The sequence below is a fragment of the Cyanistes caeruleus genome, chromosome 6 (genome assembly GCF_971803275.1).
Source record: "Cyanistes caeruleus chromosome 6, bCyaCae1.hap1.1, whole genome shotgun sequence".
NCBI classification, from domain to species: domain Eukaryota; kingdom Metazoa; phylum Chordata; class Aves; order Passeriformes; family Paridae; genus Cyanistes; species Cyanistes caeruleus.
Genome location: NC_141706.1, coordinates 41348972 through 41637329, shown reverse-complemented (window position 1 = coordinate 41637329; position 288358 = coordinate 41348972). Strand labels below are relative to the sequence as shown.

General features: G+C 36.1%; 1 protein-coding gene and 3 long non-coding RNA genes across 6 annotated transcripts; 2 read left to right on the top strand and 2 right to left on the bottom strand.

Annotated features, from left to right (window-relative positions):
- Window positions 1–4067: 4067 nt before the first annotated feature.
- On the bottom strand, window positions 4068–22110 carry LOC111930056 (uncharacterized). The gene is made up of 3 exons (XR_002865018.2): window positions 21958–22110; window positions 20149–20193; window positions 4068–7954 (listed from the first exon to the last, which is right to left on the bottom strand). It is a non-coding gene; the product is annotated as an uncharacterized LOC111930056 (long non-coding RNA).
- Window positions 22111–110001: 87891 nt separating this feature from the next.
- On the bottom strand, window positions 110002–123561 carry LOC111930357 (uncharacterized). Of its 2 annotated transcripts, XR_002865146.2 has the most exons (3): window positions 119344–123561; window positions 119148–119238; window positions 110002–118434 (listed from the first exon to the last, which is right to left on the bottom strand). It is a non-coding gene; the product is annotated as an uncharacterized LOC111930357 (long non-coding RNA). The 2 variants fall into 2 exon arrangements; XR_015287646.1 differs by having other exon boundaries at window positions 119148–123561.
- A 42-nt stretch (window positions 123562–123603) lies between these two features.
- On the top strand, window positions 123604–240058 carry PRKD1 (protein kinase D1). Of its 2 annotated transcripts, XM_086891735.1 has the most exons (19): window positions 123604–124098; window positions 180903–181041; window positions 196488–196619; window positions 197317–197477; window positions 200263–200286; window positions 210231–210441; window positions 212062–212139; window positions 215008–215212; window positions 217655–217778; window positions 218541–218618; window positions 219168–219447; window positions 221714–221766; window positions 222842–222914; window positions 223879–223985; window positions 224410–224571; window positions 225882–225980; window positions 227040–227307; window positions 236913–236998; window positions 239082–240058. In XM_086891735.1, the coding sequence occupies exons 1-19, from the start codon at window positions 123910–123912 to the stop codon at window positions 239298–239300; spliced, it is 2688 nt and encodes an 895-aa protein (XP_086747861.1). In that variant the 5' UTR covers window positions 123604–123909; the 3' UTR covers window positions 239301–240058. The 2 variants fall into 2 exon arrangements, with proteins under 2 accessions (XP_086747861.1, XP_086747863.1); XM_086891737.1 differs by lacking the exon at window positions 200263–200286.
- A 15064-nt stretch (window positions 240059–255122) lies between these two features.
- Window positions 255123–267217, top strand: LOC111930356 (uncharacterized). Its single transcript, XR_002865145.2, has 3 exons — window positions 255123–255236; window positions 264693–264811; window positions 267116–267217. It is a non-coding gene; the product is annotated as an uncharacterized LOC111930356 (long non-coding RNA).
- Window positions 267218–288358: the final 21141 nt, after the last annotated feature.

Below are 288358 nucleotides of genomic sequence, written 5' to 3'. Positions count from 1 at the left end.
CTGTTAGTACTACTGGCTGATCAAAGTCTAAGCTAAAGTGTCCACCAGTACTCATACTACCCATTGTTTGGCTCTTGATTGCCAGAGTAGTGCTTGAGCTGAGAGTTCTATGGTATTTCACGTTTTGCCCGTCCAGCCAATGGAGGTCTTTGATGTGCCTTATGTTATATATAATCCCTCTTTCTCCATCATATAAATAAGAAAAATATTCACTTTTTAATGATTTTGCATTTGTGTTTCAAGGCAGAAAAAGAAATTTCTATTTTGTCTTCATTGGATCTTTAAGATAATGGTATATATACCTCGTGCTTATTTTCTCGTGTTTAATTTCAGGAAAAAAGGAATAAAAATTTGAGTACAAAGTTTTTGATAAGAAAGTGAAGGTTTTGCATACAATGATCTCTGTGAATGATAAAAATGAAGATGACTACCTCATCTTCGAAGCCTGGATTCTAGATGCTAAGGGAAGTAGGAATCATAAACCCCATTTTTTTCAGGTCAGGAAGCAGCAGGAGTGGGCTGCTCTGCAAGGAAAAGTGAGTTGAGACTGGCAGCAGGTACAGGGCTGTGACTTCACTCACAGGGGCTGCAATTACCCCTGTACCTGATCAAAAACAGCAGAACTGATCTGGTGATGCTATCCAGAGTCAGTCAACAGTTGAGTGACTGTCAAACCCCATTCTGATGAAGAGGGTTTGATGTCAAGACAGAAATTCAAGTCTTTCATATGCAGGCTTACCTGCAATATAGTGCTTCAAGGTCCAAGTGGGAAGTCCTCACTTAAATGTAGCTCTTAATAAAAGTGTGAGGATGAGGCTTCTCAGGACTCTTCCTCATATTGCACTTTTCCCAGCAGTTTGATCCAAAGCCATTCAGCTGCATTGTATTACAGATGATGTTGAATACAGGCAATTTAACCTCTGAGCTGGGCACAGGACAGAGGTAAGTGACTGCAGTTTTTTGGTGCACACAGGACCCTGACATTTCTAGACCTTACTTCTTTGTCTCACCAATACTCTGAATATTGGTCAGTGATTCATGTAGCTTTGTTTCCCTGTCAGTCTCTTGATACTGTCTTAGCCCTAGTCAACTCTATGATCTTAGGATAACGAAGAACCACTGCAATACTGGAGCCTAATCCTGCCTGATCTTTCTCTCTCCCAATCTTCACTAGATGTTGAGTGTGAAAAATTTCTGCATGTTAAGAAAAGTTCCAAGGTAGAAAAGCAAGCTGTTTAGAAATAAACATTTTCTAGGCTATACATTAGTAAATTGGCATAATAATAAATAGTGTAGAATACTGATTTTGAAATGTTTATATGTGCTCTTTAAGTCTATCCAGATCTATTTAGTGCTTAACAGTGAGTGTTTCATGTACTTTGTACTCTCCTGTATTCACTTATTTTACTTTAGTCTGTGCCAGCCTGACATCTCAGATAGCCTTTCTATCTTGAAACTACTCCTGAGGGCTTCAAGATACAGAGGTCTCAAATTAGGCATGTAATTACCATGGATGTGGGCACAGCTAGCTTTGTTTAAGCGACTTACTATTTTTTTCCCTATATTTGCCTATTTCCCTATAATTCCCTGATTTTTTCCTATATTCTATTTCTAAGGCTACTTTATTATTTTTATGAAATTAGGTGGTTAACAGTGCTATTGACCAATATTGCTTTCTTTTCTTCATATAGAACTATTATTTTTCAGCTAAATATAGCCTTGGGAATTGGAATTCACTACACATGAAATAGAAGATCTTAAGTATACTAATCAAATTTCATATTTGGAGAACATCCTCCTTAGTCTTTGGAGGAAAACTGAAATTATACATCAGAGAAAAGCAAGTTATTATTTTTATAAGTCCACTAAATCTTCCTGCTGTTCCTCCAAGTTTGTAACTGGTGACAATACACGGGAAAGTCTAAGAATTCAGACTTACATCCAGCTGGTTTCAGACCAATGGCCCCCTTGGAAGTCAAAATGTGTCTCTTTCTTTGTCTACCTCCAGTTTTTATTGCTGAGTGTGAAGCTGTACTATAAGAAATACATTCCTTTGAGCAATTTGGGTCAGCTGTCTCAGCCGTGTCTCCTTCCAACTTCTTGCCCATTCCCATCCATAGACAAGCAGAATGCTACACTGTTCAGCAACAGCAAAACATGGACATGTTACGAACACTGTTTTATCCACAAATCTAAAAAACAGCACCAAAGGGGCTGCTCTGAAGAAAGCTAACTCTATCCCAACCAGACACAGTACAGACAGGAATTAAAATAAAGCTCGTTTAAAAATTAAATTTAAATTAAAAGAAAGCTTATTTAAAATTTTTTTAGAAGATCTCTTACACAGAAAGGCCCACTTCAGCATTAGGCTACAGGCTATATTCCAAACTTAAATATTCTTCAGTGCTAGAGTGGGGCAAGAAATTGTCAGAGATGAGCAATGTAGTGAGATAGAACAAAAAAGTTTGTGGAATTAGAGCCCTTAGAAATGAATTGTTAAAATTGGTTTGGAGAAGTAGCTGTAACAATGTGGGAGGTAATAACTTTCTTATTTAAATTATATTTTGTGCTTAATAAGATATTAATTCATGAAATTTGATAATTTTTAAAAGCTTCTTTTTTTAGGATAAGCCTTTATTTAACAAACCAAACAAGTTATTTTTAAATATTGATGTTGTCATTATTACCACAAAACACTGAGTAATAATTCACACATAGAAAGTGATTTTTGAATGTATCAGTTTAATATCAAAACAATTACCATAAGAAGTATCTCGGTTTGATAGGTTAAGATGTAAAAAAAGTGGCATCATGGTCTGAATATAGGCCTTAGAGCAAGAAATTGCACCCCAGTTCAAAATACAGTCTCCTTCAATTATCTCAGGGAGATCACAACTTTCTCCTTTGTTTCCCTACACCTAACAGAGGATAGCACTGCCTACTAATCTGTATGGATGTGCATATATTTTTTGAATAATGCTGATCCTGACAGTAACTCTCTCTGGGACTACTGCTTGCAAAGCAATAAGCAGAGCAGCAGCGGATGCTCTAGGAGCCAACCGAAAACTACGTTAAAGAGCTTTCTGAACAGTGGCAAATGAAACTCATTAAGATACATTAGCATGGCTACCTCCTTAGAAGATGTACATTTCTAAGTCAAGGTCAAGACAAAGTTCTAAAGAAAAAACTCTGAATCTGAAATTACTAGAATGTTAAACAGATTTTAAAATTCAAGGTTAATAAAGCATGAGTATTTCTACAGAATTGCTTCTGTAACCCCTATCCTTTTTTTTTCTGTTGCATGCTGTGTAATAGCCAATCCTCCCTCATTCTTCAAAGTTTCACTGTAATTTTACTTATGTCTATTGGAGTCCCCAAATCAGTCTGAAAACAGGTATTCCTATTACATTGCTCTTTCACCCCATCACTCACTGCTCTAGTACATCTTGAAGCCCTGCCACCAGATAGTGCAAAACAGAGAAAAGCAACACTGATTTTGGATCATGTAACCGTGCTGAAAACAATTTGGGTGGGTATATTCCTGTTGTAGGAGGCAATGAAGGTTGTGCCCTTAGAATATTGTCCAATGACAGAAACAGTACTTAGTTTCTTAGTTCCCATGTCAAAAGTATTTCCATGAATAATGGAAATAAGTTATGAATAATATGAGTTAGATGGGAAAAACCATTTAGATAAATACCCATCAGTTATCTGCCATAATGGCAACCAGTTAAATAAGTATCTAGTCTTTCATTTCTTATTAGCATTTAGAGTGTGCCCATCACCCAACTAACTCTGCTCTAAATATAGAATTGATACCTGCACAGAATGTACTATATAATCTAGCCTTGTGTCATTACTGACTTTAGCTACTTAATTAGTGCTATTGCCTCCTATGTTCTGCATGCACCAGATAAAATAGTATTAACTGAAAATTCACACTAGATCTACTGTTAAAACCATTTGATCTTTAAATTCAATATTTTTAAGAATAATCCCTTCAGAGGAATAAACTGCTTTATACATATTAGATTGTTCTTTTTTTGTTTCCTATTATATTTATAACATTTCCATGCTCTTGGGAATAATAATGCCATCTGTATATATAACGACGTGCTGCAAATCCTTCATTTGGGAGTATCACTAGGTAAATTAAGACATAAACCCAATTTCTTTTCCTGTGTTTTGGCTGCAGAACTCTGTCTAACAAGGATCATTATGTACCTAATAAGGTTTCATGCGGAATTTTTCATTTAATAAATTGTTTAATGACAGTAAAAACATATAGATTCAACTGAAATATCTTCATCTGTTGGTTTCATTATTAGGCTAAAAAAAGTAGTCAAGTTGGAAATAATTTGCTTTGAGAAAATGAATTCTTTATATTGCTTATAATTCAATTAGCAGTTGAAATATATTTTTTGAATACTTGATTTTTATTATAAATTAGCATAATACTAGATTATTTCTGGCAATTAATGCCAGGATTACTGTGTTTCCAACAAACCCGCTCTAAAGCAGAGAATAGCTAAAGCGGTTAACAGAGACCAAAAGTTATATTCTTTGAAGACAATTTTTGGAAACAGCTCTGGTCTGTGAAATCTAGTCACATCTCTGAAAATATGTAGATCATGAGGCCTTCAGATTTTGTAAAAATAATTGATTAACTGAGTTCACTTAGCTACTTCAGACCTCTCTGTTTTCCTAGACAGCCCTGTTTTCCTATCTTGTGTTTTACCAGCATCTTAATGACCTGGCGACTCTTTTTGGTGACACTGATCTTTAAGCTCAATTAAGTTACTTTGAGGTATGATAGGAGACAATGAAGCAGATATTTACAGAAATAAAGCAAGCTTCTGATTCTGCTTTGGATAATACCGCTAAAGGAAAAACTGAAATGGGAAGGGAATGGGAAGGGAAGTGAAAGAGAGAAAAGGAAGGGTAAAGGAGAAGGGAGCAGAATAAGGAGAGGAAGAAAATAGAGAAGAACAGGATGAGAAGAGAAATGCAGAGTTCTACAGTTCTAGCAAATGTTGTTTCTATACCGTCAATTAAAGTGACATCAGTGAAATTCATTGCAATACTTACTGTGATTAATCATATTAGTAAAGCATTAAACCTTGCTTTGGACAGAGTTTGGATCCTACAAGTGTTAACTACAGAAAAAAATGCATCTGTAAGATAGCATGGATTGTGCCAACTACATTCACTTTATGCTAGCTAGGATGGGTAACAGTAGTGAATATCAAGCACACAAGGGAAAACCCCTCAGCAGGATCTAGCTGAGAAAAGAACTCTGGAAATCTACAGTGCATACAATACCCTCTTTGCTCTCTATTCCCTATGCTGATTAGCTGAAAGAAGCAGCTATATGATAACTACTTCTACTTTTTTGTGCATTCATGTGTACAAAGGCAATGGCTCTCATACTGCAGTCCAATCCACCACACTTGTTTCTACTACTACAGCAGAGATAAACTTCTTTTGCTATTTAATCAGTTTTGCTCATCTTATGGGAGAACAATCTGCAGGAAAAATGCATTGTGACAGGCATTCAAACCACATAGCTATGCAATGTGAAAGAAAAAATTTATACAGTCAACATTGCAAAGAGGCATCACAGGATTTTGGATTGCATACCTACCTACACAGCTTGTTCTGTAAGGGCAGGTTAGTCTGTTTCCTCTGTTCTGTTGCTCAGGTTACATGCAAGAACATTCTTAGAACTGGAACTGAACAAGTGCTAGAAATAGATTGGTCTAATATTACATTTCCTTTTAGAACATTCCCAAAAGGACTGCATACTGACATGTTAAGTATAGGAAACTTTAGGAAATTATTCCACTGAGTCATCAGTACTGTACTGCTTACCATATGAGCTTCTCTTGTCTGTTAAGCCTACCTGCTAGATAGCTTTAGAAACCAAATTAGGTAGTTCATTCCACTTGTATTACTGCAAGGTTTGATCTTGAACCCTGTTTTCCAAATGCTGTGCCTGAACTTATCTTTGATTTCCTTATTTTTTCTTCATTGTCTACACACATTCTGGAGCTGCACCTACTTTCTTAAAATTTTTCAACCTCAGTAGAATTGGTCTACTGAAAAACCCCCACACAACAGACCAAAGGGCAGGGCATCTGACAGTCTCTGAGACACCAGGATTTAATTTTCCACAGTACTAAAGACTGCCTGTGAGCCAGACCTATATTTGATAGAGACCTTTGGGGTCCCACACCACTCTGCAGAATTTAGTGTTGCCATTTCTAATTAATTCCATCTGAGTGATGAAATCTTCATTAGGAGAGAAGCTAGTTTGGCAATTATGTGAGAAACTTCATCTTCTCCTCAATTTTAGACAGACCTGTAAGAAAATTCTTTCTGAGTGTCTCCTTGCCATGTTTCTTTTTCTATAGGACTTTAATGATGGAGACTTTAAGGATGATGTGAGAATTCTACAAAACTAAATGTTCGGTTTAGTTGCCTAAAGACCTTTGTGACTAATATTTCACCTGCCTGTCCATCATGTACTTTGTCTGAAAAAGAATATTTTTTCAAAATAATTTTGTTTTCTTTTTATGATGTGTCCTGTGAATTACAATTAATGCAAAAATAAAAGATAGAGCAATCATACACATGATTGTTTCAATACAGAGACTTAGATCCCCTTTCATGTCACTGGATCCCAACACTTTAAGTATAGAAAGTATCTGTACAGAATGAATGTCTATAGAAGCTAGGCTGAAGTCTATGTCACAATTTAATAGACTGTTATTATTGTAACCATATGGCAGCTAGAACAACATATTTGAAATGAAAATACTAAGTGGGGGGGGCTCCTTATTTGAAAATATTAGTGCCTTTATGTTGTATTTCTAAAGCTGAGCAAATGTTATATTTAGATCTAAGAAGCAACAGGGTATGAATTATTGCACACTAATTCACAACTAATGTGTTGCTGCGAATGAAGCTAAAGGCTGAGTGCAATCAACTCTGTTCCATCAGTACAACATTAATTCACACACTAGAAGATCTTACTGCACTTATAAAAATATTATTCCAAAAGGTCACAGAATCTAAAAATAAATGGTAATGTAACCAGGGTCAAGTTCCAAGAATTATTATCAAGCACCAGTTTGATCTATATATTTTAAAAATAATCACATGTATCACGAAGAATTTGTGTATGCATTAGCCAAACCTTGCCACATTCCTGATTTCAGCAATAAAGTTGCATCTAAAAACACTGAATATTGAGTTCCTGGCCATACGTGGAAAATAAAACAAAATATGTCTGCTGCATCTGTTCAGACAAACAGGTATAAATCAAATGGATACAACACAACATTTTATTCAGACGTGATATTTCTGAAGGACACATCTGGATGTACTTCAAAGCATTATGGACTACCCAATTTTCACATGTCTAGGCCTAAGGAAAATCCTGGGGTTTTTTGTATTCCATCTGCATTTTTGGAGTTTAGATACCTGGGGACTTTTTGGGGGAAAGTTTTTTTGTATTTTATATATTTATGTATTTTATGTATTTTTTTTATGCTATGTTAATTGGCTTCCCAAAATAAATATTTTATGGGAATTAAGTGTGGCTTCAGGGAACCTAATGAAACTTTCTTCTAATGTTTAAATAAAGAGTATGCATTGATTATGGCACTGTCTAGTGTTTACAGATATTTAAATAGGTTTGAAGAATATTTTCAGGTTTTTATTTAACCATGTAATGGCTTCCACTATGGAATAGACCAGGAATAGGTTAAAAACAAGCTGGGAGGGACCTTTTACCAAAGGATAACTGGGGTTATGACTTCCCAGCGGCTGGAGAGGTTGTCTTGCCTTTCTACTTTTATTGGGACTGACAAGAAACAGAACCACAGAGAAAGGCTGTGCACGTGTTCCATTTGGAGATCTGTCCCAAGAAATGGCAGCTCTAAAAAAGAGCCTGTAAGGAGAGAAAAGATTTGAATAAATTTAGGGTGTTCAGCCAAGTGGTAAAGAAAGCAAAGATTTGAAAAAGTACAATTCAGCAATTAAAAGGAGATTTCAGATCCTAGAATTTAGCTTTGCCCAAGAAAGAAAATTAATTACTCTAGGACTCATGTTTATATTTCTATACATTCCACTTCAATATATGTGCACTTCAATATATTTCCAATGCATGTGATCATGAATCTCAATACTAATCCAAAGACTAATCCAATTTTTAATATTTAATTCTAAGCCCAAATGCCTCACAATGATAATTTAATTTTCATTAATAAAACTATACCTGCTAAGAAGTATTTGAAAAATTCTGTGTGTGCTGGAATTTCATTAAGAATATTGGGACAATTGTACTGATTTAAAATTAATCAGATTTATTCTATCAGAAGAAAATTCTAAATTTTAAGCAATTATTAAAAGGAATTTTGATTTATCAAAATCAAATTTATACACTGCATCCTCAGCATAAAGATTCACACAATGTAGAATTAAAAATACTTTATTACGGACAGTGGATTTACACTGAAATTAATCTACACAAAATTCGATTTATTTAATTACATTTCTTCAATAAGATTAAACAAATTAATGCCAAACATAAATAATTTAAGAAATTTATGTACTCTTTTAAGAGTGAGGTGTGGTAGTAGGAAATAACATAATGTTCTTGTGGTAACTTAGCTATTGTATTCATATTTGTGAAAGGTTTTTTAAGAGTCATTTCATGTGATAAAGAAACCAGCTGTCCTACTCAGTTAAAACACATCTCTCAGGTGGAGACTAACTGTATCTATTCTCCATCAAAAATGTTTTGTATGCTATTAAATAGGCAGGAAATTCCTAAAGACAAAATATAGGCAAAAAAAATTGGTATTACACTAAAGAAAATGATTGTGTTCCTGACAGGAGAAAGATATGTCAGAAGATGGCAGAGCTGTGCCACGTGAGTCAAAGGGCTGGAATGTTGTCTAGGGCCCTCAGGGAGCTAATATCAGGTCTCTTAAGAGATGAAAAATAATAATTAAACACTGCTTATCAATTAATGCCAACTTAAAGGAAGGTTCTACACTTAGATTAAGTGAGGAGATTGGGTTGCTTGAAAACAGCAAGAAAGGAGAAAGAAAAGGACTATGGACTAATGAAAGATTCAAGGAAAAAGCAAAAATAATTAAACAGACATGCACTTACACAGAGTTGGAGCACTCATATTTCTAATTAGAATTTCAGTGCAGGAGCCCAATTTAACCTTAGGGAGCCTTACAGTGATGCACAGCACTCAATCTAATACTGATATACCAGTTTGAATTTTCATATTACATTTAGCTGGATGTTGTTATTTATACACATAATATATTTCAATTTTAGGGGCATTGTAATAGCTGTCTATAATATCTGCTTGTGAGAAGGGTTTTTTATTGAAAACCTAAAAACTGACAGTTAATTGCTTTTTTCTCATTTTTACATCATTATGAATGCATGTGTTTAGTTCCCTTATTGTTTTAACTGATGAAGTTCTCATATTTTTGAGGTATTATACAGTATTGTCATTATTTCAGAGGCAAGTTTTTTTCAATATATAACATAACCAGAGAAAGCACAAAACCATGCAAACATTTAACAGGTTTAAGATTGTGCCCCAGCAAAATGACTATAATGATACTACAAAACCTGCATCCTCCATCAGTTTCCAACCTCTGTTGAAGCCTGTAAACTAACAGAAAGTCATTTTCTTTATTTTGAGTCTTATCTCCCACCTAAACAGATGTGTCTCAGATTGAAAGAGCAGTCAGTAGATCAGGAAGCTAATTAGACAAACTAAAAAGTTCTGGAAAATATTCTATTCTACAGAATACTGTAGCTAAAAAATTAATTTATTAACAGTTTTTAGCTCTGTCAAAGAGCTATTTCTCATTCCTAAAATCTGTTTTCTTCAAAACACTTGACAGGAGCTGAAACACTTTAAATATAGCTGAAAATGTAAATTTCACAAACAGTATTTGGGTTTTATATCGATTTAGATTGTTGGCATCTTTACTTCCTGTTGTATTGTCTAAACTATCATGTACATATCATTCCGTTTGAACAAAATTCCTCCTAGTTACTTCACTACTTAGACAAACTTTAGTCAAGTGTCATGGATGGCAAGTAGGGCTGTGCTGGAAGGGTTAATTTTCCATTTCCCCACCAACAATGCTCAATGGGGCATATGTGCTGCTGGTCATGTGATGCAATTACAGCTGACAGCCTGTCCTGTCCCCTGAACAGCTGGGTCTGATCCTCAGATTAACGTATTTAAAGCCGTAAAATCTCTGTAAGTTGTAATGATCAAGAATGACAACACTTTTTAGAGTATATCCCATATTCCTACTGACCAATACTTTTCATGGGAAATTCCTGGCTTATGCTCAAAGAAAACAGAGAAAAGTAACTAGTGAAATACTTATTACCTGTGAATTTTATAAAAATATTTGGTTTGCAATTTCATGTGTCTTTATTCCTATTGATGAATTTTTAAAATTACCCTTCTTTAAGCACCCAGAATGTTTACACGGTCCTTGCACACTAACATCTGCTAAGCTTTTTTTTGTTCAAGAGGAATAATTCATGCCTCTTGAGTTTGCACACGTTTCCCATATGCCTTGAAAATCATATGCTATCACTCCTTTCTTGTCAAAGGTTTTAATTCTCCATACATTTATCAAGGAAGAAAAACTGCAAACGCACTTTATTTTCACAAGTTTTTCACCAACCACTTTACATTTTGAATCCCTATACATTTACAAAATTGTTCCCATGGAAACCAGAAGGAAATTCTTTCTACAATATTCTTGATGGATGAAATGCAAGTAAAAATGTATTTAATAATTTTAGCAAAAACTTTCAGTGTTTCAGTTCTAGCTCAGATTTTTAAGAATATGTTTTGAGTGTGGTGTTGGGGGAGCTCTTTCAACATCCATGAAAAGATTCAGATACTAGCATGCTTCTGTGGGCTCAACACAGCCCCCATGGCTTTTCTGCCAGTGGTATGGTGGTGACAATAAAACTTCAGAAGTTCTGATTTGGACCACAGACCTCAAGTTTTTGAAACAAGAGATGCTTTCTACATTACTAGGTTGGATCAGAGGAAAATTCATCATACAGTTTGCTCTACAGGAGAAACTCTAGTGACCTCATGTAGGCCCTCACTGATGAGAAAGAAATGGCATTAATGACATCCTATCACTTTTGATTTTTTCTACTTTCAAGTTCCATGGACTCAAGAAGTTACATATGACTGGTGTGGCAGGTGAGATGAGAGCAATAGGTGTTTTACACAGACTTCAGTACTGCTTCTAGCACTGTCCCACAAGATTCTCCTAGAGACACTGGTGAAGTATGGGCTGGATAAGCAGACAGTGAAGTGGATTAAGAACTGACTGAATGGGTTCAGAGACACAACATCTTGTGTGAGGCTGGTATCTAGTGGTGTACCCCATGGACCTACACTAGGCCTGATTCTTTTCAGCATCTTCATCAATGAGCTGGGGTTGACTCTACCCTCAGAAAGTGTGCTGATGATACAGAATTGGGAAGAGTGACTGATACACCAAAGTTGTGCTGCTATTCAGAGGGACCTTCACAGGCTGGAGAAATGGGCTGACAGGAAGTCATTGACCCTGTGCAGTTCAACAAAGGGAAATGCAGTGGGAAACAACCCCACTCACAGTCACGCTGGGGACCAACTAACTGAAAAGCAGCTTTGTGCTAAAGAACATCCAGCACCTAGTGAACACAACACTGAATGTGAGGCAGCAATGCATTCTTGAGGCAAAGATAGTTAATGGTACCATGGACTGCATGAAGACAACTTTTGCCACCTGACTGAGCCAGGTAATCCTTCCCCTTTACTCAACACCACTGAGGCCTTCTCTGAAGTATTGTATCCATTACTGGGCTACTCGGTACAACAGAGACCTGGAGCTACTAGAGAGAGATCAGTGCAAGGCCACTAAGATGGTTAAAGCACTGGAGCATAGCTTCTAAGAGGAGAGGTTGAGCAAGATGAGACTCTTTAGTCTGGAGATGAGATGGCTTGGGGGGATCTTTTCAATGTATTTAAATACCTGAAGGGAGGGCTCAAAGAAGGCAGATCCAGGCTCCTCAGTAGTGTCTGCTGACAGGAAAATGGGCACAAACTGAACACCAGGATGTTCCATATGAATACAACAATACACTTTTGTTTGTTAGTTGTTTTTTTACTGTGAGGGTAACAATGGGACAGGTTGCCCTTGGACATTGTGGAATCTCCATTTCTGAAGATGGTAAAAAACCCAAAAAACAAAACGCATTTCGGACATGGTCTTGGGCATCCTGCTCTTGTTCACCCTTCTCAAGCAGGGCAATTAGACCAGATGACCACTAGAGATCCCTTCCAAAATCAACTGTCCTCTGATTCTGTAACTGTGATCTGTCAACACAATTGGTAAAACCTGCCTTTTGGCTTTTGGAGTGTACATATAACTTGGTCCAGAAATAGCTATAACAAAAACCTTCTCTTAAGAACTCAACTATACCTAACTTTTGCTCCTAAGATCACATTCTGCAAAACAGGTCAACCTAGATATATGATAGAAAGGTACTGACATGATATGTGAACATGCAGTCAAGAGGTGTTCATTTTATATGTATTTACATTTGTAAACTATAACTAGGTCTGACCTTTATGTAGATTTTTTTTAAATCTACAAACCACAAATAACTTCTGATAATAAAAAGGCAAGAGTAGGGGATCAGAATGAAGTGTAAGATATGTAAAAGAGTACTCATTTATAAGAGGAAAAAAAAGCAATGTCAGTAACATATTCAATCAAAAAGGCTTTTGAAAAGCCTCATCCTCTACAGTAACATTTCTTTTTTCCCAAAAAATCTACAATTTCTCAGGTTGCAATGAGTCATGTCATGTAATTGAATGTGTCACATCCAACTGCGATATGATGAGAAACAACATAACAAAAAGTGACAAGATTTAACATGACAAGTAAGAATGAAATGCTACAGTGGTAAACACCAGTTTTCAGCAATTTGGTATGTCATGCTTTTTTAAAAAGGACACCTAACAGTATGGTTCTCATATAATAATCACAGCTCCTGACAAACAGAATTACTTGGTTTTCAATGATTCATGTTTTCAGACACCCCAATGGTGATTATATTTTGATATGCAGTTGAAAGATGGATTTGTGGCTCAATTAATACTGATATACCCAAGGAAATTTACCATCATTGTGAGTTTAAAACAAAGGTGCTTACTGTAATCAACTGAAGCGGGACAAACTTGTTTAACCAATAATTGCAATTTATATTATTGATAAGGAGAACTGCTTAGAAGAATAATGTCACTGCTCATTTCACAGTAGCTTGTATTGGCATATGATTTCTTAATGATATCAGGGTATAAGCTATCATCTGCTAGGTAAATTTCCAGGTAAAGAAAAAATAAAAATAATTTAAAATTCATCAGTGCACAGGGATTGAAAATTGAAAATTTTAATTCAGACTGGAACCAAAAAGACAAAACCATTAAATCTGGGAGGCAGAAAGGGAAAAAACAAATTGGGAAGAAAAAAAAAATGTATAGGAAAGAAGAAGCTGTGTCTCATCATAAAAATTTTTATTTTGAAAAGTCTCAAAATATTGGTTTAAAATTAGTATTTCTTATCTTTGAAACATAAAAAGTATATAAATTATAGGCTACACAGTAAACAACAATACTACTACTGTTGTGTCATAGCATGTAACTGCAGTTGAAATAAAGAAGGAAGTTTGTTAGTGCTCTGAATTAAATCTTTTCTGGATCACAAATGTCCTTGTTTTACTGAGATATTTTTTTTATGACATTGAAAGTGTAAAACAAAGACTGTTATTAAAAACAGAGAACTAAGCAGTTCCCTCACAATGGTTGGAAATATTTGCAGTCACTAGCTAATGAAACAAAATCTATGCAAACACTCTCCAATACTTCTACAAATTATTTTTTTTTTCATTCTTAAGAGCTTGATATTGTAATAAAATAAACTATGATTTTCTTCACAAGGTATTTTGTAGATTGTAAGAAGCAAATAGATCTTAAAATGTGAGTGGGTCTAATTCTCCATTGTCGCAAGATCAAATTTTCAACGTCTGGTGTTTAGCAAAGCTTGTGACAAATAAGAGAAGCAAGTTCAAGAATTTCAGATTTTCAAAATTCTAAAAAGAATGTTCTTTCTTTCTTGATTTTTAAATTTCATTTAATAGTAAATTCACTTGAAACTACAAAAACTCTTGTATTCTGTAAACCTATTTGCTACCATTTCAGTGCTAAAGACAAAGAAGTCACTACTGCAATTTAATTGCATCCTTGGTGCCTCTGAGGATGATACATGTATCACCCTCAATTAACAATCATCTATTTGGATTTTTTCCATTTTGCAATTACAATCAACAATACAGAAGTCCTAAAAAAGTTTTTATTGTGGTGGAATAATTTAATTTTGTATGGTCACTGGTGAAATGTGCAAAAGCAAATTCAGAGATAAAAAAAGAATTGGTTCAAACTTCAGATGGTAATACAGAAGTTTACATTCACTATCAGAAAGGAGATAATGAAGCCTTTGAACAACAAGAATTATGAAGACACAAGAAACTTTTACTTAGATCCTGACCATGATTTTTCTCTTAGATGATCACAAAATGTTCCAACCATGTGCCTAATTTACAGCAGACCAACATTACACAAGCCATAGGGCTAGGAACTTGGCCAAAGTGCCTAACTTTGAGAGAAATGTGAGCAGGTGTCCCTTGGGAATCTAAACATTAGTAAATTGAGACAATAATTTCCACTCTGTGTGGCATTTAAAGTTCTGGCACTATACCCTTTGTCTGGAAAGAAAATAGACGCAGACTAGAGGTTTGCCAGACATAGACAGAAGTGAATATAAAGCACTATTCCTTCTTCCTATTACACATTCAGGATTGCAGAAGCTCCCTTAGGCTTATTGGAGGTAAAGCATGTCAGAATTCTCAACAAGAGTGCTCATGTTTTGAGAAGTGCCTGAGTTTTACAGCTAGGCAGTCACACTTGCAGGCAACAGTATTACTGCTGTGATTACAGTACACTGCAGCGTTACAGGTCACTAAGCCAAAAGGTAATCAAGCTTTTTTCCTTTCAGTTTGATTGTATGTATCTAGGAGAAACACATGCTAGGACTAAAATCTAACTCTGATCCACCAGTCTGTGAGCAATGTTTAGGTCTAAAAAAGATGTTCCATTTAGGTGACATAATTGTCAAGTACTGATAGCGCCTACCACAGATGGGGAGCTGCTATGGCCGTAGCTCCTATCAGCTGCAGCTTTCGGTGCTGCTTCCTCATACTCATTGCCAGGATTGCCTCTGCTGACACACCACAGTTGTGTTGTTACTGCTGCTTTTCAGACTCTGAGTTTGGAGCAAGAGCTCACATCGGAGCACTTATCTGGTTCCCTTCTTGAGAAAAGGTCTAGCATGTGTTGTCAGTATCTGTTCATTTCTTAGAGGTTTTCCAAAGAATTATGGTTAAGTTCCTCTATCTATCCATAATCTCCTTGAGCTGCCAGAAACTTTTTGGCACTCCCCCAGAAATATGCTTCCACAAGTTCTGCTAGGATTCTCAGAGCAGATTTGCCTACCTAGAGCAGAATATCAGAAGATGAGCTGAAGCTGTACAGCTAATGTGGAAGTAGTGTACCACTGGCTCCTAAATATGGAAGTACACCAGTGCTAAAGACTCTGCAACACAAGTTGAAGACAGCTCAGCTTTTGATCATACCTTTCAGGGAATATTTCCCAACTTTTCCTAAAGCCATGTTGCCATACAGGAAAGAATACAAAATTCAATGTATGTAGAAGAACATGAAAATAGGAATGGGGTTCTCTGTTTCAGCAATTTGCCTGTGTGGGAAGAAGGACTTTTGGATTCTGACATCTATAGTTAGGCTCTTGTATTTTCTATGGACCTGTCATTAATTAAAATGCACACAGTAAAGGGGAGGTAGCAGTATTTAAATTAATTTTTAAATGTGAAGTTTCAACATTACTGTGCTTACCATGAAAAAAACTTATTTCAATACACAGTAGCAAAGGAAGAACAAAGCTGAAAAAAATACGTGTATTTTAAGTTTTGCTAAAAGTATCTCCAGATATGTTCTAATGGCTTAGAATTTGAAATCTCATGTAGACTACAGAAATGTAAGGCCATGAAATGGTCAGTTCTTTGATGGAATTTTTGCTTGGAGTTTTAGCATACTCTTAATAGTTCTCAAAAAAAAAAAAAAAAGGCACTTTCAAGGGGCTTAGATGGACACTTCATAGAAGGCTTGGTTTCTCATTATCCTTTTCTGTCTTGCTCTTTCCATGCAGACAGGAAGATAATGCAGAATGAAGATTACATCATTCTACTAATTAATACTACTACTGTAGTATTGCATGAAAAAAAAGCTTTATTGCCTGTATTTGTTCAATTCAGAAAGCAAAGGTAAAGCAGTGATCAATAGAATTTCTAAGCTTAACCCAGCCATATGATATTCAGAAAGAGTTCCTCAGGCAAATCTGTTCTAAATGAAAATTTTGTGCAGACAAGGGTAGCATAATTAGTATGCTGCACATGTACCTATAAAATAATTTAATACTTAGAATTGATGAATCAGAATTCTTAATCATAAATCTCTCAGCAATATCTATACATATAGTGTTTTATTTGAAGAAGATATGTTTATTTTTTTTCTGATGTGGGTATTAATTTGGAATTGAAATGCTGTAAAACATGAAAACTATGATCTCAGTAGGATTACCAAAAACTTACTAAAAACTTATTCAAAACACTCCCAAATGACTGAAGAAAATGAAAGTGAACCTTCTTGTTAACTTGTGCACATTTTTGATCCCTTTACCTATCCTTCAGCAACAAATTTGCAAAATGAGGATACAAAGTGATGTGCATTACAGGTTAGAATATTCCTATGTAGGCTGATTTTGAAACCTTTATTTACAAGCCCAGTGTCACACCAAAAAGAAAAACAATTTTAATGACTCAAATTCAATACTGATTTTTCAAAATGCCAATTATAATCCATAAGACATGGGCATAATTTCTACTTGTCTGAGAAGTATTTTAAGTTCTTCTAGATCACTAATCCTACAGTCCTATAAACTTGGATAGTGTTTAGGAAAATATGAATTTGTTAGGCTTTATTTTTATTTTTTCATTTTATAACCTATACTGTCAAGAATGCTTTTAAATAAAAAAAAAAAATTCTTAGTTGCTTTTCTTTTGATATCTCATTAAGTGATTTACACCATTGGGCTATTTTCAAACAAACATTTGAAGTGGCTAAAGCTCTGTAATATGTAATGTAATACATTTTTCCCCGAATATATTTTCTTTTCATCTCTACTTCATGACTTCATTTTGGTTTTTTTTGTTTCATACTGACAATCTGAACGCATTCAGACAGTTGTTGGGTAACTTGGGTCTGATTCATGGGCAGGGAATAAACTTGCAAATTCCAAGTCATAATTCTGGCTTAAAACAGTTACAAAAAATATATCCTTATTTTTTGTCCTTTTATATATAAGTATAAAAAATGTATCTGATATTTTGTATTAATCTTTATTGTTTAGATGTCGAGTCTGTAGGACCTGTTTCCACAGTTAAAAATTATTGTTTTTTTGTTCAGCCATTTAATTACGACAACGCTTTCATATTTTGTGTCTCAACTGGACTGCCTAAGCATTTTTTATGATTATTTAAAACTTGAACTTTTCTTTTTGAGTCACGCACATAATTTTTAATCACTAACTGTAGCTCATGCAAAAAAAGTAACAGCTTGCTACTTGTATGAGTCAGAATCTAAACAGAGCTATTTAAAAATCATTTGGAAAATGTGTTATTAGCTAATTAGCATAATGTAGTTATAGAGAAGATATACAATCTAACATGTTTCACTGAATCAGTTCATAAACAAAAACTGCAATTAGCTACTATTTCCTTTGCATTATTATTTTCCTTGAGATCCTATCATATGGCCAAGTCAACCTAACAGTGTTGTCAAACAGATTTCAGATCTGAAATGCCATGCTGCAGCTAGTGCACACCTTTTATTTTTCATGTATTACATTCCAACACTGTCTACTGAAACATTTGCACCAAATTTATGTTTCATGCCTTAATAACTTTATAATTACTTATATACATAAGAAAAGATATCTTATTCTAGCTTGCTCCTACTATTTCCAATTAAATTGCCTAGATTTAAAATCTGAAACTGTAAAACTGAGCAAGAAAAAAATATTTGTTTTTTCCAGACTCAATGTTGAGTTGAATTTGTGTTGAATTAAAAAAACACATTTAAACAGGAAAATCAACTGACTTTTTATGGCTATATTAATTAGTTGTTAGAATCTTTCTCCAAAACTGATTAATTGCAAACATTTGATCATCACATGCATGCCATGTGAAGTAATAAAATACAACAGTCCATAACTCAGGCATGACTGGTTTCTGAAATTTTCATTCATCTGTTAACTTTAGTGTATATTACAAAGCTTGGCCACATCCTCCATGAATTCAGCAGAGATTGCAAGGTGTATGTGTTCCTCTAGAATCCCTAAGCTCACCAGTAAAACAGTAAGGTCTGAGAGATTTCAGGGATCATTTCTTGACATTCATAGACTATCTCTACATCCTAGTTACACTATGTTTCCTAGGCCTCTAGAGAAAAAGAATGAAAGGCTCTTAGCCACCATGTAAAATTTCCCTGATCTACGCAGAGTTCTCATATAGTCACATAAGAAGCAGCACAGAAACCAGGATAGGAAAATGAAAGAAAAGATACTACATTATAAATGTAAAATAATTTTGGATTTTGAGAAGAAAGTTCATAACAGTGTAAAAAAGTGATACCATCTGCATTCAGGGTGAATATCATATTTATTTCCAAGAAAAAGGACAAATTTATATTTTAAAAAATCTCGAGGGCATATGACTGATGTATTAGTGATACTTAATATGCTACTGGTGAGGCCACAGTTTAACTGATTTTAGACTACAGAAGCATCAGGAACATCAAACAACATTCATCTGAAGCTTTGTAAAGCAAAAAGCAGTATTTTTCAAAAAATGTAGTATGATTGTAAAGCTATTTTAGAGGAGAATACTACCTGTCACTGGGCATCTGTGGTTATTAAACTGTTCCCAACATGTCATCTTTTGCAACTCTGGCTTATGAAGACAGAAAATAATTAGGGTTTTTTTTACCAGAGTTCCCAAGTATTTCATCTTGCAAATATCTAGATTTCCTGGTCTTGTGCCTTGTGTTCAGTGACAGTGCTACAGATGGTCTGGGTAACCTCACAGACAATCTTCTAACTGAGATCTTATCCTGATTCTTCAGATTCCTTCCCAAGGCACATGCTAATTGTTTTTTATGACTGCCTTTCAATATTTTCTAGTAGACAGACAACATCCTGCACTAAGCTGATCGCAGTAAAAATGAAATCAAAGATTCATTTGCCATGTTGTTTAGGTTAAGTTTTAAGATGAAAAGATGAAAACTTAGACATTAGTAGAAATGGACATTATAAACAAGAAGAAAAATGCTGAATGTACATCCAATTAAAATTAAAAAAATGCACTTAATTAAAAAAAATATATAAAAAAACCCCCAGGGCAAATAGGCAAAGGAAAATACCAACAGCTGCTGAGGAGGACTCATAATTGTAAACTGAACTGAGATGAAAGGACTGGGGGAATGTTAAGGTAAACTCCAAGACTAGTATTTAATGCTCATCATCATCAGGGATTTGCATCATTTAACAGCACTGAAATAAATTAACTTCATTGTGAAGAAGGAAGATCTCATTTATCAGTGTGTATTCTAATCCTGGAATTACCTGACCTTCAACTTTGGTCTGCATGGTCATGTCCTAGCTCAGACAGTTCCACAGGATTTTGGTTTGCTGATATGAAAGACCAATTGGACAGTTCCTTGGCAAAATCATGGCTATTTTTATGTCACTTCAAACAGTATTCCCTCAAGGGGAGCTACAGAACTCTCACTGATAATGCACTAGTACTTGTCAAAACCATCCTTAAACTTACTGTCATCCAAAAGGCCATCTTCCTCCAAGACAAAAAAGACTGGATCTGAGGAGATGAATATGTAAATCACCTTATTAGTAACATACCAGTTATAGTAAACATCCCCAAACTATATACAAGTAGTTCATAAAAATGTTACTATAGTTTTTCAGGGATATTTCAAAGTTTCAGCTTAGACATACCCCCAGTTTTACATCTTTCACAGCACAGAAACATTATCTCCAAAAGGAATCATCTTGTAGGTTTAGTCTGCCAACCTAGCCACACAATGTATTTTTTTCATAGTCTCTTTTTGAGGAATGGATTTTAAATTATTTACTGAGTAAGCCTATGCTGTGCAGATGACTGGGAACATAGACTCCCCTAGCAATTTCCATCAAAATGCAAGGAAACACTGCTTTCTCACCCAGTTCCTGTATAATTACCACTTCATTTGGCATCATTGTAATAATTATCACAGTAATTAAAAAACTGGAATTTGTATGAAGAATCCATGCACCTAGTCCTATAAAATTATCACCAATCCAAATGAAACATACCAGACAAACTAGTTTCCAGGTAAAACTGTGTTTTGAAGATTCTCATGATACCATGAGAATATAAATACATTCCCCAAGACAGAGACATCATTTTTCAAAATACCACTTGAACACGATGTAAAAATTTATATGAAAGTAACACCAAACTCTGCTTGGTCCCTAGAAACTCTTACGTCCTAGAAAATCATTAAAATTATTAATTCTGTTCTGAAAGATGATCAGAAGGTCATACTTTGCACCTCAAGTTATCAAAATTAGGAAGCCAGTCTCCATCGATTTCCTTGTATAGGCAATGGAGAGAGGTTGTCCCCTGTGAGAATTCCTAACAGTTCTCTGAGATATAATCTGAAAGAATCTCTCTCCTACATTTGCAGTGCACAGAACATATGGAAACTGTCCTACTAAAGCAGGAACTATAAGTAGTAATTTTGTCATCAGATAGAATAGCCCACTTGCCTGTTTCTAGATAAGTAAATTATGTATGTTATCGAGAAATCATTGGTGGTGATGATTTTTAATTATTGGCTTATTTCACTTTTACCTGCAACCATGTTGCACACTTACATTTCACTGGGAGGGTGCAGATGGGACACTGCTGCTACTCGTACTGTAATTGCTCTTCAGGAGCTCATTACCTCCAGGGGCAAGGAAAACCAATCTCAGAGCCCAACTTGTGACCCATGCCAGACTAGTATTATCTGGACTCATGGCTGCGAGTCTGCCTCACAAAAAGTTAATTTCAATGTGATCTCTCCAGCCCTTTGGATCCTGTGTTCCACTGGACTTGAGAATCGTGAGTTTCATATAAAACTGAAGATGTATTTGAAGAGGTGTTGGGGTTTAGGACTCTTCCTTTAGTTTCTTTCTCTCGGGGAATTTTCTCCCGTATGTGTTGCCAGGAGACAGTAAGGCCCAGGTACTTCAGAGAGACAAAAGAAGTTGCCAAGGTCCGGGGAGGAGGGCACTTAGCTGCACTCCTCTTATCTGAGGGCTTCTCTCAGAGGGCGGAGATACTGCAGGAGTTGGACTGGGGAAAATGGGGCTGGGGCAGGTGCTAGCTCCTTCTGGCTCACTCAGCATTTGGAAGGGAAAGAGGCCATAGTCGCTGTGGGAAGAATTCACCACTACTGAGGGTTCTGCTCCTGCTGCCTTCCACTGTGAGTGGAGATCTGCTCGTAAGAGCAGCCATTGCACTGGGACCTTATTAACACCCTACCTCACCAAACACAGGACCCTTCACCAACTGCTACATCTGTGGAGTTTCTGCTACCTTTGCTTGCTGCCCCGGGTGAGCCCGCCCTGCGGTGCCAGCCGCCGCTCGAGGTTCCTGCTGCAGGCCACCTTCGCGTTCAGCCCGCCCGCCATCACCGCCTGCTCCCCGAGCCGCGCCACAGCGCCCCCTGCCGGCGCGGGGGAATCACCCGCTCGCCCCGCCCCGCGGGGGCAGCAGCGCCCCCTGCCGGCCGTGCCCGGAACTGCGGCGAGGGGCGAGCGCCTGCGGCCCGGAGGGGCCACTGCAGCCTGCTCTGTCTGGTGTGAGCGCCAGAGCTGCTGCTGGTTGTTTGTCCTAAAGATAATATAAAGAACTGTTATTCCTATCCCCAAATCTTTGCCTGATTTAAGCAAATCAATTAAGGATTGAGCTCCTTAATTTCAAAGTTATAACTCTGAGGAAATGGGTTCATATTTCCTTTCCAGGGGAGGCTCCTGCTTAGCAGACGCCCGTCTTTCAAATCCACGACAAGAGGAAATGCTTTGTCACGATGTAGGAAACTAAAGTAAGAAATCTTCATTCTTTGCAAATGTTTAACTATAATTTGGACCTAAATTATCGTCTGGGTCAAGTTACTTTGCACAGAAGTTCTCTAGCTCCACATGGCTAATGCTTTTCAAATACAGCTGCTTTTGAATCTCAATTGACTATGACTGGATATGTTCCTGTTCCAAGTTAAAATTTTCTAATGCTTCATTTTTACTCAGAGAAGGAAATAGAAAAGAGTTACAGCAATAAAAATAATTAATGGAAAATTTCAAATATCTGTAACCTAGAAAAGATGAAGCCATTTTGAAATTAGGCAAGTATGAGACCTGACAAGATAATGGGGATAGATGATTCTCACCACCTACACAACAGGAGACGAGGATGGAGAGGCTGGTAACAGAAATACTGAAATATATTTTGCAGCATGTTTGCTTTCCTTCTATGTTTGTAAAATTATCACAGAAATAGCAGAATACTTAACAGATAGGTAAGCAAGATTGAAGGATAACAATCATAAGAAAAAGTAATTGGGTTCAGACTGCCCTTTATGGATCAGAAGGGCATATAGGCAACTTGATTAGGATTTTGGTTTTTTAGCATGTATTTATTTGTTGCATATATCCTGGCTTCTCAGATTACATTGAAAGGCTGTAAAGAAGAAGCAAACAATAAAATACAAATTTGGAGTTCTTTGGAAGATATTTGTTGGGGGGATGCTGTGCAAAGACTCACAGTCTTAGCCATTCAGGAAGAAAGTTACACTTTGGAAGAAGTGTTAATTGGCTTTTACTATAACTCACCTGAGATCATTCTTTCTGACTCACTAAATACATATTTCCTTGCCTGCAATCTACAAAGCCTCCTTCCTGTATCTAGTATACTAATTTCTGTTAAGGATTGGGAGTGTTGGGTTTTTATTCATTTACTACATAAGGGGTGGTAAATCTGTTATCCAGGTTTTTCAGGTTCCTCTGTCAATATTGCCAACAAAACTGCTCACACACTCTAACTCAGGCCTGAGTGGGTTACTGGGGGAAGTCTCTCTACTCTTTCCTAAATTATTCAAGAACATCTTAGTTTTTTCTCTGGCAGCTGCTTAGAGGGTGTCCCCTTCATTCTCCTGGCCTGCAGCATTAGTGAGTACAAGGGCAGAAGGAAGTTTAAATTATCATTTTTTATAAATTTTGGTGAAAGAGCACTAAACCCTGATAGAAGAGGTAATGAAGGACTTAACTAAAGGATTTCTATCTCAAAATAGGGGGAAATAAGGTAGTCTCAAATAGATAATGTCATTGTCTAGCAGTAAAATATTAAAAACACTATTCCATACACTTGAAACAAGTGCTATTATTGCAGAAAATCCTCTAGACATGGAAAACTGAGGAAATAATTACTTAAGTTTAGATAGGACTTTGACTGAAAGGATTATAACACGTCAGTGAAGTCTTTGACTGCACATTTCTGTCTGGAAAATGAACCTTGTTTTTCTATTCTCAACAATGCACACTTGTTTATTTTTCTCTTTGCTTTTTCACATCTAGAAGTTTTTTTCTTTGATATTTTTTCAAATGAAACTAATATTTTGCATAAGAAATTCCCACTTTCCTAAGGATTTTCATTTCTTGATGAAATTGGTTATACTGGATATATTACATAATAAATGGCAATGCTTTGACAAGAAGATGTAATCAGGGTCAAACAAACACGTCTAAATTCATACATGCACATAAATATATGCATTAATAATATTTACTTGCATACATAAACAAAGCATTTAAAAAGCAATGTGCTTATTGAATTGCACATTGAATCTGAACTTGCAAGTGTAATGCAAACAATGGATCAAAGCTCTGCTTGAAAATATTCAATGGAGGGTGAAAAAATAAGCCCAGTCTAAAAAAAAATCCTGCTATTTTAATTATTATATAAGTCATAAATTGGGATTTAGATTATGTTGTACACATTGACTCAAGATAGCCTGAAACTAAAGTTTTTAAGATTTAATTTTCTGTTGCTGTTAATGAATATTACAACAGTAGCTGCCCCCTGTGGCTTGGTATAAAAAGCAGTGTATATACCTAGCACAACATTTGCAGACCTCCTCAGTTTTGTGTTTTTAATGTGATGAAAAATTGTACAAGTAACAAAGGAAAATGTCATGGTAACTAAAACATTTCCTATACATGTATTTTAGAGGGAAGCTAAATCAAAGGTCTTCAAAGAATTACTAGGGTTCTTTCTAGGAGGTTATTGACAAATATGTAGTTTGTCTTCTGAGTTTGTGCCTCTTTCACAGATTGGTGTATTTGTGATCCCACAGGCAGGAATAAGTGTCTGTAATTCATTTCTCCTTGTTAACTAGTGTGCTTTTGTGTGTAGGATGATTGACAGCAAACTCGGCTTAGTCCCAACGGATGAGCTTGTTAGCAAAACCCTAGCATCCTATCTCTAATAAAGCATATCAGCAGTACATTTTGTCCTATCTATTAGCCTCTCTGTTTCTTTTTTGTGAAAAGCTGAGTGTCCCTTTGAAGCAATGACAAATAAACCCCTGAACTGAAGTGCTAGGCTGCCTTATGGACAGCTGGATAGTAAATGTCACACCGTGTATAGAATGCCTATTATCAGAGTGAGCCATTTGTTCCATTCCTTTCAGTATCTTAATGTAATACAAAATTGCTAAATCAAGCCCCATGTCTGTGACAGAACATAATTAATGAGAAAGCAGGAGCCAATTCAACACTCTTTATTGGGACCTAATTGGCTCAGGCAACAGAGTTGTCACTCAACAAGAGACTTCCTTTAAAGCAATTTTGTTCTTGGTTGTATTACAGAGCCTATTAAATTGTCCCCTCCTTGATCACACAAAGAAGTATCTGCATGCAATAATTAGCTTTTCCAAGGGGATTTTTTTTAACTCTTTCAATAATAGCACATTTTCAAGCACTGCTGGAGGAAACACAGCACAGGGATATGTGCAGCCTCTGGACTGAATAATTGTAATACATGCATTTTGGGAAAGCCTGTGAGGATTGCATCAAAGCTATGGCCAGGACATAATGGGGTGGCCTGATTTCAGAGAAGGCTGCAGGTCAAGCTGGGCACCTGAAATTGCACTCTGTGCAAACTGTTCAGCTAAAGGAGCAAGTGAGTGTAGAGGTATGGATTGTTTAACTGAGTGCTTGCTTTCTGACAAAATATTAAGTCACCATGAGGAATGAGAGGTCTTATTGCCCAGTGCCAGTACCTGCAGATTTTAGTACCGCCATGAGCAGCCATTTATTTTGAGTAAGAATCAAAGCCTGGGAGTCTTCTCTCAGTATTTATCCATCAGATTTCCCTGGACTTTGTGTCTTAATCAATAGATTATGAGAGAGTAAACTGGGAAGTCTGTTAGTTTAAAAAGAGATTTTTTTTTTTGGCCATCCGAAGAACAAATGTCACACCCTGGAGTTAAGTAATACATAAATTGTACCTAAGTACAAAGGAATTCTAGAACCTGGTTCTGTAACCTCCTAAAGCATAGATTTCTACAACTAGTCAAAAGACAACTCACTCAAACACAGAATACATCACTGATTGAAGTTCACTGATTTAACCAGCATCAAAAATGTTCAGAAATGTTCACTATGTCTGTAGCTAGAAAAATTTTGCATATTTTCCAGAAAATTTCAGCTGCAGTTATTAAGCCTCATAAGAACTTACTTGGAAGCCAGACAACAAAATGGCAGGGTCCTGAACCAGTTGAATGTCTTTGTGTTTATAAAGGCTTACCATAAGCTGAACTTCACATTTTCTGTTCAATTTGGAGTTAAAGATAGTATTGAAGGACGTGGCCCATGTTTTTTCTCAAAATTGTCACATAACATCCTGTATAACATGTTAATAGATATGTAAATTGCTGTATTAGCTGTTAGTCTTGGAGAAAGCTAAGTGTAAGAAATCAGTATTTTTGGGGTTTAGCAACCACTACATTTTAGTTCTTCCCTGTTATATCTCCCAAAGACTAGAATGGTGTGACTAATCATATAAATAAGAGTGTTATTATCACTTCTTATTTTCTTCAGGGCAAAAATTCCAGGGATTTCAAAGGGTATTACAAAAACAGAATCTAAAGAATGCAGGATGTTGTTTTATCCCCAAAAAAATGTGTGTTTAATGTTTAATGTTTTATCTGCAGTTATATTAAGCAATTGTGATGAACACAATTTGCACATTTTATGTAGCTTTTTAGTGGTAGTTCATTGACATCTGCTCTAATATGCAAACTACAACATAGCCATTGCTTCGAAGGCTCAGCTAGAAGAAAATATATAAATACATTACAAAACTCTTTTTAAAAAATTTTATAATGTGCAAGATGAAGTCTTAAATGCCAATGTTAATCAACAATGTTCTTTCGCAGGTGATTCATGAAGTCTCTGAAAGCATTTATTTTGAGTACAGTTTTATTAGCTTATTCTAGTAACAAGCAAAAATGATTACAAAGACTCACATAATCTAATTTTCTTTAATTAATCACATTCAATCAATATTATAAAAATAACATTGTGTGTTATGATTAATTCCGCATGGTATAGAATACTAATGGGCACTGAAGAATTAAAAAAATTACAGCATGGGCATCTACTGAGAAGAATTTGGCAAGTCAAATTAGAATGTTAAAAAATAAACATTTAAATTGAAATATTTTACCAAACAAATATTATGTGGAAAAATAGTCATGGAAAAGATATTTTGGGAATATATTCAAAACAGCACTGATTGAAATATTTTATCTAATGAAACAGTTCTCTGATGTTTAATTTTCATTCAAAAAGTACTTGAGCTCCTAAGTGAATTGCCAAGCTTCTGTAGTTTTGGGCATCATAACTGTATAACATGAGTTGGATGCCATGCTGTTTGAATATAACACAAGACCAAAAGGCTGTTTCTCATTTCAGAAAACCTTGGGATCCAGATATTAGTAACAGTCTCCTGACAACACATGGGCTGAAGTTAGATATCTCCGCATGTCTGTGCTTGAAAGGTCATTGTTACTGATGACATAAAAATGAGATTTAATCAAGAGAGAAATATGACATCATTTGGTTGTCAGTGTAACAGAACTAGAATGTGTCATTCCATGACTGGTGGTTATTGATACTTCAGCAACTGAAAAAAGACAATCCATATTAGTATTGTGTCTCTTTTTAATGCATAAGGACATTTTGCATCTACATTAGCTGACAGTGGCTAAGAATAGACAAGAATTAGATGTATGTTTTTGTGAATTATATAAACAAAGTTATTGTGATGCATAAAATACCATTGTTTAGGTCTGTAAGTTTTTCCTCCTTACATATGCGAGGACCTCACAACAGATGTCTCTGTAAGGACTGGTTTACACAGTGGCTTTGAACTGTTTCCTTGTTTTGATAAACAAAGCATTGTTGTAATTAGTAAATTGGGCAAAAAAGTCTGAGTCAGGACAGAAATCCTTCCATCATTTTTTGTGTCTAATATTATCCTGTAATAATACTCCACAATGTTACCCTAGGAAAATGATGACAAATTCCTTAGCATACAATTTTCCAGAATATTATGAAAATTACATCTTTTTCCATGTAAATGCTGTCTTTTTCTTCATCTAGTGCAAAAATATAATAATACTTGTTCTAGTATCTTAATCCCCTGTTGAATAATTTTACATAGGTCATTATATTTCAGAAACAAAAATATTGAACACTATAAGCAGTCTTGGATTTCCAGGCACTAACTCTGAGGGAGTCTGCAACCTCTGAATCTGTCATGTAACCAGACTTTTCTTCAGCACAAAGTATGATTAAAAGTAATAACACATGTCATACCACTGTGGCAATGCCAACACAGAGGATGCGTTTCTACAGAACAGATGGTACTTGCAATGCTAAGAAGTCTATTCTCTTCATTTTACCTCATTGTTGCTTGGCTTCTGTGCCTTCTCACACACGTCACACATTTGAAAGTGTGCACAATGTCCTCTTTCTAAAGGGCATGAGCATATGAACTCATATAAACAAGATCAGAATGCAGATTAATTTATCTGGAACAAAATTCAATATAGATTTAAAAACAATATTAGTGTTTTAGCAGCAGAACTGTATAGCTATTATTTTAACATCTAAGGAATGTATAATTTTGGAAAACTGGAAAAGGTATTACTCATTAAAAAAACCTAGCAGGAATCAGTTCACCTACCATGTTACAGATACTAGTGTGAAATATAGCAGTTTCAAGAAGTGCTGAGTAAACTACATTACAATTTAAGACTGAACATTATGAGGAATAATTTACAAAACAAAAGAGGTATGAGGCATGCAGAATTCTGTCTGACCTTCATCCAAAATTGATGCTCTTGTGAAAAAATAACGGGACAAAGTGATTGTAAGAGTTTTTAAAATATCATTCATAAATTGGCATATCTGGTATTTCAGTAACTGACAGTAAGATACCAAGGCAAGAAATTACACCAATAAGGAACCTAAAGAAAGAGCATTATATAATACATAATCAGTAAAATATCTTCAAGACCTTCAATTTCCTTTAGAGATGTAAAACCTCCCAGTTCATGTTAATGCAGATTTTGCAGATCACAAGCTGAGGAAGAAAGGCTTCAATGTGTACAGAAGGAAGATACTGTTCTGGGTTATGACTCAGTAAGTCTATGTCCTGCTCCAGCAGTTCTTCTGCTTGTTTATTTCTCAGCACAAGAAGTGACATTCAGTTCATGAGTATAATACTCTCAGATATCGTATGAAGAATCAGGAAGAGTCAGAACTACTTCAGTGAGCAAGCAGGAATGATCTGCTGTGTACACACCAAAACTAGTCTATTAAGGAATGAGTCTGTATATGGTGCAATAATAAAATGTGGTTTCTTTCTTGACCAGCAAGGGTGTGAATAATGGCTCTGAAAGGCAGTTTATGCATACTTTTGGCAGCCTGAAAATTACACAAATGACCTGAAAATAGGGCAAAATTAACTGCTATGATTTATCCGTGTGTTAACTGAAAAATACTGACAGCCTGCTTAATCCTCTTCTATGGCTGCCTGTGGGGTCCACTGTACTAAGAAATATGAGATATTCAGCCTGAGTAAGTCTTGGAAAAATGCTAACATATGTAGCATCTATATTTTAATGTCATCTGCAACATCATCCGAAATTTTTTCTGCAATCAGTCTTTTCTGCAATGTCTAGTCTAAAAAGACCTGTTATAATAAATTGGTCAGCCTGTTACATCTGCTTATCTTGATGTCTAGATAGATAATATTGTTAGTTATATGGTATATGATTGTGTTTTTACAATGGCTGGTACAGAGTAGTGACTCACAAATTATAAATTTTGTTTTCTTTTTTTTTTCTGCTAATTGACTGTTTTCTTTCTCTTTGATTCATATCCTGAGGAAGAAAACATCTTGTAAATCACTGACCTTTATTGTATTATGTCTGAAATTTAGGTAGGACACAAAAAGTAGGCAAAAATAAGTTATTTGTCTCTTTGTTATCTATGACTTAAGGTATCTTAAAATTTTTGAACTTTGCTTCTGTAGACAAAGCTTGCTAAGAGGATATGTAGCAATTTGTATGACTATTTCAAGGTAGAAGAATAACTTCTGCTTGTTAGTCTCAAGCCCTTGGATCATTCAAAGTTAAAGCAGCAGAAATCCTTGAGGCTTACTATGGTCTATCTCAGTATTGAACCTGCATATTACAAGTTATGATCCCTGTAAACAGAAGGTGCTTGGTCATGTTACCCCCAGTGTCTTTCTTACTGTGACATTCTAAACAGACTTTTGGGATATCTTGGCAAACTCTGTGCATTATTGGTGATCCCTTCCTGGTAGACGCTTCCTGTCAGCCCAAAAAAATTATTATAAAGAACATGAATAAAGAAAGCTTCTTCAAAAGCTGACATAGGCATTGACTGTGGATTAAAGTTCTTCACACAGCTCATCAGTGGAGAAGAAAATGACGTAAGCATTGTACTTCTTTCGACCTTTGGGTACATTTCTCATTTTGGCTAGGAATTCTATGTGAAAAGTATTTTATCATCTAAACAGTTTTTAAAATAACTATAAAAACAGTTCACCCTCAGACAACACATAAGGCTTTATTTGGGAAAGAGAATTAGTACGATAAAGCTGACAGTCACTCTTTATTCAGGAGAGATTCAGCAAGCTGTTACTACTTCTGTTTTGAACAAGAAACATTAAAAATTTGTTATTTCACTGAAATACAAGGTTGCTTAGACACTGAAGAGTAAGGAGTTTCTGTGGTGCTAAAATGAATGTGAGCATGTCTGTGTGTGAATCACCTAGGAAAAGACAAATAAAGTCAGAGAAACAATCAAGATGCCATAGAGACAAAAAAAATAAAGTGACCCTGAAAAAAGAATGGAAATGCCTCTGAGGAAAGGAATCCTGGGAAAATGCTGAGAAGTGTGAGAAGACAAATTGTCTCCAGCTATTTGATTCATGCTGTGTTCTTAGAAGGAGAATTTTGTGAATTCTTTGTAAATGAACATGGTCTATCAAATAATTTCTCTCCTCTAATGGAAATAGTTCAAAGCATTTCACTTGGTTATGTGTAATACCAAAGGGATGCAACTGCTATTAGATTCTGTATTGCACTTCCAGAAAAGCCACATGTGAAACTGTTTTGTGAAAAAGTTTGGGGGAGTAGAGCCTCACCTAATACCACCTATGTAGATATTTAAAAGGAATTTACATGATAAGACTCTGAAAATTTCAATGCTCACCATATGATATTTGTGTATGAAGATTTCAAAAAGGGTGTGTAAATTTCCAGGCCAAACCCTCAAATAGTTGTGGGTTGAGGAGCCGTTGTGACAATAATTCATGTGACACAAAGAAAAATGTTAGCAAATGGTATTTCCTATAATTTCTGATTGATTTTTAGGAATAACCCCTCTGATTTATATTTTTAAAAGGTTTAAACTGCCTTAGAATTTCCACTACATTTTATCACTTCTCAAGAGAAGAGGAAGAAATAAATTGATTTATAGAAAACAAATTTAAAAAAGAATCCAACCGCAGCAATAGTTTAATTTATATGGGACAGTGATCCCCAGACAGCCATCATGATATATACAGAAATGTATTTTATTATTCTGTATATGTTACTGAGATTTATTAAGGTGACATATTTTTGTATTTATTTTTTAAAATTATGCTTTTTTATTAAAATTAATTACATCTACTGCACTATTAAATATGGAACATAGACCATGATATAATGCCATACAGCTAGACTATTTTAGGTTATTGGATGTAGTTGGCAATGTAGCACATGGAATTTATGAAATAGCAAAGTTGAACTGTATGTTTCAGGATCCTGTCTACCAACTTTTCATCCCATTCTCTGTGCTGACTGTTGAACAAAGAAAATTATCTTCAACATTTTTGTAAAATCGAGGCTCTTTATTAAACACTATTGCGCGTGTGTGTGAATTAACTTGCTTTTGAATACTGAAAATTCTTGAAATCAAGTCTTAAGATAGAGAGGAAAACTGAAGAACCTTAGTCTAGGACTTGAAACTGCTGTAATAACAGTACCAAGAATTCCAAACACTGTTCATTAGAGAGGGATTGAGAGATGTTTATAGTTTAGATAAAATAAGATCATATAATTAGTAGACTAATGAATCTAATGTAGATGTGACACACATATTATCAATGTCAAATACATAAAGTCTTGCAAATAATTAAGCAATTTTAGTAGTCCATTTTGCTAATGCAAGGCTAAAACATTTCCAAGTTTATTCAAGAAGCAGCCAAAACAATTAAATATTTTTTCAAATGTTATGTCCTTCACATTTTTTCTGTCCTAGCATTTGTGATAACTGGAACTGAAAACTGCTGATTTCTTGGTATCTTAGAGTATTATTACAAAGGAGAACATGACTGTGTGATGACTAAGAAAAATTGTCATTTGATCAGGCAAAACTCTATATAAAGGAAAGAAACATAAAATTTTTGTGATTATACTGGATAGCCTATTCTTAAGTGTCTCAGTATAAATCAGGGTATTAAAATACTAAAATATTTTTAATGCGTAGTTATATTGACAAGTGTTATTTAAGCAGACATTAGAACAAAAAATAATTCAGAAAATTAACAAGGAATATGAAATATGTCCATATAAAATTGGTGATGAAGAAATCCACAAAGCCATTGACTTCAGTTGCTCGTTAATTTCTTACTCTGTTTCAAATAGTGCTTCTATTATTTTATGCTGGCCACTCCTTTTATACACTAAGGTGTCTTTATCTTCAAACTGAATTAAGTTTAAGATTTTACAAATCTCACTGATAAGTAAAATTATTATGAAGATGTACTTCCAAATACCATTTAGGGACCCTGATGGCAAACACAGTGATCCAATGAACTATTATGGCATTACAACATTTGCCATTTCAAACTACATCAAGGTTTGCCATCTTTCTTAGTATGTATTAGTATTAGTATTAGTACTATTAGTCTCAAAGAATTGTAGTTTGCTATAGTGTCTTTTTATATATTTCTAGACTTTAAATTAGAATTTTCAAAGCATTAATTTTTGTGTACTTTCTCATTTGAATGCATTGCATTCACAGATATTTGAAAAAAGACACAAGCCCTTTTCAACAACTTATGTCAAAACCAGTATATGGCTGAGTAACTTTCAAATAAACGCTAGAACGACACATTTGTCAATGGCAGCTTCTAATATATTAGTTTAGTCTTTCTCATACTACTAATTTACACAGCCCTTATGACTTGAGACATGCAAATTAGCAGCCAAGAAAGAATGGAGATTAACTGCTGAGATCGCAAGTAATATCCTCTTAAAATTAATTAGTAGTTTGGCTTAACTTTATTTTTCAGTTCAAAAAAGTCAAGATAAAAATGTTTAATATCTTTTTTCAAGTGGAAGTCAATACTTGACATAATCAGCCGAATTTTCAGAAAATTCTGTTTTCCTCTGAAAATCAGATTGCTGTATTGTAATGCACTTCTATTGGGTCCTGATTGAATGGCAAATGAGCCATTTGAGCCATGAGCTTTTTGCCTCTTCCTTTTCCCCTTCGTGTTAGGATTGCTTTTTTGCTTACTAGGAACTTGTGTCTATTGTCCTATTGTTGCTACCAGTACCTGTTGTGCTCCTGATTGCATTTCAATGTATTTCCTACAATTAAGCATAGTGGCATTTCAGAATTTCTCTAAAATAAAAATTAAGGAGTAGACACTGTCTTTCAATTTTTACATTATCAGCTAAAGAAGGTTTCAAAATTAAAAACCAGAAAAATCCAACAATATGTCTTAATTTATAAAAATATTTCATATATACAAGTAAAAATTATGCAGTTTATGACTGTATGTATCCTGTCTGTATACAAATATGGAACAAGTTTCTTAAATAAAAATACCAAGAACATTTTAATGTAAACATGTGAGTTTTCAGCGAGGTTCATCAGCAATCTGTTATGACATAATAAGGGGAGTACTTCCATTGTTTTTTTTCACAGTGCAAGACAGAGTGCTCTGTGAAACCCTACCCTTTCTTCTGGAGAGCTTCCCATGAAAAAACAGACTCAAAAGTGCAGTATCCATACTACCTGAACTTTGAGAAAAGTATTTAATGCATTTCTGCCAGTCTGTAATAATGATACCACTTTCTAGGAAGCCTGCTGGGCTGAGCTGTAGGACTGAAAATGTGCTGTTTCTTATCTGGCCTACTCACCAGTATAGTTTTACATACATAATCACTTTCATCTTAAGATCTTTGCATCCAGAGAGCTTTTCTATAGTTAAAATAATTTCTGAAGTTCCATGTTATTTCCTGAACCTATTTTGTCTTTGAATCAGTCAAGTGCCTTATTCACATTTAATGGAGATTTTGCCAAACTGTACATCAAGGGCTACAATTCATGTTTACTTTTAAGAGCTGTTATGCAGACTTCTAAGCAAATTGCCCTGTGGAAAAAAATGAAAGCAAAAGATATGATACACGGTTTTATTGCAAAGATTTATTCCTTGAAGAAACAAGTAAAAACATAGATCTTGAACTGGAGCAATTCTGTTAGATGCTTGCTCTTACAGTATTAACATCATGTTGTGTGATGAGATCTTACTACTGAATCTTCCGTGGTTACTGCAGTTCAGTTTAGGAAACAGTAGCACAACTGCCTAATGTACTGTAAGACTTAGATCCATATGTAATTTTCATTTCTCTGAGGACAACACTGTGTAAACTTGGGTGAAATGACGTCAGTAAAGCCTTCTGTGAAGTACTTGGTGCTTAGAGAATTAAGAGAAAATTAGCTAATGATAGTGAAAGCTGAAGTCATTGAATAATCATAAAGTATTCAGAATAAAACTAGTGTTACAGTCTTAACTGTTTTATTTCTACATTTATGTATTATGAAATATTTTTATTGGAATCACTTTGAGGTATAACAGATTATTTTAGCTTTTGTGTAAGGTTATAGTATACTGTATATATGTATATATATATGTATGTATGTATATTTCTTCTTTCCATATAGCAGAGAATAAGTGGAAGTAATGGAGTTTACCTTGTTTCTTCTTTCTGATTGGCCTGGAACGGATGACATTAACCATCTTTTATTTATCAGATGACACTGCTTAAAAATCATGTCACTGATTGCATGCCATCACTGAGGAGAACAAAAAAAATCATATGGAAGAGTCAAAAAATAAAAAACATAGTAAAAATACTTCAATCAACCATCTACCATCATACTTTAATAGCATATTATTCTGTGTTATCTGGAAAAAGGTCCCATGAAGTAAACTGGCTACCACTTGACAAAAACATTTTCACCTTCTGATTGTGGAGGTTAGTCAAAGCTGCAAGAATAAATTGGCATGTGGGACTTATGCATGTGATAAACCGCTATTTTGTAACATGAAAAATGTTACATCATACAGATTTTCTAAGCACAATTCTCCACAGTATTAAGCAGAATTTCTGGACACTCCCAAAACTTAATGCAAACTTTCATGAAAAAACTTTCAAATTAGTTGATATATTTTCTTTTTGTTCTTTCTTTTGTGCTGCTTTTACAGACCATGAAATCATTTGTTGTGGGGTCTCTTTAAATACATGATTAAGTCCTCTTTTCTCATGTTTTACCAGCGTTACCAATGAATTCTGGAACAGTCCTGTAACAACAAATTTACTGGATCTGCAAGATGAATAGTAATAATATACAGAAAATGTCAGACTTCTTACAGACTTCCACTAAGTGGACAAAAACATTACAATTACAGGAGCTTTCATAAACTCAGCTATTTCAGCAGATAAGATTTTAAAAAAAATAAGTCTAGTTGATTCCTAATGTCGTTCCTACTACCACTCCACCTGAAAGGCACTGATCTCTGCTTTTTGGAGACTAGTGATGGCCCAAGAGAATGGCATGAAGCTGTTTCAGAGGAGGTATGGGTTGGATGCCAGCATAAGATTCTTTCCCCAGGGGGTGGTTGGGCACTAGAACAGGATCCCTGGGCAGTGGTCACAGCACCAGCCTGACAGAGCTCAAGAAGCATTTGGACAATGATCTCAGGCACAGGGTGTGACTCTTGGGGTGTCCTGTGCAGAGCCAGGATCTGGACTCGATGATCCTTTTGGGTCCCTTCCAACTCAGCATATTCCATGAGTCAGTGATTATATGAAAAACACAGGCAAAAACAAATGAAATCGGATGATTTACTAAAAGACATTGTAGAAGAGTACTTGTCATAGTTCCTATTCCAGGGAATTTCAGATTCTGATACCTGTTGTGTTTTGTAATACGGCACCTCAGTTTAAAAAGAAAAAAAAAAATAAATTTTTCATTTCTGAAACTGATTACTATAAAACACTGACATAGTAAGCTGAAAAATTCTTTCAACAATAAAAACTGAAGATTGTTCAATTAAGTGAGATGGATTTTCAAAGCATGCATTTTCGTTGAAAAAGTTCATACTATGCAGATAGAGATGAAGGTTAAAATCAAAATGTGGTAAATTTCAAAGTGGCTCTTCTGGAGTAGAAGACAGATCTTTCTCTGCCAAGGAAAATGTGCAGTAATCTATGCATCAGCTTTCACAGACCTTCCATCTCCATAAGAAAAGTTCTGCAGACACCAGTTCAAACTCTGACCTAAATTTTGAGGGAGCTGTAGTGAAATCCACCATCGAGTAATCCGTAGATTTCGAACAGTTTTTAAGAACAGTATATGGCCACCATGTACAGTACACAAATAGGCTCCAGTTTCTGGCTCTGTAATCTGAGCTATTGAAAAATTAGTCATATTGCTCAAGAAAAATAGGATCCATGCTCACAGTTTGAGAGGATGTCAGTAACAGCTTGTCTTGAATTTCAATGGTGTTTGGACAAAGCCTTAAACACTTTTCTGAAGAAAACACAAAAAAAATTTGTATACTTTATAAAATTTTCATTAAAATTCAAGCTGTCACTCAGTGACCCTAATCTTGAATTTAGCAATGTAAGTGTCTTATAGGGAAGTGTCAGCTAAAAAGAAATAAATGATCCAGTATAATAGAGCTATTTCTAACTCCTATGCTCTGATAAAATGTCATCTTTGTGATAACCAGTCATCTACATTACATCTACTATCAAGAGCTAGAATTAACATCTTGCTGGGAATATTTAAGCAAGTCTTCACTGACACAAAGGGAATAAGCAGGTCAGACATGCTTGATAATATTTACCCACATTTAAACATAAAGTTGGTTTAATATATTTATTATTGGGCATATTTCCTGTGAATATGAAGGTATTCAAGATGCACTGTATAAAAACTTCTTGGCACAGCTTATGAGAGGAACCTCATCATAAAGCCACTTCACAATCAACTAAACAAGATTTAGAAATCAGCAAGAACTTTTATCCTCCCCTTGTTGGGCTACAAGATTATAAAATCTTAAACTTGGTCATAAGGTAGGGAAAAATGCTTCTGAAAATTAAGCATACTGTAATTCTGACACGAAATATTAATCACAACTCAAGGAGATTATACTTCTTACTTAGCATTATGCAGGTATTGTTGCCCAAAGTTTGTGCACAGAACTGGAATTAGAAATTTGAATGAGAAATTTGAAAATTTTTTGAGATTATTTTGTCAGAAGATATCTACTTCCATAGAAATCATGGAGACTCAGAATTTCAGAATAACCCAAGTTGGAAGGTATCTCTGGAGGTCTTATATTCCAGCCTTCCATGCAAAACAGGGTCAGCTTTGCAGTCAGAGCCAAATTCTAAGGTAAATTTCCAGTTGAATTTTTTAATAGATGCAAGCATGGACATGCCAAAACTTCTCTGCCAACTTTGCATCCAATAATTCTGATGTGGCAGCTATCAGTCATTTGCATGGAAAGTAGCATTTAGTGATCTTACAAATGTTCACCTCCTCAGCTCGGGGAGTAGAAAGAAAAAAGAAAGACAGCTCTGACAATGGCTAGCTCTCTGTGGACATAAAATTATTTTTCTTACAAGTTACTCTTTTGGAATCTCCCCTGATACAGGAAATGTACCTTTAACAGTTACTGAAAACTCAAAATAGAAATGATGATTAAAAATGGGCAGCTGCTGCAGATTTTGAGCTGTGTCATATCAGAAATATGTTGGTAAATTTCTCTAAAGGGGATAGGAAATTAGATTATAGACTCTTTGAAATGCCCAAAATTTAATAGTCCAAATTATGTCTTTTAAAAAAAAATAAATAAAAAAATTCTATATTCTCTAGGCTTCAGATTATTTACCCCATGAAAATCAACCTAATATCAACATCAAATAGGGCTTTTGTCTCTTCACTATTCCCACCATAAAATGAACTATGGGAGCTTATCCCCCTGGGTAAAACAGATTTAACATAGGTGCTACCGTAATAAGCACTTCTTCTCATCACTTGTTAAAAAATTGAAAATTATTCAATACAAACACTTTGAAAAAGTCCACAGAAATGAAAGTTGTTCTTTCTTCAAATTTGATGCAAATGTAACTGTGGAAGATTCCTCCCCTTCTTACTGAAAATTAACAATTGTAAATTCATTCCTAAATAGATACCGCGATTTTCCTCTTCCGCCTCATATGACTGTTCCAAACTGTTCTTTTAGATCACACCTGTGTTGCAGTAATAATATAGATTGTATATATAATTTAAAATGGAATCTCTAATAAAATACATTTAAATATCTGCCTTTGCACTTTGCTTTCACTGTTCTACTGCATCTCTTTACAAGCACTTTACAGAAAACATTTAAAATCACATTGTACAAGTATTGTCAATCATGTAAATTATCTTTGGTTTCTATTTGAAAAATGTTGGTGGTGGACTCTGAGTCATTTTCTGTGTCATCAGTAGAGATAAAATTAAAGGGAATGAAGCAGAGTCACGAACAAAATTTAGCAAGAGCTATAAAGAAACAGGAACTACTGTTAGATGTACTGCAATATTAGAATGCAAAATATCCTATTATAATGCAGGTAATCAAGTCACACGAAACTGTAACCTTATAACTATAGTCAAAACTTAGAATCATGTGGATATATATATATATATATCTCAAAGACTGAATGTGGTTACTATTAAAGTCCAAAAGAGGAAGAGACTCCATTATATTTCTGATTATAATTTTTAAAATGAAAAATTGAAAAAAAATCAATTCCAAAAAAACATATTAGAGGAAAAGAAGGAAAACAAAGGTTGTTACTAACAAAACTTTGCAACAGAAAGCGTGAGCAAAATTTCCCTCTCTACATAGCTTTCAGAAATATGCAAGCAAAATTTATCCAGAGCAGGTTTGACGCATGAAAAAAACTATATATCTCCAACATATCTGTGCATATTTGCTCTAGATTGGTCACAGTTTTTACAGATGATGAAAAATTAGGAGGATCATCAAATAGCAGCTGGAAACCCAACAGTTTTACTTTCAACATATGCTTGTAAAGTGCCAGTAAATTTTAGAGGAAAAGACAAAACGTAATACTTTGGTTTTTTATCCTGTATAAAAGCCAAATTGGTTTAATAAACATTCATTGCTTCAAGAACAGGATTTAAAAATAAGGAAAATATATACACACACTACCCAAGAATAAACTAAAAAAATGCTACCCTAGATTTTTGATTGTGATATCAGTAATCCTGTCTATACTTTCCCCTGCAAATGGCAGGCTAAAACCCCCAAATTTTTTGCATTAATTTAAAGATTCTGTAGCATTTGAAAATTGACAGACTACAACTCATTTGAATTTTGGTGATTACAAATCAAAGCAATACACTGTTGTATTGACTAAGCTGATAAAAGAAGGGATAGAATCCCAGGATTCTATGAACCATTGCTAGACAGTTTCTGGGTACAGTGCCTGTGTGGCACTATAGTAAAGACTGAGGCTGGCTATATTTTACATAAGCCAATAAATGGATAGAAAATATTAAAGGGAATCTTGCTACCAAAATTATTCCATCTTGTAACTTTGAGAAAGGCACAACTCAGAAAAGGGTGTACTAGGAGAGAAGTCATCTTCAGAGAGAAAAGGCTAAGCAGTATTAGAACAAAAAGTAGTGGAGGAATTTAATGTGAAATCTGGTTCAATAACAGTAGCGTTTCAGTGCTCAAACATCTGTGGAAAGAATTTAAAAGAGTAGGATGTTAAATGGTTTGGGCTGAGAGGTCAAGTACCAAATGCTTGGCTTTCTAGAGTACTGCCAAGAAAATGCATTGCTTAGAACAATTACCAGGCTTGTCCTAGAACAGTGAGTTTATTAAAGGATTGAGTATATTGCCATAACTGAGATTTTAAAAGGATGCATAGACAGTAATTCCAAAATGGGTAAGATTACCAAAGAAATAATGATAGCTGTTCTTTCTCCTAAAGAGTATTTGGATTTAGAAATGCAATTGATTCTCAATAATGGTGTCAGTTCAGGAATGAATCCCTTACATTAGATCAAGGAAATCAATTGAGGCTTCAGAAATGTCCTTGCTTTTAATTTCAGACCACAGTATAACTAGTAAGATATTTTCATTGTCTCTCATCTCTACTGCTACTAAAAATTTTCTGGTGAAGTCAAGCCTTTAATTTAACTTTCATGACTCCATGATTAACATGCTTGTAATGATCTTACTCTTGTGCTAATAAAAGTAGAATAGCACATAATACTGGGAAGAATGAAGGTCATGGTAGAAGAACCTGGCATTCTTCACAAAGGGGGAACAAGAGATGATGTAGGTACCAACATCTTACTTTGAAACTAGATTCAAATTATTTCTAAGGTGAAAATGTTCTCATAATAATTCCAAAAGGTTCCTATCACAAACCCACTACTCAGCTGGCATGAGTTCTTGTTGACAAACCCAGGAACGACTAAACGGGATAGCACAACTATCCTAGCAAATCTGGTATTGCGAAGTATTGTCAGAATTGAGGAAGCCTGCCTACAACTGTCTCGTGACAATTCTCTTCAGTTTAATATCACAGTATCTAGCATGATTATCTAACCTAAAGAAAATCCCATATAACTTTGTAGCAGCACAACCCAAATGAGTAAAACTGAAAATATGCCAACCTGCTATTAATAACTGACAGACTTGGATAGTAACTGCTGTTAATAGTTTCTCAGATTGTTTTGGGAAGAAGACAGCATGTCACCAAGCTTCTAGGTAAGGCTAGTTTACAAGACAAGCTAAACAGAAGGCTTGTTCTGTAGAAGCAATACACAACACTGTCATTACAAAAGCTTCATGTTTGGCAGAACAGTCATTATCCTCTTTGATCCTGGGATCTGTAAGACCCTGCAATTTTCAGATAGCAATGGCACAAGATCAAGGTCAATAGTATTTTTTTTAAGATAACATTTTTTAACAAAAGGATAGAAGCACAGAAACTGCCAGGCAGCAGTTGCACATGTGGCATTCATGTTTTGTAATAATTTCAGTTTGAATCCTGCCAATATCACTTCATCTCAAGCCACTTGCTGGGACGCTGAGCACATCCATCCTCTCCTGTAGGCGTTATTTCTACCCAACAAAGAGACTGTGCTTGGCTCCAAAGACTGTTAGTCTTCAGTTTCATGTGCACAAAAACAATTCAAAATGTACTATGAATAGTGAATAGGAAAAAACAAACCCTTAGCTGTCAGTAGCAGGCACAGCATCATGGAGGGCCTCTCCATTAGTAGATAGCTGTCTTGTAAAAATAATTCTTGGCAGAAACAGGACTGGCAGCACGTTCAAGGAAGGAAATTTTCTAGAAAGATTTCATGATTTTCCAGAGATTATTCCAAGACTTTTTGACTAATCTCCAATCATTTTTGGTACTCTCATATCTTACAAAATTTCATAGACTTTCTATCAGTGGTACTATACATAAACAAATGTTTACAATCATAAATATTTATAAAACACAATAGAGTAGTTCTGAATAGGAAAACACACTGGATAAACCTAGCTTCTGTTCTAAAAAAAAATCCCCTGTGTATGTATAAAGAAATATGGATTTTAAGAAGAGTCTCCGATAAAAATGCAGTTACTTAAATAAGAGTAGGAGAATATTTTGGAAGATATCTTAACTGCTCTTATTTCTTCACATTTGTGTAGCACAGAGTTCATGCCTAATACTGCTGTAACTGATATTGCTGTAATACAATTGCGGAGGTTGCAGAACATTGTGTGTCATGGAAGATGTGGGGTTTCATGTACACAGATCACTCAAATGTTCAATCTTACACTGTGTGCATCAGATATCCTATTTTTTTCTGAGATCATGTGTAATTTAAGAATTGTTCTTAGCCTAAAGAGAGCAGTCTACATGTTCCCCATATCTAGGGACCAGCATGTGGTATGATACCCTTCTGGGAGCTCCCTGAGCACAGGATGAGGCACAGCCCCTGCAGCACCCTGAGTGCACTGTGACAAGTCTTGATGGCCCTGAGGAGAGTCCTCTGCCTCCTCCACCCAAACCCCCTCCCGTGGGCCCAGGGGCTCTGTTCAAACACAGGTGTTGTGGTGGGACCTCCAATATGCCTCTGAAACTACAGAAAACAAACAACAGGTTAAAAAGTGCAATTTCAGCATTCTGGGGATTCTTTGATTTTTAAGAACCACCACATAGCACCTGCTCCTTCTAATAAGTGTAATGAACTGGAGAAGCAGGTTGTACTCCCCAGAGACAAAATATTCATTTGTCTGATGTGAAGCTTAACATAGATTCTGAAGAAAGATTTCTCTCTCTTAAAAAAACAGCATGAAGGGGGCAATGTCCCTCAATTTTAAAAGAAGCTTGTCTTTAGCTTTATTACATGTATTTCACCATATTCCTGGGAAACCTGCCCCTTAAGTGACACACATCATGTATTTTCCAGAATGTATGGTGTGTGTCAGTTTAGGGACAGGCTGTACACCGAGGCATTAAAAGAAATCACTTCAAGACTTATTATTGCGCCTTTGTTTGTGCTCAAGATTTGGTAAATTGAGAAGACAACCATGACTTCCTATGAGCTACATCAGCAACAGGTGTCCTAAGTATGGCACTCTTTGTACAATCTGTATACAAAAGACTGAGATAGCTTTCAGCACTGTAGAAAGGAAAAGGTTATACATTTGTTTAAATTTATTCTCAGGTCCACAAATAATACATTGTCAGCACACACTTCATCAACATGCATATCCTTCTACAGAAGAAATCCTTCCAGGGACATTTTGACAAAATGTATCTTGCTGAAGGATTACAGTCAAAAACCTGATATCGCTTTTTTGCTCAGTGGTACAATGCAATATGCTCAATACAATAATGGGCCATTATCTCTTGTTTTCTAAAAGATACCTTGAACTGCAGATAGAAACTTACATCTCATTATTGCCTTTGCTATGTTAATGTAAAAATCCAAAACACTGCTGCCTCTGCTGGAAGGTGGATTTTTCATTTTAGGATTTTACAATTTGTAAAGCACTCTTAAAAGCCAAACCTTTTTTTTTATTTAAAGGGGCTCTACTGGCATGGTTGCCAGATTATACCTAAGCTTCTACCAATGAAAGCACGCATATCTTATATCCAAATACTGTACACTTGCATCCAGTTACACTGAACTTCCTTCCAGATTTTAAGTTTCTTCCCATGCCTCTGATTAACCAAATTGCTGAGTAGTTAACAGTGAACTGAACTGCTCCAGCAATAATTTTACCTCTAGTATTTTACTTCTAGTCCAAGATAAAACTTGTGTACAAGAGGATCTTTAAATGAAGGGGTTAATGAGGAATGTATGTCAAATCCAAAAATCACTCAGCCAATAATTCTGTGACATTGGTTTGGGTATTTATTCTATTGTGTTTACTCAATTCCTTTGGCATGCAAAACAGGAAATCAAAATGACTCATCTACATAGAGTACCAGAGTGAAACTCATGAAGTTTCTTTTTTTTACAGCATATAGGGTGTGAGCTTTCCTGCAGCTATCATGATTGAGAACCTTTCTTACTCCATTTTTGTTAGAAATTAGACGGTGTAGTTATCAGATGGTGATTACATAAAAAAACCCCTTAATATATTAGCCCTCCTTTTAAATTGGCATAAGCCATTGCTCTGGGTTAAGCTGGCATACTGATGCATAAATTATAAGGAAGAAGACTTATATATAGCCAATCCTATCTGTAAGTACTGAATTTGATTCCTCTGTTAAGAATATCTGAGTCACTCAAGTAGACGTATTTGATGGGCATGTGATCTAATTGTGTTACTGCTAAACCTCAAACAGTTGCTATTAGAAGCAAATTAGCAAGAGACCTTTGGATAATTCTACCACTCAAATCAAAGCCTCAGTCAATTAACCATCTTAATAAATAACAGTTCCCTAAAATGAGACCGGAAAAAGAGACTAAATAAATATGCAAAAACCCTATAAGGTGAAAAATTTAACAATTTTCCAAAGGTCAGGAAGGAAGCCAGGATCTAAATTAGATTACAGGTTTGATTTTTCTACTCTTTTACCTTTATTCAATCATGTTAAAACCAAAATAAGGTTTTTTCATTGTGATCACAGGCCATATCTTTGTAAAGAATTCAGTTCAGCTGCATGTCATGAGAGTCAGGAGGGTAGCTTAGAGCAAACAGTTTCCTCAGAAGTAATCACCAAGTAACTGGAGGCTTTTGGCTTTTTGTGGCCCTTTAGCTGTCTTGACTGTCATAAAATGAGAATTGGTGCTCTGAACAGGAACAGTTTCCTTCTCCACAGCATTAGTGCTTCTCGTTGCAGAGAATGCACATTATCACATCCATGCATATGTAGTAATCTCTATCCCTTGCTTTGATTTTGCCTATGTTGTCCCAGCAATTTGCATCGTGTAATTTGCTGTGGGTCCTGAAGTCAGCCCAGCCAACAGGTTGTTAAAGGAGCAAACCAACTATATATTCCATTGCTCTAGAGTGTGTCTAAGCAAGACTCATGTCTAAGCATAATTCTAAGCAAGTCTTTTGGGAAATATGATGCTGCATATAAATATTCTTATACTAAATTTTAGTTTATTTATATTTGTAAAAAAAAATAAATTAGAGATGAGGAAAAATATGCCTTGTGCAAGTGATAGAATTGATGATGCTGTATGGTACATGTTCTCATGATTTGGAATTGAATCCATATGAAGCTCCCTCATATGCAGAGAAGAAACAACACTTAGCCCAGTGTTGCTGCTGAATAATGCATTTCATACTTGCATTTTAAAAATCTACATTTAAAATCCTGACTTGGCTGACAAAAAATGCCCAGCATAGAGTGACTCCATTTCAGCAAAAGAGAGCTTCATAAGTACAGACTAAATAGGGGGAATTTGTCATAAATCACTACACATATGGCTACTGACACTGTCAATTTATAGGAATTAACTCACCTGATAACCTAATTCTGCTTCTGTTAAAGACAACGATAAACTCCTTCTGTCTAACATAGAAACAGAACTGAACTTGTAATATGCTGAGGAACTGATAGCTCTATACTCTACAAATTAAAATGCTGAACCCCATTTCTTCTTAACTGAACATACTTTAACTGTGATTAGATGAATTGAAATAAATAAAAATATTTTTTACAAAATAGTCACAAACTTAGTGGTCTTGTCATTTGAATATATATTTGTGTACCCTCATTTATCACACATAAATGCTCAGTCTTTAGTCATAACAGTTTTTCTGCATATGTAGAATATTATTCATAATGCATGTTTCATTCATATTACAACATAAACAAGATATATATAAAATAATTAAATTAATTTCAAGTTCCAGTTTAATATACTTTTGTTACAGCTGGTTTATATCTATAAAGAGCTACCGATTAAAAAGTATTGAGTAGATTCTATAAAAAGAAGTTAAATTTATTATGTTTAGTATTACACATTATACAGTTCCTTTATTTTTTTGCTCACTTGATCATGCTGTGAAAAATTCATGAATATTTAGCTATTAAATGAAATGCAAAATTTTCATTACCATTTTATTGAAAACTTGACATCTTAAAATACCATACATACCATTAGTATTCTAGTGCATTGTCACCTTATTGAAAAATGCTGCTAAAAAACAATACCACCATTCAAAGAAAAAAAAATTGTCCGCCCAAGGCTATTAACTATAGTTCTACACATACATTAGTGACAAATAAGTGAAGCAGCCAATGCTCACAAAAGATGTCACTAAAATGCTAGGAAACAACTGTAACCATAGAAACCATCTCACACTGCAATCTGAACATCTTTTGTCAGTGTTTGACTAGAAATGAGATGCTTAAAATCATTAGGCTATCAAAAAATCTGAAGTCTCTTCATTGAAATTTACATATTTAAATATTTTGAAACCTGCAAAAACTTCAACATGATACTTTCATAAAATATTGTTTCAGCTCTTAGTCCTCAACTATCACTTTTGATATAATAACAAGGATTATAGAGCAAATTGCTCCCTCCCCCAAAGTCTCCCCCACCAGACCCTATCTTTACTGCATATACCATAGAAGAAGACAGCCTTGGCATTTAAGAAACCCCAAAACAAACCACCAAGAAAAACTGAGATGAGAAGTAAAGACAATTTACCCAACTATCCTTAAAAAAAAATATTCATAGGCATGGCATTCACTATCTCTGCCTACTTCTTCGATATTTTTAAAAATACCTTCATAGACACCCCCTACTAACAGGATTAGAGATATTGCATAACCTTCATGACTTTATGCACAAAATTTTCTACAATCAACAAAATATTTGAATGAGAAATTTTTTCATCTGACTTTCAAAAGTTTGAGAACTTTTGAAGATTAAATATCTCTCCATTAGGCTAATGGCTTATAATTAACTAATGAAAATGGCCTATACAAACTGGCCTATAGAATAATAAAAATGGCTGTACAGCCCAGCCTTTCTGTACAGTGACTGATCCTGTTATGTCAGGCTGGGGGGATGTAGGAAGGCAGCCTTAGTTCATCTTGCAGTCGGAATTGGTGTTGCAGTAAATCTGTGATAGTCTAAAAATCCACTGTGGAGAAACAAAACAGGAGCATAAATGGTGATTAGTCCTTTAATCCAACAAATTTCAGTGGACAGCTAATAATGGACATGCTACAGTTTGCAATGAAGTCTTGCAGATATTTAAGAGAAAAAAAATTTCCAATTGCGTATGTTCATTAATTTACCATTTAAGAACTATGAAATTTTGGAGATTACAGAGTGAAAATAATAAATGGAAAATCGAAGGATTGAAATAACTTGTGCATTTTCCTTCCTTTATCTTTTCAATAGGTCCTTATAACTTTCAATAGGTCCCAGGTTCATATGGGCAGTACTACTTAACCAAGTCTCTGTTATGTAATGGCGTTGCTCAATTTCTGTGTTTTTCATGCCTTTAAGCAAATTTCAATGGCCTTATTAAAAGGCTTTGAGCTGGTCCTTTAAAGCACCGTTTGCCAATGGATTGTGATTTAACTCATGTGAAGGAATGTGGAGAATTTCAAATTCCGCCTCTTCTCACCACCCCCATACTTTGGTGGTGGAAAAGGTCGGATTTCAAGGTCATCAATCTCATGCTTTCACAAGTACTTCAAGACACATTAGAACTGGCAAGAATGTCTTTCTTCTGGTTGGCAAACAAAGGTAGAACAATTTGCAAACTAGGAATCTGCTATTTTTATCAGTAAAGTAGATTGCAAGTGAAAAAAGGCAAACAAGGAAGAAATGAGGAAAGACATTTATACAATTCTTTACAAAGTGTTTTTATTGTGTGTGTTTTACCAATAAGCTTCACAGAATTAAACAGACAAGAACTGATATGTCTTTAATGCCATCTAACTAATTCTGTAGTTAGTAATTGATTGACTTAACACATACTTCAGGAGGTCATATAGACATAGATATTATGCTGTAGAAGTTAAAAGAAATAACAGTAATAGAAAAAGCAAGGTGATATTTTCTAGAGGGTATATCATATACATAAGTACAAAGGTAAAAAAAATTTTAATAGGTTTTCTGAAATAGAATGGCTCATGGTACTTAAATGATGATGAAGTAATCCTTTTGGGATGAAGCACTGTGTGCAACTACCAAATCAATTTCATCTGAAGTCATAAAGAGTTTTAATTTCTGAACCCAAACTTGTCCTGCATCATGTTTACATATATATTTAAAGTGTATATTAATACTAGTCTGTTTCTTGTAGTTCATTGTCTTCTTACCACACGAAGATGTTGTAAGGGTAATGCCTTGCAGAAGACAGAGGAAAAATTATGAACAAGTATCACAACTGTTCTTATAGTTCTAGTAGTCTTTACTGGTTCTGGTATTCTGATGGTGAAAGAATTAGTATCTTGATTTTACTAAATCACATTCAAAATTGCTTCTTTGGATGCCTGATTCATTTGTCAAAAATGTTTTTCTACTTCATATGTTTTACAGAAAGATTCTATAAATAGGAACCATTTGACTTATCCTCATTAATAGGTCTTGGTTTAGTTTTATCAATATATGAGGATAAAGCACACATCATAAGAAAATAACCTATGTCACTATATAAATGTATAGATAATATAAATATATTTTATTAATGAAGTCATCAATTTCTGCAATGCTGACAAGAAAATGGACAATTTATCACTTTCAAAACCCTTAACATTACAGGGGTATCAATACATCCAAAACTGAAAGTTAGCTAGTTTTACATCCAGTGATTGTGGCATCTGTATTAATTCTGTTTTTTAACTAACTTTTCTTTTTTAAGGAAAACTTAAAGTTTTTCTGCCCTGAAAAAAGTTGACACAAAATTATGGAAGAGCAGCTCTGTTCCAACGGCAGAAGAGGGTCTTGGTCTGATTTACAGACATATAATGTTACTTACAGTCATATCTGATAGAAATTCCAAGGAAAATATATTTAAACAATCACTATACTTATCAGGACTTTCCTATGTCTAACTGAAAGGTATTTATTGATTATACTAATTTGATTATACTAATTTGTTTTACTAAGGAGAACAATTTTAAAAACTGAAACTGTGACGTGTGAAATAAATAAATTGTGCTTCTTTTTTGACTCACCTTGAATCATACTTTGTCACCTATTTTTCATCAAACTGAATTCCATAATCAGTCAATCATTCAAGGAAGAGGTATTAGCTGTGGGCTTCTTTTCCTTAAATATCTGTGTATCAGCACTCAAGTATTTTTCCATAGTATAAGGTTGTAAATAATCTTCAGTGTCGCTAGGCCCTACAACTCCCTTATTCAACTGCAAAGTGCAACCGTATACTATCCTCTCACAGTTTTGAATTATTATACATTTTTGGTGTATTAGTGTAGTGTAGTGTCACCTTTGCTGATGTGATAAGTGCTGTGGATTCCTATTTGTTTTAAGGTACAATCTAATAATTTGTTTGCAAATTTACTCAATAATTATTACCCAATAACAAGACATTCAACCATTGACTTTGGTTAGATGCCTTTGTTCTTTCTTCTGGCAGAAATGAAAATCTGCTGAGTTAACATGATGTGGCTCGATGTTGTGGGTTGACCTTGGCTGTACACCAGATGCTCACCAAGCCTCTCTACCATTCTGCTTTCTCAGCTAGACAGGGGAGATAAAGGTGGAAGACATCTCATAAGTTAAGTAGTTTAGTAAAACAAAAGCTAAAGGCTGCATTTTCACAAAGAAAAGAAATCCTCTACTTTCCATTGAGAAGTGCTGTTTGGCCACTTCCCAGGAAACAGGGCTTCAGGCTGTGTAGTGGTTGCTCTGGAACGTTAACACTGCAAATAACAAATGCCCCTTGCTTCTCCTTCTTTTCTTAGCTTTTATATTTGAGCTGGCATCATGTGGTTTGGAATATCCCTTTGGTTAACTTGGTCAGCTGGCCTGGTTGTATCCTCACTGAGGGTCTTGCCCACCCCCAGCCTACTGGTGAGGGGCAGAATTGCAGAGAGGCAGTATTGATGCTGTGCCAGGGTAGTAGCTAAAACATTGTTTTATTATCAACATTTTTCTTACTACCAATGCAAAGTACAGCATGTAAGGGCTGCTGTGAGGAAAATTAACTGGACTCTAGGACAAGTCCAGGGTCACTAACTTTCAGTAAAGATAATCTGCTATTGCTGTTGTCAGATATAGAATACTGTTCCAGATGGCCAGTCTTACTAGTTAGACTTACTAGTCCAGCCTGAGCAGGGTGTGTCTTGGTTATGTCTTGATGAATTGGAGGCCTCCTGTCTTGGTTCACAAGGCTCATTTCAAAGTCCATTTATTTATTTATTCATTCAAGTTTGGCTAAAACAGATTGAAGACTGTCATGTGCTTATTGGATTCAATTATGCATTTGTAATGCATTATTTACTTCATTTATACTCTTGAATATTCAGTAATCTAAATGATAATTCAGTTCTTTCAGCAACTGATCAATGACATCGTCTCATAACAGTAAATTCTGTATATCCACTGCTGTCAAATAATATGTGGATTTCTATTCATATAAATATTTCATATTTCAAGATTCTCTGGCAAAACATAACAACAGATTTTTTTCAATAAAATTGATGCTAGCATACCTAATATTTTAATATAAAGAGGTAATATTCATAGGTCAGATACTTAATTTTATTTCTTTTTTCATAGCTTTGATTTGAAAAAATAAATTAGATCATAAATTCATTCTATCTCAATGCTTTTATGTTTATATTTGCAATAAATAAGTATTTCACATATTTCTGTATTAATATGAAATGAAACACTTTATGTAAAGATTAATGCTATCTTAATAATTATGTATACAGTAGCACTTCAAATTTGTGCATGCTCCTAATTGTTTGATGTTTTGGACTTCAAACTTCATATGCTCTTGTATAATTAAATTACAACATTATCATATGCCTGACAACTACACTGACCTGAAAGAGTATTTTCCAGCCTTTGTGGGTGGGCCTGTCTTGACATTCACAATCCTGAGCCACACTTGTAGACACAGTTGATAGTAAACCGGAAGAACACATACACCCCTCATTTTCTGAGATAGGAAACTTATAGGAATGCTGTCTGATGTACCATAAAGGTTGCTGCAGTTTCTCTGCATGTCAATCTTTTTAATTGCTACTATTTTTCTGCTCTACCACAATCACACTAAAATATTTTTTGTTTGTTTAGGAGAGAATGTTATTATCCAGACACCAAACATTTCAGACATGTATTGTTATTTCCAAAGTAAGGAGAGAAGACTTTAGGTAAAATCTCAATCCAGTCAAGATTAGTATAAAAGTGCCCCACTTTCCCTTATCAGGCATATCTGTTTCATATCAATCAGTTGAATCAATATTTCTTGTATCTGTTAAACAGACTTTTGGTGTTAAAGTTATTAACTGTATTTCCACTTCATACTTTGGTTTCATAAATGCTTAAGCCAAAAAAACTGTTACAGAATATAACAATAATGTCTCTGCCAAGACAAATCTGGTCTTTAGAAAATGAAACCCAAACCTGACCTTTAATAACACATGATGAATGAATGTAGCTAAAGATACAGATCAAATCATGCACATAGCTAGACATTAGTCTGTGTAGAAATAACCTATATTGCAAGTAAACAGACGCCACACAGTTATGAAAAAGCAAATTCCCATTTTTACCAAGCCATTCTTGAAACACACACATCAACCACAAGTTGCAGAAAGGTGACTGATTGTAGTAGGTGATGAAGTAGGGAGCTACACTGAATATCCGCCTTTCAAGCCTTCTCATATTTAGTACTTTTTATTGTTGACACCCAACAGATGAGTTAAGCAAACTCAAAATCATACTCTTATCCTTTATTTAAAAAATCAATCTAATTTTTAGGGTGAAGGAAAATATAAGATTTAAATATTTTTATAGTTTTTCTATGCCACTATTAGTGCAGTATCTTCACACACAATTAAAAAAAGCTATTCCTAATGACTTCATTTAACCATAGGCATTCCCTGACTATCTTAAGAGTGGCAATTTCTGATTTGAAACCCAAAGTGTTTGTAAATATCCATTATTAATACCTTCACAGTCTATCAAGTAAGTTTACACCAAGCATTTTGCTCCTTGACTACATGTACTGGTGCTAATGCTAAATAGGTTAAAATATTTATATAATACTTCATTATTAACAGTCTTTTTTCAAGACAATTACATCAGCAAATTTTGTTATTCATGCTTGTACAGAGACTGAACTTTCACAATGGATCATCAGACAGCCTGCTAGGTTATCTTAGTGGCTAATGTGGTGGAATCAAACTAGAAAGTAATGAAGTGGCATTGCAGGGCTCAGCAGTATATCATATGCCTTACGTATAGAAAATGTCTATCATTTCATTGTTAATGACATAGGATTGCATTCAGATATAGATATTACATTCAGGTATAGATATTACATTCAGTACACCACTGGGTAGACAAAGATATTTCATAGAATTCATAAATAATAATCTTATTTCGGTTTCAGCTGTTGTTTATTGTCAAGCTCACACTAATGGATTCAAAGCTTGACAAATATAAGGAAAAATACTGAAACACAAGAGTATTATCTGAGATTTTCACTGAAAGTTATTTTCACTGAATTTTTTTTGATTACATACAATGAGCTAAACAAATTTGATCTCGAAGGAATTTGATATTTCAGTGGCAGATTGCTATCTCTTCCAAACATCATAAAGAGCAACCTGTTTCACATTAGATATCAATATGCTTTCACTTCTGTAGTAAATCAGGAGCAGGCCTATGTATAATCTCTAATCTAGAGTAGATTTAATTTTCTACACACATGGCTAGTGTGGGGCTAGGTTTTGGATTTGCACTGAACACAGAGCTTATAATATAAAGATGTTTTTATTATTGCTGAATTTACACAGGGCCGAGGCCTTTTCTGCTTTTATTGTTCCTGTTGCCACACTAGCAGGGACCCTGGGGGTATGTGGGAGCCTGAGAGGGGACACAGACAGGAGAAGTGACCCCAAATGACCAAATGGATAGTCCAGACCATGTGACATCATGCTCAGTACATAAGGTGAGGGAAGAAGCAGGAATGGGAGGACATTTGCAGTGATGGTGTTTGTCTTCCCAGGTCACCATTAATGTGATGGGACCCTGTTCTCCCAGAGATGGCTGAACACCTGCCTGCCCATGTGAAGCACTGAATTAAGTCCTTGTTTTGCTTTGCTTGTGTGTGCAGCTTTTGTTTCCCCTGTTAAACTGTCTTTATCTCAGCCCATGAATTTTCCAGGTTTAACCCTTCGGATTTTCTCCCCAGTTCCACTGCTGAGGGAGTGAGCGAGCAGCTGCCTGGGGCTTGGTTCTTGGCAGGGTTAAATCACCAATTCAGGACCTGAGTCTGGCACTCTCATGTAATCACCCATATTATTTAACTGTTTGCTGTGGTTTTGGCCTGGATCAGCTGGCATTCAGTTTGCCAGGAGCAAGCATGGTGTTCAATTTAGGCAGAGAATATTTGGTGAAGATTTTAGCCAGTGGCCTAGATAGAAAACTGCTGTCTTTGATGTGGTGTGTTCTGAGTAGGTATAAAAGGCCCTGTGTCACCAACGAAACCAAACCAAACCAACGTGACTGATTAATCTATTTGCGAAGGTTTAAGTGTTACAGTGATTGGGGACCTCAAGATACGAGTGATCTTTTGTGCTTCTGGGTGTTCAGCAGAATATTTGGAATTTAGATTATTTAAAGCTGATGAAGTAATGAGTGGAGATGAAGAAATGAGTGGGAGATGGAGCAATGTTCTTAAATGTTGGAGCTGCTGTTTAAATATATTTGGGGAATCTCATCCTAAATGCTTTTACTATAAGCATAATCTGAAGGGCCCCATGGCTGAATGCCAGGAAGTTCTTGGAATGGTATTTTCAGAAGCAGTGAGGCATAATGACAAATAGACCACTGCAAATGTATTTTCAGCATCTGATAGAGACCTTCAAATTACACCACAAGTATACTTGAATTCATTATCTTTTTATGAGTGCTCTGGATCCAGCCCTCCTGCTACCAGTTTAAAAAGCAGTTTCTCAAACTGAAATCGAATTCCATCATTAGGGGACAGATTGTTCTAACAAGCTGGATTAGAGCAGCATCAGCATGAATTTCAAAAACTTGCATGGAGCTATAAATATAATGTGCAATATTTTTGCAATATCTAATGTGTTTTGGTCTAATGTTGAACATGCCCCATTGTTAAAACCAGCTGTGTTCTTTCACTTTTCATTCCTATAAAGCTATGATAAAGGCTGTCAAAGCAAACCCTGCAGCACCAGCCTTTCTTGATAAAAGTTCTGTGTACACAGTACACAGTAATCTCAAGATGGAACTTTGTTTCAAACCAGAACAAAATCTTCAGCTAATTATAAGTGAACTATATTAAGCACAAAAGGCAATTTCAATTTATACTGAACAAAGTTGCATTTTACTCTTTCAAAATGCATTTGTCGAGGTTTCTGGAATTAATTGAAAATTCATTTTGCTTAATTTTCTAAGGTTATTTCTTTTATTGCTTTAAAGTAGACTGTGTAATACTGTAACATCTAAATCCCCCCCAAAGAAGATTAGTGGGGCTTTTTCTTTGTGTTAATTTGTATTTAAAGCTTTAGAATAAGAAATGAATCATTCTTTTCATTCCTTACATCACATTAGTGCAGCAATCACTAAACTAACAGTCTTATTATGAACACATTCAAAGCACTTGGAGGAAAATTGCCAACAGAAGTTATACACAAAAATAGGTCTGCTGTTTAAACAGGAGAACATTAAAAATAAAACTGTGGTTTATAGGTGACTGGTTTAAGTAAAAAAAAATTATGTGCACTTCTATTTGTTTTGACTTTCCTGTATTTGGTATAAAGAGAACCTGTGGATTTTTATTTTTTTTTTTTAAATTCTGTTAGCTATTTTTTGGGCAGGCTTTCATGGAAATACCACAGAATTGGCTCTTCTCCTTTTCCTGAAAGATTTATGGCCAGTAGCTCTCACATCCCTTTGTAATACAGGATTTGGCTGGACCCAGGCAAAGACATAAGGGTTAAAATGTCTTACATATATTACCTTGGCTCTACATTGTCAAAGAACCTTTGAGTTTTTTTTTTTTTTTTTTGGTCTCAGAGATGTCAACAGTAATATCTATGAGCCAGAATTCAATTCACATTTTTGGTAGGATTGATCATGTCAACAAGAAGGACATTGTTAAGTCCTTACAGAAACTGTAGGTGGCATGTGGCTTTCTCCTTGAATGCAGAACTAATTTGCCAGTCACCCAGCATTGCATGAAGTGGCAGCAACCCAGTATGTGAGCAGGGTTTTCTACAAGCCTCTTGAGACTAGGACTGAGTTCTTTATATTCCCTGTTTACTGTGGGTAGGAGCTGCTTTAATCCAACAGCAAGCTTTCTGAAGCTCAAGGTGCAGGAGGCAATGTTGATGAGCAGCTCAAAGTTCCGGACATTTCCTCTTGCCTTTCAGATCAAAGGAAAATTTGTGAAGAAACATTTTGAAACCAAGTTAGGAAAAAAGCAAAAAGACTGGAGGAGCAAAGGAAATTTATTTTAAATGCATCACATCATCATTGCAGTTTCATCTGCCTACTCTGGGGTCTGCAATGCTTCTAAAAAAAATAGGCTTACTTTCAGTGAGGAACTGCTGAACAGAATTCAGAGGCTGGCAGAAGTGACTCAGAGACAGATCAAGTCTTCTCAGCAGTGGTAACTGATTTTAGTTCCCTAATGCTAAAGATAAAACTATCTCTGAGGCTATAAGATAGGACAAGAGGCATGGAGAGTAGTGATTTGTCTTTCTACTATTAAAGAACAACAGGAGCTGTTTAATTTTGATGATTACATCATATTCAGGGGCTAATAAACAGCCATATTGACATCATCTGAATATACAGGTAAGAGGCAGAGATCAATAGGCTGGTTTAGTACTTTCGTCAAACGTGAACCAAAATGTGGAAGCTGTTGTTTGAGCCAATGTGGTGTCCTAGGCAAATCTGAAATACCTAAACCTAGGTCTGGTTTGGCATTTCCAGTACACTGTTAAAAGGAAAGCTATCAATTGTGTGAGAAAAGAGAGGAGAGAAGTAAGAATCATGTAGAACCCAAGGCATGCAGGGACCATCTGCTCCCCTGCAAATGGTTACAGGTCTTCCTGTTGCTTAGTGGTTATTAGGCTTTAAAAAAATTCATATTGTGTATATAGCTAGAAGACAGACAAAAATATGTAATTGTTATCAAGGTACATTAGGAGAAAACTCTAGATCTGAGATGCATGGAACTCAGACCCAGAATGCAAATGAAACTTATGAACCTGTGGTTAACCTTATCATGGTGTACTGCAGACTTGCTAAGACGTGGCTGGCTGTGTGCCTGGTGAATTGTGTAGGAATCAATGCTGAAAACCAGACAGGACTTGTATTTCATTATAAAGCCATAAGGTGTTAGGAACCCTAATATACTCTTCCTGTTACAGAAGATTAGGACCACAGGAAAGTTTTTACTGTGTTCAAAAGTTATTAACCCAACATGCATGAGTCTTCTCCATTGCTTTGATGGTTAAAAACAGTCAGACCAATATAGGCTGATTTTTCTCCCCCTAGTAATTTACTATTTGGTAAATGTTGCAAGTGTTGCATACCAGTGGTATGTTATTAATTCTATTTGGTCATGATCAAGGTCTGGTCAGGTGTCTTATGAAGTGTCATATTTAGTCCTCTTCCTCCAGTTTCAGTGTGTAAAGTTACAGGTTCAGGGCTCAATGCTTTCCTGATCATGTTTTCATTTTCCATTTTTATTTGAATATTTCAATGGCATAGCACAATGCTGAAAGAGGCTGAGCCTGGCAAGCTGGCAGTCACAGGCAATTCAGACCTTGACAGATAGCTGTTTGTAGGCAAGCCTGAGACCAGCAAGTACAACATTTTTTCAGCTGTATTTCTGGCTATCAGACGTACATCAGGGAAAGGGGGATTTTTAACCTTCTTCCAGAATATGGAAAAAAGTAAAATCAGAGACTCGCTTGGGTGAATCCTGTCTTTGATAGATAGAAGATATAATCCTAGAGCCATGACCTTGGAAGCAGAATTAGAAAAATAGTAATTATTATTTTAAAGGTTCTTCTGTAAACCTTGTACCTGGCAAGGATACCTTCTAGGGCATTTTGTGACAGATGGTTTTGTCATCTTTACGATATCAGAATGATGAAGGTGATGAGGATGAGCCTGAGCAATGGTACTACTTCCTGTATTAATTGAAAGGGTTTTTATTTTGGCATTTAGGTTGAAGCAAGCAGGAAAACCAGAAAGTGCTCTCTGATACATCAGAAAGGGCATTTCTCATTTCTATAAGCATTTCCAAGCAGAGCAGTTTGTCTAGAGGTTCCCAAGGCAATAGCAAGCACAGACATTGCTGAGCAGGAGGATTTACTAAAATTCAATTTTGTATGTGACAACAACCAGAGAACCTTGTTGATCCTTCAGTCAACTAGAGCTTTGGTGGTTCTCATTTTGCACATCTGGTATGGCATGACAGCACAGCAGGGACTCTGTCCCACTTAGAGGATGATGGATTCAGTAAATTTTCACACAGGCAATGAGGACTCACTTAGGGAGGTAAGAGTTAATGAAGGAGAACCAGCATTTTTGTCAAAGATGTTGAAGGTATGTAAGTCTGATCTTTAGGTGTTCTAGACTCTTAAAAATGAGATTCACTTAATAAATTATAAAAAGAATTTAATATAAACAAAAGACAATTAGGAGACAAAAGAAATAAAGCAAAGGGTTAAAACGGCCAGGTGCCCTGGAGCCTTGCCAGGAACACACCTGGTATTTTGGGGAAATCTCTTTTATCCCCCCATGTTGTGAAGGCTTAATGCATATTCAAAGCGTCCCCTCCCTGGTTCCGCCTTCTTAGATCATGCTTTTGTACAATTTTTATTTTCTGCTGGTCAGTATTTATTTTTGCTGGTCATCATTATTCTTGCTGATGAGCATTATTTTGGAGTTTGGTTTCCTTTCTTTTGCACATGGTCACTTGTTGATAACAGTCCGGGCCCCTCATCCTTCCCCTGGGGGCAGCTGGTCTTCATATCTTCCTCTGATAACAGTTTGGGCTCTATTGTTCTCCTGATAACATCTTGGGCCCCACTGTCCTTGCCCTCTGGGGTTTCTTTGCCTTGTACCTAGGAAATCTTTTTAAACCTAAGACTTGTTAGCAAAAAGGTACATACATAGCTAAAAAGTATTTAATGTATAATATTCATCTGCGAAAGCCAATATCATAATACAAATTTATAACATAGACTCTGTACAGGTTGATGTCTCCACTCTTAGGGATGGCATACCATGTTACACACTTCATGGGAATGGCTGCATTCATCTTGTTGAGCAGCTTGATTCACCTAAGCAGTGATTGGATTGAACGGGAATTTTGGATACGTACCAGAACAAAATTAAAAAATTTCAGTTGAAACTGTCAAACTGAGGGAGGAAACATACTGGTAGATTTTTAAAGACCCTTGCTATTTAATTCAACTCTGCTAGCATTTATTAAAAATGTCTGAAAAAAAGTTGAAAGAAAAATATTTTTGTTGAATTCTTCACATTCTCTGATGTTGAAAGAAGGGTACATACTTTGGTTCTATTGAGAGGATGTTATAGTCTCTTCCTTATCCGTACAATAATATATTTAAAACAAAAAGTAGCCATGCTGATATCAATTTCACCCAGGAAAAAAGGCAGTTTGGGTTGCAGTTTGCAACACAAAGAGTTGGTCGTTAAATCTCAGCTCCATAAACCCCATGGTTCTACAAGTAATACAATGTATTAAAAACTCCAACTGACACTATATTTATCACTTGGTCCCTCCTTTTCATCTCCCCCCCACGCCCCCCCATTTTCCCCCAGGATTAATTTAAAAAACAAAACATGCATTATAAACATTTCAGGCTTTCTTAATGTAAAGCAATTTTTTGGCCCTAAATTTTTTTATTTTCTTTTTTGGCAAGTTCCTCCATAGTACACAGGTAGTAGACATGGCGTTGTGCAATTTTTGTGTATTTTGAAGGCACTCTGTGGAGTTTGTTCTCATTTAAAAGATTGTGAAGGGTATGTAGAACTGCATTTTAATTTTATTTGTGGATGATTTCTTAGGGAGTAGGACGTCTTAATGTGTTTAATGCAAAATTGATATCAATCCTTATGTGCTCCCCTCAATCCTTATGTGTAACACCTAAAATGGGCAAGACAATTTTCTGCATCTGGTAACATTTATCTGTATAGTCATCATGTATTTTTTAACTGTATGCTGCTTTATGGTTGACTTATTTTATGCCTTTTAAGTAATTTGTTTCATTTGTTTAATTTTTAAAATAAATTCAATTAAGGAGGTAGTTCCTGTCTTATTTTCAAAGGAAAAATATGAGACAGTTTAACAAAGGACATAATGTAAGGCTTGTGAAATCTTTGGATGCTATTTCTCTTTCCTTAAGTTCTGAGAAGCAAGTTTGTCTTTCTGCAATTGCACAGAACAGGACAAAGAGTTGAAATGCCATAGCAAAACCCTCATAGAAATGAGAGGGGACACATGCACACCCACACACACACACAGACACTCACACACATGAAATTACTCTTGTGATGCTCTTAGCAGTGAAATTGTTATTGGTAAAAATGTATCACTTTTCCAAAGCTCACATTAAGATCAACAATATTGCTTCTCAATATAGTACGGGTGAATTTTTCTGTCTCTGAAATCAAAAAGAATATTGAATTGCATGTGGCCATAGATGCTACTGAAAATGAACTGGAAAAGTTCCATTTAGAAAGGATGCCCTTCTTTGGATGCTGCATTTTTAAAATATTTGGAGATACATTTGACTACAGGTTGAGATCCACAACTCATTGGTATATGCTTAATTTTAAGGCCATGGATAATTTAATTCATTCTAATGGGATAATTCAAATATTTATTGAAGTTATTTGGTGAAATGGCAAAATTAAGAAATTGAACTATACTTGTGAGATAAAAGCACCTTTGCCAATCTTTTCTTTTTCTACTTTTGCTCTATCCCTAGTCTTAAGGTGTTCCAAGCTCAAAACACTGTTCATGGCTTCTTAAGGTTCTTAAGTATACTGAAAATGGGATATTATATTCCAAGTTCTTTACCTATTTTTTAAAAAAATCTAATTATATGAATTTTTTCTTCTTAAGGAAATTATTTCCATGAGGTTGAAAACGTATTCCTTTCTCCCAGGAAATAAGCATCATCTTTATCTCTGATGGCACTAGTATTGCCATCTTCTTTCACTTATATATTCTTTCACTGGAGAGAAAATACACATTTCATTTTCCTCTCCAGCTGTTTCACTTCTGTTCGTGTCTCGTTTGAATGTATAAGGAAAATATCATAACTGTAGCTTTCCATTACATGTAATCTAATTTGAGCCTGATGACACATTTTATTAAGACTTCTAGATGATTGCTTAGATCTTAAAAGACATTTATATTTTTATTTAATCTGTAGAAGTCATAAATGTTAATCATCAATTCTTATACCTAATCTTTAGCCTTGCTATGAAAAAAAATGTGTTCTTTAGATAAATTTTCCTTCAAATATTCCATTGCATCTTTCCAAAAGGTTATAAAAGAAGCGCTATGAAAACCAATAAAGCAAATAAATTTTATCTAAAATACATTTAAAACACTTGGGTTAGTTGTACCACTTTAAAATATGGAAGGTACAAGTTCACTAAGGGAGTTATAGTAAGATAAATAAGTAGTAGTAAAATTATGGTTCATGATTCAGTAAGATCCAGCTTAAAACTGGAGATGCAATTGTCCATCCAGGTGAGAAAGCTCGTGTTAAGAGCCACTTCATGGAACTAATGTGCACATAGAAATCTTTGACAAGAGGAGAAGCACACAAAACCAATCAGGTCCATGAAGAGCAAATAAAAAACAAGGAAAAAAAATCTGCCAGTCATACCACTTTGACAACAGATCTTTTAGCCTTTCATTGTCCCCATTTTTCATGAAAATCTGCTGTATTTCCAGATCTGTAATGAACGGCTAGTACATATATGCATATAGAACTAACTATTTCCACAGTGAGTCAAATATATCATGAATAGATCAAATCTACAGAACGTGCACAGTAAGTTCCACTCTGGTTGTGCTGAATTTTTCCCAGGATGCCTCAAGTACACAGTGCATTTACACAGCAGGGTCATATATGTGCATCTACATACCTCAAGAGTTAGGGTTTGGAGAACAGACTTATAGGTTGGGCAGCCTGGTACCACAGCCCTGAGTATGAGCATGGCATTATCACCCACTCATCACACAGATATGCCCTGTCTTGTCTGAGTGCTCCCTGGGGCACCAGTGAATTGCTGCAGAGGAGAATGGAGGTCCCTCTGTCCTTTCCTCCCTTCAATCTGACAACTTTAATACTTGGCACATCAAGAATCCTGCCTTAGGTTTTAAGCCTCCACAAGTGATGCCATGACACAAACAGAAGCAGCACCGCAACTTCCTTGTAACTTGAGGCCCTGTATGCCCCAATGCAGCTCCTCCCAGTCACTACATTCAGACTAGGAAAACCTGGAGAGATGTTGCAGCACCACACAGCAGGAAAACTGAGTATGTGGCATTCAGCATTCCCCCAGTTTCATCCTAGAATTCTCAGACAGTTTTCTACGAAGTGGGTGGGACAGGTGCTCTTTCTCCAAATACAGTGTATGGCACCTAACTAGTGAGAAACAGGAATATGAAGAAGTTTATACCTCTCAAAAGTGGTAACTTCTGAAAGTTGAAGACATGAATTATTTTCTTGGCTAATCTTTCTCAGGAGCTGACAATTCATGGTATTTAGTCTAGAGAAGTATATTAATTCAAACAGCCCTAAATGCATAATGCCGCAACACTGCTAGCTGAGTGACAAAATCCATGGAAAGGTGGCTAAGGCTAATCAGCCAAATGAAAAAAGAAAATACATATGTTAATCATAAGAAAAGTTCTCTGTCAAAATGATGCACTCTTCAGTAGAGTGGTTTCCTGAGGGAAATGATGGAAATGCCATCACAGCACAATTTCTAAACTGAAGTTGACAAAATATGTGCTTCAGGAAAAATCCTGTATGTATCCTATACCAAAGAAATGTGCTGAGTATATTTCTATTTCTTAGATTTCTCTGATTCCACATAAGTTAGTGCTATGTAATAGAAGGAACCATTGCTTTAAAGATATAATCTGACTATGCAAACCCAAACAAAATTATTTTCGTCATTCTTAGATAATCTTTCCATATCATCCCTAATAGCAAGAAAGAAGCAGGGAACTTGTTCAGAATGATGACAGGTATTTTCTAGTGGTTTTTGTCTTAACGATATAGATTTAATATACATACTTGACTCTTAAATTAATCTGATTTTCTATTCTTTTCCAAAAAAGAGTCCTGGCTTTCTTACTTTAACTTACTTTTTCTAAATATCAAAAACCTTTTAATTCCACAAGATGCATTATAACATGATTTCAAGACTTTGAAATCTATTATGACCAATAATGTGGTACAAAGTTCCTTTTCTCAGACAAATTCAGAGCCAAATAAAAGGCAGATCAAAGATACCACAGCATGTGTCCCAGCACACAAGCAAAAATTTTCTGTCTCAGACTGTGTTGAAGGGCGTCCCCACAGAAAAGCTGAACCAAAATTATTCAGGAGTGATTATCTTGCTTCTCTCCATCTTGTTGCTGTTTTCCATGTATTTTCTTTTTCATTTGTTATTTAAAAATTATCTGTGCTCTAATGGAAATAAAATCTCAATGTCGTTAGATTGTCAACTTCACGAGAGGCTTCTGAAACTCTACTTAATTCTCAACAATTCATTGCTGTTCTGTGAAGTGGAATAACACTTCAAGATTTTTGGTGGTGAAGGTAATTTGAGTTTTAAGAAAATTCCCATGGTTTCCTGTGGTGGACGCTGAAAAAGATTAATGTAATCCTAGACTATTTTTCAGGTATGTTATAAATCTCTGCTCAACCAGTTCTGCTGCAGTGTCAGGAGAATGTCTGCCACAGAAAAATATCTGCTGCAGAACAGTTCATAAAAATGAAAACCTTTTCATTTTGCAATGCAGTTTTACAGAAACAAAATGGCAATTTCTTCATATTTAACAGACACTGTTTTACAAGTATGCTGAATAACAAACAAACCTCCAGAGAGCCAAGTACAACATTCAGGAATACATTTGAGAAGAGGCCAAGATACATATTTTTAGAAAATTGCTACGTAGGTAACCAGCTACAATAGTTTTTACAGACAGGATGATGCCTGACACTAACAGGCTTAATTTTGTTAAGCAAAGAAAAGGCTTATTATATGTTCACATTTCTATCAACCTGTTCTGCATTACAGTAGTTTGTGTGTTTTAAGGAGATTTTCTCCAGGGAATTGCCTTACTCTGTAAAGAGCGGAAAGAGGGTGGAAGGAAAAGAAAGGCTCTTCCTCACATGAATAATATGCCTAGTGTGAGGTGGAATCGTGTTAATGCTGTGAGTTTTGAAAGCCTGTGTATTTTACATCTTCTTCCGGGAGGTATTGAAGTACAGGAATTGAAGTACAGGACCCAAATCCAGAATCATACCTTATGAACAAAGCATCAACTGCGAGCAACCTACTTTGGGCTGCTGGTTAAGGATAAAAATTACTTAAATCTGAATTAATTTAGATTAAAATCGTTGTTGTTAGAGTTAGACCTGAACTCATATAAATGTAAAGAGACGTCTATAAATAAGTTTGAAACGCAACTATTTCTGGCTGAAATGCGGCAGCGGGAAGCGCAGCTCCCACTAGATGTCACTGCTGGCCGCGGTGACAGAGCCGCGCCGGGGCTCAGTGCCAGCGAGCTCAACCCTTCCCCATCAGCGCCGCTCCTGAGCGCCCTGCCCACGGCTGCTCGTGGCTCCCAGCACCAGGCCACGCACAACAACATTTACTACACTACAGGCAACTACAGAATTTCGTTTAGAACCGGGAAAATAACAGCTCGCAAAATTAGGAAAGTTCAGACAATTTTTTTATTTGGGATATTGGGAGGTGAGTGGGTAACCAGTGGTAGAAGTGTTTTTTCTCTTTGAAAAATACCTCGTTTTTTTAGGATTAGTTTACAAATTAATGAAGCGCTGAATAAATGGAAGACGATATATACTGAAAAATACTTAATTTTTTTGGTGTTCAAGCTTTCAAACTGAACATTCAAATGGCACAGTTTATCTCAGCGGTCTGCAAATATATTCAAAATAGTTTTATAAGCATGTTGTTCATGGATATATACATTAATTATTTAACCTTCTCTAATGTTGTCTCAGAAGTTATTTAAATTATTATTTGGGTAGCATTCTGCACTTTTATTACAAATATGGCATTTTTTGGATAGTGTTTTCATAAAAGCAATTAAATTTAGAATTTTTCCTGTTGAGAGTTATTTCTCTTTTCTTCTTTCACCAAGCTATGGTACATTTGTGGAATGTATCTATGTGCAGGAAAAGGCTGTACTAGGGGTAAGCAAACACAACATTCCATGTGTGTACAGACAGGAACCAAAGAGAAGACAAAAATGATTCATGGCATAGAGAGAAAAGTTGAGATCTTTTTCCTTTTGAACACATTGGGAACACTTAAACTTACTCATTCATGTGTGCTAAAACATGTCTGGACTAAATGTAACCAGCATGTGTAACCAGTAAAAGTAAGGGGCGTGTGTACCCGTGAGGGCAGAGTGAGATATGAAAATGTACCAGCAGCATGACAGCAAAATGTGTGCATATAAAGGAAGGGTACACTGGAATAAGGGAAAGAGAAAGCTGTTTAGCATTATTCTAGGCATACCTGAAAAACAGAAACTCAGACAAGTATATCTTGGAAGGTTAATAGAATCCTAGAAACATTTAGGTTTGAAAAGACCCATAAGGTCGCTGAGTCCAACCATTAATACGTACTAAGGAACACTAAGCCATGCCCCTAAGCACCACATCTACACCACTTTTATATTCTTCCATGTCTAGTGACTCCACTCCTTCCTTGGACAGCCTGTTCCAATGTTTGACAATCCTTTAGGTGAAGATATACTTCCTAATATCCAGTCAAAACTTCCTCTTGTCCTATGGCTTGTTGGTTGGGATACCAAGACTACAACCTCCTTTTAGGTAGTTGCAGAGGGCAATAAGGTCTCCCCTGAGCCTTCTTTTCTCCAGGATAGACAACCCAATTTCTTCAAGTGCTCCTCATAAGACTGTGTACCTCAGCTTTCCATAGCTGAAACGTCATGTATGGTTTGAGCTCTTTGGATAAAAGCAATACTTAAGATTTTGTACAGTGGATAGATTTCTGTGTCAGAGGTTTATGGCAATTGTAGCAAATGTTTTGCCACACAAAATAATACAAAATACGTATTGGTTTAAATTACTACTGTGTCAGCATAGTCATGTGTTTGGGGTTACACCATAGTAATATGAAACATGCAATTCTATAATATGACTTTTTCTAGGTATTTATTTTCATGGAAATGCAGAAGGTGTAATCAAATTTAAATATTATCAATTTAGGCTTATTTTGGAGACAAGTAGCAGATATTTGGTGATATGCCATGCCATGTGTAATTCAGTGGTAATTGCCATCACTTTGTCTCCTCACCCATTATATAATTTTTTACTAAAGTCTGTATAGAGACAATGTCAGCCTAAATTAAAATGCTCATCTATAAGAATCCAGGACTATGTGTCCTGCGTAAATCTAAGCAAATGCTAATTCAGGGTGTTGCTAAGAAATATTTATTCCCAAATATCCTATCCATAACAACTGTACATAGTACCCATTACAATTAATAGGAGCTACATATGCGTATTGAAGAGAAATAAAATAACAAGTATTTAAATAATTTAAGTTGGCTCCTTACAGGAATCCTCTAAGTATGGAGAAGAATATTAAATAGGGAGAACACAGAATCATAGAATCTTCAAATTTGGAACAGACCTTTAAGATAATCAAGTCCAAAAGCCAACCCAGCACTACCATTGTAAGCCTTAAAGATTTAAACCATCACCCAGTGCCAGATCCAGATTCTTCTTAACTACCTCTATGGTTGGTGACTCCACCACCTCCCTGGGCAACCTATTCCAGTGTCTGATCACCCTAACAAAAATTTTTTTCTAGTATCTAATCTGAACCTTCTCTGTTGTCTTGAGAGTATTTCCTCTGGTCCTCTCACTGCAAGCATGGCAGGAGAGACCCACCTGACTACAACCTCTCAGTTGTAAAAAGTGATGAGACTCCCCCTGAGCCTCCTCAAGACTAAAGAAGCCATTACTCATAAGACATAATCTCTAGTCCTTTCACCAGCCTTGTTGCCCTGTAATTTCAGTTGATTTTAATAAGGTTTTCTAGCAGTTGGGATAGTGCATCTTGAATAAATGTGCAGCTATGTTAAAGTTAATGTGTTGAAAAAAAATTGCAAATTGAGCCCTGGAGGAGACACGAATATGTTTCCAGTATCTCTAAAACATGCATGTCGTTTTCATTTAGCAACAACAAAATACACTGCAAGATGCAAAGATTTCAGTGGCGTGGGACCTCCCGCAATGGGAGCTGTTCTCCAGCTCAAGGATTGCTAACAACCATTTGAAAAGCAAGATGATACTGTGGGTATACAGAGAAGCCAACCCGCTACTTGGCATCCAAGCTTTCATTTTTAACAAGTCTTTAGAAAAAACAGTTGTGAAGGAAACTGAGAAAGCGTGCCTCAGTATAAATCACAGAACAATGCCTTTCTGAGTTAGCACAGAGGTGAAGCAATAGCTGTGAGATGTGAAGAGCACATATTTATTTAGTAAAAAAACAAGCCCTGGAATTATGGTAAATGACACTGACTCTCAGAGATGAGCTGTTATTGTTCAGACTCCTGCAGCTGTTCCAGCTAACAGTTTCCAATTAGAATGAAATTACTCATAATCAAAACATGGGCCAGAGTAAACTGAAATCCCTAACTTCCAATATAACATGAAAAGAGAGTAAAGGAAACAAAAATACATTAAAAAACCCTATCATAGAAAACCATAGAAAGCAATTCACTTCAGCTCACAAAACAAGGCAATCTATCTTTCCTGCAAAGACCCTGTTCAGTTATATCATTCTGTCACAGACTAAGGACTGTTAGTATAACTAGTTCTGCCTCTAAATGCTTGGCCACACATGGCCAATGTGAGAAATATGTGGCTGTTAGCATTCATTTGCTATTTTAAGATGTTCCTTCATACCTCAGACTCAAAGGTAGTAGACAGATGGAATCATCCTGTAGACTACATTGAGTTCCCCACCCCTGTTATAAGAAAGAGAATGAACTCCACAATCAGATGTAACTAGAGAGTACATATGGCAATTAATGTAATTATTTTCCTTTTTATAACTATTATTACTATTACTATTTAATAAACAAAAATTTCCAGGTTAATGAAACTTTGCATGTTACAGATGGAAGCAGTCTTCTTGAATCTATGAGTGCAGAAGGCTATTGGAATAATATGGTTGCTTCAGACTGCTGAAGAGATTGCTCTTCTTAATCAACATTGCTGGAATACTGACAGTCCCAATAAAACCCACAAAAAAATATGTACCAGAACATATTTGCTTGTTCTCTGGTTTTTACACTTGTCAGTAGATTCAATATCCTGATGTGATGGGTGTTATTTCATTACAGAAGCAGAAAGCAAAAGTTGAAGAGGATCAGCATAGTCAGAGTTGAGACGTCTTGATGGGTGCAGAGCTAGAGTCTCTCAGGGAGAACTTTAGGAACCTGGAGGGAGAATTTGTACTGAGGCAGTGTTTTGCTAAAATCCCTACTTATTTCATACTTCCTAATAGCTGAGAAGACAGGCTTACTTTTTTTTTCGGTTTATATGTCATTTTGCTTTAAAATTACACCTTGCAATATTAAAAGAAGTAATATTAAATATAATGTCTGCTTTCTACCATTGTTAGAGAAGCTAGAATTAGAGATAGCTCTGGAGTCTATTGAATTACGCCCAGCTTGACAAACAGAAGCGTTTCCAAGGTTATGTCCAGTTAAAAAAAGTGTGAGCCATGTTCCCTGGGAGACTTGTCCAATATGTAATTACCCTAACTGAGGGCTTAAATCAAGAGAAAGTGACTACATTACTATTCTGTATGGGTATGCCAGGTTTTTTTCCCTCCTTTAGGCAGGTTCTAATTAACAATGTTAGAATCTGTAAGTAATACTAACTGCTGTGGGTTAAAATCGTATTTCTCCCCTCAGATATCAAAACAACCTAATAACAAGGGAGAATTTTAAATGCAATTCAAGACTTTAGGAGCACATATACCCCTTCTCAGTGGAAAGGGTGGAAGTCATCTTTAAAAACTGGCAAAATGCTACAGAATTCACCTAGGAAAAAAAACCCATTTAATCAAAGAGAAGAAAAGCTTCCTGTAGTATTGTATATACTCTCTGAAAGGTAGTCTCAAGAAACAAGTCAATTCAGAGACTTGACAGGTGATATTGTTTGTGGGCAGGACTACAGGATGGCTGTGTGCTTTACTTTCTGCCATGCAGGTACAGCACCTTTGACTAACAAGAGAGCAAATGTGGGAATTCCACAACTACGAAGTAGAGAGGAGAAATAAAAGTGAAAAAGACACTTTTACAAAGGACATAGGCTGCCTTTTTTACTGCTTTGTTTCCCTTCTGAGAAAAAGGGCAAGGTGGAATTCTGTTATATTTTTTTTAGCTTATATCAATAGGTATGAATCATGAGGTTCTTGAAAAATAGAACCTCTATGTTTTTTATAGATATAAGCAGTAATACATCATCCATTCTCCTGGCTTTACTATAGCAAGATGTTTGCATTGGGGCTGCTGTTCTAAAAAACCCTCCAGGAAGGCAACCAAAATAATAAGGAACCAAGCAAAACATTATCAAACTTATCAGTGATTAAATAAAGATTTATTTTCCCCATTACAAAAAAGAATCTCATCTAGTAAGATATTTTACTGATACTCTCCATCATAATATCTTCTATGGTTTGGTTGATATATGCAATGTCAAGTTTTGACTGAACTGAAAGATTCTTTATGCATGGCATTATACAATGTTATATAAAAAACCTGCTTTAATTCTGATTTTCTCTGGAAGCAGAATAAGCTCACAATAAGTTCCTCTCCTCAGCGACAGGACAATGAGTTCATGTTACAGTGTTATCCATCTTTTATCAAGTTTTGATGACCTGAATTGTGACATCCAGGAGAGATGCATTTGACAATGTGAAAAGATATTTTTTATTGTAGTTTAATATAATCTACATTTAAAATAATCATGGTATCCTTCTGAAGAAAATTTCCAACATTCAGCTGGATAAACACATCATGAAATGTGTGACTGGCTGGCTCACAGGTCAGGCACAAAGGGTGACGGTGGATGGGGTGACATCAGACTGGGGACCTGTCACTAGTGGGGTTTTGCAGGGCTCCATCCTCATCCCTGTGCTCTTCAGCATCTTCATAAGTGACTTGGACACAAGACTGGAAGGGATACAGAGCAAGTTTGACACTAATACAAAACTGGGAGGAGCTGTTGACTCCCTCGAAGGCAGAGAGACCTCATCAAGGGCAAGAAAGCTTGGCAATCACCAACCATATGAAGTTCAGCGAGGAAAAAGTGCTGGATTCTGCACCTGGGACAGGGTAATCCACAAACAGACTGGGGAATGAGATGCTGGAGAGCAGTGCCATGGTAAGGGACCTGGGTCCTGGTCAATGGCCAGTTCAATCTGAGCCAGCAGTGCCCTGGCAGCCAGGAGGGCCAGCCCTGTCCTGGGGTGCATCAGGTGCAGAATGGCCAGCCGGGCAAGGGAGGGGATTGTCCTGCTCTGTTCTGAGCTGGGACAGCCTTACCTCCAGTGCTGGGGGAAGTTTTGGGTGCTGCAATACAAGAAAGACATAAAGCTATTGGGGAGTGTCCAAAGGAGGGTAACAAAGATGATGAAGGGCCTTGAGGCACAGCCATATGAGGAATGACTGAAGTAATTTGCTCTGTTCAGCCTGGAGGAGACTGAGGGGAGACCTCACTGCAGTTACAACTTCCTCATGAGGGGAAGAGGGGCAGGCACTGATCTCTGTGTGGTGACAGGGACAGGACCCAAGGGAATGGTCTGAAGTTGTGTCAGGGGAGGTTTAGGTTGGATATTAGCAAAAGGTTCTTCACCCAGAGGGTGCTTGGGTACTGGAAGAGGCTCCCCAGGGCAGTGGTCACAGCACCAGCCTGGCAGAGCTCTAGAAGTGTTCAGACAATGCTGTCAGGCACAAAGTGTGACTCTTGGGATGTTCTGTGCAGGAATAAGAGTTGGATTTGATGATCATTGTGGGTTCCTTTCAACTCAGTATATTCTGTGATTCTGTAATTAAAAATCCATATTGATCTATTTGTTTAACCATGCAATTATTTAAGTTATTCTGAATCCATTTTCTTATAAATCCTTGAAGATATATATTCTTATAAATCCTTGGTTAGTGTAAGAATGTTTAGAGAAACTTCATCAAAATGCCAGGACTGGGGGAGTAGTGATTGCTTCCTGTCTAATACCAGTTGCCTTTTGCTGACTTTTAGAGAAATCTGAAAATATCTGTGTCAAGCATTGGCAGTCAGTAGATAATGAATGCCTGTCATATTCTGATAATTTACCTTCCTTGGCAAACCAACTTTTATGCTCACATAATACTCATATAACGCTCAGATAATACAGTCTACACTCTCTCCTGAATGGGCCTGTGTCATTTAAGTGAAAGACATGGAGTAGTTCAAAACATGACATGAGAAATAAGTCTTAAAAACAGAAGTATTTGTGTTCTCTCTCTCCAAAGATGCACAAATACTGAAGCATTATTTCATGAGTTGTATATGGTAGTGACACAGAAACAGACTTCCAGAAAATACTTAAAAAAGGAAGTAAAACTTGCAATTCTGATCAACCTATGAAAAAAAGAGGGAATAAATCAAGAATCTATCTGTCAAGAGGACTTTTTTCAGAAGGTAAGTGGGAACTGAGGATGAGATGATGGGAGGCCAGAGGCAGGTACAAGAGGCACTCGAATCAGAGCTATTCCAGACCTTGTAAGTGCATGTTGAGCGACTGAAGGGCTTTACTTATACTGCTAATGGATGGTCCATTACCAGTTAGACTTACAGCCAGTTGCAGATAAACTGCTCTTAACTTCTGAAGAGATTCAGTGTAATCAGTTTCCCAGACAGCCTCCTGTAGGTGGCCTATTTATTCCTTACTTGGTGACACAAATTTGCTTGAGCATATCAGAACATTTCACACAGACTGTGGTCTTTGCAGGTAACTAAATAGAAAGAGTTTACTGACGTTTTCTCACAGTCTATGCAACGCAATCTTTCTCTGGACGAACTGAAGGGATGGTGGAATGTGAGTGATACATCCTTGTCCATATAAGGCTTAAACTAAGACATGAGAAATGGTGGTGATGTTGTGTAGTTATTGTGTAAATTGGTGCACTCCTTCACAAGAACAACTGGCACATCCAAAGTATCCCTACACCAGCCCGTGAGACAATGGGACAGTTTGGTTCAGTGGGTACCTACTGGTTTCACTAGGTACCTTTGGCATCATAATCTATTGTTTTTTAAACTGCAACAAAACTTTCTGGGCAAATGAAGCACAAGTAGATAATAGTTGAAGAAATCAAACCAATTGACACAGTATTTCACAAAAATTATGAAGTTTATATTAGGATGGGACCTGACCTGGAGTTCTGTTTGGAAAATGTACACATTTCTTGCCTAGCTACATTCTCAATTTTTTTATTCTTCCATCTGCTTTTCAAAGGAAAATGGGAAGGGAAGGGAAGGGAAGGGAAGGGAAGGGAAGGGAAGGGAAGGGAAGGGAAGGGAAGGGAAGGGAAGGGAAGGGAAGGGAAGGGAAGGGAAGGGAAGGGAAGGGAAGGGAAGGGAAGGGAAGGGAAGGGAAGGGAAGGGAAGGGAAGGGAAGGGAAGGGAAGGGAAGGGAAGGGAAGGGAAGGGAAGGGAAGGGAAGGGAAGGGAAGGGAAGGGAAGGGAAGGGAAGGGAAGGGAAGGGAAGGGAAGGGAAGGGAAGGGAAGGGAAGGGAAGGGAAGGGAAGGGAAGGGAAGGGAAGGGAAGGGAAGGGAAGGGAAGGGAAGGGAAGGGAAGGGAAGGGAAGGGAAGGGAAGGGAAGGGAAGGGAAGGGAAGGGAAGGGAAGGGAAGGGAAGGGAAGGGAAGGGAAGGGAAGGGAAGGGAAGGGAAGGGAAGGGAAGGGAAGGGAAGGGAAGGGAAGGGAAGGGAAGGGAAGGGAAGGGAAGGGAAGGGAAGGGAAGGGAAGGATGTTTATGGGATTGAATAGGGGAGTTGTCCTCTTGGTAAGGATTCACCTCTCCTGTTCCCCTGCTGAGAGCCCTGACAGGGACAAATCACAGTTTTTGCAGAGATAATATATTCTTTCAAAAATTTTAATGAAAATAAATTTTTCTTGCTTACATATATTTTTCATTGCTCTTCGCATAAATATCTATATACTTTTGATGGATATTTAAAAAATTGTTTGTACTTTGTATGAATGTCCTAAAGTTTCTTTATATTCATGTTCTCTCTAAGCTATTTGGCTCCTAGCATTTAGATGTTGGTGCATTTTAATGTTTCTGCTCCTGTTCAGCTTGCAAACATTTTGAGGAAAGCAGTCCTGATGGGAGAAGCTACACACTAGTAAATGTCAAGTATTTATAAAAAGCAGCTCTTCAACTTTAATTATATTTCAAAATTAGCTGCTAGTGTGTAAGATCTCTGAAAAAAGCAAAACTTTTTTTTGGGGGATGCTGGTTTAGTGCCACAAAAGCAGGTTTGAGCCAGCTCTCATACTCTCATATATCTAAACTGATCTACTTGTATTTCATGTGAGCAGAAATAAATACCTGATCTTCTCAATTAGCCAACATTTTCCCAATTCTCCAGCAATACTGCTACCACTAGGAGCTGGCTTTGTTAATCTACAAAGTTTCTTTTTTTTTTTCCCCAGAAAATCAAGAGTAGATACTTTGTGTATATGTTAATACATTAAATATGTTCTAGTGTGCTATCCACATAGTGCACAAATTTTCTGTGGGAATGCAATGTAGATGCAAATGCCATTTCTAAACCCTCTCAGACCTCACAACGCATCAGATCATTAAGCTGAGGATTCCTTTCTGTACTAACCACAGTTATTTATTCCACATGAAAAATAAAAATTATATTGGAAGTCTAGATTTTAAAGATAATGATTTAACTTTTAAAAATTAAAATGTCTGTGCAGCACGTCCCATTACTCTCAAAACTACTCATCTAGAAGAACTGTTTCACAGATGAATGTCATGAAAAGGCTATGCTCTATACCATTTTAAACTAAGTGCCTCCCTTTCTAGCTTTTTTCCCATAAATTTCAAAATGAAATGATGGGTAGTGTTTTGATGTGGAAAGTAGTCCAAATTTATGTAATTCTTTATCCCATTAGATTTTTCAAGTACAATTATCCTACCAAGATGAAAAATTAATTAGTTTTACCTAGAGTATTTAGACAGAAGTAAAATATCCTATCAGGACTAAAAATATCAGTAGCGCCTATTACACTCCTGTGAAATCTGTGTGGCAGCAGCTCCCAAAGTAGGTACATAACACACAAGCCACTTTTCTCAATACAGAAATAAAAGCTGCTCACAGTGATGGTTATTAGTAACTACAACTACTAATGGTGGCTGCTGTAGACAAAAAAATTACAGTTTTTCTCCAAAGTCTCTTCTTAGAGTGAAGGAAATATTTTTACTTATAGAATTGTAGAGAGTATTTCTTTATTGCAAAATGTTCAGGATTATCACAAGTTTATTTAAATAAATTTTTTGAACATAATTTATAGCTGGTGCAGCTTTCATTTAGTAATCTGTGAGATTCATTACTACATAACTAGAAAAATTGCACTTTAAGTGCAACAAAACCATTTACTTATGCATGTAAAATGCCATATTAATAGTAGATCATTATATTAATTGGGAGGCTATCTGGTAATCTAGTACATTTCAGTGATTTCTTTACAAATCCGCTAAACACAAAGGAAATTTTCCTATGTTTCCGAAGGAGATTTCATAGAAGACCATCCTAATGAAAATATTTTCCTTTTTATGCTTAAGGAGGTCATGGAAGAAAGTCTAATTCAGGTGCTAAAACTAGAAAAGAGAATGTCACTGAATGATATACACAGAGAGAAATAACAATGGGCTGGTTTTTTTTCTAGCACACTTACTTCACAGATTTCATATTAGATAAGTACTTCAGAAAACTTTAAATGGTGTGTGTTAGCTCCACATCTTTAGTGTCCATGAAGATCTCTGTGAAATAACTAGTGGATTCAAACATACCAGTAGTATTACACACCTGAAATGCAATAGAGGAAAAAAAAGACCACGTAAATTTGATTCAAATGGCTAAATTTAGCTTCTTTGTGAGGAAATCAAGATGACAAGGTAATGTCACTTCATTAAAAAAGGTCATTGTTTTGACAGGTTTAATTCAACCTACAGTAATCTGATCAGCCTTCAGAGAGCAGAAAACCTGAAGCTGACTTGGCTTTATCTGTTTTGGCACTTAAAGTGTTTATTAATTAATGATGTGAACTTTGAACGTATAAGGCAGTTTTTATCATATGCTAACAAGCAATCTTAAAGTGTCTCCTTGTCAATACTAGCTTTATATTCTACTTCCACAACTTTCCCAAGTGTATTGAAATGACATCCTAGTTTTAATACTTCTCCAAATGAATGCTTTTGTCCCACTAGAATTGTAACGAATAAAAAAAAAAAAAAAATCAGTTTTTGTCATTGTTGACAAATTCTTAATGCTTAAAAACATAGCAGCTTCTAGCAGTAGGTTAAATCCATTAAATTTTAAAATCAGTACAATTCAGAGGAACTGAAAACTCACATAAAATACATTGTCTCTTGTATTAAGTTTATAATGAACTTACATTGTGGTTCATGTTTTTTTCCATTTACATATTGCATCTTAACTGCAAAATCCCTACCTGTCCTTTAACTCTGCACAGAAGTAAAACTGTGAGAATGTAACTGCCTTCTAAGAGAGTCCTTATTGCTGTAGCATATTGATGTGATTGCATCCATGTAGACAGTCTATCCTGTCTTTCGTAATTGTTGTGTAAGCAGAAACATGAAAAACGTTCAGAGAACTCTTCTTCAGAACTTAAAATGTAAAAACATTCATTTTTTTAAATAGAAAAATGAAGATTTTTCTTAAGTGCCTGGTAGAGAATACAGAACAGCATAGGAAATGAAGGTCTGTTGAAGCAAGGTTTTTCCAGGTCATGGCCAAGAAATCTTGTGCAGTGTAGAATCTTATGACAGACTCACTCCACAGAACAGACAGTCACAACATTGGCAGTTGTGCCCTGACCGTGACAAAGTTTTGGTAATAGATTTGCAATTCAGGCTATTTCTAAAAAATTTAATTGGAATAGCCACCTCCTTTAAAGTATTTAAGCCAAATGTAAAAATGATTCCTCTGACATCACTTTTCTGTGTCTGAAATGCATCAGTAGTTACAATCCTCCTGAATGCCGTTGCATGGACAGGCACCAAGTTGCTGTTCCAGTCTGTGGATCCCTTGTGCTTCTAAAATGAGTGAACCTTAACAACACTCAAGATCTTGAATTTGTGGCTGTCTCATCAGATATGGCCACACTTGCAAAACCATGTCTCATGCAGGACAGTGTAAACTTCAAAACTGTCCATAAACTTAATGTTCTCCCTTAATAGGATCTCTACATGCCAGGACTGCAGATGATATTATTTTATGAATGGTGAAGAAGCTAGCATCACAAAGATAACAAATCAATAGTATAAAGCTTTAGAAAGGCAGGAAAAAATTGTTTTAGTTGTGCAAGTAGAGAAGAGTAGACCTCAGGCCTACTAGACTAGATTACCTATGCCACATAGAAATTTTAGAACTCTGCTCTTTTATTCTTCCCATTCTGTCTAGTTAAATTTTTCATTTGTCAGTAAATGCTTTCCTCTATGAAGTTTTTCTTCTGGTGCTTTGTATTAACATGCCTTGTATTTTCTAACAGTAGTGGGGCAATGCTACTGTGTCACATATGATTTTAGTGCCTATTCAGAGCAGGGATGGCAACTCAACAGACACATCCTCTCACCTTAATCCCTTGATGACTCAGGGACATGTAAATATACTTAAAGATGTACACTTTCAGATTCTTTTTAAAAAGAAAATGAAAGTTAAATTCCAAACCAAACTTCAGATTTACTGGTTGAAAAGGAATATGTGTGAATTAATCACAGTTCAGAAAAAAAGCCTTTGATTTATAGCTACCTTCAAATATTATTTAAGGGATAGTGGCATTAAGTTGCTTCCTGGAGTTACATAATTGAATGAGTTTAATTTGTATGACTTATTTTTAGAGGCAAAAATAATTGATTTTAGGAGAAAAAAAAAGAAAGCAAGCAAAAAGGATTAAATTTCAAAGTTGTTTTCAGGTGCTTGTAATCTCTTATAAGACATTCCATAATCTGAAATGAAGTAATGCCTACCTCAGAGTCATCTGGTTAATCTGTAGCATAAAGGAAAACAGAAGCATGAGACAAACTATTGGAACTTTCAGTGAATATGGGAGAAGAGTACAGAATGACAATATAATTTTCCCACATTGTCAATGTTTTGGGTATCAGGCATTTTTATTTAAAATCTTGTGGAAGAAGTACTTCTCAGGTATAAAATTTCATTTAGGCCATTTTTCTTCTTTCTAGAAGTATGAGAGGAAAATTTTCAATCAAACATTCCTGCTGACACCTTTACCAATTAACCCCTCATCCTGCTTTTCAATCATTAAGTCCCAGAAAATGAATTGTTCTGTTTTATTTTTATGTAAATAACATTTGTTTATTAGACTGGCTGACTATATTGTATTTATGATGTTATCTTTTAAAATGGGTTCAAACCCATGGGTTTAAAATCTTTCAGAAATGCCAAGACTTAAACAACATAGTGCTGCCTGTAATCCCTTGACCTGAACCACATTAACATCGCTGATTATTTTACTGACAAGAAACTAGAAAGGTAAAGCAAGGCACTCCTCTGAATAAAAAGAATACAGCCTGCACCCTTGAATTTCAACATCCTTTGTTCAAATTTCTTATTTGGTTACACAAAGAACTTAGTTTAGAAAAAATCAGTTTTTTATTTTCAAATAGTAGAATGTTTCTTAAGACCTACATTCGGTTCCATTTTCAGATAAGACTAGGATAAAAACCAAGGTTCCACCAGAACAAGTTTTTTCCAGCCAAATAGAACCACGGCTTTTAAGAACTGGATGAAGTGGTTCCATCTGCATTGAGAGCTGCACCTGAAGCCTGTGTTGGAGGTTTTATCCTGCCAACATTTATATGCTGATTACTTCTTTAAAACTTGAGAGTCATTTCCCCAGCAGCACCTGGAATAATTGCAGAATGACTGGCAAATGAGTCATGAAGGTACTGTTAAATGTGCCAGTCAATGTTCAGCTGATAATTCTCCAGAATCAACACAAAACATCAGGACATGACCTTTTGCTTCATTGCAACCCTGATTTTCTATCCCTCTTACTTGATTTGTTTGTTGATGATTGTAACAATGACAACAAAAGAATGACCTATCCAAACTAGTTTGTTTTTTTTAATGAAAAGGAGCTATGTTCATTAAAATGAAGGATGAGACAAGATGCTGCTAAATCCAAAAGGGTTTTATCGAAGTAGATGACTACTTATTGGCTGAAAATACCTTTTACATTGACTTGCACCAATTGTGCTTTAGTTCTTCTGCTGAACAGTCAGTTAAAGTTGTAACTTTTGAACACAGAAAAATAACTTGTATAAAATGTGGATTTTAAGCTCTCAAAGAACAATATTTACAGAATACACCAGAGACAATTTTCTGATTAATTTTTTAAAAATATATCACTGTGAATATTGCATTGCATCTGGCTTTTTTCATCTGAGAATGATAAATTATTTCAAAGCCATCTTTACAACACTTCATGCCAAAAACTCCCTTTTAAAAGAAAAAATTGGGCTAGTTAGTCAGTTTAAGAGGCTAGCAGTTTGTGAGAGTTTACTTTTGTATTGGGTTTGTGTGGCAAGGTTTTGGAAGCAGGGGGCTCCAGGGTGGCTTCTGTGAGAAGGTCCTGGAAACTTCCCTTGTGCTTGGTAGAGCCAACACCAGGGTGGGTGGGCCTGCACTGGCCCAGACAGTGGCAGCAGTGGCAGCAGTGGCAGTGGCAGTGGCAGCAGTAGCAGTGACAGTGGCAGCAGTGGCAGCAGTGGCAGTGGCAGCAGTGGCAGCAGTGCCTCTGGGATCACCTGGGGACACCTGATGCACAGCAGCAGCCAGAGAAGAGTGCGAGCACCTGTAAAAGCAACAGCCCTGCAACAGCCAGGTGATGGGAGAAGGAGGGGGAGGAGGGGCTGCTGACACCAGTGCAGAGTGTCACCTCCCTGCAAACCATGGAGAACCATGGTGGAGCAGGTGGATGCCTGAAGGAGGCTGTGACCCTGTAGGAGGCCTGTGCTGGAGCTGGCTCCTGGCAGGACCTGTGGACCCATGCAGAGAAGAGCCCACACTGGAGCGGGTTTGCTGGTGGGACATGTGACTCCATGGGGAAACCTAAACTGGAGCATCCCATTCCTGAAGGACTGCAGCCCTGGGAGGAAAGCCATGCTGAAGCAGGGGAAGAGTGTAAGAACTCCTCCTCCTGAGGTGGAAGTAGCAGCAGAGAACATTTGAAAAACTGACCATAACTCTCATTTCCTATCCCCCCATGCCACAGGGTGGGAAGAAGTTAGAGAAAAACAGGAATGAAGTGGAGCAAAAGAAGAAGGTTGTCTTCTGAAAGACCCATGAGTCTTTCATTATATTTTCTATTCCCTCTCCAGATGAGGAACAGAGTGACAGGGTGGCTTTAGTGGGCATCTGGCATCCAGCCGGGGTCAACTCACCATGTTAGGTGCAATAATGTCTAACAAGTTCAGGACAATCACTTGATACAAAGAAGTCCTAACCAGTGGTGCTTTGGAATAAATTTGAAACATGCTTATCATCAGAGAAATGTGCTTATCATCAGAGAAATGTGTGTGTAAAAACCTTCAAATTAAAAAAGATATTTTTTTATCTACATAAATATATAATAGATTATATTAAAAATACATAATTTTATATATAATATATACATTATATTTTATATTATATATAATTTCTACAGGAGAGTTAAGTATGAGATTTTCCATAAGGATTCCCATATCCAGATAGATGCCCTAAATTCTAGTCTTTTCTTTGCATTATATCTCCTCTGCTCAGATTACATTTTTCATGCTGTTTCTGGAAGGGTTTTGTTTCTCTCTAATGTGGGATGAATTAGTTTTACAAGCCTCAGAAATATCTGAAAGATAAATTTTTTGATTTTCTGTCAGGTCCTGATTTAAAACAGTATTACAGAAACTGCCAAGAAAATCACTTGTGATGAGCACAGAAAGAAATTATGACAGCTATTGGTCCCTAGTCTATAGGTCTAATTGTATTTTAATGAAAATAAGGACAGAGGGTTGGGGATCAATATAATATAACCAATATTAGATCAGGATACAGTTGAATGCTATCTAAGAGAATGGTTCCCACCTATCTCTTATTTGTAAGGGGACTTGGTGGCTTCAGAATATGTATAGCATAAAATTCCATTGCAAGTGCAGGATAATTAAACTAGGCAAATGAAAATTTTGCAGAATGTTGGGGGTTTTTTTCACCTTATTAATCCTCATTTAAAATTATGTTTCAGAGTAGTGCAGTTACCACAACCATAATTAAGTGATCTTTCTTTGGTTTACTTGACTGCCAAAATGTAAAGAAGACAACAAATGTTCTTCAAAACCATGAATCCTGGGAACCTCAGTAGTCTGTGTATTTCCACCGCTGTATTCCAAAATACCTTCTTGCTCCTTCTTTTGTGAAATGACCTGATTTTCTTCCATTTTCTCTTCACTCACCATAAGGTCCTTTGGAAGAATCCTGTCCCAGGTTGCAGCTGAAGTATTCCTGATGCCTAACATCCCTGTCTGAGAAGCAGCTAGGGTGGGACAAGCAGCCACTGCCAGGCAGGTCCTACTTTCCAGGAAGGGAAAGGCGTCACTCACACTTTTGTGTCACGACAAAGGCACCCCAGGGGCACACATCACAATACTGGAGTTAGTTCTGAAAATATGTAAATGTAATTATACAGTGAGCACTCACGGTAGTCTCTGCTTTAATGTGTTAATGCTCCCAGCTTCTTAAGCCTTGGACCAGCAGGATTAAGCTCAGAACTAAGAAGAAAGAGACATTTGTGTGTGCCAGTTGGGTTGAATGAATAGCGCTTGTGTTTTTGAAGTTGTACGAAGAAACTCTCACTTATTAAAAGACAGACACTTTCACAGCTTCATATGTTCTCACAGAAACATCTTGGAAATTGCAGCTACTATTTTTTATCCTACTACTACCACATTATTTAAATCAAGTTTACATGGTCCGTGAAATATGCTGTAGTTTAGGAACTGCAGCTCTAGTGTTTGACTTTTTAGCCTTCTGAGAGACAAGTCAGATCTTTCAGATCAATATTTGCTTCCTCTTTGAATGCTTTCTCTCTCAGCAACATCAGAAAGTGTCCCGTGTGAAAAAATGGTTCTAATGATGTGTAGTGGCAAAACTCCCCTGAACCAGACAGGCTGTAAAAGGAAGTAAGTCTGAACTTCATTGATAAAAATGGGGAGAGCAAATGGGCTGCCTTTTAGTCAACATGAACATACTCAATAGAAATCCTAAAGCAAGTCAGAAAACAGAGGAAGATGTACTCGGAACAACAGGGGACAAATGTTTACAGTTTAGTGTATATGTGAGACTGGAGGTAAGAAAAAGGAAACTCATATTCCCTACCTATCCCTCTGAGCCTAAAGCACACTTTCCCATCTGAAAACTCACCTGCAGGCCACTTGGATGGGACATACAGGCTGTGTTTGGCACACAGGTTGTTTTCTTAAAAATCTTTCTGTACAATAAGGTCATATTTTCTCTTTTACCTAATGCACTATATACACCTCTAAAAACCTCTCATATCACACTGCTGCCAAGACCATAAAGCTTCTCCTTCACAATTAAATATTTTACACCTACTATATAAATAAGGTTTACTGTTAGAAGAAAACTGAGGATGAATAGCAAGGTGTGCATTTCTTAGTGTATCAAGTACAATATTTATATATTCATGTAGCTGCCTGGTTTAAGAGGCTGTCATAAACGGGCTGAAGATACTTATGAGAGGCAGTCATTCAAGGAAGTTACAGAAGCTCCTCCATCTTCCAAGAACAACCTCCCAATTAACTGCTTCAACATGAAATTGTGAAATTCTTAACGTGATAATACCAAGATGCACAACATTTGGTGAAGATATTTTGATATGAACAGAGCTGGTAGCAGTAATACAGCAATAATTGCTAGCTCATTTACGGCCTATTTAGCTCGTGCAGTGAACCAGATGAGAACAGCTAATGAGCACAGCTTCTTGCTGTAATTAGTAGAACAGTAGTGGCTCGCAGATGATTTACAGTTTGCAAAAGTCAGTGTATTTACTGAAAAGCTTGTGTTCTCTGTGAAGCTGTGCCATATGATGAACTGAGGATGCCATGCTTTACTTTCTAATAAGCCTTGAGATTTGGTTTATAATAACCTCAGAATTCATCTAAATCTAACAGAAGTACAACATTGATGATTTCTCTGTGCTGTCTCTTAGTCTGCAGTCTAGTCTATCAGAAATTATTTTGCCAGCTGATGTATTTTCTTTCATCTCTTTTGTTGCAGAAATAAGTTTTTTAAAAATGGCATAATTCTTGCCCTGGCAGAGACCATTTTATGTTGTGGTAAATCACAGACTTATGTGCTGTGCAAAGTTAGAGTTCAAATAGGTTAAAGAAGGGAGGTTAAATATGGGGGGAAAATGTTTGCAAAAGATCAGTATTGATATTTATAGACCCCAAATTAAAAAATATATATTTTAAAAAATTATTAAATTCTCTTTCTTTCCTTGACTATTGAATGGACTGCTTATAGACAAGAATGCAATTAGAAATGTCAGACAACTACACCCAAATGATATTTACTAAGTGCATCCAGAAATACTAAATATTCTTATGAAATATCCAGCTCAATGTTTCAGATTCACAGAACTCAGAACCGAGCCCAGTCTTGGGTTTCTAGAGTTTTATCTACATTATTATTTTTAACACTGTGAGTGTTTGAGTGCTACTTTTGTTCTTGAAGGACAGCAACTGAAACTGAAACTACTCAGGCCTGGTAAAACAATAGCAGAGGCTTTCCTTTAGCCAAGGTCTGTACACTTAAAATCATACATCTAAGAGCAACCAAAAAATATTGCAGGTGGGAAATAGTAATACCTTATGATGGCATATAATCTAAAAAAACACATAAATTTAATAGACTTGTAAATTAAAGAATGTCATAATGAATTCTTCTAAATAAATGTACTTCTATTTCAAAACACAATCAAGGCAATGCCATTATTCAGCAAATTTGATTCAAAATTATTGGTCAAGTTGAAAGGAAACAGAAATAACCCAGTTTTAAATTTCAAACACAAGCAAATATTCTTTTAAACAGCTCATATTCAGAGTGTCATAAGGACTTCATAGTAGTTTGTTTTACTGATGTTAGTTTGACATTCACTTAAGTGTCCAATTATTGTATCTTATATGCAACATGAAAGCCTTGGGTCCTTCCTGAGGGTTTCAGTGCCTTCATCAATATGTTCTGTCCATTATATTGCACTGTAAGGACTGTTTATCACATTTCTCATGCTGACCTATTTGCTTTATCTTGCAGGCACTACTTAATTATTTAAAGAGTTAGTGTAAAGGAATTCAAATGAAGACATTTGACTTACTGGGAACATACCAGGTTCACTACCCTAAACAATTATACTTAATAGCTCAACAAAGTTCTATGAGTGGTGTAAAGATCACCCTGTCCATGTGAGACTGGTAATATCCCCAAGTTAAATCCAGCTGCCTACAGTACTGCTCTTGTGAGTCAGTGAAATGGGTTTGAATGAACACCTTTACGAGGGGAGAGAAGAATATACTTCGTCCAGACTTCTGCCCGAATGGGGAGAATGGGGCGGTCAGGCAAGATGATCTCCAGAGGTCTCTCAACCTCAACCATTCTGTGATTCTCAGGTTGCTATTGTTGGGGTTTATCATTGTTATTATTTTATTATTTTATTTTTTAGCATGTTGCAAAACAAGAATAAGTATTTATTTGTAAAGATCTGACACACAATGTATAAATTGTCCTCTTGCTGGACAATTAGAAGTCAACTATGTAAGAAAATGCACAAAATAGACTAAGAAAAATTAAGTAGTGTATATTCTCATATTCTCTTCACACTTCCTACTCACTCTTTTTCATTACTTCTTTCATTTTTTCATTGTATTGCATTCTGGACGGAAATTCTGAAGCACAATATAAAGTCCTTAAGATGTTTAGCAGCAACCCTTCAGTAGAATGATAAGTACAAAGCAATGATATCTGCAAGCTTCACACAGGGTAGAGAGGCATTATCAGTCCCCATTTGTATGCTAATACAAATCTGCTTCATATAATATGGCACCTTCCCATTTCTAGTTGGAAAGAGTTTTCAGCAATTTAGCAATATTTGTTTCAGAAATGTTGAATACTTTGTCTGTTGAAACAGCCATAGAATCACAGGGATTCATCTTGCTTTTAAATACTGTTTGATCTTACACCAGTTTAATTTTCTTGCTTATACCCCCTAATCACCATGGTTTCTTTCCCACTTTTGTGTCATTTAAGAAGAGGAACAGAATATTTGCCTTTCTCTACACAATTATTTCCCATTCCTATTTGGAGCTGGGTTCCTTTGCGACTCTCTAATGAAAAAAACTGTCATGGTCAAAATGCAATCTCCCTTTTAGCTGCTGCAAACAACCCTCTCATTCCCAAACACTACTGAAAATTTTGGCTACACAGTGTGACTTGTCTGTCATGTTTGACTTAGGGCACCCAGAAGAATTGATTTCGTGCTTAAAGGTAAATAAGGGAGAAGAGTAATTTTGTAGGAAACCTGCCTAAAGGAGCTTCCTGTTTACCAGCAAACCCCCTAGATCTTCTCTGCGTTTGTTTTGTTAGTTTTTCTGTCATGTCTTTAAATTTATCTTCAGTAGTGTCATAAAATGGTCCACTAGAAAGTGAATAAAAATGTTTTCTTTGTACACACAAATTTTAAGAACTTTTCTCTGTGGGTTTATATGAACTGAGATTTTTTCCAGATATAGCCACTGGCTGGATTTGAGTGCAATTATTTCTACTTGGTGCAAGTCGCTTGGCTTTTACCACCTTGACCTTTACCACAAAACTACAACTGCAAAATATAGCAAAACTGTGAGGAGCTAGACTTCCTCAGAAAATGATGTTTAAGATATTAACAAAATTATTTTCTCTGGGATTTTTTTTTTCCCAACCTTATGCAGGAAAACCTTATAAACATTATAAACCTTATTCTGTTCAGGAAAGCCAGAAAAAAAATAGTGTGGCATTTATTGGAAAAGTAAACACTATCACATGCTCATCCTATGCCACTATTTGATACTTTTTGGTTTTTTTTTTTTCAAATATGCAATTATTAAAAGGTAAAAGGCTTTAAGTAGATGCTGATAAACTATGCCTTGAATTACTTCTAGTCTGATATACACAGGTGAACTTTACATTTTGAGTACCCAGAGGAAAATCTAGATTACATCATATAATATCATATTTAAGGACAATTTAACTATAAGTTAATACAAACCTACAGGAGTAGGATGCAAAATAAAGTGTAATCTAGTAAAAATGAAATGTTTTTCGTTGGAACTTCCAAACTTGCAAACACAAAAATAAGCTTTGTCTTTATGCACTGGTCTCTGTTTTGCAGAGTTCTTTGTTCCAGCAGCACTGTCACAGACACCTCCACAATCTTTGTGTTATCAGTATGTTCACACTTCTGTGACAAACCATACCACAGTGGCATCATGCTCAGGAAATCCTCTAGGCTTTCAGCCTGGGAAAGAAGAGAGTTATGAGTGATGCATATGAGAGTTATGAGGATGCATGCTTGCCTGTTTTCCCACAAACACCCCTTTAGCCAGTCCCCTTTCCCCTTCAGAACTGATATTAGTGAACAACAGATACTTTCAGTCTAAAGGCTCCAAACCTGCTCCTGCAGGAGCAACCAGCCTGCTCAGACTCTTCCCAATGTTGATAGTTGACTGCTCAGAGCTTTTGGTAAGTGATGGAGAACTCTCAGGCTTGGCTGGACTCAGCCAGGCTGTGCCTGGAACCCCAGCTGCTGTGCAGGTCCAGGCAGAAGCAGGTGAAGAGGACTAGAAACTTTGGTCTGAAGTAGTATGACTGGTCTGTCAACACTGTTTTGATCCTGAGTCATTTAGTTTTCTGTATTTAAAAAAAACCCTTTTCCCTAAAAAAGTATACAAAAGAAAAAAAAAATCGCCTAATACATAGGGTGTTTCACAAATGACATTTCACATGGAGTTTTCATTCATTTTAGGACATCATTTTGAAATGTGGAATATTAAAGAATAATAGGCTTTAAAATAATTGTAGGATTGTCTTCCAATTCACCACTGAAATGTAAGTAAGTTGTCAAAAAGTTTAACTTACTGTCATAAAAAAAATAAATTAATACCTATTCAAATTATTATTTTTTTTCTGAACATTTAAGTGATGTGTAATACTTCTCATATTGTCAAACCATTATATATGATAAAAGGAAAGGCTATTATTGAATGTAATTCTTATCTCTTTAAATACATAGATCACTAGTATGCCTGTTATGTGGACTATTTTAAACTATATTATACGTGAAAAGGTTTATGTAAGAGAGCTGTACAATCAGAATTCAATTATATGCATTTAATATAAAATTTCAAATAATTACACTTTTTAAATTTCAACATAATTGCGGAATATGAAATAAAAACCAAATGATTATAACATTCTTGCATATTTGCAATACTATATCTTTTCTTTAAATTAAAAATTCATTTTAAAGAAATTTCTGCAAGGAAACAACAGGACCTTAGAGGGAAGAAAATATTTTCTTCACACTTTGGAAGCTGAATAAATTTTGGAGATGATAGGACTAATGTTTCCAGATGACATTTAAGTAGGTTTTTTAGTGCTGGGAAGGGACAATTAAAAAGATTCTATATACAGAGGTATCACTACCAGCTTTTAAAGTTCAGACTTTCATTGATCTAATAAAAGTAAGCAAGAAGAGTACTTGCTTTTTACAAAATGTTCACTTTGAGAGGGCAGGAGTCTCTTACAGAGGAGTTCCCATAAACTCCTTGGTCTTTCTATCATTGAAATAGATACTGTGGAGTAAATTACATATACTTAAAACAATTTAATTGACCTTTTTTTTGGGAATTAAAAAAATTCTGTAGGATTCAAAGTACAATTTTAAAAGGAATGATGGCAGCTAGGAGTCACCATGATGTACTGCTAGTGAAGGACCATAGTTCTCTACATGTGAGATAGAAAATCAGACAAGTCTGCTTCTAGAGCACTCTTACTGCTTTTCTAGATATTCAGTATATATTATAATGCTTATAATGTACCATATTGTAAAAATTATTTTTATAACATCAGAAAAATATGTTATGTGAATAGTAAATTTCATGTCTGCATACTTTTATTCTTGGTCACGATCAAGGAAGATTTTACTATCAATGCTATGTTCTTTTTGGGCTTTTTTAGATCACTATTTTATTTGGGCAATACTACCCTTAGGATCTTTCAACTGGGTCCTTTTCAGAGAGATGAATGAGCTATGATTTGAAAAAAAAATCTTTATTCTAAGTTGTGTCACAAAATGCACTTGTTCAGATGGAAGTATTTTCCTCCTAAAAATGTGCTTGCTAGCACCTGGATTTCAAATCTAAATAGAGATACCCAAACCCTAAAATTGGTACCTTTGGTATTTCTTACTTGAGTTGGAAACAAAAGCTATGAAAGAAACTGGCAGAACTTTAAGAAAAAGCTTTCATGCCTGGAGTTGCAGAATAATGTACATAATGATTCCTCCAGTGTTGCACAGTGTGCACCTTTGAGAATACATGAGTCCACCCAACTTAAAGTCACACACGCACAGCAAAACAAGTAATGAATAATGAGATGGTGAAACTGAACTGTCACTGAGGTTGTAATTCTCTGTGTCTCATTTTTGCTTCAGTGACTCTTTTCTTTTAGCCTGAGACAGAAGCAGAACAAACAATTAGTGCAATAATTGATGATCTGTGCCTTCAAAGCTTATGGTGGCCATGCTCATGTTTTATAAGTCTTCTAATGCAAAAAACTTTTCCTTGTGATTAGCATGCTGCCTGGTGTTCAATGACAGTGCTTGGGAGGGATGTCTGTATCAGACAAAAGATTTTTTTCTGCACTTTTTGGTCAGTGAATAAACTATTTTTTGTTCCTTTCTGGTTTTAGATTCCAATAACATTTATAGCTGCAATTGGTGAAATTCTTACATATGTAGCTCATCTTCTAGAACCTCGCCTTGCTTTCTGATTGTAAAGTAAAATTCTGATTTTACTTGACATATTGTAAAATAATTCTACAAGTATTAATAAAGCCCTCTAAGGTTATTTATCTGGTTTTGCTTTCCTTGAGTTATTCAAACACTGATGTTTCTTGAGTCAGATTTTATCCACATTAGTCTAGTAAACTTTTATTTATTATTTAAAAAAAACTCCTAGCTTCTTTAAAACCCAGCAAAAATCAAGGCTCTGTAATCTTATTCTTCATCATTAAGTTCTGGGGTAGAATAAAACGAAATTATATGAAAGACAACAGCTGATAAACAGCATGCCATCTTTGCAAGTGATTATCTTTCATAGTGTATTCAATTCCTTGATTTAGAGATTAGGATCAGATAGGAATAAGTCTGGAAAAAGTTTTGTCATGGTCTGAAGCCATTCCACAAAAAAGAGAAATGTAATGGATGGCATGCACAGGACTATTCACCATTGATTTTAAACCTCTCTAGCACATACGTGTTTCTCTAAGGCTGCTTGTCAATACTTCTATACTTACTTGCTTTCCTGTTTTAGCTAATAGGTAAAATAAATCTTAACTGTGGTCAACATTGTCAAATAAGGAAATGGAATTGCCCTTAGAATCTTATTAAAATCTTCTGGAATCTATAAAATAAAATTATGATACTCACAGGAACCTGTTTCATATGGATCAGTTTTGATCTTTTTGTGTATGATTCATCTAAAAGAAAAGCAGAAGAAAAAGCCCTGACCTTTTGAAATAATGGCGTAATCCCCCAACTGAAATGAATCTTTAAAAAATGTTTGATTTATTTATTTGTAGATATCCACTTTTTTCATACTTCTGTGCATGTAGAAAGTCAGCAAGAAAAAGGACCAACAACTGAGATTCTGTAGTATCCCATTTTCAATTCTGCAAGATTTCATTCTTATAGAAAGTGTCACAGATTTGAATATTCTATGTTAATGGTGCTAACACAAGCAATTCATATATTTAGAGCTCTCAACACTTGTGTCAAAACACAACAACAGTGTTAACAAAGTACTCTGCACTTCCTGGGTAGACAACACTAAGTACAGTTACCCACAGTAGGTACAGTGACTTCAGATCTGTGACCTTTGGATAGCAAGGGATCCTTACTGAAGGTTAATTTTCTTCCCTCTGTCATCTACCATTCAGAACTTCATCATCTTTTATCTACTTGCACACCAGAAATTCCAATTCCTAACACATCTGGTGTCCTCTTTCAGCATCACTTCAAAGACTGTTCTAAAGGTATGCTGCTATGTATTTGGAGAAGCTAAAATCTTCTAAAAATCATCAGATTACTGATTTGTGAAATGACAGCTAATCTGAGATAAGACTTATAGCCACATTAAGGCCAACTCTGACATGAAATCCGCCCACACAAGCATAGATGTGTCATGAGTGGGAAACACAGCATAAAAATATTACTTATAACATTTTGATGGTCTTTCTATTGATAAGAAAAATCTTATGCAGCATCATATTAAAATAAAGGGAAAAGTTGAGGAGAAATTTAGGAAACAGAAAACTAGATGTCTGAACTAAACCTGAACTTACCTTTCAAATGTTGCTAGCAATTTTTTTACCATTTATACACAAAAAAACCAACATTGTACAAGATGACGTTTACACAGTAATGTCTGTCGTGATACCCAAGATCTTGCTGAGTGCTTACAGTTGATTCAGAACTCAATTAAACACTTGAACTTCTATTGCTTTTATTATTTTCAATGTTTTTTCTTTACAGTGAATGTACCTATTACCACCTTCAGAAAATTTTGTGTCTTCTTTTTATCACATAGCTAAATATTTTTCTATATAAATTGATGTAGAAAAATTCTCATTGTTCTGTTTAACTAGAAAAGCAGATCATTTATGCTCTGATGCATTTCCAACTCCAGTTGCTCTCATTTTTTAGCTGATCTACATCCCCATTAAAAAGAAGTCTTTGTGATTCAGAACTGTAAATTAAGTTTCAACAGCTTGACTTCGGTCAAAAAATTCTCAAAAGTTGTTCAGCTATAGATGATCAGTCAGATAAACAATTCTCATACTCATACTCAGAAAGACAAACCATATTTAGTTTATTAAAGAAATTTTAAAAATCTATGCAGGATTCAAATGCAAGTCCAGCATATTACTACACACAACTATGTAGGATCATACTGGGTTCATATTGGCTGTGATACAAAGGACAGTTGGTAAACAATAGCTTAACAAATGTGTCAGCTTAATGCGATGTCAGAGGTCCTGCTGTTATCCATGACTCACCACAGCAAACATGAAACACAGTCTATACAGCTTCAGAGAATTCTCAGTGATTATTCATAACAACATATTATCAAGCTTTCAATTTGTTTAGTTTGGTCTCAAAGCTTTTGTTTTGACGGATTCACTTTGGGCTCATCATTTTGAAATCCTAGATCAAATTTTCTCATGTTCCAACTATTGTTCCCATTGTGTATGCCTTGAAGAGGAGAAAAAGTAGGTGACATGAAAAGGAAAATTGAACAGATCTCAAGATGTGACATTTTGAATTCAGAGAACTTTTTTAAGCACAAAAGTTGGAACAAAAAATTTCCCAATGCTGTTTCAAGGCCAAAATGAGATTCATACCTTTCTGTTGACAAACTGAAAGGATCCTTGAAATCCATTGGACCTAAAGCTTCTTACACTGATTGAATTTGAACCTCTCTATTAACATTTGACAAAAGTGAATATTCAATAGAATAGAAGTAATTTTTTTGTGCTTGGGGCATGGTTACAGAAGAGCACTGAGAAAAAAAAAATCCCATCAGCAAACTCTAACTGCATAATCATCAATTTTTTGCTATAAAAATTAAATGTCCTAAGCTTTTATCATTTTTCTTATATCTAATCTTATATAATTTTCTTATACCTAATACAATATATCCAAATTACATTTTTTACTCCTTTGTGAAGAAATTAACTCAGAAAAATCTTTTAGACAGAGCAAGCACAAAACAAAAACTTGTAGAGAGTGGTTGCAGAGTGGACATCATTTACTAGCTTGTTAGTCTTATTCACAGACACATCGTATTTAACATCAATCAGAACATTCAAATTACATGGCAAGACTTTGTACCACTTTGTACTTTTTTCTGAAAATCTACTGTAATTACTTAGTATTTAGTGTTTCCACTACATTTTATCCTACACTGCATCCAAAGCAGCATGGCCAGCAGGGCACCTTATGGCAGACTTGCAATGTTTAAATGGGGCTTCTTAGAAAGATAGGGACAGTCCTTTTAGCAGGGCCTGTAGTGATAGGACAAGGGGTAATGCTTCTAAAATAGAAGACTATTGAATTAGAAGAAATTATTTTTACTGTGAGGGTGGTAAAACACTGGCACAAGTTGCACAGAGATGTGGCATGCCCCATCCTGGGGAGAATCCAAGGGCAGGTTTGACAAGGCTCTGAACAACCTGATCTAGTTGAGTATGTCCCTGTCCATTGCAGGTGGGTTGGACGAGGTGATCTTTAGAGGTTCCTTTCAACCTAAATTATTATATGATTCTATGATTCTATGATTCTTCAAATGGGCTGTTTTAATGGTGCTGACCTAAGGGAGTTTCATGTCCTGCCTAGAAGGAAATACCTCAGAAAACATCAAAAAATTTCTAGTTCTTGGCTCACCTGGCAGACTAAAATTTTGTAGAATAACCACAAATAAAGTAAAAGGAAATCAAGTGGAAACTAGAATAAAGAAAGGAGTTAAACCAGACAGAAACAATAAAGTAACTTAAACTGTATTAGCTTTCATCCTTCAGGGAAAAAAATTATTAGTGGTAACCCTAATTGCAATTCTCATCCTGCAAACTGACAGGTGTCCCTACAAATGCCAGACTGCTTTTCTCACTTAGTTACAATGAAGCTTTGTCTTGTAAGTTATTTGCTAAGCTTGCAAGTTCTCTGGTCGGCAGAACAGCCTCTTTCCTGAAGACAAGAATCATTGAATCACACAGATCTAGTCTTCTTTAGCTGGAAAACAGCCATGTTCCCTCCTGTCTAATAAACTGTGTGATTCAGCTGCTACATGCATGCAAAATGAACAGGGCTGTAATATAAAAGTATGTAAAGAATTAATATAAAATATGGTGGAATTTTTAATTAGAACAAGCTCTGTGAAAAACAAAATGCAGTTGCATTCTCAAGGGAAAAAAAATACTTTTTCATTTATTACTGCTAGTTAATGAAAACTGAAAAAAAGGTTGAAATTATCTCCATTTAAAAATCTCCTCTGGTGATAAAACCCAGTTACTGAACTAGGTATTCCAAAACTTGTTAAGACCAAGGAAATTTTTGATTTTAACGGGTTCTGAATTAGTAAATATATGGTGATGTAAGATCTGTTGAGTGCTGAATGAAAATGAACATTTTAAATTCTATTCCTCGCTTTTTTATGAAAGACAGCCCCATGTCTTCTGGCACACCCACTGTGCTGGTTAGCAATTTTTAATAAAGGGGTAACTTTAATTTTTTCATTTCAGATTGATTTAGCAGCAAGAGATAATCTCACCTATTTCACAGCAGTTTCCTGACTACCAACCAAGAAATTTAAACTACAAGGAGAACATAGGGCCACAACATAAATCACTACAAGGAAGAGAAATCTATCTTTTCCTGAAGGACAGTGCATGTGCTGAATGCCTAATTCCACCAGTGAACATCCCATCAAATCTTGCCAAGCAAGAATGATTAATTTGCTGGGCTGGCACCCTTTACTCCTTGTCAGTTCTGTCCTCATTCTGCAACAGCAGCAGAGTTTGTCCAGACAGCTGGGGCAGCATGGACACGAGGAAGGTAAGCCAGCCACACAAGGAAAGATTTGTGTCACACTGTGTTTTGGTTCTGAATTTCTTACAGGTGCCACCTAGCAAGCATGAGTCCTCTCTGTGCCAAAACCAGTTCTAACAATCTAATAAAACATGGTTTTACAGAGATAAGCATCCCAGTGGGCTGAAGGGTTTTAAGCAAACGGTGACAGAATATCCAGACCAGAGTCTATTTAGGGTCCTGTCACAAGTTGCACAGTTGAAGCTGCAAAAGTAAACAGTGAGCTGGCAAGGTGTCACTTTTGTCCCAAGTAACAATTTCTTAAATAGATACTAAGTAAATCTTCACAGAATGTTTAGCATATATCTGCAGTTTCCTGATTTGAATGTCTTTTTCAAGCAGTCAGTTTAGATATAGATATTCATATAACTATATTTATTTAGTAAGTTCAAGGGCATCTAAATTGGCTAAAGAGGAAGGAAGGGAGAAGAGAAGACAAGTGAAGAAGGGTTTCATGATGTCTGATCTGATTTTTTCCTTTTTTCCAATAATTGTTAGTGTGACAGTGGCATGTTAGAGACTTATCACTTAGCTGCTGAAATGCACAGGCACTGGAACTGACACAAAGTACATCTCAATACAAGTTATTAAAAGAACAGGAGCTTTCAATTATAGTAAATTAAATCAGTTGAGTGAGAAGGTGTTAGAAACATGCATGTAATTTATCTGATTGTGGGCCCTTGTTCCTGCAGTACTTTGAAAGCGGACATTTTTGTTGGCAAATTATCCACCAGAATTTGGAATCAAAAAGTGTTCAAAGTGATATTTGAATTAAAGATGCGGATTTCTTGGTCATACTTTCACCATTTGTCTTGTTCAATTTTGTTTTCCTGCTTTACATGTATTGTAAAAAGAAGCTGTGATGCTAGTCAGTAAAATTAAAAACCTTCCCCATCTTTTGTAAAAAATCTGTCCAATAAAATATGTGCAATGAAAATTGATCACTTAGTCACTGTGTTATCAAAGCACTGTGTATTGGATTTCTCTGTACTTCCTAGGCTCTCTTCAGTGCCTTTTCTCTAATACTTTTGCTCAGGTGGGTGGAATTCCAAGAGTGAACAGCAGTTTTATCCTGCATGGATAAAAACATCTGATAAATGTATCTTCTGCGTCTTTCACCATATGAGCAATTAATAGGGTTAGCATCTAACTAATCAAAATCAGAATTCACAGACTATCGTATTAATTTATATGGGGGAAACCTAAGACTTCTTGCAGGGTTGTTGTTTCAGACATAATAGGACAAGAATCTTAAATGTTCTCTAAGGGGATAGTTGAGTTTCCTGTGAGCTACAGATGAATTCAGGTTTGTTCTCAATTCCTAGTGAAACACTTCATGATATCAGCAACAAGCCTAGTGACTAAGGAAAAGATCAGACTGATTTTTTGTTGTTACCTTTTTGCAGTGCCATTACATGACATGCAAGATCCCTGTGAGAAAATGGTTAATTAAAAAAATTGCAGTTTTATTTTTTCGTTTCCTGCTATTATATTTTCTCAATTACTTGATGGTTTTTTCTATCCTAATTCATTCCTTCCCTCTATATTTTATTCAATGAAAAAGTCTTCATACCTCCCAACAGTTTTGCCTCATTTCCTTCTGTGGTATGTACACTAAAATAATCACTCCTAAGACAGCGAATATGGTTGCTAACAGAACATCATCAGGCTTTAGAGCTAAATATCACAATGAGGTTAATGACAGATGGGAAATGCTCATACATTGCAGTCATGGTTTCAGTCTGTCTGCAAACACAGTTTGCATTACTTTATGTTTTGCTTTGAAAGAACCTCAACAGCTTGGGTTTCTTTTTAAGGTTAAGGTTAAAACCTATGAAATCTGAATATACCATTGCGTCAATACTGAAGCAAAGCAAAGCACGTATGTCCTGTTGTATGGGTGTCTGATTTATCTCAGCTGAAAGCTCAAGCCAGAGATGTAGATTGTTTTTTGGTTTTGTTATTGAATTTTGAGGTTGTTTTTTTTTTTTACAGTCAGTCCAAAATTCTTGGATTACCACTTTCTTGTCAGATATATAACACTCCTATTTTTCTGAAAAACTGTCATTTTTCATCAGAGGGAGACCTGCCCTCCATTAAAATTCTCAATTTACAATGTCTAGGGGAAGATGCCTTGTGTCCTGCCTGGTGGCAGGAGGGCAGGTCCTCAGGGATATCTTTGACACTCTTGCATTCAAAGCCATCCATACCACTTGACCCAGCTTGCCTTAGGAAAGATTTTATGCCATGTGTAGAATAATCGCACTGCCTTCCAGGCCACCTCTGCATAGGTAATATATTTGTTTCTGTGCTTTCTGCAGATATCTCTCCATCTCTGTCTCTATTGTCCCAGACCTTCTTAGCCTGGGTGAGAAAGACCTCTTGCACTTTCCTTGTTCTGTCAGCAGGTCTTACAGTAGGCAGCCTACTAATGCCAAATCATGCATTTTACTATAACAGCTAAAAAAACCATTCAGACCTCAAGCTTTTCCACTATCAGTAAGTGGAGTTAAAAAAAAAAAATTGGTACACCAATTTTTGGAAGTGTTTAGTGACATGATATGGCTGTTAACACATGATGTACTGCACTACTGTTCAGAAAGCCATGTGTGTGACACACAACAGATGCCCCATAGCCAACCCTGAGTAAAATTTGCAAATGTCTGACTGCCTAAGCCCAGTTATCTATTGCTTTGCAGCCCTAGAGATGAATTAGCAAAAGAGGTCCAAGATGACAGAGCAGCTACTGGGCTTAAGTCAGAAGTCAGAGCTTTGGGATCAGTGCTCCTGTTCCTGTAGAACTCTAATGGACTGCAGGAAAATAGATTTCTACTGAGTACTGATAAGATAAAAAGGAAAGGAAGAAGCCAACCTGCCTCCTTTAGTAAGCTGTTAAAAGTTCTTCCTTGCTGGGGCTGATGGAGTTTTATTCTTATAATATTACACAAGGGAATGGGCATATTGGTTTAATACTCCCAGAAATATAGTAAGATCTCTCATACAAAGAGGTCCTATATATATATATATATATATAAGAGTAGCTAGCATGTCTTATATTCTTAGTGCATGCAAGGGGTTAAGAAATCAGCATACTCTGTGGCCACAGGGATCACATGGGTAGAATTTCTCCTCAAGAAAAATATTTAGTTCACCCCAGAAGAGAGCTTTCATGCACATTAACGTCTCTGCAACATGAACAATAGTGGATTAGGACCCTGGCAATAAACAGGGAGTGGGCCAATTGGCAGTGTAAATATATCTTTTGGTCTGCAACAGTTCAGTAATGTTCCACAGTTCTTGTCTTCCATCTTGTCCAAATGAGCTTCTTTTGGCTTTAAGCCATTTCTCCATGATAATGTCAATGGCTTTAGCAATGCTAAATAGGCTGTGCCTGTTATCTTCACTTTTTTTTTTTTTTTTTTTTTTCATTTTTCATTGTTACAGCTGCTCAGCCAAACCATCAACAATTTATTTCCCACAAACTAAATTGAGCCAATAACATTGTAATCCAGTATAAACAGAGAAGCAGTTGATTCCAATTAGGCAAAAGTTTCAGTGTTTCCAGGCTTGCAGCCAGTTTGTGGTTTATGAAATTTAACTAAGTTACAGCTTAATCACTTTGCTACTAAAAAGAAAAAAAAATTCTAGCCAACAATATCCTGATGATAAAGGAGTGTCATGAGGCAGGGATAAAAAGAACTTGGTGATGATTTCTACAATAGCCGTACCCAATCACTGACAGTAGGGAATCACAAAAAAAAGAACTTTACTATTCTACAGGTGAACCAAGTTGCGTAACAGCAAGCAGCAGGAACAAAGTTAGAAAAAGTTCTGTCTTGCTGTTACTTTGCAGTTACTTCAATGTGGAAAAAAAAGCAGCCAGGTAGACAATTCTCACACAAATACGCCCTAAGGCTGGTGCTGTAGTTAAGGGAATGAATACGTTTGGAAACCTATGGCAAGCATTCAAATCCTGAAAGACAGGATTAGAGCTGGAAAATCTGAGGAAAAATAGAATAGTCTAAGTGTTTTAGAATTTACATACAAACATGTAAATGAAGGTTTAATGTTAATGAAGTTAGGAAAGACTGAATAACTCCTGATGATACTCTTGAAGAATCACACTGTATCCTCTAATGTTTACACAACCAACAATATTTACAATACCAACAATTTTTACAATGTTCAGATTGGAATATGGGCAATACTGTTGGCATAACAGCTGGATAACAAAAAGTGTGTGGCTTATACTCATGCAAAATTCATCACTATAATGTTGAGCAAAATCCAAATGAAAGTCCTCATCCTTCATAGTTATTTTTTTGGCAGCACTAGTCTGACAATTATAAAAACATGCACTGAATATGCTGTGCAAAGTTTAGAAGGACTACTCTAACAACAATATGGAAAGTTAGAGAGCAGTTTTGGCCAGTCAACCCATCTTTCTTTTTTTATTTACTTCCCCCCACCCCATGTGCATTTGGAATAAATTGTCCAGAGAGATTGTGGAGTTTTTCTCACTGGAGTTATTCAAGAACTGCCTGGAGGCAATCCTGTATCATGTGCACTGGGATGATTCTGCTTGTGGACTCATTCTGATTCTGTGGTTTGTCCAATGCTTAATATTTCTATCTTTCTGCTCCTGGTAATCTCCAAAAGACAGAGAGGTTGGACCCTAAGAGGAACTCAACACTAAAAGTGACATTTAAGGACATTTGCAAAATGCAGACAGAAGATGAGACCTTAAAGCCCAAAGACAAGATTTGTGACAGCAATAAGGTCCTGATTTACTCAGTGGATGATCAGGGCTTTCGTTTATCAGAGAGACTTGCAAGATCAAATCAGAACTTGCATCTAAGCAGCTCACTGTCACTTCTGTTACTCTGTGCACATGCAGAACATCTACCGAGATTATAAAACCTTTTGGGTCAAACTTTCATTGTTTCACCTGTGCTGCAGTCTCATTATATTGAAGTAACTATAGAAGGGTTATTGTACAGCAGTCACCCATACTGCTTTTAAGTAAATTTCCTCCAAGTCTCCAGATTCAATGTGAAAGAACAGGGAAGAAAAAAACCTTAAACTTATAGGCAATGCTGGTATGAATTCTTATTGTTTTAATCCCATTCAGAGACCCCATTGCCACATTCAGCAAGAACATCTACAGAAGTCACTTTTTCAGATACTGTAATGGAACAACTAATTTATCTAGCTGAAATGCCTGAGGTAAGGGTTAATTTAGGGCTTCCTGATTCTTCCATAAAATATATTAAGAAAGTAAAGTACTATAAATAAAAGCCTGTATCTGTGCTTTAATTTAAAATTTGTGTCTGTGTAATTGCTTCAACGGTGCACCAACAAATCTGTAAATGCAGTTTGAGTAAATGTTATAAACCTAAACACAGCATCTGTTAAATCTCTTAACATCTGTAAAGCTTCTTTTAAACACTGGGAAACCTGCTCGCTCTCACGATTAACTCCTTGTTGGGTAAGGTAATATAGCATGGATATACCAACTGGTGGGATTTTTTTTTGATTTCCTACTATAGTTGGGAACTTGTTTCTTTCTTTTGTGAGGCTGTAACTTAGCAGAAGTAGTGTACATGCTTTATTTTCTGAGAGAAGTTAAAATCATGCTTCTAATATAAGTTTTGCCTTATTTAACATTATATATAATCACAGTGGTTTTAAATATTCAATAAAGATCTAGGGAACAAGAAAATATATGGAAATAATAATCAGGATGATATCAGTTTATTAATATTATTTTTACTAAGGCTTTAGATAAAATTACTGTTTATTTCCAAACAAAAATCTGTGTACCTTGAGAAACAGAAAATCAGAATCCCTTTTGGCACAGTAAGTCAACACCAGAGTCAATAGCTTTGTTCTTCATTTATAGAGATCTACCTCTCAACAGTGAATTATGAGACAATATAATAAATCTACATCAAACTGTCTTTACTTTTATACAAACTGAGTCTTACTGTGTCAGTCTTGTCAACACTGCTGAATATTAATGGGAATAAAGTTAATTGCTGGGTGTATAAAGGTCTGATGCAGTCAAAGTGAAAGAAAGCACCTAACAGAAATCTGTCAATTTTGACAAGCTGTAATTTATTTCTACTTCATTATATGTGCTGACACGTTTCAAACCTTACTCTAGTCTTTACCATAAATTGCAATTATTATAATTCACAGCGACATTTGACACAGAGGTTGGGACCTAGTTTACCATATATAAAAGAGTTTATATTTCAGGGAATTCACTTGCAAACTCCAGCACGTATTTCTCATTGTAAATCCAATTGTTTCCACTCACACTGAACATGAACAGTAAATTTTGTGACTTGCACAGCTTAAGAAAAGAAATAGCACATTGTTTTAGCTGAAATAGAAAGTGTTTATGACAAAATATTTACAGATATTTAAAAACCAAGATTAAATTTCAGTATGACTGTACAATTATTAGTAAGTTTTACAATATTAGACACAGGTGACATATAAGCCTGATGGATTTTTTTGAATATTTTTATAACTAATCAACATTGCTTATAAAAAATGTTGTTAGTGGCACAATCAACAGCATAACGGAAGTTAACTCAGTTTAGTCCCTGAACTTTTGCTCCTCTGTTATTCAGTATAGTTTATAAGAAAGGTGTTGATGAGTATTCAGTTCTTGGACAGAAGACAAATTCCCAAGATGAGTGAGTTTATGGTGAATGCCTCTAGATCTACAACCCCAGTTTTGAAGTCTGGGTTTATTATGAGCCTCGTCATTTCTAATGCTTAGTAACTGTAACTTGCAAATGCAAATATGTCTGTTTAAAATTATATCAATTTAGAAAATATCACAAAGGTTGTAAAAGTCATCATGCAGGCTACAAGAAGAAATGTGCTACCTCTGAAACATCAGCCTTTTCAAAAGATTTAAAATTCTTCAGAAGACACTGTGATTTGCACCTATGAATTACGATCACTGCATATACTTTTAATTAATTACACAGCTTTATTTATCTTGACTGAACCTTTGCCTTCTCAGGCCAATAGCTTGTCACCAAGCAACTATCAATGCTCTTCTTGCCGTAAAAGCATCTTTTAAGAGAAACATAATCTGTATTTTTTGATCAAAAGCTCCAAATCCCAATTTAACTCACTGAGATCATAGTTAGTGTTTTTTTCCTGCTTCTCTAGATAATTGCACCAACAGTCTAGACACATTTAGAGAACCATAAACAGACAAAACAACAAAAATAGCAGTAATGATAATAATAATAATCATTTCACAAGGAATAACAGAAATAACCTATGTCGGAGACCCACTTACCTTCTTCTCTTAACAGAGCCATTTCAGCTGCTTCTAAACCATCACCCAGACTTACTGAGAAACTGGTAGAGACATCCACACCAGGGAAATCATACATGGAGGACTAGATTAAGCTGAGATATTGCATATTTTTTGTTAGCAAGACTTTGGGTTTTCTGTGGATTCTTATCATGGCAGAGAATAGCGTGCTGAAACCATTAGTTACACAAGTGTGTCTGTTTACACAGATAAATGATAGACGTCAAGGGATGGTGTTAGAGGAGAGAGGAGTAGGGATGTTTTATATCAACCAAAAGGACCTAATTTAGAAAAGTTTAGGGTCACCAGAGGAAGGGAGAAGTGCAGAATAGTTTAGAATATTTTAGATATAATTTAATGATATGATTTTTTTTAGTAGAAACTCTAAAGGGAAGGTTTATGAAGCTAGAATTGTTTGAGTCTTACATATTCCTGTTAGCTGGAACCCCTTCTGTCTTCCATTCCTTTTGTAGCCATTTGTTTTTTATCAATACAAGTAAGCAGAAAAAATAATTGTTTTAAGTACTGCAATTCTCTACAAACATTTAATTATATACAGGAAGAGGGTCTTGATTTGTTTTCATGATCAAGGATACTAGTTTTTGACAGAAATATAATGGAATAACACTGTGGTGAAATCATGTTGCCTTAGTGGCCATCTCTTTTGTGCATTTATCTGTGAATTTTATTTGAAATACTGAAACTGTCTTACAGTGAAGGCATTTGAGTGTTTTTTTCCCCACATATTTTTCTAAGTGGTGTAGCACTATTAAATTTAAAAGTTGCATATCAAAGGCCTTCATGGTTTACATCATTACTTTTAAACACATAGACAACAATAAGAGGAAAGAAATACAGTAAAAAAGACATCAGGAGAAAATCCATCTCTGAAAAGTCAGATTCACATATGAGTTTTTAAAAATAAATAGGTATTCCAGGGAGGATTGGATCTCCATTTCATTATTTGCAAGACTACACTAGAGCATCAAGTTTACCAAATGAATGAAAAGCTGTGACTTGGGTCACTATATGAGAACTGTAATATCTAAAAGCATTTATTTTTTTTTGTCTTTACAAAATAATAAACATGAAAACATGAAAAACATTAACCATGCAATTTAGAACTGTAGCAAATCTTTAGTGCAAGTTACATTATATAACCTCTCCATTATGGCTTTCTGAGCATCTGTTGTGCCAAGTACCCATTATAACCTTGTGATTAGGCCAAGGTTTCTGCAACGTTTACCAAAGATACTTATGAAACAGTTCCCCTATGGCAAATGAGAAAAAGCAGTACATTCCAGGATTAATATATTTCACATGTCCTCCCTTTCTGAATTATTTCACTTGAACATGCATATACTTACTGAAATCCAGATTGCTTAGAATGTAAGTCCCTGAAGTATTATTCTTCTTACTAAATGGATCTGGATGAAACATTTAGAGCTGTTCCTGGTTTAATTACCATGATCTAAAATCATTTCAGCAGACACTTGTAATAAATGCCTGCATGTAACAAAGCTAGTTATAGCAGCTACTTGTCTGGAACTCATGATCTTATCCCACTGCCTACTGAGCATATGCCAGAATAAAAAATAGTGATAAATTATATGTTCCTAGAGCAATAGCATGTCAAAGTTTGGACTGATGTAGCACATAACACCTCTTTTCCTCTCTGGCTGGCCCTTCCAGCTGTGGTTGTGAAACATGTTTATTGTAATAAGGTAAAAGCTCCACCTTTTTTAGATCCTGAATAACATTGTTACTGAGAATTCAATCTTATTATTACCAAGAACTTCTTTTAGTCGTAATTTCTTAGCACTGAGGGAATTAAGCAAAGTATTCAGCATTTGTCCATGGGATCAAATCTACTATATATAAACACCTTGTAAGACTGCCAAAAGACATACATCTGAACAGCAAGACTTTTTTTTTTTGCTAGACATGCTAGGAAATGTTATGCTTTTAATAAGGACCTGGCTTGTTTTCAGGCTCATCTTTTTGTTAAGGCAGAACTGAAAGCAAAAGCCTTGGAAGTAGCTAGAAAAACAGCGTAATCACCAAGATACCATTATCCCATCTCTTGTAGCTTTTATATTTGGGCTTCTCAAAGCTATGGATAGCAAATTACTCATGTGATACCTGAGCTGCATAAAGAAGATTGAGTCTGGGCTGTTAATGATCTTTTCACTCTGTTTCGGTGTTTCTCTGTAAAAGCTCACATGTAGCTCAGATCCTGGGTGTCTGTTATTCTTAGGTACCCAACAAAACACAGAGATGGAAAGTGTCCTTCATCTTAGATACACTACTGCTGAAAGAAATCTTATTTCTGCATGAAATGTTTTTTTTTTGAACAAGGAATTGGTTTTCCAGGACACCAGATACAACTTGCAGAAAAAGCATTAAGTTCCTTTTCAGTTTTTGGTATTAAGTGACACACATTACTAAATACTTTAAATGATAATCAATTTTAAACCTGAAATTTTGGCTAGCAACTAAGGTGGTGATTAATGAGCATAGACAGGTAAATTATTTACTCAAAACATGATTATCCAGGTAATATTTTTATGCTTGATTTTTAAAAAATGCTTTAGACAGAAATGTATAAAAGATCACCACTTACTTGTGACACATAACATTTTTAAATTTTTTATTTGTAATTTTCTTATAGAACTTTTTACCACAAACTTCCCCCAGAAACTCCAGAGAGATAGGAAAAATATCATCATCACTGATAGTACAAAGATGGAGCTTACAAAAGATTAACTGGTGTGCTCAAAGTCACACATGTATGGGTAGGCTGGAAGATCAGTTTGGCAATACAGGCTTCATGTTGTGTTCAACCATAACCATCTGGCTTCTTCTCACTTCTCTTCTAGGCCCTTTTATTAACCAGGTAAATGCAGCTGTTCCAGGGTGACATTGTTAGTTCCATAAACGATTTAGCAATCATTAATCTTTTTTTATCATTTATCAGTGACTCCAGTTGGTGAAATGTGTTCATGGAATCAATATGATTTTACCCATTTATCGTCTCTTAGATAGCACATACCAGACAGAAGTGCATCTGGCTCTGAATGGTCTCAACAGGAGGAAATCAAAGACAAGGCTGATTATGTTCTACTGGGTAACTCAAGAAAATCTTTTCTGTAGAGCCACCCCAGAATGCTTATTCTATAAGCATAACTGTGAGGCCAAAATCTGGCTTAGCCTACTACAGTATCCTTTAATCTGTTTATCATATCTCTTGCATACAACTTGCTCACTAAATTATGACTTTGAAATATTCACTGAATTCTTCCAGGAACATTTTAAAAGTAGCACTTCTATTTTGTTGGAGTTTTTGCTGGTTTTTGTTTTCTTTTTCTTTTTAATTTGACCGACCTCATTTTAAGTATCTTTTTGTATTTTTGTAACTTTCAGAGAAGTTTTCAGATCTTCAGTTGAGGATGAGAAATGAAGTCATGCAGTGCAGGTAGCAGATTTCTCAGCAGTGTGCTCTTAAGGTTCCTCCAGGCATTTAAAATTTATAAAATAGTGTGATCATACATTCCAGCAAATACAGAGCTCATTCTAGTAGAATACCTTGCTGAATAAATCAATTTTTAATTTTTAACTTCCTCTATTAAAAAAAGATACCAAAAATCTCTATCTTGTGAAGGTTTAACACAGAAAACCTGTGTAAAAAGAAAAAAAAATAATAGGTGGATTATCACTAACTGAAATGGTTAAAGGGAATCCTGTCACATTGCTCCAAATTCTTTCCCAAGAAAACAAGATTAACATTGAAGATCTTCATGCTGTTTTGATAGTTACATTAAGTAATAACAATATTTGTTGAGGAAATATTGTTAGACAACTCCTTGAAATAAAAAGATATTTTAAAAAGGAGTTAATCTGTGGTGACCTTAAGAAATATCTTTTTTTTTTTTTTTTTAAATTAGTTGGCTAAGTAACTTAGCAAAACCCATTGAGAATTACAGTGTTATAGCATAAAACCAAAACTATGGGTTTTTTCTTCTGATTTTTTTCCCTGGAATCCAACCCCAAAGACCAACCTAGAATGCTGAATGGGAAGGAAAAAAAAATAATTTTAGCTCAGAAGAAATAAAAATTTGCACGCATGAAGTTAATGGAAGCATTTTGTTGTGTTTCTCCTCTGATTTCAGTAAATCGAACTGGTAAAATCCTTGCATGCTTGGAAACATCTCACACTGTAGGTCTCCATGATGAAAAAATAGCTTCAGACATTAATAGAACAAAGTGATTGCAGAACTTTTACAGAGTATTTGTGGGGAATCCCTTGAAGAGATAGTGGTGAGCCTTTTTCTAGCAGGTGGCAGAAGGTGCACATCTGTGGGAAGCCAATAGAACAGAAATCTGCCTGACAAGTAAAAGAGCAGCTCTGACTGGGAAATGCAGAACGAGCATATGTCTGCTCCACTTGGATACTAAACTTGGGATGATGTTTCCTTAAAAAAGACAATCATATTTTAATATTTCCTCTTTTGCTGTGGCCTACCCGCATCGCTGAATAATGTGCAAAACATCCTTCAGGCACCATTTAACCTATCTAAATGCAGAAAGATGAATTTGGAATACTATCAAAGCACATATGGAATAAAGGAACCATTCTGTTTCAGCAGCAACACAAGAGACCTGTTTTTCATTATGCATGTGAGGTGTTTAATTTAAACTGGTAATGGTTAACCAGGTCTAGCCTCGAGCTATGGAGATCTGGGGAAAACATCCATAAACAAAATCCCTTCTATTGCCCTTCAATTTTTATTCTCTAAAGAGAATAAGAGAGAGAAAAAAAATATTTCTGGAAAATATGAAGATCACTTATGTGACCTATCTTTCTCTGAGAATGTGCAGAGAAAAAAGGTAAAAAGTGTCCAGCTCATACTGAGAAGCCTAACAGCCTTAGGTCTACCCAAAATTGTACTAAATTTAGGGCTACTAAAATTGTAAGGAATACCTTACAATGGAGTTTGGAGTTAGAGGTCATCAGGGGAGCATACAAAGCATTTGTGAAAATGGTATCTCAGATGTCTGTGGTCTACAGATGTTTGGCTGCATGTGGTTAGCTTTGCACAGAGGAATCCCAGCCTCAGCTTGGGGCTGAACTGCCTCTCTCAGATTAAGGAAGTTTGCCATTATTCAAAAGGATATTTTTGCATATTTTATTAATAAATGACGCTATTAAAGTGCATTTATATTTCACAATAAATGAGTTTATTTTTATAAACAAATAAAAATTACTTCAATAAGAAAATAACTAATATTGAATCCAGGCCCTGTGTATGCTTCCAAAATTAAGCTAGTACATATACAGTTCAAACAGAAGGCAAAAGTTCAAGATCTTCTTTGCCTAAAGCATTTATACTTTCCAGTGAGAGTAACTACTATCCAACTCTGTCTGCTAATGGCACAGAGTTTTCAAATATTTTCTATCCCAGTGTGAGAAAGAAAAAATTTAATTTTCGAGAGGCTGAAAATTAATTTTACTACTTATTCATTCTTTCTTTAGTAAAGTGATAAAGTATACTGATATAGGTAATTAAACTAAAAGAAAGAAAACATAGAAGAACAAATATATAAAATTTCTTCCTTAGCAACAGTTATAGAAAAACATGACAATTTTAACCATAAATTATGCAGAATTTGATACTCTCAGAGTACCTTAATAATGGACAATAAAAGTCAGTGTTACCCAAAATTAAATGGTATTCAGTATTATAGTCTTATAAAAGAACCTTCCCAGGGCTGAAAAGGTTTGTTTCCATAATAATCTTTTAGGAATTCAGCAAAACTTCCTCGATGACAAATGGTGACCTTCTTTGTTTTCCTTTCAGGCTTGTCATGGTTTGTTTAACTATAGATTTGAAAAAGGTAGATAGACAATTATTTCTCTTCCTTTTCTCAGTTTGATCTGATGGAAACCCAGCCTACCAAATAATTGGTACTAGCCTTTTTTGTTAATATGCAGGCAAAATATTGTTTCTCATATCAAAATGGACCTTGGGAAGTCTTATTTCTTAGGAACTGTAGCTAATATTTTTTTTTTTATTTCTGTTCCAAGTGCTTTGGAATTAGTAAACCAAATCAAATGGTGTTTTAGTAAGACCATCCCAAATCCAGTGGCAACAAAGGTTAATACACATCTTTACATTTTAATGACTTTCTGATTTTTAAGCAGCCCAAGTGACTATGCTGGAAAGAAATTACTGTGATTTATGGGACCAGAACTAAAAGTCAAGAAGAGATGAAAATAAACTTAATGTAATTTACCAGTCTCTTAAAAATGAGACCTGCATCAGAATAAAATCACTTTAATAACAACAAGACCACTTGATTATGTAAGTGTAATTTTAAAATACTATAACTACTCTTCTCTAAAGAATTATTAAAATAAGTATCTGAAAATTATTTGTCCACATCCAGTTGTACACATAGTACATATTATGAAATGGATGGTCATGAGGAATGGGTCAGGAAAGACAGCAAAGATTTTTCTTACACTTGACTCTTAATATTTGTTTAGAATAATTTAAAATTAATTAACAATCTGTAAATTTGAGTAGTTGAAAGCCTGAGTTAAATTTTAAGACTTCTATTTCTAAAGAAAGCAATAAATTAAATAATGCATGTTTAAGTAAATTAAAAACTTTTTTACTGAAAAAAGTCAAGTAATAGAGTAGTAGAATGATGCATGTATTGGCTGAACAGTTAACATGATACAACTTAAATGCATTGTCCTTGTACTTCCAGTAGATGGCAGGTATACTACTTCAAACTTTTATAAAGTCATAAAACTAACTTTTTAAACAATAAAATGCTATTGTCTGGGAAATTTTACTTATAATGCAACTTTTTCCATATGTGTGCATTTTTACATTTAATATCACTTTGGAAGATACACCAAGATGAAAAGAAATGTTTAATATAAACACATTAAATACTGAAAACAAATTATAAATTTATAAAAATAGAAAGAACACACCAAACAACATGCATAGAGAACTGGAATGTTCAGAATAATATTCAAAATAAATTAAAAGCCACAAATGGCAATCGAAAATAGGAACTTAAAAGTCTTGATTTTTTTTTCTTTTTTATAAATCTTCCTCTTTCTAAAGCAATTATTGTATTTTTTCATAATGGAATTTTCAGTTTCCTGTTATGTGTCACTGCCAAACCAAGGACCATGTTATGACTGTCACGCATTTATAAATTTAGGGATTCAAGCAGTAAGATTGTTGGTTAAACCAAGATAAAAACACACACACACACACACGAAATGATGATCTTTTTTTTACTGTAAGACTGAGTTATAAAATCCTGCTTGAAGCAGAGGACTTCCTCCTCTCTCAGAGCACAGAACAGCTAATATTCATTTACAGATTAGGGACAAAACCTTTCATATTCTTTTCATTGCTCAGTATATGACTCCATGCCTTGTTCATTGCACATTGCTTCAAACTACTCTGAAGCCTATCTTATTAATTCCTGTGTTTTTTTGCATGCTATTTGGCTTAATAGTGTCACCAATGCCACCTCTTCTTGACCAAGTTTTGGTTAGTTGGCTTTCTGATATCATCTCTGTTTTGGAAAGCAGGAAACAGATGCTTTGAAATTAAGGTCACATGTATTTGGAAACGTTCATTGGATTTTTTGATGGTTTTTGTAAGTGGTGGTACATGTTAAGCATTATAATAGTATAAATATATCAAAAATATATTTTATTAAATTTTTTTTCAGTCATGAGTGCAAGCTGAATGCAAACCAAGATAATTGCATACCTAGTGAGAATTTCTGAGACAGATGGTTTAAAGAAAAAGACTAATATAACACACAAACTGCCATTAAAATCAACATCTAAATAGAATTTTTCAGGCAGGTTTCCCCATCATCATAATCAAATCATATCTTGTGTTCTTTCTATTCCATGCCTCATTCCATCTTCTGCACAAAAGAGAACGGCACCTACTTTATAGTCATTTTCTGTAGTTGTCCACTGTTTGGTCACACAGCACTGAAAGGAGTAGAGTAACCCCAGCAGCATGTTCACTGCCCTTGGTTTCTCATTTCAGAACCACAATGTGAATATTAATTATGCTGCCTATTTCCTGTCTTGCACCTCATGTCCCCCAGCCACCTCTCATGAGATTTCAGACAGTTTTTCTTTGTGCTTAGTAAACTCTTCTGTCCTCTAATCAATACTGGCATTCACTGCTTTTCCTTCTTGTTTTCTTTCCATCCAACTGGCTTTTCTTTCCATTCCTCCTGGCTTCTTTTGTCCAACTATCTGCCAGACTATTTCACTCCTTCCTCCACATTCCAAGTCAGGCTAAATCACCTTTAGTAGTTCTTTTCCCTTCTCCAAACTTCCCTGAAAACAATGTACTGGTATCTTTTTTTTTCAATATTCCTAAGTAATGAATTTTGACTTCATTGTTGTTTCAGTAATTCATTGCCCATCTTCAATGTTCCAGAGTCAGACACCTTTTCCCTGCCATCACTGTTTCTTCTAGACTCAGGAGGTCTGAGTCCCTTCACATCTAAGTTCTAAGACGCCAGACTTGAATGAGATGTTTTCCTTATTTCTGTTGCCTGCAAATCACAAAACAAGGCATTACACCATACCATGAAATAAACCAATAATAGATGATCATGAACACATCAATACCTGCTGTGCTCCTCAGTCCAGAGCCTAATATCAACTCTCTCCCTACATGAAGAAGCTCATGCAAGGAAACCTGGCTTTTGTCATGTACTCTGAAGTTTGCCTGCTCGGTTCCACAGTGAAGATGGCAAAAGCCCAATCTTGTCACTAGTAAGAGGTGTGAGAGACACAAGCAATGTTGGAATCAATTACAAAACACATCTAGTGAGCATGTAGAAAGTGACATTCACTAAAATCCCGTTATCTTAACAATTTTTCTATTTTAAAGAAACAGGAAGATATTTTTTATGCATAAAATGCTTCCAAGTCTTCTCTTCTGCTTATAAATATGTGAGTTGCAAAGTTTTTCAAGGAAAAGATCAGGAAAGTTTTTTCCTCAGCGTTGTTCTTGGAAACCATGCAATTAGTTTTGGCTGAATCACAAAATAAAACAAAATAAATTCTCATGCAGGTGCCAAACATGAAAGCCTTCAGTGAAATTAATAAATTAAATGAAGTTGTATGACACAGAGAACAGAGAAGCAGCCTTGAAAACCTTGATGATAACTAGGTCAGCATTTAATATGTGTTCATAGAAAGCACAAGGTAGCCAAAGCTCTCAAAAGCCACCCACTTCTCATACCTTTCCCCGTGTTTCATCTGCACTCTGCCTATTTCCTGTCTTGGCCATTGCACTGAGATCATAACTTGGATCACAAGAGTTGTTTTGATTTGAGTAGGAGAGTGATTTTTAGTGAAGACAATTATGACTTTAATGCAACCTTATTTATTTATCAAGAGTACAAAAATTTTGCCTTTGTGCTTAGGAGTTACAATCTTTGTCAGGGCTGCCATGCCCCAGTTAACAATCAGAACAGAAAGCTGCTTCCAAGCTTGGAATTCTGCAGCATTTCATTTTTTGCAATACATTTTGCCATCCCCCTCACACACATAGACATAAGATGCAATATAATCACTTAATTAATCACCTTCAGATACATTATTTTAAAAAACATTGAGAGGTTTCCTCTAATTATAAGTACAATAAAAAATATAGGTATCACATCCACTGCAACTGCTTAAGTCCTCAGAAGCAGCCACTTCTACAAGAATGTGAAACCAATAGTAGCTTTTTAAAAGTGGAGTTTCTTTAGATAAAAAAATGAGCTTGCACATATCATAAAAAATTCTAGCTAATCAGTTTTTACTTAAATGTGTTACTGCATATACATGTTACATACAGGCTATGCAAAATAACAAAAGGACACCACTCAAATGTGAAAAGCAGAGTTTTATTTTTGGATAATAAAGACATTCAATGATGATGAAAGGACATGATTTTTCATTAGAACTAAGTAGCAGTATTATCCTCAGCCATCTTCCATATCTTTCATCATTTGACTTCACTTGGGAAAAATAATCTGTCCCTGAAAATACAGAAAAAAAAGGTGAGAAATAAAAGAACAAAAGACTTCAGGAAGTAGGCCAAAACAAACAATGTTCACTACCTAATAATATTGCAAGGCTTTGTCAGCCCAATTCAGTCCAGAGCCTTGAATCTATTCCCTGTGAACATATTACTGTTAAAAAAAGAGAGAATGGAGCTTTAACATGGCACTCTGTAGTCAGTTTATTTCACAAGTGTTGAAGGCTAGTTGAGAAAGTGGAAAATTTTTGAAGATCTTGTCACATGCTCTAAATATGTCAAACAGATCTAGAACTAAAGCTTTGAATGCGTATTTAGGGATAACACTATACAACAATAACTTTTTTTTATATACTCCTCTTGCAGCATGGTAGCAGTAAATGTACCCTGAATTCTTCTCCTTTGTTTGATTATCAACTGCAAAATATTTCTGAGGAACTAATTTCAATCACAATTTTATTCTTTTTCATATTACCATCAAAAAATTGCAAAATTCTCCTGTAATGCAAAGCTTCAATATGTCACTAGCATATAAAGCAGTGAGCCCCACAGAAGATGTACATGACAAAGACTAATGCAAAAGAGAACAGGAGTATCTGAATGCAAATTAATTTATGTAATATCCTGTGTACTTCAATGTAATTATACTGCCATGTAAATTTTCAGTAAATATTATGAGATTTTAAAATTCCTGAAAATTGAGAAACCCCCTTCCACCCAATAATAAAAAAAGCCCAGAAATTACCTTGTCTGTGTAGTTTCAATAAGCTGCAGTGGGATACTGTTCAGTGTTACTAGCAATCTAGGGATAAAAAAAAACCCCAAATAACCACAACCCCCACCAAAAGAGATGCAAAAGCCAAACCCTGAGTAACCCACAAATCATGATTGCCAGCATTTTGAATCCTTTTACTGAAAAACCACACAAACAGTTTTACTGCCGTCTTTCCGCTGAAATATTGAGTTCAGTCCTTTGTCACCTGTTCTGTCAGCAGAGCATAATAAAGGTATTTTTCCCCTCCAAACAAAGTCCTTTAACTGAAATGTTCCAGGCTGCTACACAAGTGTGGTGGAAATGGGCCTAGCCTAATCATTTTTCCTCCCTGTTCTGTGACAAATGCAGCAGAGAGTATCACTACCTCTAGAAGCTCTGCCCAGAGCTGTAAAGCAGCCCAGGGCTTCTTGTTTACATGTAGATGTCAAAAACAAGTTTCCTGCTCTCTAGATGTTTAAGCCAAAAAATCTAATCACAAACACATGCATGGAAGTGGTAGCCATCAGTCTTCGGAAATTAGGTCATTGAATTATAAGGAAAAACGGTTCTGAAGTGGACATTTACTGGAGTTTTCAAAATCATTATTTGAAAAACAGCAGCTAACTCTCTCTGAAACTGAGAATGTGACCAGACTAACAAGGCCACTTTGAAAACACTAATTTTTTTTTAAAAAAAAGCATGAATGAGCTGGCAGAAATTCCCCAAACAATGATAGCAGAATATGGGCCTGGAGAATGTGTTTATTCAATGTGCCTATATAGACAATGGAGAGAGACAAGAAGCCCCAGACGCTTAGTTAGCTCATAAAACAGAGTGCCTCTCTCACCACTGACTATATAAAACACCTAAAATAATTCACTTATAGGAGCCTTTACTAAGTGCATTGAAAAACACTGAATAGGCAAATGTATCTCTAATTTGATGAGTTCAAAAAGTTAAAGAGGAAGAATGTAAAGTTGTTCAGTAGCTGTGTGGACCAGATACAGGATTTTGGATAACTTTTCAATAGCACTGAAAAAGAGAAGGAACACTGAAGTAAAAAAATCAGATATAAACTAACTTAACGTGGATGGCCTTAGATATCTGGGATCTTATTAATTCAATTGTGTCTGAAATCACTGTCAAACTTCTCCAGAACAGAGATGCTTTTAAGAGGGAGTAAAGGGAATACTTTTCTTGATATTACAATGACTGAAATTTTATATATGAGCAAAAAATGAGGACAAATATTTTCAGTCCTGAAAGATTTTAATGGTTTTTTGGGTTTTTTTTGTGGAAAAATGAAGCAGAATGAAGAAAAGAGGCATTTGAAGGGTGTGATGAGCTGACCATAGCTAGACACCAGATGCCCACACAGCTTCTCTATCACTTCCCTCCTCAGCTGCACAAAGAAAGAATATAAGGGAAGGCTTGTGGGTCAAGATAAGGACAGTGAGAGACAGTTACTATGACAGGCAAAATAGGCTTGGGAAAATTAGTGCCTACTGTGGACACATCCATCTGTTTCAGTGTGGTGTGACCATCTCCATGATCAACAGGTGGATTTCTACTCACTGTGGACCCCCATGGGCTGCAGAGGCACAGCCTGACTCACCATGGCCTTCACCATGGGCTGCAGGGGAGTCTCTGCTTTGGGGCACATTCCCCTTCACTCATCTGGGTGTCTGCAGAGTTGTTCCTTTCATATGTCCTCACTCCTCTCTTCTGACTTCTGTTGGTGGTGTGCAGGTTTTGCCCCCCATTCCTAACTATGTTTTCACAGAGGTGCCTCCACTGTCATTGCTGGGCTCGGCTTTGGCCAGCAGTGGGTCTGTCCTGGAGATGGCTGGCATTCCTCTAGGAGCTTCTTACAGAAGCAACACCTGTAGACCCCTCACTACCAAATACAGATATACAAATAGCAAATACACAAACCCAATACAGGCATGAGGATACAATCACCACCAAGGATCCTGGCCATGCATTTATTCTCTGAGAACACAAAGCCTATCTCCCTTAATCACCACATCATCATGGATTTTGCTGTGAAACAGATGTTGGCTTAACAGTCTCTTCAGTACTGAGTAACACTCCTCTAACTTAGGGAAGTGATCGTGTTATAAAGGCTTGGAGCAAATATAAGAGAAAATAATAGTCTTAATTTTGATTTAACTGCTTGAAAACTAAAGTCAGTGAAACTACTTCTTACATTAAAGTGTAGTTAATTGTTTGTAGGTCATAGTACTCTGACATAAACCTAGAATCTGCAGATTTTGCACATAAACTAACCTATTATTTTGCCTTCACCTCACTGTAACTAATTAAATCTTCAAATTTTCCAGGATAACTATATCCAGCTGCCATTGCATTAAGGCAATTCTTGCTGTGAGCCATGCTAACAAATTTTTCAGTGTCTATTATAGAGTCTCAAGTGTCACTGGCTGAAATGTGACATAGTTGAATATTTCTATTACAATAATTTTTCAGTCCACATGTTTCAATGCTGTTTTTTTAATTATGCTTGAGAACTGGGACAGATCACAAATTGTACCTTCTGTTTTGGTCAGGGCATGGTCAAAAATAATTAAATATTTAGTTAAGAACTTCATGTAAAAGTTATATGAGTGAGTGTTGCAAAACAGATGATTGGTATTCTTTCATTATAATTTCTTATTTCTAACCAACATTTCCCCCAAGGCAGAACAATACCAGTACTATGGAGGTTTTTGATGCAAAGCAACCCATATCTTTTGATCAAAATATATGGTGGTTCTTAATTTTATACTGTATATCTACAGTTTAATTCACTGGAAGTGAATCAGTGAATTTATAGAACAAATTGCCAGACAAATGCTACCCTGAGTAGGCTGTTCTTTGCAATATGTATATTTGAATTAGAAGAGTCAAGGCATCCAGTTGAAGCAGAAAGAATGCTTAGAACTTTTGAAATCTTTAGCATCGAAAGTGTACTATATACATAAACACCAGAATCTCATATGAGAAGAATCACGTTGGTATAAAAGCTACAGTTTTCCAGTGTAGAAAATTTACAAGATCTCAAAGAAGTTAAAAATTGTTTTTTTTTCCTTTGCAGTAAGATTTTTGTCTGTGGACAATGTCTTTAAGCAGACTACAGTTAAGTCAAATCTATTCTTTAGCCAAGATCACCTAATGGTTCTTTTTAAGCTACTTCTTAAACATCTGTTTATCATGAATAGACTTTAAAATTTGTTATCCATACTTCTTGCTTAAGTGTGATACCTAAGATAAACCCTAACTGGATGAATTTATTGTAAATTATATTACATGCACATATGACTATGATTGTTATTGATCGTCTGTGAATATTTTTGTCATTAAAAATACATAGTCCTGTGGAAAAAGAACAGAACGGGTATGCATATCAATGAAAATTTATTTAAAGTTTAAAATAAATTTAAGAAATATTTTTTAAATCCCTGTCTAATATTCATGTAGAGTTTTCAATGTAGTGAGACTTAAAAAGAAAATATAATTCTATAGACCCTAAAACTTTGAAACTACATTTTCAAAATGGTAATAAAACCCTGTCTCTCCTCTGCAAATAACAATCTGTTGGATAATGGTTGTGAACATCATGTGATTCCTATCCCTCCAAACATTTGTTATTGTGTTCCTGAAAGGAATAAGGGAAGTGGTCTCAGGCCTTTGCAATGAAACACTTCTGTGACAACAGCTGAACTTTATCCCAGGCAGAATAAACTTTTGACAAAGAGTTCTGGCGGAAAAGTTGAACATCTATCTTCATGAACAGTGTACAGGATAAATAATCCAAGTGATATCATTACAAGAAGCACTTTGTGAGTGTTAACTAGAGAATTCAGAGCTTAATCCAGTTTCTTACCATATATTCAACATAGATTTAATTTAATCTAGTGTTATAGATGAAAATTTAAATATGTCAGACTCAGGAAATATAAAATTGAGGTTCTCACAGCCATTGGCATTGTGCCCCTTTGCAGAGGCATTGAATTTTATTAGATCAATGCTGCAAGGATATGCTGCTGGCTACAGTGAAGTGACAGGTGCTGTGAGAAACATAACATTCAAGTTCCCAGCTTCCCTACACTTTTTATATCCTCTTGAATTAACATAAATATTTGTAATGCATATAATATATATAGCATTCCACACTGAATTATTTTGGCTTTTGGAAAAACAGATAATTTTTCACTGGAAAGCACCACTGTAATCTACCAACTACTGACTCAATTTAACGAGGTGCTATATACTAAATGTACTTCAAATCTTTATATTAATAGCTGATGTTTTCAGTTCCTGGTTTGTATGAGTTGTCTATTGCAAAATGCCCAAAAAGGTAATATATTCTATAATTTAAACCCATGAGGAGGGGGAATTTGGGTTGATTGAAATGAGAAAAAGAAGTTTTCTGATAATTTGCTTCTTTCTTTTTCCTTCGAGGTCCCTACAGTTTCCCGCAGAGCTTTGTACCTGTATGCTTTATATTTGCTTACTTTGAGACACCATGCTGCTGGTGGAGGCTTCACATAATTTATAAACGCAACTGAATGTGTTTAAGTGTTGTGGTGAATACGAAGGGGGAATCTTATGATGAGAAACAGCTGCAAGGGTCTACAGTGCACAAAGATCAATCACCCTTATATTAAAGATGTGAGTCACTGAAAAAATATAATTAACTATTTCCTACACCACATCACCTGAGATCAGGTCAAAGCAATACAGACTGGCCATTTCGTGATCCCCTGACCCCAAATGTCATTGCTGCAATTAATATGGACCAGCCAAACAGGACCACCTAGAATCCTAATGAACCAAGCTTTAGACAAATGCCTGTACTTTGCTACATCTGGGAGGACTTTCACATCTCAGTGTCTTAAAGAAGGAAGATACAGAATTATGTAAAACTATTATTTCATCAAATTTCTCAAATCAGGTTTATTATAAAGCTCTGACTTGTAACATGTGTATGCAGAGATTTATGAAGAGATCTCTGCAATGCTGTGCGCTCAAGTCTGAATGGAAAACAGCAGCTGAAGTTTTGCCCCAACACACACACGTACATGCCCAATCTCCTCCTCAGAGGAGGGCATTTCCTTTCTTTCTAGGCAGGGGGCAAGTGGTTATTGAGTTAATTTGATACTGGTCATACCTAAATTCAATTCCCTGCTCTATTACAGAACAGTGGGGTCCATAATTTATGAGAAATTTTCTCAGCTGTAAAGCACAGAGCACTGGTATGAGATTTAGCTTTAAATAAATTAATTTACGTCTCAGCTGGCTAGCTGCAAAAGTGTAACTCTTAAATGTATACTATGTTTAAATCAAGACTGCATACCTTTGTTTTCACAAAGTATCATTAGTGTTTACCCTTCATTCCACAGCACTCCATATGGAAACACTAGTTTCGCTCTGCTTTGTAGAGCTGCTGTAAAAATATGCTTCAGAAACAGAGGTGTATTCACGTGGCATAGGATGAACATATAGAACTCATGTTTGGAAGATATCCATACAAATTTGTCCACTTTCTTTGTGAAACTCAAAGGGAAAATATGAAAAAATGTTACTTATTTCTGTATTTGATTTCCACATGCAGTTTTTTTTTTTAAATATAATTTTTTTTTCCTTAAAAAATCCTTTATTCTGGATAATATAAACCATGATCAAAATCAGATTAATTATGTATTTTTTGATTTTTTTGTTTGTCTATCTATACTTCTAAGTTCACATTGTTATATTCTTTTGTATCGCCAAAAAACCTTATTCTAATCAAGTTACTTTTAAGACTCTCTTCACATGCTTCATCGTGTCAAGATCCATTAAATTTAAGTATAATCAAACACAGTTAGAAATCTGTTTGAAATGTCTTTCTACTCTATCTTATGATTGCCTTGTTTATTTAACCCAGGGTGACAATGCTGCAGCATTGTGTAGAGCTTCATGTTGAGACGTTTGTCTATTATGGCAGAGAAAAGACACACTTTTTTCTCCCTGTGATTAAGCCTAAATTATGGTTTAAATAAAAGGGCCTTTTATTACTTGAAGAAGTTCACCCACTAAGTCTTTTTTACATTTCTTTTTTTTATGTTGGAGTAAGATACAAGAACAGAGTTTTTGTTTTCTGAGTGTATTTAGTTCTATGAGGTTATCCTAAATAAACATGTGATGCAATTGGTGTAAGAGTGAACTTTCATTATTTACAAGACTTGTAAGGAACAACTTTTAGCATTTGTACAGTACGTAGTGTGTTTACCAGTCTTTCATGAGCTGAATATTAAAATGAAATGGAATATTTTTTAATTTGAATCCCAAACTGAAAAGCTACAATAACGTAAAGTTAACACAGCAAGGCAGTGACTGTAAATGAAAGGAAAATAAAGTTTTAGTTATGGTAAAACAGACTCTGCTCAACCGCTAGGATCAAATTTTTAAATCTGAACGTTTTCAAGTAAGAAACTATGATGTACAACTGTCGTACTTCTTGCAATAATTTTTTTTTTTTCTGTGAATCTTCTCTCTTTCCATTTTTATCTTCCTCCTCCAGTTTCCCTGTGATCTCTTGCACCATTCCATTCTTCATCCTCTCTCCTCCTATGTAAAATACTAGGTTGCCACATAATGTTATTCTTAGCTCTGGCTTTTCAGTGTCACGCAGTGAAACCAAGGCAGCAGCAGTAACCAACATCAATAAATATTAAAAGATCAATGATAATTTAGGTAAGAAATCTATTGATTCTCTGTTTCTAAACACAGTCTCTCTTAACTCATTAAATCATCACAAGTGAGGAAACTTGCACTTAAGAACACAGAAGCAGTGCTTATCAATTATCTCATATCTTTGTCTCAAGAATCCCACCTGTTTTACCTGGACCTGTGTATGGTCTTATTATTCATGCAAAAATCATTATATAATTTAGGTTAACCACAATTTCGTTAATTCAAATTATATTGGACAAAAAAAAAAAAATTGTTGCGAATATATAAATATAAAATAAAAATATCAAACCACATAAAAAACATGTTAAAACTAGTCATAGAGAGACCAATCAATCTTGCAAGCTCAGCTAGCATATTTTTAAATATCAGAGCAGAAATTCAGTAATAATTTCAGACATATCTAGCAGTTAGATAAATTTCTAGCTCAACTTTAAAACTGCTTGCAAACCTATGTTCTTTGTGTACTATCAAACATTGCTTAGCTCACAATTAAGACTCTGTTATCCTTTCTCTTGGCCACTCTGCTTGTTCTCTTTGGCTCCATAAGCTCTGGACGCAGCTGTTGATGGATAGTCAACAGACTCTTTCTTCAGGCTGTACCCACTCACAGAAATACTATGACAATGACACCTATTCCTACTGGTCAAAAGCGTGCCTCAATACCTGAATATCAAATATACATCAATATCAAAATATGCACACATCTGATTCTGCAGTGGCAGTATTTTCATTCCCAGGATCTGATGAAGGTCCTTTTTGTACTGATGAAGAACTTGAGTGATAATGACAAGGAGACCTGGACAACAGCCACAAAAATATTAGTGTTGAGTAATGCTACAATACCCTCTTGATACATAAAAGAATAAAGTTTGTTAATCGGCTATGTTCTTATGTAATAATTAGAGAATTGTACTACAAGAAATTTGTTATAATAATAAAAAATAACTAAAATACTGTATAATTGATTTTCAATAGCATACATCTTTTACTAATGGGATTATCAATCTAATTTCAAGAAAATACTCTGTTCTGAAGTCACCCAAGAAGTACCATTAAGAAATTACTGAATTAAGATTGAGCTGTGTCTTTAGGCACAGTAACTACTTCACTTCAGCATCCCCAGAATGGGAAGAGTGCCTCAGCAGCTTCAAGCAGCAATGTTCCAGGCATAGTGTGCTCCTAAGAGCCAGAGAGCCAGTGAGGACAATTTGTACAAATATGCACAAACAATGCCAAGATACTCATGCTTATCTGAATGCATCAGTTATTCTATCATCAAGCCACAACAAACATCCTCAATACATACTTTGGGATAAACAGAGCCTGCCCTATGACAGAATTTTTCAAGTATTGTGAGGTCAGTTTGGTGCACAGAGAATAAAGAAAACCAAAGAAATCTTTTCCCTCTCAAAGAAGCACTTCTTGCTCAAAAAAAACCAAAGTATGCAGATATTTGGCATAAAAATGCTTTATCCTGAAATATTTCAGATTCCATTTTATGTTATCTACCTTTTATTTTCATGATCAGTTTGGTTCAGGCTGGCAAAACTGCTGACTATGGAAGTCTATCACTGGGCAGAGTTTAGCTTCCATTTCCAAGCTATGAAAAGAGAAAAAATCAGAGATTTTTGTGATCCATTTGTAAAAAATACTCCATTAAGTTGTATTAAATTTTTAAACTAGAATTTTAAATTATTAAGCTTACTGTTTTTAAATGTTCCCCACTGTTTTCAAATGAGTTTCCATTACCTACAACATTTAGTAGAAAGTCATGGAAGATAAGACTCCTTTCCACTTAGAAATGATGAAGCATTTTCAAGAATTGGAAACATTGTTTTTTAGAAAAACAACAGAACCAAAACAACAGACAAAAAATATGGGAGATTTACTGTATTCACAACAACCATTTAGATCTTGAATTGTTATCATTTTCTCATGGACATAAGTAGCTTATCGGGAAATCCCTAACCAGTTGTACAGCTAACATCTGCTGCTTCTCTCCAACTAAATACCCAGGAGCTTATCTGTGAAACTATGCTGTCACTATTTCAGATATCAGCTCCATTTTACTTACCAGTTCAGCCCGAACACAATACCAATCCCAGATTCAGTGACATTTGCATTTCCAACCCTAGTATCTTTTTCCTTTTTCCTAGTATCTTTTCCTTTCATTAAGGAAAGGAAAAAAAGTCTACACATTTCTTCCCAAATTTCATTCCACTGCATTTAGCAGTTGGTTTTTCTCTTTTTCCCTTGGTTAATTAGTTTCCAATTTTTATTTTTTTTTTTGTTGTTTCAGGAGAGAAATTACAGGAGCATGCAGTCCACTTTAAACACCATTTCAGCATCTGAAAACAGCAGAAAGAAAAAATATTTTCACTTTTGCAGACGTGCCTTTAAAAAAGCGCATTTTGCTGCTTAGTAAGAATGCAAATAACACAGTCTGTATTTAACTGTAGAAACAGGATATGTTCACTTATTCTTAACATAAACAGATTTGGCTGCATACTCAAGGTTAAAATCAAAGTCTATATAAAGAATATGTAAACCACCTCTAGACATGAGAGCCACTCTTCATAAAATCTGAGGTTTCTGCTTTAGCATAGAGGTGTATGAGTAGATTTGGAATGTGTAAGATGAAGGAATGCAAAAATGGGTATTGGCCTGAATCAGCCACAGCAAAGTGCCTTTGCCTAATTTAACATTTGATCTGTTGTTGCACACTGAAGAGATAAATTTTCATGGACGAAAAGTTGCTCTCTTTAGTAGTGGCTTGAAAAGTGAACTCTTCCACAGGCTTCTGCTCCTGTGTTGAACGGCTTATGGAGTCCAGCAGAAGTGTACGTGTAAAATTGACCTAAGGCACAAAGGATTTATGCCAAATCACTTTCTTCCCAGACAGATGATGTTTTCCTTGTGAGAAAAGATACATTTCTTACAAGGGAGAAAGAAAAATTACTATCTTTACGTCCTTGAATTCATGTGGTCTGTCTTTTCTGGATCCCATCAGGAACATAATAAACAGCTAAAGGCAGATGTCTTCCACTCTGACCTTGGGAAACCAAAGACGTTATCACAGTACTGAGGCCAGAAAGCTTGTGAGTAAACACTCAGTCTAAAATTGCAAACATCAGAAAAAGTTACCTGTCATTTTCATGGTTTATTTTTTTTAATGGCTACTTGTTTTCACAGTGAAAATTTGAACTTTCAGTCACACTTTTTATCCAGTTTCCAGTGACTACTTCTTTTTACTCTTTATTTGCTTTTATCTATTCTTTTCTCCTTACCAAAACACACTATGCTATTGAGCATATTGACAAGCAATCTATTTTTCACAATATTGATCATAGAATGAGAAATGATATTCCACTATCTGCCTCACAAAACCAGCAGTAAACATCTCATTGTAATCACCTGTGTTCTACTCTCTTTGTAAACATACAGGAACTAAATTTTAGGTCAACAGCTTTAACCTGGAAACTACTACCATCTAGGTCAAACAAACTTACAGAATATTCTCCATTGCTTAAATATATTCTGCATTAATCTCTGCTGGCTGTTCAATTTTTTTAAAATTAAAACATATGCACCATAAAATTGCTTCTGTTGCAAAGAAGAAAGATAAATGGACCGTTCAAAAAAGGACCAGTTACATCACAGATGGAGAAAAGCAGAAAGGAATAGAAACTTTATGTGGGGGATGTTATTCCTGATGAATAAAACAGAATACCATCTATGCAATGCAGAAAACTGAAAAGATCACAGGTTCAGAAACACATCGAAGTGGAGGCTCAACTATACTGTGCATGAGAACATACAAAGACCTCTATTCACCCTTCATAGTCTGGCAATGTAGAGCAATTAGAAGTAACATCACAGCAAGTGTACCTTGAGGGCAGCTTGGAGATGCTTTGATAATGCGATGCTACAGTGACATCCTCTGCTGACTGCCCTCTTCCTGTACATAGCCAGATGCATAAACTGTGTAGCCGTGTGTGGCAAATGCATTTTCCCCGCCCTGCAAGCTCGAGGTGGCAGTTCATGTACTGTTGAATTGATCTGTGCAGGTGCAGTAAAACCTAAGCTTCCCGTGGTTTTTCCACCTGAGCATGTACAGATTAGCAACCAGGCATGCACTCTGTATGAGGTCAGATACTGCTGTGAATGATTTTTTCCCTTCCCTGGCATCAGCACAACAATTCCCTGATCTGGAAGGATCATGAAATAGATGACATTTCAGTAAGCACAACAGGCCAGGCTGTACTCAGGATCACATCATGTGCTTCCACTGAATCCTTTCACAAATGGCATTTGTATACGACTGGCTGACACAGCACCAAAGAAATCCTGCCCTCATCTGTTCTGATTACAAAGGTATACTCAACACAGTTGACCCACTAAACCAGCTACTCAGCAACCTACAACTTCTAAAAAATACTGTAAGCTTTATTTTTGAAAAAACAGTTGTATCTGTACAGAGGTTGTAGAGGTGCAGATAAGTCATGACATATGAGCTCTATCACTTGATTTCACAAGCATGAGAAAACCAAGGATATGTAATTCTCAATATTGTTACTGCTACCTCTGCTCTGCTTATCTGAGGAATTGCAGAAGAGCTGTATAATGAATGGGTGGTTTAGGTTGCTCAAAGAATTGCCATCAAACACATCAGCAAAATTTGTAAATTTTGAATTTGTAAAAGCACAACTTTAAGTCTGATGGCAAGGTTCACTATATTACTTACTATATGGATGAAATAGACAAAAGAAAATTGGTTTAGAATTGAGCTTGTCTAGAAGACACAAATGTGTAAGGAAGACCGTCCTGTTGAGTGCTTTAGGTATTCTTTTTTATCCTTTAAGGTATGAGTCGTTGACCATGTCTGAGTGAAAGATTTGAATTAGCCATGCCTAAGGCTCCCACTGGGAGTTTAGGAAGTAAGGGGGTCCACTCTTAACCTCAGATTCAACAGTGAAGCAGGGCTGCAGGATCTTCTAGTATGTTTCTCCTGTGTTGACTCCTGTGTAGAAAAGGTGGCTAGGCCATGGGGTCATGGGAAGCTTGCAGTACTTCCCAGGCTGGAAACAAGCTGAGAACAATAAAATGGGTCCTACTATGACAGGATCAAAATAAAACAACTGCACATATAAATTTTCGTCAAAAAATATCAATTTGCAATGAAACAAGTTGTAAATCAGATCAACTATTGAATTTTCAAGCGCATATGTAGTATTTTCAAACATACTACCTGTAGTAGGTCAAACAAACCTACAGGTAGCACATATAGCTAGCTTAAGAGTCTTTCTGTTGGTATTTAAAACATTTACAGCTCACATTTCCACTGCCTTTGCACATTTTCAAGAGGAGGTTTTTTAGACTGAATATTGCCCTACCATGAATGCTGCTTGTGCAAACGGGTGGGGCTTGCACCGATCTAAGAGCTGGGAAGAGTAACTCGTCCTGGTTTTGGGTGGCAGGGAGTTCCTCCTTAACACAGACTGTACCTGAAACTGGAAGCTGGGTTAGAGAAAAGGTGGGTGCAACCTGTCCCTTCCATCTTCCCCAAACCCGCGGGCACTGCTGGACCGGAGCGGCCGGGCAGAGGAGCCGGAGCCAGGCGGGAGCTGCCGCTACCCTGGCACTGCTTTCTGCCCTGCCCGGCAGAGGCCACCGTGCTGCCTGCCAACAAGGGAAATCCCCGACTCTCCTCGGGCTCTGCCGCCTCTGCCTCATGCGGTACTGCCCAACGGGGATGGCAGGGGAAGAGGTGGCTCTCAGCCCACTGCCTGGGCCAGGTGGGGAGGTCAGAGCCGGCTCAGCTAAGCCCCCCTGCCGTGGGGAACCACCCGTCGCCGCTGCGCTGGCTCCTGCCCGGGCCGCCTGGCAGGCCACGGCCGCCGTTCGGTGGCGGTGCGGCCCGGCCCGGCCCGGCCCGGCCCGGCTGGGCGCGGGCCCGTCCCGGCAAAGGGCGCGGCCCGGCCCGCCCCCGCGCCGCGCACGGCGCCAACAGCCCGAGCGGCGGCACCACCTCGGCGGCGCTGGGCTGGGCTCCCCCCGCGCGTCTTTCTCGCCGCCTTTTCCTGTCTGTATCCTCCCCGGTCCTCTCCCCCATCCCCCCCGCCATTTTCACCCGGGAGGAGCTCGGCGGGACTTTCCTGAAACTTCGCGGGGAAACTCGCCCGGCGCCTCCGGGGCGGCCGCAAACTTTTCGCGGCGGCGCCCGACTCTGCCCCTCCGTCCCTGACTCCTCGGCTCCGGCGGGAAGTTTCCGATGAGCGCCCCTCCGCTGATCCGGCCGCCCAGCCCGCTGCCGCCGCCGGGGGCTGCTGCCGGCGGCGGCGTCGCCTTCCACCTCCAGATCGGGCTGAGCCGGGAGCCGGTGCTGCTGCTGCAGGACTCCTCGGGGGACTTCAGCCTCGCCCACGTCCGGGAAATGGCTTGTTCCATCGTAGACCAGAAGGTAAGAAGCAGGCCCCAAAGCGAGCCCCCTCCCGCCATCCCGGACCCGCTGCCCTCGGGCGCTGTTGTTGGCTGTGAACTTTCCTTTCCCGGCGGCTCTGCTCCGGGGATAAACGAAACCCATCCCAACTTCAGTCGGCCCCACTTCCTTCCCCCCGGCGCCCCACTTGTGTCCCTGCCGCGCCCCCCACGGCCCCGGTGCGGAGGAGGCTCTGTGCGGGATGCTCGCACGGGAGCGGGACTTTTGTTTGGCTGGCAGGAGATGTAGGTGGCTGTGCGAGCTGAAAGCCGTTATTGAAAACAAACTCCGGCCGGATCTAGCCGCTGTTTTTCAGTGCTGCGGAAGGGGGGGCGCGGGGGGCAGAAAGCTGTCAGCTGTGATGGCAGCGCGGCGCCCCGGGGCAGTTCACGCTATCCCGGCCTCTGCCGGGAAAGGAAAGTTTCCAATTAAAAAAAAAAAAAAAAAAAAAAAAAAAAGAAAAAAAAGAAAAAGAAAAGCAACAAGGAAAAGTAACAAGGAAAAACCAACCCCGAGAGCCCAGGATTCAAAGCGGCGCGCAGCGCTTCGCACGCCTTTCCTTGTGCCGGGCAGCCCGGCAGAGCCGCCGGACGGTGCGGGGCCGTGCGGGCGGGCGCTGCGCCGGGGACAGGCTGCGCGGTGGCGCAGGGGACCGGCCCCGGCAGCTGGCAGGTGGCCGCGGCACGGAGGGGACTGAGCCAGCCCTGCCGGCGGGCGGCGGTGGCCAGCGGGCCGGCGGGCACGGAGCCGCGCTGCCCGCGGGGCTGGCACGCACCGCAAGCCCTCCGGAGCGGCACCATCGCCAGGCGCAGCTCACCTGCGCTTCCCTAAAATTCGCGCTATGCGATGAAATCCACCGGGCTTCTGCCTGAGCCACCGCTGCCTTTGTCTTGTCTGATTTCTCTGTTTTAACAATCGTGTTGTAGAATAAAGTTTTACTTTATTTGTTGTTTGTTGTGTGAAAGGCCCAGGTAAAAGTATCATAGTGATTGCAAAGGACTAAAAAAGCAAGCCTAAATATTCGGGATGACTATAATGGAAAATAATTGTCTTCCTCTTCCCCCTTGTTTTTACTGAGGTAAAGTAATTTCAGGCAGGGATTATTTATTTATTAAAAAAAAAAAAAATAGCTTTGCCTTACATCTCTTCATAGATCATCAGCCTGAACTTCACTGAACAGTGGAACTTCTTTTTTGTTGAAGAGCAACTAATGAAGTGTTTTCAGAAAAGTATAAAACATGCATCCTTATTTCTAAGTTTTGCATTCTTCATAGTTTAAGAAATGGCTAGCTGCTTTTTTTAAATTAAATTTTGGACAAAAGTGTATCCCTTCATGTTACAATATTTTTTTTTAAAGCTAGGCCAACACTTGTCACTTGGTCACATATGTGTCTGAAACATCTTAAATACTTTTCATGTTTCGCCATTCAGAAGTTATTGTGCTAGCAATAATGGAAAAGCTAAGATTATTGTATTTATTGCTTCTATTTATTGTTTTTGAGTAGTTTATTAATTAATGGGCTTACTGTAAGCTTGATTTTAAACCTCATTTCCTAACAATGTACCATTGTGTAGAGAAAACTAAACGTGCTGGCCTGTGCTCAACAGTCAAACTTACTTGAGTGAGTACTGACATAAAAATTTTGAACATTGGTTTGTTGCAGTTTCTTAATTGCATGAAAGAGAGCATCATGTAGCTGCTTCTCTGCAGGGCACACTTGAATGAGGAACTTTCTTCTAGTCGCAGTTTCTCAGAGCTGAGATATCTGCTTTCCCAAGGCTGTCAAGAGGGAAGTGGCTCAAAGAAAGGGAAAACTGGAAGAAATATAGGCTTTGGTTTGTTTGTTTTTATTTTCTTGTTAAATGGTGGCCTCTACCTCCTCCACCCTGCAGAGCAATTTGTATGTTGTTTAGTCCTTAGAGCCTCCATTTTTAGCTTAAGGCTGCAATTGTGTCTACATACATGATTTTACTAGCATGCATTGTTTCACTAAACCTGATGGGATTGTTTGCGTATTCAAAGTTACTTGGCATACTGGCAGAGACTTTAAAAAAAATTATGGGCTATCTAAAACTGTTACGAGGTAACTATTTGTGTGTTGTGGGTTCATGATTTTATCTTTTCCTGAAATGATTTGCAATGGTGTCTACTCTTGATTTTATAACAAAGATGTATTTGCTTATCACAGTCAAGCAGGAGACTATATTGTGCAGAATTTTATACTGAAATCTCATGCTATTTTTGAAGTTTCTCTGGGTGTGTAAAATAGTGATCAACCAGGTGACAATTTCCTTCCACACTTTCTGTTTGGTCTGGATTGTTGAAGCAGTATGTGAGGATGAGAAACTGTGGTTTTGTTTTTCTCAATGGTTGTTATTTAGACTGCTAAAATCAACACTGTGTCTGTGGTGTGCTGTTAAATATTTAAGCAGTTGTCTTGTACACAGCTTTATTTTAGGATTGTGCTGACTTTTCTTCAGTATCAAGAGTCAGATGATCTGTTTATAGGGAACCTCTTCCGTGGTAGTGTGGGCATACCTGATTTGAGATGATTATGACCCTTACTCTGCACAGGTTTATACATCCACTTAATTTACTTCTGCTCAAAATTTATGTTAAGTTGAAATAATCTTCTAAAACTGTGCAGAGTGGAGCATATGTAGGTCTGAGTAGGATGGTAATGCAGTGTGTGTATGTATATAGATATATTTATGTGTGTATATGTGTACAGACCCTCCCTATTTCTGTATCTTTATATGGTGGTTTTGTATATAAACAATGTACATGTGGGTTCACTTGTATAAAACTTAATGCTATGTGTAATTGAGAAGTTTATATTTCCTTATAAACATGTATTTGCGTTTACTTACATTAGAGTACTCTAAACTTTTGCACTTCTGATGCTGTTTAGGTTTTTAATTTTGGTAGAGGGTATAATTATATTGATGATCTAATGTACTTGATGTGAAAAATGGAATGAGCGCAGTGTGGCTTTTTCTCTATTTTACATGAGAGACATTCTTACAGAAATTTTATCCTGAGATAACTATAAAGGCACTTTCTTTACAAATCTGAAGATTAAATTGTACATACCGATTTCTGGCATAAATTCAAACATGTTTAAATCTGTTAAGAACTGTTCTGAAGACAACAAAATTTGATTCCTTTGAGTTTGTGAGTTTTGTTTGCCTAGCTTACAGTGACATGAAAAACGAGAGTTGTCAATGTGGGGTTATTTTTTCTTCAGTTAAAATGGATCTTTAGCATTTAAATGATGACATAGTTGACAAGAAATGAGGATCAACTTTAAAATATGTGCCAGTGTTTGACTTCTAGGCTGACTCCCCCACCAGAACAGTGGGAGAATACTGTAAAATATGATCTTTGTTTTCTGAAGATAAATAGTGTGCATTATTGCCCTTTTTGAGTTAGCTGCAACAATAAAACCACTTTTCCAGGACAAAAGTGTAATCCAGGGCGCGCTTTAATTATATGGAATGACCATGTTACCAAAGAATTTTTATACTAAAAAGACAAAGAAAGTAATCTTTATACAACTTTTTAATACAAAGCCATGGAAGTTTACTTCAAAGGGGATATTATTATTTGTATTTTTTGTTTATTGAAATTCTTTGTCATTGCTATTGCTCACATATGATGAGTTGGGATACTGTAGTGATGTTGCAGAAACTTTGAGTTTTCAAGTAAATACATAAGGCAGTGTTCTTTGATTTGAGAATGCAGATTTTATAAAATAGCTCTTAAGTCAGCCTTTAAGATTATATGCTGGCTAGGCCTTCAGCACTTGAAGACTTAGAAGTTGTGCTGAATACAAAATCAAATACAGGGAAAAAATTGATCAGAAACAGAGGAAATAAGATTTGAGCTGCATAGGCTGTGTAGTTCAGACTGATTTATAAAAGTAGTATTGTAGATGATTCAGGGGTTTGAATAATTCTGAAATTTTACATCAGGGAAAGAAAGTGATGAAAGGAGAGGCCATTTTGGGAAAGGGAAAGGACAGAAAGAAAAGTACTTGGTTCAAGTAGCATACTGCAACTGGAAAACTGCCCAGATTCACCTTTATGTGAGGTTATCTGGTGTTAAATTAGGAGAATTGCTACAAATCTAATGAAGAGCCGTTTTAAGAGTATTCCTGATAATTGAACCAAACACATTCAGGAACAGGTATGCATCCACTTTTGCTTCTAATTATAAGTCATTGTAACTTGTCATTATAAGGAAAACCTAACTTATTCTTAAATGAACTCAGTTTTGTTTTCTCAGTCTGGAATCTCTTGTGGTTTGAGCAAAGAAAGGAGAAAACCTTTTCCAAAGGGTGATGTGAAAATATATTTATCTTTTTCTACAATGTTTTTAAGCAGTCATGGAAAACATGTGGGGTTTGTTTATATGAATGATGGGGGTTTTGTTTGCTTGTGGATGTTTTTTGTTTGTTCGCCCCCCCGGCAAACCTACACATTCTCCTAAAATAATTACGAGCCTGGTGGTAATGAAATCAATTCCTTTAGAGTCAGATAGGGACTCAGTGTACATGAGGTACTATAGAGATTTTTAGCTTCAGGATAAAGGGAAAAACAGTCAGGTTTTTACCATGCTGACCAAGAGTCACATATCTTCATTCAAACATACAAATGTAAACATTCCATGTATTCACAAAGCTGTTGTCTGTAGTCACAGTCTTTATATGTTCCAGAAAAGTTTTTATAAATGTGATGTTTATTTGTGATAGTTAAATTCTCATGGTGTCTTTTGCTGGTGTGCACTGGTAACAAAGTGTTAATTTTTTTTTTATACGTGAAGTGAGTTTTTCTCAGCACCAAATGCTTTCCTCTGTCTGTGTTGTGGAAGTACCTAGTTGTTAAATTGAATTTTGGAAATGCAGGGTGCCTTGTTATCATCCACATAAAAATTTTCCAAACTTAAGGGAGAGTTTTGATGTTTAATCTTTTATTGACTTCACATTTATTGTTCTCCAGCCTGGAAACTGTAAGTTGCTGTGTGTAACATTAGTTTGTGGCTTAATTAAAGTTACTTTTGGACCATATCTGAGAAGACACTAGTAAAATATAAATTCAGTGAAAGGGAGTCAGTCTGAATTAGTTTAAAGAAATTAGAGTTTTTAAGAAACGTTTACTCTGTTATGAAATCTGTCATGCATACAGATAAAGAAAATGGGTCTAATACCAAAAACCTGCATAGAGCATTTGAGAATTTCCTAGCTAATGATTGAAGACTATTGAATGTATTGTCATAGAATAAAAAATTAGATGGAGCTCTAGATAGAGGACAGGCTTGTAACCAAAGCACTTCACATCTTGATGTTTAAATGAATTACAAAAGGAATGTGTTGATCTTGTGTTATTTCCACTGATGATTTCCCTAGGAAATACATAATTTCCATAATCATTTAAGGAAAGTAGAAGATGAATAGGCATATGAAATACTTTTCTCACTGCTGATGAGATTCACCTCTGTTGCCAGAGGAAGGATGGAATTTAATGAATGAAGTTGCAAAATTTCCCAGACAGAGGTGCCATGTGGAAATAGTATGGCATGTGATCAGTGAATTTGAAATAGCCAAGGTTTGATTGTCTATCCCATAGAAGACTTAGTGAGTGTAAACCACCTGATGACCTGAGAATGCACAGAAAGCTCAGTGTGTCCTGAGAGTGTGGTGGGTTTGTGGTTGTATGTAGTGATCCCTGCTGTGGATTGTGTGAAACACCCTGCTATGTGTCAAATCCCTGTAGGGATTTGTGCAGACTTTGACCATAGATGTTTTCCTCTGACTTTCAGAAATCTCTCACAAATATCTGAAACTAATTTGTTCCTCTTACCTAGATTTTCTTTTCCCTGCTCTGTGTTTGGAGAAATCTGCCTGTATGTGTATGTTTTACTGTGGTTACTTGCAAGGAAACAAACACGCTTAGTAAAGTCTGCATATTGTCACTTGGTTTCTTATTTTTACTGTATTTTGTATATGAAACTATTTCAGTTAACAACTTCTGCCAAATGTGTGTTTGGTTTTTTTTAGTGATTATGCTAGCAATTATTTTTAAGATACTAAAACGTAGAATTAAAAATTACTATAGAGACAAGTCTCGGTCTCAGTGTACTCTGTGTGTATCTCAATCTGTGATAAACACATGTGTTGTTTGTAGATTTTTAAGTTACAGTTGTGTAGGTCATCTCTGTCTTCTTAACTGGTTGGCATCAGACCTGTTTATGTTGATGTTATGTAATATGGTTGCACTTACATAGTTGCAATCAAGTATATAATTAAAATATCTCTTTCAAGTGTTTATCTGAAGTGTAGGTGAACTGCCCTCTAAAATACTTGATTAATCTTCCCTGTAGAACAGTGTGGCTGTATATATAGTATGTCTTTAGTCAGTGCTACAAGTCAGTTGACTTGTATGTCTCACTGCTTGGAGGAGGACTTCCCTTCCTTCTGGTGCTACTACATACCTTTTGCATACTGTCAAATTGTCATTTGTAAAGGCTTCCTTATGGTGTGTTCTGGTAAAATCATAGAATGATTAGTGCTTGGAAGGCACCTTAATAATCACAAAATTGCAGAAATTTTGTACTAAATTACAAATGTAATTTTAAATGTAAAAATTTAAATTAAATGTCATTTTTAAATGTAAAAAATGTACAAAATTACAGTTCTATTGCTCAGAGATGGTCTCTGGGCTTCAGGTGTACACTGGCAACTCATTTTGGGCTTTTTGGTCCACAAACATCCTGAAGTCTTTTTCCCCAGGGCTAGTCTTGCTCCCTTCTCCATCCAGGCTGTACTTGTGCTGGGATTGCATTGACCCAGGTGCAGAGTCTTGCACTTGGCCTTATTGGCCAAACTTCCTGAGGTTTGCAGAAGCCCCCATCTCAAGCCTGTCAGGGACCCTCTGGATGGCATCCCTTCCCTGCAGGTTGTCAGCTGCACCACGTAGCTTGGTGTCAGCAGCAAACCTGCTGAGGGTGCTCTCAGTCCCATTGTCCATGTCACCGACAACGTTCAAAATGCCCATCTCAGTACCAGCCCTGAGGAACATCCACCCCTCACTGCTTTCTGCTGGGTATTGAGCTAGTCACTGCAACTCTGAGTGCTACCATCCAGCCAAATTTTGTCTACTGAGAGGTCCATCCATTAAATCCACATCTCTCCATCATACAGAGGAGGATGTCATGCAGGACAGCGTCAAACTGCTTTGCAAAGTCCATGTATAAAATATCCTCTGCTCTTCCCTCATCCTCTGCTGCTCTAACTCCATGGCAGAAGGCCACCAGATTTCTCAGGTATGATTTGCCTTTAGCAAATCCTTGTTAGCTATCACCAATAACCTTATTATTTTCCATCTGCCTTAGCATAGTGTCCAAGAGGAGCTGCTCCATGATTTTGCCAGGCACTGAGATGAGAAAATAATTGTTTCATTTTTCCATATCAGACTTGAGTGTCACTTTTGCAGGATTGATTGTGGGGGTTCTGCTAGAAAGGCTACCTAAATTTTGTTATTGTGTCTCGCTACAAAAGAAACTGCTCTGCTCTGACATCCCTTTTGTTTACATTTTCCTGGCTTGTGGTTTTGGTATGAATGTCCAGGATTTTGCAGACCAAAACATATTTTCACAGATTTTCAACTTTTTTCTTCTTTGTACACTTTTGGTACTGCTAAAGGAGCTCTTGCTTTTTGAGACTTTTCTTTCTTTTTAAATCTTTCTATCTGGGAAATGGTTTAAAATGATGGCAGACTTGTTTTCATTCAAAAACCATGTTTATGATTAAAATAAATTGTGCATATCAGCTTTTGATCTTTTAAAGTATAAAATATTGACATATGCACTTCAAGTCAGCTACTTCATGAAGCAGATTTTTGCTTTCTAAATGCTCTCTTAGTTTTATCTGCTGAAACAACATGGAAGGGTAGTGTAGTGTACCACACTACGTTGAGATAATACTGTGGATAGATATATTGCAGTGATTTATGCATAGACATAAAGTTAGGCATAAATTCCAGTGTATATCTCTTTAGTCTACTTTCTCTTCCTCCACCTATTTGTGGCTTCCTTTTTCTTGTTCCTTGTATGTGTTTTCTTCTTCAGCTGAGGAAAACTTAGTCAAGAGGTAAGCTTTCGCTTCTCCAATTCTACAGTGTCTGTGCTGGTGTTGCGATTGTATTGCTTACATGGCCTGTTGTCTTCTGTAGTCAGAACCACATCAGAAACAGTATTATGACATTCAAGGTAGAACATAGGTAATTGTTTTGATAAAAATTTATCAAATTTTATTATTTTTTTTAAATTAAGAAACATGAATATACATCATCTAATCTGGTTCTTGGCTGCTTCCTAAGAGAAGAGGCATTATGAGAGTTTTGTTACTGGTGGGCATAAAAAGGTCTTCCCAACGTGACTTTAGGCACAAGGTGTACACAGAGATCTACTGGGAGAAGCTGCAAACCATGACCACAGTTGCCAGCTCTAAACCTCTAAGTTGTACATTTTAAAAGAGCTGTCTCTGAACGTGTCCTGTGTAGTCTGAAAGCGTGTTCTATTTCTTCTTCAAATTATTTTTTAAAAAGTCAACCTTGAGAAATTATTTTTTCCAAGTGTTAGAAATATTTTTTGTCAATATCTTGTCAGATGAAAAAGCACAGGCAAGACACAGCGGGGTTTGGGAGAAACATTCTGGCTATGAGGCAATTTGCCTGAAAGATGCTTGTCCTTAAAAATGTCAGCTTACCTATTGCCTGATCTTTCCTCCTGAGAAATCCCTTTACATAAAAATAGAAATTATTCATGTATGTGGGCTCTAGTCAAGCATACTCTGCTCTCCCTCTTGGCAGAACTGTATGCCCTTATGTAATTTATGGGTGCTAGGCTAGGGAGTGTATTCAGAAACATTTCTGAAAGGCCCATAGAACCTTGGGCCACAACAAGTTAAACATCTTAAATAGTGTTATTAATCCATGGTGTGAGGGTCTGTGCCATGAAGGAAACCTCGCTGATGACAGTATGACTTGGTGTTTTCAGTTTAGCTGTAATAATTTTCCCATTTTGCTCCGAAATTCAGCCCCTTCTGCATCAGCTTTTAAGGGCTGGGTTACAGGTTTGCTGTCTGTTTATGTGGTAGGACTCTAGGTGTGCTGACCACTCTCTCTAATGTTGTAAGTGCTGGTCTTACCTCTCTGAGGGTTACATGTTGCCACCCAAAGTCAAACACATCTAGGAAAATGTGAAAATGGCATACCAGAATAATAAAAACACATGTACTGTAGATATGTGAAAGGTTGAACTCATGTCTTTGTTCTGTTATTTTTGTTATACTTACCTCTAAATAGAAGGAATGCAGCAAAATATGTAGAATATGAGTAGGAGTCTGTTCAATTCCAAACCCACAGAGTTTTCACTGCATTTTTTCCTAAAGAGTTGGCTGTCCTACACTTAAAATAAAAAAAAAAAAAAGTTGAGTGAAAATTGAAACAATCTGGTCAAAGTCTGTGTGGCTTGTGTAGGGATGGAGGGAAGTAAGTTAGGGGGAAAGATCTCTTGATTTTAGACTATGTGATTTCCTGATTTCTGGAGGAAAATTAGACCTTGTTTTCTGTATGTTATTCTTCTCATGTAACAGAATGTCTGCAGACCATTTTGTCACAAGGCAAGTGATCATAGCAGCAAGAGTCCAGGTAACTATAACATATTGTCAGGCAGAAAATATAGTAAAATCAAATAGTTCAGGAAATAAAAATACTTGTCTTCTACATCTAGAAATATCTCTCTAGTATATCTTTATGTTTATGATCATGTATCATGCCATGTGGGCTTGACCCAGGGATTGACGTTTTTCAAACCTTACAAAGAAATGCCAGTGTCCTGACTTTCAGTTCTTCAACAGTCATCCAATGTAAACCTCCTCTTTCTTCTTTCATTTGACTACTTTTATTTAGGATCTCTCACAAAACTGGAGAGGTTTTGAACTCTATTCTGGTGCTAAATTGGTTCTTGATGTGAATCTTAAGAGTTTACAAAGCTGATGGAACTAAACTCTTCCAGCTGGTGACAGAGGCTGAAACCAAGAGCTGAGAGTTACGGTTTGAAAGAGATTCAGATTGGACATTGGGTAAAAAGCTCTTTGATAGGAGAGTAGTGCAGTATTGCAGCAGGTACCCAGAGAGAGAGTGGAGACTTCCTCCTTTGTTTTTGGACTTGGGTAAACATAAGAGAGAAGTTAGACTAGATAACTTTCAGAGGTTCTGATGTTTCAATGTTTTTCAGAGTATGTAGTGAATCTTTGTTTATATTTGTCCATTTGTTACATTAATGCCTAACAGATATTAGTTGGCCTGCAGTACATTATAGCCTCAGTATATATTGCTATATTTTTTATGCACAGGGGAGAAATCCCTCCCTTTAGTACTTTGCAGTCAAGGTGTACTGGACAGCTGGTGATTACACCACATCTTGAACTGCATTGAATAATATCTCAACATATAAACCCAGCAGTTTATTAGCAGTATCTTTGAAAAAAACTCCTATGAGAAATCCATTTTGGGTGGTTGGCAAAAGCACGGTAATCCCTTAGGGAAAATTGTTAATAAAAATTGTTAATAAAAACCACACCAACAGATTAGACATAAAAAATAGTCAGAGGAATGTCCTGCTGAGTTACCTATTGTTATGGAGTGGTGATGGGTTGGTGTGTGCAGATTTAAGGAAGGATTGATACAATTAAGTAACACACCCATCTCCTGCAAAATTTGTTTCAAATGGAACAATGTGTGACTTTTTAAGGAAGGAAGATGATGCACTGCTTGAGAAGTGAGCTGATGAGTACATGTTTATTTTTCTGTCTTTGCAGGGAGGACATGTACATACTAGAGATGTTTTGCAGGGCAAAAGATGCATTATTTAGAGCTCACCTTGCTGTTAGGGCTTAGCGGGAAGACCAAGGTAACAGCCGAGCTAAGATTGATGTTGTACTGCTTCTTGTTTTAACTCCTCTTTCACCTGTGCCCGTTTTTTCCTGTGCTTCTTAACAGGCTCTTCTTGACTGATGGCATTATGTAATTGGGCATCTAAAGTTAATATCATGGACTGGTAGACAGTTGAGTAAACTAAGGACACGCAGTCCAAACTAAAATTTGGCTGCTGATTTTTCAACATACTTTAATATGTTCTTAAACTGTGCATTCACAGTCAGCACGTATGTGCAATTGTATATTTAAATTAAAGAATGTTAGCACTATTTCATACTGCAGTCACATAATTTTGTTAAATACCTTGGTTTACCCAGATGTAAATAATTTACGTTGTTAAAAAAGGGGGAAAAATTGTGTCAGTTTAAAAAAAAGTTTTAAAAAAATATTGAAACTGCGCCTTATGATAACTACACTTCTAAATATTAATAACTATTTCCTGTTAATCCAAGAATGATGCCATTTTTTGATTCCAAAATTTGCATTCAGATTCTTATGAAATAATGATGAGCCAGCTCTGTGACAATTTGAAAACACATGAAGCTTTAAATTAGAATGATCTGTATTTTTATTCTTTCTCTGGATGTCAGTGGGGGAATGGCAACAAATGACAGGTGAATTGAGCGGACACTATTGAAAAAATTAGATCTTGTTTTTTTCTGAGAATAAAGTTGCTTTTTATTCTTTTGTCCCTGCCTCCTCATGCCAAGTTTTTTTTTTCATATTTATCAAGTTCAGTTACATTTGATGAAAAACTAGTAAAGGCAAAGAAAACTTAGTTCTGTTTTTTTCACAGAGCCCAACCACAGAGTTCTGGTTAAAACAAGGGGCCAAGTAACCTTGATGAAGGTAGGCTGCCTTGGACTTCAGGCTTTTAGTTTGGAGAGAATTCATATGGGATTCAAAGATTTCCACAGGCTGAAGCATAGAAAACTTTGTGTCAGAATTCACAAACTGTTGTGAGACAAATACATTGTAAATCAAGCTTTATTATTACTGGGTTAAATGGATGCAAATAATTTGGCATCCTTGGATTTAATTTTGCCTTCTAATTTGCTTCAGCAGATAGCACTAAAGAAGCTTGTTAGTAGGTTCTCTAGTTACATGTAAATTCTTATATACTGGTAGAATATTGATATCCTTTCCTAAATTAGTTGTTTATTATTGATCACATCACTGTGCTGCTGTTGTACCCAGCACTGCATGTTTACTCAGCTTACAGGACTGGCTCTGTGGGTAGTACAGTGATGTAAAGATGAAATAGAACTTCTTGCAGGTTTAGCTAGCTTTTTTGAGCTTTCCTGTGATACATGCAGTGTTTGAAAGTTTAATTCTGAAATCAATTTAGACTGATTAGAGGTATAGAAAGAGAAGTTAATAAATGATATAGAAGTTCTATTAAAGATCTAAGTTAGTGATCTGTTCTAGGCAATATTCTCAGTTTTTACTGTCTTACTCTGAGACTTCCCCCTTTTCCCCATCTACTCCGCAGTGTATTTGGTCTCTATGCTCTGCTTTTGAAGTTTGGATTACTTGGGTTTTGTATGATAGCAAGGATTTCTGAGTAGTGTTTAAGTCATTTACAGGGCTGCCAAGTGCAAGTGAAGTTTGGTGCACTCAGCCCAAGAAAGCTTTGGGTAGCAATTTTGTGGAGAAAGGTGGATAAATGGCCATTGAAGATTTCCCTGATTAGGTGTTTTACTGTAAGTGAACAGTGTATTGGCAACTGTTGTCCCTGCTTCTAGGTAATGATCAACTGATAATGTTTGTTAAATACAAAAAGAAACCTTAAAGCCTTTGAATACATACATTGAAGTAAATTGTCTTGGTGAGGGGAGTAAGTTTTTTTATTCTTTTAGTTGAAATTTTGTTCAGGAAAAAAAAGTGAAGCACTTTTGTTCTTCTGTTCTTCCTGTAATATGTATATATCTGCTCTTGTGTCTTCAGTTATGTGCCAGTTTGTAGAACAGCCAGGTAAGCGAGCTACTATTGCTACAAAAACCAATTTCAGCTAGAAGCTCTAGAAACAGGGGCATAATTTGGAAGTGGTTATTTGTCTTAGTTGATATTTGTTTTCTTTTAACAGGGGAAAATAAAAAATACCTTCCACCACTTTACCTGTATTTATTTTCACATTGCTGTTTCCTTGTGTGCAGACTTGCTTATGTTGCACAAACACTGTTTGTCTTCCACCCTCTGCTTTCTGAAACTGCATTGATGTGTCTCAGCTGTCTTTTCTTCTGCCAAATCCCTAACTAATGACAAAATGGTGCTTTAAAAATTAATCACACTGTTTCTGGGGGAATGAAAGAGTGATCTGCATGTAATCACTTTATCTAAAGAGAGGAAAAATAGTGAAACACATAAATTAAAAGTACATAAAAAACCTTAAGATTTAGAAGTGTGTACACTGCTGTATTTTGTTAAAAGTTCCTACAGCTCCTCAGTTTTATTTTTCAACCCATTTTTAAAATATATTACTACAAGTGAATCAAATGTGACTCATAAATCTGAAGGCATATTGGATGTAGTTGTGCTACAGTTTTCAAAAATGTCTTCAAATTCAAATACTGAATTTTGAAGTGTTTATAAAGCTGTGTACCATCATGGTTTTCAAAGCAAAATGTTCTCAGTTTCTACTTCTCTTGGTCCTACTTAAAGTTTGAAAATTCATTACATATTTTTATTTCTTACCAGCAAGTACCAGCTTGCTACAGGTGGGATATAAATGACTAGTTTGTCTTGTGTTATTTTTCCTACAGAATATATTTTGAATATACATGAAATACATGTTGCATTTTTTTTCAAGTGTCGTGATGGCTATGCTGACCCTTTTTCTTAATAAAAATAATAATAAAAGAAGTCTATTTCACTGTAACTGACCAAGAAAAGAGCCTGAAAGGGTTAAGAAAAGATGGTAAATTTTATATTTTTCGATGTGTTTTTCCATTGCTTGGTTTTATATATGGATTTGAGTGCAGTTATGGGTTATCTGAAACAGTAGATTATCTTGTCTGGATTATGTGGAAATCAGTTGTATTTTCCCTGAAGAATGCCTCTACCTTTCAGTTTTTTCAGTAAAATCTGGCAGAATTTTTTCCATACTGACAAAATGTGAAAATGTGCTAATTTTGCATGCATTTTTAATGATATTTTGTGCAATCTCTCTAGAGGCCTTTAAAAAATAGATTTAATGTAATTAGGATGTATCAACAGAAATCCAACCATCCATATGAAAATTGTAATGTGATCCGTCCTCCCAAAAACCAAGAAAGTGAAAATCAGTTTAATGAACCTGAGGGCTTCATGAAGACTTTTCAGTGACAACTTCTTATCAATCAGTAACATTCTCTATAGGAGCTATTAAATAAACGGGATGGTTGTTGAACAATGCTTATTCAGGCAGCTTGACACCTACAGCCCAAAACTATCAAATCTGTCTCTCAGTATCCTAAGTGGCCTCCTTTTTCCTACTGGACAAGAATCAGAAAGGTGCAGCCTTGACTTCTGCTAAAATATTTAGGATGTCTCCAAGATCAATTAGACTTTGCAATAAGGTAGCAGGTGCAGATATGTTGCATATGGTAAGGCATACTATATTTCACTTGTAAAGTGATTGAAGTTTTTTTGTATTTGTGAGGTTGTTTCTTAACAAAGGTTGGAAAATCCTTCTGGTTGAATGCAGCAAGCTGGAGTGATTTTCCAGAATCTTCTGATCTAAACTAATCAGCATGTCTAAAAACATGCAGAAAATTGCCATGCTTTAATAGGAAAAATTGGTTCATGCTTCAAATATATTGGACACTTTGACATAGCAGTAGAATATAAATTTAAAACCATTGGTCACTTTATTTGTGCTTATAGTCATAAATCTGAGCAAAAACTAGATACTCGGAAGTCATCTTCATTTTGAGCATTTTGTTTTTATGATGTTAGTATGCATGAATGCTTATGAAAAAGAGCATGCAGCTGAATGGGTGTGCTCTTGCTCATCATCTAAACCTAATTTGTTTGGTCTTTGTCTCATGATATGTGTGACCTGCTTGGGATAATCGGGAAGCAGAAGCTGTGTTATCATGACATGAGAAATCAGTTGAGTAAGCAATGACCAATGCAATTAGAATAGGTAACTTAATTCGTAAAGTAGGGAGGAAGATGAGAAAAAATAGCTGGAAATGTGTTTATGTTTTGGGAATATTTATAACTGAGAGCTAGGGCAATTTTTTTTGAACCACAGAAACTATAAAAATACAGGTCTAGGTTAGATATGTAGCATTTTGGATTGTCTTTATGGAGAAGGGATTGTAGGAGAAGAATTCTGCAACAAAATTCAAGATTTGGTTTACCAAATTAGTTTAGTTCAAAAGATCTTTACAACTCAATCTGAGCAGCATAACTGAAGAGTAACAGTTATGTTTTTATTTCCAGCTTTTTGTTAAGAGGATGTAATTTATTCCCATAGACAAGCATAAATATTACTTTTCATGCAATGTACAATGTAGAATTAAACTTGGAAATATTATGCTAAAAAACATACAAGGAAATGCTGTGCACAATTTTAGTCCAGAATGCATCTTGTGTTTTAATCTTGACTATGTTTTTCCAAGGAGAACAAATGTGATTTAAATTGACTTGGAAAGCGCTGCACTTTTACCTTGGTTAGAGTTCAAAGCTGTAAAACTTTACTGTGATTTGACTTTACATCTTAAGAATATAATTACATTTAAAGCAAGACTTTTACTGAATATAAACATAGTAATGTTCTTAATGCTCTCTGTGGCTGCCACAGATTTTCTGTTTCTGTCAGGAAGAGGATAGTCACCTACATTCCTTCAAGTAAATTAAGCAGCAATAAAATAAATACTCGAGCCTGAATGGAAGTGGTCATTTAGATCCGATTTCAAAGCCTTGAGCAATAGTTGCCTATTGTGAACTTTTTAATTTGCCATACACTTCCAGTGTTAGGTTGTTTTGTGTTTGTTTTTCCATCCACTGTTTGCACATGCATGCTTCTTGCATAGCTCCCTGAATGTCAGCCAGCACTTGAGGGCACTTGAGACTGTGTATCTACTAAAGGAATCTGTTTCCTGGGGAACCTGAAGTTTTTCTTCTTGTACTCCTAGAATTCTTTTTGTGAAAGCCCAACAATTCTTTCAGAGCTGTAGAAATACTGATACCACTTTTAGGAGACACAAAGTAACATATGAGTGAGTTCTTGCTAGTCAGTGCATGTGCTACTGTAGCTGCAAGAAACAACCCTTGGAAGAAACAAATTTTCAGAGCCTCTCCTAATAGGATTTGTTGGAATGAAAACTAGGGAACAAAAACATAGTGGAATTTACTGACTGAAATAATGCATGAAGAAGTGTACCCATTTAAAAAATAATAATAATAATATCTATTACTTTCATTTTTTTTTAACTAAAGAATAAGATACTCTATAAAATGTACAAACTGAGATTGGCCTTTGAAAAAGTAGAAGACCAGTAGGGCAGAGTGGTAAAACTCTTAACATCTGGTTCTTTATGCAACCTCTGTATCTGGAACCACTTACTTGCTATGTTCCAATTTACTTGCAGTAGTAGAGCAGGAAATCATGTTTGTACAGCTCACTGCACAAATACATTGAAGTAGTGAATATCTGGTAGGTTTAAAGCGATGGGTCCATGGTGGGTGTTTCGCTGGTAAGAAAGCTGTTCCCTTTTTTTTTTTTTTTAATGAACATAATGAACAGAAGATGAGCAGAATTGTCTCTAGAAGAAGAGCAGTACCATGAACCTCAGTACTTAACTAAACCAAAACTTGAAACAACACACATAGAAGAATACACATGTGTGTAAGTTTTAGGACTGTGGCTCTGGGATTGAACTGGGACTGAATAATGAAGGAGGCCAACATGAAAACATAGAATCTTAGAACTAAAAGGTTAGAAGAGACCTTAAAGATCATCTTCTCCCACCCTGTCACCATGGGCAGGGCCACCTCCCACTAGACCAAGATGCTCAAGACCTTATCCCTCTGGCCTTGAACGCTGCCAGGATTGGGGCATCCACAGCCTCCCTGGGAGGAAACCTGGTTGTCTAACCACCCTCACAGTGAAAAAATGTCTTTTTAATATCACAGTTAAGTTTCTGCTCTTTCAATATGTACCCATTGCTCCTTGGCCTGCCACTGCGGTTCCTGATGAAGAATCCCTCTCCAGCTTCCCTTGACGTACTGAAAGGTTGCTGTGAGGTCTCCATGCAACCTTCTCTTTTCCAGTCTGATTTGTTGCAAATTTTGAATTGTATCTGGTGAATAAGGCAGAGGGGAAAAGAAACTGGAAAAAGAGAAGAGATAATGGCATAGTTTATAAAGCTGAGTGCCATTTGCTGTGTTTGTATTTATTCCCATACCTGATGCTAAATTGTTTTGTGGGGCAAGTCAAGTAACTTAACTAATACTGCACTGTTGCTTTCTGCCTGTTCGGTCCATGAGATTTGGCTTGCTGAAGTGTCTTCTCAATTACCCTCCATCACTCTTCATCTCTATAAACATGTATATATTTATATATGAAAAGTTGTGTTCCCTTAGTGTTCACGCTGTGGCTCTAAGCACATCCCTTCCTTATATTTTGTGACCCAGAGGGTGTGCCACCTTCATTTCTAGGTTTACATTTGCTACATATAGTGGGAAGTATTTTGGAAGGCAGACAAATGTGAAAAGTCAAACTGGGCACAGGCAGCTACTCTCAGCTTACTCTTCCTTGGACTAAGTTCCTGACAATTCATGACCTAATCATATTTCTCATTTTGTGTGCCTGTTATCACAACAATATTTTTTAAAATGTTAATTCACTTTAGCAAACAGTATCATACTAAAGTAATCAGTAAATTCTTTTTCAGTTGTTATTTAAAAAAACTGATCAACATCTTCAAATAAGTTGCTCCATACAAACAGCAAAGGGAAAACAGACCAATTAATCCCAGGCATGGATTGATGGAGGCATCACGAGTAATGCAAGTGTAGTGACTCAGTAGTATGGTCCTGAAGAGCAGATGGAGTTTTTATAGACAGCCTTAATTTCGACACTTAGATTTAAAATGTCACACTTTGCAAACTTAAACATCTTTTTGTGTATATGCAGATGTATATACTGTTGTACTGATTCAGAAGCATACAAAGGGAATAAAAGTTATCTGTACCAAAGTCCTTGTGCTTTATCACTAGATTTGAAAAAACTGAAATGCTTCTTACAGTTTGTCAGTAGGCCTAATAATCCAGAGAAATATGTGTAATGTTTTTGTTTTCATCCTGCAGCTGGTTATACCATCACACTCAGTGATGAAATATTCTAAGTTTAGAAAATAACTGTAAATGCTTCACATTTAGAGAAATTCTGTGATAGTGTTGAAGTCAAATATTTTTTGCCAAACTGGTTTTGGGTAAGTAGTTCAGGTGATCAGACTTTGTTTCTCTTTTCCTGGGTCATTTGTTGAACAGTATAGCAGAAGAAAATCAGTGCCAGAAAAAAGACTTTTTGATCAAGTCACATGGTTCTTATGAATTACACTATTTGTACGTTAGTCAGATTCATACTCAGAAACAGTTCTAATTTGTGCTTAGGTTCTCTAATGAAAGAATATATTGTATGCATTTGGTTTCAGAGCACTAGTATCTTAAATGAATGCACTTTATATAAATTTTTCCCCCGGTATTTGGTAACGAATGCTAATGAGCAACATAGTAAATTGAATGCAGCCTCATAATCTTAGGTCAAGTCCATCCATCACTCATTCCAATGGCTTGGAACTGTATGGTGCAATTAAGTTCTAGGCAATTAGATGTGTCCTGATTATCTAGCTGTCCCTTCTGCAAATCTGTGCAGGCCTTGGAAGTTTTTTAATATGGATCCTCTGAGCAAGTACTTTCTGTACTAGGAATAGGGTTTAAAAAATTGCCTGCCTCATGAAGGATGTTAAATGTGGATGCTATTACTGACATTCTTCTGCTTAAAACAGAACATCTGCAGTAGGAATTCTGTTTCCTTTCTCCTCAGTTGCCTTCACTTATATTTCCTTGAGGGATGACCATACGAAATGGGTTGAAATGATCATCATATTTGTAGCTCTGGTGGTGAGCAATTAAAATGTTTCTTTTGGGGTTTTAAATTTAATGAAATGATACTTGGATTTTCTTCTGGTCTCCATGCTGCACCAATTTACCTCTTGGACAATAGTTTTGCAGTACATCAAAAATCTCATGAGTCAGACTAGCTGTATGTCTACGGCAGTACACTGGTCACTTGCAGTGGTAGTTAGGAGAAGCTCACTAAGGAGGCGTCTCATGCCTGGCCCCATGCTATGAGCTTATTTCTATGAGCTTATTTCATGCAGCCTCCCAAGTCCCTAGCATTTATTAGTGATTTTAGAGAGCATATCCATTTGTATTTCAGGGTCAGCTTTTGGACCTGTGATCCATTCTTTTGTGTAATGTTTGTTTTGATTCTGTTGATACTTCTGCTTCCACAATTTTTTAATATAAATTCCAGAAGATCCCTATATGAAATGTAAAAAAGAGAACTTAGAAATTTTCTCTAAGTGTTGTGTGCTCTCTGTGTAAGGAACCTGAGGCATTACTTGCTAGAGTTGTATTTCGAGTTGGGGGAAAGGGTTGTCAATACTTGTCAGATTGAATATTCTGAGAGCTGTATGTGTAAACATTTTTCTCCCATTTTCTCATATCTCATAGTCCTCAGAAGTATTTTGCACTGTATTCTGGGAATATACCAGAAGGTTTTGGAATTATGGGCCTGAATGGAGTGAATGATCAATGCAGCCAAATCAGTTGGTCTGGTATGTCACAACTGTGCCTTGCACCCTGTTTTGTGCGAGTTCCTTGCAGGTCTTCAAGAGTCGTGTGTACAGTTTTAGTGTGGGGAAAAGTGCAGTCATCCTCTGCCTTGTGATGGACATTACTGGTAGGGTATGAGGATAGTCATATGTGCCTGAGGAGTAGATAAATCTGCTTAGGTTGATTTAGTAGGAGCTAGCTGGACAGTTAATGAAGCATGGTTAAATGATCTTAGCCACATTTAATGCTGTAACTGTCTTTTTAGCTCATCTCAATTGCAAAATAAAACATGTTGTTTAAGCCATAATGTAAGCACTCTTCATTCGTTTATCCATCAGTCAAAATTCATCGTGACTTGGGTTCTTTGGTCCTGAATTGAATATTGCAAGAATACCAGATCTTTCAGTGTTTTGGTTTTTTTTTCCAAGAAATCTAGAAAACTCAATTCATGTGATGCCTCACTGTGATAATGGCTATAGAAGCCTCCTGTATATTTACTGTAATTGTTGCTCTGAACAGATTATGAAAAGTCTCCTTATGTTTTTGGAAAGGTGGAGGTGTCATACAGGAAAACAACAGTTTCCAGTTTGATATCTGTCATGCCTTTTTTTTTTTTCTGAGATTTGTGTTCCTTTTATTTTGTATTTTTCTGGGCTGTAAATGAATGTTTCTTTAAATTTTGGAATTTCCTTATGCATCTCTATGGCATCTTAATTCAAAAAAAATGAAGAACAATAAATAACTGAACATACACGCTAGCAAACATGCTTGCTTTAAGATTATATTTATTAATGTAGGTAAAGAATAGAGACTTACTGTTCAGGAAGAAAAGCTTCTGGACAGAACAATAATCTGCAGAATATTTTGTATCCTGATGTACTTCAAGTTTGTGTTATTTTTGCAACTGTGTTGATCTGCTGTCAAAAAAAGAGTGACTTGGACAATTACAGCTTTTTCAGATGAGGAAATAAGGGGAATGTCTATGCTGCAGTAGTGTAGAGATTTGCCTTTTTAAGGCCAGTGAGGATATATGCCCCTCACAAGGTGGTAGGATGACTGTACACTCTAAGTGGTACTGGACAAGCTATCAAGATTTTTATGTGTTTTTCTTTCCCCTCATCTCCCAAAAAAGGCCACCAATTAATTTTTACTTCCGTCTTGTCAGACGGAATACTCTGTGACATGTGCTGTACAGGTATGGTTCCACAGCTGAAAAAGACAATCTGGTAGGTTGTTTTGGTTTTCAGCTGTTTGACTACTTGCTGTGTATGTAAAAACGGTAAGTGGAAGTAGAACATACGAATTTTCATTATGCTGAAAGAATACTGAAGTAAAAGCCCCTACTCAAACACTGTTTTTTAGGAAGAGAAAAAAAATTAAAGATTTTACCTACTGATAGTGTGGTATTTGTATTTTCGTGGTGTAGATTACAGTCTTTCTTTGTATATTTAATGTGGAATTAGCGTCATATCATCATATGACCTTTCGGCTTTTGAATCACTACTTGCTTGAAAAATAATTGTTCCTGAGAAGTTTGGCTGTGTAGCAACAAGGCATTTCAATATGAAATTACTGTATCTTTTTTTTTTTTTCTTTGGCTGTTGTACATTACTGAGATCAAAACATATACTATTTTAGATTAAATCTCTTTAAAAATGTTTTGGTTTCAAATTTTTTTTCTCTTCTCTCCTTTGGTAAAGAATATTTATTTCACATACTGTGTTTTATGAAACTCCTTAGGAAATTTCCTTAACTGTCTTCTAAAGATTGCACTTAAACGAAGAAGGGAATGTACATACATTTGTTTATGTGTGTCTGGCCAATGTGTTTCAAAGTGTGTCTAAAACCTGTAAAAATTTTAAAACATAAGCCTATTCCCTAAGTCTTTGATCTCTCTGTTTTGACATACTGCTGTAGATAGAACTGACCTTACATATGGACTGTGATGTCAAATGTGGCATGAAAGTGCTGACATTAAGTTACTATTACTTTCAATATTTTGTCTCTGTTGTGAAAATTTTACTCTTTGACACTTTCATGTAGGTTGACAGAGTCATTACATCACTCTGTGCCTCGTATTTATTCATGTTTGGAAAGGACAATTATATTTCAGTCTTTCTCCAGTTGTGTATTTTGAGATCAATGGGCAAAGCTTACAGGAGCGTTGCTGGTGATAGTACTAGTAATTAGCTATTAAAAAATTTTATTTCTATTCAAAATAGAATAATAAGATAATGATAATATAGGAATAGGTGATTAATAAAGGGTGTAGAAACAACTAGTGCTATGAGGACGAAGTTAATAAGTGGAAAATGGGTATTTTGAAGAGGTGTATTTAATCATTCTTATAGGAATACAATTAATTTGTAATGCTGCATGTCAGGAAAAAAGTTACTTTGAATTTTAGCTCATGTCACCTCTGCAGTCATAAAAGGGGAAGACTGATGCTTTAGGCTTTACTATAAACAAAGACATTTCTATTTAGATTTTGGAATGCTAACTTGTATCTTTGTGCTGCAGTGTCTCTTTTTGTCATAGGTCCTGTACTTGAGTCCTTGCATTCGCACCTCTTTCAGTGACGCACATTTAGTGTTTATGTAAATTCAACTGGGAGCCAATGTCACCCTTTCTGCTTGTTTCACATGGTGCATTGCTAAGCAACCTGTATACAAACAACAGTCTTTGCTTTCATTTTATCTCTTTCCTGTCCCCCTTCAGTCCCCCACTTCACTAAATAGTGACACAAGTTTGAAAGGTATGTATTAGCTTGTCAGGCAAAACAGTAGTTTTAAGTTCATAGTCTGTGAAAAATGAGAGATGCAGTAAATAGTGAGGATTTTGGATGTTGGATGTGCTTCAGTTTCACTACTTAAATAATGATCACATTCCCAGCAATTACTTTATTTTCCTTGCAATCACCTTTTTTTTTTTTTTTTTTCTCTTCTGGAAGCAATGACTCATTAAGATATTTTTACACATCCTCAGCCATATTCATGGAGGAAAATAGTTTTAGTTGTTCTCATGTACACACCTGTTATATTGTACCTGTACAATATATGTATGGGTAAATGATAGATGTGTCTATTTTTGATATTGCTAAAGACATTTTATTGCACTGTCTGGCTTCCTGAAGTGTAAATGGTAGAACATGATACAAATGTGTGTGTGTGTGTTTATAAAGAGAGAGACAGGATTTCCTATTACTAGAGTTTATAGTGTATGACATTTTTACATTCATATATAGCAAATCAGATTCAAGTGAGAGAATTGAAGAGTGGAACCTCAATAGTCACCTGAATTGAAAAACAACTCATAGTCAACAGAGTTGAGAAAAAAAGAAGTAAAGGGCATGTTTTCTTGCCTCTGCTATCACTAGAGGAAAAACTCAGGAAGGAGATGTATTCAAAGATATTTTATAAATTTCATTTTGATTTTCTGGGAAATACCTTTATTTTTCGGTATTATTTTACTTGCATAGTGAAAAGAATGTCTGAGGTTGCCCCCCACTGTGTGGACTTCCCTGCTTATGTTTTGCTAGGTTTTTATGTGGTGGTGTGTTCTGACTACCTTGACTTGTTTTTCCAGGTTTTCTAGAAGGAACAGTTTGTGAATTTCCAAATATGACCTACCATTGCTTGTACTGCTGGATTTGGACTAGGAACAGTTGAATATATTGTTTATTGATGGCTTGCTTTGTAACTATACTGGATTTTAAATCTGGTGTTCAAAATCTGAACTGCTTTCTCAGATTTTGCCATTAAGATGATCATACAGAACTTGAGTCTTGTACATATTTGATATTATCATTTGCATGAAACATACAGCTGAAGGCGATCAGTAGTAAATTTATTTGATTTATTGTTCTACTTTTATTGGAAGACTGATGATAGGCTTGTTCCAATCTTGCCTTTTTTTTTTTTTTTTTTTCATTTTTGAGGAGAAAAAGAATGTCTTTCCCAGAATGTTTGATTATACAAAGGTGAACTCCATTATTCTTCTCATTTGATATTCATCAATTTGCATGTTAATGTTTTCAGTAGAGACTAAATATGCTAATTTCACAGCTTCTTAGCAGATTCCTTAATCATGAAGATATTTGTATGTTTAAAAAGAAACAAGGTAAACTGCCAACATTGCTTCATAAAATTATGCTACAGGTCAATCTGAAAATCATGACTGCTGCAGGGGCCTTGTCTCCATTGGGACTAGAACCAGCTATCACTGAAGTTGAAGTAAACTATAAGATTTGTCTGTTGGGTTGATTGATTCCTCTGTCTTTTAGCTATGGTTTATGTAAACAGTTAAGCAAATGTTCAGTCAGCAAGTCAGTCAACAGGTTTTCCAATCTTTTTTGCATGTGTTCTTTAAAAATACGTTTGTACACATAGGAAATATAGGTAGCTTTTTTACATTCCATTGTGACTATATTGATAAGGACGTCAATGCTTTTGTCTGTTGTAAAATGGAATTAGCATGATGAAAGACAAGAAGCAATGTTTTAGAATTAATATACATTGGAAAAACTAAAAAGGTGTTGGTAAAACTTTCAAAACTTCTCTTCTGAGGCTGACTGAATTTTTTGCTAAGTGTGAAGTAAACTCCTTCCTTGTCTGCAGAGATAAGATGTCAGGCTGCAATAAGCTAAAATGCATTAAAATAGTAGTACAGTTAACAGGTTTGCTGTCCTGGTAGCACTGTAAGCAGGTCCACTGGAGGGTTGGGAGGATATTTGAGATATACCTATAATACATTGGGCTGCTCTGCATAGTGATGGGGGAGTAAGTTTCAGAAAACAATTTAGAGCACCTCTGTTAGCATTTTCCCTAATGGCCTGTTACCTCTAATACAGTCACCCTCCTGGGACTGAGTCCTGTCGAATGACCGGGAACTCTTAAATATATTGGGAATTTTTTCAATAATATTAAATCACAGAGCAGTTTAATTTGAAATGCTTGCAAAATATTATTTCCAACACTTGCTGGATATCGCTTGTGCCACATTATCATTGTATTTAAACTTGATTAATATGTCTTCTGACTTCATTTTCTTATACTGTATGGTAAATGCTGAATAATTATGTCTGTAAATTCATGCAGTTTAGAGCCTATTCATTGCATTTCATAGTCAAATTTTACAATTGTCATCCAAATGTCCTCATTTAAATGAGATATACATCTCATGAGGCTGTCCCAATAAGAAAAATTTAAATAAAATGTATATTGTCTTGTCATCATCTCAGTGAAGAGATTTTTCTCCTCAGCTGTGTTTCAAATGTTAACCCAATTCTCCATAGTAATTCCAGAAACATTGTTTTTTCAAAGGAATAAAACATTAATTATATGCTTTTTCTTTAAAATGTACACCAACCTTAAAGCAATCTATCTGTAATATATTTTAAGCTGTTATTTATTGTAATAATAACTAGTTGAACCTTGACTATAGACTGATGTCTGGAAATTAATATTTTGGTGCCCCTTAAATGGTTTGTTGCAAGAAGACATTACAAAGGCAGAATGATACCATACAATCTCTTGAAGCTAAATTAATATTTAAAAAACATATTTCATAAATAGTTTCTTAACAGGAATAATTTGATAACCTTCAGCATAGTAGATTTGATGAGGTGAATGTCCTTTTCCAGACCAGATTTAAAATAAGACTAAGTAAAATCAGTACTTTTAAAAAATGTATTCAGCAGAAATAAGTGCAGTTTGCAACATCTACTTTTTCAAACCATTTCTATGAACAGACGAAGATAGATTTTTATTCTCTAATCATATGTTTAGGGGGTTGGCTATTTAGCAGATTTTTAGCTTTCCAGATGCTCAAACAATGCACTCTTAAGTACGGTATCCATAGATTATCCCCAGAATGCTGTAGATTAGCTATTTTAAGATTTGAATTGTGACTAAAAGCTGAGAAAAAGCAACAGCAGTTGCAGTTGCAAATGTGTTGTCTCCATTAGCTCATTTAAAATGTATTTATCAGGGAAAGAGACAAAGTAGGCTGTGTCTGCATGTAACACTGTTACTTCATTAATATTTTACATACATATGTGTGCGTCTATAAATAAAACCTTTATGTGAATTCTGTCAACAACAAAGAGTATCCAAATGAGAGGCCGGTTTTGTTTGTTTATTTTACTAGGAGGGCAGTACAAGTTGTGATCACCAAGGACTGATTAGCAAATATTGGACAATAATGAACATAGTTAAATTTTAAGTAGAGCTTCTTTCTGTTTGTTTAGATACTCAGAGTTTTTCAGTTTTGGCAGATAAGTTATTTCACTGCCAGTTGGGGCAGTACTTTTAATTTGCCTTAATTTAGTAATTGTAACTCTTACAAAAGTATTTTTTTATTGAATACTTTATAACATGTAATTTTTAATCCTTAAAATTAAGGATTTTAATTTAAAATAATTTGCTGTAAATGTTTTTCTTACTAACAAACTACCTGCTGGATCTGTGTCTTGATGAGTTATCTGATTTAGCCAATTTGAGGCAAATCAAGCCTAAGAAGCTCTCCTTCTTAAAATATTTAGGTTGAAGAAATATTTGTTAATTAAATGGCTTTTCCGGTGAAAATAATTTGCCTCCAAAGCAGTAAGCTGCTCAGATACTTTAATGGAAAATCAACAAAGAGTTGTAATAAGCTCTCTACAGAGAGTAAATCCAACCCAAATAATTTTTTAATGGTTTATGCCTGAGTTGTTAAAAGTCTGAAGTGATACAGAGCTAAATTTCAATTATAGGAGCTGTCTATCAGTTGAGTATTTTACCAAATACTTCATTGGTAAAATGAGGAATGACAGGCCCTTCAGCAATTGTTTAATTTTTGAACTTAATTTGGTATAATAAAAATTGTATGTCAGTGCACCTCTCCTCCCTGATGCATAGTAAAAAGACTCTCCATATGTTATTTTAGCCTTTCTGAATTCAAGTAGGCTTTGAGCGGGCTCCTGCAGAATGTGATGGTTCCAGTAATTTTCAAATTGACGGAGCTGCAGAGCAGGGTTGCAGGGGAAAAGAACCAGTATATGTAAACCCAAAAGTGCTGAGTGGCATTGTTATTACCCTGCTCTCGTGACAAAGATGACATGATGAATTGCTTTATTTGCTCATTTGTTTTAACCAATAATGTTATTTCAGAATCATTACTGATTGTTTGTTAGCAGTATTGACAATGTTTTGTGTATGTTCCTTTATTTTCTTTTCCTGATGGTTAGATTTTCATGCCATAACAGTCATAGAACAGCCCAGGCTGGAGGAGATCTTGAGAGATCATCTGGCCCAACATTTTGTGGGAAATGCAGCCTAGGTGACATTTTCTAGTATCCTCTCCAATCACATGTCAAAAACTTTCAGTGATGGGGACTCATGGACCTGGGGAGGTTGTTGCAGTGGGTTGATGCTGGCCTGATCCCAGGCATCTACCAAAGCCACTCACTTGCCTCCACAAACTGGACAGAGGAGAGAAAATTTAATGGAAGGTTCATGAGTTAAGGTCTGGGAGAGTGATCACTCATCAAATACCACACAAGCAAAACAGGCTTCACTTTGAGATATATATTAAATTTATTACACTAATAAAATCAGAACAGGATACTGAGAAGTAAAATAAAAAGACCTCCTTAAAAAGACCTTCCCCCACCCCTCCCTCCTTCCCAGCTGTAGCTCTTGCCCCAGCAGCTCACGGAGGCAGGGATTGGGGTTTTTGGTCAGTTCATCACTCGAGGCTTCTCCTGCTGCTCAGGGGGAGGAGGAGTCGTTCCCCTGCTGCACTGTGGGGTCCCTCCCACAGGAGAGTTTTCTGTGATCTTCTCTGAGGTGAGTCCATCCCATGGGCAGGAATCCTCCCAAAACTGCTGCAGCATGGCTCACTCTTCCATGGGGTGCAGTTCTCCAAGGACTGGCTGCTCCAGCTTGGAAGCAGGGCCCTTCTCTCCACAGATCTCCCATGGGATAACAGCCTCCTCCCAAATATCTACCCGCTCCAGCATGGGGCTCCTCCTCCACAGGCTGCGGGTGGATCTCTGCATCCCCCGTGGATCCCCAGGGGCGGCAGGGCACGGCTGCTTCACCATGGTCCTCACCACAGACTGCAGAGGGATCTCGGCTCCTTCTCCACTGATATTGGTGTCTGCATGTTCTGCTCACATATTCTCAACTCTGCTGTTCTCTGACTGGAATTAAAACTGTGCAACGTTATGATTTCTTCTTAAGCGCATTATCACAGAGGTGCTGCCACCATTTCTAATTGTCACAGCCTTGGCCAGCGGCGTGTCCATCTTTGGAGCCATCAGGGATTGGTGAAAACTTCTGTCAGTTTGTCATAGAAACCAGCACTGTAGTCCCCCAGTTCCAAAAACCAGGCCATGCAAACCCAATACAGTTTGAGTGCTCTCACTGTAGAGAGCACTTAGACTGAGTTGGAACATTTCCTCATGCAGTTTCTACCTGTTGCCCATATTTTTCTTCATAGCTCCTTGTGAAGAGGGAAGTTTCTATCCTCATTGTACCCACCTTTTAAGCACTCAAATATGAGTATGAAATGATTAGTACTGTTAATTTTTTTGCCTTTATTGGAGAATTTTTGCCCAAGTATCTAGGACACTGCAAAATATAAATTAAAAAAATAAATCTCCAAGCAAAAAGAATATGATAATTAAGACATTTTTTGCACTTCTTCTAAATTTAGGATTATGTAATATCAGCATGCTGAAAGCTAAGCTTCACTGTTTGTTAAGCAGTCCAGCTGCAGTTACTGGAAACAATGGTACAGATACATCAGATTTGTATTGTCAACCTCTAAGCCAAGTGTCTTATTACCAGCTGTATCTCCCATCCAGTGCTGACCACAAGTTAAATGCACAGAGGAGTTGGAGGCAATGAAGTGTCAGTGGAGCACTGATAACCATCTGAAGAGTATTTTTTTTTAAAAAAATGAAAAAAAAAAGGATTGTGTAATTTTTTCCATACCTCACACTCTCTACTATGAAAACATTTTTTTTTCTACTCTCTGTTGTTTGCTCAGAATAACACTGTAAGCACTGCTGGGACTACAGCCCCGTTCTTGCTGCAGATAACTCACTTGAAATGCGCATGGATTGATTAAAGTGCTGAAGTGCTCTGAGCGCTGACTCCCAGCTGTGCTCCTTCTGATTGCTGCTCGAGGTGTGTGCTGGGAACTTTGCTCATGGAGAACTGGCAGGCTTTTGGTATAACCCCACTCAATACTAATTGTTTAATAAAACTGGTAATAGACAAAAGTGGGCTTTATATTCTCAGGTATGCATGGCCTACTGAAAGAAAAGGAAAAACCTGGCATTTTCCCATAATTCAGTGTGGAGATGTTCAATTTTCATATACTTTATATATATAAATGCTAGCTGTATAACTGATAGCACAAACTAGATGGTTTGCTGAATCCTGTTGTCACAGCAGAATTTTTCCTCAATTTTGACTATCAAGGCTAACTTTTTGTAAGATCTTGGAGGGTTTTTTTTTCATTTTTACTGGACTGGTCTTACTTGAATTCTTGTTTAATGAAGAATACTGAAGGCAACATGACAGCAGTTTCTGAAGGAGGAGTATCAGTGGTTTTTAATATTAATCATTACTATGAATTTGGAAATTACAGAAGGGACCCTATTATAGATTATAGTATTTTATTGTTAAGTTACAAACTATGTTGCCAGTGTTTAAGATGGGCAAGGGACTGTCAGTGATACCAGATCATCACATGGTGAGACTCAGGAGGTCAAAAGACTGTAGTAAAGCCATTGTGTTCATTGTTGGAATTACTAAATTTGATCTGCTGGTGACTGAGCTCTTCATCTTGAACGTAATGAATACTTAGCACTAAACAACTATGTATTATTTATTCAAATCTTTCATCCAGAAAACTAGATCGTTTTCTATGATGATGGGAGAAGATTGACTGTGAATATAATGCCTGAGCTAGATACAAGTAGGAGCAGACTCGAGGAATAAATATCTTTAAGCATACAAAGAATTGGATGCACTGAGTTTTCAGCACTAGTTCACAGTAATTGATTATAAGTAGGTACTTGTTGTATAAGTACTGATTCTGACAATAAAGTGGTGTGAGATGTGAGTGAAGAAAACCAAGACTAGTCCTTCATTTTATGGTATAGTTTTTTTATGTTTGTAGATGTGGTATGGTTCCAGTTAAGAATTTTCTGGCTTCTTATTTTTTTTTTAGTACAGACATATTTTGGATTTTGCCCTGCAAAGTGAGAAATTTTGTGCAAATGAAATAGGCTTTTTTATTTTAGAAAATCTAGTTACTGGCTAGAGTCACTATTTTGAAATGTGAAAGATTTCTCACCAACACTGGGTTGGATTTTTCACTTAAATAAGTCTCTCAGTGTTATTACTGAATGAATGGTAAACTCAAAATCTAAAATCTGGTAACTATTCCATGACTTTATTTTTATTTCTACATGCATTTGACATTGAAGTTAAAGTACTTAAAATTAGTGTTATAATCAAGAACTGTTTAGCTGACCCTCTTGCTAGCAAATGGCTGGCAGTAATAGTTCCACTTTAATCATTAGCTTTTCATGGAATTAGATATCAAATGAAGTTAGTAATAAGAATTAAGCTCCAGATTTATCCTATAATGGTCATAAATGACTTAAAATTCTTGTACTTAAAAATGGGTTTGAGCTAGCAGCAGTTCAATAAAATTGCTTGCAGTTTCCTGATTAGTAGATGAACTTTTTGGAGATCCCTGTTTAGTACTGTCTCTAGCAGGCCTAAAACTGCAGAATGAAAGACGGCTCTTATTTCACTAAAGCTTTGCTGTCGTACCTTTCAACTTTCGAGCTTGCCAGTGTGTGTGATAGAAGACATCAAAATGTGTGAAAAATGACCCAAATGCAGAACTGTTATTTGCAGTTATCAATACAAACTGTTATTGTGCCATAATTGACAGATGGTTTTGCACTCTAATATCTGTTTTTAAGGATATTTTTACACTGATTTAGACAGAGTTGTGTTGTGGGTTGTGGGGGTTCTGTGTGTTTTTGTGTGTTGGTTGTTTGTTTTTTTTTAATTTTGGGTTTTTTGGTTTTGTTTTTTGGTGTGGGGAGGGTTTGGTTTATTTTGGTTTTGTTATTTTTTTCCCCCTAATGGAGCAGACATAAACCCCAGGAATTAATGGTGCTCAGCAAGAAGGAATTGCTGTAAAAAATGTGGGGGCATATAGGAACAAATAGGAATTTGTTATTTGAGCTGGGGAGCACTATGGCCAAAACACACTCTGAACCCCCTTGAATTGCTGTTGGATGCTCTAGTGTGAAATATATCTTTTTCTTTCTGTAAAACTGTAAGATCTGAGATTTATTTCCCTGCAGAGAGAAAAAGTACTTGAGAATTTATAAAGCTGGATAAAATGAAAACTGATTTGTTTCTAGTTCCTTGGCAAGCACATTTTGCTAAAGCAGTAACAAAGTCTGCCGTTGAAGTGACTTCACCCAGTTCTTCCCTCCTGTCCATTTACCTGGAGTGAACAAATGGTAACTGTAGCTCTGCTTAAACACTGGCATTAAAATTAATGTGTTCTTAGAAAGTTCTTATTTTCATACAGGTCACATCTTGTTTTCCTTAGGTGTATAATTTCAAAACTAGTGTCAGGACCAAACATAGATTTCTTCAATTTGGCGTAATTTCCACTCAAATTCTCTCAGAACATGTAACTGTATATTTTAAAACTAAATTAATTTTTTTTTTGTGATTTAAAATCAACAGTTTACAGTTCCTTGCTGAAGAACAGAAGTAGACAGATGTTTGTAATATAGGAAAGAATTGCAGTTAATAGGAAGGTGGATGTTAGGGTTTGCTGTTATGAATATTGCTGTGTTTCCCTGGAGGGTTTTGTTTTTTGGGGAACCGTACAGAAAACCACATGGTTTGCGAGTATGTTCTATTACAGAGAGTTTTGTAACTTTCATTGTGCTCCTTGGATAGATTAATAGATGATCTTTCTGGCTCATGTATAACTGTTGATGCATAGGAGGATAATGTGAGCAGTAGAACAATGTTTTTGCAATACCATAAAATTTCCTTAGATCCTGTACTCTTGTTAATTACAGCAGAATTCTTCTATAAGAAGAATTTAGATGACTGACTTGAAACATCTTCAGCCTCGCTAGCAGCAAGGTTTTCTTCTAATGATTACTTCTGCAAAGTAGAAATGTAGGAAGCTGTGTTTGCTGTGGAAGCTGTGGTGTTCCTATGGCTCTTGGGTGAAATGGTGATATAGAATTAAAGAGTCTACTGGTGGTTTTGAGGATCTACCTGCATCTGGAGCTTGGTGTTTCCACCTGAAATATGTTTTTTTTTTTGGTGGAGAACAGAAGAAAGTTGATCTTAAGAGACATTTAAGTGAGGTAAAATGATAGGGTCCAGGTCAGGGAGGCAACTGTTTGAAAGAAATCTGAGAGGAGCAGAAGCAGAAAGGAAGAGTTGTGTAAGATGAGAATAAGATGGTAAGGAATGTTAAGCTAGTGTACAACTACAGGAAGTACAAACAAATGAAGGGCTCTGAAATGTTTTATTTTTGTCTGTAAAATAAGCCATATTGTGGAAAAGAAAAGACAAAGCCCACAGAGAAACCCTAGAGGCAGAGGGAGATAAGAGGCATGAAGGCAGACCATTTGGGAATACTGACTTGTCACCATTTCTTTATACTGCACATGCTCACAACTCTTTTTTCCCCTAGCGTGGCCTTGTATAATTGCTGTTCCAAAGCTGTTTGTATGCACATCTCTCCTCAGCCCTTATGTGTGTCAGTAGAGCCATTTCTGGTGTTTAAAAGTCCAGAAAACTAATTTCTGATTACACCTATCCATCTGTCCATATTCTGTGTCTGCAGCTTTGCTTACTCCCAGTGGGTTTAAGGGGTTTTCCCCAACATTTGCTGAAGGTACTTGTTAGCGTGTATTGGTGATAGCTGCAGGGAATGTGTTCATACCAGCCACTTTAAGCACTATTTGAAATTGTTAGATGTGTTTCCTGAAATTAAGTAGAAAACTGTCACCCAATATGTTTAGTGTATTTTTGTACACACGTGCATATATATATATATATATATATATATATATATATATATAATGTTTTTCTCTTTGCGTTTTTATTGCCTTTAACCCATTGAAGATCTAATGATGCTTGGAGCTGTCACAGGAGGTTGCTTTATCTCCTGTCTGTTGCTATAAATATTTCTGTCATAATCTTAACAACAATCTGTAATGATACAAAATTTGCCAGTTTGCAAAAGTATTCTCAGAGCTACATTTATGGGCTAACAATGAGTCTGGTCTTAAAAGAATAAAGAATGAGCCCCAGAAATAGCTTGTTTGTGATCTAGTATCACTTCTTACCCTTGCATGTGTGGATTTTTTTCATACTGTGGGTTGGGGTTTTTTTTTTTCCCTTCTCTGTTTTATATACCTTCTGGGGAACTACTGGAACCTTTGTACAGGGATTAAAAAAGTGATAAAAGCAAGTGTCAAATATGTTGGTGCTTTATGTAAACCAGAGTTTTAATATGATGAGCAGCAACACCTAGCCTTTAGGCATGAATGTTCAGCTGCTGAGAGCTTCAGCATTAGGTACTAATGTGGGCATTCATACCCACTGCCCCTTGCTGTAGTAATTCCCTGTAATTTATTTACTTTATCAAAGACACCAACTCTAATCTGACAGCATTTGCAATCTGCCAGAGTGTAAAACTGTCACAAGATGCATTTACATATATAGCAGAATCTGCATAGCTGTACAGGAGGTGAAAATAAGTCGATATAAACCTGTGTCAGTGAAGATGGGATTTAGTGCACAAAATCTGGCAAAACAGTTTATCAAATTTTGAGGTGTCCTTGGTGCCAGTTGAGAAATGGAAAATTTTATGAAGAAACAAATCACAAAATTTTGTATCAGTTTATTACAGGACAAAGTGCAAATGGTAAACTAGCCACTCAAGTATTGAAAGCTCACAGTACATGGATATTAATCACTGCCTAGTACATGTTGCTAAATTGTAATTCTCTTTCAGAGGGTAGCTTTTTTTCATGGTGACCATGCATTCCTTCAAAGCTTTGACTTTATTTTCGGGTTTGATATCTTGATATAATTGTTGAAATGCTCAAAGAAGATAAAAATAAAGCAAGTGAGAAATCCCAAACAATTTTATGAAACGAGGGGATCAAACTAATGGTGTTGATTTTTGTTTTGTTCTGGCTTTTCTTTTTCCTTTAGCGTATGTTGAGTTTTGTGAGCTTTTTGGTAGTTTTTCTTTTTTTTCTGTTTTCTGATACTGTCTCTAAAGATGAAATTTGGATTTCTCTCACAATCGCAGATAAATGGGTGTACTAACAACACAGGTACTTCAAAATAAGGATTAGTACTATAAGTTGTTTGTGCTTTCTTATATATAAGTTTCTTTTGTAAAATAATAAATGGGGACAAAAAAGCTGAGAGGATCTGAAGTGTTGTGCCGCTTTTTGCAGTGGAGGAGTTAAAGTAAGGGAAACTTCCCTGATGTTCCAAATCACAGGCAGTTTGCTACTTTTTCAGCTGTTTGTTATTTGCTCCACATGGATCAACAAAGACAGAAGAGCCATACTCTGGATTTTACTGTTCCTTCTCTGCTTGCTACTGGGAAGATGATACCCTTTAATATTAGTTTATATCCTCCATATATTCCAGTGATACTCACAATACGGAATGGCGTCAGGAAGATAACTGAAATTTAAACCTCAGGAAGCTAAGAAATGAAACATTATTTGATGTATATAAATATATATATATAGATAAAATGGTCTATACTGTTGTTGGAATAGAGTGTGGAAGCTTTGGCAGAGCAGCTGGTGGGTCAAAGCACATGGCAGCACAGTCCTGGGCGATCCCAGTGGGGAGGCAGCTGCAGGCATTGCTCAACACGTAGTAGAAGCTATGTTGAGGAACACTGTTCGGATAAACTGTGTTATTACATCTGCAAGGAGCAGCTCTGTCTAATTGCTAATGAATTGGTAATGGACTAATGAGAATGAAAATATTGGGAAAGATAGAAGTAGCCTGAAGCTGCAATTTGGACAATGCAAGGCGAGGCACAGGTTACCTATCACAGATGTAAAATTGTGCAATAAAATGCTTCAGATATTAAAATACAAGGCATGTCTATGAATCCTCTGTCTGGTAACATTAGCAAGTATAAAATGAATGTTGCACTGTGGGACTATAAATACACATCTATTGTGCTAAATTATCCTGGATGGAGGAGTAACATGTGGAATTGCATAGCATCACATAGCTTTTTAAATGCAAACTTGTGAAAATTGTAACTAATAGAATCATCATTAGTTTCTAAAATTACTATTTCTATTAAAAGATGTTGAATTAACTGACTTTTTTTTTTTTGTCAAAATGTAGCTGTTTTTGATAGATAAAATTGTGAGCTGTTGCAGAAAGTAGAGTGTCAGGAAACTGAAACTTTGGAGAACAGGAGATGAAGCATTAACCACCATGCTGACATAGGAAGGTCAAACCCTTAATTTACCCACAGTTAGCTTTACTTAGAAGGTGGAAATAAATGTGCTTTATATTGTAATGAGAATTCATGTAGATTTGTTCCAGACTCACTAATTAAGTACCACTTGAAATTAATGATTGTTTTATGCTGAAAGCATATTTATATTTTTTTCCTTTTTGTTGTGGCAAGGGATAGTCCAACATGAATATTTATTACAACTTTTCAAGTTATTTAATGTTTTACACAGTGCTTCTTTATTAGTGCTCCTTTTAGCAGTTTGTTTTTCCCATATCAGTTTTAGAGCAGGAATGCAAGATGAGATTTTTGTTATGATACTAAAATTGAACAAAAAAGTTTATTCCTTGTCCCCCCTGAGAAAACAATGTGGAGTTATAGGCTTGTGGTTTTTTTGTTTCCTTTAGTTTGTTTTAATGTTTATAGATTACAGACAATTTTTTTTAGTAGATGTCAGACCATGTGCTTTGAAAGCATCTGGGTTTTTTTGTTATATAGCTAGATAACACATCATGTATTCACACCTTCAAGTTATTAGTATTTAACCTATCAATTTGCAATACTTTCCATTACAAGAGACATTTAATGACATATGCATTACTCATGGGCATGTTGATTGTGTATTCTTCAGGTGTACCCTGTCTTTGCATAAAAGCACTCAGAAATTGCTTCTGATATTCAGCAACAGATATCTAAGAAGTGGGATGATTGATCATAAACATTCCTGTTTAATGGCCACCATAATTTTAATAAACCTGAAAGTTTAGGTAAGTTCTAGATTTGGTAGGGTAATATACTTACTAATATACTATAGTTTTTTCCTAGACTGCTACAGAAAAAAGATATATTTTGATCTCTCCATTACTTTGAAATAAAGATCTTTTCTGATACTTTTAGGCAAGTGCCTAAATTGATTTTGTGAGAATACTAGGTTAAAATTTGCAAGCAAGGAATACAGAGGAAGAACTTACAGGAGAGGTAGTCAGTATAATGCATAATTTATCTTGGACTGTGCGTCTAAAAACAAAAATATAATACTTTATTATTTGCTAAGACCTTTGAGAGGGGACTTAGGGGTAAGTGAAAGAAGTAAGAATTTTTCTTTTCCTCATCCAGAGTATTTGCATTGTGTTTCCTGTGTATTCAGCTCTAAAATCTTGTGCTTTGACAGTCCATGTTTTCTGCTGTTGGCTAGTTGAACTGATTTTATTCTTCTAAGCTATTTTGTACTGTTACAAGACTTAAAATCTGTTTTACAGGTGAGGTATGTAACCTATATCATTGTCACAAAAAAGGAGTAATAAATGCCTTCCTCAGCTACAATACAAACAGAAATGTTGTAGTGGAATGATGACTTATAAATATAGTATAGTATTATGCAGATGCATCTTTGTCTTGTCTTAGCAAAATTAATCTTAAAAAGATAATATATTTTTATTTTAAAATTCTGCTGCACTGGTTTTGGACCAGGTGGTCCAACAGATAATTCCATTTTGTCCATTCCATCATGCTTAGTATTCTCTTTTTGTATCTCAGTCATGCTGTTAAAAGATGCCTCTGGTGAGTGCCAAACAGCCAAAGTCCCTGTGGAGACTTGCATATATTACAAAAGGTTTTGATGTGAGGCTGGGGACTTTATAAGCTTGGACCAAGAGCTCTTGTATGGCTTTAGATTTGAAAGACTTTCTTTGGTGTAACAACATGAAAAACAGGTGATCTGACTGTCAAGTATTTATCATAGTGTGTAAAGCATAACTTCAGTGAGTCTTTATGGTGGGCACTAGGTGGGTGGGACAGGTGAAGAAGGACTGGACTACCAAGATATGTACTGACTGATGCTGTGGTCTCTCAGGCAGCTGATGGATGGCTCATCAGCAAAATATTCTGCCTAGACAACACAAGTGCTTTCCCATGAACTTTAGCCTTCTCCTTCCCCCAGTCATGGATGAGGTGTGAGAGTGCTGGTATGTTTTGGTTACAAAGATGTGGCAAGCAAGAGACATCAGAAAGTGCCATCAGTGTGGTGTTTTATACAGCAGAGACAGAATAACCACAGTTGGTGCTTTCCTCCAGTATTCTGTGCCTAAAGAACCCTTACCTTTCCTTTTTCTCAAGCTTAAACTGCAGGCTGCAGCCTGTCTCCTGGGTAGGACACTGCTACTGCTCCATCCTTCTGCTCTTAAGGAAACTTGTTTGAACTTTCTGGCTTGGATTTCTTGACATTTATATTTAAAGTAAATTTTTATGTTATGTTGATGAAGACCTAAGTGTTGGCATACCACAAAGGTGCCAGTGTCTTGGGGAGGTTGGACTATGCATTGTGTTCTGATTTGTAGTGGTTTGCCCAAGGAAAATAATAGTCCTGCTCTAATGGGATCTCTCTTTCATCCCTCTCTTCATGCTTACAAATACTAAGCCTAAATTTATTTTGTTTTGTGTATACCAGCATGCATTCAAATGTAAATACATATAGAAATATATATATGTGTGTATATAACAATGTTTAAACTTTTGTCATCCACAAGAGAGGGCTGGGGAGAGTGATGTTAAAACTTACCACATATATTCTGCTGGGAATGATTGCTGTTGGAAAATCTGTTGGGTAAAATCATGTAGTAAATCAGCTAAAGTTCTTATTAAATGATTTTTATTTTTCCTATAACTCTTTGTGTCTGATGGTACTTAAATTATTGGATGTGGTGTCAGTGAACTCTGCTCTGCAATGGCCTACATCCACTGATGGTGGTAGCTGCTGGATGGATGCTCACTTGTTGCTGTATGATTTCTGGTTTCCTTGTGATGCTGACTATGTTACAAATGCCAGTGCAAAATGAGTATTCCTTAAACCACCATGGATGTTCTAGAGATCATGTTCATTTAAAAGAGAAATGGGAGATTTGACTTTCGAGAAATTCAAACTCTATTTTGGTTTTAGTTTCTCAGACTGAAATGCAGCATTGCTTTGCCTTTTGCTTGCTTCAAGGCTGGAGTTCCCGTGGGGAGGAATTTATGGCAGCAAGTGATTAGGTATTGTGCCAGGTAGCTTTAGCAGGCAAAGAAATACACTGTTTATTCAGAGGGCAATCAAAAGTTATGTGATGTTACTACAGCCTCTTTAGCTTGAGGTGCTTAAAACCCAAAGTATTAGCTGAATTCCCATAGAGAAGTGTAAACCCCTCAAAGATTGATACCCCTTATTGTTTCTCAAGCTGTGACAAAATGCTGCTTGTTGTTTCTGTGCACTAGTATTACTAAGCATGTCTGCATTCATTGTGGTGTAAATACAGGATGTGGTTGTGCTGCTGTAGCCTCTTCCTTTAAATTTGGTTTGACTGTTTTCAAAAGTATGACTAAGATGGTGTAAATGCAGAAAACAGCCTTTTAAAAAATAAACAGTAGGTCATTCTTTAACGGTGTGGTACGCTTTTCAAGTATAAGGTTAAAATCTGATTCTGCAGATACATGTGACTAAATGCAGTGATGCAGCTCTGTCAAGTCTCAGTCCCAATGAGTTTGCTTCATATTATTTTACTTTGTGTCTCTTTAGATTACAGTTGATAAACATGTGGGGGAGTTGTCAGTAGACTTGATGGAGATGAAAGATATGAGGTTATGAAAATAATTAGGAATACATTATTTTAAAATACTAAATGAATGTATGCTATGGAATTTCAAATTACTAAAATTACAATCAAATTTAAAGAAACTATAAGGCCACAAAAACTGTATAAGCAGATTTAATCATTCTTATATGAACAATGCAGAAAGCGTTAATCAGAATTTTGTAACAGATACCCATTGGTATGGGAAATTGCAATATCCAGCCCATTGAAAAAGCTGTCACTCTAGAAGAGAATAAAACTTGAAGCAGCAATTGACGACAATTTGAATTATAATTGAAATACCATAGAAGAAATGGATGTCAGTGTTAGCAATGGAGCGTTATTGGAAATAAATACATGAGCCTGGTGAAGATAGCACCTCTCTTGTAATGGCTGAAGGCTTTCGAAAGTATGAGGGAAGATTTATGTCTTTTAGTTATAAAATTTCAGAAAAGGACAGAAAACTATGGTCTTTGACTTCTGTGGTAGGAAGTGGTAACATTTTTGTGTGTGGATTAACTGATATATTTGGAAACATCATGCCAGCCCTTGATTAGGGCTAAAACAACTAAGTGGCAGTACAACAAAGTACAATTGAGAACATCAGCTCTGAGTTTGTGTTAGTTACATTAATCCAGTTTTCAGTGAAAAGAAGCTTGGAAGCTGTGGGCAGAGAGAAATATTAGCAAAGGGAGTAGCAGTAAGATTGTCAGCCTGTGTAAAAAATGGGAGCAAGACAAGTAGTTACTGCTTATACAACATTAAGAACTGTTTGTAGTCCTTAAATCATCATCACAACTGCAGCACTAATTTATTTTTACTTCACTTATTTCTGCCAGGAACTCATTTGCCAGGACTGATAAGTTAGGCTGGTTTGGGAGTACAGTTCACCTGTGAGATGACACCTCAGTAATAATTCATCTGTGTACCAAAAACTCACCCGAACAATACTATTAACAGAAGTAGCCTGTTATAAAAATACCTAAACAAAATTTTCATTTAGTATATAGATAGTGAAACAACAGAGAGAATATAAAAGACATATTTTATATATATTATATATTACTATAATGTAATGCAACTAAGTATGTGGAAAAAGCTTACAAAAGTTCTCGGGTCAATAGGAAAGAATTTCTGGGCTGATGAAAGTAGACTTAATGAGTTTGGTTTTACATTTCTATGAATCATTAAGAACTTTTTGGAGGAAAGCTGCATTATTTGAACTATTTATCAAATGTATTAAAGTACTTGCACGTTAGCAAAACTTAATGCTTTCTACATTATTTCTTTGTCATAAGTCAGTCTAAAATGTGAAAATTTAGCTCTGGGAGATTTCAGCAGATTTCAGCTTTAATATTGGCATGGTTCAAAAGATTTTACTTTGCTTCAGCAGCTTATTCTTTATGCCTGCTTCTAAGAGGATAAAACTGATTAACAGATTAGTAATAATTTAGTATTTTGGTAGGGTTAATAGCAATGTGGATGTCTTCTGGTTTTTTGTGGGTTTTTTCCTTCTTAAACTTTAAATAGGATTCTAGGACTTGGAAGGATCTGCCATTGCAGACAGTCACATCCTTTAACTTGTGTCATAAAATTGTCAAACTTGACTTTTAAGAAGATTTGGGTTTCCACCCCTGGGGCTTTACTTGGAAAAACTGTCTGAAAGATACATTTCTTTGGAGCTATGGATTTCTTTTTAAGACTGATTCTCTTCCTGGTAACCTGATAGTAACTTTTGTTGTCTGTATCTTGGGTTTTCTTGTTATATTCTGTCTCAGAATAAAATAAAATCAGAATTTTATAACTTCTGTTTGTCCTGATGGAGGAGGCAACAGTGTCTCTGCAATGTACTGGTAACACATGTGGAGTGTATGAGATGACAGCAAGAATCTAACGAAGCCAGGATTTCCACTGCATTTCACAAATTATACAAATTATGAAACTTAAAAACCCTTAGTGGTAGAAATAAAAATGATATGTGGTGTGTATCAGAAATCAGGGTACAGGTTCTAGAAGTCTTTGGATTTATTCCCCTAAGTATGTCTGTCCAGGTTCCTAGCCTAGCATTTTATTTCCTTTTCAGCAGTCTGTACCACCACTAGATTGTCTTGTACTTTTATGTCTCATTTGTTCCTAGGTTATTGCTACACCTTGTTAGCTGCTAGTAGCCATACAAAAGATACAACTGCCTAGTCAGGTCTAGGCTAAAGTTAGCTTAGCATCTAGTCAGGTGTGCTAGGGTTTTATCAGTCTATTAAAAAACAACCAAAGAGTATTTTTGTGTCTTATTGTTAGAAGGATAGATTAGCTCATATAGTAGGTAGTGATGTGCAAGGGGAATCACTAGCATTTTAAAATATCACTTACAAAGTAAGCATGATGTAAACAAAACAGCTAAATAAAAGTATCAACCTTAGAAGTCTTTGAATTTTAACTATGAGTGGCCTTTGATATTATTGTGGATAGAAATGTGAAATACATGCCCTTTTACATTCCCAGGCCTTGCAAAGAGCCCCAGTTGGATGACAGCGTCATCCAAAAAGAAATGTTTCTTTCTGCTCTTCTTTAGGGGTAGGAAAGGGGTAATTTTTGTATATGAGATTAAGATCTTTCTTCATTATTATTCTGAAATCAGCGTTCAAGGAATTTTGTGCCCTGTTCTCCTCTTATCACACTCATTCACTGGCATTGACCAAATTTAATGTTCTTGTTATTTAAATTCATCTTCAATATTCCTTTGTTTTTCTTCTTTCTCTAGTCATAATTGTGGAGGGTAAACAATCAGAATCAATTAGTCAAAATAATCTATGTAGCAAGTTTGCTTTTTTTTGTAATTAGGGAAAAAGCTCTTTTAGCTGATTACCTACTCAAGCCACTGTAAAGAGATGTGTTGTGTGCTTGTATGAAGACATAAACTCACCTTTTTTAGTAAACAGTGATTCATTGTTAAAAGACCTAGATTTTAAAAGTTCTCATTTAATTTCAGTGATTATGTTGCTGTATACATTTTTTATTTATATCAAAATCTCAAGGGAATGCATTCATGTAAAATGATGCTGATACATGGTGAGCTGTTTAGCCATTGCGGTTGGCAGGCGTGGGACCCTGCGGTTTAGTGGCTTCTTATATCTTTGTGCAGGCACAGACTTTGGAGGAAGGAGAAGGGGGAAGGGCAAGGTACATTTGTTTCCTCATGATTATATTTTTATTCAAAAAGACTTGATAAGTTTTGTTTTTTAACTAATTTACTTCTTGCTATTTTGAAATTTTCTTCAAGACCCTGTTTCAGATGACTGCTGCATTTGAAATACAGGGTTGGATGTCTCTTTGAAATGCCGTTCTGTTTAGAAAGAACACCTACCATTTAAGTAAAATTATAGTGCTCTGAAAGCAAGAAAATAGTCTTTTGTCACTCCTTTATATTTATGCGTATTTCATTTTAAACAAAAAGGATTTTTTCCAGCTTGGCAGAAGTAATCATTGGCAAATTTTTAATTTTTTTTTTTACTTTTTAAAATACCAGTGTGAAGACTTCTCTTTCTGTTTCATAATCTTAACAGCATACATCATCTTTTTGTTGTTGTTGTTTTTTTGTGATTTTTTTTTTTTTTTTTTTTTACTTCAGCTTTTTCATAAACACAACCAGTTCCATTCAGGACTGGATGGTTCCATTGTTTTGGTTGTGTGGGCTTTTGGGTGAAATTAAATGCTTTTCTCTTGGTTCCAGCTGTAGTTCAGGGGATGGGAGGAGGAGGCTGATGTGATGTGCGGAAGTTGGCATGGACTCTTTGGTTGTTATACCGAGTAGGCAGACTAGCTATGAGTGATTTGCCCAGCTTGTTTTTTTCATGAGACAACCACTGCAAAGTGGTCACTTTCCTCCACTTTATAAAATGGTTATAAAATCTTTAGAACAAAATAGAACTGGACTGTATTTAAGATAAGATTTAGCAAAATGTAGATAAATTTGAAAATTGGAAACATTCCGAGTAATGGTGAGGTATGACAGATGCATTATTGCACTAAAGAACATGAAACATTTTGTCTTCTTCCCTTCAGAGGAAAATATACTGCTGCAAGGAATATTTCTAGGTTGTTTCTGGACTACTCAAACCTTTCATATCTGTATTTTCAGCTCTATTATTGTAAGGATTCAGTTATTACAGCTTTCTCTCTAGCGTGCCTTTTCCTCAGTGGTGTATTTTTTTTTGCACGTTGAGGGAGATTATCTGCACAGACTTCCGTAGGCTGTAAACAGAACTTGTGGCAACCAGGTTTGTGGCTGTGGGCTGAGATGATCTTCGGTCTCTAATCAGATCAGTCCAAAGAGGAACCAGTGGGCGGGAAGGGAGGGAATGGTCAGAAAACAAGAAGCACGATGTGCATGTGCATGTAATTTAAATATGCACCTGCCCATGGTGCCACGTCTGTGCATGCAAAATTGTTTCTGGCCCTGGAAATTTGGTCTATATTCAGATTTGGCTTTACATAACAATACAGGCATTTTATTTTTACTTCTTTTTGCTACTTGTTAATTTTTGTTCATTTTACTGGGTTTTGCGTGTGAATAGTAAAAACCCCTTTCTCCTCCATGCATAATTGTCAATGGTAGAAATGATGATGCTGGTGAAGCTTTTGGTGTGGAAAATGTGATCAAAATATACATAGAACCTTTGCATCTATTTAATGGACAAGTTTGACTTTTTTTCGCTGTCTTACTACATTTTATGTTTTAGTTTGGTGCAGGTTACAAATGCTCAGCACAGCAATAAGAAATGAATGCAAACCAAATTAATCTAGTTCCTACAGGTCAATTTTCACTTAGCTACATAAGAATAATTACCAGATGCTTTTAAAAATAATGGCCTCAGTTGTTATTTTACCCTACTGAAAATTCCAGAAAATCAAATGGTATGTCAGTGCATCGTATCCAGTTTCAAGTGCTCATTTACCTTATTGGAGCATAGTAATTAATGACCAATGTATGCTTCTAATGGTACATTGCATAAAGTGAGTCAAAGGTGACATAACCCATGAAGCATTCTTCAGTGACTGCTTTAGGGTTTTGAAATGTCATTTGTTGTTACTGAGCCCATACATGTTGGCAGTTCAGCTCAGCATGCTGTATCACTGCAGTCAGATCAGTGCTTATTTGAAATGTTTATAGCTTTTTGTTCTCACTCAGTTGTGCACTTGCTGGTTTTAAAGGCAAAAAGTAATTGAGGCGAAATTACCTGCTGATAATATGGAAATAGTTGAGTAAAAGTATTTGTTGGTGTGAGGGAAAAAAGGGAAGTCATTCATGAAGCATAAATATTACCTCTACATTGCTTTGGTAAACATTGCAAGGACAACCCCCCCTCAAATTTTCTTTATGCAGATACAGAGGATCTGATACAATGAAACAGATCTGTTTGTCATAGTAACACATCCATCCATTATTTTATGCCTTAATTATGCATCGTAAGAACACTGCCACTTACAGAGAATCAAAACAGTTGAACAAGTCACGGGAAACTACTTAGATTTATACTTCTAAATGATAATGGAAATGTTTTTATGATAACAGCGACCCCTTCAGTGCTTGAGGTGAGAGTAAAGATTGGAGCTGGTTGGCATGAAGGGTGTTAGGTGCATGTGGCAGTAGGTGTTTGTGTATGGAGCATCTTGAATGTTGAGCTCTGGCCATGGGAAACACTGGTGGGTCTCACACATGAGGGGCGTAGAGCAGAAGCACCCAGCTGCAGCTGGGCTGGCTTGCTTTGGACTCTGGCAAGTTGTCAGAGCCCATGGGCCAGGAGTCTCCTTGTGAGGGGCACTGGGAATTCGTGGCATGCTGCCATGCAATTAAATGCATGTGGTCAGAACTAAATGGATTAACCACCACTGTTTTTGAATTACAAAATGGCATTAATTTTATTTTTTTTTTTTAAACTTTTCACCTCTTCTGCAGAGGCGGGGAAAAAAAAATGTGAAAATTCAGACAACCAAAACTCAGAACTTTTTGTTTTTTTATCTTGCCAGGAAAGATGTGTGTCTCAGCTAAAAGAGGACAATTCAAGCAGCTTAACTGAGTTAGTAGATTTAAAATGATGGTGAATGAGGCTAGCTGGGTTGGTCCCTCTGTTTTCCTTTCATCAGAAGTTAGCCTCCTAATGTTTTTCTCACATTTGCAGGGTCACGCAGCTAACAGGACGTACAGGTGTCTGTCCCCTTTGACTATGAATGTTACTGCCCATCTTCCTGCTTCTGATCTATTCCAAAAGACTGAGGTGGCCCATGAACACCTAATTTTGTATATTCCTTTTCACTGTATGAGATCTTGATCACTCAGCTGCTGGCAATACAATCCCCTGCTCCCTGCAGACTTCTAGTTGCTAGGATCTTTGTATATTAAGTGTCTGTCTTTTCACCCCGGCTGGCAGGGTGCCAAATGGCTGAGACTTCAAGCAAGTAAGATTATTTTACAATGACTCGTTTGTTTTTAGAACTTAGAAGGGTTTCTTTATATGTTAAATGAAGGTCTAAAAAGTTTTCTTACTTTGTGACAGCTGCTTTTTCCCTTGCAGGAATAGAATTTTGACTTTGCCTGTGGTGTTCTTCAAATATTGGGGTTAATGCCAAAGACTTAAATTTTTCTAGAAAAGGCAGGAAGCCATCATTTCCTTGCTCTCAGTGATATATTTTTAATACAATATTCTGTATGAAAATACCCTGTGAACCAGAAGCTTCAAGGAGCTGATTCATTTTTTTGTTATCACTGTAAATTTCTTCTCTACATCATTTATAAGTTAACCATTCCGGTTTTAAGTAAGGAAAAAAAAAATATCTTTATTTTATGGCCTTGTTTGAGTGATTGTTAGGAAGACGACTATAAAAGAAGAAAAAAAGCTTTCTTAAAAAGTTATATCATCAATTGTGGAACACAGTTCTGATGCTGAAAATTGTAACACTGCTCAATGAATGAAAAGTGCATTAAAAAAGACTTTTTTAAAATAGTTTTCAAGAAGGCAGGAGCCAACACTTGAAACTAAATATTCAGAGACATGATTAGTTCAATATCTTTTCACAAAAGCATTTACAAACTTTTTAACAGCAGGAGAACTTCTATCTCATCAAAAACAATGGGGTGGAACCTACTTAAAGTCCAAAACCAGAGGGGAAGAACCATGAGAAAAGTTCCAGTCCCTTGTGCCTGAGAACAATACTGTCAAATATCTTCTCTATTGTAGCAGAAGAGGTGAAATTTAATGACTGTGAAATTCTGTACTGGAAAAATGAAGTACTTAAGTAGGGCAATATGGAAGTGGATATTTGAACAACCAAACCCATGCAGGAGTTTAGGGTTGACAGCGTGTTCATTTCATGTTTTAGATACGTGATTTTGAAGATGCACATCCCAAACACATTAAACTCTAAGACAACTTTTGTCTTGATGTTTAAAAATATTCTTGAGGCAGATAGGTCTGACTGAAATTAAACTGTCAAATAATCTGTCAGTACTAGTTGGATGGGGGTGGACATGTATTCACCCACGCTGAGATGCAAATACTTCCCTTGTGAAATGTGGCAGCTATTTAGGGGCCCTGCAAAACCGTTCAGGATAAAAAATGGGGAAGTATTTATCCAGTTGAACTTACAATGGGAATTTTAGATAATCAGAAAGGAAAGTCCCAGGAATGTGACTTGCTGAAAGGAACATTAAACCCTAGGAATGTACAGTACATAGTTTTCTTACTTTGCACTGAAAGTTGTGGTTTTTTTCTTGTCTTCCAAGAGAATTGTAGATACAGACTTGGAAGGATTTCTTCCTATTTCAAGTCAGATTTCTGTGCCCTTCTTTGTCTGGAAACATCACAAGTTCCTTTCAAAAGACATTGCTGATGTTTAAACTACCCTTTTCTCTTAATATTGAACTTTAATTCACTTTATATTATTTATTACTGCCTCTCTAGAGGCAGAAGCAAGGACTGTCAAAGTTTCCTTCTGTCTATCTTCTTTCACCTAGTCATTGGTTAGCTTTTTAATCTTGCCTTTTGTAGCACGTTCTGCAAATTTTTTTCTGCTGCTGTCCTTGGACACGCAGAACTAGACTGTGTGTTTCATTTGAGGTGTCATCAGTGCCCAAATGAGTGTCAGGATAATTTCAGATACCCGTTGTATTAAATACCTCTTTTGATGTCCTGAGACTGAAAGGAAAAGATTGTCTCAGAAGAGTCCCAAGAAAGCTGTTAGCCTTCTCCAATTTAGCCTGACAGTGAGTGCTGCTGCAGAATATGACATTATGGTAATTTGTTCTAATACTTTTTTTTGTATAAGAAAGCCATAGGAATTTTCTGAATTCACTCCTTTTTGAATAATGTCTCTATTAGAAATAAAAATCCTATAATGTGGAAATAGCACAGCCATATTTGGTTTTCAGTGAGCACTTGTTTTCGATACTTTCATTAGGCAAGAAAAGGAGTTGGATCAGCAAAATAATTGTTGTGTAATCTAATTCTACATAGCCTCAGCTGCTAGAAATTGGAACTTTGGGCTTCTTTGTCTGCTAGGCAGATGGATCAATAGAAAATCAGATTTCATTTTCTAGTACTGATGCTTATCAAAAATGATCAAATCCTGGCCTGCCTTTAGAAATTAAACTGTTTAATCCCCTGCTGTCATGGACGGGAGAGTATGTCTTTCAGTTCCTTAATTATTCTATCAGTCCTCCCTGAATCCTTTTGCCAATGGGTTTGTTTTTTGAATTTTAAATGCTAGGTATGAGAAGAACTTTGATTGAGTTTTTATCACTGCCAAAAGCAGAGTTAGTAAATCCATATGCTTTTGATATTCCCCAATTTACAGCAAAAACTATTCACTAGTAGTACATGTTCATCTAATGATCTACTACACTGGCTAAATTTAATTGTTACTTTTCAGAATAGAGTCCCTTTTACATCAGAGTGGTTTATACTCTGCTTCCACATGTCTGAAATAATACTTTGCAAAGTCTGAATCTGTGTCACTGTTAAGATATGCTTGCATTTTCCTCATTACATAACCAAGTTACCTAGTAATGCCATAAGCCAAGGTAGTTAAGTAGTAATATTTACTTCATGTTTTCATATGCTGTATTATTTTGAGAAATCTACAGCTCTGTGTCCCTTTATCAAGAGCAGCAAATGAGTTTTCTTCATCTTGATTACTCCAGAACCCAACCACTGATGTTTCAGCTATTTTGGTTTTGTTTTTTTGGACTTGGCAATATGTATGCAGCTTTTGTGAGTCCTCTTCACCATCCATATCAACTGATGTTAGTGTACAAAGTGTTTAATCATTAATATTCAGTAATAACTTTCCCCAAATGGGAAAGTGATTGGTAAGTCTTTGTGGGTGCTTGAGTTGTTAAAGTTCTTTTTGTTCTGAAAGTATTAGCAAAACTTTTAGTGTCCTTTAAGTATCCTGACGGTGATATTTCCACATTACTTTGGACTTCTTCCTTGGTTTTCTACAACTCTAACATTTCTGTTTTTATCTTTTGCTATGAAATTTCTCTTTTGAACATTATAATTCTATATGTATGGGGGACATACTTTAAAACCTCCTTTTTGTGACCTATGTTGTGACCTGCAACAATTTCTGTGTTTAATGCAGTTATTTTTTTGAAAGGAAGGAAAAAAATGAATATTAATTATCTTAAGGTTTATTTATATACTTATTTTTAAATTGTTTTCTTCATTTTGTGTGTTTCTAGATTCACAGAAGGCTTAGACATATGTTGAATCTTTATGCCTCATTGTGCTGTTTGTTCCTGCAGTGAATACATGAAATTAAAGGAAGCACTGGATGCAAATGGCCCCATTACAGAGACAGAAACTTTGTTGTGATCCCATTCTCCTTTCAGTGGTTTCCATTTCTTTACTGACAGAGTCCTAGTATCATGATTAGGACTGCATTCAAAAAGTCATACACCCCACCTTTGAAACTTTAATGTAGGAAGGCTTAGAACCCAAATGGCCTCTTCCAAGTGATTCACTCTCTAGAAGCCTCTATATAGCTTTTTTATCATTACACAAAAGCTGCCATTTTTTTTTCATGTTAAAAAAAGAAAAAAAAAAAATTACGTTGTTTTCCTATCCCTAAACAGGTGTTTGGCAAGGGAAATCCTTTTGGGTGTTGTAGACAATGAAACCCAAACTTCCTATGACATGGCTTACTAAGAGGTACAAAGCAATGCTAAATCTGCATAAAACAATAATTTACAGGCACTTTTGTCCTAATGTATTTTACTAGCTGTTATGGACAGCTTCCTCTTAGTGTTTTGCAATGGGGAATTAGTGTGTATAACATGGCATTATGAGTTGTTTATTCTGAGTTAGTCATCTGATGCCCAGTACAGACCTGGATCTAGGTACGTGTGCTCATGCTAAACTGGTGTCCAACATGAGTGCCCTCAACCTTTTCTTCTGCTAGAATTCCCTCCTGATTATATCCCTTATAGAATTAGGGAACCCAGTAATCCTGTTATTTGGTGGTGTCACTTTATGCTTTATTAAAATGGATCCTAGTAATTACTAAATGGAAGTAAAACAGACATGTGACTAAGGAGCAAACTAATCATTAGTTCTAAAAACTGAACCAATATGATTGTTAAACATTCATGTTTCTGCCACATTCAACATGAGAAAGCCCTCCACAACTATTTTTCAAATGATTCTTGGTGTATTTCCTGAAATATAGAATTAATATTGGGAGTGGATGAAAGAGTAACTAATTTTCAGATTATTTCTCATCATTTTACTTAAAATGTGAGGGAATTCTGCTTTTTCAGGAGTAAACCACATACTTGGGAATACCTTATTTAAAATAGTACTCTTGATCAGAGATATGTTGTTTCCTGTTTCTGTGCAAAATGAAAATTATTTTTAAGCAATTATGTAGACTGGCATCTATCCTGAAGGAAGTGAAATAGTTTTTGAAAGCAGAGTAGAGGTATAAGGAAGTGAGAGTGATCTGTAGTCTCTTACCTTCATTAGATCTTTTGAGATCTCTTACCTCAGAAACAGAAGCTTTGCATGTAAGCAGTTTGCGTTGTGTAATCTGTAAAAAGATCAAAGACTCTTCTACATCTGTGTGGTCTATGAGTGAGGTACGTGACTGGTGACTGAGTCTCCTGAATTGATGTGATGCATCAGTGATGTGGAAACACGTCTGGTGGTAGACTCACAGAAATGGGGGGTTTGGGGCTTTGTTTTGTTTTGGTTTGGCTGTTTTATTAATACTATATGGAATTAGCTCTTGAATTGGCTTCCTTTCATCTTTCTTAAATTGGGAATCTGTTTTCCCAGACGTAGTACATGGCACAGAACTAGTAAGACTGCAGCTTCAGAAGCAGTCAATACTTGTGAGCAAGGGGCTCTTTAGATGTTTTTATGTTAAAGGAAGTAGAAAAAAACCTTGATTTTGTTAGTGATTCATCATCCTTTTTCTGCCTGTTTGCTGAAGGGCATGAAAGTTTCTGCTCCATTTCTCAACCTTCTTGGTGAGAAATGCAATCTGTTCGTGAAGTATCTACATAAATGGGTGCCTGTCAACAATCTGGCACTTGTTGTCACGTTCTTCTCCTAAACATTTCGCAGGAAGCTCCATAATTCTGCACTGGGGTGGACAGTGTTGAGCTGCACAGAGACTGTGTATAGGAACTGGGGGAGCCTTTCTGCTGAGGTCCCCTGTTGTCTTAGAGAAATGTGGCATTAATGGATCAGTGTAGATCTGAACTCTCAGCATGAAACAACTGAGAAGACAGAAACTCCAAGTTGTCTCCCTCAGTGCTTCTGCCCATGAAAGTTTTCAATTCAATAATGCAGTATATGCAGATGTGGTAGATGTGATAATATTTTTGTCACCAACAGGATGCAGAGACCAGTTCATATTCTGAGTCTCATTGTGATTTTATTACTATTACTTTTCTAAATGTTTCTGTTGAATTAGCCTCTTGATCTACATGGTAGAGCAGTCAGCTATACAAGTGTGCTTTGATTTGCACGGCACATTGACTTTTAGGATTTTTATGTGACCAAATTGAGCATTTTCTCAATTTCTGCATTTTTCTACTTATTCTTTCTTTACAGCTTCTTGACTCTACATTGTCTTCAGTGCATTGGAAGTTGTAATAGAATATTCACAAAATGCCGAGGAAATAATAGTAAAAAAGTGTCTTTTTAGAGAAGACACGTTATATTTGAGCAACAAGGGTTATTTTAAATTAAGGTAGTCTTTATATGGTATAGAAATCAGCTTCCAGCACATAATCAATATATTTTTGGTAACCCATTGCATGTGGTAATTCAGAATAAAGTATTCCTATAGAAATTTCCATGAAAAATAAAATAAAATAAAATAAATAAAATTTTTTATGGAAATGGAGATAGTTGTATTTGTATCTTGTTATAGAACAAATAGATTTACACTAATTATGCTAAAGTCCTTTGTTTGGAAAAACTGCTATTCTGTGGGTAACAAGTCCTTTATAAAACATTTATGTACATCAAGCATAGTAAAAATGTAAAAGAAATAATGAATACTGTAAATAAAGAATGATGCTGCCCACAGTAAAGCATTAAGAAGCTTAACTGATGTTAGGAATGTACCAAATGGTGATAGTTCTCTGAGGTCATATCTAAAAATATATTTATAAATAAACTGAAATGAGAATACAGGCTCAAGTATTGGCCCAAAATCACATAAACTTTTCAGTTGTTTAATTGCATGCTTCCTGATACAGTTTGAACTGTGCCAAATCACATTCTTTCTCGCCTTTCAAGATTTCTTCAGTTTCCCCTTTGCCTTTTCAAATCAAGATGTTTGTTCATCTGTCATTTGTGTGTTTTTCTGAACCTGTGACAAATGGGTTTGACCTGAGCCTGACTTGGGTAGTACTGCAGCATAAGCAGCATCAAGTTTATTTGTACTATTCCTTGTATTTTCTGACCCTTTTCCTTCCTTTGTAACTGAAGACTGATTGCCTGAGAAAAATGAAAAAGAAGGAAAGAAAGGAAAGGAAATAGTTTGTTGCCTAGCCTTGCTGTTTGTCTACCTGGCAAGTGCAAATGCAGTTACTGGCAAGGTCTAGGGTGAGTCACCATTTCTGAGATGTCTTAAGCACAGAATGTGACATCCTGGATTGAGGTGGAGATGCCACTGCTGCTGGAGCTAGCTGCACCTCCTGTGTGTACTCAGATGTTGCTACCTATATTCTACATACCTTAGTGTAAACTTTGATTAAACTCCGGTGTTTGTGTTACTGTGTAGTTACTCTAGTGGTGTATATGTGCAGAAGGTCTTGGAACGCTAACTCATGTTTCTTACAACAAAAACCTGAAGTCTTGTGGTGTTTTCTTTATGCATGAGAGTAATATTTTGATGGCATTGGTAAACAGAGCTTTTAAAAAATGTCTTGAGTTTTGCAAGTGAGTTAATAATGACTGCCACAACTAAATGAAAATTTAGGCAGTCCTCTAGATGAAACATTGGCTTTTCAGTGTCATGACTTTGCTGTGTTCTGACCTCTGTAGAGAAAGGAAATTCTGACTTCTAAAAATAAAATGCACTGTTATTTTAAGAGTATAAAAGAAAAATGTTTCAGTTTGGTTAATGTGATTGTTTCAAAAGTTTTGTTCATTTATATCTTTATACTAAAAAAGTGGTATTGATGTAAGCCTATTTATTTACTTATTTATTTATGCACATGTTAGGCTCAGGTGTCAACAGTCTTGTTTAGGTTAGGTCAAGGTTACTTGTGTTATAGCCAGTTAAGTTAACAAATATTCAGTGTGACTCAGCTTCTCCACATACTGTGAAGACATTGTTTAGCCCACAGCCCTTATGTGTGCTCGATCAATATCTTTGTGCTGTAAAAGACTTCCAGGTTTTATCAAAGTTCTTGTTGCAGGTGCTGTTATGGTAATCACTAAGGGCTTCTAAAAATGTAACTAATCTAGAAGGAAAAAAACAGTCATTGCTAAAAAAGACAACTAAATTTCATTTCAAGGAAATTTTCAATGATTACTGAAAACAAAAATAAAAAAAAACAACTCTCATGACTTCCTGGAATAAACAGACACTAACCCTTACAGAAGATGCGCAAAATTGTAGTAACATACAGAAAGACAGAAACAGGAGGATGGGTTTTTTTTTCTTTTTCACTCTAAGCAGTGAGAATCCAGCTTGCCTGCATGTTACAATTTTTTTATGTAGAAAGAAGTATTTTTGCAAATTATCTCATCAACAGACTTTTTTGACTGTTGGACTACATTACTAATTGCAATGCAATGTTATCATTGTTTAGAGTATCTGGTTTCCAGTTCTTCCAGGTAAAGTTCTTCAGGTGGAAGAGATTTATTTCTCATGTGGTTTTCATTTGGCACAGCTACTATGCTAACCTTTCAAATCCATAATTCTTAAACCAAACAGGTGAAGAGTTGTCTCACCTTAGAGAGTCTTTTATTTCTTTGAAGTTAATTTCCATTCTAAATTGTGGTTTACCAGAAAAGAAGGAGGCTGAGTAGGTTGTCCATTCAGATAATTGTGTATGTGATTTATTATTATTAATTAATTTTTGAAAGCTTCACAATTCAGTTTGGAAATATGTTAGCATCTAGATATATCAGGTCTTGGGAAGTTTCATTCTCTAATAATAAAAGTGATCGATTTTTCACAATAAACAGAGTTTTAAATATAACTAATCTTTTCTTTTGTCATCTTCTCTTTGATCCTTCTTTCATGAACTCTTAATGACAGCATGGTTATGGATGTACCAGCTCGTATTTACATGTGGAGGGACCAATGCCATTGAAATTACTGACTGATGCGATGGATAGAGGATTAATGAATTATTGAATACTTATAATTAGATGTTCTAGTTATTGAAATTTGAGTCTGCTTTTTTTTTTTTTTGTGGTGTCACTTGAAGGCTTTTTAATTGAAAATCCATAATTTGCACAATCACTTGGCTTTTATACGATTATTGGTAAAATATTTTGGTGGATTTTCTTGAGATGTTTAGAGCTGCTAAGGGTAAAAACACTTCAATGCTTGCTTCTGTTTTGCATCTGCTGAGGAAAGATTAGTGCTGAGGTTCCTTTTATCCTGTGTTTTATGGATGATCTGTTGCCAAAGTGCCCACAATCTGAGCAATAACAAATTATTACTTGAGATCCTGATCAGCAGTCTTTTTTCATCTGAAAACATAATTTTATTTTGTATTTCTTTAAAGCCTTATGGGTAGATAATCATGATGTAATATTTTTAGAAAATGGAAGAAGCACACATTTCAGTGTGCTTACTACAGGTGACTTCAAATGCTAGTAACACTTCCTTTTTTTTTACCACAAAAGCTACTACAGTATCACATAAGGCATTTTCTATATGAATGTTTAGATGGCATTTTTTAATGCTCAGTGTTTGGAATAAAAGTCTTTTACTTGCCTGTTGCAGTTTCACTTGTTAGTAAATTTATATTTTCACTTATATCTACTCATATTTTGTTTCTCCTTATTGGTGGAAAGGGCTTGGTTAAAACAAAGCTGGAGAACTCATTTTAGAGGGTTTCCCTTTACATTTTCTTAAACCAAGACAGGAGGGTATCTAATAAAAAACATTGAGACTGGGGGTAGACTTGAGCCAATATAGAAATTTTGCAAAATTTTAAATCTCTAACCTAGAATTGCTGGATCATGTTAAAAAGCTAAATATTTGTTATTTGTTAAAAACTATTTGTTACAATATTTGTAGTTATAAAATATTTGTTAAAATTATTTGTTAAAAATATTTGTGAAGAGGGGAAGGCAGGACACATTTGAAATACACAGCCAAACCATGGCAGTTAACTAAGTTGTTATGTTGTGAAGGTCATTTATCCAGTTTCACTTGTAAACTAAAGCACCTTTGATTGAACCACTCTGAAAGGCCATTAAAGTGAATCATTTTACTTCACACTTGGAGTAGGCAAACAAGGTGTTTATGGACAGCTTTGATGTCTTAATGGCTATTGATGACTTGTTAAGCAGCTAGAAATACATCCTGTTTCTGTACTATGTGTAAGCCAGTCTTCCACTTCTGGTTCTTACAGATGTAGTGTATTTCCTCATGATGGCAATTAAAATGACCATTCAACTCTGGTAATTCTGCTTTGAGTAGCTATTATACTGAAATTATTATTAATATTAATATTAATATTCTTTTTATTAGTGTTGGAGAACTTTGCTCCGATACCATAGTTTCCCTGTTTTGCCTCGTGTTTAGCAATGCTGAATGTTGTTTATGGAGGTGCAATACCAAGCAGCATCGTGGCTTCTTTTTGTTTACTTTGGTGTGTGCATATCAGCATTATTGGTGGCAGGAGTAAGCTTAGCTGAGGGAATTTTTGTCACTGTTGCAACAATTGGTCCTTATACAATGTTTGAAGAATCCCACCGTCAAAATGACTTTGTTGTGAAAGTAGTGTATCTGGGGAAAACTAATTCAAACAGAATATATTTCTTGTATGTAATTTGTCAAAAAATGCTGTGGTTGAATTTACTTTTTTCTAGAGAATATAGTAACTTTTATCTCATGGTGCATATAATTCTACATACATTGTATATGTAATACTGCAAATACTTTTTTTTTAGGTAGAAAAAGCGGAAGTGTTTGAAAAGAGCAAATGGAATGGGAATATAGAGAGCAAACAATTTAAATCATAATGAATTTAGAGGGAAATGCCTGTGGTATTTCTGAAATCCACTGAAATGAGAAAAATCTTGCAGTTTTTCAAAAGGATCAGCAGCTCTCATTTGGAAGAATAGTATTTCACTACTTCTAAAAAAGAAAATTCTTAGGAATGCCACTGTGTTTCTATAACCTTAAAACATACCAGTTTATTTCTTTGGCTGTACTTGTCATTGTTTTTTTTAATGCATGTTGCCAAAATATGGAGTAGTGCATTGTTGTAAAATTGAGTCGATTCTTTTGTAACATAGAAAGGGTTTCTTGGTTGTGTTTTCAGAACAAAGTCTTAGTTCTTTAGGCTGGTGAAGGAAAAAAAGTTACCTGGACAATAATCTCCAGTGTAAAACCTCAGAGTTTTTAAAAACCTTTTATAATTTAAACAGGATTTAATCTGATTTTCAAGTGCCAGTTTCTCTGCAATGAAACAAATGATTATGATTAAATTTTGAAATACTGTTTTGAAACATTGTTTTACGTGCCTGGTAACTTCAGTCTCAAACAAGAAATATTTCATATTGAGTTGTCGCTTAAGCATTGCATTTTAGGCAGAGCTGAAATATATTTCTTTTGGCTTGAAAGCATCTTTTGGGCAGACATCTGGGGAGAGATCATATAATCATGGAATAATACAATGAAGACTAGAAGTCTTCATAGAAGTGCACTCCAGAGGACATCTAGTCCAAACACCTGCTCCAGATCTAATTAAATTATCTTACTCAGGAACTTGTGTGAGGAAAAAGTTACCAGCAGTGGCTGCAGGAAACATTTATTCTGTCTCATTTCCTAGTGGACACTGCATTGTTCACAGGAAGAGAACAGCAAATGAGCTTACTTGCTTGGGGGAAGAAACATTTTCGGAATCTAGTGATAAATATTTTTATAGAAGAAAAAGTATATATCCTATTTGATACCAGTCTGAGGAGTAGTCCAGTCTGCCCTCAAAATTTCACTCTGCATTAATAGTGTTTTATAGTTTTGTGTTTTACAGTTATGTGCTTTACAACATAGTAAATTCTCATGGGTTTGTATTTGCAGTTTCCCGAATGTGGTTTTTATGGAATGTACGACAAAATCTTGCTCTTCCGCCATGACCCTACCTCTGAAAACATTCTTCAGTTGGTGAAATCAGCTGCAGATATCCAAGAAGGAGACCTAGTTGAAGTTGTCTTATCAGGTAACTAAAAACCAATGAAAATTGCTGTCATTCTTTTTCAAATGAAAATATCCAGAGTAGTTTTCTCCCAGTTAGATTTTGACCCAGCATAGGTGAGAGTCCATACAACCAAAATTTCCTTTTTCTTGATTCCTTTCTCAGACGTATATAGGCATATTATGCCTTTTTTTTTTTTTTTTTTTGTTGCCCTATATATTTTGTAACAATCCCTTTCATCCATATTACTGGTTAAGCAACAGGTTAATGTTAAAAAGCCTTTTGCTTTATGTTGAGTGCTATGAAAATGTCCACTGGAAATAAATTGCTTTTTCAAAGCCCTGCATAATTATGCTTGCCAAGACTGCTCTGACTCTTCACTTGATTTATTTCTTTAAAATTATTAGAGGAAGGGGAGAGCACAATTATGTGGCTCAAATACAGAGGAAGTCTGAGGATGTCATTAGGTGTCAGTAGGGCTCATCAAAAGGTTAGATGTAGGAAGACATGAGCTGTGTGACTAGGAATGGTGCAAAGTTTGAATGGGTGTGCAATAGAGTGAATGCTGGAGCTGTAAAGATGTAAAGATAATTATTTGGCAAGTAAAACTTGGAAGATGGAATCTTTGCTGTTGGAACATGCAGTTAGAGCATCTGGTAAGATGCTTAAAAGTACAGAGACATGTATGCCATATGAAAGCAAAAGTTGCAACTGTAGAAGAGTGTAGGATTAGTGAAGAGAAAGGCCAAGTTCTAATGAATACTGAAAAGAGTGGAAGTAAGAGTTAGCTCACATAATTTAAGCCAACTGAGCTTTTAAACATAGTTTTCTTATGTAGGATTCTATTCCATATTCTTTGATTAGAATAGGAAAAAGTGAAATAAGGAATAATGTGTGTCTTTCCTGTAAGTCATTGTTCATCTTTTCCATATTAGGAAACAAGTTTTTCTCTTTCAAAAAGATACCAGTAACCTGAACTGAATGTTTCCCACAGAACATAATCACCCTACATCAGTAATTGTGATGCAGTGAAAAAAATTAACTAGGACTTGAGTGCTTTATTTGATATGTTGTTTATATGCTTTTGAAGTGTAGATCACATACTTTCTAGTTTGCCAGAATTAGGCAAATAGCTGTTTAAATCTTTAGTAGCAAAGGACAGCAAATGAAACTTCTAATATGTCATGGCCTGACTTATGGCATTATTTCTAATGAAAACCTTTAGTTAGATTTCTCAAATTAAAAGCTTTTCCTCAATAAACACTTGAAAGCATTAGTGTCCTCCCCCATGTGAGCTTCAACTAAGTGCAGCAACTCATTTTTGCAGACAATTCCTGTGTCATGTAAAAGGGGGGAAATATTCCCAGTTCTGCAACACTGAAAACAAGAAAGAACTATACAAACAATCTGGAATGTTTAGGGAATTATTCAAACTAATGCAGGAAGTTTTTAATTGAAAAATATTCAGACATTGGTAAAAATTATTATGGATTTTGGCAATAGTGCATACCAAAGTAGCTGTAGATGGGATATCTCCTTTTTAATTGAAGGATGAAATCTAAATACAGGGCCATAAGAAGTATTTTTCTTTGTTTAATAATATACATTGAAAAATTATTCTGAAGAGATTAAAAAAACCTGAAAACAGAAGAGATTTGCCTTCAGCACTATAGTGTATGATCTTGAGTGGTGGAAGGACAAATTAAATACGTGTTCATATGCTGAACTGATTGAAGAGTTTTATTTCTAGCCTTCATTATAGAGAACTAAACAGAAAATACATTCTAAAGTTCTGTAAATTCAAGGTATATTATGGTAATTGTTTTTGAATGTCATGTCCAAAAGAGGCAGTAGAATACACTGTTACTGCTATGGTTTTGCTGCTGAAAATTCCTTGTGCTTTGGGTCAGCATCCCCTGAGGCACTGATATCTGATGTCAAGCGCTGTACTGATCGACCACATTCATTTTTTATTGCTCAGGTCAATGCTGGTCAGAGCAGAGAAAGCTGAACTGTCAGTCCTCATATTCAGGGTTATACAATCAGTAGTATGCATTTTCTATTTCTCACTGTAGTTTACTTAAAACTTTATTAAAAAAGCTGGACCACCCATAGTATTTCTTTCTTTAAATATATATATATATTTATATTTTTTTTCCCCTTCCCCCTATTGCACTTAAGTTCTTGGCAGTTTAAGGATTAGTAAATATGATTATTTCCTGGTTTAGAGCTTATATTGCAAGTTTGTGAAAGAGCTGAAGATTATCTACAGAAATTTGGAGGGGAGGAGTGTTGCTCGCTGTAGCTGACGCACCTTAGTCTGTTCTAGTGAAGAAAATTGTTCCTGCAGATGTTATGCAATATAACTGAAACAGTTTGTGTTAGAGCAAAAGATTTCTGGTGAAACATGAGCAATTTACTCAGCTCATATTGCAGCCTGCTGTGCTTTTGTATTCTTAATGAACATTATTACTTGCATTTTGCATTGGTGCAATACAATGTAGTATTTTTAATGGACTGCAAGAATCAAGTCATGTGCTGAACAAATGTTGTGTGTGTGTCTGCTGACTCTTCCAGAGGAGATAAGCACAGGCTGTTGCAGTCAGCTAGATGAATTGTGGTTCAGTGCCAATATAGATTCTGGCTTTTTGGAACTGAAAGGTCAGGCATTATTATAAGAGTGGAAGCAAAACTGTGTGTTGAGTGTATGAGATTTGGTTAGCTGCACACTCAAAGAGGAAAAAGGAACTTTAATTTTGAATGTAGTAGCCCCAATAAATATGGGTTTAGTTTTACTTCTATTATTTTCTTCCTTTTATTTTATGTATTTTTAAAATATCTGTTTGAACAGTTTTTTTATGGGATTCTAATAATGTTTGTATAGGAATATGGGAACACTTGAGGAATGTATTAGAACCAAAATTTTGTATGTTGAATACATTTGGTTTATTAGGCTGCACTCCTGGGCATTCATTGAACAGTATCACTAATACCCTTCTGGCAGTAACATATAACTCACCAGGTTTCTGTTTTCTTAGCTGTATATTTTTTATTTAATTTTTTCTTCAAAATATTGAAAGGTTCAGCTTGTCTTCAGATGCACAAAGGAGGAAAATTCTTTACTGCTTCTGTGGAAATCTCCATTTGTGTATTCATTGCATCCAACATATACTTAGTTCTATTGCATGTCAGACTAAAAAGGATCTAAATCTTTGGAGAAAAACGATTTTATCAAAGTATATTTGTAGGAATATACTTTTTATTAGAATATCATCAAAAATTAGTAGGCAGCCCAAAATCAGGAAGCAAGGTACAGAAGTTGCAGTCAAAGTTACACTTAAAGATGGCTGGAAATGAGTAGTCACACATTCATAAATGCTGCAAGGAATAGAAACCAGAAATTGCATCTTTTTAGAGCTCTCTCTCTCTCTCACTCTAAAATGAAGTCTTATTGTTTGCTCAAGAGAAGAAGGCATATTTATGTAAAGTGAGTTTAAGTTGAAAAATGCCCTTCAGTCTTGATGTGATGAAGTAGTGTTTGCTGAAATCTTCAACTGGGCCTCTGAAAAGTTAACTTTCTTGTTCCACTCATGACATAAAGGAGGCAAACATTAATTACCAGAATAGCATAATATAAAATTCATAATAAATTTTAACAGAATGGATTATTTTTGCTGTGATAAACTGTCTTCCTTAAGTTAACACCTAGGTTTTTGGAGATCTTGTGTTGTTTTGACTAGCTTATAAAAATAATTTATTTCAACTCCAATTTGTTGATGCCAATGAATTGATATTAATGATACGTGCTGTCCTTCGTACCCTTTCTTTGCAGAGAAGTTAAATAGTTAACAGGTTTTTACTTAGTTACATGAGATCTGGAAAGTAGATGAGTTTGGCTCCTTTCTGAAATTAATGATGTGTTGGAGATATTATTTAAAGCTGTCTGTACTTGCAATTGCCACCCTTCATTTGTGTATCTGTGACTTTTTTCAGAATAATTGTATTTGTTGTTTTCCCTTAAATGGAGGCACAGACTCTATAGAACAAGCTGACAGATGAGAATTGCTGTTATTCTGTACATCTGTATTCTCTTTTTGAGTTCTGTTTTTTTGAAGGAAACAATTACTTTAGATGTCTTTAGACTTGTTTTTGTCAGCACAGTTTGTCCTCTTCTGCACCTTGTTCATGAAGTTTATTAAAAACTGCTGTGTAAATTTGCCAAGTCTATTCACAGTATAGAAGAAAAAAAATTATTTACGGTTTTAATACTGGTTTGTTTATAAAAATTCTATCTTGTTTTTACTGGGCAAAGTTACATTGAGATGTAAGAGGTTTTTGTCTGCTGCTTGAAAGCAGGCAGTGAAACGTTAGCATCTTGTGTGAATTAGTGGAATGTACTTCATCTGCTTGCTGTGAGCAGTTGTGCTCGACTTGGCAGGATTCCTGAAGCAAGAAAGTTAAATAGCAGCTATTTTACGTTCCCTTGCTGAGCTGATGAGGGCAGGAATTGATCCACTGCTTTTGTTAAGAAGCTGTTTCTGTTGTAATATCACAGAGATTGTAGATCACCTGGTTGTTAGATGTGGATCTTTAGTTTTGACTCAGTGCAGTTTATACTGCCTGTGATAAAATATACTGGGCTGAATAAAAGCTGTGGATAGCTATACAATTACAGTAAATGCCATTTATCAACACAAAACTGGGTTGTAGTGTTAGTTCAACTTGAGATGAAACACTATGATATCTCTGAACATAATGTTATAGTACTTATGTAGTTGGTCACAGTTTGTGAATTTGCTTTGCTGTGATTGAAGAGCATCCTTCTCTTGGTGCCTTCATGGCTGTGTTAACGTGCTTTTTTTTGGTGTCTTGACAAATACAAATATCTTTATTCTGTCCAAGATGAAATCTTGAACAGTTTTTCTTCCTCTGTGTTCTTTCAATTTTCTCTAGCTGTCATTTTTCTTATTTCTATAGCGATAAGGCTAATTCATGGTTAGGTTTAAGTGGATTGATCTTGTATTCCTCACTGTTTGTTAGTCTAACATCGTTCTTGGGTCATGAATTTCAGATAGATGACTGTGTTTGAAGTTGTCAGGCTGGAAAGATTCTTCCCTTTTTTGTTTATGTTTGCCTCATTGACTTCTTTTCCATATAGTGTTAATTTCTGGACAGTGCCTATATATGAGAGGTCACTGTTCCATTGCTACCCAACAGATCAAACATCCAACCTTATGCGTCTCTAATTGTCTGATTTTTTGAGAGAATACATTTTCGGTTTGTGTGCTCTTGAATGAAATTGTCGGTTCATTTGAGATATTTCACTTGGTTTTCCAGGATTAATACAAACACTTTCAGTCCAATGTTCATAAAGAAATTATTCTTTCACAAGAGAGCAGGGTAAATGCTCAAATGGATAATGTTTATGACTTAGGAAGCAAAGGGTAGAAGTGCATGCTGTTGCCACAGTGGAAGCAGGTTAGCAGCGAGGTGCTTAAGTCTGTGCTGTTAAATACATTCATGAATGATCTAGAAAGCATTACTAGTAAAGTGTCAGGTGTAGCAGCAGAACAGAAAATGGCTTGTAATGTCACTGCCCTTGTGTCATCTACCTTTGCACCTTCTCTGCTTCAGAGAATGCTGATGTTGCTTTCAGAACTCCTCTTTTAAAGACAGGATTCCAGGCTTAGTAGATTTTTGTCTGATCCAGTAATTCGTATGTTTTTGTATTCCTATCACATGCTTTCACTGAAAAGAGACATATTTCATGTTGCACCATTTTACCAGGCCTCACCTCAATAAGTTGTACAGCCAGCATTCCAAGAAAGGTGGAATTGAAGCTGATTAGCTACATTAATTGCAGTTAATGCATTAAAAAAATGCCTACCAGCTTACAAAGTGGACCAAATTAAGTCTTGATTTTATTTGTATGTTATATTTATTTTAAAGCCTCTGGAGTTTAAGAAATCCTTATTAAAGGGCTTAATTTATTATTTATTTTTATTATTTAATTTTTTAAAAATTCTTAAAGTATTCTTAGTTCAGTGAGGCAATTTTTTTTACCTTTCTTATTAATTTTTACTCAGTTTTTAAAATATGATACATATCACATTTACCCTTTTGAAAGAGATTTTAGATACCATAATTTTGACCGAGTTTAACGCAGTCCACTTAGTAACAGTAACTCAATATGTTACTCAAGATTTATACTTCAGCTGCCCCCATGTCAGCTGATCTTGTCTTAAAAGACTAGAGGTGATGAATCAAACTTGGAGCCTGCAGTATTTTGTCCAGTATTTCAATGGATATTTCTGTGCTCATTTAGACTTAAATGCAATGCTGTCATCTGATTAGCATTTGGAATCAATATGGAAAGCTTATAATTAAAAAGGCGTTGATGGAAAAAAGTGCATGATAATAAAAAACATATTTTCACCAAAGGATATATCAACTCTGTTTACTGTTTTACAAATTTATTTATTATTTAGCCTTTCATTGCATCTATGGTATATCTGTAAATTATTTCACAGGATGTGTCTTTAATAGCACTTGAACTTTTCTTAGAGTAGTAAAGTCCAAATTTCTTTTTGTGCACCTCATCACTAAAAATCTTCAAGCATATACCTTCAATATGTGTGTATTTATTTATTTAAAAATCTATATATGTAGCTGAAGTTTATATTATTTTCCTTCTGCGGTCTAATGTATTGTCTTTTGCACACCTGGGGTGTGTGCACCTCACCTTGGAGACCACTGCTATAGGCTCAGTGAAGCTGTATATTAGGAGAAAAAAAATTCATTTCTTTATGGAATTTTATTTTAATATTTGGGTAAGAAAACTTCAATTTATTTTTTTTTCTCCTTTTCCCAGTTCTTCATATTTTGCTGGTTGTTTTTTCTACTGATGCAGATTTAATTATAAAAGTGTCACCATGCAAAGAATTCTCTTTTCCTCACCAGATGCCATACCCTTTCATAAAATAATTACCTCCCCAGTTTATTCTCACTAGCTGCAAATTTAAAGGGGAGCAAGCCTTGCTTCAGCCAAGCAGAAAACTCTTTGATTTGTCACACAAGATTTTGTTTGATTGATTTGTTTAATAGTTTCTTTGACTAGTACATGCTTGATGAAACATTTGTATCAGTGTGTTTGTTAAATGAAAGAGGTGATCTTGAATAGAGAGTAGCTATAAATGATTCAGCACATTATAAAATAGAGGGTAATGCACTTGGAATAACTTGTCCATCAGACAATTTATTTACATGGTCAGCAGTATATTCTACATACATTTTCCTGATGTATGTCAGGAAAATGTATGTATGAAATATGGCTTATGTGAAAAACACATCTTTCCATATCACTATTGGACTTGTTGAATTTATTTCCATTGGCCGACTGCTGGCCTTGATTTTGAGAGAGCAAATAGAAATACACCTTCTTATAGTAATTTCCAATCAATTATGTTTGCAGCCCTTTGTGGTAAGATACACATCCTCTAGGAAGTGCTTGAGGTTTGTAGCTAAAAGAGGTCTGAGCACAAACAAGCAAAACTCCTTCCCTTGGGAAATATAACAATTTGAAATGGCAGCTAAGGAGAAGGATACTGAGGAACTGACACAGATTGCAGTCTGCTGGTTTTTATATCTCAAAGGTAGTGTGACTCAAGCCTGGAGATATTGCCATTCCAGCTGAAATCTGGCTCACTCTGGTTTTTAAAGGGGCCCCAAGAATGTTTCTGTTGACATAGTTAAGATGTGACTTGTTGCCAAAAAGAAGTTTGGAGAGCTTTTCTGCTTCTTAGGACATGAAGACTCCTATCACTGTAAATTGGTAGTGCAGAAGGTTATTCTGCATCAGTTGTTTGTGTCCTTGGTTTTTTTTGTTGTTGCTTTTTTTTTTGCTTCCTCCTCTTCTTGAGTCCAGTAAACTCTTACTCATTTCCTCTCCAAACAAAGCAATTCCAGGCTTTTAATCTCTCCTTATACGTAAGTCTCTTCTATGCCTCTAGTGGTTTTCCTCATGTCACAGCAACTGAACACAGAGTGTCATGTGGGGAGTATTAGTATCACCATTTCCTAGTGTTCATTTCTAGTTATTTATGTGCATAGGTGAAATATTAGGTAATCATGTTGTGAGTAGAACCCTTCTGCTGTCTTTAGTGAGCAATTAAACATTTCGCTTATGTAATTTTGACCTTCTGATCTACCTGGCCAGGCATTGGAAATTTCTGTGATGAGTCATTATTGAATTTCTGTAAACAATTTTAAAAAATCAACTGCAATTCAGAACAACAATTAATTTATTTCTTCCAGGTTATGCCATCTAGTGCGTTTCTTTAGCATTTTTTAATTTCCCTTCTCCCTTTTCTAGTGTTACCCTAGAAAGATTCAAGTGGGGCTGAGAAAATGGAATGGTTATATATAGTCATGCTTCTGTTCCATCTCTGATGATCTCATCAAAGATCTGAGACCCTAAGAAAGCATTATTAATCAGACAGACACTAAAGTGTATTCCAGAAGTGGTCATACTGAGATTTGTTGTTTCATCACCTTCCAAAGGCTTCAGGTGAGGCTGTCTGGCATGTAGTTCTCTTGGATCCTCTTTCTCACCCTTCTTGAAGGTGAAAATGACATTTGCTTTCCTCTAGAATTTGGGCATTTCTCCTGATCACCATGATCATTCAAAGATTGCTGAGAGTGGCCTCGCAAGAACATCAGCCAGGTTCCTCAGTGCTGCTGGGTGCATCCCATCAGGGCCTGTGGACATCCAATAAAACTGCAAAAACCCCCAGAACAGCCCACCTGTATTTGTTCTGTAATGGTATATGTTTATGAATTCTTAGGCTAATTCTAAAAGATAACTAAACTTTTGCAGATAGTTAAGATTACAGTTTGTTAAAAATAATTTAATGTATGAAGAGGTGGTTCCATCATTCCGTACTGAATTCAGCACAAGGTTGTACTTTTAATTCCATTATACTTTTAACCAGTAGCATTTATTCACCCTATAACGAAAAAAAATCTTAACCTTTTAGGAAAGAAACTTACGGGAATTAAATGTTTTACAGGTGCTATTAATTCTTTTTGAGGTTTTTTTTCAGAATCCTTGAAGAATAACTGTGAAGAATATTAAAAAAAAAAAGTCAAAGGAAATAAAGATGTAAAGGACTCATAGCATTTACTTGAAGATACTAATTTAGATCAGTCAGAGAATGGAAAAGGAGCAAGAGGTTTTTTTTTTGGTATTTTTTTTTCATTTGAGGTTGCTCCTTAGTGCTAGTAGTCAGAATCAATTTTGAGCACTGCATCAATAGGTCCAGTAAACCTCCAGAGTATTTAATTTTTTTTTACTGTGCTAAATTGATACCTTTGCAGTGTTTTGTTATTAACAGGGCCTGAAGCTGTGAAGTAAGATATTGTTGTTTTTCCACTTGGGTGAAAAATAATGAAAGAATTGAGTGATGGGATTTCAAATTAACTTAAACCTAGTGAGCTGTATAGTTTTTAGATTTGAAACTGTGCAATCATTCACAAATAAATAGAAGTACATCAAAACTGAACTTTAAAAATTCAGAGTGTGCAGATGAATCAAGCACATTGACTCATAGATCTTAATCTTTTATTATTACTCTGCTTAAAATTCTGAGCTAGCACTAGGAAAATGCTTGCAAATGGTTTATTGTCTCCTTCAGTTTATTACTTAAATCTCATGTCGCTGATGAGAGACAGTGTAAACAACAGCACAGAGTGAATACTGGGATTTAAGAAAGAAAGAGATGAGAGCCTTACTCGGATGCCTCCCACTCTGTCTCCTTTGCTCCTCTCTCAGCCTTACATTTGCCAGCTTCCCACTGCCCCTGTCAGTAAGGAGTAGCTGCTGGCCATGAAAGGCTGGGCACAAAGTCTTGTTTGTTCACACTGTGCCACCGCTAGCACCTACCAACCTTGTGCACCACTGATCAAAATGCACGGAGGTTCTGTGGCCTCCATCTCTCTGATCTCTGGGGTCTTCCCCTATTTCCAGCATCTTCCCTATATGCAGGGTTTTCACCCTCACCTTTCCAGCTCCCCTCCTTTCTGACATTACCTTTTTGGGGACCTTTTTCTCCCCTCTCCTTGGCTTTTTGGACACCCCAGCTCATGTTTCCAAATTAAATAGGCCAGGTGCAGCAGCAGCCTTGTAGCAGGTGATTCGGTTTCCTGTACCTCTGTCACTGGAGGATTGACGACATGCAGCTTTTGATTAGTCTGGGTTTTATTAAAAAAATTGCAACTAGCCTGTGCCAGTTGCATTTAGCAAGTAGCAGGCTTCTGCTCAAAAGTTCCAAATTCAGTTCTCAAAATGTATCTTTCCCTCTGTCCCCAGAATGTCAATTTAGCATTTGTAATTAGAACTGGATTTACCTAAAGCATTGGGATAAACCAATAATAGGTAAAAAAAACAAAATGAAATTGATTGTATTAGAAGGATTTTCCCTGCATGTAAAATTTAGAGTGCTAAAATACATTCATATCCAGAAAGCTTAATGGATTAAAATTTTCCCTACTTTAAAGCAGAACAAATAAAGAAGCAGAATGATTGTAAATGTGCACATGTGTAGCTTTTAGAAAGGGGTTATTTCTACTCTGTATTAAGGTCCTGATAATTATAGTTTAGTTTTTAATTCAGATTTTAGGATGGTGATCAGATATGGAGTCGTTGGCCTGTATGAATTGCCAGAACTCTGCTAACTTAAATGAAACTCTGGAATCTCAAACTGTATTTGATTTCCAGGATTGGAACATTGAAAAGAATAAAATGGTTTCCTTTCCCTTAGTCCAGCTGAGCTGTATACTCAGCCATTAATTGTTATTGTTTAACCAGTGCTTGAAGTTTAGTAGTGTATAGTTGTGAGTTATATTAATTTTTCAAGTGATGGATGCCAGGACTTCTTGTAAGGACTCAAGTTACAAATGCCTGTGGGAACTCAACAGAACACATTACTCTTAAATGCATTCCAAATGGGAGAAGGTAGCTGGAGAAGGCCTGCTTTTCATAGCTGCAAGATATTGCTAGTCTTGTGATTGATGGTTTCTTCTGCCATGAGAGGTTTGGATGCAAGATGACAGTGCCCATTATGTGAAGCTCTGTTACTCATAATACCAGGATCTCACCTCTGCTTATAGTTCAAAGCCCTTTTGGGCTTGGAACACAAACTGGTGAAGTAAATAATTTGCCTCTTTCTGAAAGCAAGACCATGCCTCTCTGATTTGCAATGTATTCATGTTTTACTTTCCAGCTGTGCTGAATGATAGATGTGCTACTGAGCCCGGAACAAGGAGTACTAGCCATTAACAGCCAAGTCATTAATAGACCTGATGAAATAGTCTTGTCAAAACTGTTGCAGTTTCAATGTCTGTGTTTTGGTGATACTAGGAAAGCTTAAATAGATGATGACAAGGTAGTCTGAGAGTTAACAGTGTAACAGTGTCATATTAAGAACATAATATTGCAAACTTTTCTGCAGAGTAATTAGTTTTTTAGGATGTGCTTATAGCCATATTTAGAGGCGCCCCTTTTTTTACAGCCCGATTTTACATACAGCCACAAAATTGTCTTCACCCCATCAGTACTCTGTCAAAGCCTGATTACAGGAGGTTTTGTTACCAAGAAAGGCCTCAATTTATTTTGGAAAAAAAATATTCATATCTTTCTCTTCATCAGCAGGGCTTTGGGGTTGATTTTTTTTTTCAGTGAATAACAGGAATATTCTGAAGGTTAAAGCTTTGAACATTAATGGCAGTATGAAAAACTTCTTAGACATGTAATTTTAAAAAGTTGACTGACTAGATGGTAGGAAGAAGTTTAAAAGGAAGACCTAATTTATAAATCATTTCCTAAGGCAAAACTACTCATGGGAGATTTTGATTTCCAGTTTTCTTCTACAGAGAAAAATATATCTACTTCTCAAAATCCCCATTTTTTTAAAGATACTTTAAGATAATATATTTTAAATCCATTATCTAAAATGTTAAACCAATTGAAGTTGACTGAGTTACTGATTTTTATTACGTTATTTGTGATTTTGGTGCACTGTTCGTACTATTTGTAAAATTACCCATTGAATCAATGTAAAACTCCTTTCCAGTCTTCCAATTTAGTAAGCATCATTGATGCACAATAGAACTTAGATACAGGCATAATATTAGATTATTCAATGCAGTTGTCATGAACTTAGATACATAAATCATTTGCTAGATTGAGATTTAGACTGTTTTTATTGTACATATCCCTTGTTTTAATAGTGGTTTGGTTATTACTTGTATGCTTCTGAAAGCAACCTCAGGAAAGTCTATTTTGATAAACAAAAAGTTTGCATCTCTAAAATTCACATATGTTACCAAAAATCATGGCTATCATGTCTGGAGGGTGCTAACAGTAGGGTCTTTCTTGTCTTCTCCTAGGAGAGAAGTGCATACTCACTGAGCATCTTGTTTCCATCAGCTTCTTGATTTTATATTTGCAGGTGCAAATTTAAGCTAGAGACACAATAGCAAAGAAGGGCCCCTTGCAGTTCTGTTGGAAGCTGGTAGGGTGTAGTGTTCCAGTTTTGGTGGGTATCCTTGAACAGGCTCCTACATAAATACATACATACATTTTCCGTGATCATTTCACTTGCAAAGAATCAGATGTTAGTCACAATATTCTTCATAAAGCTGTAGGTAAATATGCTATGCAAAATCCGTGAACGAAAGTCTGGAACAGAAGAGCTCAGGCTTGAAATTGTAGATGGCAAATCTGAAGGAGACAAGTAGAGAGATGGGAAAGGCTTAGTGATGTGCTTATAGCTGAGTTGCTGAGGAGATGTCGTAGCATGTTGTAGTGTGTTGTGTGGCTGGAGTGTCCAAGATGCTGAAGACCATATCTTCACATTTATATCATGATTTCATAGACCAGGCAAGAGAAGAGGAAGTGAATTATCGAGGGTCAGCATGATTTGCATCTATAATTTGATCTTATCCAGCTGCTGACCTATCACAGCTCAGCATGCTGGTTATAATAGAGGCCCTGAAAAACAAATCCTTCTTGAACTTCACAGATCAGTGTCTGAATTCCTATCTTCAATATGAAATTAAATAGGGAAATTAATATGCCGGTATTTTGTTCTCTTTGTACAAGTGAAGTATACAAATGTATATTTGTATTTTATTAGCATCAAAATGTATTTTAAAGCTTTGAGTGCTAAACCCTTCCAATATATCCTTTGATTTGGTTGGAAGTGCAGAAAAGCATCTGGCAATATGCACAAAAAGGTAGTTCACTCTGAGTCTTCAATTAAAATCACAACTAATCTGTTCAGCATCTAAAATGTGTTCTGAAGGGAGGGTGTCAAGAAGATGGAGCCAGGTTCTTTTCAGTGGTGCCAGGTAATTGCATGGTCATGGGCAAAAACCGATGCACAGGAAGTTCCACCTGGATATAAGGAAGAATTTCTTTACTGTGCACTGGAACAGATTGCACAGAGAGTGTGTGGAGTCTCCCACACCAGAGATACCCAGTAACCATCTGGAGCAATCCTGTGCCATGTGCTCTAGGATGGCCCTGCTTGTGCCAGGGAAGTTGGACCAAGCTCTGCTGTGGTGACTTCCAAACCTGACCCATTCTGTGATGTGATTCTGTTTTCTAGTACACCAAGGAGAGCATTGTCATTACAGGGTGAGCATTGTCTTAACAGTGAATTTGACCACTGTAGTATGGAAAAAAATTGAAAAATAATATATTCAAACAAGTGTTTGAAAGCCCTTGAGTGAAAAATATGCCTGAGGTAACATTTTTAGATAAATACAAAACTATTTAATTTAGTTTCAGGAGGTTTCTAATATGTAGGACTGTTTTCTCAAGTCTTAGTGTTATGAATTAAGTAAACTTTTGTAATATGGCTTTCTATGAAATAATCCTGAGAGAAGAAAGGGAAATCCTGAAATAAACAAACTGTTAAATTATTTGTTCTAGTAAAGGCATTTTTAAGAAGTGAGGTTTGATTTTGTTGGAATCATTGGATCCTACTTTTGTGATGGTAATCTAAGTACTTTTGTTAATTGATCTCCAGACTGACTGAGACTAGAAACTTAATTTTCTGTGGACAGTTTTGGAAAAGAGTAGCAGTTTTTTTGCAGAGAAGCAGCTCAGACCAGGGAATAAGTCTTTATCAGTACCCTCCTCTAATTAGTTAAAAATATTTTCTAGATCAGTATGCAGATTTTTGGTTCTCTTTTTCATTAGTAGACGAGAAACAAGCCAGGGTATTTGGATCTTTTAGGAATTCCTTTGAATTGAACCATTAAAAAACAGGGCTGGCCAGGGGAGGGTTGTTTTGGTTTTGGGTATAGTTTTTTTTCTTTCTTTCTGTCAGTTGCAAATCAGGAATGTATTTCTGTTGAAAGACAAAAGTATTTCTGTTAAGTGGCTACATACCTATTGCATTCATCCTGATATCTGTGAAGAGTAAGCACACAACTTGTTTAAATAGCAGTCTGAATGAGATCAAATGTTTGCATACGTGATTAGTGTTTAACAACATTTGACAGATATTTCTTTAGACTATCTGATATATGTTTAAGATATTTAATAAGAAAAAGAAAATGTTTTAAGTCTGTTTTTAAAAGTGCTGTGGTACTGGTTGTCTCTATTAGAAATATTTTTTAAAACATTTTAGTTGGCTGTTTTTATAGTTTGCCCTAATGCCCTTAACTAGCCTCTCTAACTTTCACAGCTGTTACACTAGTTGCAGGCTCATGTCACTTTATAAGGATTTGGTACTTCAAGAAATGCACAACCATCTTCCAGTCTGCCTTGCAAGGTTTTTTTCTTTATTGAAATTTGGGTATATTATTACTTTTTTTTTTTTAAGCTCTAATATATGTTTTTGACTGGAGTGGTCGGTTCACTGATACCAGCTTTGGCTGCTGAATTAATGATACCAAATGATCAGCAGAAAAAGAACATTTTAGACACACTTTCATTTACATCTCAAAAAGACCTTGCAGTACTTCTTTACTGGATTTGTTCAGTTTATTTTATGTATGTACACCTTCAAGGTATAGTGAGTCAAGCCTGTAAAAGAGTATTTTGAAAAATCTCTGACATTTGATTGAACTTTGACAATTTTGGTAAATGTTGATATGCTCTTATACTCCTGTGTTTGATTGGAAAAATAATGTCAGAGACATTACTGCTGCAGGTTTGTAAATGCAGCTTTATGCTTTTTCCCGTGGTCATTGTATGAAGCTATGTCATCACTCTATTTATCTTCAAAATATTATGCAGTGAACAATTTCAAATTCAAGGTTCAGCATCATAGTGGCCAAAATGAAGTTTTGCTTTGCCCTGTGATGAAGTACCTAAGAAGTGAAGAACAGTAGTTATGTTACTAATTCTGCTCATTTTTTATCTCTTAATTTTCTGTTAATTTATGATCTTACTGTTACAGCTTCTGCTACATTTGAAGACTTTCAAATCCGGCCCCATGCTCTGTTTGTTCATTCATATCGTGCTCCAGCCTTTTGTGACCATTGTGGAGAGATGCTGTGGGGGCTGGTGCGTCAGGGGCTCAAATGTGAAGGTAAGCTGCAGTGAGGTGTAATTTTTCAGTCTAAAGAAGAGACTTATCCATTCTACTTCTGTATGTTGTGTCTAATGTTGTGTTTAAATTGGTTAGAGACAGTAAGAGCTGTCAAAGTAATTAACTGATTAAAGAACTTAGCTTTTTGACTGCTCTGAGGCATCTTAGATATGGCTCTGTAACCTTGAGTGGAAAAAAAATCCAGTCAATACCTATAAGAAAAGGCTGGGTGTTTTACTCTTCCCTTACAATTCCTAATGATCTTGTGTCTCATTTTGTATCACATAATTCAGATTATTTAACTGAAGTTACTGTCAATCCTTATGAGATTGTAAGAGCTGTTTTCTCATTTTGCCACACCTATTTGACTTCTGGTAGGCTGAATCCAATAGACTATACCATTTGTGGTGAGACTTCCTTGCCTCCCAAGTGCTGATCATAGAAATTTCCTGCATTTTGAGAGCATAGATTTTGAAAAATCAAAGAAAAAACACTTGTTGTACATACATCTGTTTGGATGTGATAACATTATCTCTCTAGAAATTTGCTAAATTATAAGAGCAGACTAGATGGAAGAAAATCAATCATAAATAAGGGTAGTGTTTTTGAATTTGTGTTGGTTTTGAAAAAAATCCGAAATTATTTGCTTTTTTGAATAATAAACCATAATCAAATGGTTTTAAATTTCTCTTTTCAGGGTGTGGTCTAAATTACCACAAGAGATGTGCATTTAAAATTCCTAACAACTGCAGTGGTGTACGGAAAAGACGCCTGTCAAATGTATCCCTAACAGGACTCAGCACCATTCGAACAGTTTCTGCAGAGCCCTCACCCAGCGTGACAGATGAAGCCCTTCTGGTATGGGATTCCCTAGCTGTGGAGGCCATGGGAGGAGCTGAGAAATGATGACATTTTGTGCCATAGAATCTGGTTTTGCCTGTTACAGACTAGAGGAGGGTGGTATGTAAATTATAGAGAGGGCATCTTGACATAAAAGGGAGGTCACCAGCTTAAGGTATGTGGGTTTAAGGTATGTGTCACTTCTGATACTCCCAGGAGTCTCCTCCTTTGTCAAGAATTAGGTTATTTTTTAAGATCTAAAACTGCCACCCATGCAGTTGCTGTACATAAGTAATTGGATCTTGGAGAATCTCTTCTGGAACTAGATACTGAATTTCTTCTGTATTGGATCATTATTTCCTTTGGCTTATTAAATAGGAAAGATTCACCTCATTAAAATACTTTAAAACAGTTTAATGCTGTGGTGACCCAGACACCACAGCATTAAACTGAGTATCTGTCACATTCAAGTCTGTAGTTAATTAGTTGGAGGCTGTGTATTTAACATATTTCTGTGTGTTCAGAAGAAAGTAGGAGAAATCTCCACTAGATCCTTAAATGGCTCTTTGTGGTGAATGTATTTATGTCTGTATATATATGTGTAGATGTACATAAAGATGTACAGCATACACCAAAGCATGTAAATATATGGTTTACTTGTATATTCATTAATATATTAGTTTTCTGAAATGAAAGTAACTCTTCTGAAAACAAAATGTTGATTGGAGTAAATGACAAAGATACCTATTTTTTATTTTTAGCATGTTTGTTCTTTTTAGTACTCATGGTCATAATACACTTGAATAGTTAAGATTTTACACAGTGTATAAATGAATCCACTCCTAAGGGAAGGTTTTGAAAACCTTAAGGTTTAAAAGAGAGGAAAGAATTTATAAGTACACACAACAATTATCATGTTTTCCTCTCAATTAGAGTATTAAACTTATTAAACTTGACATACTAAAAGGACACTACTGCAAATTATGTAGACATGGTGTTAGATGCAGTACCATCTACGAACCATAATTATGTACTTATGCTACTGATTATCATTAGTCTAAAGCTACTTGGAAATTAAGGTTAACATTATGAATCTGTATTTTTAATTGAAAGGCTGCATAAATGAGTAAGGTGCTTAAGTTCCACAAACTACAGCAACAAATGTTTACGGATTAATCATAATTCTCAGCAGGTTGTTTCAGAAATTACTTAGGTCAAGACAGAAAATTTTGAGGAAGGCTGGCCCTAATTCTGATCTCTTTTTTTTTTTTTTTTTTAAATTTTGGTTAAAAAAATTGAGTGAGCATCCTGGTATACCGTCTCTAAATACTCACTGCACTATACAGTTAAAATGTAGCAGAAGTTTTTCAATTTGAAAACATTTTAAATTATATGACCATGTTGTTTGTTGACACATTCTTATACAAAATACCTGTTCTGCCAAGCTATATGTTTCAAAATGTTTGAAAGCATTAAAAGAAGGGCAGTTAAGAAAGGCAGTGTCACCTGTACTGCAGGCTGTACTTCTCAGAGAACTTGTAAACACTGGTGTCCCTGTGTTGATGATTCAGAACATCACACATGCGCACACACACGTGCACACACAAAGAAAATATATTTACAGTAGGAAAAGGGATGGGCCTAGAGAAATCAAATAGTTTTCTTATCTCACTTTTATTTCATGAAATCATGGTATCATTTACCAGATTTTCAGAAATGCTCTTACACAACTTCTATATGTCTTTTGTTCTGTTTAGTTTTTTTTCCTTTGAATGTATTTCCATTCCCGCCCCCACAACTGCTTTTTTTTTAAGTGGCATAAGCTTTGTCAGTTCTCATGTACCAGATCTGTCCTTTGGACTCAATTCTTCCACAGTGCTTGTGAGTCAAGTTTTATGACAGTTTATATGGTGATGCCAATCAAACCATGCACTTTGGAATGTCTTTCATTTTTCTACAGTCTGTGTGAATATACTGAAATACATCAACCTTGTTCTTAAAAGTGCATCATTCATTACTAATATTGATGTGTTACTTGTATCACTGCTAACAAAACATAATCTCTGTTATATCAATCAGTTCTTCAAATAGGACTCAAATGTATTTTTACCCCTAATTACTATGTAGAATCAGAGCAGTTGAGAGAGAATAATTCCTGGAGATCTTTGATAGATGTCATTATCAAACTTAGTTGCTGTTTCTTTTTTTGTTGATGTAGTGTACACCTGATAGGAGACACAACATGTAAGTCTGCCTTCTGGAAAAATTACACTTACAAAGTAAAGAAGTTATGCCCTATCTTATGAAATTTTGTCATTTAAAAATCTTTGAGGCAGGATAATGTGGAGTCCTGCAAAATGTACTTTCATTACATTCAAAATATACTTGAATGATCCTTGCACAGAACCACCATGCACAGAAACAGTTTCAGTTTGGGGAATAAATGCTTTCATTAGCCAATAAAACATTTCATTTGAGCTGAAAATTGAATGGGGCCTATATTTGAGTACAGCTTTAAAAATCTACCTCCAAAGAAAATAAATCTTCTTTTGATTCTTAACTTAGTAGTGTAAAACTCATTAGTAGAAATGCTAAAAAAAAGTAGAACTAGGAGAATACAATGCAACCCAGATTTTTACATGTCTCAGCTCTAATGCAGTTCTTAAGTATTTTATCTATAAAAAAGAATGAGAGTATAATATGTTCCCACATTCATGCTTGCTTCTAAAATAACATTATTTTCTGTCTTTTTCTCTCCCTTATTTCCTTGTTCTGTTTTTCCTTCTTTCCAACTACCTGTCAGTCTCCTGTCAGCCCTGGCTATGAGGTATGTACTGAATTTACTCCCTACCATGCTATCAGCAACATCCTCTTATTATTATTAGTGTGAATTAGAAGGCATGCAGGAATTAAATCAGATTAGTAACGTCCAAATTCCATAGTAAATGTCAAAATTCTTATACTAAACAGTAAAATTAGTGAACATGAAAATATTGCAATACAAAAGTGATCTTTGCATTTCTTGGGCTTGAAAGAGGTCATTGGTTAGACTGAAGCCCTAATTTATACTGGTAGTAACACGTGGGGAAAAAATTTAACTTAATTTTCAGGACTTGGGAATTTGCTAGAGTATTGTAGAAAATAAACCTTTTATTTTTAAGCTGAACAAACTTCACAATCAAGTGATCACCAGCAATAAACTTCTCATACCGTACTGCCATTGGGGTAGCTCTTTCTTTCAGACTATGGTTGAATTAAAAAAAAAAAACAGTCTAGGACTCTACAGTTCTATATTTCTGTGGAAATAGCCATGAACAGTGTACAAGTAAGTTACAGCTCTATATATGAAGAGTGTAAAGCCTAAATAAAAAAAATATATATTTTTTTTTAAGTGGGTGATTCACGTCAGAGGTTGCTCTCTTTGACTTTCACTATGGATTTTCTAAAAAAGTTTGGTTTTTCTTCAAAGTTTCAAAAGCTTTTGAAACTAAGAAGTGTTGGCATCTTTCTCTTGTAGCATGTATTTGGGATGCAACCAGAAAAGAGCAGGCTTTTCAAATGTTAGAAGTACTGCATTTTAGAAATACTACATAGTTAGTCGGAGGAATATTTTGTTATGCTAAAATAAAGATTTCCATGACCAAGCACCTATTTCTTTAAGAGAAATAACTGTGTTTCCTATAATCGTAGAATGGTTTATGTTGGAAGGAACCTTAAAGATCATATGGTTCCAACACCCTACAATGGTTAGGGTCATCTTCCACTAGAGCAGTTGCTCAAAGCCCCACTGAACACTTCCAGGGATGAGGTTTCTATTTCTTCCTAAAACATAAACATTCTTACTGTGTGCTCCAGAATTCCAGCTCCACAGGATATCCATAAAGCAATACAAACATATAAACCACAGTTTTTGTAATATCTAAGATAACTGTATTCTAAATACAATACTGTCTGATAAATGATGAATTCACCAATCTGGATAATGGTGGGTTACCCTAAAGTAGCAGTAATTAAAGATAGATGTGGAAAAAAAAGGTAGTTGGAAGAAAAAATTGTGTTTCTGTTATGAAAAGAAAATATTTTAGCTATCTGTGCTTTTGCTTCAAAATACATTTATATGATACAATAGAATTTTAATTTTATTTTTTAATATAAGTTTTCATTATTTTGGGAAGTTTTATTTGTTTTCTAGAAGAATATAGTAAGGTCATTTTATAAGCACACTTGAAGTGATTTCTTGGAAAAAGTCTAGCTGAGATTTGCTTTTAAAATAGGAATGATGCATCTCGTGGGGTGTAGGTAAGTAGAATGTTACTTATTTTTGATTTTTGATGAAGAATCAGGAATTACAGGGTTTTTTTTGCTTAATAATTCAAGATTTAAAATCTAAATACTTTTAGTTGAAAAGACTATATATGTATCACTGACAGAATATAAAGCACCAGGTGTTTGCCTCTGTAGATTTGTTATAAGCAGAGCTGGCTTGAGGCTTTTTAGCTATATATAGAAGTGATTCTGCAGAACTAGGGCAGTAGATGCTATGGGAGGGAATTGTCTTGAGTTGTAGGTGGCCATTTTCTCTTTCTTCTCTCACACCCAACACTTACAGATGCCCTTTTGTCTTAGCCCACTGAAATAGGGAGTCCTTGTTTCCAGTGACTCAGAAATAGCCACTCTAAGAAGCCTTTGTGTTCCACACTCCTACAGAAGACGCATCTCCTTTTCCCAGTTCCAGTCCCTACAGAGTCTTGTATTCCTCCCTGGCTCACTGAACTGGAAAAAAAAGGCCCTTGAGGAAGGGAATAAAGAGCTGGGGTGTTGCAGCTGAGAGCATCTTGGTGCCTTAAACCACTTCTAATTACAAGTCCTTTTCTAATGGCTGAAGTAGAGTTCATTAGACTGAAGATCCTCAAAGGCAAAATTAATATTTTCTTTTGAAGGCACTCGAGTTAACTGTGAATTAATACTATTCTGTTATGTTTTATTCTTTTCACCCTCAAGTTATCTTTCCGTGCTTCAGTGACACCCACTGCACATTCCTCTCTGTCTGAATGGGAGCTAACTTTCAGTGTGCCCATATGTTTAATAAAAACCCCTATGCTGTTTTGCATAGTGCTCCTGGAGTTTGCTCCAAAATATTAGAGTTTATTTAAAAATAATAGGAGGTGAAATAGAGGCTTTGAGTAAGTAAACCAATCCTAAGTAATGTTCACATTGACCTAGTGCCAGATCCACCAGGTGAATATAGGGTCATGCACTAAATAGAACTAAGAATTGAGAACTCCATGAATCTGACATTGAAAACTGAATATTTAAATAGGGATTTAGGTGAATTCTACAATAATTTATGTATTTTTTAGTTTTTTTTGCCTTTTTACAATACCTTAAAATAGTTAAACATAATAAAGGTCAAAATCAAAAAGTATTTAAAAAGTAGGTCTCTTTTTTCTTAAAGAGTTGCATATCTATGATATTCAAAGTTCAGCTGAACTATTTACTGAACATATTAAATCATTTTAGGATACAGAAGGTAAATTTGGACTGGCTTACTTTGCACACTGCTGTGCCTTAAAATAACAGTAGTCCCAGTACTACCTGCTATGCATTAAATGCCGTAGAAGTAAATTTGTTGTAACTGATGTAAAGTACATTAGTGCTTTTCTGACTTAGTTTGCCCCAATATGATTGTTTCAGAGGTTCATTACAACTAGATAAGATGATTAACAATGATCGAGCCAGTAATTTCAAGCTATGAGATGTATTTTTAGGAAACCATTAAATATTGTGTCAGTTGTGCACCTAATATTTTCTAAATCTCTAGAATAGAATAGGAAGATAGCTAGAACAGAAAATGCTAAACAGGTTAAGATGTACATATTCTGAAATTTCATATGTGATATGTCTGCTTTTTGAATGCAATTGTTAGAGATCCCAGAGGTTTTGTGGGTATTTCACTCTTCAGCTTGGAAGAGGAGAGAAGTTCAGGTTGGTTTTATCATCAGGTAGCTGCCACTTGTTCTTAAATCTCCTATTTGTTGTCAGCTTATGACCCTACATCTGAGTCACCACGGCTTAAACTGGGGATTCATAGAAGCTCTATGACTGGAACAGTAGGAATTGTTCAGGAGTGTGTGGTACATTGAGAGAAAATTAGGAACTAAGTTCTTGTAGTTTCTAAGTACTAGCAAAAGGGTTTGCTCATATGGAAAACTCCCAAATGCTGCAGCACACATTTTACTTCCCTGTAGTATCTCTGAGATTTCATTCATAATCATTTGGATTATTATGAATTAGTACAAGATCCCAAAATGTTATTTTGAGGAATAATGGCAATCAACACAACCTTTTTATCTGTGCTGACATGGCCCAGGTGTGTTCAGTGGTGCTTTCTCTCCCTTTTAATATACAACCTTGTTTTTCTGTATTTGTAACGTAGTACTGCCCTCAAACTTCAGGACTCACCAAGTAGGTTTGTCTAGATCTGCTCTGTCCAGAGCCAAAACTTTCCAAACCAGTGTCAGTGGTTAAGCCTAAAGACCTGGCTGTTATCCTTGATTTGGTGAGGATGTAGACAGTGACAGATGGGACACATATATACATTGGTGTGGGGGAAGGGCAAGATTCATATATGATAGGATGAATCAGAATTGTGCAGACTATCTGAAAGGTTTTGTATGGAATTATAATTTGGCTAGCATACTTTTGTATCATCGTGTGTGCTCCCCCCCCCCCCCCCCCCCCCCCCCTTTTTATTAGCTTTATTCAGCAGACATAATAAAGCTGCCAGGTCTGGCTTCTGATGTGGGCATTCTAATACTGCAAAATACCTCCACAAAAATACCTTATTAATTAATATACTTACCATTAGGAAGTACATGATACAAGAATAAACTAAACCTAATATTTTTGAATGAATTTGTATCTGTAAGATGCTGGAAAAAGGCTTTGTGCTGTGTAAGTTTTACTATGGCTGCTGGTACTAGCATATCCAAAAAGAAAGGGCTTTCATTTTGGGAATTCCCTGGTTCTGAGGAGTCAGCATAGTCCCACAATGCCTGCTGAAACCCAGTAATCTTCTTTTGCTGTTTTCCAAAATAAGGCAGGTTACAGACAGAGAATTTAAACCACTGTCTGCTGCTGTTGATGTCTGAGTAGAAGAGCGGCGTACATAATAACTTCCATCTGTGGATGGTTTAATATTAACAGCTTGTACTGAAGTCAGTTCTTTGATGTGTTTACACATGTGAAACTGAAATGTTTTTCAGACCATAGCTATCTAAGTGTGGTGCTTGTAGGATTAAATCATACACTTGACTTAAAGAGAGGAGTGCAAGAAGCCTTGAAAGACAACAGAGTTGATTGCAGTCTAAGTGTGGTATCTCAGTATATTTAACTGAAGATTTGTTTCTTTGAATTCACTTAATTACACTCACGTAGTTTAATTTGTAAAAGAAAGTCAACATTTGCATTGCATTAAAAACAGAGTTCCTGTGGTTACAGGAACCTCTAGCACCTCACTTGACAGTAGCTTCCTGTGAAGAAATTGTGTATGAACATATTAAGGCTTTATCTTCTGTCTTTAATATAGGAAGGAAATGCATGTTTCAACAAGTCTGCTCCAACACTAAAAATGAAACTTCATGCAAACAGTTATTGCTGTTTGGTTTTTTGAAATAGACATCACTTTTCTCTGTTGTCCAAGTAAATAAAAAACCATAGATTCTGATAGTTTATTCTTTTGTTAAGGCAAACATTTAAAAATTGTAGGAATACTCTTGTTATTTCTGATTGAATATCTCAGTGTAAACTACAGGAATAATGTTGCAACATTTCTTAGATATTGAGCCTCCAAAAGGTTAGTGCTTATTTATGTAAGTTTTGAAAAAAATATCTATTTAGGAGAGTATAGGTTGTGTAGCCTGTTCTCTTCTGAGTGAAGGTTACTGACTTGAGCATGTTTCTGCAAGCATGATTGCCAAAATGAAGTAGTTGCTTTCTGACTCTTATAGAACATTAAGCTTTACTAAAAAAGTTTTGTCAGAATCTCTGGAACGTTTTTAGTGGGACTGTCAAAACCTTTTAAAAGAAAGAAGCAGTCTCTTCTGTGTTTCAGACTAGCCCATGCAGCTGGATTGCAGAGCTGGTCCTTGTCTTTGTTCCCAGGAGGCCACCTCTGTGTCCAAGCAGTCAGCTTTTATTTCTTCCCATTAGTCCCTTCAGCATCTCCCTACAGCTTCTTTGATTTCTGGAAGTAATAAATGTGAATGCTACAAGACAGTCAAACTCATTCAGGTGATAAGAACAGCTGAATCCATTGGTGGGGAATCAGTGTTTATTTCAGTTTCTTAATTGCATTTTGCAGTGTATTTGGACAAGGTAGAAAAGACAGGGAAGATCTGCTGAGCTATTTTTACCTTTGGGGGACTGTCTTCTTCCTGCAATGACTGTACAATGATTTTATGCTCCTGGCTAACATAGACAAATTGTTGTGTCTTCTAATAGCTTTCAACAAAGCTCACCAGAACTCACATGAGGGGCTTCAATATATTCCAAAAATTCAAGGAAATTGAAGCAAGAAGAAGAAGCAAGGCATCAGTTAAATAAAAGTCAGGTGGAATGCCCCATGTTGGGGAAAAGATTGGCACATCTTCCTTTTTTGGAAACAAGAAAACCAAACCTTTTTTTTCCCACTTCAAAATAAGAGTCAACAAACAGGACTCTATTAGCTATTCTCACAGTTAAAACATAATTGAGGTGTCTGGATGTGATTAGTGTCAGCATCTTAGTTGGTTGGTTACTTAGTTGGTTACTTAGTTAAGTATCTGCATGCATTTCTTGGTGTTTGTTGTCCCTTGGAAAATTGAACTCTTGAGCTGTTAAAGTATAGATTACCTTGCTGGGATGATTGTTCTAAAGGACTGTTTAGTACTTGGAGCTGTGAAGGCTTTTAGTTTCCATGGTGTAATCTGGTTAAGCAATCATTTCCTGGGAAGTTTCCAGACTTGCTGAGTCAGTAGTCTGGCTGGCTACCAGGAAAAACTCATTTATCTTTCTAATAAACCAGGCAGGCCAGCTGAGGAAGGTGCTTTGTGGAGGAGATTCTTGCTTTTGCAGTGAATATAGGATAGTTCTGGTTTCCTGTGCTTTCAGGGGCTTAAAATTGTGGCATTTATCTGATGCTGGGAATGCTGGGACTGCTGGAAGTTAGAGCTGAGGGATCTTGACAGGACTTTTGGACTGTATTGGCAGGAGAAGCTTATCTGACAAGAGGGAGGAGGTACTCCTCCTAACCAGACAGTCATCAGAGGGTGTGGAAGATGCTCCAGCTGCTGCTGCCGCCGTGAGTTATCAGGCACCAGCTTCCCTTCCCCTGCTACCTTTGAGCAGGACCCAGGGGGAACATTGCCTCTGGCTGGAAGAGGGAGAGAGTGGAGTCAGGCATATCAGGCCTGGGCATGCAGGAGTGAGAGATCCATGAATTCTGATGCCTTTTCTAGCATGTGAGAAGGTGAAACTCAGCTTTAGCTCTTGACTTGAAGGCACTGTAAGTTGAGAACTGCTGGTGCCTTACATGGTGTGCCCTACTGCTGGCACACAGCAGCCCAGCACTGGTGGAATGGCAAAGAAAAGCTGAAATACCTTTCTTTATAAATTGGACTTGAAGACTGACAACTTACAGTAGGTTTTCCAGTGTTTTATCTTCTCTTTAGTATCCATTACCGCTTGAGCTATAGAGAACACTTAAGAATTAGCAAAAACTTAGTTAATTGTTCAGGAATACAGCTTGGCAACCATGTGAAATGACACTTGGATTAAATATTTCAGAAATCAACTGTGCATTGACTAATATAAATTTTGAGAAAAAGACCGTACCAAACAACGTGACAAAAGGATTAATAATGGTAACTATTTGATCAAGGCTGATGGTATGATGAGTAACTGTTTCAGAGTTATCTCAGAAACAATCAACTCAATGCAGAGCATCTAGAATTCACTTTTTGTTCAATCTGACATTTTCTCAGAAACATATATTTGCACATTAAAACTGAAAAATTCGCTATCAATCTGAGCAAAAGATATAGTAAATAATTTGTCCCACACTTGTTCTGTACCACACCTGAGATTTGATCAGACATCTAGGTCAGAACCAAAGCTGTAGGGAAGACTGTCTCTCTCTGTTAATCATAACTGCCCAAGATTAGTCTCTGTACATTTCTGCAACACTGCTGACGTTTCTAAAACCTGCAAGGTATTTGGTGAGGAAAGCGGCCAAACCAGCTTTCTAAAATCCTTTAAGCATGAAGTCACCTCGGAATAAGTAATTTGGACTTTGCTTTTAGCAGTATTTGGTTGCCAAAACAATTTTTGATTAGGCAATAATTTGGAAGATTTGGAAGACGAAGAGTGGTCATAGAAAAGAGATTTAATGTAGATGATATTAGTCAGGATTCTAAGAGAGATGATGACAATAGGAGATATTTGGATCACTTTTACTGATACAGACAGTAGTAAGATTGTCAAGAAATAGCTCTAGTGATAAGAATGGCAAACTGAAATATTAGTTTGTTACAGTGACATAATGAAAACAAGCACTAGAACTCTTCCCCATACATATTCTCACTCCTTTTCAGTTAAACTTCATTTTAAGAGACTCGCATCACTACATGCAAAATGTCCACTAGATGTCCAGATTCAAGAAAGAGAGAGCAAAATGTTGTGGCTAATGTGTTGCAAGTAATGATAACAATTAAGATGAATCCTTTAGGAATTACTTTATTTGAAAAGAAAATATTTACATTAAGTTGTAGTATGCCACAAGTATAACTCTTCATGTGGGCACTGAAGAGCAAACTCAGGGCTGGGTCTCTGGTCATAGGGTAGGCTTGAGGCTGTAACTTGTAAGGAACTGAATTGGGACTATGAAGTAGCATCAGTTGGGACCGGAATTTTTTCTGGTCTACACAGGCATAAAACTGAGAGAACTGCATCTCTGTTTCTCACTGCTCTTTGTGAGCTTTACCCTGTCCACTGAGGGCTGTCATTTCCAGGCAGCTGACACTAGCTGAGCAGTGAAGCTTGTGCTCATTCTTCTGTCCTGATGGTCTTCTGCCTTGCATTTTACAGGCCTGTTCGTGTTGACTTCATGAAACTTAGTGCAATCTGCCTTAGAAATAGTTTTATTAGTAGCGCGTTTTATTAGTAGTTAACAAATATTAACTGTCTTTAATCTTAAATTGAGACTAATTGTTTGGGGTTTTTAAATAAAGTAAGTATTTTGCAGAGCATGAAGATTTAAACCTACTCAGACTTTTTCCACTTTTATTTGTGATGAAGTAAAAACAGGTGATTTCTTATACTTCTTTCATTCTGTTTTCTTTTTGGTACCTGGCTCATACAATGTATTTTGCATATTTTTACTTTATTTGAAAGGACTGCATTAGTACAGTGGATCTTTATGCCTCTTGGGAAAGACACCTAATTCTACAGTATAACCAAAGAATTTTTCTTCATGGCAAGAAATCTCTATGAACTTTGTAAGGAAGAATTTTTTTTCTCCGTGGCAAATACACTGTGAAGGCAAAGCCTGGAACTAATTTCTTCAGTTCTTCTGCCATTAAAATGACTTTTCAATTCCTCTTTACTCCAAAAGTCTCAGACAGTAGCATACAAAAATGTATTTTTCTATATTTTGGTGACTGGGAAATAGTAATCAGATGGAGGAATTTCTATAGCATTATGTATTTGAATTTAAGCAGTGTTTCAAGTTAATGTCTACCTGAAGCTTCAGCTAATACAATTTTTGATTAGTGCAGGCTCACTGTGAGTGATTTGTTTTCTAGCCTTCAGTTATCAGATTATTTGCAGATGATAGTGAGAAGGTGCTGAGTTGTAAATGATCAAGCTACATTTTCTCACTTTTTTTCTCCTTTCAATGCTAATTGTGGGAGTAGTTGGGTTGTTTCTCAAGGGCAAATATTAGGAGAAAGCAGTTTTCTAGGTTTGTTGTTTTCTGGCTTAATTATCATATGTAAACCTAAATTAATTTAGTAGAGAAAATAAGGTGATTCTTTTCTTCCAGAAATTCTTTGGATTTCATGCCTTAGACTGTGTGACTCACATCAGATACATATATACACACACATATATATATGTAAAAAAGGTATTTAAAGGTGTGTGTGTGTGTGTATATATATATATGCACACACCTTTAAATACCTACTGTGATCTATTTTGCATAATCTAAATGTGATGAGGTTAACAATAGCAAAAATTATAAATAAAGGGGATAGAAAATACTAATAGTTTTTCCATCATTAACCTACATGCACATAGAATAACGTAATAATTTCTTAATGTTTATAAACATTTATAACATAAAAGACAGCCTTTAAAAGTTACTTTTGATGTGAAACAGGAAGAGGTAAAAGTTGTTTTTATCAGAATGTAAAATGCTTTTCTGAGAAATTGTAATGAGCATTTTAATTTTGATTATTTCTTTTTAAAAAAAACCTGTTTCAGTCACAATATGAAGTATTGATACAATATGAAGTATATGACAGTAATGTTGAGAAAGGTGTTGTTCAGTACCATTTAAATTTTTTAAAAGCAGTCTTGAGAGAGGCAATGATGCGTGTTCTATTAGTGTTTAAAGGTACTTACATGACTTTTTATGACATGACAGTGTTATTGAAGTGAGGGATATTGAGGGAATATATGAATGTGATATTCTTTCAGAAATGAATACAAAACTGCTTTTTATGTATTTTACAGCAAAAGACACCATCAGAATCATACACTGGGCGAGAGAAGAGGTCGAATTCACAGTCCTACATTGGACGACCTATTCAACTAGACAAGATTTTACTGTCAAAGGTTAAAGTGCCTCATACTTTTGTCATCCACTCCTACACACGTCCAACAGTTTGCCAGTACTGCAAGAAGCTTCTCAAAGGGCTTTTTAGACAGGGTTTACAGTGCAAAGGTAAGTAAATGTCCTTTAGGAACATAAAAGCTAAGCATAATAAAATTAATAAATTAGTGTTTGAGTGGTTACTATGCAGCTTTATTCATGATTTCCTCTCTAAACTGTCTACATGTAGGCACATGTACAATTACATTGGATTAAGCTGCAGTCAAAATTACAGTAATTGGTGTTCTGTAGGATCTGGCTGTGTGGCTGTTCATTCATAGCCTTTGGTGTATGTGCAGTAGCTCACATTTTTCATTCAGGTGTAAATGATCTTGTATTTGGCATAGGTGAACCTGTGCTTACAACAGAATAGTTAACATAATGGACTATATTCTTATCTTCATTGTTTTCAATCCACAAAGTCCTGTGTGTGAATTGATGCATGAGCTTGAGCCTCAGCAGCTCAGTGTTTTGGGGAAGTTGTAATAGAAGTAAAATAAGATGGGGTTATATGTGAATTTAAACCCACATTTTTTCAGTGTGATTAATGTGCTCTCAAGTCTCATGGCATTGTATACCTTAGCAGGTGCTGAAGTGAGTCAGGCCCCTTGGATCCTAGCCTACATTGCTGGCTCACCTTAGCCAACCTTAGCCTGTAAATACAAAGCATTGTGCATGCTATGGGGTTGGAGTGTTGGCTAATGGATGCTTAAAATCACCTTCCTTCTATTACAATAAATAACAACTCTCATAAAATTAGGCAGTATACTTTGTGTTACTTCTTTAAACCCTGCAAAAATTCAAAGTTGCATTCATTTAACTTAAAGCAAAATATCTGTCAAAGCATCACCTGTTTCAGTTAATTTTGAATCCTGATGACCTAAGCAAATATTAACCTATTTTTAAAAAAAAATAAAAAAAAAATAAAATTAACATTTGTCAGTAGTTTGGCATTGCTGTACCTCTAGTTGGTTTTTGGATCAATCTTAAATAACTACAAGGATATAGACAACCTTAGTATATTTTTTCCTCCCTGACTCTTTGGTTTTCCTGGTGTTTTAGTAACTTAAAGCTCTTAGTTTAAGTAAAATGTATTCATAAGCCAAAAGAAAACAAGTTCCTGTGACATCTAATGAAGTGCTACTTACACATACGAAAGAAGTAAAAAAAAAATTTGAAAAATAGGAAAAGGACTGAAGGAACTCTCAGTTGCAAGCTGCCTAAAAGTTGTCTTGAGATGTGAAAAACAAATATTTTCTCACTTAAAACTGTTGGCTAGGGTTCTCCTGTTTAAATTTTCAGTTATCAGTATTTCCTATGTAGTCAGTCTCTTAGACTGCAGCCCATTCTGCTTCTTTCACTGCAAAAACAGCTCTGGCTTTGAAGACAAACACTTGTGTCTCCTCATCACTCCCCTAGATGGGTTGAGCACTACTTTGGCTGCTGTAGTGTCACTCCACCCAGCTACCCTTGGAAAGGCTTTTTTCTCCTCAGAAAGGTGCTTCTAGCATCTTCATCCTGTCCCTTCCACTGACAGACAGCATGGAGCCAGGCTAGCCCATACTCTCTGAACATAGGACTTGTATTAATGAAATGATAGAGCTTAACATCTATAGGCTGGATAGGAGGACAAAATATAGTTGTGTCACAGAAAAAGAAATAATTTGGCTGTATCCCTTTTCCACTTACCAGACTGTAGATTCAACTGTCACAAACGCTGTGCTCCTAAAGTGCCAAATAACTGCCTGGGGGAAGTTGCCATTAATGGAGGTAAGTTGCATTAACAATTGTTTCTGTCATTATTTAAACTATTGGTTAAAGGAAAGAGAAATGTAAAACTGTGACATGTGCAAACACACATTTTTCCATTGCTTGGGAGTGGCCTTTCCTCTGCAATAATTCTGTTGTGTGTCGAAGATGAAGTGTGGGAGGAATGCTGCGAGTAGCTCATACACCATCAGTTTGGAGTGTGTTTCTTCCAAGTAGGTGGCACTGGCAGACAGGCTAAGCTGTGCTACAGAGGTGATGTTAGCAGCAAAATGGCCCTGTGATAACACCTGGTAAGTGCAGAGTGCCAGAGGAAAGCAAAAAGCCACACCTGAGAAGTTGGCATTACCTGTCAGCTAGAAGCACAAAATTTTCTTTTAATGTGAGGAGAGGAAAAAAGTGATTATGGATGATCTTCCTGAGAAGGAAAAACATACCTAGAAGAACTAGGAATGCCCTTGAGAAAAAAAAATTCCATTTACTGATGGCATAGAACTAATCATACCAGTTGCCACAAATCAAGTCTTGACCACCTGCCCATTTTCCCATTCATGTAGTGCTGGTTTTGTGCTAACTATAAGGGTGTATGGGTAGGCTTGGCAGACAGTGCTGGAGGAAAAAAGGAGTGCTTGTAGATGAGTTGTTGATCCCCTTGAAAATGTCATTTTCCTGTGTGATGAGGGAATGAGAAGTGTGGTGAAGTGCTCAGTTTCTAATGCGTATTGCTGTGTTGTCAGCCTAAACTGCTTCTGAGGTGAATAAAGTATTACCTTATGACACATTCTTTTTCCTTTAAATCAGTGGTCTACCTTATTGAAGACAAATCAAGAAATTACAAAATTTGGAATATTAACTAATGTTTTTCACAGGATTTCTCATAGTAGTGTTACTGTATCACTATGAAGGTTTTATGTTTAATAGGAAAATTACTACAGATACTAAGTATTCCACTTGAAATGTGACAAGGTGCCTTGATGTCTTCCTGATGCACCTCTCACTGGACTCTTGGAGCCTTTTTTTTTTTCTTTTTTTTTTTAATCTTGAACCATTTATACCTCACTTAACCATTCCACAACACAACTATTTTTCAGGAGTGCAAGTAATATTGACAATGGAAATTTCTTGTTTGGTTTTCAAAAACTAAAGGATACACCATAAGGTGTTAATTCCATTGATAGGAGTGTAAAGTTTTCCCTGCGATTTGCAGTCAGAGAAAATAACTAAATCTGCTTATAAATTATAAACTTTTTCCTGCATAGTTGCAATTTTAGTGAGGAATGATTGATCTAAAGTGCTGTGAAAAGACAGGAAGGAACATAAACTTTGTTTCTGCACAACTGAACTAAATGAAAAAAAATTACATTTGCTTCTGAATTACTTCTCCAAATTCCCTTTTTCCATCTGAGGCAGCTGTATTTCATCCCTCCAACACTCCCCCTCTGCCCTCTCCCCACCTTTGCTTCACAAGCAACATGCTACTTTTGCTTGGACTTTCCTCCTGACACATGAATCTGATGCTGGGCTAATGGGAAGTGATAGTTTGAATCAGGAAAGCTTGTGCAGTGTCACTTGGGGTGAGAACACATATTCTGGGCTTACTCCAAGTATATTCCTTGATTCCATGAAGATTGCCATCTTAAAATTTATAGAACTTAGCTTTTATACACCAAATAATATTCTTAGTATGGTATATATAGAATCCTTGTAGAACTCTGAATTGTGTGTCCTGAATGATTGATAGAGGGTCCCTGGGATTATCAAAGGCTATTTTATCTTGTATCTCATTTGTATCTTCACAGTAATTTGGTTCACATTATTTTCAAACTTAATAAAAAAAATACAGTATCTGTCATTTTGTCCATCTGCTGTGTGATGAATCTTCCCTAAAATAGTAAGTGAAGGAAGAGCTGAAGCAATGAAATTCCAAGTATGGTGTCATTAGTAAATGCATTATATACTAAATGTAACGAGTTATTTTTAACTGATTGTAAGTTTATTAAAAATAGAGATTTTAGAAGTGTTGTAAGAATAGCAAAGAGAGAGCCTTGCACTGTGAAGCATCATTCATGACTGAATGACTGGTTCTGCTAGAGATGAAGTATGTGTCTCTTCATCACACATCAGTAATTTATATCCAACTATCTTAAGACTACTGTACATGAAAACAAACTTTTCAGATGTGCACTTCTAATTTCAGTGAATTGCCATCAATTCCAAACATTTTGCTGTCAGACAATTCAATGTGCTTTTTCTTGTGTTACATTGCCTACACTGGCTGTCAAGAACCTTCCTGCACACAATTAGGCAAAAGTTGCTAGGAGAAACTATTTGATGTGTTCCATGTGATTTTAACCTTACTTCAAATTTCTGAAACACTGCAACATCCTAGAAAAACTGATGCTGTCTTTACCCTTTGACAGGACTGATGATTTTATATTCCAGATAAATCCATTCACATACAACAAAAAGTTCTTCCTTACTCTGATCTTTCTTAGGCATATCTGATTTGGAAAATGGAAAGTTTAATATAATTTAAATATAAGCTGAATGGTGCTATTAATGCTATGCCATAGTCAAACCCTAAATCTTTGGTTTTGGTGCTTGTTTAATATTTCTTTTCTAATGGCAGGGAGCATTGTTTCAGTGGTATTGATTATTGTGCTGCTTTGTGCAGCCTTCACAGAAAACATTATTCCTGTGCAGAGGAATATATAGTTCATGATTATAAGTAATTGACTACTTATATTGTCTAGGTGCAGGCAATAGACTTTCAAAGAGAAGTTGAGTGTTTTGGAAGCTTAAAATGTGCCAGGATGTTGTAGTTGGAGTATTGCATGTTTTTAGGTAATAACTTGAGAAATGATATTCCAGACCTTCTTAGTCCTGGGGCTGAGTCTGATGTGGTCATGGAAGAAGGGAGTGATGACAATGACAGCGAAAGAAACAGTGGCTTTATAGATGACATGGAAGAATCCATGGCTCATGATTCAGAGATGTCAATGACAGGATGCCATAGTGACAATGGAGAAATGCAGGATGCTGATCTGGATCACGATGAGTCTAACAGGATGATCAGGTGAGCTGGGGAGTGAGCGTACCTTCCATCTTCCTTTGTATTTATTTGTACATGCCATGTCTAGGGCTCGAGGGGGAATCTACACTATTCACACTCATTTAAAATGGGGAAATCTTGTGTGTTTGAGAGTGCAGTGGGAATGCTTCACTGATTATATGCATTAGTAATTTAAAATAAGCTTTATTGTCAAGTTGAAGTAGCATTTGAAAACTTATGCAAAAGTAATTTTTACAAGTCTGTTCTCATACAAAAATGATGTGAAACTATTTGTGCATAAGCACCAGTAAAATACTTCTTTATTTATTATTATTTATTTATTTACTGTTTACTTATTTTCCAAGGCATTCTTTCCTGGGTTTAACAGTGCAATACCCGGTCATTTAAATAAACAAAATGTGTAAGTGGCTATGGTATAATCAGATCTAGATTATTTATTCGTATTTCTAGATGCCTTTATTAAAGGAAAGCTTGACAAACTTAAAGTAGTAATTTAAATAAGTTACAAAATAGATAAGTGCTTTGAAATGACTGTTCAGGAAGGAAAAGAGGAACTGGGTTGTACAATGTACCTCAGAAGTAAATTAAGAGAAGAAACATTATTCACTTATTGGAACTGTCTGGAAATATCGGAATAGTATGAAAAAAGTAGGGATTATTCATTGTCAAGGAACCTAAAATGAATTAAGATAATTTCAGCTGTAATTTCCTTGATGCAAGGGATCTATACATTTAAGGGATCTATACCTTATAAAACATTTTTCTTTCATGGGTCTGTTTGACCTGCGATTTCCTCTTTTATTTTGCTTGTTGGAAGTCTCTCATTAATATGTTACCCTTATTTCTGTGTTACTGTCATACACCTGCACTAATAGAAAGCAATTAATTTCAACAATATGTAGTTTTACTTCATCCAGCAGTGAACTTCAGTCATATTTATCTGCATAGCTATGATGTGTATGATGTATAGACACCTTGTATCACTGGAATATGAGCCTGTGCTTAGACCATGAAATCATTTGTCACAGAACATTTTTAATTTCCGGGTTTTATTAAGCAGACAGCACTGCAAGTTTTCAAAATAAAAATACCCAATTGTACTAATAAAACATTTATAATCAAGGTTTTCACATGTTTAACTTCTGGAAGGGACATTCCTGTATTTCCAGTAATGCCTCTCTGCAGTTATTTCTAAGGGTAGTTTCCATATCCATGGATATTCTTTAAGTGGTCTATAAAAGGGAAACAAAAAGTAAACCTTTTGTCAGTACAGACAAGACTAGCTAAATAGAAACTGCAGATGGTTAAATCATTTTTAGGTAGAAAAGAGATGTTAACTATATGTTACATAATTAAACTTCCAGACAGCACCTTCTTCATTTTGATGGGAAACTACCAATTCATAAAACTTATTTCCAGAATACATAACAGTGAAGCAGGGCCATCTGCAGACATCTACAGTCACAACAACTTTGGGAACCTAACGTATTCTTTTCCTGAACACTCTCAGCCTTTTTTTGTTGGAGTTGTTAAACCAATGCCTTGCTAGCAAGGCATAATACAAGAGCAATGTTGTGCTCTGTTTCCATGTACAGTGCAGCATCCCTGTTTTGGCTAGAAATAAGCAAGTATTCATGTTTAGGACTGAACAGATTGAGTCCATATTCCATTACACAGGATCTGCTTTAGGAGTTGTTAACTCTAGCAGCAGGGATGATGGGCTAGGTTGCTTCTGGTTACTACCAGACTTTATCTGATGGTGCTGTCAGGCATGCTGTCACATCCCCATGGCTTCCCAGCTTACTGGGAATTAGCTGAATGGTAGAAAGTCGCAGTGTGCATACCCCACAAGGCAATAGGGTTTCACCTTAAATCTCTAAGGGTAGAGTAGCTTAAATCTCTTTCTCTGAGAGATTCCAGCAGATTCTTTGCTGTGCCTGGCCGGAGTGTGTGCAGCTGGGCAGCCGACATGTCTTCTGTTGTGTAAACTGTCATCACCACTGTGTGTTTGAGCCCAAGCAAGATCACAGGACAGTAATCTGATGGACAGGGTCTGCATAGGTTATGCGAGATTCAAGATGAAGTACTGCTCTGAATCATACATAGCACAGGCCTGAGCAACAGCTCCCACAGCCTAGCTAAGGCCCTAGTCATTTGTCCATTTTCTTAGCTCATCTTTGGAAATATTCTGGAAGAGTGTGTGTAAGCCCTCAGAAAGTCTCTGACATTCCCTTGGGGTAGCATTACAGTCTTTTTTCTTCGTAATCTCGAGATACTTGGAATGACAAAACCAAATAGTGTACAAACCAGTCTCCTAATGATGATGAAAATAAATATGGATAATTTCTCTGTGTGTGTATACATGTATTTTGATTTTAAAGTGTTTTTTTTCTTTTTGTCCAAAGTTATCTTCTCTTTAAAAGCCTTTAATGATTTATTCTTAAGCCCTTCAACCAGCAACAATATTCCATTGATGAGAGTGGTACAGTCTGTGAAGCACACAAAAAGGAGAAGTAGCACAGTAATGAAGGAGGGTTGGATGGTTCACTATACAAGCAAGGACACACTGGTAAGAATTGTTAGGGAAGACCTGTCTTCTAGTATATGTTATATTATAGAATAGAATCAAATTCTAGCAATACTCTGGTAATTCACAGTCACTCATGTAAGGAATTGTTTGTAATTTCTATGATTCCTAAAGTCCCAATTCTTATCATAACTGAGACTGGAACTGCTTGTAAGAAAAGGAGACGGTTAAAACATGCAAAAATCATCTGATTATATCATTGCATTATCATAGGCAGCCAAATGTAAGATCATTCTTAAGGAAGTGAAACATAACATTAGGGGGTTCTGTAAAGTAGCTTTACTTTCCAGCTGCACTCTCCCTGATACCTTACTGCCAGTTGAATTGAGACTTTAGTAAATTTAATGTAGAAAAAGGCTATTTTCATTCCAACCTGCTAAAACATGATAAAGCCTTCAATAGGTGACCTTCAAAAATGAATGGGGGTCTCATAAGGGATACCGAGAGAAATTTTAATTGCTTTAGGATCATATATAAGAGCAAATTGTGCTGAATGTATCTGAATCAGAATGACCTTTTAAATTTTTAAAACTTGTACAGTTTTAACAGAACTGTTCCTGAAACAGCAGAGCATAATAAGAGGTCTATAAATTCTAAATTGAATTATAAAGTTTTCATTAAAATCTTGTAATAGTAATTGGGTCTTTATTGTTCACAGTACATCCCTTCAAACTAAAAAAAGGTTTTAGCAGTGGTGCTTTTGAGAAATGAACATTTCATTAATTTACTTTTTTTTTATTGCAGAGAAAGCGACACTACTGGAGGCTGGACAGCAAATGCATTACACTTTTTCAAAATGATACTGGAAGCAAATATTACAAAGTAAGGAATATTTTCCAACCTCTTTCTATACCACCAGAATAGAACGACTAAAATGATGCTTACTAAAACTACAGTAGTAGAATAACTTCTATCTAGGTTTTGGGTTTTTTATTTTTTCATTATTTAAGCTGCATATGTGTGTTCTACTTTTCACAAGTCTCTGATCTGAAAGGTGCCAGTTAACCAGGACCTATAAAATGTGTGTTGTAGAAATGAAAAGTTTTTATATGAGAAGTCATATTTTCTAATGGAGTTCTCTTGATACATGGATGGCCCTGCTTTTTTTCTGAAGGAACCTCACTACTCTGTTTGATAAGTTCAGCTCAGTAATTAAATTTCTATTTAGTCTTGGAGAGAAACATTTAGTATTTTACCATCAACAGTCATCTGTGTCACAGAGTTTCAAGTTACAAGACCCTTTTTGTTTGTACAAGAAGCATGTGGTAAAAGGCAACAACTGGTAGCATAAACTCATCAAGTAAAGCTCATGCTGAAGTTTTATATGTTGATAATCTTTACACAGAAAGTAAAATATTTTTTTCATTTTAGGAAATCCCATTGTCTGAAATTTTGTCTCTGGAACCTGCAAAAACTTTCACTTTGCTGCCTCAAGGAGCCAATCCTCATTGTTTTGAAATAAGCACAGCAAATATCGTCTATTATGTTGGCGAAAACATAGACAACCTCTCAAGTGTTCCACTGAATAACGGCGTTATCAGCAGTGGTGTTGGCATTGATGTGGCACGAATGTGGGAGATGGCAATACAGCACGCCCTGATGCCTGTCATCCCTAAAGGGGCATCAACTGGGTCAGGACCCAGCCTGCACAGTAAGTCTGCTCATTTCCTCCACTTCTGATAAGGAGAACCCCATCTCAAGTGACATTGCTCAGTCTTCTGTACACATTGAAATGTATATATTGCACAGCTGGTAAAGGCTGTTCTGTCATGGCTTGTCACTTGTCTTCCATATTATTTTAAACAACACAGTTTCTCATCCATGTGTTTTCAGTTTATAGTAGGACATCTGTATTGATATAGAAGATGCAGATATTTTAGTAAGCAAATAGTTATGAAATTAGTAAGGCTTCTAATTCAAATTTGCGTTGCTGGTGTGAGAAATAGCCTCCTTGCGCAGAGAGATTAAATTTTCATCTATCATCAGTTCAGAACTGATAGATTTTTTTTCTGACTGCAATTTATGTTTCTAGCTGTCTGCAGAAGCAGCTCTTCACTCTTTGGGTCACTGCAGCATAGATTATATGCTCCCTTTCATCATATTTGTCTGTACAGCTGCCTCAAACATTGTCCCATGCTGATATGAGAAGAGCTCAAGTGTGAAGAACAGCTATTCTAAGCACAAGGCATGTGTGTTTCCCAGGACCAAAAGGACTATATCTTAGCTTCCAATTTACATACCTTTGTGTAATTCTCTAGCAAAGATGACAGTTCATGTAAACCAAATATGAGACCTGTTTAAATCTCTCTTGGGAACTGATAATAAAGTAACACAAAGCAAACAATTCCCCACTATTAGCCATGTGCTGCGGTGGTTGTTCTATTTTTCTGTTCAGCCTAGTCAGTGTAAAGAGAATTTGGATATGTCTACATAATTTGGATTAGACCTTTTGTTGCAATATACACCCACTTTAGCACTTGACATCTGGATGCTATTAATGCAGCACAAAATGCTAATGAGACCACAAGCCCTTCAGAAACCAAGTAATACAACAGGCTGTGGCATTGCATCTCCAGGCACAACAGCTCACATATCAGATTAGATCAGCAATGTCCTTTGCTTTCTTGGCTGGGATCTTGTATAAAATAGTGTCAAATTCTGGATGTCATTTCCATCAGACTAGCTGCCTAGTGCCCCTGGTTTGAGTCCAATGTAGCTAAACAAATCACCTAAAATACTGGACTGGGCATGACAGCTGTCTTATCTCCCTCTTGGGAAGTTTGAAAAATTTCTTTACAAGTTAGTAGTTATCTTTGGGTTATATGTGCAAAAATTAAGGTTGTCTGAGACCTTTAGTACAATTTCTTGTGGACAGTGAGAATGATAGCAATCTTCTTTTTTTTGCTCAAAGTCTAAGACTTGTCTGTGTCTTTTTCCATTTTTTTTTTTTGTGTAAGCACAGCAGTACATATAGTTGAAAACAAATTGGCAATGATTAAAAACCTCTGTAACTGAAGCATTCTATACCAAAAGCAGTCCTCCTAAGGAAAGGGAATAAGCCATGTGAGGCAGAAGTTACTTGTGTTACTTACTGCAACGAGGATTAGTGCTTATGGGTAGTAGCATCTTCAGTGTGTAATAAAGGCCTTACAGTAGGGGACTCTGGTTTTAAAATTTTATACTTAAACAAATGGAAAGTCAGCATAAGTGGGATTATACAGAGGAGACAGAAGGACAGTGCTCCAAAGAAGCATGCTTTCCTTACCAAAGTATTGTCCTTTTATAATGCAGCTAGCAGTAGGCATATTCTGAATTTCCCCTCAGTAAGTTCAAATGCTTATGACATGTTTATAAATATCCTAAGCTCCAAAGTGATAGAAGTTAGATCTGGTGTTTGTTATATTAAAATGCAGGTGCAAGGTTTTGTTTCCATTATGTCTGTTTTATCATGTCTTTAAAGCCAGTTGAAATGTGTGTTACTTGTAACAGTATGCAGTTTGAATGTGTATTTGCCTTCATTGGAATAGCATCAAATATGTTGTAGGTGACTAAATAAATGAAAATTGTTTAGTTGCAGTTGTTACTTGGGTGAGATACAAAGCCTCAAAAGAGAATGGAAAAAAGCAATAAGAAGCTTATAAATGGGAATTATGAGACTTCACTATTAAAAATTATTAATGAATTGTATAATTCTATAATTCTGGATTTTTTTCCCTACACTGAAAAACTGTTATTCAATTCATGTGTTTGTGGGCTGGTATAATTTTATATTAGCTGGTAGACAAACAAGCTGACCTAATTGGTCCAATTTCTAAAGCTGTCAGTAGATACTGATGTAATATGAATGTCATTTCCTATTACTACATGTTTGAACTAAAAGCACAGCAATCTAAAGTATATTTTGCTTGCTTCCCCAGGGGATATATCCATCAGTATTTCTGTGTCAAACTGCCAAGTCCAAGAAAACGTGGTGAGTGTTCTCTGGATGCTGGTGTTAGACATGCTATGATTAAACTGGCAAAGTCATTGATCTGCTTTTCAAGAGGAGTGTTAGGGGAGTTCTCATCAGCCATTTCTCACTTACTTTGAAGAAATTAACAAATAATTAGCTTTTTTAATTTTGACAAAAACCATCTTTGTGGCACCTTTTCTCGAGATGCAGGAATTATGTATGGGTAATTTCACAGGCTTTAACTGTGGATCTGTGTAGGATGTTAATTACCAAATGGAAAAGTGGGGTGTAGAAATTACTAGTTCATTGAATTTGTCAGCTGAACCTTGTAAAAATGACCACAAACCTTGATGAATATACCATTTCCTGTCATATCTGAGAGATCAGATATTCTCTGATGTACAAAAATGGAACTTTATCCAAAGGAGGAGTTGCATATGTCATAATGCACACATAGAGAATTCTGGGTTTCTTTTACTCTGGGACAGTTAGACACAGGTCATGTGGTCAAGTTAAGCAGTCACACTGCTTGCTTTCTATCTCATGGCAGATGGAAAAAATAGATAGTCCCTGCAGCTAGCTAAAGCTTTGGGACAGCTCTGGTAGTTGTCAGAAAAAGATTGCAAAAAATTGCCTGCTAGGGATACGTCCATTTATTTCCTAAGAAAAAGGCAGCCTTTATTATGAATTAGACACTCTTTTACTCTTTGTTGTATATGCTGCTGGGTACATATCAGGAAAATAAAACTGACCTGCAAGAGTTGATGTTTGTTTGAGTCTCCCAAATGAATCTGCTAACAGCTTGTGCTTTAGCCTGTGTTACAGCACTGAGTAATAGTGAGACATGAGACTGCCTCTCTGGCACAAGTGGAATATTTTACCCCTCTAAGTGAACCTGTTGAAGATTCATCAGCTTTTACAGCAATTATAGTTACTATGGCTTGTAAGAAAACACACCTGAATTTTTTGGCAGATTATATATTTTAAAATGAACTGCACTAAAAGAATGCTAATTCCCACTAGAAAAAACAAATTAAATACAAATTTTCTTTCCATATCCTTAGGGCTTAATATCTGTTGTTTGTATAAACAGGATATTAGCACTGTATACCAGATCTTCCCAGATGAAGTATTGGGATCAGGACAGTTTGGAATTGTTTATGGAGGTAAGGCTTTGGTGTGTTGTACAATTGTGCTTAAGATAAAGATTTTCTTCAATGGGGAAAGTATTTGGACTCTGAAATGTTTTGTTGCAGAAATTAGCTGTCTGTTGTTTCGTTTAAGCAGTATACATTCAACAAAATATATGTTTATGTTTTATGTTGATGAAGTAATTTTTTAGACTGAAGTCTTCTGCCCAGTAGTGGGTCAGTGTATATCAATAGCTTCATATTCTCTGTAAGTTCTAATAAAGCACCTGAAATGCAGAAAGCATCTGAAGTGCAGAAAGCTGTTCTTTTGGAGAACTGTAATGAATAAAAAAAATATTATTTTCCCTTCTGTGTTCCTTTACATATTTACATAGCATTTTTTTATTGCTTCTTCAGTAGCTTCAGTAGTAGAATTGGTTCTCTTTTTATTTTCTTATTATTTTTTCCTCCCTCTTTTCTCCTTTATTCAGCAGTTTTTTGGGGATATATTTAGGTACAGCTGTTGTTTGAGACAGTGTGAAGTGAGAACTAACAACAAATTTCTCACTGAGGTATCTCTGGCTCTCTGATAAACCTGGGACATGCACTAACATGCCTAAAGGCTATCACATATTTCATTATTTGCTACTGTGGAGCTACCAGTGAAGGAGTTAAGTCTACAACCAGCCAGTTGCACAGAATGCAGCTGCAGCTTGCATATATATATGAGTAAATTAAATCTGCATCTATACTGTTGAAACGAAGACCTGACTTTCTCATATATTCGTTTAAATGTTTAAACATCTTTGTCAGGCAACATTAAGAAAAGTTCACTTCTTAAAGGGTAGAAAGAAGAGAAATAACAGAAAACTTAATGTCTTATCTGCAAACCAGCCCTGAGAACTACTTGGTTGTGGCCATTTGTACAACCTATGAAAAAGCAACACTTTTCATAATTAATAATTTTAATTGATAGAGAGCTTTTGTTTTATTCATGCAGGAAAGCATCGCAAAACTGGAAGAGACGTTGCCATTAAAATAATTGATAAACTAAGATTTCCAACTAAACAGGAAAGTCAACTGCGTAATGAAGTTGCCATTTTACAGGTACTTTTCTCTTCTTTTTTACTGTATCAGCTCCATTATTTATTTGTATAAATATCAGATATATAAAGATTTTAATTTATAATCACTAGTGTTTTTTGCAAAAATATTAGTATTTTTGCTGCTTATTTTCCATAAAAAGCCAAACCCAAATGTATCAGCAATGTCACACTAGGAGTTACAATTTCTGCAGTTTTAAGCACCAGGCACAATAAAGAAAATGTATGTTAAACTAATTTGAAATTCGTACGTACTCCTGTACTGCCCCTAGCAATTTTGTCCCTGTTGCATACAGGTTAGGCATACAGCTTAAATTATGAAATACTGAAACATTGTCTGGTTTAGGTGGGGGTCTGAAGTCTGGCTATGTAATGATAACAGCTACTGATCATATTGAGAAATCTAGTGCTGTATTTATCTTCAATAGAATCTTCATCATCCTGGGGTTGTAAATCTGGAGTGTATGTTTGAGACGCCAGAAAGAGTCTTTGTTGTTATGGAAAAACTCCATGGAGACATGCTGGAAATGATCTTGTCAAGTGAAAAGGGCAGATTGCCAGAGAGAATAACTAAGTTTTTAATTACTCAGGTAAGAAATTAATTATAGACCTAGAAGGAGATTTGAGGTCAATTATTATCACTGTTTCTTATGTTTTCCTTTTCACATAATTTGCCTGTTTAGTTTGTGAAAATCTGAGTTAAGCAGAGGTGGTAAAACAGCTTTCTTTACATTACTGTACGTCATCTGATAGTAAACCATTATGAGGACTTAAAACTAGACACATGTAGAGCTGTTGGCTGCTGGATGGAGGGGACATCAAGCTACAGTTTCTCATGTGATAGAAGAATTAAGCACAAGAAAGGAAAGCACTAAAAGCAAACTGTTGAGGACCTACAAAAAGAAATTTGAGCCTCTTGAACTACCCGATATCAAACCACTGCAGTTCATACGCTGCACAGTTAAACCTATTTTCTGTGCTGAGATTGGATCTCAATGCTACCTGTGTAGTAGTAGTGTCTGAGTCTGGATTCCATTATTACTTCTACTAACAATTTGTTATGGGATTTATTTGAGCTTCCTGCTGTTATATTCCTGTAATATTATCGTACTGCTTCTTTGGCTGCCCGAAATACTGGTTTAAATTTAGGTACACACATTGGTAGTGAGCCACCTCACAGTCAGAGAAGCCCATGTTTCAGCAGTCAAGAAAAATGAAAGTAGCAGGAGCAACAGTATTATGATGTTTATTATTATAAATTCCTTATTTGGGTTTTGCCCAGGTTTTAATGGGCAGAGTTGCCAGCAGCTTTAGAATTTGATTTCTTCTGTTCACAGGTTCATTCAACCTCCTCAGCATTCATTGCTCCAATACAGTGGCAAATTCTGCCAGCCCCTGACCAAACACAAGGAATTGAGTTAAAGCCACACAAGAAGGATGGCTATATGTTACATTTTTATTATATTTATGTGTACGTAACAGAACAAAAATACATACAATACTCTCCATTCTTCCTCTCATCAAGAAAACACTTCAGTTGGATCATATAGTATTTCTGTGAAATGATTTAGTTGAGTCTAGATTGAAACGTGATTCTGCATTCAAAGATTTAATGCACAAAAAAGTAAACAAATACTTAGAACCCAGTTTTTAAAAGATGTTTATAATGTAAACTCTTGGAGAGGGAAAAATCATATTCGATGCAGTGAAACATCAAGAAAACTTGAGGCACAGCATTTTGGTTTGTGTTGGGTTTTTCTTTTTCATTGTTGACATTCTTGCAAAAAAGCACATTCTTCTTGGACTTTTTTTTCTTCACACCAGTCCTTGCTTCTCTGGTCACTGGTACTGTTCAAACAATATAAAACAAACAATCATAATTTGATTTGTTTGTTCACAGATCCTTGTTGCTTTAAGACATCTCCATTTCAAAAATATTGTTCATTGTGACCTCAAACCAGAAAATGTGTTACTGGCATCAGCTGATCCTTTCCCACAGGCAAGTAGAAAATGCCCTTTCTTAAGATAAATTGTTCTAGTTAATAAGTGCTAGCAATGTTTATGTAAACAAGAAAATGACTAGTGACCAGTCTGCACAGAATTTTTAGGTAAGATCACTTATTCAAACTACTTTATAAAGAAGTTTAGAAATCCTTGACTCTTGCCATTTGTCTAAAATATTGAACTACATCTTCAAGTGTGACATAGGTACTCGTGTGATCATATCTGATTTGCTCACCACTACAGCACAAATTACTTGGCTGGTTGATTTGCTCCAGAAACAAAGTTATTTTTCTGAAAGATTGGGTAGGGCTCACAAAGAACAGGGGCTTCTTCTCCAATTCTATGAATTTAAATGCCGTGTAGATCACAGGATATTTAAATATACATTCTGACTGGTTGTATTTCTCATTAAAAGGTATTTTTATCAGCTTCTGTTACCTTCAGTCTACAGAGATCTTCTGTAATCTCCCTCAGTCTTCCATTGATAATTTTGAAATAATATCAGTATCAATAATTGGAAGGAAAGAATCTGTACTAAGTTAAGTGAGAATTTTCAAGCCCCTTAATCTGTTACTTTGTAGAACTCGGACAAAGAAGTTTGCAGAGAGGCAGAGTATAACTAGAATAATAACCACAATAAAATAAAAGTGGAAGTTTAAGAGCTAAATTTTGTCAAGTTGCTCATTTTAGGAAAAAGCCATAGGTAAAATGATTTTTCTATTTGCTGTGTTCTTATGCTATGAACTAGTAATATTATAAGTATATAAGTATTACTATATATTACTACTTTCATTGGGAACCTGAGCTGTTAAGCCTATCCACAACTGTGTTTTATTTATGGAATGAAGGAACAGAAGAGATACCATGGACTGGTATTCCAGTCTACTGTTTCAGTGGAACAAGAATATTCCTCTCAAAGAGGAGTTTACAAAAAAGTACTCTTGAAGGAACAGTAGAGATGCATCTTGCGACTAATTGATGATAAAAGTTTCTCAACTCTGTATTTGATAATAAAAATAATGTCTGTCTTACTATAGCATTTTTCATTAAACAGGTAAAACTTTGTGATTTTGGCTTTGCCCGAATCATTGGAGAGAAATCATTTAGGCGTTCAGTTGTAGGAACACCAGCCTACCTTGCTCCAGAGGTTCTGAGAAACAAAGGCTATAACAGATCCCTGGATATGTGGTCAGTGGGTGTCATCATTTATGTAAGCCTCAGTGGTACCTTTCCATTCAATGAAGACGAAGACATACATGACCAAATCCAGAATGCTGCTTTCATGTATCCACCTAACCCATGGAAGGAAATTTCTCTTGAAGGTAATACCTGCTTGTGGCTGTACTTATATAAGCGCTAAAAAGAGTAGATGTATTTTGCTTTTATATTTTTTCCTGTACATAACAGAATTTAAAAACAACAACGAAAAAAAATTCCAGTAATGTAATGTGTCTGTTTTGTGCTATCAGCTGCTGTAGACATTTCCTACAGAGCATGTATAGACTGCATATGGCATAATCTTCTAGCATGGGATCTCCCCAGGAGGTGTTGAAGAAGGCACATAACCACCTACAGATGAGATTGCTATAGAATCTGTGGGGAGCTTTAGCTGCTGTAATTGGTCTTGTGTATATTTATTTACCTACCTCATCATTCAGCTCTATTGCATATGCATTCTGTTTCTTGTTCTACTTGTTCCACTAATTGAGTTTGGTTTCAATAGGATGCTGTACTCTGATATCTTTGTGTGGAGAATGTACAGGTGAACAATTCCGTAGATAAGATTTCAGGAACGGTGTGAGAAAATGTCATACAAGAGACTTTATGCAGGGGGAAAAGGCTTGGAGATAACTGTGAGACCTTTGAAACTTGAGTTCTGGTCAATGGCATCAAAGACTTTTGATAAAAAACAAAAGAACAATGTGACTGGTTCACTAGGAACATCTTTAAAGAAGGTAAATTAGTTCTATTAAAAATGTGTCTAAACACAACTAAGTAGGGCATTTTAAAAAATAGGCACATAGGGTTTTACTAACATTTTCACATACATAACATTTTCAGGCAACTTGATTTTCTTCAAGATTTTATTTTTTTTAGGCCAGAATTCTGCAGGATGTTAAGTCTTAAAGAAACATTTATAAGCATCAGATTCTTATATCCTTTTCTGAACTGTAATATGTGCCAAACTGAATTGCAGTATTAGCATTTATAATTTCTGGTATTTACAGTACCACTTTTCTGGTTTTCAGGTGATATGTTTGACATACCTGTTAAGCATAGTTTAGAGCAGTGTGCCTAATGCTTGCTATAATATATATATTACAGCCACGTGAAATTCTCTTCTGAAAATGCTCTGAGAGCATTGTTTGTTATTTTATCTCAGTAGCAGATGAAGTTTGAAATCTGTTGGAGGAAAAAAAAAGCTTTAAATCTGCACAATTACACACTGAAGTTCTCCTGAACCTCCACACACTTTGATATGTAAGCTGACAGAATCTGTTGGCAGCAATGCTTTATCTGTCGCTCGAGATAAGCAAACAGCAATCAACACAGGGGAAGCTGCAAGAAATTGTCTCCCACAAGTTTCTACTGTGGTAGACAGAAGATCAATTTTTGCACTCAGAGGTGAAGATTCAGTGGAGCACCTACAGAAAATTCACCTACTTGGGTGTTATCTCTCCATTTGTGGAATCACAGCCTTCATTAGGAGTTGATGGATACCAGGCTGAAAACATGCAGAAGGGAGGGAAACACACTTTAACAAATTACTTAATGAAAATCTGCTTATACATTGTGATTTTACTACATATTTTGGATTGCTAGGTGATGAACCACTCTATTGTGCTAAATGAAAAGCTGGAAAATGTCTGAAGAGATTCCATTACATTCCCTGTCTGACACAGGCAGCTGAAGTCTGGATCTCTGTCCAAGTATTACTTGATAAGGCTGCTTTTTAGAGCTCAATTTTGAACTCAGATTCCATCTTACTTAAGGAAAATAAAGCAATGTTTTTCTCATGTTCTGCTCCACTCTGCTGCACAGCTTGTCAGAGGGCAGGAGCTGCCCATGCTGGCTCCATCCAGCTTCTGGTACCTCTGACAGAGCAGCATGGTTAAAATGCAAACCTGTCCTGGTGTCCTGGCACATCTAATCTGGGTTACTGTTCTGAACAGTATTAATTAATTAACAGCTGTTAATTAACAGCCGTGTTAATTAATGCCGCGAATGATTGAATCATTTAGGGGAGAAACACAGAATATTCTAAAGGTTTTATGAAGGAACTTCTGCATGCCTATTGCAAAGAGTGGTGCTAAGGAAAGGCAAACAGCAGTTAAACCTTTTGTGTCTTGTCCATGATTATTATTGTGACTCAGAGAGCCAAATATCTAAAACTTCTTGCAACTGTAGCTATTCCAGTGCTCTCTTCAGACCACTGCTCCTGTAAAAAGTTTAAGAATAGCTAAACTTAGTTATTGCCATCTTCTATTTTTACTGTAATCAAAGAGGAAAAAGCATGTATTTCTTTGAATTTAATAGATAGTGCAGCAATTAGAGTGAATTCGGCTGTGTTTAGCACCACTTTGGTTTTAGTGCACACTACATGCTTTTCCTGATCCTTGCCAAACAATAGCATATTAATTTGTGAGCTGGAAGGCAGAAGATAGCAAAACTTTAAAAGGAAAAAATGAGACTGATCATATGTTAACAATCTGCCTGGAAAAATAACAAGAGTGGTAAAGTAGCCTAAATATTCCCATTAAATATTACGTAGCTAATTACTGGTCTTCAAGTAAAATTGGCTTTTAAAACTTTAAATTGCACTGAATATCACTGAGGTGATAGATTCATAAAAAGCACATGACCCGCAACATTTTGAACTGCATGGTAATATAAATAATATACTTAAAGTCTAACAGATTCATAGGAAAACCACATGGAGATAAGTTGCATTTTGGAGAAAATGTGTGTCATATTGTGCAATATTCTTGTCTGTTAGTTTATTTTTTTGATAGTTACTTTTTCTGTAGCATTTTATAGAAATTCTTGAAATAAAAATCTGCAGTCACAAACCAAGACAAAAGAACAAACCTACTTGGGGATAATATTTTTTGAGTGCTTAAGGTTTTTAAGTCACCATCAAGTTGTCTTCACTGCCAGTCATTTATATGGTCTAGTCATTCACTGAGTCCTCTTTTTTCATAACGTGTCTGTCTGATACCATAACTCCCGGATTAATTTAATCAACTCTTCCTGGTGAGAAATTTTTCTTTTTTGTGTAATGCTTTGTCCTTCCTTTTCCCCATTAAAATGTAACCTAGGAAAACTAAGACCTTTCAATTTTGTAGGTATCAGATTTCTCCATAGAATTCTGTTTTTTTACCTAAGTGGCTGCATTTTTCTGTATTTTCCCAGTAACGTCACTCTTTTGAAAGAACACATTCCAAAACCTGGGTCTGCTTTCAGATGTCTAAATAGAATTGTAACACATTACTGGAGATAGGTAGTTTTTGTGGTAGTCATCAGTATGTTTTAGAAAACCAGGTTTTGTCAGAGCCATTCAGCATTTCAATGCCCAGTCTATTTCTGCTCTGTCGTCAATGTTTGTTAAGCCAAGCTACATTTCTAAATTCACTGAATTGCTGTATGACAATTTGAACTTAACTCAGTCCTCATTCTGGCATTTTGCTAGATACTGATAAAGAGGAGTTTACTTGCAGAACTCTTATCTATTTTATATCTTTAAATTTCACATCTCGAACATGAAACCAGCTGTTTTCAACAGCTTTACTGTTTGCTTCCAGCTTTGACCTTCCAGTCTACCAAATTTGCATCATCTCAAGAAATTTATTTTCACTTAGCTACATGTTACAAGAAATAGACACTGCTAAATACAGATAGAACTCCATGATGGATTTTGTTTCTCTACCTGTTAGTACATTTTATGTACTATGTCTTCAGTGTGGTGGCTATTCTTTTGAACTGTATGATCCTAAAATGTGCTATGTCAAGGTTGGAATTATTCATGTTATGTTTCATTCTGCTGTCATATTTTCAGAAAACATTGTATTTATAATTCTTTTTTCAATCAGCTACCACCAGCACAGCTGTTACTACTAGCCTGATGGGCTATGTGATGTGCACATCATTGATTAAGTGCTTCACATTATATAATATTAAAATAATTTGGGAGGAAATGGTGCAATTCCTATCCTGCATTAAATTCGATCATTGTGTCCCTGTTACAATGTTTTGTAGTCATAAATAAATACCACAGCTGCCTTTGAGCCAGAATTTATTTATACTTGTTACAACATAATGTGAATAGAAACTATGAGTGCTTCACACATTAATGAGAAAGTCACATGAATGAGTGAGCACCGAGTATGAGGAGGTCAATGCATGTTATAGCTCAAAGATGTTCTCTGCCTCTGTGAATGTTTAGCTAGCTGTTGAAATGGAGGTCTTGGCTCTACTTACACATTTGGTAGGATAAATTAGTATTAGAAAACATCTCTTGTAAGGTACAACTTAGAACTGCCAAGAATTTCTTTTGAGGGTATACCTGAATATATGTCCCTTAAAATCTCAGCCAGCTTAAAATCATTTTATGTTAAAATAACTGCATGCACACTAGAGCATTTGTAAACAAAGCTGTATTGACCAGCAGCAGGAAAGGGATTTGTGTGTATGAAAAGATTATAACAACGATGATCTCTAATCAGTTAACCTATTCTTAGAAAAATCCATGGCCTAAGAAGTCCTGGACCTTCCATATTATTGGCAGCAGCTTAAACTTGTTCAAATGATGGCAGTAAGTAGGTAGTATTCTAGGTGTACTTAAAAAATTCTTAATAAATTATAAATTTATCATTAATTTAGGATATATATATATATATATATATATATATCTCCTTAAATTTATTTCTTGTTTATTGCTTACATAAAATGTTTAAATCTTTGGGAAGGACTAAATGAATGATACGTTTGTATAGAGTTTTCAGATATTTTGTAAACTTTCACATTTATGTGTAGGTCACATCCTAATTGAGTTAAAGCAGTCATTCCTGTGAAAAGTAATTATTGTGTTAATTTGATGCTTAGAGGGGAAATTGTGACTTTTTCTGTACTACAATTAATTATTTTCCACATTAATAAATTTGCATAAACAGTAAAGAGTCGTGAGCCTCCTGACTGTGAAGGTTCTTTCCACTGAATTGAAACTAAAAAGCCATCATTCCTAAAATCAAAGGGATACAGAGATTTCTAAAGTTTGCAATTGAATTTTTCTGTTGGGAATTCTGCTGAATGATCACCTGTGTAAAAGGACCATACTCATTCTACTGGAGTAGTTGGCTAGTTTATTGCCTTTAACAAAATCTCCAGCTGTGGGAGGCTGTCCTCAGCTGACTGCTTACACTATCATGGAAGGTAAACAGGGGCCCATAAAAGGGTTAGAAAAAGCACTTCCCTAATCCTCTCTGAACTTTCTCTCAGGTTGCCTTCTTGATGATAATCTGGTGCATTCCTTTAGAGTGTGTGCAGACCATAGGTGGTCTTTCTTAATACTCTGAATTTATTTAATTACTGATTTTACAGAGGAATACTATAAAATTTTATAAAGCTCCTAAAATGTCTGATAAGGATTACTTTAAAACCCGATTAAAAAAAAAAAATCAGTGAAAATGCATAAAAATACTTAAAAATACTAAAAATGTATTTACTACTCTCTCCTCAAAACTGCTTTATCCTCTTAGACAGAATATTTAATTTTGTAACAGATGATGACCAAATTTAGTCCCCCGAGATTGTATGTCTAAAATAAGTGTTAATTCCTTCCAAATTTTTACCTTCAGTGTTTTTAAGAAGTGCAACTGCTTAAAACTTAATCATCAAACAATTATGTGATTTTTTTTTTTTAATTCAGAAATTGAGTCAACAGGAATCTTACTGTTCATTCATTTTACATGAATTGAAGCCAGACTGAGCTTCGTAAGATAGTGGCTGTCAGGACACCGTCACAACAGGATGGGGTTTTTGTGAGTTTAAACAGAGAGAAAAACCGTGAACTTTCCACATATCTTTTAAGCCTTTTAATTCCAGAACTCACAATGTCATTATTAAGCTTTCTAGATTCTTCTTTGCTTTACACTGCGCTGTTGTTTTGTTGCCCTGCCTGTATCTATCACTTGCATCTTGACTTCTGTTACTCAGACAGAGCTCTTACAAGATCAAGAAGTGGCATTTCTTGATTTGAATGATTTCCTGATAAAAAGTAGCAAAGGCTCATTGCTGTTGAAACTCATGTTTTCTTCCTTCACTTAAATTTGAAAACTTTGAGTAATAAAGCAAGTGAAGTTGTATCAGATTTCTACTTCCTGTGTATTTCTAGTAGTCATGTCGTTTTTCTGCTTATTTATTTATTTGTGCTTATTTCTTAAGAGGCAAGGGATAGGCAAAACCTTCCTGGCAAAAAGAACCTTAGATAAAAAACTAAAAAAAAACAGCAAAACTGGTTAGAGAGATGGCAGTATTCCAGTGGGGAAACAGGCAGATTATCTGTGTAAACTGTTCTTGATTGCTCAATACTGACAATTGTAACCATCCAGGGAAACTGCCTTTTCACTCTCATCATAGTTTTCTTCCCTGTCTTTTTTTGTGCGTCTTCTCTAGTGATTTTTTCTAGATCAGTGCCTTTCTGGTCTGTTCAACAAGCCATTGGCAATTTCCCCCAAGAATACAAAGAAATATGTCATTACATGTAATACATCCTTGTCCTGAAGTGAAAAAAGGGGCAAAGGGGCCCCTCATCCTGTTGTAACTTGAGGGAGGTTGAATAGCTAAATATGATTTCATCACTTGTAATGCTCACAGTCATATCTGCTTCCAGTGGGTTGCACAGAAGAAATGTAATAGAGACATTTATCAGCCCTCAGTGGCAGGAAGAACATTCAGTAGGTACTTGACAGTTGCCAAGGCACATGCTGGGGTATGTGCACCTACATTGCAGCAATTACCAGGACAATCAAACTTTTCATCAAGTTCTTGACCTATTCTCCAAACTGAGATTCATATTAAATGATTGAAAAATGAACTCTGAAGATCATACATACCCAAATACCTCTAGAAATAATAAAGAAATGGTAGTCCTACTAAATTAACATTCAGCACTAGCTTATGTATCAAAAGACAGACTAAAGTCTTACTGTAAGTTTGCTGAATTTAAGAGTAAGTTGACAGTGTTGCAGAAGATGCTGAAGTTTGCTGATACCCAGATATATTGCAGTGGGTAAGGGACTATGTTTCCCTCTTTGAAATATCAGATAAAAACAATGGTCACTACTTTTTGATAGGTGATATCAAAACCATCATGTGTGACTGACTTTCCAATCTCTTCCCCATAGCTTGGAACTTGGGAATGTCTCTTACCAATAAAGAGGAGGAAGATTAACCCCACTATTTTGGAAAACAAATGAGCTTTAAGATGGATGTCAGTAATAGTCCTACTGGATATCTACTGAATTTCTTATCCCACATACAGTTCACCAGCATTTTGAGAGGGAACAAAATAAAAATGAGTTAGAGAACTTAGCATTAACTGTACTTGATGCTAAAAGAGACAGTAGATAAGAATCTGTTTGTCCACAACAGAAAAGTAAAATTAGGACCATCTGTTCCAGGAAAAGAATGGTTTGGAGCCTCTGGCAATACTTTTTTTGTCAAAAGTCCTGAGATTTATTTTCTATCATTCCCATGAGTGCTTTGATTTCCAAGACAGTATTCATCACCAGGAAGTCAGGACTGCTTTAGTGATAGTCTCCTATTGCTAAGAATAGGTTTGTCTGTCAATCCAAGACTGCCGTGTGCGTCCCCATTTTCCTGGACATTGTTTTCATTGTCTCTGCCCCATGGCAGAAACACACATAAAGCCCTAGATGGCAAATTGAGCCTGCAGAGAGGAAGTCTCTGTTAAAAAAGAAAAGCTTTACCATATTGTTGTACAAAATACAACCTCAGAGATAATCGCTTTAAAGAATTCCATCCCATCTCATACTCTAAAAACAGACAAGATGATTATTCAGCTCCCTTAATACCCAGCTGGCAACAATATCCATCTGACGTGTTTCAGACCCAGTGCCCCTCCGTGATGCTGTGTGTCTGTGTTGCTTTCAAGACCATCTTTCCCTGTCACCATGATATTAACAGAGAAATTAAGATGTAAACCAGCATACTTTGGACATGCCAAGGTATGTGACAAAATGGAAAATTTGTAGGAATATTATCATTCCTTGTGGCTAGTCAGTTACTCTGGAAAGACAGTAACTTTCCACATGCCGAACATTTAGCACCACCTAGTAGGATTTAACCTTTCATTATAGCTTCATTTTTATTTTTTTTTTACTATTTTTTAATGTTTTTCTGTAATAGCATTCAAAGCTCGTCAGTCTCATTCCACAGGTTTTTCCAAATGGGTCGCACATTGCAGTTCCATGCACTGGTCATTGGCATGGGTCGCACATTGCAGTTCCATGCACTGGTCATTGGCTCATGGACCTCATCCCTTCAGGCACCACAGCACAATATCTACAGTGTGAAAGGGTTGGGTTTATTCAGCTTGAAGCAAAGAAGTTTCCAGGGAGACCATATAGCACCTTGAACTGTCTGAAGGAGGCTACAAAAGAGATGAAGAGAGACCTTTTACAAGGGCATGTAGTGATACAACATGGGGTAATTGCTTTAAACTGGAAGAGGGTGGGTTCAGGTTGGTTATTAGGAAGGGGTTGGATATTAGGAAGAAATTCTTGATTGTGATGGTGGGGATACAGTGGGACAAGTTGCTCAGAGAAGTTGTGGTTGCCCCTTCTGTGGAAGTGTTCAATATCAATTTGGATAGGGCTTTGAGCAATCTGGTCTACTAGAAGGTCTCCCTGCCCATGGTAGGAGAGTTAGTTAAGAACCATTCTGTGATTCTATGAACTTCAGTGAATCATTGACTCCAAAACCATGAAATCATAAAATTTGTAAAAGAAGCCCTCTCACTGTTCTAAAACTGCCAGCTGTTGACTAGCACGTAAAAGTAATGCTTAATTCAAAAGAATAGTATTGCAAGAATTGGTGACTTACAGAACCTGGTTTCTTCACTCAGGTACTGGGAAGGTTCTGCTATCAGCTAAAGGTGACACTGAAAGTCTCAGGAAAATATGTACATGTATATTGTTTACTGTGGTGCCTGAAGAATGCTGTTCTTGGGAGGAAAATGTTAAAGCTGGAAGATTTGGCAATGAGTAGTGAATGTTTTCACTCAAAGTCAACTTGCACCTTGCTGTTGAAAACGTCGGTGTGGGCAAACTCCATTTGTTATGCCCAGTGTTGCTCATCCTCTGCCTGTTTTGAGAAGTAGAACTCCCATGTAGAGATAACTCACTCTCACAGACAGTCTCGAGCCTCGTGCTGGGACAGAGATCACAGAAGCAGAGCCTTGAGATAAACTGTGGTTGCACACAGTCCTTTGATCCGTGGGGGCAGGCAGTGCCCCTTCTGCCAGGATGAGCTGAGCCCAGCAGAGCTGTGTCCCCGTGTCTGTGGTGATGGAATAAACCTGCTCCTTGCATTTCAGCTGTGCCTTGGTGGGTGTCCTGGTTAGCTGAATGTAGACCTCACTTACATTAATTGTTTTTCTCTTGAGCAGGACCTGAGTGAGAATTATTTTCAGGCAACTGTTCAGTAAAACAGCTGTAATCCCATTAGGAAGGGTTGCATGGGTACCTTCATGTACATCAGCATTGACTTCAACTTGTAAAAAGCTGGAGTAAGAAGGGATAACTGGCCTCTTTCTTACAGCTACCATGTCTATGTTAGCTGTTTGCATGTCCTAGCTGAAACAAAACATACATTTGAACTAACATTTTCCAATATTATTTCTTTTCAGCTATTGATCTCATAAATAATTTGTTGCAAGTGAAAATGAGAAAGCGCTACAGTGTGGACAAAACATTAAGCCACCCATGGTTACAGGTATTTCTACAAATTCCATGTTTTTTCTTTTGCATTTAGACTCTAAACATAGAACAACTCTTCATCTTTAAGCACAGTAGAATCTAAGAAAATCTACAAACCTGAAGATGTTTTTAGATCCTTAGGACCTCGTGCTCGTTCACCTATTTACCTATGGTTTCTCATTAATTTCTGAAGTCTTAGATTCTAATAATAAAACTCTCATTCATGTCAAAAGACATTGCAAAAATACGTCATCATATTTGTCTACTGAGAAAATTATGTATATAAAAAACCTCCTTGTAGTCATTTGACTTACATTACTTCATTGCCTGGGGTTGACTCTGATTCACTTGTTATTAAAATTATTCAACAGGCTTTCACTTCAAAGTCATCACAAAAACTAGTGAAGTTGTGTGCTTGTCAGGAAAATACATTAACCACATTCAACTGAATTCTTCAACTAAAAACCGAGATGTAAGGAGTTTTTAAGATGCTAGCAGTCTCTGCCTTGTGATCACCATATGATATGGTAATTTTTTTAAAATCCTGGCAGCAGCCAAATCACTGCAAATTTAAGGCCTAAGACAGAGCAGGGAGGAGCCAGGGCCTGTCCCAGTATCCCCAGCCAAGGAGCAGGGAAGCCTGGAGACAGCCCAGGCCAGGGCATTGGGTCCCTCCCTGGAGATGAGGACAGGCTGAGGCCAGACAGATGCATCTGCCTGTTGGATCTCCCAAGTGGTTGGTTTGCATCTAGGAAAGTAATCATGGCACAGGCATGGTGTAGACCAGATGCATAATCCTCAATCCCAAAGGAATCTTTATCAAAGCAGAAAATTGAGTCCTACTTTGGTAGATGGTGACCTCCTGGTATAGGAGGAAAAGGACTGTAATCGCTCACGCTGCACCCTACCTTTCCCAGGAACATTTACCTGGAGCTTGCATTCTTCCTCTCAGATTTACTGTCCCTCACTAGTTTTTTCATCCAAGACTGCTCTTCTCCCTGGCAACCATTGCAGAATGCATTTGCTTGAGTCTTTGGGGACCAGAAGTGTCTGGGCTAAGGTCTGCAGCAAGGAGGCTGGCTGTCTCACATGACAGGACAGGGTCCTTTTCCTCTATATCCACTTTTATTGCTTGTGTAGTAGTGAGTGGAGGTGAACTAAGGTGAGGCAGTTCAGCAGCAGCTCTAGCACCAGTGATGGGATGATTCTCTTTCTAGAAGAGTCCTATCTTGCAGGCTAAGGTAAGGTAACAGTGGTTATTTTTCCTTACAGGGCAGTGAGACTTATTGGTGTTCTCTGAGAGGATGACTCTTAAGAAATGGGCCAAAGTATATGAGATACTGAAGATGAAAGCTTTATGCATTTACTCTGTTTGGGCTTTCTGGTGCTTTGGCTATGTGGTTAGGATTGTGCCTTAGGCTGAGACAAGATGAAGGAGAAAAAAGAAAATTGGACACAGGATCATGCACAGAGATTAGTCTGCATGAGGCTAGGATTGGCTCTATTGCTATAGTTTCATGCGTGCCTTGGGTGGGAATAAGAAAAGAAATTGTTAAACTGGTGTACTTTGGACAGATGAGAGGCTGCAGTGCGTGATGGTCTAAACAGCATCTAACTATTTGACTGTCAACAGTCAACAGAGCTCCAAACTACCTTAATGTTTAGATGTGTACGTTTCTTTGAGCAAACCAGTAATTGCCCAGTTTTGGAAAAGGAGTTTTTTCTAGCCCCAGCTGAATTTGTGGTCTGCATCATTATCCTGAGATGCAAACTCAGCTGTCTTGACTGATACAGATCACTAGAATGTACATGTATGATTTAAACATGTTTCTTCTTCCTTATTCATCTTGCAGCTAGAGTGAGGAATTGCTTTACCACCATACCTCAGTTAGATATTATGGCAATCTATAAATATCCATACATTTTGCAAAACAACCTCTAACATCTCAATACTATACTTTTGACAATTTAATAAAATTAATTTATCGAAAATCCTCTAGAGATGAAATTTATATCTTTAGGCAGATTTCACATTTATATGTTATAAGATTTTTCCATTCTAGAGCAAATCTGAAGGTAATACTCTTCCTCTTTTTCAGGACTACCAAACCTGGCTAGATTTAAGGGAACTGGAATGTAAAATGGGGGAACGTTACATCACCCATGAAAGTGATGACTCCCGGTGGGAACAGTATTCCGAGGAACATGGATTGCAGTATCCAGCACACCTTATCAGTCCAAGTGCTAACCATAACGAAAACACCAAGCTAGAAGAAACAGAAATGAAAGCCCTCAGTGAGCGTGTCAGCATCCTTTAAGTTGCATCCCCCTATAATCTGTCAAAACACTGTGGAATTAATAAATACATACGGTCAGGTTTAACGTTTGCCTTGCAGAACTGCCATTATTTTCTGTCAGATGGGAACAAAGCTGTTATGCTGTTACACTGTTGATATATCTGAGTTGCCAAGACAAATCAACAGAAACATTTTTGTGTGACCAACTGTGTTGTATTTACAAAAGTTCCCAGAAACACTAAACTTGTTATTGTGAATGATTCATGTTGTATTTAATGTATTAAAACCTGTCTCCACGGTGCCTTTGCAAACTAGTGTTTTTCTTACTTGAGCCTCATTTTGGTAAGAGAGAACTTTCCCATGAAGATCTCGGGGGTTTTTTGTGCATCGTTAGTATTGTAATTGTAAGCAAACTCTTGAAGAGTAGATTATAACTGCTGTTCTGTGAACAACTTCTACCATTTGGATAAAAGCTTTATTTAGTGTTCTAAAAATAGAAAAGGCAAAAAATAATGATTTGCATAGAATTGTACAGTTTCAAATCAGATAACCTGTGTGCGTGTATTTGTGTGTTTGTGTATATAGATACACATGCACATGGTATAACTTCCTCTTAAGCCTAAATGCCTTAGTAAAATATAAACCGCAGCATGTCAGTTGTATTTCCCCTTTTCTTAAAATATTCTTCTCTATTATGAATATTCTCTAATATGTACATTCAGCAGCTAAATAACATGTTGACTTTGTGTATGTTTTCAATAAAAGTCTTGTTAAAATAAGTTCATTGATTAAACTTTCTGTTTAAAGCAGTCCTGGAATGGCATCAGAAGTACTTAGAATAAATTGAGTCGTTGTTAAGAAGACAGTGTGGAGTTAGGTGGGAAAATGCAGCTGGATAACCTCTGTACCTATCACACATATTTATAAGAATCTAAGCAGAGTGATTTTGTTTGGTCAGTTTTGAAACATGCTGAGGTAGTGGGGAAGTTGAGGATGCATTAAAGGCATTTTAGTCTTTCGAGAATTGTGTTGCTTCTGCTTTTCCACTGAGTTCCACTGAACTGACAATGTATTGCAGATCTCTGCCTCCCTGAAAACTTTAGAGATACTGATTGTTGTTTCTAACAATTATTAGACTACCAATGCTAAGCCATTTAGTTTTAACAGTGAGGGATGTTCAGGCTGCACTATAAAAACGTGACAGAGTAACTCACTGAAAAGCTGAAATTTACACCTGGTCTATCTTGGAAAAAACACAGTTCATATCCAGGTGTTGAAGACTGAGGTTAAAAATGTAAAGATACATTGGATGAGAGGGAGAAGCACGCAAAGAGCTAATTTAAGATACATATATTATTATTTTTATATAATTATTAATATAATATATTGATATTAATATAATAAGACCCACATGAGGTAAAGCTCCACTGCTCAAATATTGCTTTTATGTTAGAGTCATGAGCTTCTCAGTAGATAAATCCATTCTTTCATTGAAGAAGAGCTTTGTCCTGACAAAATTTTTGCCGGATACATAACATCACTAAAGCCAGAATAATTTTTCCTCTCTATTTTGCGCCTCTGCTGGATAGTTAGTATGTACTATAGAGGAAATGAAGAAAAGGCACCTCAATTCAAACAAACAAACAAAAAAAAAATTTTAGAAAATTAAAAAGTATTATGAAAAATTATTTATAAATCTCCTCCTTCCTCCCCACTTTCTTTCCCTACTCCCACTTCCAAAAAACCCAAAACCCTTTTCCACTTAAGGTCTCTCATAATCATGGCCTTTTGACATATTCTGAAGCAGCTCTTGTTGGGCAAGGTCAAATGTGTCAGCTATTCTGACATGCTATATTTTCTGCCATTTCTATACTTTCAGTCAGGATCTTCCTACAAGACTAAAATTCGGCTAATCATTGGCCATTGTTTATTTTTCTTTCAGCCTTAAGCTTAATCATCAATTGAAAATTGTAAAGTAAAACATAAATAAACGTATATACAGTAAACATGTATGAAAATAGGCTGATCATCAAATTTTCTGTCAGTAAAAGTGTATGTGCTTGAGTATATTTGAAAGTCAACTTACAGGTGCACTGGTTGACTCATGTATATAGAAAGATTATATAAATTCCATGCTTTGAGGACTCCAGGGGTCAAGTCAAATAAACTAACTTTTCTAAAAGGAAATTAGGAGAATTTCCAGAGTCATAAAGACTTTGTTCAGATGCATCACTTTAAGAAACTTTTGCTAATATTCATTGCTTCTCAAAAAAATAATCTGCCATTAGCCAATATAATACATTAAAAATTTCCCTGCTGCTGTTCAAAAATATTACACTGTGAAATTTGAACTGTTCGCATTTCAGCCAGATGAATTCACTGATTCCTAACTTGTAACCTAAATGGAAACTTGCTCTTCCAGACACATCAGCATCAAAGTGTACTGAAGCAAATCTGGGGTTGTGTTGCCCTGTATCACTTTTCTTTGTTTTTCCTACTCAGGAAAAAGGAATGGTAAGGTACTCTGTGGTAATATTTCCATGGCCTTTACCATTTTCCATTAGGCTAACACATTCCTGCACATTCATCATAGAAGCAACAGTGGTTATGCTGCATTTAAATGTTGCCCTGAGGATCTGTTGATGGTATTTCCTTTTCTGCTATACCATATCCTATGCATATCTACCACATGTGTACTGGTAATCATACATCTGAAGATATGTTTATGTCAAATATTTTGACATATTTATGTCAAAACTTAGCTGTGGAGTACATAGAAGTATCCAACGCATACTTGGAAGTCAGAATTTCTGATTTACATCAAGTTGCCATTTTCACTTCTACAACTCTTGGTAGTTCAGGAACAGTTTATCCAGTGTCTTGTCCACTTCAGTTAAAACAAGATGAGCAAAAGCATGCATTTATGCAGTTTGTGCAGCTCAAGTGTAATGCACCTGCTCAGCCACATCTCCATCCATCCATCCATCCATCCATCCATCCATCCATCCATCCATCCATCCATCCAATTTTCACATCATAGGATTGAAGAATTCCCATCAGTATGCCTTTTTCTCCCATTGTCTCAGATACGTATCAGACCTCCCCATTCTCATTTTAGTAGGCTCTCTTCAAAACCAGTTGGATATTCTACTTTCTGTGTTTTTCATCCTCCCTCCTCTTGCCCTTCTACACCTCACTACTGAAAAGCCTTCCTAGAGTCTCGACTCTCCAGGGCTTAGAAAATAGCAAATCCTGTTCTCATGTCAAGGCAATAGCTATATCTTTTTTGTCTTAATAACAGTCTTTTTTGTTTGGGAGTTTGTTTGTTTTTCATTATTGGATAAACCAACACCTCTTCTGCACACCTGAATGATGAAGTCATAGATGTGACAGGGAAAATGCTAACAAGCTGATACAGATACTTGGCATCCTTTCAAATAAGGGAGAAAGGAGAAGAAAAAAAACAAACTACTAGGCAAATTTTAAGAATTAATTGCTAGGCAGGTTAGCCCCCATGTACTACTTCAGTCCATAAGACTGGGAAAAAGATCAGACTCGGGTAATTATGGATTATGGTTCAGTACTATTCAGCTAGGTGTACCAAAATATGGGCATCCTGGACTTAGCTAAACTTTCCACTTTCACAGAGAAACTAGTTAGGTCTTTTTCCCCCTAGAAAAATAGGTCATAAGGTATTAAACAAAGGAAGTCAGACACATACCGCACTGGTCAGCTTCTGCCTCACCAGACCTGTGGCATCTACTAAAATCTTATATTCATGGGGTTTCCCATGTATATGCCATGGGAAAGAACTCAACCAAATCAAATGTAAATCAGAGGAACTCTCTTCATAGATCAAGCACTTTCCAGTGGTGACAAATTTGACATGTGAGTGGGATTCAATTTCACCTTGTTTTTTGTTTACCTTGTTTCTAGCAACTGGAGTGAGTCAATGCTGAAATTGGAGTCTGCCGGGTGAGCTCCTATTTGTCTGTGCTTCTTGATGGATCATTGCTTTATTTTGGTGAAGAACAGGGAGCACACATAAGAAGTGTAACCTATTTTGCTGCCTTACTAAGAACATACACAAACTTTAACATCAACTGTTCTCATATAAGAATTTAATGTAAGTCTACTTCCGTTTCAGACTGAAAATTTACTCTTTTGAAAGGTTCCATGAAATGAAATGTTTTGCATGGGCATCAACACTAAGTCCCTAAACTAAGGGAATCTATCTCTTCTGTGAGTCTGGAGAACCTGAGGCCTTACTGCAGAAGTCTGCCAGGCAGGGTGCCAACCAGGGGAGCTACAAGGAAAACAGGCATGACGAAAATGTGCCTTTAAGGCAAATGCCAAAATCTGTAAGCATGTGTGTGCTGCCAAAGTTTGACAAAAATTGGCAGATCCTGTTGAAGTATTGCTATCAAGAAAAACTATTTTTCAATATAAATTTATGATATATTTGCCAATTATAACTTAAATAGTTTTCTGTATAACTTCCAAAATTAATAGTGACTTATTGGTAATGACCTCTGACACTTTTAAGGGGGACTGTTTTTTCAGACAGTCCTAATAACTACCCTGTGGAAAGCAACTAGATATTATGGTTCCCCTGTTGACTTAGGCATATAAAAACATGAGTTATTTGAGCAGTTAGGTCACTGAATTTAATACATGGAAACTTAACTGACATATTCTTAAAAAAAATAAAAATTGACTTGAGGGACCTGGCTCACATTTACCAAGTAAACAGCTGCAGCAGTTTAAGATGTTACTGTCTCAGCCTCCAGCTGTTTGTTACTGGCCTTATAACAGAGCAAAAATAGAATATTTCAACTCTTCTGGCTGACTCTCAGAAGAATCTAAGCACAGTTTTTATCTTAATGTTTAAGTTAATTTGTCCAGTTGTGAATTGGAGCTGTGATGCTTCGTTCTGCCAGCTCTGGCATCTGGAAAAGGGGCAGGAAGGATAGTGAGTGCATTCTGCTGCTGTTGCTGAGTTTGCCAGAAGTCACAGGTCAGAGTGCTTAACCGTATTACTCAAAAGTGAATTTTGCTTGCAAGCATGAATCCCTGAGGATTTCTAGGTGTTTCAGGCTTCCTGATTTCTTCTGAAATGGGATTTAAGGTCTTCAGAGACTAATTAGGCACTGGTCAGGTTTCTAAGCTTGCCACTTTTGCACATGGCATTGTATCTCTATGCTCACCACAGATGACCACTACATGTTATGAGTAGGATTCTTAAGAAAAACAAGAATTAAGGTGATTTTAAAAGCCCATGTTCATGTAAAATGTATGTATCCATAGGCTTTACTCAGTCATCTGCCAAGTGGAAGTACAATCAAGAATATGCATGGCACTAAGTGGTGAAAAGTTAGAGTAGGCATTTGGCTCACAGCTCCAGACTGAAAAACCTCTAATTGGCAAAATGAGACCTACTAGTAAAACATAATGACTGTAGTTTTTTCTTAGGGAAATAAGGAGATCTAAATAAGGAGCACTTTAAATATTCCTGGATTAAACTTGACTTCCCCTTTATCCTAATGGGAAGTTTTGCACATCAAAGTTCCATCTGGAAAACGGGCCAGTTCAAGATTAACTTCTTTTACTCTGATAATGGCCTTTTCATATTCATTGTGGTCTGAAAACAGCCTCTCTTGGCTAAAAGCTGTAGTTGTATGTATATGCATATACACTAACATTAAAGTTGGAAGAGTTCCTACTAAACAAACAAAGAGTCATTGGAAAGTGTTTATTTAAAGCTCAAATACCCCTTCTCAGAGCTCAGTAAAACATGAAGGAAAAATTCCACAGCCTGTTGCTTTCAAGATCACTGCGTTTCAGGAAATTCAGAGGCAGTTTTAGGATTAGGAAGCTGAATGCATACATAGAAATTGGGAAGAGCACAAAGCAAAACTGTTAGGTATCCAGTATGCCTGTTCCCCTTTTTGCAACAATTGAGATGCACAAGGTTTTCACATATTCTAAAAATTTATGACTATTAGCCCCTTGCCTGTGAAAAAGAATACAACTGTTTGAGCTTCACAGCTGTGGTAACACAGGTTTGCTTGCATGAACTGGCTTGCTCTGAACAAGCTCACATTAATAAAAAGTCAGTCTCAGTACCAAGAGTACCTACAAAAACAGATGTTATCTTGACGTATAGTAGTCTTCTTATGGATTACTGACACTTGGAAAATGCAATATTCAAAAATATGCAGGAATGTACAATATTCTCAGGCTGCTCCTCGTTACATTTCTATATTTAACTACATCTGTAGATGTTGAACTGACAAGGTAAATGAATGACTAGGGCACAGAGAGCAGTAACCTTGAACCCAAAGCCAATAAAAGGCAGGCATACTAAGTGATATATTCTCACATTTCCAGTTAACTTAGATGCATCCAAAGACCCTTAGATGAGGGGTTCTGTGGGAAGCAAAGCGTATACTGCCTCCATAAAATATGAATTATAATCCATTTACAAAAAATCTCTTTGTCACACATTTGAAGTACTCGTAAGGATACAGACTCCCTGTCACTACAACCACAATTTCCTCAGAGCTCACAGTGTCTGTGGACTGACTGCCGAATGAAGGCACAACCCTTGAAGTCCTAATGACAGGCACTAGTTAGTCATGGCAGATCCATGGATTTCCAGCTTTCTTTAGCACAAATCTCTCAGCACATTGCTAACAAAGTACTGTGACAAAGTAGAATATGGTTTCATAGTACATTAGATTAAACTTCACCTCTGCATATCCTGTCTCTGGGCAAAATATGGAGCTCGAGATAGTAAAGAAGGCACACACAAAGAGATGTGTCTGTCAATGATTAGTGACAGCAGTAAAATCCTTCACAGTGATATATGAAAAAGAAGCCTGGTTGCATGAGATTGTTTACTTTTTTGATCAAGAGCACAGAGGTGTCAGTGACAATACTAGAAATATAATTTCTTCTGTGTCTTGTTTCCCAGCCTTCAAGACAAAACTGACCTTGTTCGTCCCTGGAAGCTTCTTGTGACTGGGCTCCAGTTCCTGGGGCAGGGGACACTCCCTGCCCTTCCTTTAAAAGCCCCTGGGCTTTGCCCTTGCTCAAGCCCTTGCAGTGTTTCATCTCACAGACCCACTGTTCCCACATTTACTGTAGATCTGCTACACGCTTTTGCTTTGAGGAGGCTCAGGCAGCCTTTGGATTGAAGGAAGGAGACTGTCTTCCAGCTTTTCCACTCTTATAGCAGACAGCATATGAAGATATTAACTCCATGATTCTGGGAAGGACACAACAGAGTGTAGGCAAGGTACTGCAGAGGATGCAGGACTAGTATTATAAATGCTGCAATATTCTGCATGCTTAATAACTCTCCTATCTCACATATTTAAATCTTGATTCACATATTCCCTGTCTAATTTGTTTTGAACAGACTTATTCATGTATTCATAGCCTTAAGGGTGATGAAATTAATTTATTACTCTCAATAATCCTCTCTCAATATTTGTAGTCTTTTGTTGGCTAAGCCGGGGCTTTTACCAGTAAAATTATATTGGCACAGCTTCTGAAGTAGACATATTTATATGAGCACAAAAGTATCTTATAACTATAGTGGTTCAATCCTTACTGTCATGGAGTTACTTTACCTTTAAGGGAGTTGGAGTTGCTGGGAAGTGCTTGGAGTCTTTTCTCCTGACCAATTATCGGTCATTGCTGGGAATTGACAGCAGTTTAGGCCATTGAAAAGTGGGATCAACTTGTGAACCCTACCTTAAAATGTAAAAGCAGAGCTCTCTGGGTTCTCTTTGTTTTTCTGGCTGTGGAGGGTGGCGGGGCTCCAGGCCTCCCGTTCCCTGCCCAGGCCATGCGGCCGGGCGGGGATGGGGCCGGGCCTGCCCCGTCTCCCGGCCGGGAGATGGGGGGGCCTGGGGAAGGTTTTCCCCAGGCCGGGCCGAGCCGATCTCTGGCTCGGCTGCAGGTTTTGCTGTAACTATATTCACTAGAAACTGCCCAGTGAAGGAAGAAGGAAGCCTTGGACTTGCAGCAGGTTGAAACAGCGACCACACGCTCCAGAGCAGCCATGAGGAACCTTCCATCGCAGACGGCTCCAGCTCCTGTTCGGCAGAGATCTCCGAACCATCTACAAAAGCCTGGGCAAGATTTTAACTCTTTCATTACCCAGATGAGAGTTGCGGATTAATCTTTTTATCCAGAGAGAGAGAGAGAGAGAGAGATCAACATGAAAAGAGACTTTATAAACTACCAGTGACAGGAAAGAAAAGAAGCTTCAGGAAAGGTAGAGAATTAAGAAGATGCTTTAATTAAGCTGAAATATCTCTCTGTTAAAACTATGGAGATGGACAATGAAGTCCTGAAAAAAACTCCTTTAATTCATGATATAGGATCTAGAGAGGAATAGTGTTCAAAGTGTAAATTTGAGTAAAGAGTAATTATAGTATAGTGAAGTACTAAGAGATTAAAAGCCTTGAGAGGCCATGAGAAAACTGTTGAGAGATTTGAAGCCCTGAGAGGCCATGAGAAAAACTGTTTTCTGGTGAAGCTCACAGAAACAGATGAAGAAGACTTTTTTTGCCTTTGAATAACTTATCCTTAAAAATGTTATCTCTAGACACATGGCCCATACTTACTTCAGAGTGATGTGAAAATGGGAGGAGTGAACTCTAATAATAGCAGCTCTGAGCAGCTAACATTAGGGCAATAGAAAACTATAACAAAAATAGTTTTCTTGTGAGAAACTCCATAAAATTACAGGAAGAAACTTCTGTTTCTCTATAAAGACTGGTGAACATACTAGCAAGAATTGGGACTGTTTTAACCATCAGAGTTCCAGAGTTTTTGTCTCTGTTGTCATGTGAACAAGAGAATAGTGAGTAGATAGGAGATGGAAAGGTTTTTCTGGAAGTTTATTCTGGTGTTCTTATTATTGTGGTTTGTCAATAAACTTTCTTTTTTTTTTTCCCTTTTAAGTTGTATGCCTGTTTTGCTCTTATTCTAATCCATATCTCACAGCAAGAAATAAGTAATTTTCTTAGTTAGTAGTTTAAAACCACGACACTTACTCATACAAAAATAGATATACAAGTATGACTAGATCCAGACAATATTATCACTTGAACTAAATTCTCATAAGTAGCCCAACTTCACTGTTCAGACAAAGCCTTAGCCTCCTCTTTCAAATCGCTTTGCCAAGTAGCTGTCATCATTTTATGATGCAAACAACCATGCATTTGCCTGAAACCACCAAAGCAATCTCTTTTGAGCCAAGTGGGTAATATCACAATTCTAAATTGAACTCAAACCAGTGATCAAAGACAAAAATGCCAGGGCATTGCCAATTTTCTGAGCCATCCATGTTAGCTTATGTTGTCTGATTTGCATGATAATTGTCAAATAAGAGGCTGTGTGATTTCACTCCATTACCAATAAATTTTCATACTTTGGGGTTTTTGAGGTGTGGGGTTTTTTGAATTATTTTTTTTTTTAGTAGATAGGTACCAACAACTTCTTATTCCCAGCCCACCGCAGACTTTAACTTTATCAGGGTGGCACTGGGGGGATGCTCCCGGGGCGCCGGGCGCTCGCAGCCCCGCCGCGCTCCGCGCCAGCCCCGCAGCGCAGCCCGGGCCAGCCTCGCCATCTCCTGGCCAGCCCCGGCACCGACCGCAGCCCCGCTCCCAGCCCTCCTCGCAAAGCCCGGGCAGCAGAGGAAGGGTGGAAATGCCAGCCCACAGGGATGTTTTTAATGTGAAAACGCAGTAATTCACGTTAAGGTAGGTACTAAGCCTCCTTGTGTCTGATGTCAGAATATCTGGGGGTTTGCGCTGCTGCTAATTACTCTGTGTATCAGAACAATAAGGTTCCCCCTTGCTTACCATTTGCATAAAAAAGCTGTAAGTTCTTTTTAAATATGGAAGCAGACGCCAACAGCTAGAAATGGATATAGTGCTTCTGGCAGCTTCTAGTCAGCAGAGGTCATGGAGCAGTGCTGCCAAAGTAACTTAGAGGCAGCCACTTCCGACTAAATTAGAAAATAATGCTGCATAGGAAGATGGCTGAATGTCCCACTTTCAGCTCCAAAGCATGAACCCACAAGACAATAGTAAGAAACATTAACTGAAATGATTAGCAGTTTAATTCATAATTAATGTTGGGTGAAGAGTGGCTATGAAGCCATAAAAAGCTTAGCTTGCATTAAAAAAAATCTTTCAACAATTTGAATATAAATTAGATTTTTAAAGTTACTTAGAAAAGTTGGGTGAATAAAAAAATGTGCTCATGAGTAAAAATTATTCTGGTTTAATTCCATTCAGAGAAGGCAAACACAATATTTTTTCTCTCTAGATCTAAGTATTTTTTTTTTTAAATAAAGAAGCATATTTGGAAAGGCAAGTTAAAAAAACACAGCTAAACCGTAATGAAATACACTTGGGAATATAAAAAGAAAGGTAGAATATTCAATGACTTACAAGTAGATGGAAGCTGATTATTGCTCTTAGAGTTCTTTTACCTGGTTACACTTTTTACTTCTTGGTACTCTTCCTGTTCAGTCCCACATCTCTTTTGCTTTCAAACTCTCCATTATCTGGCATCTAATACATATTGAAAATGTTGACAGTTTACTTTGTTATTTACCATTCTGATTGTAATGTCTTCCCTAAGTATGTTTTGAAGTCTTCAGCTATTTTTGCAGAATTAGATACCCAGCTGTATCAAGTATTTTAATGTGTAGCTCACATCTGTCTATCATTAGAGTTCCCCAAATAAAAATTTTGCCACTTACGTAATTTGACCTTTCCCAGTAGATGTGCAGTTCACTTCTCCATTCCCTTGCAAATTGTTTTGCTGTAATCCACACACTACCTGTGGTAGCATTTTCCCTACTTCTTTTACTGCCATTTCAGCTTGTCTGCACATTAGGCCTCACATGGTAATAGAAACAGTCTCTTCTTTTGAAATATATTCCAGCATGATTCTCATGGGACAGCTCTCAAAACTCGCCATGGTTGTTTTCCTTTAGGAATTTATTGAATAAGACCTACTTCCAGCAAAGCCTTTCTGCTGGAGAGAATTTACCTTCTCAGGGGAAACTAGTCACAGGCTGGAAGTGACCAGTTTGGTACTGGATTACCTTTGCATCTCCTTCTTCTCTATGGCTTGGAACATTGAGAGGATGGCAACAGGATGGAAGCATGGAAAAACATGGGCAAATAGGTGGCAAATTAAAATGTGAGACTGCTTCCCTCCAATGAAAAAGACAGAGATTTTGGCTGATTAAACTTTGGAGCATGATAACACTGTTCAAGTACAGGATAGAGTAAGTTGAGTTCTGCCTTCTGAGCATACAAATGCGAAGAAAAACAAATATTACATAGAAATGGAAACATTTATTGAAATGGAAACAGTGAAGTCCTTACACAGAACACATGTTTGTTCCTGCTTGTAAGTGGAGGTTACCCACACATTCAGGAGGCTATGTTTCTGCAAAGGTAGCTGACCTGTCAGCTACCTGAAAGTTGTGTATCAAATCTAAGGACAGTAAAAGCCAAATTCACCTTCACTAAGAAATATTCCAGTTTACAGGCACTATGTCACAAGTTACCTACTGTGTGGTTCTGAACTTTATAGTATATAAGCCCTTTGCAAACTTCATATATCTTTACAAAAGTCATGTGAAGATTAAACTGCCATCACTCCTGTTACATATTCTTTCTGTTAGAAGCACTGAGATACATCTCAGTTAAGCATCTTTTTTCCCCAGTAACAGCCTAGTCAGGCAGAACCAGAACAGAAAAGAACTAGAGAAAACAAATTTGCAGTATATTTGCCACAACACAGCTGTACTAACCCTTCTGTACCAGTGAAAGAAGTTACTAAGTTCAGGAAAACAGATTTCCCCAGTGTAGTATCATGGAATTAGATCCATTATTTGTATATTTCACTTATTCCACTGTGATGTCTCAGTATTTCTGAGTTCAACCACACTTTATTCCTTAGATCTGAAAAATGAGCCCTTGCAAGGCTCTGGACACAGCATTCAAACATTACTAGTCCCACTCGAAATCTCAAGTCGTATTTCTTATTTACTTAGGCATGCCATCAGCCTCTTCCAGTGTTCCTTTGTTTGTCAAATACTCTTAACCCCCTCTGAATTGCACTATTGCTTCCCCAAAATGTGGTGGCTTAGGACCTGCATAGGTATACAGACTCATTGCTTTCTGTCAGCATCATCTAACTTGATTTTATATTGTTTGATACTTAGAGAAGAAATAAATGAAAGCAACTTGAAAAAAAAAAAAATCTTTTCCAAAAGCACTGGGTCTATATCCTGAAAGTTCTATTCCAAAATACACTGTTGTTTAACAAAAGCTTGTTTCCTATTTGAATATTGCTTATGAAATAAGAAAACAGACATTAGCAGACAAAGCTATCTAAGTTACTTTGTTTACCTCTCTTCAGAGCTATGGTATTAAAACAGAAAGTGTAAGAAATTTACGGGGGCAAGGATTAGCTTAGCAAATTGCTACCAGGAGATGGCACCATTAACAAAATAATTTGAGTGCCACGTATAAGATCCTCTCGACCACCTCTACGTCTGAGTGCTCTGGCAACTCCAGGTGTTATTTGGGTGTGATCCTGTGTATCATTTAGCCAGGAAATCCTCACATGCCAGTCACCCCAGGCATGGTGAGGGGGTCCTGCCCACTGCATCACTGCTGACTTTTTGCTCCTGCTGGCAGATCAGGACTTAGCAAACACAGGAAGAGGCTAGGAGATACTGGGCAACATTTTCCTCTCTGATAAGTATATACTGATTTGGAAATAGGATTGAGGGGATATAGGGGTATAATACATATCCATATGTAATAGGTTGGGGGCTTTATTGATGTATTTTTAAATTTTATTTTATTCTGTCATATATAGGCTGCCATTAACTTGTATGAAGACCTGAATGCAGTGTCAGAGAAGGGCCGATGTGAAGTGGACTAGCTCAAATCACAGCTGCAAGAGCCAAATGCAAATACTTAAACACTCCTTCCCAGAGGATGAAGGTATGACATTATTTGTCATCCTTATAATGTCTCTAAAGAATAGGATTAAATGATTTTATATTTACATGCCTGCAGGGAATCCAACTTAAGATAACAAGAATATAAAGGCTCTGAGACTTTACCCTACCATGCTCTGAGAGCATCCCTGTGGTCGAACTGGTTCTGTGAAAGGTGAAGGAAAGATTTTGGTTGATGACAACAATGTCAGAATTTCACCTGTTAACTGCAGATGAACTGGAGCTTTGCACTCACACAGCTTGCAGGATCAAATCCCCAGTGTGACAGGAAGCAAAATATTTGCCATGTGTTTCATTTCAGTTTTAAGCACTTCAGGTTTTGAATCCTCTTGGTTAAGTAATTGATGTTTGAATGCCCTGTCTCCTGCTTGGTATTTTAAAATAAACCTTGCTACAGCACAGATTATGAATCAAAGCAGCTGCTGAAGCTGAAAGTGTACTTAAGCGGCAAGATGGCTCTTTGTGAATCATAGTAACTAGTCTTACATATATTACTTCAGCATCCAGGGAGCTAAATTTCATGTACTTTGGTTTAAAAATTCATTATATAGATCTGGTGTTTACAGATTTATTTTTTTTTGTCTCCCCCATCGCTTCCTGCCAAAAAAAAAAAATGAACTAAAAAAAATCCCTTGTTATCAATATCTGTTGTCAAACTTGGATTTCTCATATGCCACAGCATATGAGATTATGAATAAATCTTTTGTCTTCTGCAAATACAACAAGAAGCCATCACGAATCAATTTTTACAAGCATTCCAGTAAGCTGTTTGCAAGACAGTTGAACTCTGTCATAGAAGCCCCTCCAGGCGCGGTTAAAACACCTACGTTATTGCTTGTTCATTGGTTGCATGGTGAACTTTTAGAGGGCTGAATAAAGAAAAGAAAACATTTGACTTTCTAATGGGGTTAGGTCAGGAGCTGTGTGTATGTTTCACTGTTGAGAAACCAGGCCATGAAAACATAGAGGGGGGCAATCAATTTCTCTGCATTAAAAATTGTGATGAAAATGCTGTTGTAAGACTGAATACCATTTTCTTAAAGTGTGCAAGCGCCCTTGTAAAATCTAGGTACAAAAACTTCAGTTCTCTACTAAAACAGAAAAGGAGGTGATTCTCCTCCTCTCCTCAGCCCTGGTGATGAGGCCATGTCTGGAGTACTGTGCCCAGTTCAGGGCTCCCCTGATCAAGAAGGACATGGAGCTCCCGGAGAGGGTCCAGCAGAGGTTACAAAAAGCTATCAAGGGACTAGAGCATCCTTGTTATGAAGAAAGGCTCAGGGGGCTGGGCCTGTTCAGCCTGAGGAGAATGCTGAGATCTTATCAATGCACAGGAATATCTTAAGAGCAGGTGTCAGAAGAACAGGGGCAGACCCTTTTCAGTGGTGCCCAGCAACAGAACAAGGCACAATAGGCACAGGAAGTTCTGTCTGAACATGAAGAAAAACTTCTTTACATTGAAGGTGACAGAACACTGGGACAGATTGTCCAGAGGTGTTGTGGAGTCTCCTGCTCTGGACACATTCAAAATTTGCCTGGAGGTGGTCCTGTGCAACCTGTTCTGTGTGAATCTGCTCTAGCAGGAGGATTGGACTAGATGACCTCTAGAGCTTCCTTTCAGCCCCAACCATGCTATGATTCTGTGAAATCAGAAATTATAGAAGCCATCGCTCAAGACACAAAAAACCAATCAGGAAGTATAATACAAGGAGCATAATAATTGACAATAAATACAAGGCACTGAAAACAAATAAATGTAGAGACCATCTAACATTAAGAATTGTGCATAGTCTTTGTAATCACCCAGAACTCAGAATGCATTTTTTGTCCTAGCCAAAAGTAGCACACAGAATGGTCCCGAGCTGCTTGGAGTCATTAATAAATGTTATAGTATTAATCATTCTTTCTACTACACAGTGATAAGCTACAACAGCCCTTGTCTTTCCTAGCTTATAATCTTTTGAAGTTTACTGAACCTTGTTCTCTGAGCTTCAGCAAACCTCACTACATGTTCTGAAAAGCTCTAATAAGCTGCATCCTCTAAAAAGCTGTATTTAGTGTAAAATACACCTTTCTGCACACGTTCATGGCAAAAGACAATGGAGTTGGAGTTCTCTGTACATGCACTGGGTTTATCTGCATTTCTGCTTGCAGTTAAACAAATAGGGAATAATGCTCAAAGACATTTGAGAAAATAAGATGGTTTTTTTTCCCCTGCCTATCACTTTCACCAGAATTATTCTTTGATTATTAGCTCAATTTAAATGAATAAGGGACGGTACAAGTTACAGAGTCAAAAGCAGGGCCAGATATAGTTCTTCATTTCTAGTGGCCATTCATCTGAATGTCATGAGGGAATCCAGCCACTGAATGCCTGAATGTTTGGAGTCTCTGGAACTGATGGGAAGCCTGAGCACTGCCCTTTAACCTTCTGGCCTCTTGGCTTACTTTTAGATTCCCCCAGAAAAGCTGAACCTTGCTGTTCAACTTCCTATCCCAGCAGTAAATTCAAACTCCATTGTTACCTAAAGTCCTAGAATCTCTCTGAAAAGTGAGCTCTCTGCTTAACAATTTAACCCTTCAAGTGCTGAATCAATGATGAGATCAACATCCACTGGAACAAAAGTTTTGTCCTCCTTTTTTAAAATCAGATTGGTTTTTACTTGATACAATGGAGGAGATTATAAAGTTCTGGGAAAAGAACAAATATCCTAAATGTAATGTCATTTTTTTTATTTACATGTTCCTATTTATGAAAATCTTGGAAATTCATCTGTCTTCAGGAAGATGGGGAAAGGCTCTATGTCTTCCCTCACAGAATGCTTCATCAGCTCCAAGCTTCTCATGACACCTGCTTCAATTTGTGAGAAAACTGCTATCAAGTAAGCATTCCACAAGTAAAGCACCTAGAGCTTATAGTTGTAGGTCTTGCGTCTGCAGTCCCTAGAATAAAAGTAGAAGAGTGAAAGTAGGGAAACACCTCTTAGACTTGAAAACAAGGTGGATTTTGCAATCTGATGTGATTATGCTTACATTCTGGAAACTATGCATTGATAGATTCACACATTATGTGTTTATTTTTCCAAGGAGAATATGGAATTAATAAAACACTCCATCAAAGCAGCAAATAATTATAACTAGACAAGTCAAACTGAATATTGTGTTGCATACTAAAAAAGATGGAAGGATTGTGAAACAACTAGGGCAACCTTGCTATGAAAAGACTTCACTGTGTTAGCCTGAGTTAAGATGGAGCAGAGAAGCAGTAGTGTGCAGAAAGTGCAAAAGCAAGGAGGTAGATTCTCAATGAGAAATCCAGTAAGCAACAGGACAAAAGAAAAAGGACCAGGATTTTAGAGACAATTGGGTTTTTTCTTACCCCAGAAAAAGTGATACATATAGCCACTCTAATTTCACCATGCTAGATGTAGAATCTTTTCCTAGTTATCTTCCCTATCAAATGCAAAACATTTTGTTTCAATATTGTAGAAAGAACTGCAAGCCCTCCATCCTCATTAGGAGGCAGGAAGTTGTTTGGTACAGTACCTATGGAACAACTCTTCTCAATGAACTTCAGGCATTAACTTTTGTCTGATTCATTTTTCTGTCCTCATATTTCTGTTTTAGAGTTAATTAGAGGAGAGAAAGAAAAAGAGAAATATTCCACATGCTGGAATAGAGCTGCACTTCTGCTGACCCTGATCTTCAGGTCCAACAAAGAAATCAGCTGTGCTCTCAATCATCCCCCAAGCTGAAAGCACTTACATCCAAGACCTTCAGTCTAAAAAAACAGCTAACCAACAAACAGACAAACAAACAAAACATTTACCGGTGGACTATTTTTCAATTAGTTCTCGGTCACTGTAGTTCTGGCCAGAACCTGATTTGGAGACCAATCTAACAGTCACGAAAGGCCCACCAACAGTAGTGTAAGTTGTACCTGAAAGCCATTGAGGCACACTTTGATTCCAGGCTTTACACAGACACACTTTGAGGCACATTTCCTTGTATTCCAGACATTTACCAACAAGCCTACTCAGCTCAGCTTCTCTCTAATTTTAGTGAATTGTCACTAGTGCTGCTCCTTGCTTGTATTTTGATGTAAATTTTAATCTGCAAAACTTTAAGTCCATCTGCCCATACAAGGTTACAAAACCCCATGACTTTAAAGAGAGCTGCCTAAACAGAACTGGGGTAATGTTGAAAGGGTTTCCTCTCTCCTTCCTGCCCAATTCACTGAGAGAAACTGAGGACTATTTTGAAAAGGAGATCACCAACATCTAGAAATCTGGAATTACAGGTTAAATCTCAGCAGGGTTCACTCAACTCATCATCCTTCCAAAGGAGTACCTAATGCAATTAAACATGGGGCATCAGGATGAAACCTTGAAATAGGAACACCTGCCAGCACTAAGTTAAAATATCTCCTAAGAGTTGAGCCATAGCCAAGTACTCTGCTGGTGGTCCTGGGAAAATTTTCTCTTTCAAATTTCACATTCTGGGTAAAGGATCTTCTCCCTTGTAGGAGTCTGTATGAATGTAGCACTTGGAAACTGTAAACAAAAATAATCAAATATTCAACATCCAAACAGTTTTTTCTGCAGAATTTTGTTTTCCAGTGTTGAGTACCCTTCCAGAAAAAAAAGTCAAACCACAAACAAAAAAACAACCAAGACAAATAAACCAAAATTCTATGAGAGTTTAACAAACATATGTTTTTCAGACAGATTTAAAAAAAAAAATTATTTTCCAAGACCAAAAGTTGAGGCCTAAAACCCTGCAGTTTTTGACAAGCAATACTTTATGCTAGTTTAAGTTTAGTTAGATTTTCTGATTGCTTTAATCAAAGTAGGCAAGCCAGTTCATTGAAAGGGGCAAGATCATGAAAGACATATATTGTATATCTGTTAAATATCTTAAATATACACAAATTGAATATTAGGGAAAAAAACTATTCATTGAAAGTGTGGCCAAGCATTGTAATGCTTCCACCAGGGAAATGGTGGAGTTATTATCTGAGGAAGTGTCCAAAAGACATGTACATTTGTCACTAAAAGACTCGGTTTTGTGGTACACTCGGCAGTGTTAGTGGCTGGACTTGAGATCTTGGACACCTTTTCCACCTTTAAAGATTCTATGACATAATCTTTCATAGTTATTTGAAATGTGGATGACAAAACACATATTTCTAGACAGTGTTGTAGTGGGACAATAAAATGTCATTTTTCCCCGAAGTTTGCCAATAGGATAAAATTAGAGGTGAGAAAAATAAAAACCCTTGTTGATATCAGATCCAAATTATCAAAATCATTGACCTCTTCTAGATAGTTCTGATATACTAAGATCTGAATAGCTTCCAGAGAAGTGATGCATTCTTGTTTTCACAAGGTTCCACAGCTGTATTTTTTTTTTTTTTTGGTACTTTTCAAAGTACAAAGAAAAGCATGGAAAAGAAAAGCCAAACCACTGGGACAATCATTCTTCTAAAACTGGATTAAAATTGCTAGAGCAATCAAATAAATTGTAATTGAATCTGTGGTTACCAATAATTTTGCTATATTGTACTTTGAATTTAATTTCTGTTCTCTACCTAGAGATCTCTCTTTTCTTTATTTCTTACCTTTTGCCCATACCCAATATCTCTTGCTTCTTCAGGTTTTTATCCCCACAGTGTGAGGCCTAAAAGCTCCTTCTAAACCACAAAGGAACAATGTGTACATCACTTCCATGTAATTTAACGGACAAAATTAAAACAAATATTTAGAATTTAATCATTAAATTGTACCTAAGATATATCTAGGAGTATATAAGTGATGTAGGGTTCTGGGCAAGGAAGGAAAGGCAAGGTAAAGCAAGTAGAGGAAGGCAAGGCAAGGCAAGGCAAGGCAAGGCAAGGCAAGGATATTTGTTCACAACTTTAAGGTCTGAATGTCTGCCTTTTCTTCCTAAATTTGTGTTATTATTTATTATTGATATTACATTAATATTATAATATAAACCTTTACTCCACCAGTTTAGGATCAAAATGCACAAATAATACGTTAGTCTCAGGGCAGCTGGTCAGCAGAAACAGATTTCTTTCCTGTAAGAGTTTGAAACATGTATAATAATAGGACTATTTTCAGTTCCCTCTGCACATTTTCTTTACATTTGAAATGTATGCAGTTATTCTGTGATGGAGGTTTATCATATTTCCGTTACTCCAGAGATTTTATAGAAACTGGAGAAATCTGTGCAATGCATAACAAACAACCGTCTTTCTCACTCTTTTATCAGCACAGTTTGTTTTTACCACTTTACCCTAGGAATTAAAAGTGAAGTAAACTAATAAAACTCATTACAGGCAGAATTTTGATAACTACAGTCATTAGCATATCCGAGTTTGTTCTGTGTGTTAGTGCCACCAGGGCTAGGCTGATGAGTAGCAAAGAGCACCTGTCAAAACAAAAGAGCTTCATGCCTCACAAGTTTAAGCCCCAGGTAAGAAACTCGGTCTTGTGGATAGGCTGAAAAGAAGATGTTGCAACCTGAAACGAAATCGACTTGTAAGAGAGAAAATGAGATCCCTCTGGGTGCCAATAGTCCTCTGTTTGCCATGATTAAATCCTCTTTGTTTCATTACATACATCAGTGGAGAAACAAACAATGAGATCAAGATAAAGAGCTTGCAACACATCTTTCTCTCTTTTTCCCTCTCCATCAAAATTGCCACCTTTTTCCTTGGACAGGCTTAAAAGGACTGCCTTGCTCAAATAAAATTGATGAGACCTCTGAGCAGGTGTACAAGACAGCTTTTGGCTTTAAAGATGCGAAGCACTTATGTCAATGACCTGATCAAATGATAAGCATGATGGCTTCCTTTGCTCTCTAATTAATTTTCTCTCTTGAAGAGAATACCTAGCATTGCCTGATGCCTAAGCTGAGTATTTAAGTCTTAACACCAGCTGAAAGTCAATGAAATAATGCTTTTCTAGGAAAATAAACCATTGTGGAGTATATGCACCTCACCAGAATTACAAGGGTATTGTAATTCTCCAGCTTGGACCAAATGTTTATTTCAGCAATTGTCTTAAGTATTGTTAAAACAACATAGAGTTTCATTATTAATGCCACACAGAGTTTCTTTGTCTAATCATAACAAAGATGCTGGCAGCATAGTGGCTACATAAAGCTGGCAGGAACTGGAGATAGACATACATTTTAATTATCTCTTTGAATTAGTAACTTCATTCAGAGACATTTATTACATGTACTGCATTGTAAAGCAATTACAAATAACTGTGCAACTTCACAAATGCTGATTTCTCCCTGTAGAAGTCCAGTGAGGGAGTGACCAGATCAAGTAATGAGTATGCACCGAAATAATAAACAATTCTTTGCACTTTATTTTAATTGAAGTGGAAGGAGTTAACATCAGTATTGTTCAATGGCAATATATGTCCTATAACACTGAAGTGCAAAGGTGAATGCTAAAAATGAGTGCTTCTTTAGCAGAGGTTGAAAGAATAGAGTTAACAAGCAATTTGTACTTAGGGATATTATCTTTTTGTTTCATAAGGTAGTTTGCAAAGCTTCCTCCTCCTTAACCTGTTTATATTCTACAAATGATATGGATGTACCACTCCTGTTTGTAAAAATATATACAGGACAGACATCACTGCCGAATTAGTGTAGAACTAATTGCAGTAACAGTTTGTGTTATTGAAGTTAAACTGATACTCAGCTTAGGTATCCTCGATGAGGTGAGATAAGGGTTCACTCAGGTGCAGATACACAATACAGCTGAAAAAAAGAGAAGCCAGGCTAGTCTGATAATTACGCTTTTTTTGTTGATGACTTCCTCTCAATGGAAGAATAGGATTCCACAAATGAAGTATGCCTTACTGTGTTTATTTACCCACACACACAGACACACACCCCCACAAGCACCTGGCTATAAACAGTTCTTGCTTTCGGACTACAGAGCCTTCTTGCTTTGGCCTCAGCCTATGGTTACTGTTTGCTGACTCTAAGGAGCTTAGGTTCATTAAACATTATTTGTAGAAACACCACCAACAACTGAAAGCATGCTGCAGAGTTAAAAGAAATATGCAAATGAAAGAATAAGAATGGAAAATGGGGTTAAAAAATCAACTGATGATAAGTAAGAAGAAAATTGTCAGTGGACTATATTTGAGCAAACTTTTGGTCTTTCATTACTTTAAATGTCCAAGTCTGAAACTGCATGTGTATACTTTATGACAAAATTTTTAATCAAGATTTTCTTGTGCCCTCAACACAGTATAACAATCTTAAACTTCTAAAACCCACCTATAGTTAGGATTTTTAAACTAATATAACATAAAGAACAAGGTTGTGGTGATCCTCCCAGTGTTATTTTATATAATTTTTCTGATTCACTGGAACAGCTACTGCTGAAATAAGAGTTTCACTGTGAGCAAAAGTAGGGCACTCATGCTGAATCCAGTGGGATGTGGCACTTTCTTTTCCTTGGTAAGTTTTACAGTCTACCAAGGGACTAGAGATTCAATAGTTTGTGGCATCAAATATTTGGAATTTCAGCATCAGATTTCAGTTCTCATGGAACCCTGAGCTGACCCAATCTTAGACATTCAAGTTTTACCCCAGCAGTGACTTAGATAGCAGACAACCACTTATGACCAGGCCATCATCCAGCTGTATCACTACTGTGGTTTCCATAGTCAGTCATACTTGGAATTCACACCTAATCCCTTTGTAAAGGCATAGAATAAAAAAAATTTAGATTCTCTTTCCTCACAGCATACACTTACCCCCTAGTGCTGTCCTGCCATAGACACTCCCAAGATATTAGGCAAAAGGGATAAAATACTTCAGTGGCCATAAACTAGTTGTAACTTTTTCAGTTAGGGAAACTGATTTTAATATGGCAGCCAACACCAAACCACTCTGATGAGAATCTGATGGATTGTTTTGTTCCTATGGGATGATCCAACAAACTGGTTTCTTTTGCATGATCCTGAATGGTCAAGGAAGCTACATTGTTCATTTTCCATTCCTTTTTTACTGTATCTACTGTAGGGATAATCCATTATAGAAGTGAGCACTTCTATTTCCCCATGAAGATGTTGGTATTAATATGTACCAGGAAAGACAAAGCTTATGTAAAATATGGCATGAGAAAGAGAAATACTGAAACATGTTTTTAAAAATGATAAGAGTATCAATCATTTTAAAGTAGAAAAGGACCTCAATAATTGCATTTGTAAGAAGAAAAAGTTGTGGGTTTCTTGCTTTGTTTTTTTGGGGTTTTTTTTTTCCTTTGAGAAGAAAGATGCAGAAAAGGGCACTGTATTAGCTAAATATTGTACCTTGGAACATCAGTCATTTTCTACTCAATAATACTGAAAGGGTCTAATTTATAAGTTTTTCCATTTCTCTGTTATGCTGGTTTGTAAGTTCTGACATTGCTACTGGTATGTTAATGAGAAGCTAGTGTTCCATTAAGAGTAAACCATATGCTCTACCGCATACTGTGAAAGAGAAAGCATATAATGTGACTGTTGCCTTAGTAACACATTAATTCATTTTGTCAGTGTTGGCACAGATCATTTCATTTATAAGAAAACAAGTATAATAGTTTACCACATCTATAATATTTACAGTGTTTCTGTTACAAAACAGTGACAAAATGAGTTTAAAAAATAGAGTTGGGATAGTATTATTAAAATATGGAATTTGTGGAAAAATGTTCCCATACAAATTAAAAATAAGATTGGTGTAAATTTCTTTTCACATTATAGCACCAAACTGTTTGGTTTTTTGCATATTTGTATTCCACTAATAATATGCATAAAAATATAGTCCATGAAAAGCCACAAGTACATTAGCAGTTTTTAATGAATGCTAAACAAAATATTTCATACAACAGTTCTGTTAAGTTACAACCATTAAAACCTAATTGTATGTTAGTGTGTTACTCATAACAAAGCTAAACATTTATCTCTTTTATCTGGTCTTCCAGATGTTTCTTAGAATTTTAACACTGCTAAAATGCTGTAATTAAAGTATCCTGTTCCCTTAAGTGATCATATCTTACATTTTATTCATTTAAGACATAAGTACTTATGAATGTATATATATGTGTGTGTAGACATAAATGATACTTAATGTGAATTGAGGGACTGCAAATATTTGATAAGGAAAAGAAATGCAGAAGGAGGAAAGGTAACTTCTCCCATTATAGTCTGCACCTTCAGAATTGTCTCAGCCCTATTTCTTGTTCTTAGTTCATTGTACAACTGTAAATGCATGTTTTTAACAACAAATCTTTTACATCTGGAATGCACACTGAGAACCTTATACTAAAATAAACAGCGTTATATTTTAGATACCACTGCCATAAAAAAATCATTTTTCTAGTGCAACTACTCCCTGTTGCACATTCCAGAGAAGCAGTAAATAAGTCATCATCAATGGCTACAGCTCTTCAGTTATTTGGACTACTGCACATATCCTGTAAAGGTTCAGTATAATTCAATTTCTTGTCACAGTATAGCGGGGCAATTTACTTTCCCAAAAATAAAGAAGAAACAATTCTAAAACTGTGTTTGGACCATACCTAACAAATACGTAATGCTGTGAGTTTTTATTTTTTAAGAGGATTTAGTTAAACACAATTGTGGAACTTGCTAATCTATCTCTCAAATTATTTTCATCAAATCTTATAAGGTCTTCTGAACAATTTTGGAAAAGTTTAAAAGGAAAAACGTATGCTAATATAATGCACAATAACTTGCCTCTAGAATACAATCATGGAAAAGAATCAGTCATAGAAAACAATGTAGGAATACTATATCTAATTTTTGTAGCTACTTAATATTTTATTTTTTTAAGAATAAAAAGAATTTTTTGTCTGAAATAAGACTTCTTTTAATTGAAGGCACTTTAGCCATTAAAATGCATGTGTCACCTGTACAACCAAATTCCATTTCTAGACTAAAATCTTCATATTTTTAGATTAATATTGAGCAATTCAAAGATCGATGAATATAATTGCTCATATTGGATGGTTCTCAAATAATATAGGTAGTACACTTAATAATCTCCAGATATAGCAAGTAAACCAGCTATAATTATAAAGAGCTAATAGAGTAGCTAAAATCTCTTGCTAGATGCAATACTACCAGCCGTGTTCTGCATTATTGGTAGCTTTTTATAGATGTGTGCTAACATCCAGCATGTGGTTAACTTGGCTGAGGAAATCAAATGTTACATTTTCTTCTCTTCAAAAATGAAATTCCATGCTGGAAGCTAGATGTTGTACTGATATAAGATCACACAGCAAGACTGAACACTTCATATTTCTAAAGACAATATCTAATAAGGAAAAACAAGAAGGAGAAAAGCTTGTGAGCATGAGGGCTGCAGAACTTTGATGGGAGCTATGCAGCACATTTGATCCAAAGAGTGTGCAGCGTACTCAAATTTTCTTTCACCTCGTGATTGGACATCACACCACCAGTATGACAGGAATCAAACCAATAATCTCTTCATGTATACACAGAAAGTATGAAATAAGGAAAGAGTGGTAACTTACAGAATAAATAAATTAATAAATACATTCTTTACCTACTGTAGAGTGCAATATCAAAGTTCTCAGGACTCTGAACTTTTGCAATACTTTGGCTCTGACTGATTTCTGACTACTTAAGATAATAAAAAACCTGAATATACCTAATTCAATGTTGAATTTATCATGTTTTTCTTTTGACCTAAGTATTGAAGACATTTTTCATTATCAGACAGAATGGTGTATCCTCTCTTTAGATGATTTTGTATGTTTCACAACTATTATGGAGAAAGAAGATGATTAAGCATGATTAGAAACAGATGCACTAAATACATATTATACTAAACAACTACAATAAGCTTTCACTGTAGAAGTCATTGTGTTAATGTATATGAAAGCCTAAATCAATTAATGAAAGTTTTCTAGCTACACCATATCACCATTAATGCAAGGTTTCAATATTGATTATTGTTTCATAAAAATCATAGTTATGGGACTTTCTGTAACAGTTATTATTGTCATTCTGTTTGTACAAGCCAAATTTCTGACTTGGAACATTTATATAAATGGTTCCAAAGATAAAGATTATTTTTCAAAAGTGGCTCTTGAAGTTAGAACGTAAGTGTGTATTAGCACATCATTGAGGAAACCTTTTCTCAAGAAATGTGCTTTTCTGAGCATGCACTTTTAACAAGCAAAGAAATCTAAGTGTGTTTATATCAAATCAAATGCTAACTCTTATCTGAACCTAGACCTGGGGTAAACTTTGTCATGATTTCTTCAACAGCATGGACATGAAAGATCGCTTCCATTTCTACTGGACATCTCACATTACTTACTAGCCCTTTAGAGGCGAGTTAAGGACAATTTTAGTGTCCTGCTTCTCTGAAGGAAACATGTGCCTGGGTAAGTAGATGGAGCAATGCCTTCTGCTGAGTTGCTGATGCTAAATCAGCATTTAAATCAGTTTAAAAATATTGGATACTTTTTAAAATCTCTGTCAGAATTTTAATTTTATGTTTCTCATTTAGTCAGTAGCAAGCAGAATTTTGACCTATGGAACACAGAGCAAATTCAGATTCATGCCACAAGGTTTATATACAAGTGCATGGTTTAGTGGTTGCACCAAGGTTGGACCAAGGTGTTCTCTGCTAATTTTTATTCAAGAATTCTGGACGTGACACTGTGTAAAACATTATACACTTACTCCACTTGTGTATAAAAGACCTGGGCTAATGTTTCAGCATTCCTGATGGGGCACAAAGAACAGCCAGGAAAAACAAAGAAAAGCCAAGTTTTGTATGGGATTCTCAGGGGAAAACATGCAAAACTTAGTTCTTCTCTAGTAACTGACCTGAGTACTGACAAATACCATTTGACAGCCAAAATTCAAACAAATTATTTTAAATTCTTTAAAACTAAGGTACAAGTTATTATACTACCCAGTAATTACTGTCTTAATCGTTGGACATGTGTCAAGCAACATTCACAGTAGCTAAACTTAGGTGTCTTCCTGCAGCTTTGGCCTCACTATAATATGCCTTTGCACTTAAAAAGCACATTGTGAACAAACTGCTGTCTTGACACTGTCCCTTCATGCTGGAGGGACAGGACAACCAGCTATAGCAGCTACTGTAAGAAGAGACTCTGTTCCTTAAAAGCAAATTATTTCTTTTCAATCTGCCTCTACCACTGCTTTTGCCCAGAGCTCATCAACTAGATAAACACAGCTTATGAAAAACAATCAGTAAAGAAATGGGGAGCTGTCAGAATGGATAAAGAATCTTAAGTGCAACATATAATGTTAGAATGTTTAAAAGCTATCCTGCTCTAGTCAGTGGCAAAATGTTTAGCTTGTGACAACCTTGCAAAATGTCCACGATAGCATGTAAACACAGTAGAGCTAGTTGTATCTGGCACACAACCATTCTAACTTGCTTCTGACAGCCAGATCACCAGAAGCTTATTTAGATTTAGGGGGTGGTGGTGATGAGTCTTTGCCAGTTGTAGAAATAGTAGCCTAACAACTTGTAATACATATAATTACTCTCCATATCCCCTGGTCAGCATATCTTCTGATATGTAAATTAGATGGAGCAAGCAGATGTATAACCTAGGAAGCATTCCAGATTCATCTTGATAAAAGTATGGTATTCATACTGGGCAGGGTTCCTTTGTCTGTAACAATGACACACCAAAAATACATGCAATGTAAAAATAAATCTATTGATCACTCCCAGGGGTACAGTCTACATGGAATATTTTTATTCCACCTGCCATATCTAACAAGCAGTATTATTTGTCAGCATCACGCTAAGGTAAATATGTGACAAAAACATAGGAAGAGATGATAGAACCTACAACTATCTCATAAAGAAATTTCCACAACTTGTGAATTTACCTAAAAATGAGAAACTAGGGAAAGATGAAAGTGGTAAAATTCATGCCTAAAGGAGCTACTTTTATGTGCATTTGAAAGATTTAGAGAGCTCTCTACCTACCTACCTACCTACCTACCTACCTACCTACCTACCTACCTACCTCCCTCCCTTGCAACTGTCTCCTGCACAAACACAGAATCATAGAATCTGAGAATGATTTGTGTTGGAAGGGACCTTAAAGATCATTCAGTTGCACCCATCTCAATGTCCCAAGCTGTGACACTAGATAACACAGAGTGTTCTAAAGAAAATTATTTTTATTTCTTAGGAAAAGGAACAGCCATGGGACACTTAAACCACCTATTTCCTTCTTTTCAATCAATACTAAGGCTTATTGAGCCTTTCTGGTATTTTATCAAACTTCTAAAGTAGTGAAAGTTAACACACACGATCTATGTTACCATTTGTACTTACAATAGCATAGGCACAGATTTAGGGGTTTGGGTCTTTTTTCTGTTTGGGGCCTTTCTATTTTGTATTGGGGTTTTTTTTGTCTCTCATGACAGTGCTTATGCTTGTGAAGCAAACTATTTTTCTGGACATATTTAGATTTAGGAACACTGCATATAGTAAATCCTATATTTTAGGAAACATGATTTGGCATATTGTCACATACAGGAAAAATCAAACCTTTTTCTTAAGATTAACTTGTTGACACAGCTAAGATATCTTTATAAGACACGATTTTCACTGTTTAATGATGCATTTGAAATAATGTAGCAAATCAAATCTGTACTCAATGTGACTGTTGAGTGCTGTTATTCTCTAGGTATATTATCAGAGCATTGTAAAGGAAGAGCATTTCTCTGCGAACTCATGGAAAAACAGTGGGGTTTTTTTTCTTGGCCAGATTCCCCAAAGAGAATTGAATTTCAAGGTATGACTTTTTCTTTGTTTATATATTTATTCTATCATATTAGAATGTATTGTTGTAATGGGGTTAAGGGTATTATAAATTTGAAATTATTTTTCAATACAGATATTTTGGATCAAACCTACTACTACATAAGCATTCCAAGAACTCATTGCTGGAATGTTTCTGGATGCACTCAGACTATCTTGTTTTAGTCTCAGCAAATTCAATGCATTTTATATTGTTTTAAATTACATGTCCAATGGTCATTGGGAAAAAAGATATTAAACATGGATAGAGAAACCTGATTTTTTTTTTCTTAGTTTCTATTATGGCTTGCAGTGTTTGGTTAGAATGTTTCTAATGCAAGCATAAAACATGTCTGTATTTATTCACCTGATCCTTTCTACGGAATGTCCAAGTGAGCGGTGGGAACTGACACAGAAAATGACATTTTTTCTTACCAGGCCATCAGGTGGGTAATGGCATATTTTCCTTACCTTTCAAACTTATAAAATTCTCAGTTTTCTTAACTACTGGCAGGTCTGAGCTATTGCCTTCATTCTGTGCATCTTCAGACTAACTGGGAAAGATGACCTTGACCTTCTCTTTGAAATATTTCCAGAACTGCCTTGACTGAGATGTCAAATCAAGGAACCCTTCTGAGGAAAATTTTCAATTGAGTGAGCAAATTAAATAGTATGCAGTGCATATTTATAAGCTGGATGCGTTTCTATTGTTCCTATAAGCTTTACAAATGAAAATTTCATATTTTTATTTAATTATGTTTATAAAATCCAGGAGATGAAGTATGGACACTGTAAGAACAAACCATAACTTTAAGTGCTCTCAGTGCACAGGTGATGAAGTGGTATAAAATTCAGCAACTTCATCACAACCTAAAGAACAATGATCTAGAATACATAGGGAAATTTATCAAATAAAGAAATAACAAATAGGATCCAAAATGTGTAAATAATTTTGTAGTTTACCTTAAATTTTGAGGAAAGCACTTTCAGTTCAGTTTACTAATCTGACCTTCATATAAATATTTTTATAGTTCAAAAAATATTTTAATGTTTATTTTATGGGAAATTTTTCTGGTTTCTAAATTCTCAGCATTTCTTTCTCTTTGATCTGTTGGCTGCATCTCTATTTTTCCAATTTTTATCTAAATAAATTAAGGTTTTCTTGTGAACAGCATTTTAAATCCATGGGAACTGAGAGTTGCATGAGGTAAGTATTGCTATTTCTTCCCTTAAAACCTTGACAAGCCAAACAGGAATTAATGAAAACCTTCAATGCACAGAAGTTTAATCTCTAAAATTTCTGTTTTCTTATTTTCTGTTGTGATCTCAACATTAGTTGGCTGAACTACCGTGCTGATGATTGAAAAAAGTAATATCAAAAGAACTGCTTGCATTTTTTGAGATAGTCACCAGAGGGCATTTATGGACTAAGTCAAGATAAATTTCTGCATTCACTGTGGGAATGCTGAGAAGTGTTCTGAATGACACCATATTGCTATCAAAACTAAATCACTACTTTTATAAATGGAAAGCTTTGATTTAAAATGAGATCTTAATTACAAAGAGGAAATAAAGAGAGATGACCAACATCATTTTTGGCTTCTCTAAAATTATTTGACTGCTTTATAGATGTCAGATAGGATGAATATTCCACCACCATGGAAAAAAATGTAACAGGAAAAGGAAAAAAAGGTAGTAAACATTGTTTTCTTTCTTTCATCATTTTACAAATATGTAGTTGGAGGAAGAACACAGTTCTTTTTAAGACTACTACAATGGAATAAAAGTAGAGCATTGTTGTTTTTTATAAGAGATAGTTTAATCTTTTATGTTGGAAGACGTGCTAATTATAATTAAATAGCTGCCTTTCAGTGAATACAATAATAAATAGTCTAATAAAATGATGACAACTTTGAGGAAATAGTTAGGGATCAGATATTAAAAACTGTTGTGATATTCAAAATGTAGGGTAGGTCCAGAATATAAATTTACTTAAATCATGATAAATTTATTATTAACCAATTTTTATTATCAGCTTCTCTGAATATGTAAAACTCTGTATTTCATGTATGGCTATATTTCATGATGAAATAATATCTTTAGAAGTACCTTCTTTATCAAGAATAATGTCTTTTTTGCCCACTTCTCCCAAAACAGAGGTCTTGTCAGTATGAACTGTAGAAAATAGAACTGAAATCCTTAAGATACATGCATTAGACAGGAAACTATATAAAAAGTAAAGCTCAGCTTTGATAGGGTGACTAAATACAGTGGAAGCTCAAGTCTTATTTTTCAGTAGAGAAGGAATTTCAGTAAGAAAGAAAACACAGAGTGAAAGATATTTGCAAAATCAAGAGAAAAGTTTTAAAGATAAGTTCAAGAAAAAAATGTTCTCTTTTTGTGGATATGTGCACTCTCCTGAGTTGAAAGTCGGTAGGGTTCAGTGAACATTATTTTAGAAAACACCTGTTTTAAATTTCGTATTGTTGTTCTAGCTTTATCATCTAACTTTTATTCTAAAGAGATGACAGGCATTGGTAAAAATAAATTTGAGTCTGAAATCTTTTGGAGAGAATTGCCCTATATTTAGTAACAAACATATAATGCTTTTTTTGGTAACGTGGGTATATTGCATGCTCTTTCTTTACCACAATTATTTTTCTTTCCTTTGAGAAAGGCTATACATCGCTTATACATTGCTTATTTCAAAGCAGCATTTTCATACGTATTTGTAAGCTTTCAGATTGTAACTCAGAGCAAGTTCAAAATGTTTCCAGGCCTTCCATTTGCATGGTACAATCACATTAGAGTAGTCCATGCCATCTCACCATGTTTTCAGTCACCTTTCATCCCTTGAGAGTGAATACAGATATTCCTCCACAGGTTTTACATTGGCTAAAAAAATTTAAATAGTGTAAATCAGATATTTCCAAGACAAAAAGAAAAAAAAAACCAAAATAAATATATTGACTGTGTAATAGAAATGCAAAATAACCAAAATCATATACTTGAAATACTCTAATTAGAGCTGGAACCTTCATTTGTATGTCTCAGAGAAGTTTAGAGTTAACTCATTTAATGTCTTAAAGTTCAGGAGGATCCTCCTGTTGCAGCATTGCATGAAATATCTCCAAATAAAGGATTACTGCTGGCAATGCCTTGCTCTTCTGTCACCCTGAAGGTTCAGGTGTTTTCAATTACGTTTTCAGTAGCAAAAGGGGAAGTGAGTGGCTACCTTGGTGGTTTATTTCAACTATAGACCAGATCCTCAGCAGTGCTGCATTTAAGCTAGAATAATGAATTACATGGTCAAATGATACCTGCTGTATTGCACAAAACAACCCAACTCACTGACTGCTACAATGACATTGCTGGCAGCAGAAAAGAGGCACAGTTTCTGAAGTGTCTTCTTGATGGCCTAGCATTTCAGGGGTAAAGATTTCATTTGAACTATATTCAGTTTACTCTTATTAAATATATCCTCCCAGAGGCTGAGTCTTTAATAATGCAACTATATCCAACAGATAAATAAATTAAAAGACAAAGTTAATGTTTCTTTGGCTACATAATGTTTCAGAGCTGTGAATTATATAGTAGTCTCTTACCTAGCTCACTGAAAGCAGTGTGACACCTTATGGAAATCTGCATTATACATGCTAGCTGCATTGGAGTTTAGCAACATTATAGATTTATCTACATCTGTATTCATGTGTTCATACATATATGCCCATGCATGGAAGCATTACCTTTCTATAAATATATGCTGACAATTGTCAATTTGCATTTTTTTCCTTCTTCATTGTATCTATCCAAGAGATATCCAAAGATTACAGACTTAAGAAATAGCTGGGAAAAATATTTTTTCAGAATTTTAGTAAAATTTCTGATTCTTTATGAATGACCTAATTTTTATAAAGTTATCATAGTCCTAGAATACTTGTGCCACAAGGAGCTAATCACACACTCCTAAAGGACCTTGAACACATGCAGCTTGCAGTATATCACTTCATGAACAAAATTCTGGTATCATTAATATCAGATGATAAATTTGGTGAACAATTAGTTTCTCTGTGATACAAAAAAGCTTTTAACCAGGCTACTGTGTTCAGAAAGAAAAGGCAGAGTCTGGAGTTTGCCATGCAAAAGAAATGTGACTACAATCAGGAAGAAGGGATTGAGAAGAGAGAATTTTACACTCTGGAAGAATGGGAGACATCTAATGATAATTATATGGAAGACAATGGAAAAAGAGAAGGTAGAGGAAAGAAAATAAAGAGTCAATGACCTCTAGGACTTGAGAAAACAAGGCTAGTGAGACAAGAGCAGTGCAGAATTTCTTCAAGCCGCTGCATTTCAACAAAGTAATCATCACACTCATTTTCACGTGGAAACGTAGCATGCTACGTAAACAATCTAAGGTTATTTTAACTAGTGATTAACCTAACTGGACAGACATAAGAGAAAAATGAATAAAAGTGATGTAGGATTACTAAAAGAGAGACAAGAATGACTTGGACTGAAAACAAATTGTAAAGCTAACAGATTACTGGTTTCTCCTGGGATCTGAGCAGGATCTGATGCTACTTAGCATTTTCATTATTAACACTGACAAGAAAAGAACAATTGTTTTGAAATTTTCTAATGAAACAACAGAGAGATTCACAAGCAAAATGTTCCACAGGACAGCATCAAGATACTAAGCAGTGAAACTAGAGAAATGTGAGGAAACATATATGATAAATCATTATCTAGAAAAATCAGAGGAAGAGAAGCACTTCTTAATATTTCATTGATTCATGTTCATTGCCAAGGGATAGATAAAAAAGCAAAGACAATCCTCCACTTCACCAACTTTGGATTAATCATGTATTTCCAGAACAGCCATGTACCTGCTAATGCACAAGAAAATGGTGGCATCATTTTACTATTGTATATAGCTGTGGTCATCCATAGCCACTGGAGATAAGCTCATACTGGAGCTGGTGAAGAGAACTACAGGAACCATTTGAGGTGGATTTTACAGGAAGGGATTAGTAGAGATTGCCTTGGTTAGTACAGAGAGATGAAGCACAGAGAGGTGTCCCAAGCAGTTCAGGAACATGTGTGAATACCAAGAACACCCTGCCTGCAGTGCAGGCAAGCTGCTTAGCCAGCTTTAAGGGCTTGATAAATGTGCACATGTACATTGCTTGTCTGTGTGGTGGCATTGTGACGGATAAAGTGATTCTGAAGCTCCTTTCCAGGAACGGCAGCAGAACTGAATATAAACCTCGGCACAAATGGAGACAGAGCCTGTATAGGCCTGTAGGTGAAAATTGTTTGTTCTTTTTGTGTTTACTAGATGTGCAACTGCATGGAATTACACAGCATGGCTAAAACATACAGTGTTCAGACACAAAATAACCCTTTTTCTCATCTGAACTCTTCACTTAGAGGAAACTGTAAACTGTAAGTCATGGCATTTGTTTCTAGTCAGACATGTTATAATCTCCATGATTATGGCATTCCATCACCACCATTAGAGATTTATGGTGGAATAAGAGGAATTTTACTGTAGGAAGTGTTAAATGTAGATTTTTATTTATATTGATTTAAATAAATATTTTTTAAATATTTTTTTTGAATAATAGTGAAGATGCATGAACAGAAAGAATTTTTGGATGCTGTAATTTATGACTTCATAGCTGACAGATTGGCTGACAAAGACTGATGATGCTATGGATAATAGATCTGTTCCCATCTGTGGGGAGAGAAACACTTTGAATGGCAGCTTTGGAACCTCACTGCTAGACAAAGGTAGCAGCAGAATGCTAGAAATATCTGATGTTGAAGTGGGGAGATGAGCAATTGAAAGATTTAAGAGGAGTTATTGTCCTTCCAGATAAGGAAAATAACAGTATTTTTTTTTTCTTTTTTCCCTCCCTGTTGATGAAAAGTGAATATAAATTGAATCTAAAGAATTTTGAGTGCGCTGATCCGTTTCACAGGGGGTCTCCCCCAGTGGGTCAAAATGAGAACAATATATCCATGAATGAATTCAAACTCATGAACCTTTTTCAGCAAAGCACTAATACCTGTAACTAATTGCATGAGCTAAAAGGTATTATTGACAATTAGGCTGTTTATGAGTACAGGGCCTCTGAAGGTTGTCATCAAGCACTTAGGTTTTTGTTCTGTATTCTCTTGCAGAAGTTGCAGTGGTGTTTGAGAAGATAAACCAGACACTCTGACATTGTAGCTGCTGAGATGATCCCCTCCTGTAAACAGGGATTTGTGGACAGCAGTTTCTCAAACATGCGCCCATGATTGCTGAAACTTCTTTGCAGTCACTCTGAGTGTGGCCTTCAAATGACCTAGCATCTGATCTGTAAACAGCTGTCCAGCGAGCCTTTTGTTGTCATCTGTATTCTTTTTCATAGCAGTGGAGAAAGGAAGAAGCCCTATTGCCCCTAGCTAGCTGCTGTATTTCTCTGCTAGAGATTGCCACCCCATCAGGGGAGTTGGTCAGTGAAACAGAGCTTTGCCTTCCACATCCCAGTACACATACTCCAGCTGCCACCAGTGACTCAATGCAGCACGTTGTGCTTTGGACAGATGAGCTTCTCTTTCATCTCTTCTACACTGGCAAAGAAGCAACATAGCTGTGGACTGCGAGAACACAACACACAATATCACAGTACAGGTACTGATGCTATACAAAGCATAAGCCTTCACTTGTCTGAGCATCCAGTTTCCCAGTGCATAAAGAATGGTTAAAAATATTTGTCTGGTAAGAATGGCTTTAATGTGAAAAAACCCGCTAGCTCCCACTCTCCATATAGTTCATTAGGATTTTAAAGTACTCATGAGTGCAAATATGGGTATAGAAAGACGTATTTCTGAAGTTTTTGAAAATAACAAAATAATGAATGATTAAAGTTAATTATTTTGAAAATGTCATTATTTCCTTATGAATCAATTGCAGATTAAAAAATAGATTTTTTTTTAAATTTTATTTTGCTGTTGTTGAAAACAAATAATACCTTCCTAGCAAGTATTTTGCCCAGTTTTAATGTTTCAGAAGCAGTGTTGGATGCTCAAAGCATTTGTCATATAAAATAACACTGCTTCAACTTTCAAGCCTGCAATGATAATAATTAATACTTTCTATCAGTACTTTATATTCATTGCAAGTACCAGTAACATTAGTGACATTGTTAAAAGTTCCTCATCTGAATGCTGCTGAGATAGATGAAATGCATGATTTTGGATAATAATGCAGTATCATTTAAACCTGGATTTACTTGCCACCATTTTTCCTGGCTTCTACATTAAATGGTGCTTTGTCGAGATTATTTTGGGACCCAAAATGTTAACTATTCATTGGAATGCACTGTACAAACTTAGAAACATGATGAATAGTATTTTAGGCATAAGCATTTTCAACATATCTGTTCTGTGTTTAAATGTCAGAACAAAGCATATTACAGGAAAAACACCTACAAATGCAAAAATGCAATAAAGCCACAAAATATGGGTTAAAAATTTCCATATTTGATCTGGGTAGCAAATTATAGAGAGAGCAAAAACCCCCTACGCATAACCAAAGCTGCCAATTCTGGATCTTTCAAAAAGCAAGGGCAGGATACCAAGTACATGATTCTGCCTTGTGCCAAGCAAGCATCTATGAAAATGTCACCTTTATGCAAGTGAAACACAAAACGAGTAGAATTTGCCCTTAAATGTGAGGGGGAAAGTGTTCTGAAAATAAACAAATTGCTTTTTACTGCTAATTAAAACATGAATCAATAAATATTTTCAAAGTTAAATAATACTGTTCCTCTCAAGCTGAGCACCAATCTGCTGGGCTCCAGCCAGGAGAGAATCTTTTCTAGCATAGTTACAAACAACTGATGAGTGGAGCTGAAAACAGAAACATGAATACAACTTTCACAGTAATTCAAACAAAACTGCATGACTTTTAGCATATCATTTAAAGGTTCTTTACTCTTTCCACCTTTTTGTATAGTGGTCAGCCCATTGCTGGTGAGATAATGACCTACAACGAGCAGTCAGATTATGGGAATTAAGATGTCAGTTTCAAAATAAACACCAGTTGGTTCAACAAAGCCTGCAGCTAGGATTATGTCAGGACTAGGAAGACATTTAAAACCCAATTGAAACAGACTTACTGTTTTTGAACAAAAAACATGCTGTAGAATCCTGTTTTACTGTAGACTTACAAAACTGCTGCTAGTGACTCCTTGAAACTGATTTCTCGGCTAGGAAGGTGGTCAAGACAAATTCCTTACTTTGGATGTGGAATTTGATCAGATTCTTATTTCTTGTCCTCTCGTACTTGTTATCCTTGGTTTTCCCACAACAGCTTTCCACAAGTGAGTCCATGATCCCAGAAAGAGATCCCTAGTTAATATCATCTCCTCTTGTTGCTTTGCATATTGATTATGGGATAACATTCCCAGCAGAGAAGTGTAGCAGGGACAGCAAGGATCACTTGAATTATAGAAATGTAGCTACTAAGATTTCAGAATTAACCCATGATGCTTACTGACTTCTCAGGAGTTAAACCATAACATGTTTGCTAATTACATGATAATTTAACTTAATCTGAGAGTACTGAAAATTCTGTGAAAAAGTTTGTACCAAACATGATTAGACAACTCTACAAGAAGTTATTTTTTTCTCTCTCTTGCACTTATTTTGAACATAACCAGAAAAAAAAATAAAAATCCCCCAACCCTCCTATCCTCAACTTAATTTTTAAAAGAATGAAAAACGTCTCTATATCTCAACTGGGGGAAGTTTTAAGGAGCACTACATGCGAGTTATACACTATTGAATAAAAACCAAACTAAAAAATTTGTGTTATCCTTTAAGCAGCACTGTAATACTAAGAAGGCAAATTTTTTTTTTTTAATATATTCTTTCTGTTCTGGGATACATTTGCTTAAGTCTTAATCAAATAAATGTGTATCACCTGTGAAACTGTGATGTGATATACCTAGAATCTGCCAGTTGCCATAGATGTGGCAGCCAAAACCCCGAGTAAACAGTTTCAATTTAAATGCAGATTCCTTGAGTTGCAGGTTCTGAGTTTTTGAGGTTGGTCTAAAGTACTAGGTCTTACAAAAATATACATACTTGACCACTTTATGCCTTTAAACCCCAAAAAGTGGTTGTATACCAGCTATTCTGGACAAATATATCACATTATATTTTATGTCCACTAGAGCTTAGACTAAACAGCCTCAAGCAGTGGACACAGTACATTAAATTTCCATGAAAAATATTCAACAGAACAGTCTGACTGAATTAAACCTCAAACAGACTTCTGAGTCACTGCTGATATTATTCCAAATATTTAAAAATGTAATAACAAGATTTAGAACTACCTACAGTACTTGGAACTTTAGTCAATTAGTTGGAGATATTTCTAAGTCTTATTACCAGGCATGGAATGAAGGTTTCAATCCTATTCAGCAGCACTGGGCTGGTTTCTAGCAAGAACAGGAGAAAGAACCCTCTTACCACGGACTGTTCTGGCCAAGGATTTACCTATGGCTATGTCTGATCTCTGCATTCAAAAGGAATGTTCTGGATTCTTACTCTGCGTCCCAGCCTTCCGCTCAGTCACTCTGTCTTGGCTGTCTCAGTTTTGCTTGTCTACAGCTCTGCTACTCCTTTGTGGGTAGCGTGGGGGTATATATATGTATATTGCATATATATTTTGAAGCACTTGGATGGTGGGTTTTACAGCATTTGGATGATGAGTGCTAAAAAATACTGAGCAGTATGTGAAGTCAGGTGGTAGGGAAATATCAAGAACAGTAAGTGGTAACGATAGTAGTGTCGGTGGTGGTGGGGCGATGGCACAGCACAGGCTCAGGGGCCCTGGGCCAACTCAGGGCTCTGAGCGTGTTTCTGGAGGCAGCACAACCTCTGCTTTGGTGTGAGTTATCAACACAGCCATACAGGAGCACTCTGGGAGGTATAATGGATGGGACAGCCTGTGTCCTGCCAAAATATTTAAAAGTCCACTCCGTGGTAATCTGAATGTGATTAAGTAAGGTTGAGATTCAAATAATCTATTGTTTAGTGAACCAAAAGATTATGCTTGCTTTCACACTGCAGTCATTTACATTGTCTTTGTGAGAAACAGTGTCAGGATGCAAAAAAGGTTGCATTATGCAAGCAAAAATAAAGAAGAGTAGAATTTATAGCAAATAAGATTGTTAAATCCTGCATTAAGGAAAATTTCAAAGACTTGCTGTAGCTTTTGCATAGAAGTAGGAGTAGGCTGAAGAGGATAATTTTAAGAATACAGATATATTATTAGTAAGAGCATTGCTCTGCTTACAGATGCATCACTTCAAACAGATTTAATGGTGCACTTTATTATCTTTTCTGTTTAAGCACAGGACAATGGCATATAGGTAAATAAGTTTACCTCTCATTTTCCCTTTTTCTTTGCTGTTAAATGTGCTACATGCATGCATGGACTGGAACACAAGGCATTACCTCAGTTCCTAGGTAATGCACAGGGACTACTTTACAATTCCAAACAATGCTTCCTTGCTTGATATTAGTCCTTTACCTTTCAACCCTTTATTTTCTTTTACATGTTACTTGTTTTCACTCCTTTAAAACAGGGACAAAATGAGTAATGTGATGGATTAAATGAAAGCTGGAAAAAGACCAGGCTAATTTTTGTGCTTTATAGAATGTTCACATGAAACTTTAAACAAGTAAAATCAAAGAAACAGTCCTTCTGAACTCACAGGAATATGATGTAAATATATATAAAAGGAAGATTTCAAAATGTTTATTCTACTATAATGGGTCATATTTGTTCTTCATACAGAGACTGAGGTATAGAATAATAGCCTTGAGGTTTTAAAAAGAGGTTATAAAAAGGAAATCAAAGTGTTGTAATGCTAAAGCTGTAATAGTTTCAGCAGTGTTATTTTGGCCCCTTTATCATGATTACAGTTCTTTACTTGAGCCTATCTATTTTTGTACAGTCTCTGCCTCTTTTGATGAATGGTTAGTTATTCAATATTTGACTAGTTATTGAAAGTGTGATCTCCTTTTTTTAGTATTCACCACAGGTTTGTTCTTCTGTATTTTGATACACTTACTGTAGCATCCAAATGCTATAAAAAAGTTAATTAATTAATCTCCACAAAGTTCTGTGAAGATAGATGGTATTATCTCTGCTCTGTAAATGACAACCTGGGTATAAAGCAATGATTGGTTTAACTGAAAAAGATGTGGCTACTCTGGAAGAAATTGAATAGGATCATCTAGTGAATGGCTGCATCATTATGCATTTATATCCAAGTATGAATTGCAACATTTAGGAAAGAGAGCATCTTTAGTTGTTTTGATTCATTAACTGAGAAAACAAACATCTCATGTCTAGAACAGTTCCCAACTTAAAAATAAAGGACTTTAATGTCAAAAAGAAGACTTCTGACTCTATGGAATTTCTGGTATTAAACATCAACACGGTAGCCACTTTTTATGTGAACCAACCCTGGTCCATGCATGAAATTATTTACATCATAACTACTTTTTAACTGTAGAAGAGTGAGGCTGTCTGGATATCTGTTTTTAACCCTGGTTGTAGAACATAATGATCAATTAACTCCGCCTTTTTCTCATTGCTTTCTTCGTCCTTGCTTTTTCCTGGTCCACTTCTCCCTTCAGCCCTGCCGCTGCAATTATCTGGTATCATCATACTGATCCTATTCCTGTCCATAAATGTGTTGCTCAAGCTTCTGCTGCTTTTTTTTGAGTATATTTCTGCATATTTTGAGCAAATGTTTACTTTGGCCATACCCACCTCTGCCTGCCAACCAAAGGGGACCTGGAAGGCCAGGTTCTTTTCTCAAACTGGAGACAGACTGCCCAGAGAGAAGAACTCTGATTACATGTGAAGTCGGATTTCTTTTCACAGTCTTGTAGTACTATGAATTTTAAACAAATTTCAATAGGTACCTTAAGTGTACATGCTGGAGCATCTGAAAAAATGAATTACAGTGTTTCAGTAATTTTTAATATGAACCAAATCCTGTAGGGATGTGTTTGGCTTGTGGTGGTTTTCTTTTTTTCACCTACTAGTTTTAGAAACAGCAGCTCTATCTTATTATATTATATATATATATATATATATATATATATATATATATATATACACATACATGTGCATGTATGCACACACAAATAATAAAATATAATTACCTTGAAGTAAAATAATGAAATGTCAAATTTCAGGTAGAAATCTGGGTAGGGTTCAGCTAAGCTTGTTAAATTTTGGCAAAAGTATAACATGCTAGAAAAAGTAGTTCTTTTAATGGAAAAGAATTGAACAACTTTATTTCTGGGAGCAGTACCTGGGACAATGAATCGTACAATTTAAGACCCGGAAACTCCAGGAGTAAAATTGTCTGAGAGCTCCCAGTCCTCTTTTTTTTGTATGCTTGAGTAGCCCTTCTCCTTACAAAAAATAACAGTGGACTTGCAGATTTTATTTTTAAGGCATGGGCTTTTTTATAACATTGGAAACTTCACTGTCTTGCATCACATATTATCAGTCTATCTACACCCCGTCTTCAACACCAACATTTTCCGGTAAATTCTTTTAAAATTATAAATGCATTTTTTTTTTTTTTTCCTGCACATTAATTTGCAAAAGATTTAAAAAGCAAATATTTTAATTGTAATTTTCGATCTTCATTTCTATTTCTTGAATGACAATTATGCATTTTATTTAAAATATTTATCTGCCAAACCAAACACCTTCCTGTCTATTGACTTGATTGTTATTAAGGCTTAAACATTCCAGGGAGGAAGAAATATTTAAGAAAATTAACAGATAAATGCATTTGCCAAGAAATGTTCACATTACATTTTTCCAAGAAAATTAGCAGGATACTGGGCATCTAGAAATCATCTGCCTAAGGACAAAAAAAAAAGTACCAAATAGAACATTTTCTTCATGGCCCATTTTTCATTGGGGTCCTCTCACATAGAAAAGAGTTTTCAAAGAAACTCTTTATTTTTTTTAATTTAAAACTACTTTTCAAATTAATCCCTTTACCTCTCTTGATATCTTTCTGACAACCTCCTAATCTCTTCAAACTGTTGGTTAAAAAGTGCACCACTAAATCAGCCTGTCATCAATTTTGTCTCTCACCACAGTGACTCAAGGAGTTGCATCAGCTAGATCATTTAAAGAAACCACAACTTTTTAAAAGAACATCTGCTGCTGTAATTTATAATGTATAACATAATCTGACATCCAAATTTGACAGAGTTTGGTAATGTCTTCCAATAATGGGTTGTGAGATATTCTGTCCTGGGATGCTGCAAACAAAAAGGCAATAAATTATTAAGAGATGCTGCTACCAATCTAATAAGAAAAAGAAAAATAATCATCTCTACTTTGAATACTGACAAATATGATGCCATGCAGACTCCTTTTTAAACAGCCTGTTTTAATTTTAAGTATGTGCCGGTTTCTCAGGACATAATTTCCTGAGATTAGTGAATATGAATGAAAGTGCTAAGTGCTGACAATTTGAATTCTCACTTCTTTTAACACTCAAGTGCTAAATATTGCCCAAACTTTTGCTAAAATGTTAAGTATCTATCTTTTTTTTTCACTGGTAAATTACCATTGATTTGAAGATCTGACAGCTACAGCCATAGTATAGTAGGAAGAACAGTTAGAGTATAGAAGAGGTAAATTCCAAATCATGATGAGAAAAAAAAAAACATCCAATTTTCATGAGGAAGTAGAGATTTCTGAGAGCAAGAGAGTAAGGCAATGTGGGCTCAGCCTAGGCAGAAGCATCCGAAGAGCGGAAGTAGGGTGGGTAGTGAGCAGTAGTCTGCAGAAACGATAGCATTTCTAGGGACAAGTTCTCACTGAAAGTCTGTCATTAAATCAGTGACTTTGGTAACTAAAATTCATTTAATTGTTTCATATCTGCATGCTGGGTGCGCAGGTACTGTAAGGAGATGAAATCGGGATGGGAAGCCTATATGATATCGGCAGAGATAACGTGGATTAGATAAATACTAGTTGCATTTAGAGAACTGCTATTAGTACCATCTGGCAATGAAAATATTGGTTGCTATCACGCAATTGCACTGGAACATGGGTATCTTTTTTTGCTAGCTTCCTGTAAGCAGTCTGCTATGAAAAGTCGCTTTCGATGCACATGAACAATAAAGAAAAGGAGGAAAGGGACTGGTGGAAAGCAGGTTCATATTTTTTAATGGAAAAGTTATCCACTCAGCAACAAAGGTGGTGAAGTTCCCAGTTTGAAAGTACTTTACAATCAGAGGCCTCATCAAGAGAGTCATTTTCAAAAAAGCACCACACTCCCTCATTGCAAATGAATAAAAAGCTGAGAAAACAAGCAGAGAATAAAGCTACTCTCAGCCTGGGGTTGGCTCCGTAGTGCGGCCTAAATCAATCCCCATCCTTTTTTATGCAGAGTGCACTTACATGCTGATGTGATGGCACAGATTTGTACAAGAGGTCCCAGGTTTGGTAACTTAAAAGAGGCTTAAACAGTTCTTAAAATACTTTAAAGGAGAAGGCATGTTGTCTGCAGTAAATACAAATGTATACTGCAATTATAAACCAGCATTTCTTCCCATTTGAAATAAAGTATTATTTCTGTTTTTCATGTTGTACAGATTTTAAAGAAATTGTATTCTCTTGTAGAATTTTCAGATCATTACTCATTTTTATCTTTCCAGCATAAGATGCTGTAGAAATAAACGGTGTCTTACCAATGTGAGCTATGCAGCAGATTGTGCAATCTTCATTTTCCAGGACTTTGTACCCTTAGTACACACTGTCAATAATCCAGTACTATGATTACATTAAATTAAAATTATATAAAAATATTTTGTGTGAAACTAGAAAGTTTTGGTTCCTTCATTTGCCTACTCTCGCCTGAGTCTTTTAGGGCTTCCAGCACTTCACCAAAACACTTTTTTTTAAATGACAGTTTAGTGTCTCTTATATTTAAATGTCTCCAAAATTATGCTTGAAGAAAAATACAAAATATTGCAAAGACTGTAACAAATGGAAAAAGTGTCATCACAACTATATGAGTCTATTTTAATTTGCATTTCTGCACATCATTTTAAAAGAAAGTTATCTTTTCAAAATACAAAATAGATGGCCAATGTCCTAACTAACGATGGATTGGGTACTGCACTGGTGAATACCCTTATTTATCAATCTGCATCTCATGTAACAGGACCTGGCTGGTAAGCTTGTAGGAATAAAAAGCAGTTGTACTAGGTGGGATGTGAAACTGCGCATATCATGTTACATCAATATCCCGAAATTTTCCATCCAAACAGGATGTGGAACATTGGCTTATCAATTAACAGATACGGAGTCTATTAAAATATTTTAAAGGATCCTAAGAGATCCATCATTTAAAATATCCATCTTTTAAATGTGGCAGTACAGTACCATAACATGACACTCCTACATCATGATTTTGATGATGTATAAAACAGATAATGACAAACATCAGCTGCACTGCATGTGTTCCTCATGATGTTCATAAACCTTGGTTTAGGAATGCACATATTCAGGAACTGGCAGAAACTGTGTAAACTAGCAGAGATTAATGTACCACAAAATAGAATAAACTTTGTTTTCTGCTCGTGTACTTCTGCTACGAGAACTAAAAGATGCATATATTTTTTTGAAATAGTCTGCTATCTGTTTGGAAGTTACAGCAGATCCTCTTAGCTAGATCAGAGAATATATTCATATTCTAAGAGTGAATTTTGGTGAATATAATTTGTGGTTACTAGTTACCAGCTTAAGTAATAGTATCATTTTTGTGTTCACCATTACCAAGAAAAACAAAGAAAAGCCCCACAAAAAGCCCTTCACCATAAAATCTATCATTATTTGCCATTTATCTACCTGCCTTCGGCAAAGACCAAATCACCAAATTTAAACGCCATATTTGGAACTCTTTAAGAACTTCATGTTCACAGATGTCATCGTGAGGTCTGTAAATTTCAATCCTAATTTGTACCTCTATGAATCTGTCTACTCTATTGAAACACGATAATTTAGGAAAGAATGAAGAATAGGCACTGAAGATCTGTTGCTTGAATGTCATTACCTGTCACTCCTTGCTTCACTTACATGGCCCATTTTGAAGATCATGCTGCCTTTTTATACTTGCTGGATATCCATTCCTTAGACCTCATTTGCTTGGGTGGTTCAAGCTGTCAAGTGCTCAGATTGTGTGGCAGCAATTTTGCAAATTCCCTGAAGCGCTTAGCCCCTATTTCATCTTTTATACAGATGACTATTCTTGCTTACCTACAAAAGCTTTCTATGCAAGAAGTGATTTTTTTTTCCAGTCATACTATTTAAAGTCCAACTATCTCAACTGACTCCAACTTAAGATAATGTAATTAGCAGAATCTGATTATTTACATAATTTCTGATGTGCGCTGCATAGAATATTTAGCAAAATAGTAATATAATAGCAAAAAGTAGCAAAAGTAATATAATTGTGCTAATAAAGCAATGTTTTATACTGCTATATTCAAAATTGTAATGCTAAAAAATATGATCTATGTATGGGTATAAAAGGATACCTATTTGAAATTGTCTTATAGAAACCATTGCTGAAATCCCACAACACATTGCTGAAAGTTTTTCAGAAAAATGGTCAGTTAAGAAAGGTTCAAATATTTCTAAGTTAGTACTAAGCTAGTGTCAGGCCTGGGTCATACTGCAGGACACACAAATGAATTAAAGCGGTGCAACTGGAATTTCACCTTCCTCTGAAATGTCAGATATGGATTACTGAGGGGTAATATTTGGGAGTCAGTGACTCAATTTTAATTATTGAATGACTGAATTTTGGTGGAAAGGTTCAGAGTTTAAATTGTCAAGATTAACAAAACATCATTAGTTTATGAAAACAAGGATTGTATGGCCATCTCTGGAATAGAGCTATTCCCTGTCAATGCCTCATATGACCTGCTTGTGGTACACCTGCCAAGATTCTCTAAAGTCTTGACAAGGTGCCTACAAAAGACTGAGATTTACAGCTCATGCTCCCATTCTTGACTGACTCTCAAATCATCCCTTTCTGTTTTGTCTCACTGTATCTCTAGAGCCCAAAATATTTCTGATACATTATAATAGTTAATATATTTAACCAGAAGCTAGAGAATACAAGTTCTGGGTTTCTATATTTAAACCTGCATCTGGTAACAAAGCAGTCTTAGGAGTGGTATTATTTAGTCCTTGCTGCTTTGGGTTTGGGAACTGAGCTGCAAAAAATTCAGAGGTAAAGACAAAGGGACACATTAAATCTCAGACCTGTGATGAATATTTCCTGCTAGAATAATCTGGATAACCCAGTCCTGAAAAGGTTGAATACTTTTTCAGATACAGACATGGTCTTTTTCATCATTATTGTATTGGGTTTTGAGAACATTGTTCTAGCCTCCTATTATGTAAGAATTTTGCAGGAGGATTGGTAACCATTGTTTTGGGATAATTCCAAATTTACTCTGTTCCCCTTATATAAGATTGAAGTTCACCACTCAGTGAGAAATCACAATGGATTTCTCCAACTCCTCAATCTGTATTGGTTTCTGTGAGCTTATATGAGTTTGAGCATGTTTTCAGGGAAAAATATGTTTCTTTTAATTTCAGTATGAAATCTTGTATTCTGTCTAGTGTCTCCAAAGAACAGTTATCTTTTAAGAGAGCCTTAATAAATGAGTGGGGCAACATTTACAAAGTACCATTTGTTCATTCTGCAGCAATCCTCACACTGTCTGTTAAATGAAATTGGCCTTCACTTCTGTTTCTGAATGTGATGAATGGCATCATTCAATAATATATGTTTGTCGAGTTGCAATCTTGTGCAGTGTTAAGTGAGGTTCAGCCTGCATATAAAATATATTCTCTAATAAAAAAAACCCCAAAAACAACAAACAAGACAGGAAATGACAGGGGAAAACTTTGATGCCACTATACACACTACCACAATTACAGAGATGACATTAGTCACTGGGAATATTGTTTCACATTGAGTTTGCTGTGCTCAGTCTTCTAGGGCAAATTGTACCTTGGGCTTTAAATTTCAAAAAAAATATCTTTACACACACAAAATGCTTTTTTTACTCATGAAAATAGAAACTTCAAGGCATGAGTGGAAAGGCAAATATTATATACTTGTATGTTCTAAATAGAAAGATTCAGGGCACGCGCATAAACGCCTGCTCCTGGATGAGGAACCTGCTCTCTTCACATTTTGAGAGGAGTTGTGAAATTGTAATTTCTAATGTAACAGCAATTTTTGTAGGGTTTTTTTCTTCCCTAAAAAAAGAAAACTGGCAGGCCATTTACTATCCAGAAATTCCATGTTGAATCTAATTTTTCAAAAATATTTAAATAATGGTTGTGGTCTTCCTTGGTGAGTAATGAGAATCCATCAATTCTAATCACAACTGTTTAAAGCACATTCATTGTAAAGCAGAAAAATTTAAAAAGGACAATTAATGGCATATTGAGTGGATCAAGTTTTATTTGTGCTAAGCCTACTCTCTCAGGAGCATTTTCTATTAACATTGCTTTCTACAAGTGATAGAAGTTTTAACCTTGGTGTAGCAGATAAGCCATTGATCTGTCAGCAGACTTTTCCCTACCTCCCACAGTACAGCGCTTCAAAAGTTTGTTTGGAAATGAAACCAAATTCTATGTTTCCTCTACAGATGGTTGACCTCTTTCAGTTAGTGGCTGCATTACTCATTTAAACAATTATACAGGTCAGAATGGTGTAATCTAAATTATTTAGTCTCTGGGTGTTTTTCAGACACCACTGACAGTCCGAGAGGATCCAGCTGCTGGTTGTACCTGGATTTGAACTCCAGAAGATAACAGAGCTTTGGTTAAGAGTTTTAGTCACCATTCATTGTTTCATCTTCAAAAACACATACCAAAAGCAAACTGCTCCTAAGGGACTGCAACTGCACAGGTATCAAAACATGTCAATAGCAAGACTAACATTTCCCAGACCAAATGTTTAAGACAGTTTCTACTTTATCTGTATAAAAATACCTGGATGCTCCTCCGGCATGCAAATCTTAAAAATACCTTTTCTTGTTTGTCCCCCACAGGGAGCAATTCAAGTCTACCAAACAGTCTAGCAAAATATTATGATAACCTTTTCTATCCTAATTTGTACTGGAGGCTGTGTGTGTGCTAGGATCAACATTAATTACTGTATAACATTTCAGCTGTGTAGTTCATAGAAATGTCAGGGAGTTAGCTAAAGGGGATGTGGGGTCCTGATAACAGCAGGGGGTAAGTGGCCTCAACCATTGTGCAGCATGTGGATGATGGGAATTTACAAAAATAGAATCCATAACTGAGGTGTTAAAGCTAACTAACCCCAATAAAAAGTTCTTTTTCACCAAGAAAACCATCACATAGATAAAGTGTTCGCAAGCAATTACTTGCATTTTCTAATAAAACCTAAGTTAATAAAGTCTGGAATCCAACAGTTAGCAAAACAGACTGTAATAATGATTCTACATAATAATTGATCTACTTTGTTAAAGTTAATATATCAGTTTGAATTAATGCATTTTAAATTCAGATTCCTTTTGCAGCTTGAATCCAAACTAATTACAGGTTTTAAATTGTCACTAGTAGGAGCTCAGCCAAGGCATATTTCCTCTCTTCTTTAGTTGCACCCTGAGAATTCATGAATCAATTTTTTTCTGGGTCATGACTTCGCCCCGCCAGGAGCAGAGAAAACCCTTCAGTGTGAAGAAAATTTAATGGCAGAGATCCCAGTACAGGCAGAATTTGCACGCAAATGGCTAGGAAGTAAATGGCAGGGGGACTTTCCAATGTATGAGAAAGAAACCTTAAAATCATTTGTAGTAATCCAAACGGCAGTGAATTAAATAAATAGTTTTAAGTGCAGCAGTATCCATGTCTGTCTTGGCAATTTAGGATTGTTGGATGATTTAAGAGAGGGCTGCTTTTGCAAGCCTTTTTTTTAAACAGTAGAGGTCACCTTAGTACAAGTCTCTTCTAAAAAAACAGCCCACAACAACAATAAAAAACCCTTCTCTACCCTGATAAATTATGCACTTACAAGTACTCACAACTTCCTCCCAATGTTTTATATAAACTTAAAAAAAACCAAGATTATATTGTCAGTTTAATTTCATTATATTTTACTATAGGGATTATTCAATATGAAAAGAGGAATTTTTCCTAAGTACATTTACAGTTTTAATCAGTGATCTACACATACAATTCATTCAAATATCTGAAAATTGGTTTGTGTTTTTAGCTTTACAATTATATAAAGATCTGTCAGGACTACATATTTTTTTGTCTTTTATATTTACCATCGGGAAAAATGTGACAAAGTAATTTGTTTCTTGGGAGGAGATACTCAGACATAAATTGCATCTATCAAAATTCACTCATCTTCATTAAAAAAAAAAAAAAGCGCATTCAGAAGCCTGACAAATCAACAAAAGATTTGGTAAATTAGCATAAAATATATCCAGCTTAATACAAATTGACAAAGCTCTTTCTACAGTATTTGTTTTCATGGCATGGCTACCTTTTATCAGCGTTGTACCTAACATCACCTTGGAAACTGCTTTGTGGAAAAGCTTTACCAGACACTGAGAATGAAAGCAGAAAATTATTTGTTAACTACTTAGAAGAGTCTATACATAGTGAAGGAATTTTTATAATAATTTAAGAGCAATCAGAAGTAAATGCTTTGCAAAACAAAGTCTGTCTGTTTAAAGAGATTAAAGGAATTCTGAAAAACGGCACACAATATCTTCTTTCTGCACATAGAAATATATTCTTAAATATTAAAGTAGTATTTTGTTTACACTACCGGTATTACCAGATTTAAATGGTGTAAAGTAACTGTTTTGGCAATCTTCTCTACCAGAGAAGGTTATTTAAAGAATGCACATTAAAAATCCTACTTAATATCTCGAGATTATTATCTTTATACATTATCACTTCAGAAATGAAATGTCTGGGACATTCTTAAATGCTATTTTA

Bases quoted from the DNA above. Each gene is read 5' to 3' on its own strand.
- PRKD1 (XM_086891735.1), top strand. From the start codon at position 123,910: ATGAGCGCCCCTCCGCTGATCCGGCCGCCCAGCCCGCTGCCGCCGCCG. The intron at 221,767-222,841 runs GTGAGTGTTCTC...TTGTATAAACAG, and splicing joins GCCAAGTCCAAGAAAACGTG to GATATTAGCACTGTATACCA. The intron at 236,999-239,081 runs GTATTTCTACAA...CCTCTTTTTCAG, and splicing joins TAAGCCACCCATGGTTACAG to GACTACCAAACCTGGCTAGA.